At 35.7% G+C, this 288,358-nt stretch overlaps 3 protein-coding genes and 1 pseudogene across 4 annotated transcripts; 3 read left to right on the top strand and 1 right to left on the bottom strand.

Moving 5' to 3' along the window:
- The first annotated feature begins 95,696 nt into the window (after positions 1 to 95,696).
- Positions 95,697 to 136,872, top strand: Got2 (glutamate oxaloacetate transaminase 2). 2 transcript variants are annotated; one of them, XM_081759829.1, is made up of 10 exons: positions 95,697 to 95,886; positions 110,636 to 110,680; positions 117,669 to 117,825; positions 119,610 to 119,738; positions 122,842 to 123,063; positions 123,585 to 123,741; positions 128,122 to 128,220; positions 128,748 to 128,913; positions 133,105 to 133,255; positions 135,842 to 136,872. In XM_081759829.1, exons 1-10 carry the CDS (start codon positions 95,798 to 95,800, stop codon positions 135,962 to 135,964), a joined length of 1,338 nt encoding a protein of 445 aa, XP_081615955.1. In that variant the 5' UTR covers positions 95,697 to 95,797; the 3' UTR covers positions 135,965 to 136,872. The 2 variants fall into 2 exon arrangements, with proteins under 2 accessions (XP_081615955.1, XP_081615964.1); XM_081759838.1 differs by lacking the exon at positions 110,636 to 110,680 and having other exon boundaries at positions 95,698 to 95,886.
- Positions 136,873 to 151,522: 14,650 nt separating this feature from the next.
- Positions 151,523 to 192,164, bottom strand: mRpL3 (mitochondrial ribosomal protein L3). Its single transcript, XM_081759817.1, has 8 exons — positions 192,030 to 192,164; positions 186,294 to 186,396; positions 181,942 to 182,187; positions 180,430 to 180,561; positions 172,053 to 172,213; positions 168,609 to 168,798; positions 156,237 to 156,343; positions 151,523 to 151,708 (listed from the first exon to the last, which is right to left on the bottom strand). Exons 1-8 carry the CDS (start codon positions 192,110 to 192,112, stop codon positions 151,573 to 151,575), a joined length of 1,158 nt encoding a protein of 385 aa, XP_081615943.1. The 5' UTR covers positions 192,113 to 192,164; the 3' UTR covers positions 151,523 to 151,572.
- On the top strand, positions 192,114 to 283,498 carry LOC145686462 (uncharacterized). Its single transcript, XM_081759792.1, has 9 exons — positions 192,114 to 192,250; positions 219,920 to 220,480; positions 222,797 to 223,198; positions 249,560 to 249,743; positions 252,960 to 253,027; positions 257,674 to 257,814; positions 267,466 to 267,585; positions 278,240 to 278,371; positions 282,169 to 283,498. The coding sequence occupies exons 1-9, from the start codon at positions 192,211 to 192,213 to the stop codon at positions 283,230 to 283,232; spliced, it is 2,712 nt and encodes a 903-aa protein (XP_081615918.1). The 5' UTR covers positions 192,114 to 192,210; the 3' UTR covers positions 283,233 to 283,498.
- Positions 192,628 to 197,881, top strand: LOC145686465 (cell division cycle protein 20 homolog pseudogene; annotated as a pseudogene).
- Positions 283,499 to 288,358: the final 4,860 nt, after the last annotated feature.

The raw sequence follows: 288,358 nt of genomic DNA, 5'->3' as shown, positions 1-288,358 counted from the left end.
TTATATCTAAAAACTCTCTTGAAAAAATATCTGAGAATTACACCCTGTAGGGAATGCGCTTTACACCTATTGACAATTGATGAGATATGTGCTTTTGGATTGTGTATGTGTGGCTTCCTTTACGCTGATAAGAGCCACCATCTATAGTTCCTGGATTTCAAAATAGGACCTATTGAGGACCTATTTAGCTTTTTCGCGATTTTGGACAGCCCTAGCTCTGAAACTATATTACATATATATATATATATATATATATATATATATATATATATATATATATATAGTGTTTCAAAACAACACCGACAACGTTTGGGAGGTGATTCCTGAAATCAAGATAAGACAAAAAGTATAGACGAACCTGGGTGCGCAAATGGTTCCTTTCGGAGTTATAGGCTGCCGAAAACATGAAAATATGAACTTTAATGGTCCATAGCTCCAAAACTATGGGACCTACCGTAATAATAATAATAATAATAATAATAATAATAATAATAATAATAATAATAATAATAATAATAATAATAATAATAGCAAAATGTTTTAAAATAATGTTTTCATAAAATGAACAAGAAAAGAGAATCTGAACAATATGCAACCTGTAACACCACAAAGTAGTGCGGATGTCTAACTTGCAGAATTTTTTGATATACTTGTTTAACTTCCAGTCAAAAGTCGAAAAGGCGGCTTCGTACGCTAATAGATCTGAGGTCTATTTCTCAAAATTACTAGTCTTGTAATTTTTTTTTACAAGTGGCAAAATATTGTAAATAGACATACTTGAATAATAGTAGAAGTCATTTCTAAATACTAATGCTAGTACCTCTAATTTGTCATGTTTCTGTGGTATATACAATTGTAAAATATTTGATTTAGAGAAAGTTTTACACTAGTACTACAAGACTAATTGTTTTGAGAAATAGGTCACTAGCAAAGACCTAGGCCCTTACCTGTAAACAAAGTTTTGGGCTCTAGGCGACTATTTTCTAGGCGAAAATCTAATGACAGACACATGGAATACTAAAATATATATATATGCGTGTGTCTGTGTGTGTGTGTAATTAACATGTTGTTGTTGCAGAAATTATTCCTGTTTGGCAACATAATTCATGCTCACTCCGTACATCTATTATGATGTTAATTTTTTTAAAACACGACATTAATTATAAATGTAGTCAAAGATACAATGTTGACGGGGTAGGGGAACGCTGACAATTTCTGAAACTCAACCTACAACATGTTCTCATTAATTAATTAGTTAATTAGCATCTATTTAGATTATGTATACCGCATATATTTATGATATTGAATATTCAATTTCCTGGCAAACACTGAACAATAAACAAATAAGGTTTACACTAGGTATACTACGTAGCAGCATCTCCAGGGTACTTTGCGCAACAAAATAATAGCTGAGAGGTGAACAAGTATGATGGTTTTATTTCTTCTTTTTTCACAAAACTTCATATGAGCTATTTAACAAGTAAACATTCTCCCTCAAAGCTTATGTATGGATTCTACAATGGAAATACATGTACTAAAGTTTATCTTAGCCTCTTCTTACCTAGATAGAATGTGTGTAATATTCCATTGTTGATTTTTACTCCTAGCGTCTGTATAAAAGCAGGTATAATAGAGCCTGTCATATGTAGGTGAACGAACGATAGATGCTCCAAGTGAATGCAACCAGTTACGTAATTCTTAAGATGGGCTCCCTCCCAGAGGGCTCCACGTGCAAAAATGTTTGTTTTTTTTCTCTCCCTCTTCTTTGTCTTTACGTCACATTTCGTGTGTTCATTAGTCTTTTTTTTTTTTTTTTTTTTTAATCCTAACATCAACATAATTTAGGTATGAGCGATTGGATAGCATTGTATACATGAGTAAGTGTAGAATTCAATTTCGATTCGCAGCTGTCAGAAGTCGAGTCACTATTGCCAAGTCATGCACTGAACAAAGAACAAAAAACTACAAGGAAGCCAGAAAGGGCTCAACAACCTTTCTTTTGGTATGGAATCATCATGAGTTAATACAGAAATTCAGATTGCGTAATCCTTCTGTTTTTTCCCCTTCTTTTTTGCATGCTATTGTGCCATAAGATAGATGCAAACCACTCACTCAATCACACCTGTTGACCTTCACTCTGCTGAATACGTGAAGTACCACGCATGAAATCGCATTACAAGGGTGATTCCTCTTCATCATCGACTTTACCCAAGACATTGTCCTGTTCTGACCTGGATGACCACACAATATTAAGTACTGGAGAAGTTGATGTCAGTGCCCTCTACAGTGGCTTTAAGTAGAGTTCAATGACATGAAAGGTCAAAGACCTCTTTATATAAAGAAGACTCATTTTGATGAATTTAAGTTGGATAAGCATGTGTCAGAGTATATAGTAATCTACAAAATATTCTTATGGTCTTAATGAGGGTATGCCTTTTAAACGACAAAAGTTGCTTTCGTACCTTGTCCTTTGTCGTTACTCAACAGGTGTGTGTAAATGTAAATAAAGAAATATTATCTTAATTTGGATTTCTGTATGGTATTGAAATAACGCATGGAAAGTAAACTGTTAAAAGCACAAGGGGCCACCAACATTTTTCCTCTTCTTAACAACATATTCTTAGTTACAGTATATAATCCGGAAAACTTCAGAGCAAGGTGACCAGAACTTTTACTTTCAAAAACGGGACGCATACGAATCGGCAACCGGGGGAAAGGGGAGTTATATATCTGACTTCCACATTGCATTTTGGGACTCAGCAGAGTTTTCAAATTATAAAATATACAAGTAAGAATGATAACATACCGTTTCTAACTTAAGTAAACCCAACAATACTTTTAACTACTTTGAACACTCAGAATTCCAACTCAATTTCCACTTGAAGCACAGAACACTCAATTCCCATTTGAACATTCAGAAGTTCCAGACACAGCTGAACCTTTCCAATGAGTGCTGGTACGGAAGAGTGTAGAATTTGCATTGACCATTTATATTTTGAATAATAATTACTTGACACCTGGGTCATTTTTGCTTAAAACCGGACATTTAGGCGTCCCGTTTTGGAATCAGATAAAAACGGGATAACGGTGAAAAAAAGGAACTGTACCATCTAAAACGAGACGTGTGGTCACCTTGCTGCAGAGGTTATAGAAGCCAGTATATATTCTGCAGTATATAGACTGTGTACAAGTTTTTCAGTGTTGAACAATTTGCAAAGTAAAATTAAAATAAGCTTAGCATATATGTTTTACGTTCTACAAAAGAAAACCCAACTAAACCAACGCCAACTTTATCTTTTTTTTTTTTTTTTTTTTTTTTTTTTTTTGGTCTAAAGGCAAAGATGAAAACAGTGAAAATTACCAAAGTTTAATAACATATAACGATGTCTCTTCATCATAGTTCAATAGGAACATGCAACGAAATCACACCGATACACAAGTTTTAGAGAGGAGACATAACTTTATACTACACCTTAGAGGGTGAAATGAGAGAGAGAGAGAGTTGCCTACTTTATCACTTACACAGATAGCTATACTTTTGTGACTATATGTATGTGTGTGTGTGTGTGTGTGTGTGTGTGTGTGTGTGTGTGTGTGTGTGTGTTTTCTCATATTTATGTCCTGCCTGAACAGGTTCTAGCTCTTATGTAAACTACTGTATAAAAGGTATTGGGCACCATCAAATCAGCAGAGCAAGCGTATGATGACTTGTTCTAAGAGGGGGGGCGCGGTGGCTCAGTGGTAGAGCGTTCACCTCCGGTGTTTGGGGTCCCTGGTTTGATCCCAGCTCTCGCCGTGTGGACCTTCTGGTGGACAAACACCGTGCTCCTGGACTTTTTCGGGGTTCTACCGTTTCCTCCCACATTCTTCATTTCACTCATTACTCATCATCACCGTCTCCTTTTTAGCCTAACCGGCATAACCGTGGGACGTAAAACAAAGATTTCATTCCATTTTTTGTTCGAAGAGGGATGTAATATAGAAAGCTGGAAATATAAATTATGGCTTGATATTCATAACAAGAATTGAATAGTTGTGGCAACATTAAACAGATACTCAATTGCACACGTCAATTTATACTACTTCGATACAAAGGCACACTATTTTACTCCTTACATTCCAAATACCCATCCAATGGTTATGTAAAAAAAAAAATCATGCTATCTCTAAATCGGTGGCTAAAAAGAAGCCATTACCTTTTAAAGACCACTCATTTCTTGGAAATAAAATCCATTTTTTTTTTAAATACACACTGTCTTTGATCTCTATGGAGATTAGACAGTCCTGTTCATCTATTGACTTATACACGTAGACAGCCAAGGAGTAATCTTGTAAGGTCCACCCTCTTAACAAACAAACTAAACTTACTTTTTATACGAAATATGGAAAGCCAACTCGTTAATAGAAGGTCACTAACTTTCAAGTAATATTGGTTCATTAGTCATCAATACGTTAATCATATACGAGCGGTCCCGGATTCGATCCCCGGTGGGGATACTCAGTAGAAAAGGTGTTTCAGCCATCCTGAATGAGGCTTTCCTTATTTACACCAGTCAAATACCGGAATGGTACCTAAAATACAGATCCTAGACCTCTATCTTCCTTCCTCCCCCTTCCCGACGAGTGTACTCACTAAGAAACATCATCCCTCATACATAACAGATTTAAGGCCATAGACGCCAGTAATGCTCAGAAAGATATATAAATAAAATACGTTGATCATTTCGATGAATTTAGTTTTGGTATAGACTAAAAATTGCCGAGATATACTTGTAAATTAGATGCTTACATTCACATGTACAGTGTGTAAAATTAAGTTAAATTAAAGAAGAAATACGAATACGCAAGTCCTCTTTCAGCAAGCCTTCTTAATTTATTCAAAGATAGGAAATGAAATGAAATTAATTATTTCAGTTTAACTATTTCCATGATTATGCCTTTTCAGGCTAAGGGAGATGATGATTAAGGCAATGAATGATTATGGAAGAATTGGGTGGAATGAGAAAGTGGAAGGAAACGGAATTATCCCGAGAAAACCCATGGACACGGTGTTTTCCACCACAAACTTACTTGGCCAGGGGTCAAACCAGGGACCCTTTTGCATCAGAGGTAAGCGCTCTACCACTGAGCTACCTATTAAAAAAAGGGTTATAATAAAAAAGGGCCTCTATTAAAAAAAGGGTTATAATAGACACTAAGGTATTCCTTCACCCTCCAAAATGGTTATTTTTCAAAACTTACAAGCGTCCTACTTCGTAAGTTATAACCCTTAAATCCGTTTATATATATATAATAGTGTAGTAACAGTGTAGTATGTATAATCTATATTATGAAATTGAAAGTGACTATGTTTGTGAATCTTAATCTCTTGAACCGCCCGACCGATCTCGATCAAATTTTCAACCTAGATGAGGTTCGGGACTGGAATCATTTCACTTTGACGGAGCAACGTAGGGGAGGGGGGAAGGAAATATAGAAAAATCAATAAATATAAAAATAAAAGTGACTATGTTCGTGAATTAATTACTTTTGAACCGCCCAATCGATCTCAACAAAATTTCAACATATATGAAGTTCAAACCTGGAAAACGTTTTTATCATTTCATTTTGACAGTAGATCTTAGGGGAGGGGGAGGAGTGGATTAGAATTATATGAAAATGAATAAACTCTTGAACCACCTGATCGATCTCGATTAAATTTTCAACATAGATGAGGTTCGGGCCTGGGATGGAATTTATCTATTCACTTTGACGATAGAACTTATGGGAGGAGGTAGGAGGGGAGATATATAAAAATAAATAAAACTTAATAACTCTTGAACCACCAGACCAATCTCGATCAAATTTTCAACCTAGATGAAGTTCGAACATGAGATGATTTTTGTCATATCACTTTGACGGTGTAGCTTAAAGGAAGGGAAATACATTCATAAATGATCGAAAATGACCGATATTAATGTCGATTCTATAGTTTTTGATGGTCGCTGTAATGAACAGTAACACTTCTGATGCCATTTAAATCAAATTCAGTCCCGCAAAAATTGTGGGAAGGGAGCTGATATATATATATATATATATATATATATATATATATATATATATATATATATATATATATATATATATAATCAAAATGACCAATATCAGTGTCGAATTCAGTTTTCAGGGTCGCTGAGATGAACAATGACACTTTCGATGCCGTGCCCTACAATATGGGGCGAGGAGGAGGATATATAAAACTCATCGAATATGACCGATACCAGAGAGCGTTTTAGTAATAGTAAAAAGTGACTGACAACGGAACATGTTACTATTTTTTTCTTAATTTAACCCAACGAAGCGGGTAATTTAAACTAGTAATATAATAATATTTTTCTCTTCTAAAAACTAACCTGTTTAACTCAAATTTACAAGTGAGCTCCTCCTTAGCTAAGCGGTTAGCGTACGCGCCTTTGGCGTGGGAGTCCCGGGTTCGATTCCCGGCGGGAGCTCATGTGGTCCGGATTCCACGTTAATCAGTAGGTCCACGTCTCATATAGCCTCGCTGCTGAACGGGACGTTAAACCCAAAATCAACTCAACTCAACTCAAATTTACAAGTGAGCTTATATTTTTTACTTCTAATTATTTTCTCGGTCTTTCTCAGTCTACTGAACGAGGTTGAATAATCTTGATAATATGTTACATTCTACAATAGTATTGATATCCCTCGTTGCGATATAGCGTTAAGGAAATTTGGGTCCGATTTGCAGTGGGAGCTCATGTGATTTGGACGGATAATGTGCTCTACGTCTTGTACAGCCTAGGTGCTGGTGAACGGAAACTGAACTTCATGTAAGCCAAGCAATTAGCATATAATAATAATAATAATAATAATAATAATAATAATAATAATAATAATAATAATAATAATAATAATAATAATAATAATAATCCAAAAAGAGACATATTATGAATCCACACGTCTCATCAAGCTGAACTAAATTATATACTACCACCACCTAATGTAACAGCCCTTTGTTTGAGGGATTGAGCCACTCCAGCGCCATCTGTTAGCTGTCGACTGAACTACGTGCAGCCAAGCGACGAACACATGACGAGTGCGTTGCGCGTCCTGTCCTTAACAGGCGTATCAGGAACTTTCTAGACCTAGTGACCGTTACGTCTTTTATTCACGTGACTCTCCAGTTTGCCTCACGACACTGTGTGGACACCGAAAATCTGGATGCACTGATCGGTAATCGAACCCAGGACCATGTAGACATGAGTCCAATGCTCTAATCAGTACTAACTTATATACTTAGGAGTAAATTCTCTTGCGTAATTTTCGAGAAAATCGGCAAAAGCGAATTTTTATGGCGATAAAAAAATGTCATTCATGACAATAACAGGCTGAATAACACGCTACCAATTTCGGTGAAACTAATACTAGACTTAATACAACCCATCAGATCTTTTCTTATGACACTTGCAATAGAACAGTACATACTTTGTTAACGTACTTCTATTTGATAACCTAACCTAAAGTTGATATTAACTATTAAACTTTAAGCTTAAATTTCTTTTATATTAATATTTTCAGAGTTGCACTTTCTTTTTATAAATTTTTACTTAGAATATTGTCCTACGGAAGAATATTATGTGCTACTTCTTAAACCAATAAATAGTATTTGTATTAAGGATGGCCAATTCCAGATTTCAGAAAAAAAAAATCAGGAATTTAGAAAATTCAGGATTTCGGAAAAATTCCGAATTTAGAAAATTCCGGAATTCAGTAAAAATCCAGATTTCGGAAAAATCCGGAATATTCCGAATTCCGGATTTTCCCCGAAATCTGGAAGTATCTAAATTTCGGAACCTTTCCTAATTCCGGAATGTTTATGAAATCCGAAAAGTGAAATTCTTCGATTTCAGAAAATAAATTTTCGGGAATACGGATTCCGGAAAATTTTGGCCATCCCTAATTTGTATAGAGTTGAAATGCTCGTTTTTCGCTTGTAGAATAGGTTTATGGGGGACCCGGACAAATCCGCCAAATGACAAATCCGCCAATTACCAAATGCGCCAAACGCGAAAATGACCAAATGCGCCAATTGTGAAAATGGACAAATCAGCCAATGGACAAATCTGCCAATTACCAAATCTGCCAATGACCAAATCTGCCAATGACCAAATCTGCCAATTACCAAATCTGCCAATTACCAAATCTGCCAAACGCGAAAATGACTAAATGCGCCAATGACGAGAATGGACAAATCTGCCAATTGACAAATCCGCCAATTACCAAATCTGCCAATTACCAAATCTGCCAAACGCGAAAATGACCAAATGCGCCAATCGTGAAAATGGACAAATCTGCCAATTGACAAATCTGCCAATGACCAAATCTGCCAATGACCAAATCTGCCAATGACCAAATCCGCCAATTACCAAATCTGCCAATTACCAAATCTGCCAATTGACAAATCTGCCAAACGGAAAACACCGAACTATGTTTGTATTATCATCAAATAACTGGATAGTCTAGTAAAAAGCATACAGAAAAAAAGTATTTATGAATGTCAAGCAAGAAACTAAAAGTAATTAATAGAAAGCAATCAAATCAAATCTTTGAGGATTTGAACGAGGTAACCGTTTAAAATAACATTAACGTTTACTCAATATATGTAAAAAAAAAAAAAAAAAAAAAAAAAGAAGAAGAAGAAGAAGAAGAAGAAGTTGGTTATTTTATGAAGACCGGAGAGACATGATGTAAAAGTTCAATAAATCGTACATGCTCTAACGCAATGAGATAATTTGTTTGTTCTTATATTTTAATTTTGATGAATTTATAACTGTTAAAAATGAATGTTTTTGTTATTTGCTGGAGTGATTGCCCCCTTTCTGCACTGAGGTTATATTTTTGGGTGCCCGACCTCTTGGACATTACACTATACTTGTTACAGTTGGCAATACTTCTTAAAATGACGTAGTTGCGAGAAATTTTTAAAACGATAGTTGTTTGTTTTCGTACTTTTGACACTTGACCAACAGTTTTTGGGAGTCGCGATTACTACATATTCTCCTAATTTCACGACTTTTAGCAGTATTGCCAACATTAACATTCATTATCACATCTCCTAAACCATGTAAAATATCAAATTGCTATTACGTGTTGTTTGCCATGACTCCATTTTGGTGTTGTTTGCCACGGTATTGTTCTCTCTAGCTTATCTTATACCACAATCGTGAAGACTTATACAAAATCGACTTATAAGCTAAGGGTTGCCAGATGAGCATATTATAATGATCAAATCTATTATATTATAAACAGAATGCATACAATACGAATTGTCCCAAGCACGTTATTGGGTTACTACGCTATCGGCTGTTAACGCCACAGTTAAATTTATTCAAGGTGAGTTCAAGCACTCAATATAATAATTTGTTTGCTTAGAAACTCTCCAAGTGCATTTTCAAAATTGATATTGCCTATAATTTGTTTGTGTTCGACTGTGTAGCCAACGTTAAATCTAGGCATATCATCAGGACTAACAATAAGGCGGGTATAGGAATCCCGATAAATGGGGACCCAAACCTTCCAGAGGGGACGCGATACGCGATATATATATATATATATATATATATATATATATATATATATATATATATATATATATATATATATATATATATATATATATACGTATATATTTCATATCCTTTCTAGAGATCAAATTAAAATTAGATTTAAAAATCTGGATTTAGCGATCTTTTAAACACCTTTGGTGAAAGGAGAAAAATTTAGTCTATTGGTAATACAAAAATTTAGTGACTTATGTATAGTTACTGGGGTATTTTCAAGTCCACACAAAGAGCTCCCTAGTGGATGAGCGGTTAGCGTAGGGACCCAGGTTCTATTCTTGGCGGGAGCTTATTTGGTTCGGATTCCACGTTAAATTGTAAGTCCACGTCTCATATAGCCTCGATGCTGAACGGGACGATAAGACTGAAAATCAAATCTGTCCCACAGAGATTATTAAAATACAAGGGTCGGCAACCCTCCATAGCATTTCTGAAACAAGATGGAATGTACACGAATTGGAGTGGATTTGAGTTAAGCATCCCATTCAGCAGAAGACTATGAGCCTTGGGCCTACAACTTAACATAGTTTCCGATATACATGAGTTTCCGCCGGTAATCGAACCCGGGTCTCCCATACCAAAGGCGCGTACGCTATCCACATAGCCACAAGGGAGCCCTGTGTACGATTTAAGACTATAAAACCTATGGCAGAAGAAACGGGTAGGTTACATTTCTCTAAGTTACAACCATTAATTCTTCCGGACGTTTGAAGATAAAATCTAGATCATATCAATGTAAGAAATTGAATCCCGCATTTGATACTGAACCACTCCGAAAAGAAATCAGAGAAGAACAATTTAAAATATTGGCTTTTTGATGTAATCGTACACAAGATCGTATCTCAGGTGGATTCTCGGTGTACAGAAATGAGATATATTTACTTGACTTTTCAAGCAATTCTCAGAGTAAACACTTTGGATGACAGTGTCACAATCAAGAAATTAATTACAATCTACTCTGATGACTTCAGTTGTAATTTTGTCAGAGAGAAACAAGTATATAAGTCAGTCTCTGTGCAGCTACTTTCTCGGATCTTCCCAATAAAAATTATAAATTGATGTTATATTTGTGTTTCCTGAACTTCAGAATTTCCTCGCGCGAAGTGGATTTTGTGGTGGACAAACACAGTGTGTCTGAGGTTTCTCGGGGTTCTTCTTCCTCCCATTTTCTTCATTACACTATTTTTCATTCATTCTTATCATTACCATATCCTTTAGCTTACACGGCATAAGGGTAGGACGCATCGGCGAAATCTATCTTCAACATTGGGGGGGGGGGGACGAGTAAGACCGTTCTCATATATATATATATATATATATATATATATATATATATATATATATAAGCGATGTTCAAAATATTTATGAAGTTGAAAAACAATGCTGTGAAGGATCAGAGGAGCAGAATTGTCTTCAGTGGCGTATTTAGGAGGCTATCGGGCTCAAGTCCCCCCCCCCGAAATAAATTTGTTAGTTTTTCGCATTCCACGTACAACAATAATCCTTCTTACCATTTCTAAGAATGCAATTGACTTTCCATTTTCTTATGCTCTTTGTTCACAAATAATACTGTATTTGTCAAATTTCATTCCACGTAAGAACTGCGTCCTTTTTTTTTTCTTTCGTCCTTTCTACTTTTCTGTTTCTTTTTCTGGACGTTACTTTCTTTCATTTCGCCTATCATACTTTATCGACCAGTGTTCGTTGTGATTCAAGTGAGCCGTTGTCAGTAGCACCAAAATTAAGAGGAGTTGATAAGCGAAACTGGTGTTCCACACCAACATGCGCGGATATCAACATGACAGGACTTTAGTTATTATAATAAAGGAAAAAATATATCGTTTAGTTATTTTTAAAAGAAGGAAATATTTGAATTAAAGAAAATCAAAACGGAGGAATAATTAGTCAAGGAAGTTAGGAAGGCCAAGAGGATGCTTCCTTTTTCTTGTATGAATAGAATAAAGGGTTAGATTCACTCATAAGTTTTTGTATCATATCATATATAGGATTTATCGGTCTGCAATTCTTGCCACTATAACTTCAATTTATGCATAAATTAAAATATATTTAATTCTCAAACTCAGATGGGCAATTGCACTCCCACTACCTTCCTTGTATTGGGCATAGCCCCTCGAAACAAAATACTAAGTAGGCCTACGCCTTATTCTAGAGAAAGGAGATGAAACTCATATTACGGTAGATGAATCTGATCAACTGTTGTGGAGTATATTATATATTAGGCGATGTAGGTGAAGTAGTTGTACATATCAGTATTACAAATCACTGCCGTGAACACATTCTGAAATCTGAATACACGCATATTTATAATTGGTATATTTCTAATTAGGCATCCACAAAGATCAACGTTAAAATTGTTTTATAATAATATAATAATATAAATGACTTCCCCAAAACTATGAAGAAAGAATATCAATTATGTATGACGCAACAATACTGTTTGAGCAAAATGATGATACTCTCAATAACACTACATGAATCGTTATAGAAATCTAACGCATGTCATATACTCTTTAGTTAACAGATATAACCTTAAGATTATGGAGAAAAATATTCCAGCAATTGAATTCTTTTCTTTGCTTACGAAGCATCCTCTCTCAAAAGTAAAATTGGTACACGGAAATACGTAGGAACAAACCATGGTTCGATCTAGCAGAGAAGAGAAAACAGGCAAAATTATGTTGGCTAAAAAATCCGAATGAAATAACTACACAAAATTTCGTCGATATCAGGCGGGAAACTTCCAAACAAAGAAACGCGATTTTTTGAAAGTTAAAATTTAAGAACTTGAAAATAATAGTAAAAATAAAACCATTCGAGACATGTATAAAGTTATCAACGGATTTAAGGAAGGCTATCAACCTCGTGCTTATATATTAAAGAAAGCTGATGGAACAGTTTTCACTGATACAGATAGCATTTTAAATAGATGGAAAGATTTCTTTGACGATTTCTTTGACAACCAGTCAAAAACAAATGTGCGTGGAGAAAGGGAGATACTCACAGCAGAACCGTATATTCCAGAACCCAACCGAATAGAAGTAGAAATCGCTATAAAGAAATTAAAGAAACACAAATCTCCGGGTGTAAACGAAATTCCGGCTGAGTTAATTTTAGCTGGAGGCGAAAAATTGTGGAACAAGATACACCAACTCATTCTCCTTATCTACAACAAGGAAGAATTGCCACAAGAGTGGAAAGAATCAATCATTGTTTCAATCCACAAGAAAGGCGACAAAACTGACTGTAATAATTATCGAGGCATCTCTCTTCTGTCAACATCCTATAAAATCCTTTCGAACTTTCTATTAGCAAGATTGACCCCATACGCAGATGAAATTATTGGAGATTATCAGTGTGGATTTAGAAGAAATCGATCAACTATCGACCAAATATTTACCATTCGCCAAATACTCGAAAAGAAGTGGGAATACAGTAGCCCGGTACATCAACTATTTATTGATTTTAGAAAGGCTTACGACTCGGTTAGGAGAGAAACATTGTACAACGTTCTTACAGAATTTGGAATGCCGGAAAAGCTAATTAGATCAATTAAAGCATGTTTAAATAAATCTCAAAATAAAGTCCGGGTAGGAAAATTTTTGGCCACGAGCTTTCACGTCGAGAATGGCCTGAAACAAGGAGATGCGTTGTCGCCATTATTATTCAACTTTGTCCTGGAATACGCTACAAGGAAAATCAAAGATAGCAACCAGGGCCTAGAGCTGAACGGTGTTTACCAGGTTATGCGTACGCTTATGATGTAAATTTAATAGATGGTAGGAGAACAATAGAAAGAAATGCAGAGATCTTATTAAACGCTTGCAGGGACAAGGGTTTAGAAGTAAATGCAGAGAAAACTAAATACATGAAAGTGCGTCGGGACCGTAATACGGGAAATTATGAATGTGTTAAAATATTAAATAATACTTTTGATAGAGTGGATACTTTAAAATATCTAGGATCAATATTAACAGACGAAAATCCTATTCACGAAGAAATTAAATGTCGACTAAAAACAGGAAATTCGTGTTATTATTCAGTTCAAAATCTCTTGTCGTCGCGAATTCTGTTGAGGAATGGTCGCTTATTCTGAGGGAAGAACATAGACGTAAAGTATCTGAGAACAAAATGCTCAGACGAATATTCGGACCCAAGAGGAATGGGAATGGGAAATGGCGGAAACTTCATAACGAGGAACTACGTAAATTATACTGCTTATCAAACATAGTTAGGGTCATCAAGTCTAAGAGGCTTAGGTGGGCAGGACATATAGCCAGGATGGAAGAAAGTAGGAACGCTTTCAAAGTGTTAGCGGTAAGACAAATCGGAAAACGACTATTAGGAAGACCTAGGCGCAGATGGGCAGACAATATTAAGATGGATCTCGTAAAAATAGGAATACAAAGTAGAAACTGGATCCAGTTGGTTAAGGATAGAAGTCAGTGGAGAGCTTTTGTGAACGCGGCATTGAACCTCCGGGTTCCATAGGCTACAAAGGTAGTTAGCTTACGAAGCATGAGCAGATGCCTAGGCTGATACTACAAATAGATTAAATACGCATTTACTGAAAAGATGAGTTCTACTGACATTGGATAGTCTATACTCTTCCCGTGCTAGGGCCTAGGGGAGAGGAGGAGATAAGATTTCATATCAGGTTACGTCACACACAGTTGCACGCCTTCATTTTCATTAAAAATGGAAAAACCAAGAGAAACAAACTTCATTTCACTTTCCTTTGTGGCAGTCGGACACAAATCATCACACTTATCTGCAAAAAACACTTTTCAAATCGGATTATTGGGAGAGTCTCTAGTTCCTATGTTGGGGGGACATGTCTCCCCATTTCCCCGGAATTTGTGCCCGTGCCTACAACTGAGACAACTTTCCAGCATGAGGAGAGAGGCATATCCTCCTCTGGCATTTATTGCAATTTGTGCCCAAGTAGTGGAAGTGGAATTAATACATATTGATGAGACTATTAAACGCACTACAGCACGAAGTTCAGTTTGAAATACTACAGAATACGATTCTTTTTTAAAAAATGGAAAAGCCAAGAGAAATCAATTTCATCTTACATTCCTTTGTGGAAGTCAGACACAAATCATCACACTTTCCCAAAAAGCACTTTTTGTCAGATTACTGGGGGGACAGTCCCCCTCAGTTCCAAGATTGGAGGGGACATGTCCCCCTCATCCCCCCTGGGATTTGCGCCAGTGGTAGGGCGTAATTGAAATTGAAAATTGCAAATTATACAACAGGAGATAATATTAAAACTCCGTTAGAAGAGAAAATGCAATTATATCAATTTATTAAATTATTGTGATATTAATGATGTTCTGTGTTCATTTGTTTTGAGTTTAATGTCTCTTGTTTTGTTTAATGTCTCTTGTTTGATGTTTGTTTTGAGTTTCTTTCAACAGCGACTCTAATGAGACCTCTCTCGTCCCAAAGGCGAGAACATTTACCACTTGTTCCAGAGGATCAAAAACAGAGGTGCCTGGCAACCCTTCCTCTTACTCTAGATGTGTGTAAATTTTCACGATAATAAGATATGATAAGATCGGAATGCAAATACTTCGTGGCAAACAACTCGAAAATCGAGTCGTGACAAACAACACCGTTGCAAACAACACGCCACCCAAATTGCTGTAAACGGCATTATGATCATTATATCTTTTGAAAATAATCTACGTAATTAGATGTGATACTTATCTCAGCTCTTTTTCGAAACAAAGCCCTTGGCAAGAAGTCAAGTTTTAAATTCCTTGTGAATTAGTCCCAGAAGCGACAGTCCTATTAGCGACAGGAACTGTTATCTGTCCTATGAGCGACCGATTCATTTATATTGAGATCATGGAAGATGATATGATTCCCTCTTGTAAAATATGTTTGCTTCTGGCGTTATTAGCGACCGAACAACCTTGGTATGAAATACGTACGTGCCAGTGATACTGTTCGTCAAATATATTTTTCCTTTACTGTGAGTGCAAATAAACCTTATTTTAATTTTGAGTTAGATTTGACATAAAACATATCAAATAACTTAACGAGACAACAGGAATATTTTCATTAAAAGTATATTCCTATGTAATTATTGAAAATCCAGTTGTAATATCCCCTTTCTTCAAAAGCTCTGTTTGCTGTACTTAATTTGATTCAAATCTAATTACTCACTAAGCACAGTAATAAAGAAAAATGTAAACAAACTTGTATGTTATACGAAACTGAAAACAATTAAATATCAATTAATTTCGAAACTCTAGTAGTTAAAATACCACTAAAATAACACACTATTAAGTAGGAAGTTGCGTCAATTATTATATCAATTTTCCTGACAGTGATGGACATGCTACTTACAAACATAGTAAAACGATATAACTTGAGTTGATTTTGAGTTTAACGTCCCTTTCAACAGCGAGGCTATATGATATGAGACCTACTGATTATCGTGGAATCCGAACCACATGACTCCCACCGGGAAGCGAACCCGGATCTTCCACGCCAGACACGTACGCTACCGTTTAGTGACGTAGGAGCTCAGTAAAACGATTGAGTTGTTCAGGAAAGAAATTATTTAAGTGTCAGGTATTCATTGTTATTTAATATTTTGTGGTAATATACCTTAAGTTAACGTTTGTCTGGGAAAGATTGATAGTAACCATACCACAAAGGTTGAGAAATGCTTTAATGGAATACTACAAGTTAACATGAACTATTATGAGTGTATTCCTATTTCCTGCAAATGGGTGTCATTTAAATTTTGATGTTAGGTATGTTCTGTTTTAAACCTACATAAGTTTTCAAGTAAGTGGTGGTACAGTCCCCATCATGACGAGATATAATAAAATGTTGAAAAATATTCAACATAGCTGGTATCCTGGATTGAACTAGAACTTTTATCACTGGAAAGCAAGCACACTAAAACAAGCGGTACAATGATTCTTCTATTTATACTTAGTATGTGAGCATTAATAGAGAAATAGAATTATTAGGTCTATTAAACTTAAATATGTGTACATTCTGAGGTTTGAAATAATACACAAAGAAAGAAGCATTAGGCTATATATTGTGGTTTATCACATTTTCTTTTTCACGAGTAAAGTCACGAAAAAAAGAATAGTGACTTTCTGAACCCATTTTGCTACAAGTTCTTGTAAGATTGAGAAGGTACTTAAAATAACAAGCAGCAGGCGGTCGAAATAGCAAAAAACTTTTAAGCGAATTTCGATACTCAAACGCAAATTTTTGCTCAGTTTTATCAAGCAGATATCGAGATAGTATCTTGTTGAAGGTCAGGATTACTACTTTTTATCTTAAATATACCTAGTAGGTACCTCTAGCCTCTATACTGGTGATGATTTCTTCTAAAAGTATTGTATGGGTAGCGTGGGACAAAACAAACTATCAGAAAGCTGCACTTGGACATTGTTTGGTGAAGTGTTCTTCACAATAGTGAAATGTAATTTATCTTTGCTACTGGGGACATTTTTATTCATATTCGACTGAGAGAACCAAGTGCCCGAAAGTATATCTGTAAGTAACATTGCTGTTGGTTGCCCTAACCTTCCTTCTTTCCCTTCTCTTGCTTTCTCTCTCTTTTATAAATAGCGTGACATTTTCAGTTTGCCGAGAATTGGTCACACCCTATTAAAAGTCATGTTATACTTCTCTTTTTAATATCAGAACATGAGCAATTCTAAAGGTGTGACTTCATCTTTATAACCATCTCAACCTCTGTGTGTGTGGGGGGGGGGGACTAATATGCAAATACTAAATTTAATGTTAAATTCGTAGTCGAAAGACATCATCTTGGATTGGGTTTCAATTTAGCGACCTCTTAAACAGCGAGGCTATATGAGAAGTGGGATCCAAACTACATGAGCTCCTGCCGAGAATCGAACAGGATGTCCCGCGCCAGAAAAGCGTACGGTGACCATATAGCCACGGAGGAGCTCTCATCATTTGCGAATTCTAATTAGGAAGTATTGGATTTAAATAGCTTTTTCTCTATGTACTGAAAATTAATTATGAATTTTAATTAGGAAATAATATCTCGTTTTGTGCAATAGAAAATATTAATTTAGCTGAAATCATGTATTGTATAGAAAGACTGAAACTAGATTGGAATGATGATTTCTGGTGAGTCTGCCAGCAAACCTCAGCAACGATCCGAGAGGACAACACAAGAACAGGTTTTCTCTTCTGAAAACAATAAAACCAGAACGGGGAGAAGGCCTGGAAAGGGCAAGAGACCACCTGCTGCTTGAAAACTCTTTCATCTGAGCCGTTTTTACGCGCCGTATTTACACTCGAAGTTAAAAGCAGGCAGACTTTTCCAGCGTATAAAAATTCGTTACGTAAACTTACGCCAGGTCCTATACACTAACGTATTGACAGCTGCTAACAAGACTAGCGTATGAAATTTTATGGTTACGACCGAAAAATACATCAATGTATGGCCGAGTTAAATGTGCAATGCGCATTTCCTGAGCAGCTGTCAGTCTCTTAACTCGCCCCAACTGAGACAATATTCTCTGTAATTATCTTTTGATTCTAATTGTACTGAATGAGACATGACAGAGACACGGACACAGAAAGATCGAGGACAGTTAAAATCACAGAGAATCTCCACTGCGGATGAAACCTCGGACCCATACACCAAAAACCCACCCACCAGCCACTATAGCAGCTTAATTTCCTTTAATTAGTTGCAACAGCGACACCCGACTGTGTAGTCATCTTTTTTGGTTGCAATTCAACTTAAGCATACACGTTAGTGACAAACAGAAATGTAACGGACAGTCCAAATCACAAAGTATCTCTTACCAGGAATCAAGGCTGGGACCCCTTATACAAAATGATCACGTACTAGCGACTAGATTAACGCGAAGGTTCAAAGGGAGGGTTTATAGATATTGTAGATAAATGTGCAAAAAGGACTTTCAGAAGATTACAATATTAGTTTAGGACCATTTTAACTCTTATAAACTCCGAGGATTACAATATTTGCTTTAGACCATTTTAACTCTTATACCCTTTGATGTCTGCCCCCATTCAAGATAAATACATAGAATAAGAATTCATTCATCTATACGAAAGCTTGCTCAAAAGAAGAAGGGAAACTTGGTGTTCATGACTGCATCACTTGCTCGCATCAGACATACGTTATAAAGGCTGTAAAAAAACGCATAGTACTCATGTTAATATCACCTTCCAGTACAAATACAAACTGATATTTGAGCAGGTATATAGTCTTAAAGTAGCTAGGCGGTGATCGTAGGAAATGCTGTCATAATCATGTGTCTGTCAGAATCACATGCTAGGGCTATGTTTGATGAACCAAGGGTAGGTTATCAAACGAGAGTAGAAGGTGTATAAAGTGACTAGAATACACCTGATTAATGTTATGAAAGTGTGTTATCATCCTCGAAGATGAAATCGCAAAAAGTTGTTCAAATATTTATAGAGATGACAATTGAGGATGAAAGCACCCATAGCAGAACAATAGATGTGTGAGATATGTAGCTTAATGCCCTATAGTAAAATTTTGGTATTCATCCTATATGCGAAATTCATACACACTCAATAGTCGCCATTGTGTTAAAGGGTAAAACGACAATATTATCGAAATATCAGCGTCCTCCATGTGCCTAGTCAATGACGAAGATCCTGTAAGCGATGAACAGATGGAGAAAAATCGTAGGAAAAGAACATAAACGTGCGATTCAATAGTAGATTGGTTACTGTTCGTGCGTTCACGTGGGCCACACATGTTCCAATGAAGTTGGTAGTGATCGTCCTATCAATTATGGTTATCCACACGTGTCTTACTTACGACTTACAGCGAATAACTATATACATCATTACCCACGAGAATGGTCTATAAATAAATACGTAAAATAATGGTAAAATTCAGAGCAATATTTTAGTTTACCTTTAATAATTCAAGTAATAAATTACTTTCTGTAGAAAGGAAATAAATATATCTGGAAAAATTATCTGTTTTTGCTTCAGAGATGAAAAGAGTTGAAAATTAAGTATATGTAAACAGTTACTGTAAGCAATAATGAAAGTGATGTTTAATTTTGTATAGGTGAAAATTCTTTGCATCTCCTTAACATGCACAACGATATGTTCAAAGAATATTTCTAACGTTAAATAAACCACCTGTAGACCTTGTAAACAAATTTTATATTTAACTCAATTGTCATGACAAGGTACAGCACTTTTTAGTAAAAACATTGTATAAACTGTAAAGTTTCAATACTATAATAGTATCTTCACCAGACTTAACACACTTATCTAGAATGTTGTTTCTACTCTTTCTACATCTCGTGGTGTAGCTTAAGGTTGTGGTTGCAATGAGGTACCTAAAAGAACGCCAAAAGTGATTCAACTAATGTAATGTCGTATAATGCATTGCCCTTCTTCCTAAGATGCCACTATTGATACATAATGGGTTGTAATAACTTTATCAAAAACTTGGTATGTATAAGCTTTAATGTAAGTCATTTTAACGAACATTCCTAAGACATTATAATATTTATATGCCATTAAATTGTATCATTGTGACTCTATATTACGTTTGCAATTGTAAAAAAGACACAGTACATTTTTTCTAAAAGAAAGTGACTGAATGAGAAATGGAAGAAGATAACATGTTGATTTCTAAGTTATGACTACTTACTTTATAAATTTATAGTTTACAACTATTCTCAGGTTATCGAAATGAATAATGAAAAATATATAACTAGTTAGTAAATCAAAGAAATATGAGTCGAAATGTTAAGTTTTGTATAAATAAATTTATAAGTACAGAAAAGGGAACATGTCATACACATCGTTATTTTAGAGAACCTAACCTATTCATTGAAAAACCATAAAGTAAAAATTGTATGTAAGAGAATAACACTTACACAAATAATAAGAGAATATATATACTTTATATATGCTGTATTATAAGTAGGCAATTTGTGATACTTTTATTGAAGTTATAGCATTTGTTCCAAAGGATCAATCTATATATGCCCATGAATATATTATAATGAAAGAAATACAAGAGAATACGAAGATAAATATGTGAGTAATGTATTGGCTTATTGTATATTATTTTAATTTTAAAAAGACTGTAAATGTATGTAGAGGAAATATTATCTTGTAAAGGACAAACTGCGTTTCTTTTCTAATATGACCGCAAAGGGGGTAACCGTGGCTAATATTGTGGAAAAGCGGGTCTTTGGGGAGCCAGTTTATTTCTTTTCTTTGTTTATTTTGTTTATTCCGTTATGAGAGCTCCTCCATGGCTAAGCGGTTAGTGTACGCGCCTTTGGCGTGGGAGACCCGAGTTCGATTCCCGGCGGGAGCTCATGTGGTTCGGATTCCACGTTAATCAGTAGGTCCACGTCTCATATAGCCTCGCTGCTGAAAGGGACGCTAAACTAAAATCAACTCAACTCAATTTATTCCGTTATGAGTATTTCAAGTTTGAAGTTACCGACGAAGTGCCTGTGGTGCATCATCATGTAAGTAGCCCACTATGAGAGGGATACACTTTACACAAAAGCTCTTTCAATTTTCAAATTTAAAAGTAGTAGAAGAAATAATAAAGAAAAAGGACTTGAACCATATAAATATTGTTACTTGACTATTTCAACAAAAACGAAGTTGCAACTGTGCTGACGACCTTTACGGGGATGGAGATTTCACAAGTTTGGTTGGACCTCGCATAGAATTTGTGTGAAAGACCATGAAATATACGAGCAGCCCTGTCTATGGCTGACCTAATTCATTAAGCGGATGTCTGCTTCTTTTTTACATTTTCGAAATAAACCAATATATGTATTCCTTATTATAAGTAGAAAAATACAGTCGGTAAAAGTTAATAATAAAAAGTCTTGAACAAGAATCTATAATCTTTAACAGAAAATGGATAAGGAAAGTAAGAAGAAACGCAATTATTTTAGCAATAATAACATCGTTAATAAGTAGGCAGTAGTTAGTATAATCATGACTTGTTTGCAAACACGTATCTTGAGATCTTTTTTGAGTACTCTATTTAGAACGTTTAGAATATATAGTTTTTTTCTATATATAATTTATTAAGAGTCAGGTTTGCGGGGTTCTAGATTGTAGGAACTTTGCCCATATTACAAGTAACTTTTGTCCTCTTGACCTGATTTACAGTCGTGAAATTTAAAATCGAAAGTTATAACAGAAAAAATTCTTTTACGACTGTAAATTTTGGTATTTATTTTTTATACGATCTTGTACTTGGTGAGAAATTCTAGTTTGTAATTGTGAAAGTTGTGAATATTTGAAAGAATGTGAAGAAATATTTTCATAGCCTTGTAAAATATAAAGTAAATATTTTAAGTAAACACTTTTGTAATTTTCTTTAAAGAGATTCTAAAGTGACGGCTTATATTTTGATGTCCCTATTCAAATTACCCGTTCCGAAAACAGGTTCGTATTCATTTTAACCAATTTGAAAATACTTATTACCAAGACTTTTTAATTAACTTGATTGTTATTGCCTACGATTACAACTACCATGTTCGAAAAAGTGTATGTGTCACCTTACGAAAAGACAAGGAAACTCTGCTAGTTCACTACTGCCAGGACAATGAATGAAAGCTGTCACTGATTATTGGCAACAAAAGATACAGTTGTTAGTGCAGCATATTTTTTTTTTTTATAAACTAAACTTGTATTCGAGCATCTCATTTTATTTGGTTCGATGTGATTTATCGATTTATACATATATAATGTGTTTGACAATGTTATTTTTAAAGGAAGAAAATCAATCAACAGTGTGGACTATATCTCATTAACTGAGTAATGTAGTCTTAGAATTGGTGTAATAAAGATCTTAATGACAGCGACGACGACTTCTGTATAATTTTGGGGAGGTATTGAAATATGTGTATATCCTTGTCACAAATTCGAATAAAGATATCTACATCCAGAGAGGCCAATTCCAAGATCAGTGTGCATGGTTAATGACGATATAATTCAATTTCACTTTTATATCAGTAAGTAGCTGTAACAGAGCATCAATGTTCATATCTACGAATACGATATTTTACTACATGTTCTAGAAAAGTTTACATGGGTTTTTACACGCATGTATAACATTTTTTTACCTCAATATTATCAATGGAATGATATATGTCTCGTCATTGGAAGACTGTTAGAACTACGCGTTTCATTCTTGGAAATATGTGTGTCAGTGTTAAGAGAAATCAAGTAACAAAACGTACAATCCGATTGTTAACAGTTAATATTTTTCACTTTAGAAATCTGTAATCAGGATCACAAAATTATTACAAAATCACTAAGCATACAAGTTACAAAACACCAGTTACTAATGTGTATTTACTAATAGATGCGAAGTGAACTCAATTATACTAATTTTCCTTTTATATGAACTAATCTTGGATCATATTCAATCCACTTTAAACGTATTAACTACATAAAGAGAATCTTACTCTGAAAATTATTTGTTGGCTATCGAATAATTACAACAAACATTAGTCTTTTCGGGTTCGATTCCCAGTAAGAGGGCATTAAAATTCAATCGCGTTACGTCACGTCTCATATAACCTATGTACAGCAATGGGATACTAAACTCCAACAACCAACATCAGTAAACATTCATTTTGAAACATAATTGCGAATTAATTAAAGTAAAACACATCAAAATTAAAATACCCTTTTCCACTTTCTTTCATAAATAATTCTTCTTCTTTTTCGTAATATTGTAGGATGATGATTGAAGAATACATCTAAAATAAAATGATAGTTCGGTGACATATCCGTTGGCAGATTTGTCCATTGGCAGATTTGGTAATTGGCGGATTTGGTAATTGGCGGATTTGGTAATTGGCGAATTTGGTAATTGGCGGATTTGTCAATTGGCAGATTTGTCCATTGGCAGATTTGTCCATTGGCAGATCTGTCCATTCTCACGATTGGCGCATTTGGTCATTTTCGCGATTGGCGCATTTGGTAATTGGCAGATTTGTCAATTGGCAGATTTGTCATTTGGCTGATTTGTCCATTTTCACAATTGGCGCATTTGGTCATTTTCGCGTTTGGCGCATTTGGTAATTGGCAGATTTGGTAATTGGCAGATTTGTCCATTTTCACAATTGGCGCATTTGGTCATTTTTGCGTTTGGCACATTTGGTATTTGGCAGATTTGGTAATTGGCAGATTTGGTAATTGGCAGATTTGTCCATTGGCGGATTTGTCCATTGGCAGATTTGTCCATTTTCACGATTGGCGCATTTGGTAATTGGCAGATTTGTCCTAGGCCCGTTTATGGAAAGTATCTGAACCATGTTTCTCTGTAGAATACACACTTCAATGCAAGTGCATTGATAGTGATCCTATTTTCCTCTTGCCCAGTGTGTCAGTTTCAGTCACATAAAAAGTTATTTATATTTATTTTTGAATTGTTTTCACAGGCTAATCCTCATAGCAACAAACACAAAACGGCATTTGTCATTTTTATACAATACATTCCGCTTGAACTTGCCTGCAACAAACTTTCAATCATTTTATTTCCTTAGTCAATAATCTTGAGAAGTTGTGTATTTGAAGAAGAAGGGGCTGTGTAACTGCAGTAGGTTATAATATAATGAATAGCGTTAAAATCCTGTAAATGAAGTTTAAATATTTTCAGAAAGGAAAAGAAAAACTGGTTGCTACGCAATTTAAAGAAACAAAATTCCCTTTCTTCTTAAATGTCGCTCTATGCGTTAACATTGAAATGGTGTTGCTAGGCGGGTTTTCTCCCTCTAAGGAACTCATTCCGGAAAACTAATATGATAGAAACTTAAGTTCGGCCATGGTCCACTTATGTACCAAAACCTATCAAAATGAATGGAGCGATCCAGGAGAACTTCATCGTCAAACATTCAGTCACATTCATTTTTATTTACGAGCAGAGCTGGACTTAGATTTGGTGGGGCCCTAAGCTACTGAAGATAATGGGGGCCCTTTATGTGTCCAGATGAACGTTGGACCGTATATACAGAAATGAAGAAACCAGTGATATTTTCGGAAGCAGGCTAGAAGAAGGGGTCCCATTACTTACATCACAGGGGCTTACACAAACGAAGCACTGTAGCTATATGTAGATTTTACTTTATTTATTGTTTTTCTTATAATTTGGAAATGTGTATTCAATTTTTTCTTTAATTTTTGGGGCCCCCAAGAGCGTGGGGCCCTAAGCTGTAGCTTGTTTAGCTTATAAGTAAATCCGGCACTGTTTACGAGTATACAAAAAAATATAGCTTATTTTACAATACAAATGGTATATACCCTACATAGCCTAGTCATTAGATAATTATTATTATTTTTGAACAATGGCTCATTTTAAAGAAAACAGACTTGATACTTGACTTCTATGTAACTCTTGTACGATACAGAATACTTTGTCTTCGAGTCATTTTATATAATTTAAACATAAAACCTTCATGTATTATTATTATTATTATTATTATTATTATTATTATTATTATTATTATTATTATTATTATTATTATTATTATTATTATTATTATTATTATTATTATTATTATTATTATTATTATTAAGTATTCTGCATTTTGGCGTGTTCTATAACTAGTTTTTTTTTTTTTTTTTTAATATTTAGGTTTGTTCTTGGAAATATTTCTTCCACGTTTCTCGATCTTTAGCTTTCTCTTTTAATTCCCAATATTTTCTTCTATTTTTCATATCATCAATCCATTGTGTTCTTCTTCCTATTCTTCGCTTTCCTTCCGTCTTTCCTTCTATGGTGGTATTAACAAGAAAAAAAATCACTCTTAACTAGCAGGCTTAATATTGGACTAAGAAAAAAGTTGGTCAAGTGCTATGGAGCATTGGACTATTCAGAGACTGGTTCAGAGACTTGGACATTAAGCAAATTAGAGAAGAAATATTCGGAGAGTTTTGAAATGTATTGTTGGAGGAAGATGGAGAAGATAAAATGGACAGAGAGAGTAACAAATGAAGATGTTTTGAAAAGGATAGGAGAAAAATGGGCGCTTCTAGCCAGACTCAGGACATTGTCGATTGTTTACAGCAATATACGCCTTGTTTCGTGTTCGTCTAGGAATACTTTGTTTTGTAAGTGTAATTTCAGTATTTGTGATTCCATGGCTACTAAATCAATATCAAGCATGGTGCAGCGAAATACGCCAGGGCTTGTGCAGAACTGATTGCAGATGTTTTCATTTGTCCCATATGTTCCATCGGTGTAGTTTTTAAAAAGACACAGTACAGTGACACTGTTTGTTTATCTTCTTATGGACTGAAACTTTTCAGTTTGGAACTTTGGAGATTATCGTTTTGACATTTTATCTTTTTATCTTCATCTTAAACTTTGGTTATTCTATTTTTTGCTTCAGCTATGCTGTGTATTAATATTTGAGTTCGTATAATACTGACGATGTAAGCAGTTGCAAGATTTATTACCAGTTTCTAGTAGTATCCTAGACTTGGCGTAATTACCTGCATGTGTTGGTAAATACGCCATATTGTAACACTTTTTTTATTTTACCTTGGGTACAAAATAGAAGTGAGTCGCATCATTGCCACATCTCTTTTTTCTACATGCGGAAAAGGTTACTCTGCAACGCACATGTCTTGTTCTTTGTGTTTCAAAAAAATTAAGGCCATAAAAATTCCGACACCCTTAACATGGCGTACTTACCTGCACCTACATTATTATAGTTTCTACTATCTCCATTAATGTCTCCAAAACGAAACAAGAAATCTCACGAGTCTCACGGGCAACATTAGCTCATTGAAATCTTTAGATCTCAAACACCATTTTACTGCTATATGATCCATATAAAAATTATACATTGATAAAGTGATTGTACGAACATAATAAACAGTATTTATTAACGTTTAAGGTTACGCAAGTCATTAAACAATTTATACTCTAATAATAAATATAGTTTTAATGGTGTTATGCCTTTCTTGAACCTTTCGTAAAGCGGAAGGTTTCTTATAACTTCTAGAAAATATTTTTTTTAAAAAGATGGCATAAATTTTGTTCATAAATATACAAAATAAGACAGGATTAGTTTCGGGATAGCATGAGAAATAATTCGAGAAGAGACGAGAGAGAGAGAAGAGACGAGATTTTTAGAAAACTTATCAGACGACACATCCTTGTTTCTCGTCTCGTCTCACCTAATGAGTAAAAAATCTAACAATATACCGGTACACTTTCGACAGGTCCTGCGACTAATAAGTTTTTTTTAAATTTTATCTTTATTTTAAGATTTCTTCCATGTTTCTCGATCTGCAGCTTCCTCTTTTAACTCCCAATATTTTCTTCTATTTTTCAAATCATCAATCAGTTGTGTTCTTCTTCTTCCTATTCCTCTCTTTCCTTCCATCTTTCTTTCTAATACGGTATGAAGAAGACAATTTCTTTGCAAGTTTTGTCCAATCTAATTGGCCTTTCTACAGAGGATGCTGGCTAGAAGCGTCCACTTCTCTCCTATCTTTTTCAAAACATCTTCATCTGTTACTCTCTTTGTCCATTCTATCTCCTTCCATCTTCCTCCAACACCACATTTCGAAGCTCTCTAAATATTTCTTCTCTAACTTCCTTAATGTTCAAGACTCTGTACCATACAGTCCAATACTTCTTACATAGTACTTGACCAACTTCTACCTAAGTCCAATATTAAGCCTGCTAGTTAAGAGTACCCTTTTCTTGTTGAATGTTTTTTTTTTTAGATATGGTAATTCTTGACTTATTAGAACTTTTTAATGTTAAATCCATAGTAGGTCAAAGAACATTGTAAAACACACTTAGCAATATCTAAAGCTGGTTACCATGAAATGCGGTTATTATTTTTTTTCTAAATACTTCTCAGAAAAATGCAGCTTGGAAAACATGATTTGTGAATTTGTACATTTGTCACTATATATACGCCTTTGCCCATTTTTTTGTTATGTTGTACCGGTATTTATTGTTTTGTTAAATGTTTTGTTTTGTATTTCTATTTAAATTGGCACTAGATTGCTGCATCTGAAATTTATGTTAAATAAATAAATAAATAAATAAATTACAATGTAAACAACGTGAGTTATTTTATGAACCCAACAGCTATAATCTGGACGTAACTGCTATTCCACAAAGTAGTAAATACAGCTCAGGCGACTTAACTCATTAACACTATAAAAACAATCCATTTCAGGAAACAATTAAATTGTAATTTAAAATGACTTTAATTACGTGCAGAAAATCTATCTTTACATGCTATGAAGGATGAGCGATCATCCGGAAATAAATTATTTCAAATTGAACGTTAACCACACGTACATTTTGTAATCATACATCATCATGAAGTAACTGAAGAGTCTCCTTGGTAAAGAGATAGTGAACTCTGATTTAGATATTTTCACAATAATGTTGAACAACGGAGTTTGAAGAAAATTACGTTACTGGTACCGAAATGGGAAAGTAACCGCCATCATATTATAGGAAACTACAGTTCACTTCCATACTGTTCATCACCATAGGTATTCTGCCATTATTGGCAGGTCACTTGCAGCAGCTGAGAAGCTTCCATGTTTCACGTCTTACGCTAACCTCTTCGTCTTCGCGTACGATTTTTCTGTTTTGATATTGTCCATTCATTGTAGTCTCCTTCGCCCCCTCCCTCTCTTTCCTGCCACCATACCCTCTAGCACGTCCCTCATGATATAGTTCCTTCTTAGTCAATGTCCCAACCAGTTTCTCTCTTTTTTCTCAATAATATCTAAGATTGTTCTTTTCTCCCCCACCATTTCTAAGATCCTATTCGTTTCTGCTCGATCCAGCTAATTCTCTCCATTCTTCTTTACACCCACATTTTGAAAGCTTCCAGTCGTTTTTCATCATTTTTACGTATCCAAGTCCATGTTTCTGACCCATACAGTACAATACTACAAACGAAGCATTTTGTGAGTCTTTTTCTCGTTTCTTTATTCAAGGTCCCACAAGATAGTAGTTTCTTCCACCTAAAGGCTTATTTCGACATTCCTATCCTTGCTTTTATTTCACGTTCACACTTCATATCATCACTAACACTACTTAACCCAGATATCGAAAACTGGACACTTGTTCTACTTTCTCCCCTCCTACTTCTATATTTGACACCGACCCCTTCGTTCCAATCACCATGGCTGTTGTTTTTCTCACATTTATTTTCATACAAGATCAATAATGGTTTTAAATTCATTTATTTTACTCGCACACACAAATACTTTATAACGATAACTTAGAGAATTAATTAATTATTACTCAAATTATATAACGACCACTTAAATTACAATCGTTTACTTTTATAAAACAGTAATTATTGTTCTTGATCGAAGAAAAGACTAATAATAATTCGTTAAAATATCTTTTTTAATTTTGTAAATAGGAAGTTCGATTTATTAAAAGACCTTCCCGCTAGTCGAGTGTTTAGACCGTGTGCGTTTGGTGCACATGGATCAGCGTTCAATTCCCGATGGGAAAGTAAATAATAATAATAATAATAATAATAATAATAATAATAATAATAATAATAATAATAATAATAATAATAATAATAATAATAATAATAATAATAATTACACTATTATCCACTTCCATTATTCATCTATCTTTATTATCCAAAAGGGAATAAGCGTGGGGTGTTAAATTAAAAAAAAAAAAACACTTTTTCATATTTCACTTGATTCACTAAAAATCTTTTATATACTTATTCTGTCTGTCCGTGTATTCGTCACGGAGACACAAAATCTTCAAGAACTAATTAACCGATGATCATTCTTTTTGGCCAGGTTGCAGAGGCTCTTAAGTTGGGAACCGAGTTCGTTGATCGAGGTTATCTGTCTGGTTGATCTCAAGGTATGGACAATATATTCCATTCTATTATACAGGGTGTTTCAAAACAACACCAACAACGTTTGGGAGGTGATTCTTGACACCAAGATAAGACAAAAAGTATAGACCAACCTGGGTGCACAAATGCTTCCTTTCGGAGTTATAGGCTGCCGAAAACATGAAAAATTGAACTTTAAAGGTCTATAGCTCCAAAGCTATGGGTCCTACCGAAGTCGGATCAAGACTTCACTTACGAACTAATATGTGCCCTATCCAAAAATCCGTGTTCTAGAATCGTAAGGTACTCATGCAACAGTTTTAATAGAGGGAGTGTGGCTATGGGCATAAAATTTGAAGTACTCACCAACTATCTCATTAGAAATGGTTGTGGACGTACCGCAGGATTCTGAGACATGGACATTTGGGTAGAGCACATACTAGTTCCTAAGTGAAGTCTTGACCCGACTTCTTTAGGTCCCATAATTTTGGAGCTATGGACCTTTAAGGTTCAATTTTTCATGATTTGGACAGCCTATAACTCCGAAACGAAGCATTTGTGCACCCAAATTGGTCTATACTTTTTGTCTTATCTTGATGTCAGGAATCACCTCCCAAACGTCGGTGTTCTTTTGGAACACCCTGTATATATCTAGCGCGTGCGCCTTTGGCGCATGTTGTCCGGAGTTCGATTCCCAATGGGGAGTTTTGAAATCTGAACGAAATATGATGGCTTGGGTTGCATCTTAAACTGTAGGTCCGAGTCTAGTACAGCCTCGGCGCTTAGAAGAGACGCAAACTGCAACCGACTAGTAAAATTTGGATACTAATTTAATTTTTGAAGTAGCTAACAATAGTGGTTGGTATAAATATGTTTATGCTAATTGTTTACAAAATTATTGAAGTTAAATTTCCAAGGTAGTGTTTACTTTTTAAAAACTATTAGGTATGTATTTTAATTGACATTTTTCTTCACATCTATCAGCTTGTAGCAAATTTATCTGAGTAAGAAGTCTAGGGATCTTAATATTTCCTCACATTATTTAGGAGTGAAATTCATTGTCCGAAAAGTTTGTTTTATGCTTTTTTTTTTTTTTTTAATTTGCGAAGTGAACTACTACATATGTACACTTCGTTCTATATCTTTGAATACATCGTATTATTTGTGTCCGAAATACTCTCGGGCGCAAATTAAACGCATAAAACAAGCAAAGTATTGTGCATACATAGGCTTACAGTTGTATAATCTTTCGAAATTGAAGTTTAGATATGGCAGCAAAACATAATTTTATTATGAATACTCCCACCAGTGTTTCTTCCAGACATGTTTTTTGGGGGGCACTGCCCCTCCGGAGCTCTGAGAGTGGCCCCTCGGGCGAGACCAAAATAATAAGTCTATAATATAATAATAAATAAAATAGTACTAGCAGTGCCACCCCGGAACATTTTTTCTGAAAGAACGACTGACTCCCACTGTTATGTAAGACCTCATAAATATGCTTACAACTAGTAGAATGCCCATTCTTTACGTCAAAAATAAAGTTTATGGAAAATAACGAAAAGGTATAATCGAACTTTTTTTTCTGGGTTACAAGATACTTATTCATGCAAATTTGAATTCATTGAGGTTACATGAACTCTCTCACACAATCTTCCCTAAATAACTTCTCTCGACGTCAAGATAGACCCAAATTGTTTTCTTAAACTTGAAACTGGTGGATTAACGCAATTCATGCAAATGGTTTGGCAAAAATTTTAATCAGTTCTTATCAAGTAGAAATCTATTTTCTTAGAGTATCCCTTAAATTTGCTCCTGTCAAAGTTGAGATCAAGTTGACAACTATTTTTCACCTGAAATCCGAAATTTTTCACTGTCTTTGCTGAAATTGCTACTTAAAATTCTTAAACCCAAAACCAATTTTACAAAAGATTACTCCTAAATGCATTTTCTTAGCTTCTTCGAAATTTAGTTATCCCTCGTATGAGCCCTAATAGCTCTCGGCCAGTTAGCGCATGCTTGGCTCTTTTGTTTCTATGCTTGCAGTTTCAACGCGTGCTTAATACAATCTGCCTTTTGTTGTACTTGCAAGCGATGTTTTAGACCCTTCGCAGAGCATCGCTGGCCGTTCATTGGCTATTGACTTGATTTGTAAAACGCTTGCGTCAAGCTTGAATGGAGCACTGAATGCAAGGTTGACCCCATGTAACTTCGTTACTGGAATCCAGCTTGCGGCATGCTTGCACGTTTTCCAATCAAGCTGGACGCAAGCTTGGCAGACTTTCAATTCAAGCTCACAGCAAGCGATTTGCAAGTTGTATCTGCTACTTGCGAGATATTCATAAATTACGAATTCAGGCCTGTGATCGGATGAGTTTACAGTATTTTATTTATTTAATTCATAATTGTAAAATGTGTGAAGTTCGTATTTAATTTCGGTATTTGTTTCAACTTTTTCACAAGCGCTTTCATGGATAAGCGATTAACATATCTGCCTTTGGTATGGAGGACTCGGGTCGATTACCGGAGGTAGCTTATGTAGTACGGATCTCACGTTAAACTATAGGTTCATGTATATGTGGTGTACGCCACACATTGATTTTTGATATAGGAGAAAATTAAGTTCTTTGAAAACAAAAATATATTATAAATACGGTATTATGAAATATATTCTTAATTTTTCAAGACAATATAGTAATTTACAACACATGTTATTCACAAAGACATATAATAGTTGTCAGTGGCGTATTTACGATTTTGTTTCGGTGGGGGCTTTGCCTGGAAATGTGATATTTCATTTACTTTACTATAGTAAGTAATATTTCGGGGGGCTTAAGTCCGGAATAGGGATGCACGCGAGACGCGAGAAGTCTTGTCTCGTCTCGCGTCTCGCATTTGCGAGACGAGACACGGGACGATACTGAAAATTTTATGCGAGACGCAAGACGAGACTAAATGCGAGACGAGACGCTAGACGAGACTCGGTTAAGTCTCGCACGAGAAGTCTCGCGAGACTTCTCGCAGTCTCGCAACATTTATGAATTACATTTAATTGTATATTTAGTGATTTTACATTTATTGAGTTTTCTAAGTTGAGCGTTAATGCCTCCAGGAACAAAAAAGTGATTGGGGCTATAGACATTTTATGAGATTTATTATTATTCAAGGTTGATTTTCGGAATTAAAGCCTTCTTTAGTTTTTAAACATCATTAAAAATGAAAAAAATTGTAAATTGGAAATTTATTACAGCATCGATTTAGGACTTTATTTTGAGACACAAAGACATACACGCGGGCGCGCACGAATACATGCCCTTCTGTTTTTGGTCTGAAAAGTGAATAAGACTCCCTATTGCTTCGAAATGTGATATTTCTGTTGTTTCTGTCTTTTTCACATTACTACTAGCGATTAATGTTGGGGGATGGCGGGGAAATCCCCTCTCGTCAAAGTTTATCCCCGGCCCGGCTCGCAGAAATAACATGATATTTTTTACATGGAATAAGTATTTTCTTTCCATATATTTATCAAAAACATCCCCCTCTAGTTCGGAAGTTTGATTCAAACACTGGTTTGGTAGGATGGCCCTATAGGTTTGGTGGGAGATGGTAGGAATAGCCCTATATCTGTCAGTAAATTTATTTTCTAGATCTGGCAACACTATATAAGTTGAAAGCGAAAGGGTTGATAAAATGCGAATTCTGGCAATACTGCAGTTAGTTCAACTGTATGATCTGGAAATTGATCCAGAAAGCTTTTTTCGTATCAAGTATAGTTTGCTGGATATTTGGATTCTCGCAATTGTTAACATATTCCGTTATCCACAAGTCCGTTGACACAAGTAATGTTATTCCTTGGTGGTTGGTGTAAAGGGAGATAGGCGACAATAGATGGCAGCACTGTTCTCCTACACAAGTAACGTATTTTTATATTTTCTCTGCTGCTTCCACAAATTTAATGTTAGAGAGTTTAAACTTTCTGAAAAGAAAGTTCAAACCTATTCTAAGGGAACAATCCGTGTCAATTTTGGATATTGTGACGTTAGAGCATTCCTCGGACTAGAAGCACGCAAAGACAAGGTTGAAATCCGGTTAAATAAAGACGAAGCAATGGGCCCAAGCCCGAAACTTCAAACAAGCAAAACAAAGCCAAGACAAGTCTGAAGTCTGAAGAAGTTCATATAGTAAAAGGATCCGGGTTTGGTTCAATGAGTTCAGAAAAACATATACGGAAACGTTATATTCCTTATATCCTAATTACATTGGCGACTTTTTTTCGGGGCAAAAATGTGCCCGCATGGCATACTGGAAAATATTGCTGGAGACCTCTAAGCTGGAAAACAATGTTGGGTCCAGTAACAATTTATGCTGGTTTTGCTGTAAATTATGCTATTAATTTGACGAAAATTAATGGTCCAGCAACCAAATTCCAACACAAATTTTCTTTTAATTTGGAGCGGAGGGGACACAAGTTCGGATACCATCTAGAACTCTACGTTTCGTCTCCTTAGGATGTTATGAAAATTCATCACATGGAAAGCAATGCCAAACCACCATGGATTCACCTGGTCAAGGGACTTTTAGGTCAAATACCTGCCTTCGGACAGAATATCACATAATCATTCATTAACAGCCATAGAATAACACATTGCAAAATTTTGACCCAGAATATATACGAGACTGCGAGACGCGAGATGAGACTCAAAATTTTATGCGAGACGCGAGACGAGACCTCACATTTGCGAGACGAGACGAGACGCGATACGAGACCAACATTTGATACTGCGAGACGAGACGAGACTTTTTAATTTCTCGTCTCGTCTCGTCTCGCGTGCATCCTTAGCCCGGAAGCCTCCCCTAAATACGCCACTGATAGTTGTAGAGAGTGAAGATTTGGCGAATTTGTGTTATAAGACTACGTCTTCCTTATAGCATCATCCTCTATATTAGACCAATACAAGCTTTAAAAAAAAAGGATATTATATCAGAATAACTATGCACTATAAATAGATAGAATTGCTAGACATATCATACATTTTTTTGATAGTGTATGCATTTATAGTATAGATGAAACAAATTACATTGCTTGCTTTATTTATTCTGTTTTTCAGGTACATATGTATTTGTGAAAATTTTCAAGTATTATTTCTAACTTATTATTTTGGATTATTTTTTATCGACAAATATTTCATTAATGTTTAATAAAAGAAAGAAGAAAAAGGGTCCAGTAATTTTTCGCTCTGAACCATTATCAATTGAAGATTCAGCTGCATTCGGAGATATACATGACATATTCATTAAAGGCAAAACCACTTATGATGGCCCAATCTGCTACACAATGCATCTCAACCGCGAGTTTGTACCAGGTAACTACAGATTTTATATTGTGGAAGTGGAAACCAATCACTGTGTCGCCATAATTTGTGAAGACACTATCGATCCTATGAAAATTGACGATTTATTGACTCATTCTAACACAGGTCGAAACTTTCGTTGTGCAAACTATCTGAGTAGATACTCTTGGATGCATTACAGACATGATGATGAGATAATGCACGGCGCAGACAACAAACAGCTATTTGCTGTTTTGGGAGATATGTATGGTATTGACACAGAGCATGATGACGATGATGAGAATAGAAAATGTGCAGACATAGATGAAAAAGCAGATTACGAACTCAACCTGTGTTTTAATACATTCAAACGCTTCATTTTCTTTGTCAATGCTTCTGATTTAAAGATCATCAGATGTGGTGATATTTATGTTAGATCTATCAACCAATGGGTTTCCAGCATTGAAAAGAAGGAAGAAGATGAAACAAAGACGCTGATTGGATTTATTATTGACAACGATTCTCTGTTTATTAAGAACAAATGGTGTTCTGGTTGTGTGCTAGTAGATTCTGATGAAAACAAGGCCTTTGCTTTAGTAGTGGAAGATTTTTACACTTGCAAGGCGTCAGAATATGAGAAAAAAATTCCACCCATAGATGTAATAGCTACGGATTATACATTTCCCATGAAATGTTTTGTAGAATCAAAACCAAAACCCAAACCACAGAAAAAAGCAGTGCAAAATGAGTGATGTAAAGAAAAACCAAGATATATTTGTAACAAAGTACAGTTTACAGTGTATAACGAATTAAAGATCATATGAAAATTTCGAAAATTCAAACTACAAATTGATATTTTTATAGTTATTTCTTGTTTTTGTTATACCATGTATTTGTGATTGTTTTTGTAAGTTATAATTTAATGTACCTATATTTTCTGTGAAATAGTATGTGTTCTTTTCTCTTTTAACAAGCACAAAACATACTTTCTTAATTTCATCTGCAAAAATAATATTCCGTCATAGCGCGGATTCATACTTTAAATCCTTTACAGTAATTACTAGACTACACGCCTCTGATAAAGTTTGCATCACGCAGTACATAACGTATGAACAGTTGCTAAATTTTAAAATAATCTGTTAATTTTCTTCTGTTAAACAAAGGTCAAAATATGGCAGTAGAGATGGTACTCCCGAAAAATCTTTATTTCACCAGAATATAAACTACTGAATAACAAATAAACTTTTTATTAGTTGTTATTATTTTAATTAACACTATTTTTTTCCGCTACTTATACGTATATGCATACACACATACGTACAATATTCAATGTTTTTTTTTTTTAGCTTCAACTTATTTTTACTTTAGTTTGTATTCTTTCTATCCGGAAACTTATATTTTCTTTCATAAAAGTTAGTTATCGTTTTTTACTTACTTAAATGAAGAATATGGGGGCTATTTTTCCTTGTCTCATTGTTTGTACCCTTTGTGTAATCCATATATATATATATATATATATATATATATATATATATATATATATATATATATATATATATATATATATATATATACAGGGGCGGATCCAGGATATGATCAAGGGAGGGGCTAAACCATATTTTGCCGTTTTATCCAGTGTAAAGCAGGATTGAAGTCCATTTTATCCAGTGTATACCTGAGCGTCAAGGGGGGGGCTATAGCCCCTATAGCCCCCCCTTGGATCCGCCACTGTGTATATATATATAAAGCTCATGTGTCCATGAGATTAAGTGCATAAAGAGAAGGTTGCAAGACCATAACTTCGTCACATGAAAGAAGTCATTAACGAATCATTCAGTCAATAAAAAGTCCACAATTATCACTTATATATATATATATATATATATATATATATATATATATATATATATATATATATATATATATATATATATATATATAAAACAGCGTGTACATCAAAGAATATCGGAGTTTCAATTGGAAGAATTCAAGACGAAATGTCACTTTTTGGTCAAAATTGAGTTATGGATATCCATCTATACGTCTTGAGGAGAAGAATCTTCTATCCTAACATTACAGACAAACAGTGCTTGCGCTATTTACAGCCATTAAGTTTTGTGTTCCTGCTATATACTAAGTAGGCTGTGATTTCGAAATTTAAACTTCGTTTTTCTCAGAACGAAGTTGATCTTTTATCTTTCTTCCGTATGGTGTTCATGTGTTATAATGTCTCTTAGATAAGTTGTACAGAGTTCAATTTTGACCATTTAAAAAAATGGAGAGAGACATCAAAGATGAGATTTTTTGTTATGCGCATGAGTATAGATTGTTCTGTCCAAGTTTTTGTACCAATCATTGTGGTTTGCATTAACATGACTACTGGAAGAACTGCTGCCATTCCCTGGACACTCTTTGTCTAGATGCTCATTTTACACGATATGGGCAATCCTGTTGATATCAGTCTATTGCTGACATGGCTCTAAATTTCACTGCATTACAGTCCTCCCAGTGGCAGATCAGCAGGTAAAAACTGGGGGGGGGGGGAAGCCAGAACCCAGACTATGATAAGTATATCATGAGTATACTATAATCTTTCAAAAATAAATAGCTTCAACTATATTTGTTACTGAAAAACTGGGGTACCTAGGCCTTCCGGCTCCATGCTGGATCCACCACTGAATTCTCTCCACGATACATTATAAGTATTTTTCTATCCCATTAAAGATGGTGTCCTTGAGGAGGAAAAAAAAAGATGAAGAAATATATCAACATAATTGAAACTTATTTTTTTAAGCAAGCTTGCTTTCCATCATTCAGGTCAATCGGCATTTGTATCATTTGTATGTTTGTTCCACTATTATCCTCGTAAAACATATCTAGTTTTGAAGAACCTTTTGATGCGCCGTCAATAATGAGATTAATTGCAATTTTACTGAAAAATTAGATAGGATTGTTATCAATGTCCTGTCAGCAAATAATCAATTAATTAGAAAAAAGAATTGTAATAAGGACAGCAGCATAATCTAGCAAGTTATTTCTTTTAGCCAAATGATTGTCTTTGGTCACAGTGATTCCAGGCCCAGTTTCCGAGAACGCTGCAGAATTTGCGACATTCTGTTGGGGAGGAACTGGGATTTTGGATATTTATGTGGTAAGATAAAATCTTGATATGATAAATTGCAAATAACCATTACTTTTTCTTATTGACATAGGCAATAACTGCTACCACTCTTACATTGTTTTCAGAATATCTCCTGTTTTATTTCAAATTAATTTATAGTCATATCGTTATATTAATACTTTAGCCGTAAAACTGATATTGTATACTTCATCATATCTGTTATAACGTCTAGTCATTGCTAATGGTGAAGATACCCTAATATTATATTAGGGTGAAGATACCCTAATATAATCAGAGAGATATCATAAAGAACTTACAGGTATTTGGTTTATAATTATTACTCATGTTCTGTAGTTGTTTGCGAGTGTTTTCCTTTTATGTTCCAGTTACTTCTCTCTCTATGGTTGTATTTGTTTTTGCCGTCTGAAAGAGTTCAGGACTCAAACCCGTCTCTATCATCCCATCTAATAACTTTTAAGGCCCTCAGTAATAATCTTACAATATTAACCATGTATTAGCAAAAACTTTATTCCTGGAGCCAAAACGTAATTTTGAATTTTCTCATTTTATTTTGACCTATTCTGCATACTGCATGTGTATAATCTTCGAAAACATAAAAAAGTGCTTCACTTTGTGCACCTGTATATATTATATACTTTTTCGAACTTACACTATACGAGGGAGGATCAAATGAAAACCTTAAAAGTTTATTATAAATTTCAAATGTTGTGCTATTGCTTTGAAAGTTGTCAAATGGCAATATTGTTTCTAACAGCATTCTCTTTCTTCAGTAGGTGGCAGAAGAGTCTAGTCAAACAAGCGCCAGCACAGGAGCAGTTTCAAGATGACCGCCCACTGTCCACATGCACCGCATTAGAATAGCGTTCGGTGAACCGGTTTTTGAGTAGTGAAGGTTTGAAACCAATTGAAATTCATCGCAGAATGGCAGCAAAGTATGGTGATTCGTGTTTGTCCCTGCAGAAAGTATACGAGTGGTATAGGAAGTTTAAAAGTGACGTAACATCTGTGGAGGATGCTCCTCGACCGGGATTGGTTCACCGCGTAGTGACCGACAACAACAATGCGCTAGTGAAACAGCTTGTAAAGGACAACAGGCGTTGAAAGAAATCGCAACAATAATGAAGATTAGCTTTGGTTCGGCTCAACATATTGTGCATAATGTTCTGCATTTCAATAAGGTATCAGCAAGATGGGTCCCACGTCAGTTGACTGCTGAATTGAAAGATCTTCGCGTCGACGCCTGTGAAGATTTTTTGCGTCGTTTCAACGCCGAGTGTGATGCATTTCTGGACAGGATTGTTACAGGCGATGAGAACTGGGTTCACTATCATCAACCAGAAACCAAGAAAGTGAGCTCTTCGCCGAAACCAAAAAAATTCCGCACTCAACCATCAGCAGGAAACGTCATGCTCACTAATGGAATAATTTTGGAACAATACATGGAAAAAGGAGTGACAGTAACCAGTGTGTCGTTTTCAAACATGCTAAAAAATCAACTTCGCCCTGCAATCAGGCTTAAACGGTGAGGACTTTTGTCCTCAGGAGTACTCCTACAGCATGACAACGCCCGACTGCATACTGCCCGTTTGACCGTTGAGACTATCGATGACATCAAATTTGAGTGTCTCATTCATCCACCCTATTCACCAGACCTTGCCTCAGTGACTTTCATTTGTTTGGACCACTCATAGAAGCGATGGGCGGCAAACACTTCAATAGTGATAAAGAGGTGAAAAATGCGGTGCACGAGTGGCTACAATCTCGATCAAAAGATTTCTTCCACCGAGGTATCCATGCACTTCCGAAACGGTGGAATACTTGCATTGAACGTCAAGGGGACTACGTTGAAAAATAAGAGGTAAGATTTCCTTTTCATTGTTACATTCTAACATTTATTGCACTTTTAAGGTTTTCATTTGATCCTTCCTCGTGTATTCCACTTTGTAGGGGTAAATAAATATTGCAACGTCCATTGTTCAAAGTATATTGACGACTGGAGCTTCGACTTTCCTATATTTGTAAAACCAAAGAAAGAATAAGTTTTTATTATATTTCTTTTATAAAAGTGTCCTTCTGCAAGCTTGTACTATACAAAACAAATGTGTAAATTTTATGTATGATTATTTGATTATTTATAACAAATAACTAAAGTGCAATAAAATATAAATGTACTTGGAACATTTGAAATTCATATGTATTGCAAGAAGAATTATGTCATAATAATATCATAATAATATGCACTGTGAAACTAATACTCAATTGCGTAGCCACATAAATTAAGAAGTTGTGAACTCGATATATATATATATATATATATATATATATATATATATATATACAGTATATATTCTTGCCTGCGTTCCATCCAGCTGATTGTACTGCATGCTATCCACCTAGTAAGGGCAGGGCTCTATTTCAGGAGAGTTTACTTTAGTCGGTTTAGAGTTTAGTGTCCCTGTCAAGACAATACCGAAGTTATATGGGAACTGGACCTACAGCTTATCATGAGATTCAAAGCTTCCACATGAGCTTCCGCCAGGAATCGAACCTGGGTCTTCTGCGTCAAAGGTTTGTACTTTAACCATATTATTCACAAAAACGTCTCAGAAGGATTGATGAAATGTGATATGGAAACCAGGTCTGGTAGTACACTCAACGTCAGTTTTGCTTGAGATTGATTTGCTATCACCAATGTATGTATACGTTATAGACATACAATATAATATTGCTCTCATCCTTATTTTGTCTCATAGCTATTCAAAAATCTTGATAATGAGTCACACAGCTTGAAGCTAGGAAAAGTGATGATATGTAGTCACGTTGAGATCACACGCTAGTTTTTTTTTTTTTTTTTTTTTAATCACTCACATTTATTAATCTTTGAGATAAAAAGAAAGTGACCTTTTCTTGTATGACAAACTTTAGTAGGCTTCAAGCATTCTGATTTATATCATAGTTTAACTTCAGTATATGAATCTTGAGCGATAGATTTCAGCTGAAGCGAACGACTGTCATCTGATTCAATAAATTTTTTCTGTCTGTCTGAATGTTTAATGATAATTTGCTTAAAATGCATCCAATTTTAATTAAAATTGACATGTGCTTTATTCGAAGTCTGAATGATTGAGGTTGAGATCTGGGGATAAAATCAACCCTACCACCAAACTTCAGTAAATATCTACATAATGGCATAGGAAGTAATTTTCCACGATAAATTTTGTAAAGATTATCTATATATTAATAGCGGTGTCTGTGAAGAAAAATCTTCAGATCCAAATTGAAAGTGACTATGTTTGTGATTCTTAATCTCTTGAACCACCTGACCGATCTCGATCAAATTTTTGACGTAGATGCAGTTCTGGCCTGGGAGTGTTTTTCGCTATTCACTTTGATGGTAGAACTTAGAGGAGAGGGAGGGGGATTATAAAAATAAATAAAACTTAATAACTCGAACCAAACGAACAATCTCGATCAAATTTTCAACATAGATGATGTTGTACCTGGGATGGATTTTACCATTTCACTTTGATGGGACAACGTAGGGGATGGGGAGATATACGAAAATCAATAAATATAAAAATAAAAGTGACCATGTTCGTGAGTTAATAACTCTTGAATCACCGAATCGATCTTAATCAAATTTTAAACATAGATGAAGTTCGAAAGGGGTGGGAAGGGATTAGGGTAAATATATGAAAATGAATAAAAATAACTCTTGAACCACCTGACCGATCTCGATCAAATTTTCAACATACATGACATTCGGGCCTGGGGTAATTTTTACCATGCCGTGTCCCGCAACATGGAAAGGGGAGAATGTAATATAAAAATCACAGAAAATGACCAATTTCAAAGAACGCTTTCGTAACAGTAAAGACGGAACATATTACTATTTTTCCTTAATTTAACCCCGCGAAATCGGAGTGCGTCTTAGGACGTCTTAAATTCGAGTAATTATCGAGAAATACTTAATTAAAGATATTAACGTGTTATTAAAACTATTTTGCTAGCCATAAATATTTTTAATTTTGTATCATACTCAATCATTCAAACAACAATAGTGTCCTGCGCTTGCGCAGGACGTGCGGGTTTGCTAATTTCAGTTAAATGAAAAATGGCGTGATATTTCTTATGAGACTTCCCAATCGTCCCAATTGCTTGAGGTGAAAATCGGTTAAAAAGCAGGGATGAATTTACCCCCATCTTAAAGCAAATATATTGTATCCTCGTCGCCATAAGTGCCTTTACATCGCAGTGACGGGTATGTGACCGCGCAGTACTCCAAGGAAGGGATGGTTGTATAAGAATTTTTGATTAATTTTGAAGAGTTTTTATTTTGACTAGGGAATTAACATAGGTATAGGAAGTAAAGATACAGATCTGAAGCATCAGTGCACGAAAAGATTCGTATTCTCAGTTTTTCTATTTATTGTTTTATATGTTAAGTTAAACACCACAATATGTATCACTGATATCGCAGATCGTATTATTTTGTAAAATCGTGTCTATAACCTATTGTCAAAACATTCATCTCAAGACATGATGTAGAGAAAAGAGAAAGAGATAAGACATCTGTAATATATGTATAATTATTCAATAAGTAATTATAAGTAAATTAGACTCAATAAGTAATTGTAGAAATTACTTAAAGGACACGTAAGAGAGCGAAAAGGAGGTCTAGAAGTCTGAACTTTTTAGAAACGTCCTAGATAGGTGAAAATATAGTTAAAAATTGCAAAAGGTATCATGTAATTTATCTTTCTTTTCTTATATCCTAGTATACATTTTTCTTTCACATCCAAACATCTCTATTCAGAATTACGAGATGTTTGTGAAGAGAGGTGAAGAGAGAAACATTTCCATCTCAAGAATTATATCAGAAAAAAAATCTTTTGACTTAGGCTAGATTCGAACTCGTAACCCTTGAATCCATAAGTCTGCGTTCTACCGATTGAGCTAACAATTGCTGTTGCAAAAGCCTGATTTCTACAACTACCGGTTGCTGAATGGTGTGTATTAACGAAATTGGCAGAGATAATTGCTTCATATAGCTATTGCAATAATAATAATAATAATAATAATAATAATAATAATAATAATAATAATAATAATAATAATAATAATAATAATAATAATAATAATAATAATAAAGAAGATGATGAACAGAATTTAAAAAGTCGCATTGTTAAAAGTTTGGTGTGCGAAGTTAGTCTTAATATGAGATTTTATTAATTATACATAATAAATGTAAGCGTGGTTTATGCGCTACTCAAACTGCGCAACTCATAAGGGTTGTACGCGTATGGTGCAGTAGCCTTGCGTCCTCCAACCGTGAAGAAATTTCGGTTTTGAACCTATGCGTGTCCTAAGAGGAAGGAGGAGATTCAAAGAAAGAAAAGTGGTTTAGAAATTATGCAAAAACTAGCAGCGTTCACCCCGCTTCGCTGCGGTCACCCCGGAACGCAATAAACGTTGTTACTTAGATAATTTTTACTTTTTCGCTTTCAAGTGATATGATAAAAACCATAGAAGATTGCAGTAAATGTTAACATTATATCGCCTGTCATTTATGTTAACCCGCCCCGCTTCGCTGCGGTCACCCCGGAACGCAATAAACTTTGTTACTTAGATAATTTTTACTTTTTCGCTTTCAAATTGCAGTAAATGTTAACATTATAGCGCCTGTCATTTATGTTAACCCGCCGAGTGACACGGTCATGCGGGTTGCATATAAATACGTTTATTTTTATACCTATGATGAACTAACAAAGGATTTGTACGTTATGGACACTTGAATGGTCAATTATCTCAAGACACTGGTAATTAAAAATTAAAGTGATATGATAAAAACCATCTAGGGTCCAAATCCTAATAACCCCCCAAAAATGAAAGAAATTGGTTCAGCCGTATTAGCGTGATGAGCGGACAAAGGAATTTGTACGTTCTCTTTTATATAATAGATAGAATATCTCACGAGGTGAGGTGATATAGAGTTCAGCGTGTCTTTCAGCTGTGACTCTATACAAGATGTGCATCTACGACTTAACGTGGAACCCGAACCACACAACTCCTGCCGGGAATCGAAACCCGTATCATCTCTAGCTCTATCATGAGAGACACACAAGGGCGCCCATATTGTGGTTTTCAAAGGGGGCAAGTATAAGCGACATTTCAAATATAGTTCCAAATTTTGGGGTAAATATTCAAACAATTTTTGGGTTTTCAATCTTGCAAAGTATAATTTCCTCTAGAGGGGGCAATCGCCGCCTCTTACTCCCTTAATGGGCGCCCCTGGAGACACAGGGACATGCAAAAATAATCTAAAATAAACGATATTACTGTTAAATCCATAGCTTTTGAGTACATGAATTATGAAACCTTCTATATCGTTCACATCAAAGTTTAGCATTATCGGCATGGAGGTTTAATGGGAGGGGTGAAAATTTAATAATTCTTAATTGAAAGATATGAGTGTCTATTCAGTAGTTTTCGGGGTTGCTGAAATTAATAATTACACTCCAGATACCATTAAAGCCCAAAGCTTTACTCTTTCGTTAGCAGGAAGGTTATTCATTTACTTAACTCAGGAGACCTTAAAGTTAAGGATATGAAACTCGATGCATATATTTCTAATTCAAAATTATTAGATACGTATTGTAGCTTAGACTTCTAAGGAGGGGAAGTGCCAATTTATGCAATGATTTCCTTCACATTCGAATAAAATACTGTTCCATTATATTGCGAAAACTCATTTCGAGTAGTGTCATTGCTAATAGTTTTCCGTATTTGTTTAGACCCCTACTCATTTATAACTGAATCTCACTTTTCCTGTAACACCTAAGCAAGCACTTAGTAAAGTAAATTCCATTAAAATCTATATTCATAGGACAGTGGTGCAAATGCAGTTGAGCTCTTCGGCAATCTTTAGCATGGAAAGAGAAAAAAGCCACCACATTGAAATTGGAAAAGTAGCTAATGAATTCCTCCCCGAAAAAGGTCACCCGCACATTTATTTTACAGATGGTGGTTTATAGCTATACGTAAGTTTGTTGAAATTGCTCCATAGTTGTGGGGGCGAGACACTGAAGCCATCCGTAATAAGGGGGCAAGTGGCATGTAAAAGTACTCAATATGAACAATATTAATATCGAAATCGTTATGGTATTAGTTTTCGTGGTCGCAGATGAATAGTGACGTTGTCGATGTTGCTAAAGTTCAAGTTAAGCCTTGGTTGGCATGGAGGTCAGAGTGGGAGGGTGACAGGCAAATAAATAAATAAATAAATAAATAAATAAATAAAATAAAATCGAAAACATCCTTTATTTGTGTCGAATATATATTTTTCGGGATCTCTGACATAAACGGTAATATTCCAGATGTGTTATATGACCAAGGTTGGCCCCATTCGCATGCGGTTTCAGAGGAGAGAACCGGTGAAGATTTCAGAACAGTTCCTTTGACTTAAGTTTCAATACACTTAGAGTGAGGAGTGGTAATACACAAATACTGGTATCACATCCGGACCTATCAGAGGTATGATTTCTGGGGAACTGTCGTTGCCCCATGATCAGTCCCTAAAATTCTTACTGTTTTACAGGAGCGTAGGCAGGAATTTATTTCAGTGATCGAAAGCATTTTTAGGGTTAAATTGTTCAGATGGTAATGTATACGTATACTAAATTCGTTTGAAATCCCTCCAGGAGCCCATGTTGCATCGTACGTTCAACTGTACTTTTTTCTGAATCAAAACTTTCTCTCTCTCTCTCTCTCTCTCTCTCTCTATATATATATATATATATATATATATATATATATATATATATATATATATATATATATATATATATATAAAACAGTAACAGGATCGGTTGTAGACATTTTGTAAGTGTAAATAAACAATATTTAGTCGCCCCCGCCTAAATGATAATAAAAGAATAGAATGCTGTAATGGACAAAAATTCTTCAGATAATTGTTACAATTACAATTTTCTTCAATATATAATAATTCAGTCTTCCTGTGAGTATTAAAGAAAAATGGCGAAATTAAACCTAATTAACTGTGGATGAATCATGACCAAAGTTCCAGTTTTAATAATTTATATATTTTTTTATTAAATATGCACAGGAAACAACTAAAATGTATACCTAAGATGTATTTTGACAAATACAGTTGAAACATAAAAGTCGAAATAGAATAAAACTAATGAGTTTTAAGTTTAACATTATCACAGGTTTGATTTTGACAAAGAGATATGCTCTTACACTTCATTAAAAGCATATTTAAATAGTGTTTTCCAGTGATACAAATATGGTAGTTAGCCTAATTTCTCGTTTTCTTTGTTACTGTAAAGTTCATGTTATATAGACACTTTTCTGACTTTCAATTTCGCAAAATCTCTTATTATTGCATCAATATCAATTTCATTCAGAATGTAATTTTCAATGGCCATCAAATCTAGTCCAGTTAATCGTTCTTGAGATATACTTGATTTCAAATAATTCTTTATTAATTTTAGTTAAACTAGTTCAATACACAACAAATGACAAAAGTGTGTGTCTTAATTGATATTTAATTTGTCCTCGATCCAGTGGCAGCACTTTAAAATCAGGTTCCTTCGCAAAAATTCTACGACCCGCTCGGGAGAGTAATACTCCCGGAAGTATGTTTTTTCACGCGCTACTCTAGCCAGCTGTTTTACGTGCTATCCTAGTCAGTTGTTTTAAGTTGATCACAAAATATATATCATTTAGTACAAGGGGAACAAAACGAGCCCTGCGGTGCTTCTAACCCGTTCCTACTACTACTACTACTACTTATCTCCACAAAAGTAAGTAAATCACATTTTTGAGTATTATTTTCGTATTTTAATTAAAAAAGTGTTATAAAAATGTAAAAAAAAATCTTAAAAAAATTCCTCGGGCCGGGTTTGAACTCACGCCAAAAGAGATTTTCGTTACTAGCATATAGCGCTAGCCCACTCGGCTACGAGGACCGACAGCAATTATTGTCTGAATTCTGCTATTTGAATGCAACGTGGCAAGACATAGATAACGCCAACCAATCAGAACTGTGTTTTCCGTTCCTACTTCCGGGAGCATTACTCTCCTGAGCTAGTCCTAAAATTCTTTTCAGGGCCCTTTAGGCCTATAGAACAATTCAATTCTTTCATGTTTCTTTCCAACATAAACGTACGAAATTAGGCAGTAACACAATGTAAACACAAGCAAAGATGTACCCAAGATTTTTCTTTCGGGTTCGAAGATTTCTCGGAATAGCCTACAAATGCAAATAATTTTGTGTATCTGCCCCTGAAATTGTGCTAATTGAAGGATCCAGACTCTCAGACTACCTGTGCAGTGTTTCGTCCACACATATTTTTAGGGGACCACTTTCCCCCGGGAGGAGATCAAAATAATACGTCTGTAATATAATAATAAATAAAAGAGTAGCAGCAGTGGCCCTCTGAATACTAAGTGTACCCCCCGGAAGATTTTTTCTGAAAGGAACACTGCACCTATTAGGGATGCCCACGAGACAAGATGTGTAGCTGTCTCGTCTCGAAAATGTGTTGTAAAAGTGATGTCTCGACTCGAAAAATGTATATTTCTCTATTGGAAGAACCGTGTCTCGACTCGAATTTTGTCTGAAAAATCCTGTCTCGATTCGTCTCGTGCGCATCCCTAGCACCTATGTCGGTGCATCCGTGAACACAAGTAACTAATAATCAAAACTCTACTTTGCATTAGAATTATTACTAATTTAAAATATCGCTCCATCTAAATTTAATAACAGAGAATGGATTAATAAATTATTGTTATACTGTTATAATAAAACAAGCATCTGTATATGCTGCTGTGATTCAAAGTGAGAGTACTGAAAAAAAAAACTACTTGTCATCCAAATGACCTTTCATCGCTTTCGATTATATCCTTTCAAGTTATATACTTATATCCCGCGTGAAAACTAATTGTTTTCAAACATATTTTGAAATACATGAAATTTAATTCAAACCCGTAACAGAAATGACCGTATCGTCCCATTTTAATCCAACAATTAAATTACTGCAATCAGGTAAAATAACCTTACAGTTTCAAAAGAATGTCGACCTGCAAATGCTTCGTTAACAGTGACTGGTATTGACAACTCCCCACCTCAACATTTGTATGATTTTGTCCAGAACGCGAAAGAAACCTTTTAGAGCCTTCGGTTGCCTCTTATCTTCTTTCATGTTTTGTAGCTTTCTTTTCCGATAAAATGCTCACTTGGTTTTATATCGTTGCTCATTATTATTACATGAAAAACAAAGTACTATTAAAAAGTGAAAGCACGCATCATTATAAATTTAAAAAATAAAACAAAAACAAAATGACTTAGGACAGAAATGAAAATCTTGACGAACGACAAATGAACTAATAGATATTAAACAAAGTGAGCATTAAGCAGTGGACAGCAATTTGAGCCACTAGGAACTTAAGTTAAAATTTCCCTCAGAAATGATTTTTAAAAAATCCATTTGTACCGCCCGTGTTTTCTTAGTATTCGCTCCACTCCCTGGGCGAATGGACAAGAAAAGCCTACTTGCTTGCATGGGGGCCCGAAGAATTTTTTAGAGGGGTCATCTTCCTGGTTGGTATATTACGTTTGGTAATTTTATTTGTATTAAGAAAATCTTAAGAAATTATACATATATATTATACTTGTCGTAAGCCAGGTGGGGCCCGGCCCCCTCGTCCCCTTTTGGGCGCCCATGCTTGCTTCAACTTTGATAATGTGAATTTCATTTACGGTGATCTTTCTCAACCCTTAACTGAGGTCATTGAACCAAAGTACTATGCGAAGACACTGTTTAAGACAAGATGGAGGAGCACCCTTGGAGACATTTCTTTCTACTGTGATAATGCCACCCAATCCATAAACAATAATTGCAGTTGAATTCCTTTCGTTTGTTGATCCATTCGGATTTTAAAGACAATGATATTCTCTAGCAAGGTGTCGGAAGGATTGTTGAGGAAGGAATGAAGAGTCTGTTATATTTGTATTTTGTGCATATGGTGGGATTGTGAAAAGAATACCACTGTCTTTAGCTCTACGGTCATAGTGCTTAATACAACATCTATTGGAAAGCTAAATTTACCTTCATTTTATCTCATATTCGTAAAATATCCCTTTTCCCTCTTTAAAAAGGTCTATCCTGTGCCGTGGAAATTTTCCTCAAACTAGCATCACTTGTGCGTGTGGTATTGGCATCAATTGATGTACGAGTCCATTTCATTTGTAAAGGGTGTTTTACAGCCAACCACGCAAAGATTCGACTTTATTGTCCTTTTGATGTATTTTATCTGTATCTCAGTTTGTACAATATTTATTTGAAGCTATATGAGGAAAATTTTTCATCATAACATTTTTTTAAAATAAATATTTACATTTAAAACAAAATTCATTTTTCTAATTTGGCTCCCTGTTCACCTGGCGCCTCCTGCGAACGCGTAGTTCGCAGGCTTCAAGATCCGGCCCTGCAGTAACAATGAAATTCTGTATTACCGCCCGACTATCGTTGTTGTGAAAACATTCATCATGATATGACATAGGGAAATGAGTTACATTAGGGTTCTAAGATCTAATATCAAAGTTGAAACATCGCAAGTAAAACAAAAACATGTAATAGCAAATAGTTTTGAAAATAATTTCAGTTTAAACTAGCTGCGACTACATTTAATACAAAATTGAACTTCTGGAATGCAACATATGAGCGTAGCTAAAAGAAAAAATCAATAAGAACAGTCGGGATTTGAACCTAACCCATACAAGTAGGAGTTCCTTACACTAACCATTCATCTACTATTTTTTGTTTACTAAAAATATTTTCCATGCAGCAAAATGCCATTTCACACTGAAACATTAACAACATAAGAACAAAGATTTCAAGAAAATTTGCCAAAGCTTATGTATTAAAGGTATCCTGGTATTCGCCCAGTGGTACTGCAAAATCACTAGTCAGGATGCCTCCTATCAAAATTTGAACCGGGAGACTCTCAATTACAAAGCGCCAACACTAACCAGTAACCTTCGTTCGCTCAGTAAATGTCTTCAAATTACTTTTCTGTAATTATTTTTCAAAAATGTTTATTATTTTCATGAAGCAAAGAGTGCATCTTCTACTTGGGTTGAGAACTATATCTACTATACTTCTAACAGTCAACTAATAGTTGATGTTCATTATTTCTATCGATTTTCTACGTCTACTAAGTTATTTCAATTTTTTATAAGTTTTCCCTTCCGTTTATGACAATGATTAGAAATGAAGGCTCCTCTTCTTATACAAATCTTGATCATTGTAACATTTTTAGTCAAAATTCTGAATTATTGAAAATATTTAAATTAGTTAGAATGAAGAGGATAATACTAAGAAACATGGTTAGAGAAAAAGAAACATTGTTGTTTAACGAATTGATAAAATCAAGCTTTTTCAAAACATAAAAAAATACTGTATGGTATGGGATGATCATGGAAAAAGTAAAAATAGCCATCGAGGACACACTAACCAACTACTGTACGCGGATAAGTCAAGGTTCGTTAACTTGGTAGACGTATATGAAGAAACCACTAACAGAAAATAGCTGATAGCTTTACGCCTAATTATCTCAGCGACCTCGAAACTATGAACTCTACATTAACATCGGCTGTCGTTTTCGATCATTTTATATGTTACTCCATTCCATTGTTCCAAGGTATGTCTTACCCCTTATCCCAATGCATGAAAAGCAAATAATATTTTCGCAAACACCGCGAGGGGCAGGGAGGGAGTAACAGAACGCACACAGCTTGCTGTATGGCTTTAGGGCAAATACCTAAAGGCATAAGCAATAGGCCACTTGACCAAGAGCAATATTGCCAAACGTAAGAAGAGGTAAGCCCACGCGCAGCCTGTCTCTTCGCGTAACATTACCTTCGACACAAAATCACTGACCCTTCGAACAAGATAACATTGTTGCGCTCTCAGAGTCAGGTTTTAATTGCATTTGTGTTGAAGAAATGAAATGAAATCTTTAAGTTTTGCGTCCCACGATTGTGCCGGTTAGGCTAAAGGAGACGGTGATGATGAGTAATGAATGAAATGAAGAGAGTGGGAGGAAATAGGAGAACCCCGAGGAAACCGACGCACACGGTGTTCGTCCGCCACAAAGTTCAATTGGCGGGGGCTGGGATCGAACCCGAGGCCCCAAGCACTAGAGGTGAAAGCTCTGCCGCTGAGCCACCGCGGCCCTAAACGAAAAGGAAAGAAAAGCGCACCCAAGACAATACCTCTAGAGTTGTGGGGAAACTTGTCCAAATAGACTTTTCTTTTTATTTGCATTTAAAAAGAAATAAAATATATTTCCATGATGGAATAAAATTCCACTAATATAATAGACATCTAAATTAGAAATAGCAAAAACAGCTGAAAGTAAGGAGAAAGCAGTAATTTCACATCAGGTTCCAAAGAGAATAAACAGCACCGAGTAAGCAAACAACAGCGTTACTCCTGCTGTGGTCCTGTCCCGAGCATGTGTCAAAGGTGACGTCATTGCACGATATGACGGAAACGCGTTCAGTGATGAACTTACCAAGCCAATAACTACTGTATTTATACCACGGAGTCCGACACTCTATAAAGTGCCTTTTATCTATACAGGATTATGCGCGATCAACATTATAACTGTTAACATTTTTCATTCTCTGTTGCAAGAAAATAATTGACATAAGGATAGGACCTGTACTTAAACGCAAAATTACATAAACGGTCTGGTAGTTTTAGTTAGAACGATCCGTCAAGTGGAGGTGGGGTAAGTTCTCAAACGTTTAAATATACGACGTCTTATATACTGTAGGTGCACTACGCAACCAGTTACTAGAGAACAAACCCCGAAGTAGGACTGGTATCAAAACGAGACAATACGAGACTATTTACAGTATTAGTCTCCTTTCAACCAACAAATAGCGGTCTCAGTCTCGTCTCGATAGTTTCGAAATAAATTATTTGAAATTATTCCACACTAAATTCGACAGTAGATAAATAAAATACACCTCCAATAGTTCTCCCTATTGCTTCAGAATATATAATGGATGCACCATTTTCTACTAGATAAAGTATGAATTAGCAATTTATATAGAACATTCAAAAATACATATGTCTGTTTCCATTAAATATACTCATTGTTTCTTAAATTATTTATTTACTAATTGAAATACCCGGCGTTGCACGGGAAGAATAGGTTTATATTTCAAAGATATATTTGAGATTAGTTTTCCCAGTAGAATACATATTTGAATCGGAATGAAATAGTACGAATCCATTTCCAGCAGAAGCAAATAAATTAACTTGCCGCTAACGAAGAGTAAATACTTGGGCTTTTATGGTATCGGGAATATCATTATTCACTTCAGCGACCCCGAAAACTATTGAATAGACACTCATATCTTTCAATTAGGAATTTTTAGGACCTCGAAAGCTATGGATTTAACATTAATATAGTTTATTTTCGATTATTTTTACATGTCCCTGTGTCTCCCATGATAGAGCTAGAGGTGATACGGGTTTCGATTCCCGGCAGGAGTCGTGTGGTTCGGGTTCCACGTTACGTCGTAGATGCATATCTTGTATAGAGTCACAGCTGAAAGACACGCTGAACTCTATATCACCTCACCTCGTGAGATATTCTATTTTTGCATAATTTCTAAACCACTTCTCTTTCTTTGAATCTCCTCCTTCCTCTTAGGACACGCATAGGTCCAAACCAAATCTTTCTTCACGGTTGGAGGACGCAAGGCTACTGCACTACACGCGTACAATCCTTATGAGTTGCGCAGTTTGAGTAGCACGCACGAATAAACCACGCTTACATTTATTATATATAATTAATAAAATCTCATATTAGGACTAACTTCGAACACCAAACTTTTAACAATGCGACTTTTTAAATTCTGTTCATCATCTTCTTTATTATTATTATTATTATTATTATTATTATTATTATTATTATTATTATTATTATTATTATTATTATTATTATTATTATTATTATTGCAATAGCTATATGAAGCAATTATCTCGGCCAATTTCGTTAATACACACCATTCAGCAACCGGTAGTTGTAGAAATCAGGCTTTTGCAACAGCAATTGTTAGCTCAATCGGTAGAACGCAGACTTACGGATTCAAGGGTTACGAGTTCGAATCTAGCCTAAGTCAAAAGATTTTTTTCTGATATAATTCTTGAGATGGAAATGTTTCTCTCTTCACCTCTCTTCACAAACATCTCGTAATTCTGAATAGAGATGTTTGGATGTGAAAGAAAAATGTATACTAGGATATAAGAAAAGAAAGATAAATTACATGATACCTTTTGCAATTTTTAACTATATTTTCACCTATCTAGGACGTTTCTAAAAAGTTCAGACTTCTAGACCTCCTTTTCGCTCTTTTACGTGTCCTTTAAGTAATTTCTACAATTACTTATTGAGTCTAATTTACTTATAATTACTTATTGAATAATTATACATATATTACAGATGTCTTATCTCTTTCTCTTTTCTCTACATCATGTCTTGAGATGAATGTTTTGACAATAGGTTACAGACACGATTTTACAAAATAATACGATCTGCGATATCAGTGATACATATTGTGGTGTTTAACTTAACATATAAAACAATAAATAGAAAAACTGAGAATACGAATCTTTTCGTGCACTGATGCTTCAAATCTGTGTCTTTACTCCCTATACCTATGTTAATTCCCTAGTCAAAATAAAAACTCTTCAAAATTAATCAAAATTTCTTATACAACCATCCCTTCCTTGGAGTACTGCGCGGTCACATACCCGTCACTGCGATGTAAAGGCACTTATGGCGACGAGGATACAATAAGCTCCTAAAAAATCATAGAAAATAGTTTGTTTCCTTTCAAACTTAATTTTTACCTGCTTTTGCCTTGAAATTAATCAGGTTCAAGGCTGTGAATGTAGATCTAAAAAAAGAAAAAACAAAATTTTCTTGAAATACAATAGTAAATTGCTTTCTTTGAAGTGCCTCAAGAAGGTCTATTGCTTAGGGTTGAAATCAGCCAAGGACAAGAGGGTAAATTCATTCCATATTTAACAACAATAAAAATAATCATATTTAATAACTTCTCCACAACTTATTTTCACGAAACAAGATATGTGCTTTCTTAGTGTTTGTTGTTTGTTAAATTTTAGCGCCTCTTTTCAGCATCGAGGCTGTATGAGACGTGGATCAACAAGTTACATCTCAATTTACCTGAAACTTTAATTGTTTGTTGGTAAAGTTCATTTCTTCAATAGATGTGCAGTTTGTATATAAAGTATGCCGCTTTCTACGTGTGGTGGCTAGTGCCTTAAATAAGTCATCATCCGCGGGAACTTGTGGAAACTAAATGGTCAACCAGAACCCCCATTTTAAGCATTTGACAGCTGCTGTCAAGTCCACGTGGACTACTTAGTTGTCACAGTTCCAGACAATGTCTTTCTAGTCAGTTATTAGAAGAATGGTGTTCAAAGTAATACCACGTATAATGAGGCTGAAGCTAGTTTTTAAACAGTTTTTTTGTTTTGTATCTCCTGCAAAATTGGTGAAATGTTATTTACGCGGTATTGAATCTCAGACGACGAAGTTTTCTTATAATACTCGATTGTAGCAAAATGTGGAGGCGTGACATCTGTTTCACACTAAGCGATAGTATTGGGAAAGAGAGTGAGAGACAGAGATACAGTGGGTGGGCAACCCCGCAAATGCGGTCAAAGGTAGGAAGGGATACTGTTGTAAAATCCAGCAGGAGAAGTTCAAAGAATTTGCCGAACTGCACATCTACAGAAGAAATAAACGTTATATATAGTTGAGATCTCTTGTGAACTTGACCAGCAGATAGCTTCTCCTACCTGATTACAAATAGTTTCGCCAATTCATATTTACAAAAAAATACAACTGTAGTTAAGTGATTAGCCTATGAAACAGCATTTTATAAATACAATGAAATATGTTTATATTATCCACTTTCCGTTCTACAGAACATTGCCCAAGTTCTATGAATTGAAATCTTTCAGTTTAACTTCCCACTCTTGTGCCGTTTAGGCTAAGAGAGACAGATAATAAGGCAAGTGAATAATTGCTGGAATGAAAAAAAAATGAAGAAAAATGGAGTATCCCGAGGAAAATCCACGGACTCGATATTGTCCACCATAAACTTACTTCGCCGGGGATCGAATCAGGGACCCCACAAGTAATACTATAATACTAACGTATGCGTATATCATAATGCTCTCCAAAGATAATTTATCAAATTAATCTGGAGGCCAGATTGCTGAGGTAAACAACTTTGCAAGGTCTTATTTCACAATGATGCTTATCTAAGTTAGTCATCCTTTGATTTCTTCTTCTTCTTCTTCCTATTATTATTATTATTATTATTATTATTATTATTATTATTATTATTATTATTATTATTATTATTATTATTATTATTATTATTATTAATCATCATCATTTACGTCCTTATTCAACACCGAGTTGAAATATATGAAGAAGTGTACGCATTATTTACATTGATATCATTTCAGTTATAATTTCAGGGGGTTACCCGGAAAGGGGGAGAAATTTCCCCCCGGAGAAAGTCTCCAATCGTGCTCAGTAAGGGTTATTAGTATTTTTTGCAGTACTACTTTAACCCGCTGCGTATTGAAATCCTTAACCCCCGGCAGAAATTGTCTGAAGTCATCACTGCTCCAAAATACGACTGAACTTAATCTTGTGTAGCTGGAAGTGCACAAACCATTACGCAAGATAACGTTGAACAGAACATACCCATTAATCTTGCCTTCGAATGACCCGAATTACAGTACAACACTATAGATCTAGGGACGTGACAAACTATATTCCCTTCATTAAGACAAAATGAAGGGCCAGCGTCCGGTTCGTAAAATTTGCAAATTACTTTAGACAAAATGTATTTGAAATTAGTTGTTAAAACAACTCATAATTTGTTAGTCATACTAAACTGCAGCAAATGTAACAAAGTTTTTTTTTTTAAATTAAAAAAATGTATTAATCATTCCCTCGGTTATTAAAACACGAAGATTACTATTGTCCTCCTTCCTCCTCTTTCAGTTTTCGGATCCCACCATTATGCTATGTAGGCTAAAGGCGACGGTGATGATGAGAATGAACGAACTGGTGGAATGAAGAAAGTGGCAGGGAACGGGGGAATCCCGAGTAAACCTACGTACATAATTGTCGACCATAAGGCCCACTTCTCCACATACAGGTAACGAACTTATGAAGTGATCGTTTCACACAATTAGCTATAATTATGCGGTACTAGATATATGTATGGGTGTGTAGTTAATATATATATTTATGACTAAAATGCAAATTACCACTTGTTACACAGATTGTTACATGAATACAGGTATTTGTAAAATGAAAAAAATCTTGTGTCTGTCTGTGTTTACATATTAAATTTCTGAAAATTACAAACTGGACTATGAAAAAAATGGCCCGAGAAAATTGCCTGCCCTCCAAAACTTCCCGTCCCGGATCAGTGCCCTTGTTGACTCATGCATAAATACGGCACGTAGAAATAGGAATTAGATTTCTGGACTTTCGACATTTCTGGACTTGGCCATGGTAGCCCGTCACTTATGAGGGATGACGTGCGTGCCTCGGCAATCACACTATCCGAGGAAAAGGAAGAAAGGAAATGGCCTGGGACTTGTATGTTAGGAACCATCCCCACATTTGCCTGGTGCGTATGAGGAAAACCCAGCAAAACTTCACTCAAGATGGTTGGCCTGTAAAAGCTTTTATACTTTTTTCGACAGGGGTGTCTCCACAGGGAATCGAAACCCGGGTCGGTTGCACCAAAGAAGAGAGTGTTGGTGACTACGCTACGCAGGGCGACAACACACCGCTTTGTGGACAATATAACAAAGTAAACGGCTAGTGTAAATTAACGTTACCAATCTTGTTTTTCAATAGGGAAGTTCCAAGTTCAAATCTCACAGCTGGTCGATCATCTTAACTGATGCTTTCCGAACTCTTTCTCAGTTGCGTCAAACAAATGTCGGGATAGGCTCTGGCCGACTTCTAACATTATCCGCTTCCTTCTTGATTATTTTAGATATTATTGTTATGATTGTTTTGATTGTGTGGTAAAGCCTATAACTCCCTTCTCCCCAATTCGGGACAGATCATAAGAAGTCTACGAGTTGGATTGATGCAAGGCTCTGCAATTTCTAACTACAACACATACAAGAAATGTAATCAATATCACGCTCCGATTGCCTTGATTTCCCATATTTGCTTAAGTATTCATTTCACGGAGACTTGGTGATTTCCTGAGCCGCATTGAAACTAGGGTAGAACCAGAAAAAATTCCATACCCACCGAGGATTGAACTAGAGCCTCCAGTTGGTAAATAGACACTCTACCGACTAGACACTATACCACTCTTTGATTCAGTGACGGCGGTTGGACGTAAAAAGTGGGAGGGCAAGACATGATCTGAAGAATTGTATATCAATGTTAGATTTCCTGAGTGTTTCTAACACTGTTTGATGAAAGGTTGTATAACTAATAGGATACTATATTTTTTCTCTTAAAATACCGCATATCGTATTTCTATTTTATTAAGTAAATTCATAACAGCAATACAGGTAGGTATTAACAATTTATACTCTTAAACAACGAAAGTGTAAGAAGAGATTTGAGTTATTGCTCATGAACATCTTAAAATTCTGTCTGGAAAATTGTGTGATTAGATTAAAACAAATAAATAGAAGGGACAATATTAATCATAGTAATGAATGATGACGCTTGTTTTGCAGAAGCTATATTGAAACTAGGAATTAATGAACAACTTATACTTTTAATTCCACACATGCCATTAAATGAATGTTTTTACTCTTTGAAAATGAAATACAGTAAATACTGCAAGCATATGCTACGACATTTAAAGAAATATGCAATTGCAATATTAATTGCTTTGAATTGCAATTAAAACGCAATTTCCACGCGAAGACAAATAGCCAATACGTACTCACGCAACGGCAAATACATGGCACCATTTTTTCTATGAAACAGAAATACATACAAAACCTTTACCAGGGTCCACATTCTGGAAAATAAGTGAAAGTCAGGGAAAGATCAGGAAGTAAAAATGTATCAGGTGCAGTCAGGGAAATGACAGATTGGTCAGGAAAAGTCAGGGAAAGATCGATTTAGGTCCATTGTTCAATTACTGAATTTATGAAATAGGGTTGATTTCTTTACTGTTAATGGATGAAAAATGTGGTGTCCTCAATGATGCTATTTAGGGAGTCAGTGTTCTCTGATATAGTTGTTGAAACTAATTTTCTGCGAGAAACACATCTAACTGCATCCTGGCATATTTGCTCAAAAGGGTAGACGCTGTTCTAGAAGAATTGTAGGGTGCCAAGAGGATATCTGGACAAGTGGCTAAGAACGCGAATAAATAGTATCTCCAGCTCATAGTGAAAGCTCAGACTGAAAAATTTAAGGTACACTCGAATGAATTCATAGCCAATGACAGAGATTGTATTGGACTTGATCAGTTTTTTACTTAGTCTTAGGAAATGGGAAGAACTTCGTTGACTTGTGGTCAGTTATGAAATTGTGTTTTATCTTTTACGGAAACTCATTTTTTGAAAGTGGTTTCACAATAAATAAAATTCTCATTGTTGAGAACTTACAAGAAGAATCTCTGGTGGCTCAACGGATCATATATGATTCTGTGATGAGAATAGGTGGACCATCAGGATTAATAATTACAAAAGATATGATAAATTCAGTGAGAAGTTCAATGAGACAATATCAGGTGTATTTGGAAAAGAAAAGAGAAATAAATGCTGGAGACGAGAAGAGGAGAGAGAAACGGAAGATTCAGCAACAACTAAAGGAGCTGGAGGAAGAAGAAAAGAAAATTAAACTGCGGAGACAAGAAGGACATTCAGATTAATGAGAAGAAAACTATGCGAGAAAGGATGAAAACAAATTTCTAAATGGGTCGCATTTAACAACTGCACCAGCAAAAGTATGTGTTACATAATGTGTGTATATGTGTTTTCTTTTAATAATCAGTAAAATCATGTATGAACTGTTTATTACTATAGGCAATATTATAATATTGTAATTGGTATTATAATAAGTATTTTTTCCATATCTTAAGTACTCTGTATACTGCACACTTTAGTTTGTAACAATTTGTGTAATATGTAGGCCTAATCAATATCGGCCTAATGTACATGTTTGTAAATTTACATTCGTTTGGAAAGAAAATTTAAAAAAGAAAGAAACAGAAGCGGAAGAGAACAAGGCCAAATATTGGGAGTGTAGAGGCTAGGGTTTCTTTCTTTTTTCTATATTTTAAAGTCATTCAGGGGTCAGGGAAACCTGGAACTTTCGTCATGGAAAGTCAGGGAAAAGTCAGAGTTTTTTCTTTATCCAAATTATGTGAACACCCTGTTTACATTTCCAAATAAAACTATATGAATCAGAGCGTCACTTCAAAAAAGTGGGGGGGGGCAACTGCCCCCTCTTGCCCCCCCCCCAATCGCCGTCCATGCTTTGATTAGTAAATTGTTTTAGTCAGTATTTTTTTTTCAGGTATACTTCTGGCCAACTGACTCCACCCACTTTCTCCTGCAGCTAAAATTAATTACTTGCAATTACTGTACATGTTACTCATGTATACGACACATCCTTTATTAATGTTTAAGTGGGCCTACAGCTCCAAGAACATTTGATTTTGCCTATCTCCCCTCCGCCCTCGGATAAAATTTTCTGTAAGGAAAACCTGATTCCATTCCAATGTAAATTGAGCCTTGCAAAGATATATCCAGAAATGAATAAAAACCTCCACGAAAGGCTATGATCAGCCAGATTGTTTTCAGGTGAATAATGTGCGTAGTCAGAACATGAACTCCTATCACCGTTATTTCTGATTTTGTATTTGCTACCTAACTTCCCAATCACCGCAATATGTTAGAATAATACAAAAAAAAAAAAAACTTTACTCGTATCGGGAAAGGAACCTGTACACTGTAGATTGAACTATGCGTAAAAGTGATTGCAAAACCAGTAACCAGAATGAACAAACAATTGAGAGAAAAGGGCGGACGGAAGAAGAGAAACTTAATGGAATCTCCAGCTTCAAGCCATCTAAGAATACGTACTTAACAATTCTCGTAGTAATTACAAGTGTTGACTGGATAAAATGGTATTTAGGCCAATGTCGTATAAAGCCAAGCAGACAAAAGTTTAGGAAGCTTCATGTAGACCTACTTAAACACTTTTTTTTCATTCTTTCAAACCTTTCTTGTTTAGGTGACTCCCGACCCCTGCTAACAATACTAAGTGATGTTGCATTAAGCTAGTAATGTCAGGATGGTGGACAAGAATATGTAATACAAACAAATCCGTATATCATGCGTAGTTTTGGTTTCTCTATACATATAGTACAGTATAGACACTTTTTTCATTTCCTTTCTTCTCATTTGTTTATCTTTCCTTTTTGTGTACGTTTCTTTCTCCCCCTCCTCTTGTGATCAACCACTTCCTAGGCCTACTTCGTCAATGCCCTTGGTTAGTTCTAACACATTGTACGACCTTGGCCTCAAACCAAGAGCGGCACGTGTAGCCTAGAGTGGGAGAAACATACAGAAGCGGAACGAAAACCGAATAGACAGGAGATTCAACCGGCTTACGTCATCATCCAGTAGGCCGACCGAGAGGCGGACGGAGTGATAGAAAAAAAAGCGGGAAGGAATGAGAGACAAGCAGAGAGGGGAAGGGAGGGGAAGGTTCTAGAAGTCAACCACCAGCACTACCCCTACTTATAAACAGGCACGTGTGCAGTCTATATAGGTGCAAAATAATAGGATAATAGCGTAACACGCTATGCTTTTTTCAAAAAAGAAAAGTTAATTACTAGTGGTAGTAGTTCTTTTAGAACAAGCTTACATACTTTACATAATGTTTTTCTTTCTTTGTTCTTCGATTTGTTGATGAACTGTACTATATTCTGCATGTAGACACTCTATCTTCATTTATCTATGAGCATAGACAAATTTCATTCGTTGCAGCTTGCAACAGGTAATCAAAAATACCACGAAACTAGAAGAGATTACTGTACACGACGCTACTTGAATACCGTAAGATAAAAAAGCAATTTCTGCGGAATTGCGTACAATATAGGCACAATATTCAACGTGTCTATCAGATAATGGCATGAATAATCCATTATTTTACATCAACACTTGCACAGTATTCAGTATGTCTATCAGCTGATGACATAGTCAATACATTATTTTATATAAACACAAGCACAACATACAGCATATCTATTAAATGATGATATAATTTATCCATTATCCTACATTAATACAGACACATTATTCAACATGTCTTTCAGATGATGACATGAGTTAATGTATTATTTTAGCCCTCTCCACACATTTTTGGAAGCAATTTTGTAAAAAGAAAATACAATAACAAAGAATATATACGTACTCAAGAGACTTCTAAAATTTGAAGAAAAGAATGCATGTTTTTATAGATTGTATTATCAGTCAGCGTCTAAAAGATATGTTGAATATGTGAAAATCCTTATCAATTTAATGAAATGATCTGGAGTTGAAAACATGTTAGATGTCTGGGATGGCAACGGTCAGGTGGCAATATCAATTTCAATTTTGTTTCTGATGAACGTATGAAATCACCTGATGAATGTCCGGAGTAGGGATGGCCACAAAGTCCCGGTTCCGGCGGAACCGGTTCCGCGAGGAACCGGTTCTCGGAGATCCGGTTTTCAGAACCGGTTCCGGACCTGGATTCGAAAACCCGGTTCCAGAACCGGATCTTAGGAACCGGTTCCAGACCTGGATCCGAAAACCCGGTTCCAGAACCGGATCTTAAGAACCGGTTCCAGATCTGGATCTGAAAACCCGGTTCCAGAACCGGATCTTAGGAACCGGTTCCACATCTGGTTCTGAAAACCCGGTTCCAGAACCAGATATTAGGAACCGGTTCCAGACCTGGATCCGAAAACCCCCAAAGACCCGTAAAGGAGGCATAAAGTTCACCTTCAAAAATAATGCAAAGAGGATCATGCGCTTGTGCCTTCCCCGCCCAAACCCGTTTGTGCCCCCAGAAAAACAATTTTGGTCCACCAGTGGGTGTTTAGCCAAATGAGTTGGCCAGTTTGCCTGTTTAACCAATGAGTTTGCCAGTTACCCAGTTTATTTAGCCAAATGAGACAAGCTGCCGCCGCCTAGCCGCCTGCCTGTCGCTTCCATCATTTCATCTAGCATACTGTTCACAGCTTGCCAGCAGCTCGGGTTTAGCGTAGGGATGGTCACAAAGTTTCGGTTCCACCGGAACCGGTTCCGCGAGGAACCGGTTCTGTTTTTAGAACCGGTTCCAGACCTGGATCCGAAGAACCGATTCCAGACCTGGATCCGAAGAACCGGTTCTAGACCTGGATCCGAAGAACCGGTTCTAGACCTGGATCCGAAGAACCGGTTCCAGGTCTGGATCCGGAAAACCGGTTCCGGAACCGGATCTTCTAGAACCGTATCCGTTCAGACCCGAAAACCGGTTCCACCAGGAACCGGTTCTGGCCATCCCTAGTCCGGAGACTGCGAGTAGAACTATTCATAGTAGTGTTTGTGAAATGCTTCCGTCCCATTTGTCGTCCAGGGGGTACTGCTTAGGTTTCTGAAGCCCATATTCCCGGTGGAATTCTAAATAAAACGAAGCAAACAATTATTATGATATTCTAAACAACAATAATAATAATAATAATAATAATAATAATAATAATAATAATAATAATAATAATAATAATAATAAACATTAACTGATATCAACATCTCTAGAGCACAAAATATTATATGTTATTATTATTAAATACTCTGCCCTTAGAGATGCGCACGAGACAAGATTTGAGACTGTCTCGACTCGAAAATGTGCCGTAAAAGTGATGTCTCGACTCGAAAAATATATATTTTTCTATTGGAAAAGCTGTGTCTCGACTCGAATTTTGTCAGGAAAATTCTGTCTCGACTCGACTCGAACGTATCCCTATCTGGCCTCTTTTCTGGTCCTGGGACAGTTTTTTTTTTTTTTTTTTAATAATTTAATTTAATTTTAGATTTGGGCCTGGAAATGTTTCTTCCACGTTTCTCGATCGTTAACTTCCTCTTTTAAATCTTAATATTTTCTTCTATTTTTCAAATCATCGATCACTTGTGTTCTTATTATTAATATTTCTCGCGCTCCTTCATCTTTCCTTCTATGGCGGTATAAAGAAGACAATTTCTTTGCATGATGTGTCCAATATATATAAGTAATTTTATTATACGTCCTTAGAGAGCATCTACTACTTTCCAAATTTTAAGTTCCTGGGTAGTTCGAGTTTCAATTTTATTTTGAAACACAACATTTCACAATTTCATTCTGAAAACAAAACATGTCTTACGTACCTGTTAGTTTCATCTAAGTAATTTTCAAGTACGTAATCTGAGAAGTGAAGACATTCATTGGCCGGTGCCACTTATACCAAATCTGGAAACGCATCGGGTTCCTCTTGCTTCCAAAATTACAATTCCCTCGCTATCAGTAATAATGACTGCCCAACAAGGTTTTAACTTGTATCTGGAAAAGATATTACTCAGGAAGTCAGAAAGATTTGATATATCAGACAATATTGCTTTTTTTTTTTTGCTCGATCCCGTACATTATGACAACTTGTTATCTGCTTATCAGATAAAACTGATAAAATCGGAAAAGTGTGCGCAATTCCATTGCAATAGAAGAAAAATCATATACCTCTATTTGCAGGGTGAGCCAGGTTTTGCAGTTGTTGTTGCTCATGAGACGCAATTTGGGATAACCTCATCTGGAAATATATATATATATATATATATATATATATATATATATATATATATATATATATATATATATATATATATATAGTGGCGGATCCAGGATATAATCAAGGGAGAGGTTAAACCATAGTTTGCAGCTTTATCCAGTGTAAAACAGGATTGAAGACCATTTTATCCAGTGTATACCTGTGCGTCAAGGGCAACACTATTTGCAGAAGTTCTTTCAGAAATTGTGATTTATATAGGAAAAATCGCTGAAGTGGGAGCGGGGGATTTTTTAATGGCCCAAAATGCACAGTTACAAAGTATACAAAGAGATAAAAAAAAATCTCATGTTTAGACTTCCACAATGCTATGCGTAAAGTCTTACACTTCATGTATTGATTCTTGTATATTTTCTATTCAGCATTCTGAAGCTGTATGAATGTTTCTTTTTCTTCTTATAGTTTGTAGCTATAAAATTTATTTTTAAGGGGTTTCGTTTCTCTAAATTTCCTTTATATATATATATATATATATATATATATATATATATATATATATATATAATTACTTTATCTGTTCGTATGTGTACATGCAGGAGACACAAAATCTCCAAGAACTACTTAATGGAACACCGTCCATTTTAGCCAGGATGTTCAAGATCAAGAGTTAGGAGTCGAGCTCATTGTTAGAGGTGATCCATGGAAATTGATCCCAAGATATAGACAGTTAAAAATCTGTTTCCCATGTATTCCTATGGAAGTGATTATTTTGAATATCATCCTTGAGTGATAGACTGCCCCATAGTACTGTTGAGATTAGCGGGTTAGTATATTCCTCAGGATGGAAAATACTAATCCGTTCGTAGAACACACGGTGCTAAAATGAAACTAAACGACTTCTCGACAAATCTAAAGTCTTAAATACGAGAACGATTCAGAAAGTAATGCCTTCAAGTCCACTACTTGGCCAATAGTGCTGCAAACATTGTGAACTGTTTACTGTTAATGCACTGATGTTTAAGCTATAGAATGACACTTGTTTCACCTTCCTATCTCTTCTCGTTCCAGAGTAATGGAGCAATCCATGGCATTCAGTAGTGACGTCCGGTCGAAACAGTGGGCTGTCTTTGAAATTCTGGGTGCGGGAATTCAGATGTCCAACCCGATACCCTAAAGTGACTGCGGACCAGATTAAGGATGTAAACTTAAGGATCACCTTAAGGACATATTAAGGGTCAAAGCTACAGTTGTGACGCGGAAGTGGAAGCAACAGTTTGGCAATGTTGTTGCCATCAGCTACCACAATTCTTCGCCGACGGCATGAAAAACCTTGTTTCTCGTTGGTGCAATTGGGTTGCCCGTAATGAAGACTATGTTGAAAAATGATACTACCGTTTGTAGCTGACATTGCAAACTTTCCACTGATACCTGTATCCTTGCTATCTGTAAACACAAATATAATCACTTTGGAGTTATTACTTTCTGAACACCCTCGTATTTTCAAATACTCATTCCTCGTAAAATATATTTCATTTAATTTGAGGTAGAGTTACTGAAAACCAAACCAAACTCCTTTATGTGTCACTGCTTCTTATTTTAGCGACGACTTCCCCCAAGAACCTCCATTGCTTATACATTCAATGACTGTAGACATATATAGTAGCAAAGGCGGTTAAGAGAGAACGAGACGTTTTAAAATGTAGATTCAGCTTCCTGGGAATAGATTCCTTCTCCACCGTGGGCTAATGTGGTTCGGATCTTTTCGTTAAACTGCAGGTCCACGTTCTATGTAGCCTCGGTGCTGAAAGAGCACAAAACCCTATTCCAATCCAATCTGTTGAAAGTAGAAGTGGAACATTTAACTAGTTTCTGTTTCAATAGAAGAATCCCCATAGAACAAAAATGATGTGATAGCAAGTTTTTTTTAAAAAAAAAAAAAAAAAAAAAGAAAATGATCGAGTGTCCGAAGAATATGTTCCATCTTTGCTGTTCTATATTTCTATTCAAGAATATATTCTATATTTCTATTGAAACCGGAAATGATGCACCTGCCACTTCCGTTTTGAATATTGGATTTCCATAGTTAGGAAGATCATTCTAGTTTCATAACGTAAAACCAAACTCACTTGCTCAGAATAGACCGTTAGTGAGCGAGCACACATGACAAGTTTCGAGTAAATTGTAACTAGTTTTGAATCAATTCCAGGACTTAAAGATCGGATAATATTTAAAAGAAAAGGACTTTTATATTAGAGAAATTAATGGAAATATAGAATACTGTATGTTTCATTGAGTACTTAGTACCGGCATCTTTCCTTGATCTTTTAAAAATTGCCATTTCTCTATTCATTTTTCTATATTGCATATATTCTCGATAGCCAATATTCTGGAATAGAAGTCAAATAGTGTCAGATTTGGTCCGAGAAAACATGGCTGACCGTTCGTGATTATCAAATGGTGTTTGCATAGCGGTGTTCATCCAGCGTCGTGAGGAGAATTGTGGAGCTACTTGAAAGAAAAAGCAGTGAACTCCAGTCTAGAAAGCCAGCATTACCGGAGAGGGGAGCCGCTGTGCTGACTATACACATGACTCCAAAAGCATGAGTGCCACAAATTGACTTATATGTCCTCGCTTCTTTCCCTAAAGGCTGTTGTCCCAGAATTTTATACATTCTACATTCTGAAAATGAAATGAGAAATCAGGGTATGTCAGAGTATATGTTAAAATTAAGGATGGCCAATTCCGGAATTTTTACTTTCCGGAATCCGGAAAATAAAATCAGAAAATTCCGGAATTCGGAAAATTTTGAATTTGGAAAAAATTCCGGTATTCGGAAAATTCCGGATTTCGGAAATATTCCGGAATTCGGAAAAATCCCCCTCCAAAGGTTGGATCCCTCCCAACAAAAATTTCTGGGTGCGCGCTTGGTACTGGTACAGTACATCACCCCCTACCGCATAGAAAAGAAGTATTGGCTTTCATTATTATTCTAATCTTTGTGACACTCCCCGCTAGTCTAGTGGCTAACGCACACACTGTTTGAGCACCAAGTCCCGGGTTCGATACACAGCAGGAGAGAATCGAAATTTAAAATGCATTGCACTGGTCCACGTTTTACCAGTTTTACTGTAGATTTACGTCTCATAATTGTCTCGCTTTGGTGTTAAAAAGGAAGGGTTAACTTCTACAAATAACAAACTAACAATACAAAAATAATCCTTCGTAATACTTCAAGACTTAGAAGAAACACTTGTAGCACTTGTGAAATAATATGAACGGAGGAGTAATAAGAAAAAATGCTGAAAAAAGTAGAATATAAAAAGGGGAGATGTGTAATCGATTTTCTTCGATTTTGACGGTTTGCAGCTGCCGTTTACACCTTTGTATCCTTCTCCATACTCGTAGCAACGGGAAGATAATAAAAAAGCACACTCCACATGCGTAACCTACGTGCAGAGACCTTGTGTAACACCCAACTGCAATACTGTGTGTGTCCAAAGGTTACAAAACAGACTCCACGTGTATGTAATTTTCCCCCTTCCGATTCCGCTTTTATTATTGTTCTTCGTAGAAGATAAAAGTGAACTTGAGTGAAAGTGTATCGAAACAACTCTTCAAGGTCATATAAATAGCAGTTGTTGGTCATGATAAATTCGACCCATCATTGCCATTGTAACCTTGTCCTTTAATAAAATATACGTGTAAGTAGAGAAAAAAAATGTTGTTGATTCGTTCGGGACTGTAACAAAAAACTAGATGTTTAGGCAATGCTGACTCAATAATGTTTCAACTGGAATGATAAGAAAACTCCACGAGGCAGGTAGGCCAGAAATATTGACTCCAGAGTGCTGTACTCTATGTACTCTGTACGTGTAACCTAGCACAAACCATAATGTTTACTCTTGTGAAAGTACTTACCTTTATTACGACAGTAATCACGTTACCTGCAACTGGAGTCATGCTCAAGACGTCCTTGCTGCATTGGTTATAACAGGAATTATTGCGTTGTATCATACTTTAAGAATCTACCAAGATAGGATGTTACAACTTTAAAAAATGGCGTAATAACTATTGTACACTGGTAATTATCAAGTTGCCTCATTCCCTCATGCATAATAGTACCGGTAATTTATTTCATGTTTCATGATCCTATTAGGTATTTGATCTACCTAAAATTTCTTGAAGTGAGCGTAGGCTAAATGAATTCATAATACCACACAACACGACTTGCGTTATTATGTCTGTCTGCCTGTTTGACTATAATTTAAGTACAAGTACAATTGATTCGATTTTAACGAAACTTACCACATGACTTCCTATATAAATAAACTTATTTGCTTGGGACTGAAATCAGTCAAGAAAAACAGAATAAAAAGGAGGTAAATTTAACCCAGAATCTATAAGTTTGCGCATATATGTAACGTGATAATAAAACAATTTTCCACACACAAAAAAATCGAAACAAAAGATCGATTTTTGTTTAAATATGAGGTATATTTCCTTTGATGAATAAGGTGAAGTAATATGTGTATTCAACGATAACTTTACTAAAAATTGGCCGCTTTTCATTAAATATAGCGTGTAGTTTATTTTAAGTTTCCAATGAGGAGTTGAAATCAGAATTAGGGATGCGCACGAGACGAGTCGAGACAGAATTTTCCTGACAAAATTCGAGTCGAGACACGGCTCTACCAATAGAAAAATATACATTTTTCGAGTCGAGACATCACTTTTACAGCACATTTTCGAGGCGAGACAGCCGCAAATCTTGTCTCGTGCGCATCCCTAATCAGGATCGGGTAGATTTCCATTTAAATTATCTAGGAGATTAAATTTGCAGAATTCAAAATATCTGGCTATGAGGATTAGTTTCTGGAATCAATTGTTATTTCATGGAGTGATCCAGGATAATGGGCCTACCCGGTTTGCCGTAAGAACCAAACTGTGTCACGTCATCAGGTCAAAAGTCACGTTGCGTACTAAATCGGGTCTGGAGATTTCAAATCCAGATGTGAGATATTTCAAACACGTAACCTCCGCGTGGGTCGCCCTGGGTAAATCGAAGAAGATACATCTGTACTTTATCATTATTATTTATTTTACTCAAACAACTTGACTTTTGACAATGTACTATCCATATTTACCTTACGTGATGTGAATCGTTTTCAAGCTCGTCATTATGTCTTTGCAATAAGCATTCAATTAGTCATCTTCTTGTTATAGTTTTTAAGATAAGTGTAGGAATTATTATTATTATTATTATTATTATTATTATTATTATTATTATTATTATTATTATTATTATTATTATTATTATTATTATTATTATTATTATTATTAATGTTCCATTGACATTAATGTAACGTTTCGTGCATTTTGACTATATTCCATCCATTTTTAGGACAATTTGCTCTTCGAACATGGAATCTATGTAATCTCTTCTACATTTGAGTTGAATTTCAGCCATCTGCCCCAAAGTCTGTTCACATCATTGCAACCGGATAGACCGTTTCTTCCTCATAACACCATGTACTCAATATGCTCCATATCAGTAATTTTGCTGTACTATTTTCATACCTTCCGTGTACTGGAAGTTCCCCGTGGGAAATCGGAAATCATCACTGTATTATACGATCCTGCAGATAAATATTAGTACTCCAATTTAACTTTCGAATTCTATATGAAATGAAAATTTCAAATTTAGCGTTCCTCGATTATGCCCTTTAGAAGACGGATAATTAATGAAAGATGTGATTATAACTATGAATGAATTTACGGAACGAGAAAGTGGGAAAACTCCTCGGAAACCCACGGACATAATGTTGTCTACATGGCCTGGGGTCGAACCAGAACCATCACACCAGAGATGAGCACTTTACCGCTGAGCCAGCTTGCTCTCTTGATCGTTCAAGACACAGAAATATTAATAAAATCAGTGAAACTGTTATTCGAGATCAAATTTTCAGAATCATAAATCTAGCCATACAGATTGATCCCGCTACATTTCTGCTGAAATCTCTTCAAATTTTGAGCACTCTTATCAACAAATAAGAAAAATGTGATATCAAATTGAAATTGAATCAGATTTCTAAAATTCATAAATCTCGCTATGGCAATCGTTATTGCTGCAAACTGGTCGAAATTTTTTTTAGCTTCTGCTAGGTAAACAACACTCGTTATCATATTTTAAATGTCCCGGATAATTTGACCAAAACTTTCAAAATGTAATAATTTGACTGTGTGAATTATTTGTTTTGCAAACTGCTTGAATCTGAGTGATTCTTAGAGGCTATTTTAAGAAAGTGAAAATGTTGTCAACCCTTCTTGAAGGTAATGATTCCCAACGTCATAAATGTGTCTATACGAACCGTCCTTTCTTTTGTGGTGTATGGGGCCCCTGGTTCGATCCAAGCTCACATCAATTGGACTTTGCGGTACACAAATACCGTATGCATGGGTCTTCTCGAGCTTCTCTCGTTTACTCCTACTTTCTTCATTCCACCAGTGTCATCCATATCATCATCATCATCATTATCATCACAGTCTTCCTTAGTTTCCGAGCATAAACATGGGATGTTAAACTAGAAGAAAAAAGAAAAATTCGAGTATTTTTCGATTTTTCCAGATTATTCATACAGTATACACAGAGTGGGCGGAAATTAAATCCCTGTTGAAAATTGTTTACAACTTTTTTTAAAAAATATCCAATTTTCATGAAACAGAAACCATTTTGTTCCTTACAATAGTATAGAATTTATTATATGGTTTTCTCATCTAGGTATCACTGGCGGATCAGGGCACCCTCAACGTCTAACCTTGAGTGACTGGGTTTAGTTGGCATCCCGGTACGAAGTATGTAAGTCCATGGTACAAGTAAAGAGATGGTGGCGAAGTGAGAAAGTATCTCGTGCCTCGATAGGTGCAAATACACAGGTTCTGCAGCAGATATTATGAGACGCGGTTTCTCTGCAACATCTAGTACAGAGGCCAATGTTAAAGTAGTTCAGAAAGTGTTCACTGGAAATCCTCAGAAATCACAAAGACAGGTATCTCGCAAACGTTTAACACGACACAGAATCCAAACTATTCTGAAGGAAGAGTTGAATTTTCGTCCATGGATACCACATCACTGCCATTGACATCCCAATTTCAAGGGAGCTGGTTGGTAAGCCGTGAACCCCTTGAATGACCAGCAAGGAATCCTGATACTAAAGCCCTGCAACTTATTCCTTTGGAGGTGGGCGAAAGGCGAGTTTATCGCACAAAGCCAAAAACTCTTGATGAATTAGAGGTGCGAATTCACCAAATTCTTGCAAACATATCGGCAGAAGTCTATCGCAAACATTCGCAACCAATTACGAAGACTGGTGGACAGCAAGGAACAAAATGCTTTTCGTTACATGAAAATTAGTTAAGTATTTAAAAAGTTATACATAATTTTCAATAGGGAGTTAATTCCCACTCACGTAACGCACAAACTGTTGTAAATGCGTATTTCTTAATGAAACATCGGAACTCTCCTGAACTCCCAGACGTTGGAGCACAATCAATCGGAGAGATCATTAAAGCTGTAGAATACCTAGATTTTTCACACCATTGACTTATACAGGTGTGTGTGTGAAATGAGCAGGAGTATTAACAATTGATTCAACAGGTTTTACAATGCTTTTATTACTTTTTTTTGTTTGTTTGTTAGTCAAACCCTTCAACTCTTGAATTTCACACTTCCAAATACTAACTGGAGCTCTGGAATTTTACACAGACACGTAAAACCGACGACAATACAGTATTATTCACATAATATTTGCTCCAGTTTATCTGTTTACTATAAAATTACTTAACAGTATTTAGATTATCGAGCGCCTGCTGCTTATACAACCCAAATCCTCAAAAATGATTGGCTGGTTGCAGACAATAGGCGTTGTACTGACTTCTATATCGGTAAATTTGAGCATTTGCAGTTATAGTATATTGTTTTGCAAATAATCTTGAATAAACCTGGTAGACTGGTTATATGGCGGCTAATGTGTTAAGCGCAGGCAGGTGGCCGATTGAACAGGTGTCGGCCCGAAAAAGAAAGACAAAGATGGCTTTCCAAACAAACAAGTAGTGTTAGGCTTTTCTCTTTTTGAGCATATATTTCAATTTTTTTTTTTTTTTTTTTTTTTTTTTTTGGCTCAGGCCCGTCTTTCAGATCCGGCATCTGAAACTTTTGACCGGAACGGGTTATCATCATTGCCATTTATTTATTTTCTTATCTTTATTGGGTATCCATGTTTGAAAGAAAAAAGGTGAAAAGGAAAAGGGAAAAAGGAAAGAACAAAAAAAACACAGCACAAGAACAAAACAAACAAAACAAACAAAACAGCACAATATATTTCAATGTTCTGAAGATATTTCTTTCAGTTACTGTTTGATGAAGATAACGTTAAGTTGTCGAAATCGTAACACCTGTAGTTTAGTTTTAATAAATAAGTGTGTATATATATTCTGGTAAGAAAAGTTTTAGTTATTGTTATCGTACAACAGGTTACAATAACTATGTACAGATTTTCAAGATATGCCACTGCTTGGAGGGCGTTCACTCTATCCATGTTTATAATAATAATAATAATAATAATAATAATAATAATAATAATAATAATAATAATAATAATAATAATAATAATAATAATAATAATAATAATAATTATTATTATTATTATTATTATTATTATTATTATTATTATTATTATTATTATTATTATTATTATTCTACATTTGTATTTTTCCCTCTTAATGATAGTTTTTTTGTCCAACGCGTGCCCTCTATGCCCGGCCTAGTGATAAATCCGGCCCTGAATGTAGTGCAATAACATTTTTCTCCTGCGATGTAGAAAGCAGGAAGGAAGTGAATGAGGAAGTAGGAATAAAATACTATCTCAGAAAACGTGTACAACAAACATGCGCTGCTAAAGAACTACATTCAGAGACAGAGAGATATGAAGGAAGATAAGTAAATATCTTAGATCTGCAGCTTTAATTCTATTTCTTTTTCTAAAAAAAAGCAAAGTAGTTATCAAAACCTAATCATTTCTGTAATTCAACACCTTTTCTTATATCCATCCCACACGCAGAGGGATTAAAATGGGTAGTTTTCCGAACGTGCTGCAAACGTCATGAAAGGAATTCTTTTTATTTTCAATTTGGACAACGAGGTATGACTTTGTTACGAAGTCTCAGTTTCTCTACACGTCAATAAAGATTGCATTTCATGAATAGTAAATGTATAGCTAAGAGAGAAAAAGAACGAAGCAATGTGTGTAGGCTATATAACGTATATACAGGGTGAATTAAAATGAAAAATGATATCTTTCAGTTTTACGCCCCACGGTTATGCCGGTTAGGCTAAAGGAGACGGTGATGATGAGTAATGAATGAAATGGTGGAAGGAAGAAAGTGGGAGAACCCCGAGAAAACCTACGCACACGGTGTTTGTCCACCACAAAGTTCACTTGGCGGGGGCTGGGATAGAGCCCAGGACCCCAAGCACCAGGATGAACGCTCTACCACTGAGCCACCGCGGCCCTCTGAATTAAAACGGTGTTCCCGATCTTGTTAATTTATTATTCGAACAGTAATGAGCTTTTCTTGCCAATATATTTTTCTTTCTGGAATATAACCTCAAAAAGTTTCTTTTTTCTCTTTCTATTGCAGAGGCATAGTTATATATACGTCCACCAGGAGGCAGTTTAGTCGAAGTGAGCAATATGGTTTCTATAGGCCAGCAGAAAGCGTTCTGTGTACTTGAAATGGCCATCAAGATCCCCATATCTCATCCAATGTGATTTCTTACTCTGGGGTTTCATCAAAGATTGCGCATTTGTTCCGCCACTTGCTACAACTGTGGTTGATTTGCGTGAGTGTATCACTGCAGGTGTGGCCGATATCTATCCTGAAATACAAGGAAGAGTTTGACAGGAATTTGATTATAGACTAGATGTGTGTATTGTAACTCGTGTATCGCATATTAAACATTTGTAATAAGTTAGAGGGAAAACCCTTTTGAGTTGATCAATCAGTGTGTGTAATCTCTGTTTACGCAATTTTATTAAAAGAAAAAAGAAGAAAATAAAAGAAAAAAAAACATTGAAATCGGGAACATCATTTTGACTCACCCTGTAAATAAAATAATGCGGGATTGTTAATAGATGCAAAATTTTCATTAGAATTCAATTAAAAACAACAAAAATTTGTATAATAAAGATCTGTTCGATTTGAGTTTAGCACCCTTTCCAGCACCGAGGCTATATGAAGAAAGAACCTAAAGCTTAACATGGGATCTGAATCACATAAGCTTCCAACGGGGATTTAACATACTACTTTTTTTGGCGTTTTTATGTGTTTCATTTATTTTAATTAAAACTGAATTGTTTTCAATTAGAATTATTCTGCTTTACTATGTAAAACCATATACAGGGTGTTACAAAAGTGTGTCACAATATTTTGAGAACAGATTGTTCACATCAAAATAAGAAAAAAAAAGTTAATATGGATCTGTGCTCAAAAGTGGATAATTTCAGATTACAGGATGCCGAATACGTGAAACAAGTGAACCTTAAATGTTCATAGCTCTACTACTATGGGACTATCGTAGTCGGGTCAAGACATCATTGATGAGAAATTGGTATGTGATCTATCCAAGTATCCATGTTTAAGAATACTTCAGTACTTGCACACAAATTTTTAGAAAGGTAGGTGAAGAGTGATCAAGTACTCCCAAACAACCTCTCTAAAAATGATTGTGCAAGTACCGGAGGTTCTGAAAGATGGATAGGTCACATACTAGTTCCTGAATGATGTCTTGACCCGACTACGATCAGTCCTGGAACTACGTGTCTTTAAAACCCTTTTCCGGGCCGTGGGAAGATATCTTCCCAAAATCATAGTGTCAAAAGTGCATTATTTAGGTTGGTGGGAATAGCATTTCCCATTTGGTTATCGTGCAGTAGGGCAGGTCGACAATGACTATTTTGGAGATTAGCACGCACGTGGCTTCCCTGCTTCTGCTGAAATCCCTGCTTCTGCTGACGTGATTAGCACGCACGTGGCACGTTAGTGCGCACCATCTGGCGTGTAAATAGTAAGCACTTTTTATTGATTTCTGTTTCCATACAATTCGATCCATACCCATTAGCATCAGGAGGGGAGGGCAAAAGGGAGCATTTGCCCTCCCCTGGAAATTGAAATACCCCTAATGTTATGCAATTTGAGGCACTTTCGAGACAAAATTGCCAATTTTCAGTTTTGCCCCCCTGGAAAATGTTGTTGCCCTCCCCTGTAAAAAATCCTGCCGCCGCCCAGGTCCATACCATTCGCTTTCCATGTGCGTTCTTGTTTTCTGAAAAGAAATTTACCTAAAATACCGAAAGTAGTAATTTTGGTGATGTATCCAGGGACGGCGCCAAGGGATTCAGGGAGCAAGTGGCCCCAGATCTTCCCTTGTGTCCCCACAAAGTTTTATTATTTTAATTATTATTGCACATATTGTATTAATATTGCCCATTTTTTATATGTTTTGTTTGATTTACCCCGATTCCAAGCTTGTCTTTCCCCAGGGCTATCGCAACTCTGAGAACCTAGCGGCGAACTTGTTTGTTTCTGGCAATTCGTGGATGGCCAGCATGCTGTTTTCATGCAATGCAGCCAGTATGCAATATAAAAAAAATATTCATTCTTCTACTGTGGGAAAAATCCCGCTTTAAATTAGGCTCGTGGGAAGAATACTTCCCACCCCATAATCTATGGGAAAAACATAGAATAAATGGAATCCACCAACATAATTATTCATATTCGCCTGGTGGAGATCTTATTTTAATAGGCATAAGACAGCATCATATCTAAAAAAAAACGGCCCGGAAAAGGGTTAAGGTTCATTTTTTCACGTATTCAGCACCCTATAACCACGAAACTATGCACATCCTACCACAGGTCAACATGGACTTTTTTTTTCTTATTTTGATGTGAGGAATCTATTCCCAAAATGTCGTGATCAATTTTTGTAACACCCTGTATGTTTGCTATATATAACTTCTAAATGTTAACCTATCTTCCTTTTTTTCCTCCGCTAAAATCGTAAAAATTTCCTTTGAAAAAGCTGGCAACCCTAGTTCTTACTGTTCGCAGTGCACAGCAGCTTTCAATGTTTGGTTCTCGTGTTCAATAAACGTTGGTGAACCCTTGAAGATATGGAATTTCCTCTACGACTTATGTTAGGAAATCTAGCATGATAAACATACTTTACCTCTCCGCTATCTATGAGCATTCGCCGTAAGTAAAATGCATGTCTAAAAATTCTAAATTTCAACCACTCTATCAAACTGATACTCATACCACTCAGGCCATGTGCACACATAACGATGTGTGATACTGTTATGGAACCGGTGATTGCTCATTTTAACTAAGAGAATGCTATTCTTGTGTTAGGCAAACATTAGAATTGTTACGTAGAGCAGAGTCAACAGGTATTGCAGGGACTTTGATAGAATCTGAGTGGGAAAACGTATTATTACATGCTGGTAATTTCAAAGGCCAGTAGCACCGCAATGAGGCGCTATCCAATATTGGTTTATAAGCAAAACTATTTCCATCAGGCACCAAACTTCAAGTTTGCATAAGTTCACTCGAACATCCTGTATATACATATGGAAGTACGAAGTTGAAAATAAAATAAACCAGTTGGAAATAATCTAAGAGCATTGCCAGGACGAACTAAAAGAATTAATTTTTCTTATGAACTTCTAGTCTTTATACCAATGGTTCTATGTACTTTATTATTACAGTATACTAATTAAACAATTCTTGTAATATTGCTATCCATTTATAATTTCCTTGAGTACTAAATTTTTCCACATGTTTTGTTTAAGAGTTCTGTTAAAACGTTCTACGATATGTTTTACGAAGACACACTTCTTAAATCTCCCCAAATCGGAACTTTTTTTGGCCAATATCTGGGGAACGGTGGCCAGTTGAAGAGTGGCCATCGGTTACTATTTGGTACCAAAATGTTTATAATCCTTTCAGGTACTGACCAATATAATCTCTCCATGATTTACAGTTCCCGAGATATGGCTCCTTAAATCTCACAAAATCGGAACTTTTTTTTTGGCTAATATCTCGGGAACGGTAAGAGTGACGCGAAAAGTTTCATCACTTCTTTCAGATAATTTTTGAGCTCTATCGAATGGAGGGCTCTAAATTGATAAATTCGCAAATAACAGAAAAACACAGAGAATTCAGTAACGAACTTTTTAAGTTCGTTGAACATAAGCTTTAATTTAACATATTTTGGATTTTTTTAGACTAAAGGAAACAGATGATAGATACAAGTGTGTGATGATAGAAGGATTGTTAAAGTAATGGGGGAATCCCGAATAAATACAATGAACTTGAAGTTTTTTTTTTTTTATCAAGTTCTCATGGCTTTGAGTAGAATCAGCTGAAGTTCTCTCTTTACGGCTGATCCAATGTGTCCCTAAGCACTTGGCTGAGAACGCCTGGTCTATAGCCTGGTCAGGTTCTCAAAGTGGAAACTAGGGACTCTATATGATGTGGTACGAATTTTATTTTAAAATGTTATTTGTTATATTCCGTAAACATGCCTATAGTAATAGTTACACTTATTTGTTAGAAAATAAGCTACTTAAAAACATTGACAATTTAATATAAGTATACTAATAAATGACAATAAAAGATTTAATTTACCTTAGTTTTTTTTATAATAATGGTTTTTTTGTAAGAGCTTCCAGCTTTGCATCAGGTAATTATAAAATTCTGAGTAGGAGAGATAAAAGTAAGTTTAATGTTCCTACATTACTTCGATCTTTTCTTCAATCCAATATGTCATATATTAATAATACTGAAGGTGCGCTTCACACTAGGGTACCCATGGGGTAGGGGGTCCGTACCGCCAATAAACTTTGTATTTCTTTAAATAAATAATACACTTGTCTTTTGTCTGCACAAGGAATGCACTCACAGAGGTCCAGCTGGTCTAGATTTCCACTTTCTCTACTCCAAAAAATATTGATAACCCGCATATGGCTCCATGTAAGCATTTGTTCCGGGAATATATAAAACAACTCCACCATTTTGCTTTTGCAGATATTGTCAACAATGATGTGGAGGTCCTTGCAGGCGCATATCCAGAAATTTTTGTTGGGACGGGCCCAGTGTTGTGTGTGTGTGTGGGGGGGACACCAATACTACAAGTCACTACGTTCATTTGTTATTGAACGGGTATTATTCTGCACCCGAAAAGACGATAAGTAATTGTAAAATACTTGCGTCTATATTTTCAGAAAAAATGAAGAACTACATTTGTTCTTTATAAGAGAATGAGTACAGATGAAGAATAAAATCAAATTTTCATGCTACATCAATCATTTCCCTGTTAAACAAATGAAGTTTTATTGACAAAGTGTACAAATGTATGTTGAATTAGGAAGTTTTTTTGGAGGGGAGTCCGGACGCAGTGCTCCTTCCTCCCGTGGGTACGTTTCTGGGTCCTTGCACTATTGGAACATTTTGAAACAAGGAGTTTTCTTGCACTCCAGTTCTCAATGTTAGGACATTATTATTATTATTATTATTATTATTATTATTATTATTATTATTATTATTATTATTATTATTATTATTATTATTATTATTATTATTATTAATTTTTATCTGGAGAAATAAACCGAACAACATATTTTCATTTAAATCTGTCAGATATTCATGATTAGTAAAGAAAAATTAATAGATCCTTGCACATCACTCCACTCAGACACCTTTTAAACTAGTCCATGAGTCTTATGAATGATGCTTTCTGGATGATATCGTCATTTTTTAATAACGCACTCGATTTTTGTGTAATGGACGCAATTGCCCAAAAAGGAATTAGTGATTCTTTAGAAACTCAGCTTTAGTGATGACCTTAGAGAATCTTGCTCACAATAGAGGGATAACACAGAATGGTTTCTCCTACTGATCAGATTTCCACGTAGGTTTTCAATTTAACTGGGAACTTCCCTCAATGATGACTGTTCTGTTTGCAATTACGTTATAGTTTTGTTGTTCACGTCGAATTAGTCAGCCAGAGATCTCAATTGCAACAAAGGGGTTGTAGAAAAATCTTTCAAAGTAACTTGACACTTCTCTATTTAGAAAAAAAAAATACGATTTTATGCCATCAACCATATTTAGAACCCTCTGAACAGCAGAAAGCAGAGGCATCTATTTGGCTTTTGGTATGACTTACAAGGGACGTATGGGAACCATGACAGCTAGGTACTTATGAAAATTGGTAGCCTGACTAATTGTGGATCTCTAATCATCGTGGTGATATTCAATCGGCGTGGAAATGCCTTGTTTACCCGCTACGTATAATACATAAACTAATCAGTGACCGGGTGAGGCTGTGTCGAGTTATACTCTAAAAAACACCGTAAAAAGGCAGAAAATGAAAATGTGTGCAGGTAACCTGATACCTACGGGAAAGAGACACGTGGTCAAGAACATGGCAGTGCCATCACACAAGCGGTGTTTCCATCCCAACACAAACTTATAGTTTTCAAATAGAACGTATACTATTTTATACCATCAAAACAATTAGCATAAAACGTGAAAGAAAATAAGCAAAAGCTGCGTTATCAGTGTTGCCAAAAAAAAAGGGAGATATGAGGCTGTAAAGTTGAGAAATTATGGGATCCGTACAGAGAAACGAACAAATGTACAACAAGAAAAAGACTGCAGGAGAAACAAATGTACAGTAGGGAGTAAACCACAGCATGCACAACATCCAGTGACTAACGGGCTTGATACAGGATTCATCCAAAAAGAGCACATGTTAGAGTAACCGTAGAAAGAAGAAGTCCCATGTGACATAATGAAGAAATGTGAACAGCAAGTCTTTCTTTAGCCCAGCAATTCCAATGGCTTTTGTGCGAAGTTGATATCTCGAAACGTTCCCGAGAGATATAAAACAAACTGTCTTGGGGTTGTAACACTGCATAAAATCTTGTATGACTTCCAAAACCGCAGAAGCGACAGCGTAGCACCTGAAAAGAGTACAGAAAAGCTGTGGCACGAAAGGTAACAAATCTGTAACAAGAAAGTACGTCAGAGTAGATTAGCAAAGATTAATGCGATAGGTGTCAGTCGAGAGTATAGGAAACGTATAGTTAGCATGTGAGACAATGATCAAGATGAAACACACTGCATTCAGGTTGCCAATAATATACAAGAGCAAAATATTTTAGCATAATACACCAATACTTACAACAGAAAATTCATAGATAGTATGACAAAATACGTATATTTCACTCCTTAGCAACACATATGACACATCAAGCCCGTTAGTTACTTGATGCTGTGCATGCCTGCTACTGTTTACTTCCTGCTGTACACTTGTTCATTCTGTAATCTTGTTGTTGTACATTTTGTTCGTTTCATTGTACGGGCCCCATAATTTATCAACTTTAGAGCCTTATGCCTCCCTTATTTGGCAACACTGATAACCCATCATTTGCTTATTTTCTTTCACGTTTTATCCCAATTGTTTTAATGCTATAAAATGGCATACGTTCTATTTGAAAAAAACTATAAGTTTGTGTTGAGATGGGAACACTGCTTGTGTGACAATACTGATTGTGTGTGGTTACCTGTTCCCCTTCCATAGTTATTGGGTTGTCTGCACACATTTTTCGTTTTCTGCCTTTTTTCCGATATTTTTAGTGTATAATTCGGCACAACTTCACTCGGTCACTGCTTGGTATATGTATTATTCGTAGCGGCTAAATAAGGCATTTCTGCATCGAGTGACTATTGCCACGGTGATTAGTGATCCACAGTTAGTCAGACTACCAATTTCCATGAATATCTAGCTGTCACGGTTCGCATACATCCCTTGTTAGAACAGTTCTGCACTCACAAAATTCCTTTAACGATTCAGTTCTAACAGTGCAAATGTTGAAATGTTTATATAATAGATCTACAAATAAACATCCACTGCCATACAGTCTGCAGCTGTTTGTATGCTGTTATACAAAACCACACTATGCTAATATGTCTATATGAGCTTGTCTAGGAAATTGTCAAACTAATATTCTTTCCTTTCTTTCGAAAATATAATAAAAAACTAAAATTATGAAAAATAATACTTTTGTTTTAATTATTAAAAAATATGTTCTACATCTCTCAAAGAGCAAAACTATCTGTTTTAATTTCTTCTTAGGGACAATTCAAATAGCTTAGATCAGTGGTTCTTTCCCTAATTCCTATCACGACCCCAATTTTATCACATCCTCTTGCCAGTGAGTCCCTTATCATTTCTGATTTGTAATAAGTTTGTGTGGATTTTTAATATACCTATTGCGGTATATTATAGAAATAACATTTATTTCTATAATAACAGAATCCATATCTTGTATATAGTGGTTAAAGTAACTTCTCTAAAAGCGAATGGATTAAAACCAAATTTGGTCAGTTCATTTATCTTCCGCTTATCTTCGCGAGCCCTCTAGGCAGTGGTCGAAGTGAGACGGTATGCTGTGGTATGCCATACCGCCTCTGGTTTTCCATTGATGAAGGTATACCGCCTCTTTTTTTTCAGTGATCTAGACATACCGTCAAGTAAGAGTAGATGCTAAATACCTTTAATAAATCCATATTTATACACAGTAATTAACAAATAGCTTTGCATGTAAAAATATTTTATTTCTTGTCTAGAAATAATTTCTAAGTTGACAATGCCGACTTTTTTGTTATTTTTTCCTACTTTTTGTTTTAAAACGAGGTGTCCTCAAAGAAGTTCATCTAGTTTATATTTTGATGTCCCATATTGAATTGTTTCTTTCTTGTGTATCTTTCTTGCCTTAATGCACATTAATGTCATGTTTTGAAAATGGGCGGATTTAGAGGTTGTCTGCTATGGGAGACGGATCTTCCGGGAGTTTGAAATAACCCCTAGTCGAGTGGGAGTCCGGAAGTTTTCCGCAGGAAACTGTTAATATAAAAACTCCGTTCTTGAGCATTTTTGTGTATAATTCTCTATAATAAAACATAAGGAGATATTGCACATTCTTTTTATCAGGGAGTTGTTGCCAGGGGATGAAAGTCTCTCCATGACCCCTCCCCCCGTAACTACAGAGAATCTCTCCAATGGTTTTCAGTCATTATATAAATGAAATGCAATATTTTAGGCTACATACCGTCACTGTATTTCAACATTTCGATAGCCGGTATGTCGAGTCAAATGTCGTAATAAAACATACCGCCTCTGCTTTGATTCTATTTCGAACAGTGCCCCTAGGGGTCGTGACCCGGAGGGTGAGAAACTCTGGCCTAAAGGACAGGATCATGGGGCGTTAAACTGAAAGATTTCATTCAATTTCATTATATATTTTTTACATTCTTCGTTACTTTTAAGATGTTTACTAATATATATATATATATATATATATATATATATATATATATATATATATATATATATATATATATATATATATATAAACAATGTGAACTTAGCTGAGAGCCTTATGAGATGGGAAACTATCAAATACTGTTCTTTTCTTTCTAAAATATAATATGAAAAATTAAAAACTAAAATTATAAAACGTAATACATTTTTTTAATTATAAAAATCTCCTACATCTTTCAAAGAATAAACTATCTGATTTAATTTCTTTTTAGGAACAATTCAAACAGCCTAAACGGTCAAGTATAAAACGGAATTGGTAATGAGAGTGATATGATTTTATGAAATCAAATATTTTAATTTGTACTCGACTATTTAGGTCATTCATCATTATAATTACCTATATTAGAATGAATATCCGCATTTAATTACTTGAGTTTCTCAGTAAAAAAGAATCTCAACAAGCAACAGTGATGCCAATTCCCTCGGAGCCGTTTTCCCTTCACAAGCTTCAGAATTTCCTTTTTCCGGACAAAATTTCCCTTCATCCAAACCGTTCAAGTACTGTATTTAGTAAACGTATTTTCAATCGTTTTCGCTTCCATCTCCTCACCCCAATCTTATAACCACATACAAGCAGATACCTGACAGCCTTCCTTTGAGCTTACGCAGAATTTGAACTTGATTTGTTGTTTAGGTATCTAAGGCGTCGCGATAGAGGAGGGGAAAGAATATGGAAAGGTGTAGGCTAGGACCTATGTTAAAGGTGCAATCTCTGCATTTGCCTGGTGTGACTGAGGAAAAACCCTATAAATACCTCGGTCAGGACGGACAACCTAAATAAATCATAAAGAATATAAAATAAATATTATGTAAATTTAATTTTTATCCTAGATATTATGACAGATTGTAATATTAATGTAACCTAAGGTACAAGGAAAATATTAAGTATATATTTGGTATGTACTTACTTAAGAACAGCACTCCCATATTTACTGAAACGAATACGAACAGTTACAAATAAAACTCTAGCTGCTACTGTCTTTGGCTGTACACGAGGAATGTTCGTAAGCAGAATACAAACTAAATCAAAGTTTAGAGATGCGGAATTCTTAAGAATTTATAATTCTGTGCGCACAGTCACCAGAAAATTTGTAAACTTACACAAAGACACACACACTAATGACCCAGTATTTGCTCATATATACATATTTACATTCACGACACGGAGATTTTCTTCCCTTACATCGATTAATCCTCTTCACAATCAATTTTCTGGTTGGGAAAAACATCTTCTGATTGGGAAAACCAAACTGTTATAATAGTTGGAGTGATAATTTAACTGAGAAATATTTCATCTTATTGCATTGCATTTAATTCAACAATGGGAAGATTAATTTTGATAAAAGATTTTAAATAAGCATTGTTGTAATGTTTCGAATTTAACTGAATATGATGATCGATGTGTAAAGTTGATAAATATTAACGAATGCAACGCAAGATAACTTGTGAGATTTTATGTGAAATATGTGCAACGGATTATGTTTGGAACAAATAGGATGTTGAGTTTATACTGAATTTAAATGAGATTAATCACATACGTAAATACATTCAATCTGTAAATGATTGAAGAGAGGTTCAAATTTCCCTGCAATATTGAGAGATTACAAGCAATTTCCCTTTTTCCCTTTTCTCCAAAATTTACTCAAAATTTCCCTGCGCCAAGGGAAATTTCCCTTCAATTGGCATCACTGACAAGCAACAAGCGTGATTTTATTTATCGTTAATATTTTACATAAAGATTTACTTAGTTCCTGGTGTTGCCTTCAGATGGCAGGGAAACAGAACTGTTCTAGCTGGTGGCAGCTGTTACGATACAGCCAGCGACATCTCTTGTGAAGAAACTGAGTTACTTGATCCCTTACTGTGAACGAGTCTAATATATAGGCCATTCGTGGATGTTTCTTTTTGAACACATTTTATTATTGAAGTTACAAGCATTCAGCTATTTTTATTCCTTGAAGATCCTATTCTTGACTGTCTCGTGCGCCAACAGAAATTCCCCCTCAACCCCTCACACATTTCACACACATTGGGACATGAAACATCATTGTTGAATATACAAGAGGACAGATCACGGTTGATTATAAACCAAATTGCTTTTGTACAAATAATATTTTAGCAACAATTTATTGCATTTTACATTTAGAAGTACTTAATAGCGTATCAATGTTATTTTTAAAAAAGGATTCAACAAGCTTTTAAAAAATGTCTGGACACTGTCGTGAGATTTCATTTAATGGAATCACCTTGTTATTTGTTGAAGTCTACAGTCCCTTTCTAGCATCGAATCTGTATGGCTATGAGAAATGGACCTACATTTTAGTCATTATCATCATCATTTCGTGCTCCACGGTCTTTCGCTAACCTCTTCGTTTTCTCGTACGACTTTTCTGTTTTGATATCATCCATTAATTCTAGTCTCCTTCGCCCTCTCCCTTTCTTTCCTGCCACCATACCGTTTAACATGTCCCTCGATCCAGTTCCTTCTTGGCCAATGTCCCAACCAGTTTCTCTTCTTCTTCTCAATAATATCTAAAAGTGTTCTTTTCTCCCTCACTATTCCTAACACCCTCTCATTCATTTTTCTTTCGACTCAACTAATTCTCTCTATTCTTCTCCACACTCACATTTCAAAGCTTCCAGTCATTTTTGCATGCTGTCTATGTTTCTGCCCCATACAGTATAATACTCCACACGAAGCATTTTATGAGTCTTTTTCGCAACTCTTTATTCAACGTCTCACAAAATTGTACTTCCTCCTAAAGGCTTCTTTTATTATTCCTACTCTTGCTTTTATTTTACGTTCGCACTTCGTATCTTTATTAATAATATTACTCATCATCATCATTGTTATTATTATTATTATTATTATTATTATTATTATCTTTAATAATAATAATAATAATAATAATAATAATAATAATAATAATAATAATAATAATAATAATAATAATAATAAAGAAAATCAATTAAAGTGAATGTAACGTCCACCTAGACCATTGCGCCGATTTTTTTTATTTTTTTTTTTATTTTGGTATATAAGTGCACAATGCCCACCCAGATTAGGTCATTCTATCAGATTAATTTTCACGACAGGGTTCCCTAGACGAAGAAAACGTCGCCCTTAACAATGGCATTCCAATGCTGTATATAGTGATGCGCACGAGACAAGATTTGTGGCTGTCTCGTCTCGAAAATGTACTGTAAAAGTGATGTCTCGACTCGAAAAATGTATATTTCTCTATTCGAAGAGCAGTGTCTCGACTCGAATTTTGTCAGGAAAATTCTGTCTCGACTCGTCTCGTGCGCATCCCTATAGCTATATATGAGGTAAATCATTTTGTTTCTTTGAATTCCAAAGCAACCAGTTTTATTTTTCTTTTTAAACACATTTAAACTTTGTTTCCAGAATTTTAACACCATTGTTTATAAAGGGGATGTCCCATAAAGAAGGCACCTTTTGAGTGCATTAATAGCATACAAGTTGATGAAATTACGTAATTTACATATTGCATATTTACATATTTTTGCACTATAGTTCTACCTGAGATTATGTATGAAATACGACATCACCTAAATGCCTTCCACGACGCTGCAGGCACATGTGCACTTTCGTTCTTTCGATGTAATTTTCCATATCTCTTCGGGATACCTACACCTCTAGTTCTGAAATGATACGCTTAATCTCAACCTTGAGCTGTGGAAGTGATCGTTGCTTGTTAACATACACACAGGACCGGATTTAGGGGGGTGCACCCCCCTCGTTGTAAATATACACTATCTAAAATGAGAAGCTACCAGTGAAAATAGCAACACATTACGAAACTTTCTGTCATCATGTTTCCGTTTGGGGCTTACAAAAAAGCAGAGCTGTGCAAAACTAAAGGTTGAAGGAAAAGGATTCATCAAACAAGAGAATATAACATTTGTCAAGTAGGGAAGAAAACAGAAAGCAGGAGGAGAGAAGAACATTTTTGTCATGCATTCCACTTGAGACCCTCTTTAGATATAATACTTTCCTCCGTTCTATGCATCAGTTTTGTCAGGGGCAAAGAATATTGTCACGTGTCACTTTGAAGAGTTTCAGTATGATTGGTTATTTTGGTACTTATTGGTGCATAATTGTATAAAGAATATGTCTAGTTATCAGATAGTGTTATATTTCGTAAGGAAATGTAGAAAAGAAATAAGGAAGTAGAAGTCAGTTTATGTGGGTCAAAATGACACTGAACAAGAGGACAAGTGAATTAATATCATTGTACTTTAATTGAAATGTATATCCTTAAGGGGAAAAGAGAGTTCAAATTCTTTCCGGAAACTTATCCCCCGCTTGTAAAGAATGAGCATTTCAGATTAATAATAATAATAATAATAATAATAATAATAATAATAATAATAATAATAATAATAATAATAATAATAATAATAATAATAATAATAATAATAATAATAATAAACAACTTGCAACCCTACTATATTTCTCCACGTAAACACAGTCTTGAAAGGGACATACAACATTTTTTTTCCATCTTGCAAGGAGTTGAACGATGTGCAACTTTCTGGGACGTCTTGCTTGCTACCTGCTTATCACCCTCCCGCTGACATAAAGGAAAAGCCAGTTTCGCTGCTTCCGAACCAGCGGATTATTTTGGACAGGGAGGGGAAGTGCGCTAAAATACACGTTTTTATTTTTAATGAGGAGGTTCGCTGTTTGTCCACTAGAGTGCAGTCTTGTTCATTTATGTTACAAGACTAGCATCAAACGAAATATTTACCCTAACGTCCAACCTCCTCTGCTGCATGAGTGGAGGAGGTAGCTTTCTTGTTTTCAGGAAGTTGTAACGTCTAAACAGTAAATAGAAAGATCGGGTTGCAAGTTTTTTTAATTTTTTTTTTTTTTTAATGACAGCTACAAGATTCATGTAGCGTGTTAATTTGCCTTAAGACGCACTCCTCTCTCAAAGACGCCCGGTCATTGAGAGGCACCTATCCTATACGCAAGGTCATTGGGCTCCTCTAAACTTCACCAACAAACATCCAAAGATTGAAGGAAACTTGTACTATTTGTAATATATAGTATTCAAGAGGATAACTTTTATAATAAAAGATGATGGGAAAGTCCAAACTCCCGTGTATCATCTTTTGCTCTACCATATAGACAAGAAAAACATTACAATATAATTAAGTAATCTCATTATCATTCTTTATATTTTGACGAAATGACACTTTGAACAAAGAGAGAAAATGTTTATATGTAACGATTTTGAACTTTAAAAGAAATTTATTTCACAAATTTCTTTCTTTTTCTCTTCTTAAGATTTAATTATGACAATTCTAGCTGCATTGCCTTAACAGAACAAGATATAATCACGGATTTTTTATTATTATTATTTCTACGCCAGTAATGTACGGGTTCTTAAGGCTTCTGTGGAATTTGTACAGCAGGCGACTCCCTTAAATTGTCAGTGTTGGTTCTAGGGAAACATTTTGTAGTATTTGAGTTGTGTGAATGATTAGAACACGTGGCGTCTAATTTTGGATTCCATTCCCGATGCAGTGTTGATTCGACATCGAGAAGCAATTAAAGGATTACTTGAACTTGAATTAATGTACACTGGATTGCATTTTAGAAAAGCAGCAACGATACTGATAAGGCTGATATGCTGAGCCTCATCATCCAATCAGAGACCTTTGACTCTTGGCCAGGTAATTTACTAATCACATTTCTTTTACGTGCACGCGTAATTTACTAGTAACTTCCGTCACGTAGAACACAAGTTTTTTACGCAAATGTAGAAAAAAAACTAATTTTTCGTAAAAGAAAAAAATAAAACAATTCAAAAGCAGGACACAGTCAAGAATAGAAAGCAAAATACAATTTCTTCAAACTTGCTAGCATCAACTGAAGCAAAGTCTAAACTTTCAAAGTAAACTGGGTCGGAAACTTCCCGGGTCGAAATCTCGCCTTGCCAAATTCTCGCGGAACGAAATCTTGCCTGGCCAGAACATCGAGGGACAAAATCTGGCCTAGGACAAAATCTCGCAGGACAAAATTTCGCTATAGCGATTTCTTCAGTGAATTCAAAATATTGCTGTACGTATATGCATTTAAAATAACTTGCACAGTTAAACTTCTATTGATGGACACCTTTAGAATACGAACATATCTTATGTTCCGGAAAGAATATATATTATTACGAGACATTTTCCTCTATTCCACGGGCAATCTTAGCAATGGACACGAATAGCCTTCCGTTCCTCCGTGCGCAGAATGTTATTAACATTCTATTTTACCTCTTCATAACGGTCATGAACTATTCTCAATTAATATGAATTTAGCACACAAAACTTCGCCTTCGTGCGCTTTGAAAATAAATCCGAGTACAGCACAGTAGACAGAAAATTCATTTCAAATGATTCAACTGTTTTCATGTATTGATGGCATAGACAACGTCGATTTAAAAATGGAGACAAATGACCCATTTTCCACTTAAAATCGAAAATGTTGGAATATGTTTCCACTTATTTTTAAGGAGAAGTCGTAGAAAAATATATGAAGTTTCATCTTCTTAATATATCTAAGGGAACGTGATATAGTAGGTGTCCGGCATTCATTTTGAACCTCTGGTGGGTTTTTGCAGTTCACTCTCACCAAACAATTTAACTAAAATATTTTCTATGAATATCTCCTAATTTTGGTTTGTTTTACGATTATATATCCATTAATTTCGAACCATCAATTTTTTTTCGCTTCTAGTGTGTAAGTTACGCATTTTCAGGTTCTTCTTCTTCTTCTTTTTATTATTATTATTATTATTATTATTATTATTATTATTATTATTATTATTATTATTATTATTATTAATATTATTAATTTATTTATTTATTTTATGTGAATGGGATTCAAATCACACAACCCAGGCCTTTCGCGCCAAAGGCAAAGTGCTAACTGTTTACATAATAAAGAGCTCTAGAATGCTTTTTGCACTTCCTTTTGTAAATATTGTATATGCATTTTAATCTGTAACTTTAAGATCTGACGATTGTAATGCTTTAGATGTCCTCTGAAGTTTCTGCAATAAAGACGATATGAATATGAATATGAATATGAAAGTAATGGTAGATTGTGCTCCTATTAGCTGCACCTAAGTTGTAACTTTATCATTGTTTCAAAGATTTCGGATTAAAAGGATTCAACTTCAGGTTTACATACTATCAACCTAAAGTTGCCTCTGTTTTTACCATATATGTATATACAAAACATACAAATTTCAAATATAAATATTCATACAACTAGTACTAAAACTAATTACATTCTATCAGTGGCGTATTTAGGGGGGGCTTCCGGGCTTAAGCCCCCCCCGAAATCTTACTTACTATAGTAAAGTATATGAAATATCGTGCAGAATTTTCATATTTTCAGGCAAAGCCCCCCCGAAAGTTAGCAAAGCCCCTCCCGAAACAAAATCGTAAATACGCCACTGCATTCTATATAAGGATTTAAAATTCACTTACCGGCGTATATTAACAAGTCTGCTTGAAGCAAGTTCCAGAACAACAATGTTATTGAAGTTGCGACTCTAGAAAACTGTTGAAACATAAAAATTTAACATTTGAATGTATTGTTTTTTTTAAAAATTTTTATTTTATTGTTTTATTTTTGTTAATTCTTTTTATAGTGAGGTTGCATCTCCGGTCAGCAAGTAAAGAATTTGTATGTATGTAGAAGAACGTCCAAAAATAGCTGTTGGTGATAGCTATGATTGGATGCTACAACTTCATTTTACTTTCTATTCAATCACTTTTAGCCTGTTTTCAAGCGAAAATAATGGGATGCTTCACATGTTTAGTGTTCCGTTTTTATTTTACGGACTATAAGACGCACTTTTTTTCTGATCATATATTCGATGCCGCGGGATACTTATCTCTATCTGGCAACATTGGATTCAACCAGGGACGTACGCAGGAATTTATTTTGGAAGGGGTCTAAAGCGTTTCGGGGGGGGTACAAATACAATTTGAGGCTAAATTATATGAAAATTTCTAAAATTGCCCCTAAAAATAGACTACATTTACAAAAAAGTCGGGATATGGGGGGGTCCGGACCCCCAGGACCCACCCCCTACGTACGCCCCTGGATTCAACTTCCAGCAGCAGTGCACCGATGCGACGAACATGATTTGTGGGATTCACAAGCTTGCTAACACTGTTTCCCTACCGCCCCGCCATCTTGTAATAAAAATGGTAAAAATGTTACGGTATTTTTATTAAAAGATTCTTAAAAATTAAGGCGTGTCTTATAGTCCGTAAAATACGGCATAGGAATAAAATACAGCAAAAGAGCCAAACCCAGCTTTAAAAGAAGTAATGATATTCAGAAACAGTGCAAAAAGGTACTTGCACTAAAAAGCTTCAAAAGATGCAAGCAAAACACAGCTACGAGCGATTATTTACTGTTTTCTTTGCAAGACAAGGTGGTTTGGATATTTTAATAGAAAAAAGATACAATGCCTAATTTCCTAGCTTTATGTGTAATTGGGTTCTAATAATTTCATATTCAGTTGCTAATCCATCATACGATACGATTACGATATGATTTGAATATCAAGAAGGGATATTTAGATACCACGGGTAAACTCGTAGTCAAAATTTTATTGAAAAGGCAATACATGAGATGGTTCTCAGACTATTACACAATTGTTCAGGCTTGAGAAACCAATATGGTATTTGCTTGTACAAACATGAACAGTAGATGAAAATGTATTTTTGGAAAATATAATTAAGAAACCAGGGATCAATATCCTTATGAGTGTTTCTAAAACGTCGTGATATGGTGTATTTTTATTGATTGTTGTAGAATATAAAAGCAAAAATAATTTAATCTCTTTTAGCATTCATCTTCAGTGTTTCAACTTTATTTTCTAGTGGTGAATTGGTTTATGTGGAAATTTTCTAGTTTTTATTGTATGCAGCGGTATTTTTTTTTGTGTGTGTGGTAAATCTGCAAGATATGTATTGGTTAATTTTTATTCAAAAAATATTGAATTAAAATTAATGATTGGTGTATCTTAGAATTGTATCATGAGAATCAAAGCATGTAGACAGGAGTATCATTTAATAATTGAGGAGTTATATGTAATAAGGGCCCATAACGGGAAATCATATTTTGAAAAATTTGCGTAATTTTAAACATAGATATATTTTTTATTTAACGCTTCTACATGTGCACCTTACAAGAGAAACGTAGATTTATTATTTTTCTTCTACAAAATACAAAGAAACTAACAGTTCGTTTTAATATAACAAATGTTTTTAAAAGGCTTTTTATAGGCCCTTGTTAGGGAGAACGACTTTGTAGGATTCTTGTGTATATGTATCACAGCAGTCGTATGATACACTTTGTGAAAGTGAATAAAGAAACGTAATTACAAAAGGAACACGTATAAAATAAACAGAACAATATATGTGAAACAATAATGGTACATTGAAGTAGTTCATGTATTATGTAGAAACTGTACATGTAACAATCCTGGGCACTGGAAATAGTCTATGCATTATGTACAACTGCTAAAATCTACTCAGGAAGATCATCGTCAGCACCCCCAATGTCTGGTTTGACAGAACACGTTCTCTTACTAAACAACAGCATCTAGATCCAGAAAACGGACGAACTCGGTACGTCTCGTTCTTTAGCTGTGTTCGGCTGCAGTGGTTGACTTCTTAACAATGCATCTGCAAGATTTACGTCACACTCTGATCGAGTAAAGTACTTAATTAGCATTTACGCATCAGTTTATGCATCAGCAGCTAGAATACCAGCTGATGGTTTGAAACAAAGTCCTACACAGGACTGAATCTTGAAAGGATGTCGAGTTGCTGATGGTTTACTTTTCATTATAGTTGTGAATCCATCCTTCCACTGTTTGATAACAGGTCCCCCATGTTTTACCATAAAAGGATAGGGGTATTTTCGACTTGCTTTCAGCACTTCCACGTACCACTTTTTCATCCTTGGCCACTTTCAAGTAGCACAAACCAACATTCCTATCACACTGGTTGCAAGAATGACCTCTGACAAGAAATATATGTTACAGCAAATTTCATGGTAATCCAGGAGCAAAATGTTACCATGGAATTGGAATTATACTCGAATTCGTGCTAGCTCACTGCAACATGTTTAACGCTGTTCAAATAACTACCATACCAACATAACTGCAGCAGATACTCGCTTTCGTTTCACGACGATTTCTATTCCTTCACTGTAGTAACATCATGACTTACGATATCGGAATGAAATTTTGCAGATTTATAGAATTAATACCAAAGAATTTAGAAATAAAATATCCCTAAAAAAGACCTATGCCGATATGGGATCCTATTACATAGAACTCCTCAATTATTGTATCTCTAATTGGGACACAGACAAATTTGTTTCGAGGATAGCTCTATAGTTCACTTACACCTTGTGAAATTTATGGAAATTAGTTTGATGATTGCACTATTATTATCAGACCTAGAATCAGAACGGGTGTCACATTAGCTACCAGTTTACCATTGCGATCTATTATCGTGACCAACAAACAGTAATCAGGGCTTAAATTTGATGTTGACGTCTGCACAGAGCTTCATGTATGATTACCCCTAACAGCGATATTCTAACTTTTCGCATCGTAATCTTCATATTCAATATGTGTCGTTATTCATGGATTTCATTATATAGAAAAGCAATAGCTCAACTAGTGACGTGGGACATGCATGCAGTGGAGGGTGCTACCATGTACTACCGCCAGAGAGGAAACGATAGCGAACGTTATATCTTTTGATACAACAATGCATTATTAGGAGCCAGATGATATTTTTGTAGCCCTTCGATAGCTAATCGATAGACAGTATACTCTGATACAAGCCTTATCCCCGCAGTTTAAAGTTCTGACTTTAAATGAGTGCAAAATATATCGTTTCCAATTTGGTGTACCTAAAATTTATGTGAGTTGGTTCACCAACATGCAGACTATGCTTTCGCATTAGTGACTATGCTTTCGTCTGTGCGCGATGTTTTTATAACGTTAATGCGTTGTCCTGTATAAATACTGGCTTATGATTAGACACTCACAATGAGTGTCTGGGTAGCATCCTTTTTACTTAAACGTGATCTAATAACACACAAGCAACATGGCTTCTTAAAAGGAAAATCAATGGACACTGCAATATATAATTTCATAGAAATCATACATAGAAGTTTAGATAAGATGAAGGAATATAGATGTTTTCCTTGATCTTTCCAAACCATTTGACTTGGTATCATATAGAAATTTCCTTTCAAAGCTACAAGATTATGAAATAAAAGTTATTGCATCTAAATGGTTTAAACTGTAACTGGAAAATCTGCAGCAAGTAGTAGAAATAACATACAGTAACAGAGAAACAAACCAAACTATATTTCACATATCAGGGACACAATAAATATTATATGGAGTGCCACAAGGATCCGCATAATGCCATTATTTTTTAAATATACATTAACAATCTACCAAGAAATATTCCTCAAGCAGAACTATCCCTATATGCAGATGACACTAATATTATAGTAAAAGGGAAAACTAATGAGGATGTTGAAGATAGAGCAAATGAGATTCTTTCTAAACTTTCTTAATGGAGTGAAGAAAACAAGCTTAAATTAAACATTGAAAAGACACAAGCAATCAATTTTCATCACTTCCGCAACAAACATGCACATTCTGTATACATCTTAATTGAAAATAACAAAATAGTCTACGTGAACTCAACTAAGTTCTAAGGAATTCGGATAGATGAAAATCGTTCCTGGGATGTGCATATAACTAAGCTTAGTAAAAAAAAAATTAATTCAGATTTATTTTATAATTAGAGTACTTCAAAATATATTAAAATATTCTACTTTAAAAACAATTTATTTTAGATCATTTTAGACGAATTTAACATACATTTTCCCCAAATGTATTTTGGGGAAATACATACAAAGCCATAGTAAATTTTATAATACAGGAATGAATAATAAGAATGATGGCAACTGATCAACGCAAACCAAAAGATCATCGGAAACAAATATTAAAAAAAAAAAAAAAAACTTCGTATACTTCCAATATTCTTTTTGTATATCTTAAATTTACTAACATTTGTAAAGAGAAAACTAGAAGGTGTTCTTACGCGAGTAGAAGAGCAACATAATCATTATACAAAAAACAAACAACTCTTTTTATTGTAGAACATAAGAACTATATTATATGAAAAAGGGTGTAAGTACGTGGGTATTATGCTTTACAATATACTTCCCAAAGATATAAAGACTCAGGACTCTGTTGCTAAATTCAAAAAAGATTTCAGAAAATATTTATTACAACACTGCTTTTACTCGACAGAGGAATACATGAATTGCTAACTACATTAAAATTTCACATGATCCACAGTAAATCAGTGTCGTCATTAGTTGTTTTTAGCATTAGATATATATGCAAGGATTTCTACATACACTACAAGTAATAAATACTTACATTAACTTTATTTATAATAATGATATCGTGCAAAATGTAAGACATAATTGAATCGCTTTCTGTTAAAAGGGCGTATGTGCAATAAAAAAATGACGGGAAATGAAAACTGTTTTCTTACGAGGCGGGTTGGTTTATGAAAAAAATAAAAATGCCATATATTTATAACACGTTTCAAGAAACACACGTCCTTTTAACACAAATTATTACGTCTACCTTTAAAATATTAATTTCTTTAAAAAAGTTAAAATTGTTAAAAATGTTACATACGCCCTTTTAACAGAAAGCAATTAAATTATTAACTTAGTGTGTGCTTTTCACATTATTATTGCTTCTTTTACTTTCATGTTTATATATAAATGACGTATCCACTTCAGATGCATTTTAATGCAGTGCTAAATGTATGAAAAAGGAACGAAAATACAATGCAATATAGAGCTGCAGATTAGTAGTATCTGCAATATGTAATAATGCTCCAGAAGACAAAATTTGAGAAAAGAGAAAACTATTGATGGTACCAAAACTTAAAAACGATATTAAGCTATAATTGGGCTATTTTCAAACAACAATCCTTGACAATATATATATATATATAACTCGATTACTACTATAAAATTTTACCTCCAAATGAATGCCCCTAGGTTTGGTTCATAAAGGAAGGACTGTTTGGTTAAAGTTTCGTTTTATAATATCCTTGGCAAAACTCCACGAATATAGAGACATCTAGTGTTTAAGTTCTTGATGAAGTGAAGCCAAGGTCCGTGTGTAACAGAAGGAGCTGTGAGAAAAAGAAATTGTGAAATAGTTTTGAAGACTGAAAATGGCAACACCTTTAAAACTTGTATCTGCATCTGTTAGCTTGCTAAAGAATAATCAAAATGTTGCTTATCCTGCAATGTCTCGAGCAGCGTAAGTAATAATATAAAGTTGTCTGCACCAAAGTTCCCATGATTTCAGATGAGTACCGGTCTTTCCATAAGGATTATAGTTACGGGTTTTAAGATTACGTAAATGGCATGTATTGTATATATAATGACAAAATGTTATTTCATATGCATAACAGGAAAATCTGCTTTATTAGTGTTAGCCTTGTTAGTTTGTATAGAGTAGTGTCATTGGAAGGGGCGCTGAAGGTCATAGGTGTATGCCTATCCTTACCTGCCTAACATAATCTAGATAAGCCACTTAACCTGAAATCACGCGGATTTGGCATGAACACACAATGTTGAGCATATAAATGGCCGGTTACTAACACCTGATAAAATGTGAAGGGAAGTGACAAGAAGAAATTAATAGGCATACATTTCCACAATATTTAAAGTACGGGACAAGAATAAACAACCAAAAACGCCATTAGTTTTAATGGCATTTGTGGTCGTTTATTTTTGTCCCGTACTTTATTTGAAAATTTTAATATTAACAAGACAACATAAAAGGAAGGGTAGGTGAAATTCTGCAGATTAAGAATATGGGGGCTACTTGATAAATGCTTTTTACATTCCTTTTCTGTTTAAAAATTGTATAATTTAGTCATGCCATATTATCAAACAAGCCATATCACTAATGCCAGCGCTTTATAGTAGTAAGTAGCAATGTAACGGAGGGAATAATGGCAACATAAAGCTCGTTTTATACTAACAACTACTATGCCAAACATGGTATAATAAGCTACATAGGAAGAGTGATTCCGCATTTACATAAATTGGTAATTGTACGGCACCAAAAACAGGAAATATAATCGGCAGTGAACACAATTATTGACAAATGAACCTACCAGGACACAGCTTATGACTTGGTGTTGATATACAGCACCATTAAGATCATGATAATTTCATCTTCTACCTTATTTTGACAGACAAGCAGGGTTGACAAAAACCATGGTTTTTATTGAATAGACCAAAGAACCATGTTTTTGGTTTAAACCCGGTTTTTTGGGTTTAACCCTTTTAAATTCTTGCCTTTTTCGGCGTTTTTCTTGAGTCTCAGATAAGCAGCGTCAGTGTCATCCCTATTTACCCTAGGATCATGGTTCATACCTAGTTTTTCTCAGAATGGAACAGCCTTTCAAACGGTACCACTTACATGTCCCTATGATGTACCAGAAGGGAATTATTTGAGGCAAAATAGGGCATTTTTTGCACAAAAAAAAAAAACCTTCAAAGTTTGGGCCCCCCTCAGACTACCGGGTCTGCGCACAAACCTCCAAAAATTTGGAATAATACTACGTAGTGTACTAATTACTTGTGACAAATTCGAATTTCCTGTCTTGAGTAGTAAGGGCGGGAAAATTTTTTACCCATATTGAGAGAGCATCAAAAAGACGCCCAAAAATTCCCTAAAATGCAACCTACAAATTAAAAAAAAATTCTGACACGTTGCTAATGATCGTAAAGTTATGGTTCCTACGTCGTTTTGTTCAGAATGTAGTAGCCTTTCAGATGGTATCACCCTCATGTCCCTCGGACATCCCTAAGGAGGGAAAATTGAGGAAAATAGGGATTTTTGCATAAAAAGATCCCTTTTTCTCCGGTTTGGATCCCTCTGGCGCGGCCCTGGGTAAACATAGAGATCCAGAAATCACTTTCAAAAATACTACTTAGTGTACTAATTGCTTGTGCCAAATACCAATCTCCTATCTTCAACATTAAGGATGGGAAAAATATTTTCCTCTTCTGCGAATATTACCAGAATGGGAGTATGTTTAGTACAAGGGGTCCAGAAGCACGCAAAAAAGCACAAAATTTACAGTAAAAATGAATAATGCAAGTACTTAGACGTAACATAACGTAACCAAATTTAACCTAACCTAAGCTAACCTGACCTAACCTAAACTAACCTAATGGTAGAAATAAGCGAAATACTATCATTTTTTGGAAAATTATGCGGGACCCCTACACTAATATAACATAAACTAAACTAATCTAACCTAACCTACCCTACACTAAACTAACCGAATGTGAACAGAAATTACCAAAATTGTAACATTTTTTAGAGAAAATAGCTGGACCCCTTCTGCTAAACATAGGTCCCAGAATACCCTATATAAATTTCAAATATTTCTTGACACGTCCCTAATTATCGTAGGATCACGATTCATACACCAATCTCTTCAGAATAGAGCAGGCTTCCAGGTTGTATTACCCTCATGTCCCTCGAACGTCCCTAAGGAGGGAAAATTGAGTAAAATAGGGATTTTTGCTGAAAATCCATTTTTTCCCGTTTTGGGGCTCTCTGGTGCGGTCCTGGGTAAACATAGAGATCTGAAAATCACTTTCAAAAATACTACGCGTAGTGTTCTAATTTTTTGTGCCAAATACCAATTTTCTATCTTCAATACTAAGGACGGGAAAAATATTTTCCTCTTCTGATAATATTTCCAGAATTTCCCAAAGATACTATATAAATTTCAAAAATTTCCTGACACGTCCCTAATTATCGGAGGATGATGATTCGTACGTCGTTCTCTTCCGAATCGAGTAGGCTTTCAGAAAGTACCACTCAAATGTCCCTGTCATGTAGCCGAGCGGAGCAATAATCGCGAAAGTGGGATTTTTGGTCAAAAAATATACCTTTTGTCCCTCAGAACCCCCCTTCTATGTTGACGAAGAGATCCGAGAAAAATCTCATAAAAACTAATGGGTCCACTGATTGTTTAAGGAAAATATTAGGATTCTAGGATTAAAGAGAAGCTCATAAAAAATGTTGAAGTTAGACCTCAGTAAAAAGAAGGGAATTTGTAAATTGATGGCGTCAAACCCCCCTATGTTCTGATGCTCGGAAGCGTATAGACCCATCCAAAGCTTTCTTGAATGCCTCCTCTCTTGAAAAAAAAAAAAAAAAAAAAAAAAGGAACTAAATAGCATTCTTAGTTCTCTTTTAATCGAATCTTTAAGACACTACAATATCGATCGAAAACGACCGAAAAAACTTAAAAGGGTTAAATAATTTGCTCTATGTATTTATATCACGTATGGATAGAAATAAGTTCGTTTCGCCTTGGTGCTATAATGCAACAACCGGCTTATGCTGGAAGGGGTCACATAAGCTTAAAACGGAATCCAAACCACTTCTCGGCTTACATCCGAGAGAAATTGTCCTCCATTTGAACTCGAAACCGGGACTAATTGACCACAAATGCGATGAGTCTGCCGACTCACTCACAAAGGACTCTTGATAAAAATACGTTGTACTGATCTTTACAAAATTGTTAATATAATTTGTCAAGAGTTATTTCAGAAGGACAAAAGGATAAACAATTGCACAAGTGAAACCATTATACAGAATTACATATTAACAATTTCAAAGTATTGCAGAGTACAGAAGAACTAATTTAGGCCAAGTTAGTTCACTACGACTTTTATTAATCCGAGTTAAATACAACGATTTAATTTGCATATCAGTAGGAAAAGTATATAAAGATACGAATTATTTGAGTCCACTTCGGCTCTGACCGATTTATACTAAATAGAAACCAAAGATACTTCTGATTTCAATAAATGCCTCTTGTGGGGTTTATATATCCTCCCCCCCCCCAAAGTACGGCATTTCGATGTATTTTATCAGTAGTAAACATTATTAAAACGAAACAATATTTAGAATTTTTCTTTGGTTGCAATTGCATAACAATAATAATGAATTATAAAAAAAATTACAAAAGAAATATTCATAAACGTATAACAAAAAGTTCCTGTTGTAGTATAATCTCTCTGAGTAATGAATGGCGAATTTAGGTCTGAATATAATACAAATAATGTACGGGAGTGAGACGTGATAACCCACAAATGTGTGTTCATCAAGATTTTACGAACTTTTACACCGTAACGAACATTTTTTTTTTTTTTGTTTTGTTTTAAACCAGTTGGTTTAAAAAGAAACAAAACAGTTGGTTTAAACCAGCCAACCCTGTAGACAAGTGTACAATTTGAATACATTTGCTGACCAAGACAGAAAGAACTAATTTTCCCAACAAAAATAGTGGGTTAAGTTTAGAGATTTTTTATATATATATATATATATAAATAAAAATTAGGAAAATTTTCAGGAGAATTGAGGTAAGAAATGATGATTTGGAGTTCTTATTTGATGTTTGGTAAGGTGAACGCACCGGATTTCGAGAAGTTAAGGACTTTTTTTTTTAAAAAAAATCAATCGCTTACTGTGGCCGTAATATTGGTCGGTGTTAGCCCATTTTTTTTCTTGAACTGTACAATCTCTACTAATACTAAAAGTCACTTCAAGGCTCAAATGTTAATGTTAATTTTTTTTTTTTTTTTTAAACTGGAACTCGCAAATGGAACCCGAATTCGACACACTTCACCTGGTTTCGACAGTTGCGGTACCTGATTTCGACACTTTCAATTATATCCATGTAAAACATTAAGTAGCATTATTAGTAATAGTAATAACTTCTCAGCTTCAAATATTGTTTTGTTAGTATGCAGAAATTATAAGACGAGCAAAAGAACACAACTTAAATTTTCTGAACTGAGTCGTTACTTTGATGATCCTCAATTTGACATGCTGGAACCTGATTTCGACATCCCATGTCGAACTGAAGTTACAAGAATCGGAGAATTATGCAACAAATAGCTTTATGAAAGACTTTGAACATACTTGTACGTTTAGATATTCAGTTAAAATTATATTTGCACTACTGAGCATGAATCCGACAATCTTGTCGAAATCCGGTTCACGTTACAAATAAAGGCTCGTGTTTTCGACAACCCCCCGTTCATGTTACATCACAACCTTTGTCCTTACAGAAGAAAACGAAACACACTGATTGAAACTCCTTTACAACATTAAAGTACCACTATTTGCTTGAAACAAACCTAACTTTAATAAAAGTCGTACGAAAATAACTTGCCGTCTTATGATTTCTTTAAGATTATGTGCTTTTCCTCGAAGAATGCACCACACACACAACAATGTACTTTTCTCTATGCGTATGACTCATCTATTGTAAACCGCGCTTTGACACAAGAAAAGACGCTCCCATAATGTTGCCACTTTTATGCACGATTGAAGGGATGACCTCTTACGCTTATTTCCAACATTTAAGTACAGGTATGCCGAATTCAGGTGTGTTTACCGCAGTAAAGTTATATTGAATATGATAAAAGATATGAAGAAACGAATATTATTTGCAAGACGCGGAAGGTTTCGATGATTCAACAGCATGGTAGTCATGTAGGATGGCCAATCGGTTCGTTGATATTTCCGAACTGTTTTTTACAGAATTATACAGGGTGTTACAAAACAATACCGACAACGTTTGGGAGGTGATTCCTGCCACAATGATAAGACAAAACGTATAGACCAACCTGGGTACACAAATGCTTCCTTTCGGAGTTATAGGCTGCCGAAAACATGAAAAAGCTAACTTTAAAGGTCCATTGCTATAGGACCTACTGTAGTCGGGTTGAGACTTCACTAAGGAATTAATGTGTGTCCTATCCAAATATCCATGTTTCAGAATCCTGCAGCAATTTTATATATATATATATATATATATATATATATATATATAGATAGATAGATAGATAGAGGTAGTTGGTGAGTATTTTAAATTATATGCTCTTAGTCAAACTGCCTCTGTAAAAATTGTTGCGTGAATACCTTAGGATTCTGAAGCATGGATTTTTGGATAACACTAATATTAGTTCCTAAGTGAAGTCTTGACCGATCTCCGGTAGGTTTTAGTTTTGGAGCTATGAACCTTTAAAGTTTATTTTTTCATGTTTTGGGAAGCCTATAACTCTGAAAAAAAGCATTTATGCACCCAAGTTAGTCTATACTTTTCGTCTTATCTTGGTGTCAGGAATCACCTCCCAACGTTGTCGGTGTTGTTTTGAAACACCCTGTATAAGAATAAAGAGAATCTAGTAAATTTTTATGAGGACCACGGATTACTGAATTTAAGTGGTAATTGAAGCTTCTATGAGAACCGGTCCCAGTCACTGTTCTAGTCTAACTAAAGTCTTATCGGGTAACCTAATCTAACCTAAACTGACCTAACAATTGTGGGCTGATATTTAGTATCTGGCTCAATTTAAACGGGTTAGGAGCCCCGCAGGGGTTGGTTAGCTTCTGTTCTCGACATAAAATAGGCATATTCAAGAGTTGGGGGAGGTACTAAATGCCACCCCAGTTTTTAATATTTTAACTGCATTTTTGTAGGTTTGAAACTGGAAGGGCGTCTCCAGTCTTAAGCCAAAATAATATCCTATTAATGACGCCATCTGGGGGTAGTAATGCACTTTTCACAAGACAAAAGTAATTTTTTCAACCTAGCGTAGGCTTTAACTGCAATTGTGTGGTCATAAAATACAATTTACAGTAATGCTGTACCTATGTTGCCTTACATGTTTGCTGCCTACATAAAACGTTCCTTAGATACAGCTTTTGCTTTGTGATTTAACAGATTTTTTCCTACAAAATTTTCAACTCTGGCTCAATAATCTTAATCTGCACCACTGAAATATCAATGAACTTACACAGCTAGTTGAATAAGATAAGAATGAAGTAAAAGTATATTTCGGTGATTGATTTAGAATGTAACGGTCCTCTCAGCACCGAGGTGTATTGAAGGTGGATATACATCGTAATATGAAGTCCAAACTATATGAGCTCACACCAGGAATAGAATTCTATCCTTACATAGCTACTACGAATATATGAGAATATATTGTGTAGAATTATACACAGGATGCGGTTTTCTACGTTTTATGTGGTGTGTAATAAACTCATTGCATTTCTTGACTACTGATCTGTGGAAAACAGTTTCTCCGTTTTTTTTAGTACGCCTTAGTTTTTTTTTTTTTTTTTTTTTTAATTTTTAATTTTTCGTTTGCATTAAAAGTTACTTCCGTACTTTATTGTACATAAAATAGGGGACTTCATAATTGATATCCTTGAATGAAAATTAGAGGTTATCAGGATAATGATAGGCATATTGAAGCAGTCGGTTCTAGCAAATTTTGGCAGATTTATATTTTAAGGTTAGGTTAGAGATTGTGAAATACTGGTAACATTTCTTACCTTCGAAACGATTTTACTGCTTACCAAATTTTGACAATGTCTTGCATTTTCAGGCAGGGTGGATTGAATTAAATCAGTCTGATTTAAATTACGATATAAATCAAGATTTAAATCACTTGATTTTTTAAATAAAAATCGTTGATTTAAATCGAATTCCGAAATAAATTAATTTAAAGTGAAAATAAGTAAAATCCCGTTTCTGTTCTGTTATTTCGATTATGGAAGTTAATAATCATAATACAATGAGACTCAAATGTACAGTATAGTATGAAAACAAGTGTCATGCAGAGGATGATTAGGGAAAATCCCGTTTTGAACAGCTAACGGAGCAACCCTGCTTTCTTCTTTCAACTATTCCAACGGGGAAATCACCATCGACGAAAATTCTTTTTTGTGCATGTCTGTTTGTTTGCTCCCAGATAATAGGGCGTATTTAGAGGGGTACTATCCCCTCTCCATTTTTTTTTAAATTTTATAACTTCAGGCGAAATTTATGTATTTCATGCCGCAAGCTAGCTCTGAGTTTCAGTAACTTTTGTGAAAAAAAGTGTCATTTTGATAAACGTTGCTGTACTTTTTCCTTAATGCTTAACCTTAAATTATATGACCTATTTTTAGGTGATAGGGTAGAGTCTTCATTATTCGATTAAAAAAGTATCAATAAGGCTTTTTATTTCGTTTTCTTCAAGACTGGAGGCATTTTAGAACACGTTACATATGCTTTCACGCCTTTTTGCATTAAGGCATAGCGTGTGATGACAAATTTAAAAAGATATTTTTTGTTATGCGTATTATTATTATTTTTTGATGGGTTACATTTTGCATTCAGAAGACTGAAATTTTGCACACTCGTTCAGTGCACCCCTTAATAATTTTCAGATGTTTTCATATCTCTGTATGGAAACAGTGGGGTCCAGAGGGGCAAAAATATTTTTAAAAAAGGATATTTTTAATAAAAAATAGCTTTTTTTCGTGATTTTCCCGTCTCAGATGGAGACATATGAATGGTACCGTTTGAAAGGCTGTTCTATTCTGAAGAAAATGATGTACGTACTATGCCCCTAGGATAAATAGGGACGTCTCAGGAAACTGTTACTTGAGATCCTGTTTTGTACGGGAATCTGGGGTATTTGGGGAATATTTTTCGCGGGCTTACTTTTGCACCTACAAGATTGAAATTTTGCACATTTACTCAGTGCACCCCTCAGTATTTTTTCAGATTTGTTTCAGATTTCTGCCTTAAAACAGGGGGAGGGGTCCATAGAGGTAAAAATTAAAAAAAATATATATATTTTTAACAGAAAATTCCTTTTTTTCGTGATTTACCCACCCCAAATACATGATGGAGACATTTGAAGGGTACAGTTTGAAAATTTGTTGTATTCTGAAGAGAATAATGTACAAATCATGATCCTAGAATAAATACGGATGTCTGAGGAAAATTCTATATTACATCCGGGTCACCTGGGGCATTGTGGGGATCATCTTAACTCATTGTTAAATAGTTTCCTCACCCCTACTATTCAAGATAGAAGCTTGAAATTTTGTACACACATTTAGTACACCCCTTAGTATTTCCCAGTTGATTTTGAGATCTGTACGTTAACACAGGGGAATCCAGAGGGATCAAAATTTAAAAAAAGTAAAAAAAAAATGCCGATTACTCTCAAAATTTCCCGCTTCAGGGACATGATACGGAAATGTGAAAGTTACTGTTTTAAAAGCTGTTCTATTCTAAAGAGAGTGATGTATGAACCATGATCCTAGGATAAATAGGGATGATACTGTAGCTGCTTGACTGAAAGTCTATAATTTACCTTTAAAAAGAGCCATAATTAAAAAAGGGTTAAGAAACATTGTTTGGGATTGATATAGGTTAACGATTTGGGATCATTCAAAATTCAACCCCAATATTTTCACTTACATGGCATAGTTAGCATTTAATACTAATTTCTAATGCTTTTTCTTCAGTTCACGACTTGTATTATACGAGGAGAAAGATTTGATTTAAATCAAAAAAATCGATTTAAATAAAAAAAATCAACAAAAATGATTTTTTTTAAAAAAAAATCATGATTTTTTTTCCACCCTGTTTTCAGGTTAGGTTAGAGCTTTAATGTTAGTTCTACCATTCAAAATTAATTTCAGTATGCTGTGCATTGAGAAATTACTTACATTCACACACTCACTCCTTCGCGAAATATGTTTCATATCGTATTTTACCTATAAATTTTCTATTTGGTAGAACCGTCTGCTCAAGTGAACCCTAATGATATTTGAACTGTATTTCATATATAGAAAATAACCGAAAGTAGAAAAGACAACACGCGGAGAGGATTGTATCAGTAGCATATGGCGTATTCCTTTCTATTTCACTTTCAGCAATTTCCTTCCAGAAAAAAAATTAACACACCATTATCTTACTGTTGAAATACCGGCAACTCATTGCTACGTGCATATATATATATATATATAAAAAAAAATGAAACACAAACAAAATATTTTTTGATTGGTGGTACACTTTTCCAGAATATAATTACGCGCCTAAATTTTTCTAAGTCCCTTAAAATTGTATGTTTCGCAACTACACATTCTAAGTAATAGGAGGGGAAGTCATAAGAAAGAAAGAAAAAAAAAACTTCCAAACACAACTCACAGTTCACTGTGCGATTTAGCCTACTCAGCTTTCCTTTCGTTACTTAATGTAATGATACTTTTATAACAAAATAGTACTTTGACAAAAAAAAAAAAAAAAAAAAAAAAAAAAAAAAAAAAAAAAAAAAAAAACTGGTTGTAAGTAAAATACACGCTTTTCGGTCATAAAATTCGTTTATATATATAAACTAGGATTGTTAAGATGTTTGTTACATATAGCTATACAACCTGGAATAAAACTTGGTAGTTATTTCGATACATAGTTATGTATGTTGTATCTTTTTGTGGGAATTTAATACTTGTGAACCTGGTTTGAACCCTACTGGGTGATTTTATTTAATATTTATGTTTTGTAACTTTTCAGTTATTCTTGCCGTACAGTTTGATAGTATATGACAGAGTCCATTTCATATCGTCCAGACAAGACACAATTGGTCCCCATCATAGTCTCAGATTTCATTCACATTTTTTAGATGGGATCTACATGCAATATTGTTAGACCCGTATTTTTTCTTTTTGCTGAAAAACAAAAACTTCTCCTTAGATATAATGCCTTCCAAATTGGCGACCCTTCTCTCGGATTGATCGAAAATTGAAAAACATGTCAAATTAAAAGTTTTATTGTACAGAAACGAGTGTACTTAGTAACATAATCTCTATAGTAGAAAGAATATAAAGTAGTGTGTTTCGGTGGAAGGGAAAAAATCGTGTGTTGGTCCAATAGGAATCGCGCAATTCACTCGCAATGATGCAAACTTTGGTGAAAATTTTGCTAACTTCAAACATTTTTATTTCTGTTCTCGGGAGCCATATCAACCTCTGCTTCTAGCATCGAAATATACTCGATAAGGTCTCTTGAAAATGTAAGGACTTACGTTTCTGATTATTACATCCTACGTTATACTATGATGATGGAAAGCTGAAAAATTTCATTAAGACGCGATGTTTGGCCGCCATTTTCTCAAAAACCCCACCTTTTAAAAATCTGAATTTCTTACAATTGTTGGAGAAGTATTTAAGTATTTAATATCCGTTAACCGTTCATGCGGCTGCAGCCTCTAACGTTCGCAATTACTGAAATTTCGATTTTTGTACTTGGAATGTAAATATTTCCTATGGGCATTTAGGTCCTGTACACAAGGCGATTTGAAAGGGAGTACGAAAATTTTGAGAGTTGAATCCTGACATCAAATCAAGTAGAAAAGCTTCTATAAACATGGGTCGAATTCCGCTTTGTTTTCGAGTTACAGGGTTTCCAACTCGGGACCCAAAATCGGATTTTTATTTTTACGATTTTCAGACTTATGTAGGTGTCCAAGGATTTTTGACTCACCCTTTATTCTTCCTACTATTGAGATTATGTTACTAAGTACACTCGTTTGTGTACAATCGAACTTTTAATTTGACATGTTTTTCAATTTTTCGATCAATCCGAGAGGAGAGCCACCATTTTGGAAGGCTGTATATCGAAGGAGAAATTTTTTTCAGCAATAAGAAAAAATACGGGTCTAATAACTTTGTATATAGTTTCTCATTTTAAAAAATAAACTAAATCTGAGACAGTCGTGTGGACCAGCCTGGACGATTTGAAATGGAATCACTCGTATGTGTTACATGTTGTGAATAACAACATTGTAACCTGTCCAAAAGTAAGAAGTCACACAGGCGTAAAACCTTTTCTATATATTCCAGTGTGATTCCTTTTGAGTGCAAATCACCTCTTATATCGATTCATAAGATTTTCGTAAATCTGAAAATAAATCCGGAGTTCTAGTGTTCAAGAAATCATTATCAGCAGTCCTAATAACTCCTTTGTCACTACTAGGACGTAGTTCATTATTATTATTATTATTATTATTATTATTATTATTATTATTATTATTATTATTATTATTATTATTATTATTATTATTATTATTATTATTAAGCTAGGGAAAAGAAAAAATGTTTAGAGAGTACTAAATTTGGTGAGAGAACATTTTATTTCTTCGCAATTTGTTGTTACACCTATAAACTCTAATGTTGTGTTGGTGCATCACAACGATTTTAGACAGCTTTCCACGGCGAACCCACATTTTATTTTTTGCACTTAAACGCCGTACTGGTAATAGTTTTCAATAATATAGTCCAGTCACGTATCACTGTTTGCTAGAGAGTCATATGTCGGCTTTCGGGGGGCCAAAACTAGGTGAAAACAGAATGTTTACAGGAGGAATGAGTTCATGTTACGGAAGGGTAATTGATATGTGAGTAATCTGTGAAGTATATAGAATGGAAACTCAGTGTGTGCAATGGAGGAGTGGAAAATGTTGCAGGGATTATTTGCAGTTAGTGGAAGAGTATGTAAGAGTGTATGAATACACGGATGGAACTAACCAACGCTAAACTAAATTAACGTAACCTAACGAAAATTAGCCAATATTTAACAAAATAGTAATATTTTTTAAAAAAAATGCTGCCCTCCCAAAAGCCGACATATGCTCCAGAGAGTTTATCAAAAGAATGCCCTCCGAATTCTATAAAACACCGTCCATCACTTACCCCCAACAATCTCACATGAGTATTTTGGACGTGGAGATGAGGTGTTTTCAAACCTGTATTGTCTCAGGTTCCAAGTGTGGATGTAAGTCATCCTGAATTTTTCTTAGATTTCATTGTCGAAAGGATTGGCCACAAATATATAAACGCCCACAAACGTATAGTTTAAAAACTCCAAAGATGGCAGCACAATTCATTTGCATTGATTTTGGAGAAGGCTTATAAAATTACAAAGGCTTTGAACAATAATTTAAAGCACACATAGTTTAAAATCTTTGTTTCTGTGAAACGTGAAATCACAAATAACCGTGAATCGAAGGTTTGAAATCAAATTTTATAGGTTGGAGCTCAGGCGCTTTTGTTGTTATTGTAGCATTTTAATAGATAAATATTTATTCTCCAGGACTCTTGCATATACCTTTAAAAATTTGGATGGTCCACGTTGTTCCCTTTCATGGGTAAAAAAATTTAAAAAATACGAACGAATTGCAATGTGTTTTACTACGTGGCTGTTTTTAAATCAAATCCATCTTCTAAGATGACGTTTTATTGCAACATATATTCTCATATAGATGAGTACGAGTGTTTATTCTCTTTCATAAGATACGTATCTTGGTACACCCTTAATTTAGTTTCATTTTCATGCAGTCTTATTTTACCACAAAATCAAGCCTGATCCATTACTATAGTGATGATGGTGCTTCTCAGTATGAAAACAGGGTCAATTTTCTCAACCTCTGCTACCATGAATCAGACTTTGGGGTCAAAGTAGATTGTTTTTGCCACATCACATGCCAAAAGAGCATGTGATTGTGTGGGTGGGAGAGCCAGTATTCTAATGACTAGATCATGACTTCACGACAATTCTGTGACTGAACTAATGGACACAATGTGTCAACACATTTCCACAGTATCAGGGAGAAGAAGAGACTTTGGAACTTAGAGCAGTGAGAGCAAGAACTATACCAGTACTCCGAGACTTTACTCTTTTGTTCCACTGAACAAGAATAAGATGCAAGTGAGGGCGTTTTCATTTTCTAACAGCTCAAGAGTAGAAAGCACAACCTTTGAGGATGATCTTAAATTAACAGAAATGATTTGGTTCTTGATCTGCAGATATGATGGTCACTAGTGTTTAGATGTGTTCAGGAATCAGAGGAGGAAAACCAAACAGTGAAGATGAAGTTTTTACATCCACATAAACTTTCACCTTCTTTCCACTACTTAGTTTTTAAGGGTGTTCTTAGTGCACAGTTAGTGATGTAATTTCAAAAGTAGATCCTAGGGTAAATCCAACAGGAATAGGCTACTATCTCTGAAAGTAATTAAGTGGACAATGCTAACAAGAAGTTGTAGAAGGAAGTGTATAATACTTCTATAAATATTTTTGGAAGCAATACAACTTCCAGTTAAGTGATGAGTATGTGAAACTTCATTATTTTAGTTCACATGATCCCACTGCAACACTATTATGGAATGTACATTTCTCCAAAATATAATTGGGCGCCTGAATTTTTTGAAGTCCCTTAAAATTGTGAGTTTGGCAACAACGCACTCGAAGTAATAGGAGAGGACGTCATAAGAAAGAAAATAATTGTGAAGCCTTCCCAACGCACCTTGTTGCTTGCCGTTTCAATAGAAAGTTAAAGACGGAGGCGGAATCATTCTCAACACCCTAAATCTATATCAACACCAGTTCTTGTTATCTTGAACCATTTTCGTTCTATTGTGTGGGTTTCAAACTTTCAATAGAAGAACTTGAACGAGGATGGAACACAGTCTTGAAACACTAAAACCATGTAAAAACAAAGAAAAAAAGTTTTCGCTTTATGGGATCACTTTTGAGACTAGAAATGCTGATAATAAATTTGTACTCTTTCGGTTGTACTGCCCTCGCACAAGCTCCACATCAGCACACATGTTGGCTGCAGCAGAACTCCAGTCTCCAAACGTAGAAGACGTCCACAAACGAGGTAGGTGTACAGATATGTAATGTTTGCAATGGATAAGATTAAGTTGTCATTCTACCGTCATTGACAGTTGGAATGTCCCGGTGATAGGCGACGTAAGCCCAAGTCGCCAGCTAAAATAGTATTCTAGGAACACACACAATATAATTGTATTCAGATTGCAACATAATTGTAATTAAGATATGTAATAGATGCATGCAATAAGTGGCATATTAAGAATATTAGGAACAGTAAAAGGAGTGGAAAGAGTTCTATCCAAAGAACTGAATATCGTAGAATGCAGTAGTTCATTGGCTTATAATAATAGTGATAAATGAACAATATAAAATTCAACTTCAAAGCCTTATGTTACAGATCAAAAGCTAAAACAGAAATAGATTATTATATAATGCATGATTATTTTGACATTAGAACATCGTACACGAATAGCGAAAAAGACGTTTCTTTTCTTTCAGAAGCGGAATCCCAGTTCCATCCGATGCTCCAGTTCCAGTATTCCGGTAAGTAGAATTGTGTAGATATTCAGATTAGGTAAGTATTGTAGGATTGGCTTTCGCAGTAGTTTAGTTGATTAGCGATACAGATATCATAATTGGCTAGCAAGGCAGATAAGTGTGTAGCTAGATATCTTGGTATATAGGTTATCTAGTTGTTAATTAATAGTTAAATGAGCATGTAGCATGGATATTATTAAGCTATTTTTGATTTACGTAGTGTAGTTTACGCTTGTTGTATTGTAAGCTCGTGAAAAATACATGAATTTTGTTTACTTAGCCATAGGGTTTATTATACGTTCACTTGCTAATGTATGTATATTGTATTGACGTAAACATTGCACTTCGTTGTAGTTTTCATTGTTTATTATTTGTAATTGTAGTATCATTATTTATAAATCGTTGTATTATCTGCTTCGTAGATTCTGTAATAAAGTATATTACTTCCACATAACCTATCTTTTATTCTATTTATATTTCAATCCCTTCATATCGAACTATAGTCAATCAAACAAAACAGAAATATATCGGTCTAATTCCGAGCAACGACATTTGGTATAGTGTCATCCGTATTTAATAATAGCAAGCATAAACAACTTACAGTAAGGATGGCTAAACGTTTTGACTTAGTCATCTACATCAGACTATGAAAGTCTTTAGCGATCTACCTATGTGCCATTGCCACTGTACTTCCATTTTCCTTACTTCACTTTTATACGTTGGCGACAAACTTGGAAAACCATGAAAGTTAGGGAATTTTAGAAGAACGAGAATAGTCAGGGAATTCTGCTAAGAGTCAGGGAATTTCGATTTGGTAGAATAAGATTTTAAAAGCATTTGAAATGAAAATTTTAAGAGTACCAGGACAGTCAAAAAGTTCCCGGGATGTTGTAGTTTTAGCATTTATGATGCAATCATATTGAATATTGTACAGTCTTTAGGTTGCCTAATTATAAATTTGCCAAGTGTAAACAGGTGATAACAGCCAGGGTGCGAGAAGTGTAGCTGAACGGAGCAGTGTGTGGTGATCAGTTGGCAAAATGTCACAGTTAAAGCAGCATGCAAATATTAAATTCATGTGCAAATTGAGGAAATCTGTTTCAAAGACTTCGAGAGCCTTAAAACAGTGTACGATGATGCCGTAATGCTTTAAGAAAAAAACTGTCCTCAAAGGTACCTGTTTCGCCAGTGTAGAAGACTATCAAAACCAACGTGACTGCTGAACGTCTGAAGATACTATAAGAGGACTCCATTGTATGTGTCCAGCAATGGCAGGAGCATTGGAGTAATGTGTGTTCCGAAGGTGCCGACTTTGAAGGCAATTAAGTAAATTTGTACTTGTATTGAGGGAATAAAGAGTTCCAACAAAATTCCGGGAACTTTTTGACTGCCCTGGTATTTCATATGTGATAGTGTGCGTGTGTAACTAAAGACTGACTTTCAAGTACTTTCATCTTTGAGTGTACAAGACATTGTAGTTAACATTTATTTTCCATCATATACTATATATATATATATATATATATATATAGAGAGAGAGAGAGGTTGTCTCAAAAGTCCCTTGATATAAGGTAACTGTTATTACCAGAGTTACCCTCCTATGTCAGGGGACTTTTGAGACATCCTATATATATATATATATATATATTCGTTGAATAAATACTGAAACTCAAGGAAGTTAAAAATAATTTCTCGTTTTTATAAATTGCACGATCTTTCCTTTGCAATCATTTGCCAGACAGAGCCAATTAAAAGTGATAAGAAAACAATAACGCTTTCATATTCCGAAATGCATGCGTGAGAACCAATAGATATCCAGCCAAGGGTAGATATCCAAGGACTAAAATTTTATGTTGCGAGGACTGTGATTTTAATTAGGACAAATATCTTATATTAACATATAGAAACACTTAAGTCTTTTAGTGGTTTCATGAATTTTGTGGCAATCCTTACAACAATCCAGAATATTCTCTTTTGCACCAGTTAGACACAATCAATGCTCAGAACATTTTACAGTTTGCAGACATGTGATTTGTACTTTGAAATAACAACTTAACGTTACTCGCTCTTCTATATGTAAAGTCTTTTATATTACAATAACGCATAGCAGAGGGACGGTGCAGTTTGCATGAAGTATTCGTTTTATATTACGAAAAGCGGTATTAGAATGGATAAAAGTGTTTTAATATTTCTATATATTTATTTATTGCGACGTAGTTAGTAAAGTCACGTATGAAGCATTACGTACAGTGGTTATAATCGTTGCATGACGCAACTAACGTCGAGAACAGGAGCTGCTACCACAATTTAGTGTTCTCGTTCAGTTTGAAGCTATTTCTACAAGAAGATATCCATTTTCCTCAAGTTTTTAGTGTTGTGTTTTCGTGAAGTGTGAGAGATAGTTCAGTACCAAAAGGACATAATAAAATGTTCTATTTAATCACATACATACTATGGAATCATTTGTATGTTTATACATATTTATTTTCGAAATGGACAGTAACAAATAAATACTACGTATCAGTGATGTAATGCTAAAATTTTTGGTGGGTATACCTTGACAGTTTTAAAAAATAATAGTGCATACCCAGTCCCGTACGCTAGTACTTCCGTAAATTTAAGGTGAGTATACGCTGCACTTTAAAAATATTAGGTGGGTATACGGCGTATACTCCCGTATACGCCCCATTACATCCCTGCTACGTATGTAGGTAATGTTTTCGTTCCTGTTATATGAATGTTGATGTCCAAAATTATTGTCGCATGTCTATAAATATGTTGTTCTAGGAATATAATTTGATAACGAATTCGTCCGGTATTTCTTATAATGTTATGTGTATAGTCTGCAAAGACATGTATATGGCAAATTTCATGTCAAAAGAGTAGTAAATAAGAACAATAAAACGAAAATAACACTTTCTTGTCCATTTAGCAACAAATTTATTGTATTCATTATAATTTTCGTGTTTACAGTTCTTTTCCTATGAAATTTACCACATATGTATATTTCCCAATTATACACATAGTATTAAAAGTATCCTGAAAAATCTTTAACAAATTCTATTCTTATAAGAAGACAGTTATAGATATGCGACTATAATTTTGGACATGAGTGTACATGGATTACTCCATGGAGAGAATTTGTTTTGCCTCTCCATATTGCAATACTTATTAAAAGATTTATTTGTGTATCATAAACCTGAAGCATTTAGGTTCCGAACTACTCAGGTTATTTTGTTTATATGTTTTGTTAATTGCGAAGGCCCGGAACAGATGATACCCTGAACAAGGTCTTTAATCGTCTGTGTTGCTGGAAGGCTATTCAGTATTCGCTGCGGCCCCATTTTTTAAAATTACACGTATTCCTTACCCTTTTAGGAACAGGTGGAAACACAGGCAGGGATCTGGCTATGCCCTTCTCGGACGGTTACAAGTTCTTGTTTTTTAATTGGGAATATCAAACTTAGAAACTTAGCTGTGTGTTTTCACTAACTTATGTTCCATAGTTGAGCGCATGAGCGTTGCTTTCGCTTGTGCAGTGGAATATCATATTAGTGAATCACCCAAAAAACAGCAGTTGGATCAACGATCCAATGGGAAATTCATTTTCGACGCATGTATAATTCCAACCTTTTTTTCTTGTTCGTTCACGCTAGTTTCGATTTTATCAGTTTCCTATCGTGCATCAAGTTAGGATAGCTTATCACACAAATGAGGAGTTTTTGGAATGCTGTTACTTGTATTTTGAGCATCGTGTTTTCATTGTAATGTATTTCAATTCGCAAAGAGGTTTATTTCGGAAATGCTTACGAATTTTCGAAAACATCTGATAAAGTTACACATCAGCGTATGCAGTGGGCCAATACTCAGTGGATAGCAGACTAATTTCGTCAGATTTTGGAGTGAATAACATGAAGTCTTTTTTAGCTGAACTAGTTGAAAATAAATGTTTAAATGGCAATAGTGCAGAGTTGAGACAGTTCAAAATGTTTTGTTCGAATTGAAATTGTAAATCAATTATGAATCAGTATTCTAGAACTAGTCAGTATTTAGATGACTTTAGCTCAGGAATTTCGATGATTCAGAGTGAATAATTTAAAAATATTAAAATAGTCGTGATTTTCTCTGAAAAATCAAATTTAGAAAGAGGATTTTCAATCAATTCAGAATGTGTAGCAGATAGTTTTAAAGAAGTTTAGTATCACTCAGACTTGTGTGAGATTCAGTGCCTTCTTCACATGGCTTTGAGAAGATATCCATAAGGAAATCAAGGATTCGTTATGCACAAAATGCTCGTACTCGTTTCAAAGAAGCAACAAATTAACGTCGATGGAAAGAGGAAAGGAAACTATAAGAAACTGAAGACAGAAAAATAAGGATAATTGAAGCTAAGCTAAGAAGACTGAAATAATGGAAGATATGCATAATATTGATGAGGAAATGAAGCGTTTGGAAAAATGAAATGAATGATATAATACTATTGATTTTTTTTTTTCTAAAGATAGGTTTTTAATGTGCCACAACCAGTTTTATATGCGTATATCCATCTACCGTTTTTCGGTGAGTGTCTCAATGTAGCTTTTTGCTTTTATATTCAAGTTTCAGGGGGGATGTTTAATTTCTTGCTTTGTTCATGATTTGATTTTTTTAAATTTCATAATATAGAAGGTTGTTCGCTTTATATCCGACCATTTTTGACTGATATTCACTTTGAGATACCTCGCCGCCACTACCGATCATGTTCTGTTGGACCTCCAGCATTGTGGACTACCACATTGCAGCAAGCTCCAGCACAGGATAGGCGTGGGAATTCTGTTCCACTCCTCCCTGCACGCTTTCCATAGACCGACCATCCTTGATGCGTAGGCGGCGATGTTGAAGATGTGGTTTCAATAGTCCAAATGTGCAAAAATCCATTGGACTGGCATCTGGGTTTTTCACAGGAATGTCTTCAAACGGAATGACACGAATTCCTAATTCCTCTTCCATTTCCTGATAATAACGTAGTGATGTTCTGGCGATATGATTCGAAGCCGTGTCCATATGGATCATCACCTAGTTCGCGTCCATTCCATACAATTGTGGAATGTCTCTGATAGGTGTCGGAAAGGATGCTTGGAAGGATCGTGCATTTATCTTCACATTTTCTTCTATCTTGCGTATCAGCAGTTTACCCTCATATCCGAATCCGTCACAACCATAAAGCCATGAGGGGAATCTTCCTCTGCATTGACGAACAAAATTGCTGCGCCCCTTGCCGTCAATGTCACGGTATGTGATTGCCCAAATGTGACCACTAGCAGTGAGATGGACATATGATTCATCCATTGTGATATTTTTCTTCCATTTGGAAACCGCCAGATACTTTCCATACAGTTTCCTGTCGGCAATGTGATGCGGTAGCAGATGGGGTACACAGGCCTTCCGCACACACTTCAACTTGAGGCGCTTGCCGAATTGTTTTGTTCACAGTTGACGGTCCGAGATGGAATCTGGCCCATATCACGTTGCGTCGGGGAATTTTCTTGGCACCCCAATCGACGGATTCCCTTTAGCACTACGGGCGTCACTTTGCTTGCAGCCCTTCTCCAGGTGGTGTTCATTGGGTGAATGTTTCACAAGGTGAGCCTGTTGTGTGTAACGGACCATAATAGCTTTTGCAGCAGTCACCCTGAGTGTTAACCTATTCTCCCGACACTTTCACAATGCGTACGTACGAAAACTTAGTATGAAAGGGGACATTATCTAATCCTTCCAATACCGGTTGATTTTCAGCGCCATTTGATAACACGCACCTACAAGGTCAGATGCATCACTGCTTCCGCCAGCAAACCTATAGTTCCAGCATGATACGCTAGGTGGCAGCACATAATCGAGAATGGTCGAAATATAGCGAACAACCTTCTGTAAATACGTTGTATTTATTTTAGTAGCAAGCACAAAAACCGGTTATCGGTTTTCTTCAAAACCGGTTCGGTTTTTCACCTGATCCGGTTTCGGTTTTCTTCAAAACCGATTCGGGTTTTTTCCCAAAATTTGTTCTATTTCTGACCAGAAGTGTTTCGTTGTTCTCCGGAAACCGAATCCATTTCCACAGAAATAATTTTGTGTGTTTTCGAAAAGTTTTCACCGAAACCAGTTTCGGAGAAAACCGAAACCGGTTTCGTTGAAAACCGAACCGGTTTTGGTGAAAAACAACCGATTTTGGAGAAAACCGAAATGTCGGTTTTTCGGGTTTCGGTTTTATAGAAACCGGTTTTCGGTTTTTATAAAAACCGGTTTTGTCCATCCCTAATTTATTTTTATATTGTCCATTTTTCTAGTTAATTAGGAAAAAATATATTACTTACGTATGATTGTAGTAATGTTTACTTGGTCTTGTTTTTTCATGAACATGGGAAAGTTTGTGTGTCTAATTACATATTGAGGAAAATTTCAAAAAGATGTTCTGGAAAACCGGGAAAAGTAAGGGAATTCTTTTCCGTAATTTTTGCCGCCACCCTGCTTTTTGAAGGGAAGTCAAGAGATATATTTCTCCTTTTGCAAAGTGGATTAATTTCTTTTCCAGTAGCCTTTCTTTATCAGAGCAATATATTGCGTAATAAACACTAATTTATCCTTTGACAACAAAGGAGAAATATGTTTCCATTCTTCATGGAAATGGTGTTTTCGTTCTTTTATTTGAAATTATTTTTATCTCAGTTGAAACACACTAGAAAAAGTGTGTATGACTTCTCTTCATACGTACATATATTTTAAACGATATATATATTAGTCACCATCTTCAAAATGGTCAGCAAAATCTTTCGTAAATCTTTAGTAAAATTTACAATTTAAAATTCAGGAATGCAGAAAAGTTAGTAATAAAAAGTTTTTTTTGTGCTTGTTCGATAATTTAAAAATCCATATATTGATGCAATGAATGTTTGTCTATTTGTTATTTTGGTTTGACAGTGCAAAGATAAATCTTGTAATTTCTTTTTATTTCTCCTAGCGGGTGGTGGTCACAAGTGGAAATGGGCCCACCTGATCCAATTCTTGGTGTGACCGAAGCTTATAAACGAGATACGAACCCGAAGAAAATCAACCTAGGTGTAGGAGCGTATCGAGATGACAATGGAAAACCATTTCTTTTGCCAAGCGTTCTTACTGTAAGTATTGATATGCTATAATAGTATTGTTAATAGTGAGCATCTATCCTGACCAACAAATTTCTTTTATAGTATTAGTGTAATATACACAGGGTGTTAATGAACCGACAAACTGTAAGAACTGATTCCTCACATCAAAATAGGAACAGAAGTCATATGAATCTATGGAGAAAAGTGCATGGTTTCAGAGCTAGGACCGCTCAAATATCGTTTCGTGCACTTCGTCAATGTTCTCCTGAGTTAGTGTTTCCATGGGTCTTCCTGATCGAGTATCATCCTCTCTTAAATTCGACTGCCCATTTCTTCACTGTGTCATATGAAAAAGCCTATCACCTAAAGTAGTAGCCATGTTAGCGTGGATCTCTTGCGGCTTTTAAACATTGAATGTGGAGATATTCAATAACGGCTCTCGCCTTCAATTTCTCCATTTGGTTACACTTTGTTCACTCTTCTATCTTTCTGGACCTGTAACAACAGAGTAAAAGTCAATATTAATACCAAATTTGGTATTACATCATAGGAAGGTTCAATAAATACGGCATAAAAGTATTATATGTCTAGTTCTAATATTTATTGGTTAGGCTTAGAATTTATTTAACAACCGTCGTAATTTGTATACGCACTCTTTTATTTACTGCGTCTAATACTTAATGTATCATTAACTGTTCTATTTCAATATTCCGTGACATCTTCCTAAAGAGATCTGAAAACTTGAATTGTTGGAAGATGAATCTGAAAATAATGATAGATTTAGGTTCGTTAACACAGGCATATATGTAGCAATTTATTTCGGGAGGGATCTAAAGCTTTTGGAGGAGGGGTTTCAAATTCAATATGAAGATAATTTTGATTAAAATTTGTAAGGTCACCCCTAAAATTTGACTAAATTTACAAAAGTCGACATTTCGGGGAGGGGGATTTGGATCCCAGGAGTCACCTCTGCATACATCCCTGGGTGGATACAGAGTGCTTTTGAGAAACTAACTTTAATTATTATTTTGATCTGTAATAAGAATTCATACTATTATTAACTTAATAATAATACTAGCTTTAGTGTGCCTGTATATTTATCATGTGAAAATTCTCAGGAACCTTCTGTTCCTTTCGTCGTTTACAATTCACGGAGAAAAAAGTCACATAATAAATATACAGGCATAATAAAATCGGTTTTATTATTAAATTATTTTGATATGTATTGTCTTTTAGAGTTAAATAAGTCCACCTAAAGAATCCGAGTGAACAAATGATATCCACTTATAATTTGAATTCTGTAGCCATCATCGTTGTTGAAACTGTGTGTAAATATCATTCGTTCATTCGGATGAGGTTGGATTTTTTTTATTATTTATTTATTTATTTATTTATTTATTTTGCATCCTATTGTTTTGTTGAGCAGCTTCTGGAGTTTGTTTTATAGTGATTATAAAATTATAGCTGTGGAAGTTAGGGCGTAGTACCCGAAATGTTATAAATGAGAAAGTTTAGCAAATACACAAGTTGAATTCCAGTTAATGTGGTCGGCACACTGAAGATAATCTTAAATATTGTAGTTGTGCAGGGCACACTAGAAATTAACTGGTGAATAGCGCACAGATATTATGTTATGTATTACAATGTGAAGTACAGATGTAAGATGTGTAGTTCACAAAAGGAGAAAATATAAGTATATTGACCGAATAATGTTCTGGATTCATGTATTTTGGATTGCTTAGTTAGAAATTGTTCAGGGGAAACTATGCAAGATTTTTAAAGTCGAATGCATTTTCTCCTCTCTTATTGATTAGGCCGAAGAACGCATTAGAGAAAAGAAGATGGATAAAGAATATGCACCAATTGCCGGAAGTGCAGAATTTTGTAAGTTGGCCATTAGTTTAGCTCTTGGTGAGAAAAACGAACAACTAGCAGCTGGAATGGTGAGTATGACGATAAAAATATTATTCAATTTATATATACAATAAGTAAAATGATAGATACAGATATGGTTAAATAGAGAAATATGGTCTCAAAGCTGGCATCAGGTAATGAAACAGATAAAAGAAAATTATGTAGTAATCACTAACACTGTATGAGGTTGAGAGGTAGAAGTACAAGGAGAGGAATATTAAAGAATATGACGTTATTCAGCTTCTTCTCCTCTTTTCATTATTATTATTATTATTATTATTATTATTATTATTATTATTATTATTATTATTATTATTATTACATGGTGTCTATCGGTCACGAAAGTCACGAAATCAGAAAACGGTCATGAAAGTCAAGAAATTTAGCTTCTGGGTCACGATTTTTTCTTTTTTTTTTTTTTTTTTTTTTTTTTTTTTTAATCTTTACAAATGTAAGTACAGATTGGACACTTTTGTTCTATAAAACGTCAAAATTCAGTTCCAAAAATGCCTATAGTCGGATTTGGACGCTACCAAATCGCAAGCAAAGTACGCTTCTATCGCATGGATGAAAATTCGGCCTAAATCGCACCTAAATTCGCTCTTGAGATTGTCCTTCAGCTGGCATCATTGAGCAGTGGCGATGCAACCGAAATCAGCTACGCATCTAACCCGTTTATTCAACTGTGAGAAGACACCAAGTTTTTATCGCTTCAGGAAACAGCCTGGATAAGTGCTAAAGAATATAGGTACTGTTATTAGTTTTAAAATGTTTAAAAATTTTATGATTTGGTAAAGGAAGGTCACAAAAAGGTTACGAAATTTCATTTTGGGATTCTAGTAGACACCATGTATTATTATTGTCTAATTTTAACATCTCTCTAGTACAACTTGAGCTTCTGAAATAATAATAATAATGAGGTAAATTATTATCTGCAAGAAGAAATCTCCTTACTCTTCTTTGGTAACGATGATTTACAGAATTATTGTTGCGATTTCTTTTACATTACTGATACATTATAAATCCTTAAGTGTGTTCATCGTCTAGTCAAACTGGAGAAACATCAATGAACTTCAACCCGGGTTCGATTCCCGGCGGGAGCTCATGTGGTTCGGATTCCACGTTAATCAGTAGGTCCACGTCTCATATAGTCTCGCTGCTGAAAGGGACGCTAAACTAAAATCAACTCAACTCAACTCATCAATGAACTTCAAAGAAAATGAGCGCGTAGCGTGTAAAGAAAACTGAAAAGTAATCACTTATATATAATCAAAGCCTTAACCTTGTCCAACAATAGTTTCCACATAGAGTAATTAATATGATGCATCCCTTTGAATTTCCTTGTAGTAATTGATATAAACACAGTGCACTTTATTAATTTGGAAATATATATATTTTCCAAAGTATATATATATACATATATACAGGGGTTGGACAAACAAATCTAAAAGGTTTGCAAAAGTGTGAAAATCATACGTAGTATGGTGTAAGGCCTCCTTTTGCGTCCAAAACAGCTTGGATCCGACGTGGAATGGACGTATACAGCTCCTGAATCGTGGTGTGTGGCATTTTGTACCATTGTTCCTCCAAAACATGCTCCAATTCCTTAAGGGATCCTGGTGGAGGGTAATGAGACCGAACACGCCTTTCTAACTCAGACCACAATGGTTCAATGATGATCAGATCTGGTGATTGTGGGACTCGTGGGAGGTGTGATAGCTCCTGGTCATGCTCCTCAAACCATGATTTCACCGTTTTTGCAGCATGATAGGGTGCCAAATCATCTTGGTAGATGCCATCACCATCAGGGAACAATATTTGGACCATGGGTAGAACCTGGTCCCCCAAAATGGCCTTAAACGCCTTAGCATTCATTATTCCATGCAGGGCTATGATGGGACCTGCAGAAAACCACGATATCACTGCCCATACTGTAACAGAACCACCCCCATACTTTACAGTTGGGAGCAGACAGTCTGTATCATATGCCTGCGACGGTGTTCTCTATACGTAAACAAGACCGGTTGTTGGAAACAAGGTGAAGGTCGATTCATCGGACCACATTACGTGATTCCACTGCTCATGAGTCCACGCCTTGTAGTCCTTGAACCACTGGATACGCTTCTTCGCATTTACTGCTGAGACCAGGGGTTTGGCGATAGCGGCCGTGCCATGAATTTTCATTTTATGAAGTTCCCGTCGCACTGTTTTCAATGAAACCGGGTTCTGTAGGCCGGAATTGTTGAGTTCAGACGTAATTTTCATTGCAGTGGTCTTTTTAGCTGCTACAATCCGTTTTAATGCCCTCCGGTCCCTTTCTGACAGGATTATCTTTCGACCACTGTTGTGCTTTGCAGATGTCGTTTGCCCATGAATTGTGTATGCCCTCGTGACATTGGACACAATGCCTTTCGATACCCCCACAATGTTCGCCACTGTTGCCACTAAAGCTCCAACCAGACGGGCACCTTCGATCATGCCTCTTTGGAAGTCTGTCAGGTCACCCATTTTACCGCACCACTTTCACACCACGACACTCACAGTTGAGCTGGTTATTGCTGACGAAAGGTCCACATGACACATTGAAAACGAAAAACGATCGGCAACCGCAACACGTGTTGTACAGTGGAGGACCAAACTTACGTGTCCTGTATGAAGTGTTTTTAGATTTTTTTTCTATCCCCTGTATATATATATATATATATATAGTCTTGGAAAAGTTGGGTTCGGGGAATGTATTCAAACCACGCACATCAAATTCAAGTAATTGTTGCTATGTGGTTTTCAGTATTTGGCATGGTACAAGCTAGTTTCTCTATATTTAAGATTTTCCATGTAACTGACCGAAGAATGGACATTTAAACTAGTTTTAAATTTCCATTAGATTTTGTGTCATTCAGGACTATTTTATTGACTGTTGATGTGATGTGAGGATACCTTAAGGTGAAGTGTACACTGGGATTCATCCCAATACACCAATAAATAGTCGATGGGGTGTTTTAAAATGTTCCAGTGGTTATATAATGGCGTGATAAGTAATAACCGACGTTTGAATGCTTGCTCATACGTCAGTTATTGTTGTCCATTTTCGAATATTTATGTTGTAATGAAATGGATTTTTTTAAATTTCAGAATGCAACCGTTCAGGGAATATCAGGCACTGGTTCTCTAAGAATAGGAGGGGCCTTTCTGGCGAAGTTCTTTCCAGGCAATAAAGTAATATATCTTCCAACACCTTCATGGGGTAATCATACACCAATCTTCAAACACGCCGGCCTTGATGTAAAACAGTACAGATATTATGATCCAAAGACCTGCGGATTTGACTTCCAAGGAGCCTTGCAGGATATAGCGGTATGTGTACAGTATTTAAAAGTATTTTACAAATTAAGATCTTGATAAGATGTTCATATTTGAAAAAGAAAATTACACTAGAATTTCAAATAACTAAGGCAATAATACAAATAAATAATTGTAATAAAAAGATAAACCATCATACCAAAAAATTCGACCAAGATACTAATAACTGGAGGATTATTATCATGATGCATGAACTGACAATACCATGATACCTTTAAATTGCTTCACTGCTAACTAAATTACGTATATTAACGACTTGATTATTTGAACAACTTTTGCCTTTGTACAGCATACAAATTCATATTCTGAAGGAATTCTGAGCCACGGCGGTTCAATACTAGAGCTCTCCTTTCATAGTACAGGTTCGAAAATTCTCGCTGTAATAGCGCATTATAAACTTCGGCGGCCAAACACCGCTGTTTTTTCCCCCCAGAATATTCAGTATAATTAGTTGCAGTTTCTACTGATAATTGCATACATGTACTGATGTATTTATTTTCCTTTTAAAATTTCAGAAAATACCTGAAAGATCAATAATATTGTTGCATGCGTGTGCCCACAATCCGACAGGCGTTGATCCAAGGCCTGAACAGTGGGCAGAAATGTCGAAAGTAATTAAGGATAAACAACTCTTCCCATTTTTCGACATGGCATATCAAGGTTTTGCATCAGGTATGTTATAATTTCAATTTTTCTTGTGTGTGTGTGTGTGTCTTGGGTAGGGTGGGGACTATAAATTCACATTTTGTGTGGAAATTAAAAAAAAAAAAAAAAAGTGCCTCATGCTCTCCTTTGGTAAGCGGATTTCGGTATTCAATTTCCTGTGGGGTGTAAGACTTGACTGTACAGTGTCGTAAGAAAAAGGAAGAAGTAGTGAACTATGATCACTGAAGAAGGAGAATATATAAAAGGATAACGTCTAGCATTGTTAAAAAGAAGTTACGCTTAACACAATTTATATTTCTGAATTAAATCTCGAACGCTCTTCATCGGGATGTTTCAAGCTAAATTCTAATGATGTTGGCTATTCACATTTTATATACAGGGTGTAACAAAAAGGTACGGCAAAATTTCAGGGATGGATTCCTTATGGGTAGACAACCAAAAAAAGGTCATATGACCATATGTCGGGAAATGCATCGGTAGAGTTACGGCCATTGAGCCGCCTGACAGTATGAAATGCCGTATTTGTGCGAATATGGGCCGCACTTTTTTCCTAAATTTTGGCTTGAAAAATCATGGTGCGGCCTATAATCGAGATTTTTTCCCCTCAGATCATAAATCGTCAATTTCAAAATGACACGTAAACGTATCTTGTGGGTTGAAATTAATACCATTACAAGGTACTGCAGTTACTTTTGTAAACCATCAAAGACTTAAGAAAAAAAATAGCAGGAAAGTATATTGCCATCTTCATTGGGTACCGGTAATACCTTACACTGGCACGAAAAGCACTTGTACACTTAATACTTTTATTAACAGGAATACGTATCTTTGTTATACAGTATATATAATATATACGGAATATTTATATACAGCAGCTGTTATTGAAAAAAGAAAAGCAACTTTGTTTCGCAAAACTGTGTCAGCTTGTTTGTACCCACCCAAATCATGCACAAACACTTCCCACCATTTCAGCATCACCAGCGTCTGATTCTTCACCCTTGCTAGACGATCCAGAATGCTTCTCAGAGTCACTATCACAAAGAAGGTCATCTTCATGAGTCAGTTTTAGTTACGCGAGAGTTAAAGAAGGGGAGGAAGAGAGATACATCTCAAAGTACTGTCTAATTGAAATTTCTCGTAAATTTAGTACTGCGGTCTATATTTGGGATTTACTTTTTTCTATAATCTCGTGTCAAAAATTTAGGTGCGGCCTATATTCGCGCAAGTACGGTAGTCACATTCTGGTCGCCCTTCAATGTGACATAATTTATATCTCAATAACTCAGCCTCTAATTAAGCGAGGAATATAATTTTAGTACCAATGTGTTCCTGAAGGAGGAAGCTCTCCGCCGATATGCATTGTATGTATGTGAGGAGTACCACGGCGGACGGGGGAGGGTAAAGTACGTACTTTTTTTTTTTTTTTGCATCAGAATTTTGGGGATGGCATTCCTTCCGCCTTGGAGGTACATTCGTAAAAATTGGTATGTGAAGCAATGGTAATACCCTGTATGTGTACTTGTTGCATAGAAGTCTTATATGGAACCACCCTGAAAATAAATGTAATTTACGTCAAAAACTGAAACAAAAAATTGGCGAACTTTGCCCTCCTCCCCCCATATAAGCAACAAGTACATATACAGGGTATTACGATATAGTGGACTACTTCATTGCTTCATATACCAATTTTTATGAGTACTCCCAAGGGGATAGGAATGCCATTATCAAAATCCTGATGCATAAAACAAAAAAGCACATCTTTATCCTCCCTCGTCCGCCGTGGTACCCCTCACATACATACAATGCATATCGGCAGAAAGCTTCGTCCTTCAGGAACACATTGATGCTAAAATTGTCTTCCTAGCTTAATTAGAGGCTGAGTTATTGAGGTTTAAATTGAGTCACATTTACGGGAGACCAAAATGTGACTATTTCACACCGTCAGGCGACTCAATGGCCATAGCTCTGTAACGATGCATGTTCCGACATATGGTCATATGACCTTTTTTGCTTGTCTACCCATAAGGAATGCTCCCCTGCACTTTTGCCGTACCTTTTTTGTTACATCCTGTATAGTATTTCGGTGACGTTTTAGCTTGAATGTAAAGTCAATGAAAGCCACCGAAGTGCTGTATATAACAATGTTGTGAATAACCAACATTGTTTGAATTTAGCTTAAAACATCCTGATGAAGGGCGTTCGAGATTGCGCCAGAAGTTTGATGAGAAGTTTAAGAGTAAATATTACTCATCACTGCTAGAACGCACAAGGTATCTGTTGTGTTAAATTTATAGTGTTGTATATGTTCAATTAAAAGTTACTGAAATGGTTATGTACCTAGAGTGCGTTAACTTCGGATTATTTTAACAATTTCTCTGCCGTAAACAGACCAGTGTTTTTCATTTTAAAATTGTGTGATGAAAACGACAGAGGAAGCTGTTTACGCATTGTAGGCATAAAGCTGCTGTTTTCACGAAAGAAGTTGCATGTCATACACATTATGCAAATCCACTGAACAAGTATGAGAGAGTATGCAAATCCACTGAACAAGTATGAGAGAGGCACAATGACTTAGTAGTAGAGCCCTCATTTTGATGCGAGGGTTCCTTGCCATATGAGTGTGATGGACAACATCCTGTTTATGGGTTTTCTCGCTGCGCTTCCATTTCCTTCCACATTTTCATTCCACTGATTTTTTCATAATCGTTCACTTTATTGATCATCCACCTCCTTAGTCGAAAGAGGAAAATCATGGGACATAATTTTTTTTTTTTTTTTTTTTTTTAAAGTGTCATTTCACTTCATTTGCATAAGTATTATTTGCTAATAGAATGTATGGAATACACGTACAACATACAGGTAGTACTAACATTTTTGTGTTCCAAGTAGGCTGTATTAACAATTTATATTATACACTCAGTGTCTTTATTATTCCGAATATTTATTGCACAAAATTTTGGCCACTTACGAAAAACTACAAAAGTGTTAATAGGTATAATAGTATGATTTGGCGATACTGAACTTAGCATTAGTTTCTGATCAGTGTAGGAGACCATGTCAAGAGAAGCTTCAAAGAAGAATATTGTGAAATACTTGTAAGAAAGAAAAAAAAATACAAATGTAGAACTGAGTAATAATGTGTTAAATGCATTTACCACACTTACATAATTTTGTAGGGGAACATATAGTAGTGTGATGCCCCCAATATAGTTATTAGCTTTTCAAAAATAAGTTATTACCTCATACTAACGAATACACCAATTTATATTAACTCTAAAATTCTCATTGATATTGAAATATAACATGTGGAAATTTTACTTAATAATATAATTTAAACCGCTGTGGTCCTTGAAAATAAATACTCGCTAAAGTATCCGAAATATTGGAAATTACTATAGCCTATCAAGAATACAAAAAGGTTAGTACAATTTGTTTTCCGCAGGCACTTTTCGTCAGGATTTAGGTGTAACACGTTATTCTATGCAGGTCTTCACATATTTTTCTAACATCTTTCTTTCTTCAATATAGTATAATTTGGTTAGTGTACTAAAACGTAAATCAAACCTGTCTTATGTTCTTTTAGGAATCTTATCCTGTGTGTTTATTAATAACTACTTTCATTATTCAGTAATTAAATAATTTGATGAATCGTTAATTTTTCACCACTAGTCTACCATTAATTAATGCTAATTGATAATACAAATGTATACAGATATTGCCTGTTGAAAAGTTAAATATCAGACAAAAGAAACTTGGCTTGATGTTTTCGTAAATGGTCAAAGAATTCTTTGCAATTGATAAATGTTTTTGTGCCTGGCTGCATTTCACTTCCAAATTTATAGTATCGATGTTGCCCTCTGTTTAAATTACCTTTTCGTATCAGAAAAGGAAAGATTTGATTCTTCTTCCAGATGTAATAATCTTGCTCTGTTGTAAGTAACTGGTTCCTGGAGTTATTCACCCATTAACTTAATTGAAAAAAAAAATAAATAAATAAAAATAAAAAAAAAAAAAAAATATTATGATAGTTTTAAATTCATCTTGTTGAAGAACAGAAAATGCCAATAGCATATAACTTTCAATATAAATACAAGTTCTTGGAAATTCATGTACGGAAAATTTTGAGAAATGACCTGTTCCTTTTCGAGGAAATTCCACTTTCCTTCTATGTAATTAAGGGGTGGAAAAGTACCTCAGATAAAGAAATAAAAAAGGCACTTCTTGTGAACTTCACGTTTTGCTTTTATCTTGCTAAATGGTAATGTATTACTACACAAGGTTAATTATAGATGTGAAGCATAATTATTACTTTAATTAATATTATTGTGATGGAAGGACATAAAATATATTCAGATCGTACTTATATTCCTTTCAATTGTTTCACAGGCGACGTAGATAGAGATGCAGCTGCAGTTAGACTATTTCTCAAGGACTGTCATCAAATAGCATTGGCTCAATCGTTCGCTAAGAATATGGGTTTGTACGGTAGGTATTACATACAATTATTTTCCCTTTAAAGGAATGGTAGTCATGCTGTGTAAATAAGAGCCTCCTAATTCATGGTGATTTTGCAAAGTCTGTTTTCGATTTAGTAAGACTGTTGTTTTGAGAACAACATTTTAGATACTTAAAGTTATTACAGGTAAAATACTTGGTTGATGGTTTATCCATTAGTCCAGTGCATCTTTCATTCACATACGTAATGTAGGGGCAGAGGATTGAATTGTGCCCAGTATCTTCCTGATGTATGTATAGAGGCACGGAAGATTTATGAACTATTACTTGATTCCTCTGCGAATAGCAAATTAACGAGTAACAGGAAACAGATCAAAGCAATTGGTCAGCTGGCATCTGCTGAAATAAACATTAAGATGGAAATTTAGTTGTGTAATTCATTGTGCCCACAAAGAGCGTAGTTTTTAAATATAAGTTAACTCTCGCTTTTAGTCTTAAAAACATCTTGTAGAATTGGAATTATATTATTTATTTTATTCTTGTATTTTTTACGGTAGGTGAGAGAGCTGGAGCCTTTACATTAATTGCATGTAATCAAGATGAAGCTGCCAGATCCCTTTCACAGTTAAAAATCCTTATTCGGCCTATGTACTCTAATCCTCCTATTAACGGAGCCCGAATTGTCACGGAAATACTTTCAGATAATGCTCTACGAAGTCAATGGTACGTATCGCTGTATGGTTTTGCGCAAGTTTTCTGTTTATTGTTGTTTTATTGTTGTAATTCAAGAATAATTGTTGTGTTCTTATTTCATCAGGTGAAACTGTAGATTATGGGTATGGGCAACAGTTATTGTTTTTGTAATTTTGTCTACTATGTAAAAATGATTCAAACTAAGCAAAATCGCTCTGCGTGCGTGCGTAAATAATTAATGTACCATGTACTGTAAACTATTTAACAGCTTATATCATAACAGTATCTATTGGTAATGATTAGATCTGTGAGGCAACAGAAAGAAAAGAATGGACAAAACTGAAGCATTAACTCCTTCTAAAGCAGAAATTTGAGAATCTGGCTGCTTATAATAATTGTTCAATGGTTCTTTTATTTCGTGTATATTATCATCTTAACCATGATATTCAGTTCGTTCGTAAAATTGTTAATCGATAGAAGTTTTCTGTTTCTTTCAATAGCATTATTGCTAGTTTGGTGTTTGTGGTATTAGATCTGATATCTTCATTGACAGGAAAATTTAGAAGACTACCATATATGTAGTAGAAAACTACGTACTATACTTGAAAACTAAATGCATTAGATTATTGATGCATAAAATAGCATCTTTTTCTTTTTATTATGACAAACCGTTTTATTTGATACTAGTTTAAGATTAACAGGAGAAAAAATTAGTAATATAATCTTCATTGTCTTTGCTTGTTAACGCTGGTACAAGTATTTGATCCTAGTGTGATGAAATCAGCTTATGTAAAGTTAAAGAAGTCGTGAAACCAAATCTGAAGAGCATTTTCATTATCAAAGGATTCTCCTAATTATAGTTGATTAGAGAGAGGGAAAAGTATGAAATCCAAGGGCACAAAATTTGGAAAGGAACTAGGATATGAAATACCTTTCCAGCTAAGTTTTTTAATCGGTAGCGGCTACTCGCGTTCCAGACTTTCAGGTCGTTTTTGTTGAATTGGGACAGCAAGGCGTCTGAGTTGCAAATAATTGTGTGCAGTGGTGGGAACATTTCTGGGAAGAAGTTTGTAGTACCAAACATCTTTTTTTCCAAGAGACATATAGTATTATCTTCTATGGATGAATATTAGCTTTTGTAAACTCCTCGTGCCTGTATGGTCAGCGTATGCGTGATTAGCGATGGTTAGATTCCCGGCGGGGACTTAATGTTCGGATTCCACATTAAGCTGTCTGCTGAACGGGACACTAAACTTAAATCCAGTCCAGTAGCTTGTGTATGGAAAATTTATTAAGTCTGTTTTCTTTCTCATCATCGGCAACAATCCTGGACAGAAATGATTGATTGTTCGATGTTGTACACGAGCTCACTGATGAGCAAACTAAGAAGCACGGATGGTCACACCAATTTTTGTTTTCATTTAAAGGATAAGGTTTATTCACACTCCCAATTTTTTAACCTTGTCTATGGGATGTAAGTGTCGCACTATCTCATCGCTAATTCATGGGCTGATGGATGTGGATCATTGTGCATCAAAGCGTTTAAACGGTCTTCATGTTGAGTCACTAAAGAAGATTAAAATTGTCCTCTTTGAAACGACAGAACAAATTTCTTGCTGTACCTTCCCCGACAGCATTTTCTGCATACACGGCACAAATGTTTTGAACCGTCTGAATGCCGTTGCTCCTCTGTTAAACATTATATATATATATATATATAGAGAGAGAGAGAGAGAGAGAGAAATAATTATTATTTTTGTCATTTAACATTTCATGTTCTTTCTCCACAAACAAACTCAAAACTATACTTTTTCACCTATTACTTAAAACTTCCTTCAAATATACAAAATTTAAGAGATATTCGAATAGCAGAACAGTGTCAATCCAAATGGTGAACGCTAAACGATATTTCTATCACTGCAGTATTACCATGCCGAAAGAAACCTACGAACTATTTCTACCTAATATTAGTTCTAGAAGTGTGAGTTTTGTTTTGACCCGGTGGAGGTTTTTTTTTTCTTTCTTTCTTTTGCCAGTCTCCTCTTCTCTGCAGATGGATCGATCACATTGAGTCGAGCAAAGCTTACACGGATTAAGAAGTAGCGAACTTCGGAACTTTGACATTAGAAAGTCGAGTACTACGAGGGCTGCTATATATATTTCTGGCCTAATAATGAAAATACGAATATTTATCAACGAAAATGGTTTTATTGTTTTTCAAAATATTCTCCATCAAGATTTATACACTTTTGCATGCGCTCAAACCAATTTTCGAAGCACTTTTTCCACTCCGATTGAGACACCTCCAAAACATGGTTTTTGAATGCTTCAACAGCATTTTCTGGCGACGAAAATCGTTGACCACGCATTTTTTTCTTGATGTGTGGGAATAAAAAGAAGTCATTGGGTGCCAAGTCAGGGCTGTACGGCGGATGACCCATCACTTCGACGTTTTGGCCGGTCAAAAATGCGCTGGTTTGAGCCGATGTGTGAGAGCTCGCATTGTCATGGTGCACAATGATTCGTCTTCTCTTGTTCATTTTTCGAATTTCTCCGAAGACTTCAGGCAAACAAATGGTGGTGTACCACTCAGAATTGACCGTCCTACGTTGCTCAAGCGGAACAGTCGCCACATGACCAGTTATGCCGAAGAAACAGGCGACCATTTGCTTCGAAGTGCTTCTTCCACGAACAACTTTCGTTGGATTTGGCTCGTCTTGGAAGACCCACACGGTCGATTGCTGTTTTGTTTCGGGCTCATACGCATAGATCCATGATTCGTCACCTGTGACGATCTTATAAACGTCTTTTGAAGCACCGCGATCGTATTTTTTCAGCATTTCTTTACACCAATCCACACGAGCTTTCTTTTGAGCGATTGTCAAATTGTGCGGGATCCAACGAGAACAAACCTTTTTTACGGCCAGGTGTTCATGCAATATCGAATGTATGCTGGTGGAAGAAATGCCTAGGCATGCCTCTATCTCACGGTAAGTCACATGACGGTCTTGCATTATCAGTTCACGTACGGCATCGATGTTTTCTGGCACAACGGCTGTTTTTGGACGACCTTCACGGAATTCGTCTTTGAGCGAGCGTCGGCCACGATTGAATTCGTTGTACCAGTTTTTCACAGTGCTATAGGATGGTGCTTCGTCGCCATACAAAGATTTAAGTTCATCGATGCACTCTTGTCGTGATAATCCACGTCGAAAGTTGTGAAAAATGATCGCACGAAAATGTTCACGAGTTAATTCCATTTTTTTGCCAAGTTGATTTCTTCAAGTACCTGTAAAAGAAAAAAAAATTGTCGTAAGTCAAAAAGTTCTGAGTACATTTATGCTACAAAATGTCAAACTTTCCAATGGAAATGTCAGATTGCACCTGGCAACACTTAGTGTTGCCTAGGCCAGAAATATATATAGCAACCCTCGTAGAGATTTTATTACTGCCAAGCCTGATCTTTAGCCTTACTAGACATATGGTGGGAAAGTCAGGGGCGGATCCAGGACTGACTTATGGGGGGGAAGGGGGTTGTCATACTACTACTTTTAAGGGCTCCAAACTTTGGGATGGGTTTTATTTATATATATAAAATAAGAAAGTTTCCTCTTCGGGGGGGGGGGGGCGATCGCCCCCCCCCTGGATCCGCCCCTGGGGAAAGTCAGTGGCTTAATCTTAGCCTAAAAAAATAAATTAAATAAATGAAGTACCCAATATGCGCTTCCTTATGTATAGAATTGTTCATTTTAAAGCTGTCCGACATTTTATATTCTATCTAATTTAGTTTATTCCTTTCACAAAAGTTGGCAAATATGTTTCCTGCGGAGCTAGTTTTTCTGTGATTGTCAACGTTAAATTATTTCAGATATCCATAAAATATAGTACAAAGGAACATTTTAGAAGTATGAATTGCAATAGAAGTTTCGCAGATAAAGAAAGGATTCCTATCATAATAATCAGAGCAGTGCTTCGTATTTTTAATAATAACACTATCTTAATTTCAAGCAACACATTAGGTGATGTCTTTCCATAAAAGGTTTCAGTTGGTTTGTACGTACTGGGTAACACGTATAGGTACTTGGGTTCATAGTGCTAGTGCTGATTTAGAATATTGATCGTGTAATGTATGAAGACTTTTAATAAGAGAAAAATGAATGTGATTTACTGTTCCGTGCACATCAACACCAAAATTAATGTTGTATATCTTCATATTTTTAGGTTGAAGGATGTAAAAGTCATGGCTGATCGTATTATCTCTATGCGAACACAACTCCGTGACAACTTGAAGAAAGAGGGTTCAACGAAGGACTGGACGCATATTACGGACCAAATAGGAATGTTCTGCTTCACTGGAATGAATCAACAGCAGGTAAAATAGTTCTTGCATTACTTGTATGTTGTTGTAAAGAATATTAATACGTATTTAAGAAAGAAGCAATTAAATAAAAATAATAATAAAACAAGTGTCTGATTCGAATTCGTCTTAGTAATTCCAAAGTTTAAATATATGACGACGGAATAGTCTTTTTCGTTTAATGTCGCAAGCGTGTTTTAGAAATGTTATGTAGTGCCCATTTGAAATGGGGAGAGAGAAACATACTATTGTAAGTGCACTAAAACGAGTTAAGTGTACCGTTTCTCTTAGTTGTCTGCTTAAATTTTCCGTTTATCTGTGTAGTGATGTTACCAAAACCTTTTAGAGGACATTCTTAAGCCCCAGCAAACAGATGATATAACTTTCTCTCCTTTCTCTGTAACTACAGGTAGTATTTTATGAAAACATTTTCTTGCTTATCTACTTTTTCTCCTTTGAGTTAAGCTAAAAACTTTTTCAGTCTCCCTTCATAGCGCAGTGCTCCAGCAAAGACTTTTTTAACCCACTCCTCGTTAAAATGTTTTTGGAAGGTTAGTCCACTTGGTATTCATTTTTCACCCTTGTGTTGAGACACTTCCCAAGTTTCGGGCCGTGTTCGTGTGTATTTTTGCCTCGCACGCAATTTCTGATTTAATTATCTTGTAATTTTACTTTTTTGTCTGTGAAAAAACGTGTCTTTCATCATCTTCAGCTACTTGCGGTGTATTATCAAGGAATGTTCCCGAAACCTTGCACAATATGAATGTGAAAGCTGAGCACCAAATCAACAGGCGAAGCACAGGCTGCGTGAGAATTCTCTAGAGAAAAATGCTTCAAGAAAGGCGGTAAACTAAAAAGTTACACTACTTGGAGCTTAGTGAAAGATACTTCTAACCAACTATATGAATAATAAGACAAACATATTTAGAATGTGTGGAATACATGCCTTGCGTACACGTGAGGTCTATAGATTTCTAGCTGTAAACCTTTGGGTAAAACGCGAAGAAAATGGGAACGTAATATGAAACTGACTATAAGTAATGTTAACAGGTCATACAATAGGAAGCAGGTTCAGTAACCAAGACTCAGTTTCTTTCTTCCACTTGCACCCAAACTTTTTATTCCGGCAAGAAAATACTTCTCAGTGCAATATTTATGGCAGCGTAAGTATGGCAGTATTTTCTAAGACATTGAAGATGAAAGCTTTGAAACGATATGGAAGTATTCCATACACAGTGTCTTTCTTTGAATATTAATAGTCGTTATCTAAGTGTGTCAGTCCAGTGACGAGCTTTTGTGATTGCAATGGTTTACCTTGACAGGGTGTCTTACATGGAAAACGTTTTTTAAAAAAGCCTGAAAAACCTGGATTTTTTCATTTACCAAAAGTAATTTACTTCTAATATGTAACTACTTTTGATAAATTTTAAAGAAATTGCTCGAAGAAAATTAATCTTAAAAATCAATAGGAAATAGAGAAAATGTTATACTTTAAAAAACTCCAGTCTTAGCATAGTATTTTTATTGCTCACAGAGTTGTGCAAGCACGAAGTACAGAAATAACCTGTTCAACTACGGTTGCTTCTTTATGTTCAAGGACTTCTGAATACTATCTTTGAGTCAGGCCTAATCTGATTGTACTAAAAATGTTAATTGTGAATCCTGAATAGTTTTATTCTGTAATTCGTTATTTCTCTATTTCTACTTTACTAGTCATTTCTTCTTTGTAGCATTTTCGTGTTTTTTCTTTTCCTTTTATTTATTTTTTTTTAAACTTTGTACATGTATTCTCCTACTTCCAGTGAATTAATAATAATTCATTGTATGATTAAATTTTGCAAAAATAAAGTAACTGTCCATTCTTCATCGAAGAAGAATATACAGTAGCATAACATGTAATCATTTAAATTAACATATGCTTAGAATTTAAATTAATTTTTAGAACTTCTCATATAGCAGAAACAAAATGTAAAAAGTTACTACTAGAACATTTATTTCAACTGTGCCCTTGCTGGCGCTGCTGTCGATATACGATTTCCCATACCTCCCTCGAAAGAGGAGGGACAAGTTGCTGCGACCGAGATCTTTCAATTGTTGGATGCGGTAGCGTTGCCACAATTAATTATTTCACGGACTTCGCTGTGCTGTGTCTTGTTAGCTATTCTAACTAGCCTACGATCTTCACTCGTTAATACCAAACGACTGAATGACAAATTGGCAACACAGCTGAGGTCATCCACTTCTTTTCTCTAAGCAAAAGGAAGGTTTCATCCGCCAGAGTTGGCGGGGGTGGGGCTGAAGTATAGTTCGCATATTTTCCGAGGGCACAGGTGGAATAGATAAGACTTAGTAAGAGCTATGAATCACACAGCTCTGCTTGCTTATTTAGTTACTGTACATTTTTTATCAACTGGCCTTCTGATAAGAGTATATTAACAATAACAACTTTGTTTAATATATATAGACCTGGAAAAAACGTGGAATTTAAAAACAAAACATCTAGTACACACTCTGAGTTGATCATAAATTTTATTGTAACATTACACTTCCCTTTATGTACTCATAGTTAGAATGCTCACTTTATTTTCCTTTCTTTTTAAGGTTGAAAGGCTAATTAAGGAATTCAGTATTTACTTGACAAAAGATGGAAGAATTTCAGTCGCTGGAGTCACGTCCAAAAATGTGGAGTACTTAGCACATGCAATGCATCAAGTTACCAAGTAAGACGTTTTAGTGAAACAAAGCGCAGACATAATTAATATCATTTGGAGTTCTGTGCAGTGTTTAGACTGGACTAGATATCATTGTAGTCACGTGCTACAGATAAGGAGGAATTAGTGATGCTTTGTGTTGTAGCAAAGGATTAATTGTCTCGAAAGAAAGTAGAAAACAAATTATCGCCATTTCAATTGGAATGATACAAATGAATTGCACTTGAAAATAGTCTTGTTATATATACGTATATATATCTTGTATAAATAACTTTATTTTGGAGAACTGTTTAGTGTCAAGAATTTGTACAAGTTGATACTAGTATTTTTTACTGCCATATTGGCATAAAGAATGTAATTATGGAAATATTGAATAACCTACATAATTGTCTAAAACATCCCAGTTCCAGTTTTGTGTAAAGATGAATTTTAAAGTGCGGTGTTTTGAAGGTTCACTCCATTAAATTGTGTACAAGAAAATTCAAAATCTAGCATGTAAAAGACACTGGCAAACGTAATACGATAAGGTATGCAATAAAAGCTTTAAGAAATTAAAATAACCTTTTTGGAGCGTACAATGTATATTTTCTTCATTCTGGTAGATCCAGAAATTTATCTTATTTGAATTTGATTGTAAAGCTACCTATGTGTTTGATATCGGCCGGGATTTGAATGGTGATTTTCTTTTGTGTAAGCTTTGGATTGCTGTAGTATATTTTTCCCTTCTATTTTTACTAGTAAATATAGTTATATGTGCGCCGATCATATTTTAGATTATTCTTTGTTTTTGCTAACGAAACTGATACCATGTTCATTCTTGCTTCCAATTTTCTACTGATCAGAATTTGTAATGTATAATCAATGGGCTAAATTAAATGATAATTGTTACATATATCACAATAAAAAAGCTTAACTTCCAAAGATTTTTTATCGTGTGTATTTGATTAATGAAATAAAGATTAACAAGATGACCTTAGTGATTCCGATACGTTTCTAAGCAGCTTCTCATCAACAAAGACATGATTTATTATCACCATAGTAAGAGCAAGGGCAGAAATTTTCAAGCAGCACTATGAGATGTGATTATTTATACACTGATCAGCTACCTAATATCGGATATGTCTACATTTGGTTCGCAGGACAGCAGTAATGCGGTTTGGCATGGAAATAGTGAGGCCTTATATGTGGCTGGAGGCATAGAGCACTACATCTGCATACATAAATCACTTAATTCGTGTAAATTCCACGATGTGTTGAGCTCTAACGTTCAATGACATCCAAAAGGTATTCAACTGGGTTAAAATCGGGTGAATTCGCTGCCATTGCAATTGAAATTTACCACTGCTGCACACCGTTGACCTTGCGACAAGGACGTTATCCTGCAGAAAGATGATATTACCAACTGGAGACAGGCCCTCCTGAATAGATGTACATGACAGCAATGACCTGCCGATAGCTAAAGTCGTGGCCAATCTAAGCTTGCAGTGACGTAAGCACTGGCCCACTCTTGTCAGAAGGAAAGTATTGTATTCATGCGCGCACAGCCAGCGTGTAAAGCGATGCGTAGGAATAGAGACAGAGTTTCCGATTGACGATCACATAGCAGTCAGTGACGTTCGAGGATCAGCTAACCAACAGTACAAAAGAAACATCCGAAATTTCTTTATCCGTGGAATCCTTGTTCCTTCCATTGCACCAAAATGTAAACACTCTCTGACCCCAATCAGAAATAAGCACTCTACAACTGAGCCACCGTGCTGTCATAAAGAATGGAAGAGAATGAAAGTGCTTACAAATGTCAGATCTTAAAAAAAAAATAATCCTTTGTTGTCTCTCTGGGCCTTATTCATTAGTTTTCGTCAACGCAATGCAACAATTACATCTTAATTTGCATATCAGCTATAATTGCTCATTGCTTTTTACGTTGCGTTGCGATCAGCAAATTGTACGATAAAAGCCTCTGTCTTTAATACATTATGGGAAACCTCGTGGTAAATAGGGAAACTTTAACGATGGGAATTATAATAGAAAATTGGATCTCAAAGTAAATTGTGCTATTTCTTATGATTGTTTATTTAGAAATGCGTAGTTGTTTGTATATCTCAGTTCTTCTCAAAAATGAGGGTAAATGTTGGTGTGGACCTACAGCTTATCATAGGTTCACAGAGGGAATCGAAGCTGGGTCTCTCGCACTGAAAGCGCGTACTCTAACCATATAACCAAGGAAGGTCAAGAACTTACGTAGGTTTTATATTATTTCTGTCGTTTACATTGAAGTTTGTAGAAAATGGCGATACAAATTGTATTCTAAAACTTAAAAACTTTTTTGTAAATCAGAATCACTATTAATTTCAGCTGAAATTTCCTTCACCGTGGGAGCCTTGTTGCTTCCGTTGCATCAAAATTTATGCACTTTCTGACGGATGACACGGTTTGTAAAAATCTTCCATTTTTTCCAATCGTGTACCTTATTTTTCACCCTGTCTCTTGTCTTTACGGGTGTTGACACCCCCAGGGGTGTAGCCAGCAGGTTTGTGTAGGGGGGGCCCGTCATTTTTGAGGGGGAGCCAGCTACAATGTACAAAGCCAAAAAATGTGTTGCTGCTAGTGTTTTTGAGGCCTGAAAGAAAGGAGAATTTTGGCTTCTTCTTCTTACTATTATTATTATTATCCATAAATTATATTCAAGATAGTTTTTATTATGCTTAATCAAGAACTACTGCCCGGGACCAAACGCTATACTTTTGTTCATAACTATAAAGGTAACCAAGAAAGTTCTGTCCTTTTTCGTGGAGGTCTGTGTTCAATTGGATCTCACACTGTGAGTTGAATGCGAGTGGAGATAAGGCGAACGTCAGTTGTTGGTGTGGGTATATCCAACATACTACCTGGTTGTGGCAATTCAGACACACCGTGAACTTGCGTCAAGACAGAGGGAACATGGGACATCCACAGAGCGTCATAAGAGCATGTATGCTGAACGAGTTCAAATGGAGGTCAAACGCCGCTGTAGCGGGACAGAAGATATGGCAGGCCTTTGGTGAGGGTGTCGTGACGACGCGGACATTGCGGCGATGGTTTAACAAGTTTAAGAACGATGACGAAACACCCGAAAACACCACGTGCCAGAAGACCAACACATGTACAAAGAGGAACTGGGACTACAGTTCAGTATGTGGTGAAACCATTCGGCAGCACATCCATCAACTTGTGAAGCACTACAAGTTGGGTCGATAGGTCTCTCATATTTTGACTCCGGGCCAGAAGGCAACGCGGCAGTCGCATGTGTTTATTTACTGTTTCCGAGCCATTTCTGGACAGGTCGTTGACATGTGATAAAAAATGTGCTCTATACGAACCTCCACGGCGCCGTCATCATTGGTTAGCATCCCATGAACCGATTTCAAAACAGCAGAAACCAGCACTGTACCAGAAGAAGGTCCTTCTGGTGTTTGGTGCATCGTGTATCGGGAACTACTACCAGCTGGTCAGAGTATCAATGCAACTGTGTACTGTCAGCAGTTGAGCTGTGCTCAACAAAAACTCAAAACTCTGGAGCCATCACTTCTGAATTTCAAATGGGTCCTCGTTTACGGAACAACGCTAAGTCCCACGTGGCTAGGATGACTCAGGACACAATTTTCCGCCTTGGATGGGAAACAATATTGCAACCACTATATTCCCCGGGTATTGAATCGTCCGATTATCACCTGTTCCATTCTTTGGACAAACACCTTAGAAGACGCCAGTTCAAATCCCTAGTAAAAGTCCAAAATGCACCTGATTTTCTTCGTTTCACGGCCCACGAAGTTCTACCGCGATGGATTGCATGGCCTTCCAGAACGTTTTCAGAACTATTTTTGATGGGAACTATTTTTGACTATTTTCTTCCAGGTTAGGTGACATATCGATGTTCGAAGGTGGTGGGTGAAAAAGCAACAAAACTTTTCTTGGTTCCCTTTATATTTAAATTTAAGACCTTGTATACAGAACCTATCTACACAAGATTGATTTTCTTTGAAATTTCACTTAATTTCTTTATGATTTCCTGACAAAAATATTTATTATTCGTGACAAAATAATAATAATAATAATAATAATAATATTTTATTACACTGAGTAGAAATAAAAGAGAGCGAATGAAATCCAAATTGAATAAAAGCATTGTTTCTCAACCAAATTTTCCATCCTCTATGTCTTTTAAAACACTTGTTAAAGCATATAAAATATACTGTACTTACAAATCAGTTTAGTACCTTTGTTTTATGGCTGTATTTGTAGTACTATGTTAAAACGTTTGTCTTCAAACTGTCAAATATAAATCGTAGTAAATTGTGTAATCTGCTGTCACAAAAAAGTATCCTATTTTTCGATCGGTATAAGGAAGAGATACTATACTATTTTTCGATCGGTTTGGAAAAAAATATTTCTCCATACTATTTTACCATAAATTATTAATTGTCAATAAACTTTGTTAATTTTAAATGAATGAAGCGAGATAATTTTACTATGATGTTTTAAAAGCTGGTCATTTGGGGGGGGGTAGGAAACCGTTTGGGGGGCCTGGCCCCGCTGGGTCCCCCTTGGCTACACCCCTGCACTTCTTCTTTCAAGAATTCCTTTTTGAACGAAAAAAATACCTGCCATATCAACGACACCCAGTGGCGTATTTACGATTTTGTTTCGGGGGGGGGCTTTGTTTGCTAACTTTTTTCGTGGAAATGTGAAAAATCTGCAAGATATTTCATTTACTTTTAAAATAGTAAATAAAATTTCGGGGGGGGGATTAAGCCCAGAAGCCACTCCTCTAAATACGCCACTGGCGGTACCTAACATCATCACTCACACTCTTACAGGGATCAACACGTTGTAAATATAAATACACGTTTAAAACAACGTGCCTTGCTTGGCTATTCAATGGGCTGCCACCTCTTTGTAATCGAAAATAACACGCAGGTGAACAGATACACTGAATTTCCCTTGCCATGTTGCACCTGTACAGCAGAAAACAAGCTATTTCATACATATGTATGAGTTATTATACTTCACGTATATTGTAGGTCTTTTATCAAATCATAACTGCACAATTTGTTCTACATAAAGAGTAATCTTCTTTAAAGTATGGGATTATTTGTTTGCTCGCATCGACAAACCGCATTGCTTGTTACAGAAAATGTTGCAGCACTGTGTTCATTTCTATAACTTTAGATCATTGCGTATTTGCGAGCATGCATTATGTATGTATTAACTATTTGTTGCTTCAAAGTACTAATAATTTTAACTATGTGCAGGTAAATGGAAAAAATTATGTTCTATAGTAGGAAACTCTTTCATAATGGTGCAGTTCCAACATTACTTGGAATTAATTACGGTTTGTGATTTGGAGCTGCTGAAATTACGTCACTGAAAACTCAGGTTGGCCACGAGTATAGTTCTCATGGCGCCTTCCACACACACACTACTGGGTCTATGGATTGCCATGTGAAGGTTCCCCAAATCATAATTGAGTTACCATCAACATGTCGTCATCCTACTGTGCACGTCTCGAGCAGCTGTTCCTTTGGAATACAACGGATTATGACCCGGCCATCGATGTAATGAAGGTAGTATCGTGATTCATCGGATTAGGCAACGTTGTGCCATAGCTCTGCGGTCCAATGACGATGCCCATTCCAGTTGTGATCAACGATGTCGTACGTTTAACACACACATGGGACATCGGCTGCAGAGCCCTATATCTAACAATGTACGGTGTATTGTGTTCAGACACTCATGCTCTATCAACTATCATTAAAGGCTACTGTTAATTGTACCAGTTCCCGCCCTATCTTATTGTACCAACCTCGATAATCTACGACGCCCAACATCTTCCACGCCTTGTGGTTTGGTGTTAGTTTCACCACCTTTTCCCACCTTTAGAAGACATTAACAACGGCAGTTCGTGATCAGCTGACAACTCGTGCTGTTTCCGAGATAATCGTTCCCAGTCCTCTGATCATCACAGTCTGGCCCCTTTCAAAGTCTGATATATCGCCTTTCCCATTCTACTCATTAGCATCACGCTAACTGATCAAGTGAGATCCGTGTCATTGTCTGGCGAGCGGTTCTATTGTGCCCCGTGTCTCTTACGTCAGAGCAATGACTTCGTTGAAAAAGTAGCGAATGACCAAAATGTTTTGACTGGTCAGCGTATGTAAAGCTTCCGACAAAAGGAGTTTTCATTGAAAAATTCGGCATTAATTAATATTTAAATGAATTAATGGATTCAAGTTAATAGTTACAATCATGCGTCAGTTTAGTGTCATTAGTAACGAAACAGTGTTGAGCCTGCTTGTACTGGCTGTACGGTATTTCGATCGAGCAAATTTAATAGTTTATTATATGATCAATTAGAAGTGTAGAAACACATCTATTTGATATACATCTCAGATTAGTATAGGTCCAGGGAAAAAAATGAACATATTGGTCTTTCTCTATTCTGAATGTTTCATGGAAAATGTATAATAGCGTATAATGATGCTTCTTGTAGTTATTGTTACTTCATTGTTAGTTATCAAAGTTTTACACAGTAGTGAACAAGTTTCTTTAATTTCTTCATTAAAATGCATTATGTAAAAGCAAAAATATGCTAGGAAAATCATGTTCAGGAATTGGTTTACTTAGTGGGGTTGTACTATTTTTCAGTGGTACCATCTTACCAGCTTATGGCATGATATATCTGCCAAAGTTACAGAATAGTCTGACAGAAGAAATTGCGATTTTCTTCTGTTACCATAATTGCAAGTAAAATAATATACCAACTCGCATCCTTTTTCTAGTAAATTTAGATTTAATGGGCTAATTTGAGTATAGCTTTCGGTAATGTCCAGAATATTGTGTTTTAAGTCAAGGAAAACTGCTACAATTTTGGTTTCTATTTTATTTATTTTTGAGTTTTATACCCAAGATTTTGGGAAACACTTTGCGCACTGGCGGAAGAACGTGCTTCGGCCCTCGGCATCAACAGGTCTGTATGAAATGGCACGAACTTTACTATAGGGTGTGAGGTGAATCCACACCTCATCAAGTGTAACATCAAACTTCTACCAATCATCCGCGGTATGACGTTCATACAGACTCCTGCTCTTGCGAAATCCATATGGATTGGGGGTTGATTGTCGCCTATGATGTGCGGCATTTGCTGGTCATAGCACGCTGTATGTGGGGATTTTTAGAGGTCGCTTTCGCCGAACCTCATGCAATAGGATATCCTGACTTCAAGGGAGTCCGGTTTTCAGCTGCTCGCGTCGGACACAGGACTGTGTGCATATTTCCGTATGATACGATTGACCAATTCCATTTCAAATCGTCCAGGCTAACCACAATTGGTCCCCATCATAGTCTCAGATTTCATTTATTTTTTTATATGGGATCAACATGCAATATTATTAGACCCATATTTTTTCTTTTTGCTGAAAAATTTTTTCCTTCGAGATACAGCCTTCCAAAATGGCCGCCCTCCTCTCGGATTGCTCGAAAAACTGAAAAACATGTCAAATTAAAAGTTTTGTTGTAGAGAAACGAGTGTACTTAGTAACATAATCGCAATAGCAGGAAGAGTATAAAGTTGTATGTTTCGGTGGAGGGCCAAAATTCGTCTATTGGTCCAATAGAAACCGCCAATTCATTCGCAATGTTGCCAACTTTGATGAAATTTTTGCTAACTTCAAACATTTTTTTTCTGGCCTCACGAGCAATATCAACTATCTGCTTCTAGCATCGAAATCTACTACATAAGGTCTCTTGAAAATGTAAACGACTTACGTTTCTGATTATTACATCCCACGTTATAGCACGATGAAAAGCTGAAAATTTCATTAAGACGCCATTTTCTCAAAAACCCCACCTTTTAAAAATCGGAATTTTTTACATGTATTGAAGAAGTACCTAAGTATTTACTATCCGTTAACCATTCATGCGGCTGCAACCCCTAACATTCGCAATTAATTATTGAAATTTCGATGTTTGTACTTGAAATGTAAATATTTCCTATGGGCACTTAGGTCCTATACACAAGGCAATTTGAAAGGAAGTATGAAAATTTTGAGAGATGAATCCTGACATCAAATCCAGTAGATAAGTTCCTATAAACATTAGTAGAATTCCGCTTCGTCTTCGAGTTACAGGGTTTCCAACGCGGGAACAAAATCTGCTCGCGACAATGGAAAATAAAATATAAATTTCGTGTTAAATCAGAAACTATATGTTAAAGTTATGATGAAGTTCAGGAAGTTGATTTGTATCAATATGAAAATTTTTACGTGCGTTGCAATTCGGTTGGCAGTGTTGCCAACTTGCTAGAATTTTTATTTCTTTCCAAATGATACTACGTGGTTTTTATTTGATATTTGGTATTCATTAATGATTGCAAACATCACATGAAGCACAATTTTCCCCTCATCACCACAGTTTTCGAAAACTTACATGTATTTCATTAAAAGGTTTATCTCGTGCGTTATTGATAGTTTGCAACATTACGTGTGAATTTCGCTTGATGTTTGCCATCATTAGTAAAACCAAAATGTCGAATAAAAACTACGTCTGTGTAAGCTGTAATAATAATAATAATAATAATAATAATAGAAGAAAAAATATTTTTTATTATTGCAAAACCTCTCGTAACTCCACGCATCAAGTTCGAACTTAATCAAGAAGTTCTGCTGCAACCACGAAACAGTTTATTACGAGATTCGGTGTCGTGAACATCGTCCTAGTGTTTTCTGGAACTATGAAAATTGTTTTCACTGGTAACATGACATTGTAGTGCACTAGTTACAGTGTTTGTGTGAATAACAATGGGGAAGTCCTACACAGAGAAGAATCCGTTCTCCGTACAGCGGTATATTGTACAAATATACGGTATCCTCTTGCTTACTATAGAAATCAGTACGGAGCATACGTTATCCGTATGCTACATAGGCACTGCCCTTCGATGTTACATCATGCCGTTGCAGGATGTCTGACATCTAACAGTTTTCCGTATATCACATGCATATACTTATGTTACCTTCGTCAGCTATATGTTATATACGTCCATTTGTATGTGAGATCCTGACCGCCTACATTGTTTCATACAGAAAGTACGTATAGATGGAACACTTATACAGACAGTATTATAAAACATGCATTTTCAGTTATATGTCTGCTGTGCGTTGTCCAAAAATTACAGGAATTACGCATGTAACCTATCTTTTTAAGTGCGTCACCTACAATTTTTTTCTCAGTGTATTACAGTAGGGACCGTATTAAATGTATTGATGATTCTAAAAGGCAGAAGATAATTGTGTACAGAAAGAATTCTTGACAAACATTTTATCTTGCGGTAAAATATATGTATTGCGTACAGCTCGTTTTGCCAAAACGTAGTATTAGGAAAGCATGATTATTCGTGTAAAGGGTGCTTTGAATATTTACCGTGAACAACGTGAATGTGTGTGATATATTGATGATCACGAAAGATGATGTAAATATGAAATTATTCACCAGCAAGATAAAGAATTTGTTCCTCTGAATGTAGATTTAGAAACCATTAACCAGACAGTTAACATCCTAAACATTAATGTGCCCCTATTAAAACGGCCGTTATCTGTGAAACCTAGACTACGGTGAAGGATTCATATCTCAACATTTTTCATAATGCCTTTCAAATCGCCTTGTGTACAGGACACAAATAATTATCCTCCCCTAATAGTACGTTTGGGCTGACACGCTGTACGCAATCCATATATTTTACCGCAAGATAATATTTTGTCTAGAATTCTCTCTGTGCACAATCATCTTACGGCTTTTAGCATAATCAACATATTTAATACGGTCCTTACTGTAATAGGACTTCCCCATTGTTATTCACACAAACACTTAACTAGTGCACTACAGTATCATGCTACCAGTATAAACAATTTTCATGGTTCCAGAAAACACTAGAGCGATGTTCACGACACCGAATCACACAAACTATCAATAACGCACGAGATAAAACCTTTTAATGAAATAATGTAAGTTTTAGAAAACTGTGGGGATGTGAGGGAAAATTGTACTTCGTGTGATGTTTGCAATCATTAGTGAATACCAAATATAAAATAAAAACCATGTAGTATCATTTGGAAAGAAATAAAAATTCTATCAAGTTGGCAACACTGCCAACCGAATTGCAACGCACGTAAAAATCATGATATTGATACAAATCAACTTCCTGAACTTCATCATAACTTTAACATATAGTTTCTGATTTAGCACGAAATTTATATTCTATTTTCCATTGTCGCGAGCCGATTTTGTTCCCGCGTTGGAAACCCTGTAACTCGAAGACGAAGCGGAATTCTACTAATGTTTATAGGAACTTTTCTACTGGATTTGATGTCAGGATTCATCTCTCAAAATTTTCATACTTCCTTTCAAATTGCCTTGTGTATAGGACCTAAGTCCCCATAGGAAATATTTACATTTCAAGTACAAACATCGAAATTTCAATAATTAATTGCGAATGTTAGGGGCTGCAGCCGCATGAATGGTTAACGGATAGTAAATACTTAGGTACTTCTTCAATACATGTAAAAAATTCCGATTTTTAAAAGGTGGGGTTTTTGAGAAAATGGCGTCCAAACATGGCGTCTTAATGAAATTTTCAGCTTTTCATCATGCTATAACGTGGGATGTAATAATCAGAAACGTAAGTCGTTTACATTTTCAAGAGACCTTATGTAGTAGATTTCGATGCTAGAAGCAGATAGTTGATATTGCTCGTGAGGCCAGAAAAAAAAGTTTGGTTAGCAAAAATTTCACCAAAGTTGGCAACATTGCGAGTAAATTGCGCGATTCCTATTGGGCCAATGGACGAATTTTGGCCCTCCACCGAAATATACAACTTTATTCTCTTTCTGCTATTGCTATTATGTTACTAAGTATATTCGTTTCTCTACAATAAAAGTTTTAATTTGACATGTTTTTCAGTTTTTCGAGCAATCCGAGAGGAGGGCGGCCATTTTGGAAGGCTGTATATCGAAGAAAAAAATTTTTTCAGCAAAAAGAAAAAATATGGGTCTAATAATTTTGTATGTAGTTTCTTATTTTAAAAAATAAGCTAAATCTGAGACAGTCGCGTGGACCACCCTGGACGATTTGAAATGGTGTCACTCGATTCACAGTGGCACGACCTACACGAAAATTACGCACTTGATACATTTCTAAGTACAACGTCGTGAACAGCGTCGGAAAAAGCCACAACCAACCAATCTAGAATCTCTTGTTTGAATGGCATCAGACTACGCTTGACCACACTGCTCTACTGCGTGCTAACCGTAAATTTATTAGTTGCACAGATGAAGAGAGAGAGAGGGAGCGAAGACGATGTAAAAGGTAAATAAAAGAATATTGATAATCACAGGAATGCATCCTTTTTTCTCTCTCTTGTTCATTCTTTCTCCTTTTCTAGGGAAAGATGTGGAAGAGAGAAAAGGGGAAAAGACAAGAAAACAAAAATCGACAGTCAACTTCTTTCATGGTGCTTCCCTCTCTTGGTAAATAATAATAATAATTACTTCTGCTCCTCCTTTTTAGCTGGATTCTCTTTTCTTCTAGTTTCCTCCTCTTCTCAGAATGATCGCATAAAGAGAAAGCAAAAATACAGACTCTTACTTCTTCGTCTTCCACTTTTCTCTTTTTCTTTGTACGTGATCTCGTGCAAAATGCCGAGCTCCTTCGTGGCTAAGTGGTTAGCATACGCGCTTTGGCGCGGGAGACCCGGGTTCGATTCCCGGCGGGAGCTCAAGTGGTTCGGAGTCCACGTTAATTAGTAGGTCCACGTCTCATGTAGCCTCGCTGCTGAACGGGACGTTAAACTCAAAATCAACTCAACTCGTGCAAAATACCCAGAAGGAAGTAAAGACGACGAGAGAGTTTTAAATTATTTTCTTTTCCAGAGAAGAAAAACAAACTTTTTTTTTTTTTTTTTAAGCTCTATAGATTAATGAAATATTCCTGTCTCCCCATCTCTCAATGCTAGAAATACAATATTGTAAAACTCTTGTCCCATATAGGTTGTAGGTAGAGCAACGTAAGAAAATGAGTGTCCGTAAGAGGCTCTTACTACCGGCTTTCATTATAAAAGTCTCTATATAACAGTATCTACAGAAATACTACAAAGTTGTTCTTCTCTAAATTTGTTAGATTAGAAATAGGTAGTAGGGCCCCGTAGCAGGCTAAGCAGAGTGGCGAAAGAAATCCCCAAAGCTCCGTGGCAAGCAGTGAGGAGGTTAATAGTCCAGAGCCCCGTAGCAGACTAAGCCAGGATGAGAGGAATAGCCAAGAGTCCCGTGGCAGACTAGAGGCTTGAGGTTATGTTACGCCTAATGTTCCGTAGCTAGCAGTAGGAGGGACACCAGGGAACTGGTCATGGTCCGCTGGTTGCTGCCGAATTTATAGAGCTCCAGGCGGCGTTGGCGCTGCTACTCCGATGTCATCGTCTGCTTCGTAGGAGGAGTCAGAAGTCCGGCGTCTGCTAGTTATAGTGAATCCACGTGGTGCGTAGCATCCTTACGTAAAACCATGTAGTGGTATTTGTAAACACAAGCGAAAGGTATTGTTTGTACTCAATACCACATGTCATATTACAATATATTATGTTTTCAAAAAAGAAAACAAATAAAATTTTTGAATATTTTTTTTTCTTTCTCGTACAGCAATATTAGGTATTGCAGATAGAAAATTGTTTATTCAAAAATATAAAAAAAGAGGGAAAATGTACTATATCTTTCTTTCTTTCTCTCTCTCATAGTTTGGCAAGAAGAAAAAAACTTGATAGGTCCTTGTTTCAATCTCAGCTCGCAGAGCCAAATTAAATTCAATTTTATTCCCAAAATTAACCTCTTTTTCTCCGTTCTTTACATTTCATTTTTATACTGAAATTAAAATAAAAGTGGAGAGAGAGAGAGAATATGAGAAACATAAAAAGGAGAGTAACCTCCCCCTTTCATACACTTCTCTCATATTTCCTCTTCCTGCTTCATCGGAGAAGTTTGGCTGAAAATGGTGGAATCACGAAAGTGGGAGAGAAAGGGAGCCAATAATTTCAATGTTAACTTCAGGGCCGGATTAAGGAGGAGTTTTAGGGGGGCTATAGCCCCGAGCCTCCAGGTGGACAAGGGCCTTCACTCTGATCTAAATCGTAACTGGCTATCTAAAAAGAATCACAAAGATACAATCATCATAGAATAAAATATGAAACATATTCCCTTAACTTCTTCTACTGTATTTTCACAGAAAAGTATTACGCGAAGTCAGCAGGGGCCACATAGTTTTTCTAGCCCCGGGCCTCCAGATGGGTTAATCCAGCCCTGGTTAACTCTTCCCTTTTATAAACAACTCAGGACTCGCTCTCCCGCATCCTCTCTTGCCTTAGCATTGAAAGGGACTTATTGCTCTTTTCATATAAAAATTGGGGGGAAAAAGTCAGGATGTAGAACTTACGGGTCTTCTCAATAATATCCTTTCTTCGTTCTCCTTTCTCCGGATACCACGTCTCGTATAGCCTCGCTGCTGAAAGGGACGCTAAACTGAAAATAAAATTTTAAAAAATTCCGGATATACGGAAATCGTTTTTCTTTGATTCTGAGTTTCCCTTTAATACTTCTCCTTAGAGATAGAGGCAGGGAGAACGTATTTTCAATATTTCCTCCCCTTTTAATAAATATACCTTCCTCGTCCCTTCAATCTAAAAAAATAGTTCCCCCTCTCTCTGAGAAAAAAAAATTAAATTCATTTTAGTTATTTTAAAAAGTTTTTTCCTTCTTTCCTTTTTTAGTGTGAATAAGGAGAAAAGAAAAATAGAAGAGGGGTGCATGCACGGTTTTTGTTTTTGTTTCCCTCTTTCCTTCTTTTCCTTGTAACTCTTTCCAGGATTCTTTTCCTCTCCGAGTTTTTTGAGAGAGAGAGAGAGAGATAAGGAAGAGGCGGAACAATACAAAAAAAAAAAAAAAAAAAAACTTCATTAGTGAGATGAGAGGGAGGGCTCTTTTGCACCTCTTTTCTGATTTCCTCCCTTCCAAAATTAAAGAAAATATTAAATTTTATTTGAATCTCCCTTTTTCTTTCTTTCTTAAATTTCCGCTATATCTTTCTTTCTCCCTTCCTCCCCTTCACTCTTTCCAATGCAGAGAGAGAGAGAAAGATAAAATAATACAGAAATTCTGAGAAGAGTGAATGAAGTTGAAAAAATGTAACAAAATTAAAATCTTAAGAGATAGAAAACAATAAAAATATAGTGACTTTTTAAAACGAGTTCAGCCGAACTTCTTCGATATATATATATATATATATATATATATATATATAGTGAAAACCCCCTTCTCTTACTTGTCTTTGAGTCTCCCACTTTCTCATTCCACTAGTTCGATTTTCGGTACGGATGCTTGCCTAAAATCGTCCACTGAAAAATACTTTTTTTCTTTTTTAAAGTTAGCTAATTTCCTCTTCCCAGTAACTTTGGAATTGATATTAGAAAACATAAAAGTTTTAAAAAAAGAAAAATAAAACAAAATGCCATTAAAAAGAAATAAGAAAAGCGGAGAGAGAGAGAGAGAGAGAGAGCAGGGAAGTGTGATTTTTTTTTTGTGTTCATCCGAACTTCTTCGAACTCTATGAAACTTTGACAACCCCTTTTTTTCTTTCCTTTTCTCTTCATGTTTTCATCTTTCTTTTTTTACTTGTTCTTTTTCTTTCCGTGAAAAACCTAATAAACAAGAATGACCGAATTATTGTTGCTTGCTTCATGGTAATCTCACGGTGATTGGTTGCACATGAGAGGTAAAGTTGCAGGCGACTTCGGTTCAATATAAAAGAATCAACCCCTGTATATGAAAGGAAGAACTGTAATTTTTCTCCAAGTTTCCGAAACAAGCACCATTAAAGAATAAACAGATCAGAAATAAGGAAGATAAACATATTGGATGAAAGTAAACACAAACCTTGTATCAGCGAACGATTTCTTTGACAGCTTTTAACTTTCGGAGTCTTGCATTTTCGTTGGCACAGGAAGTGAAGAAATTACTTGAATCATACGGAAGCATTTTGGATATCTTTTCAGTTTATCTTTTAATATACCATTAGATGACAAAAACAAAAGAAAATATGTTCATTGATGCTTGCACAATAAGTTTCCAATTTGTTCACCAGTCCATCGTTATTACCGCGTTACCATGACAAATGTCTTGCGTCTGGAAATCGTGGAATAAATGCGCCAATTTCTCTTAACCGCGAAGCATTTCCGAAGGCGCTCTCATTTCTACAGTGTTCTTTTGGTCAATATCTGAGTGCGGGTAGTACCTTGTGCCAAAAGTAATAAAGATTTATCATCACCCTTCTACTTCAATAAATAAAACTAGCATAAAAAAAAAATTTTGCAAATGCAAAAGCCACGTCAACACGCGCTTTAACAGAAACATTAAAAACTAATATGTAACAATAAGGATAGAAGATAGCGTGTACAAACAATACAGGGGAAACTGCTGCTTAGTGAAATTAGTATACAGAAAAAAAATATAGAGTAATGGTTTATTTACATTGTACTACAAAACAACTGATAATTTATCACTGCTTAACCTCCTGAAATGTTATAGTTGGTTCACCAAACACATGCACCTCCTCATCAAAAATATCTTCTTCTAAAGGCTCCTTTTGGTCCTCTGGATAAAATGTTGGGAAACAAGGTGGACTCTTGAATTTTCTGTAATTTTAAACAATAAATTGAATTATTATCTGTATATAATGGGTAACCCAAAAATTGTGCATACTAAAATAATGCATTAATACAGATGACATTAAGTAATACTACTTGATATAGTATTATACATTTTCACAACAAACGCTCAAAATAGCTGCCCCGTTCAGTAATGTAAGTACGAACTCTTTTTTACCATGTTTATGGAGGATGTGTACTTTGATGTTGTTAATGTCATTCGTTATGTTCATCTTTAGTTTCTCCATTGCGTGTGTGGCCTGTTCTTATACACTTTACCTTTAAGGTAACTTCTCAGGAAGAAATCAGGAAATGTCAAATTGGGTGAACGTGGGGTGGGTTGGGGGGGGGGGGAAGTCTTTTAGAAATGATACGCTCGCCAAAAAACTTGCACAAGAAATGCATGGTGTTGTTAGATGTATGACATGTGGCACTGTCCTGCTGCGACCAGCAATCACGTTCATGCTTGTCAAGAAACGCAATCAACTATGTAATGGTATCTTGGTACACAGCACTGTTCACTGTAGTTTCAAAGAAAATGGACCCTACTATATGGCGACGTGATATAGCACACCAAACTGCAATTTTTTGAGAATGTTCAGAGGGTTTTGTGTAACACATGTGGATTTTCAATTGACCAAATTCGAGTGTTTTGACTATTTATGTAGTTTCTAAGGTGAAGCCACGCCTCACCTGTCTCAGAAGAAAACAGAGTCAAGTCTGCAACTCCATGGTTGTCAAATTAGCGAAACCCAGTACACTACGATCTTACATTTAGCCGGCCCTTTCAATTCCTGAACACTATGAACATGGTATGCTCGAAAGTGTAATGTCTGAGCATTTCCATATGAAATCTGAAAGTGCGCTGATAATCTTCCACGAGGTTTATGAGGCCGAACGCTGCATTACATATTTAATCTCAGCCAGTTTAGCATAAGTCAAAATGGGAGGGGGGGGGGGGGGTTCTCCCGGTTCTCTTCTTGTCTGCAACAGATCCGCAATCTCTAAAACAGGCGATTAATCTCGTAATGACTGAATCGTTAGGCACTGCAACATTAGGATATTTCCTACGAATTTCATCTGCAACACGTGCACAAAAATATCCACTGGCAAAATAATGTTCAACAGTGAAAACTCTTTGCTTCTGGGAAAATAACATGTTCGCCCAAGGAATATACAAAGCACTAATGCAAGCATCGTGTGCTGAACACGCATCTCAATGGTGTCCAGGTGTGTTGTTAATACCTATGGTACCATCTTGTGGTAACCGATGGAACTTTTTAAAAAGGCAATTTAATTTTGGTGTGCCCGACTTTTGGATTGCATGATACATAGGAAATTATAGAAAATATTTACTGCAGGGAAATTTCGAGCTATTACTAAAACGAATAGAAGGAATGCTTTAATAAGGAAGTTGTTTTAAGTAACAGAGACTGACTACGGGGGTGTTACATGTTTACAGTTTAGTCTGTCAGTTCTGAAGTTTATTTATTTAAGGAGGATCACCTGGATGAATGTGACACCATTTTAATTATTTAGGTTTTGTGGCTTTACTAATTTTAAAAAAAAAAAAAAAAAAAAAAAACAACTGGTTGCTTGACGGATTTAGTTTGGTGATCTGTGCAATCACATTGACCCCTACCGCAATTATTTCTTGCATTTTAAAATTGAGAAACCGGAGTTTTCCAGATTCTCCATAAATGTCGAAATCTTGCATAAGGTACTTAACAACCTGGGTAACATACAAATACTAACAAAGAATACTAATTATTTTATTTTATTTGAACTTTAGCGTGCAAAGATACACGTGTCAGACGTAACGGGAAGATAAGAAATGAATGGTGAAACACTAATACATAACTTGATATGCAAGAATGCACGACCACCAGGGTTTCAAGTTTACTCTGCCAGTGCGTTAAGTACTACGCTGCCCAGTTCACTCTCTGAAAATCCATACATTCTATCACTCTTGAGTTAGTGCTCAGCAACTCAGATCACAGACTCTACCACACCTCTTATTGTGTTTATATAACTCAGTGTCTTTGAATCCCGGTCCAGTCGAGCATTTTATGACTATCTGTATATCACTAAATTCATATCTATAGAGGAAGTAATATAAGAAAAAATTTATTATTTCTTCATGAACATTCCTATCATGGCCTTAACTTTATACCATGTCAGCAGGTTAAAGAATACTGATTTTCGAGCATTCCACTAAAATAAACTATACCCTCGCCACCCAAAACATTATAACCATCCGCTACTTTTTGAACGAAGTAGTTGGGCTGACGTAAGAGAAGGGTACAACAGAACTGCTTGCCAGACGGTGACAGGGACCTCACTAGATTAGTCAGTGTGATGCTTGTGCGTAGATTGGGGAAAACTAGGAATATATTCGTGTTTGATTGGGGCCAGATTGTGATGATCAGATGGCTGCGAGCAAACATCTCGGAAACAACGCGACTTTGTCTGGTGTTCGCGAGCTGCCGTGGTTAGTGTCTTCCAAAGGTGGGGAAAAGGACAGAGATATGGGGCGGTCACACTTCACTGAAGATGTCGGACATCGTAGATAGTCAAGGTGATACAAGATAGAGCGTAAACTGGCACAACTAAGAGCAGACTTTAACAGTAGACAAAGCGAGTGTCTGAGCACGCAATTCACCCAACACTTAGATATGGGCCTCCGCCGCCGACGTGCAATACGTGTACCAGCGTTAACTGCACGGTACCATCCATTATGACTAAAACAGACAAGTTCGCAGTCATCGAACCGCTGAGGAATGGCACCACTTGTATAGTCTGATGAATCTGATACTGTTTTCAACTCATTGACGGCCAGGTCAAAATCCGTCATCTTTCAGGGAAACAGCTGCTTAAGGCGTGCACAGTAGAATAACGACAGTCTGGTTGTGCCTCCATTTTGATTTGGGCAACTTTTACATGGTCATCCATGGCCCCGATAGTGCGTGTGGAGAGCACCAATACGGCTCCTAGCTGTCAGTAAGTCATTTCTGATGATGTACACCTATTCATATGGGCTAGAATGCTCTTTGCCACAAAGTTGACGTTGTCCTGCAATAGTTTTGGAGCACAGTGGTGAATTTTAATTGCTTCCATAGCCCCCAAACTCACCCAATCTTAACCTTTGGGATACCATTGAACGTCAGATCTACGCTCATCACTCTCCTTTGCGGAATTTACAGAAATTAAGTGACTTGTGTGTGTAGATGTGGTGCACCATGCCTTTATCCACTTACCAAGGCCCCACTGCTTCCATCCAATCCACATTGCTGGTGTCCTGGTGTCCTAGGTGAACATACTAGGCATTAGGTAGGTGATTGTAGTATTATGGCTTGTCAGTGTATAATGACAAGTCTTCATCAGTCTTCCCTTTTCTTTTTCAACAGTTTTCTACGTTGTAAAGATGAAGGTATAATAGTTTCAGAAGTTTAAGGTCTTGCTTATGTAACTATACGAATATGCGAATAAAAACACAATCAAAATTAGACTTAGTGTATGTCGTTTATTTGTAGACTTTCAGAGGCAGTACAGGACTAAATGGTATTTATCCATTAAGAAGAAGTCATTGTCTCATGCCTTGAGCATCTTCTGTTTCATCATCAATCTAGCATTGTAGTTACCTTATTTTATCTCTTTCTATTATTGTCCGAAGTAAAATAGAGAAATTCGAAAACGTTCATTTTGTTACGTCACCTGTCTTTATTAACGAAATTATTAATTCTTGTCTGCTGTCTTCGTTGCTAATGACAGCTGTATGATGTTTTAAACAACTTTTATCTTCGAGCAGAACTCACATTAATAATGGCCTTAAAATACACCATATGCAGTCGGTAATGGATTCTGTTTCAAAATGACAATTACGCAACTTTATTTCAGATTTGAAAAAAAAAAAAAAATTAAATAATATATTTCAGTTTAACACTGCCGTTAGGGTAAGGGAGACGAATGATTAAGGCAAGTAAATAATGATGATGAATAATGATTAAGGCAAGCGAATAATGAATAACTGGTAGAATGTGAACTGGAAGTAAACGGGAGTACCCCGACACAACCCATGGACATGATATTATCCACCACAAACATACCTGGTTGGGGGTCGAACTAGGGACCTCACGTACCAGAGGTAAGAGCTCTACCACTGAACCACCGTGCTCCCAATTTCAGATTTGAAACTTTGCAGGAAAAAAGTAAGGTATTTACATAAAGAAATGGCATTATTTTATTCTATATAGGTCTGTTTACAGCATTATTCGCAGTCGTCCTGTTTTCTTCCTACAATATTTAAAGACTATATGACTGAACCTTTAGATTCACGCTGTTCGATCTTTATGTAGGTTCACCCGCCTATGATGCCACGCTGGCATGGGACTTAAAGCCGCACTACTACTGGTTTCGTACGTCAGACATGTCAAATGCAATGTACAGTTTGATAGTTGGATGTTGTGCATAGTTCCTTAAATTTTGTCAGATATACTACGTTAGCAATAACTCTTACCTGAAAGGCAACAAAGTGTCATATATGTAACAAAACTGATTCGTAGGTCCAGGAACAGCAGGCCCTGATACATACAGCACGTTGTATTTGGTATTTATTCTCCAAATCTGAAAAAAAAGTAAATCAATAAATAAAAATGAAAAAAATTCTAACATTACGCAATTTTCTTGAGTGACATTACCATTATTCTTGACTGTTCCTCCCTAGAAAGTGCATATATGACATCTTTAACACAAATCAAACTACATATTCTTTTCTTGTCAAAATAAAATTTTATATTCACTTTTTAAAAAATATGAATATTGAGGATTTTTCAGACAATACAATATACACAGCAATTAGGATGTGGATATTTTTGTTTAATGAATACGTCGAGCTTCATACATGTACTAACAGACCTGTCAATTTAACATTGTTTTCCTCGTTGCAAAATTAACTTATTGGGAATGCTCTTTACAAGTACAGCAAAAACATAACCTATACCTTACCTTGTAATACGTCATGATATATTTATGGGAACGTTTTCGACAGACTCCCCTGTTATCCTCACGTATTACAATGCAAATTATAATCAGGGTGGAAAAAATCATGATTTTTTTTTAAAATCATTTTTGTTGATCTTTTTGATTTAAATCAAATCTTTCTCCTCGTATAATACAAGTCGCGAACTGAAGAAAAAACATTAAAACTTAGTATTAAATGTTAATTATGCCATTTAAGTGAAAGTATTTGGGTTTAATTTTGAATTCATCCCCAATCGTTAACCTATTTCAATCCCAATGTTTCTTACGCATTATGGAGAAAGTACAGCAACGTTTATCAACATGACTTTTTTTTTATTTATTTATTTATTTTTACAAAGGTTACTAATATTTGACAGGGGCATATTTTTATAATAAATCAGAACTAGCTAGCGGCATGAAATACATATAAAGTACCTAAATTTCGATTAAAATTAACTAACTCCATAGCCTATAGAACCCGGAGGTTCAATGCCGCGCTCACAAAAGCTCTCCACTGACTTCTATCCCTAGCTAACTGGATTCAGTTTCTATTTTGTATTCCTATTTCTACGAGATGCATTTTAATATTGTTCTCCCATTTGCACCTAGGTCTTCCTAATGGTCGTTTTCTGATTAGCCTTTCAGTTAAGACTTTGAAAGCGTTCCTAATTTCTTCCATCCTGGCTACATGACCTGCCCACCTGAGTCTCCTAGACTTGATGACCCTAACAATGTTTGGTAAACCGTTTCTCGTTATGAAGTTTCCGCCATTTCCCATTCTCATTCCTCTTGGGTCCGAATATTCGTCTTAGGATCTTGTTCTCAAATACTTTCAGTCTATGCTTTTCCCTCATAGTAAGCGACCATGTTTCGCAACCATACAGAACAACAGGCAAGATTATCGTTTTATATATTTTAATCTTCAAATTTCTCGACATAATTCGCGACGAGAAGAGATTTTGAACTGAATAATAAGAGGAATTCCCTGCCTTTAGTGGACATTTAATTTCTTCGTGAATATCGTTTTCGTCTGTTAATATTGATCCTAGATATTTGAAAGTATTATTCGACATTTTAACGCATCCAAAATTTCCTGTATTACAATTACGAGGAACTTCTATGTAGAGGAGAGTTCCCGATATCGCACCGGGCTCTAAATCGCACCACCCCTAGTTTAAAAAGAACCGTAGTACTAACAAGCGATCTAATAGTTAAATTAAGTACCTAAACATATTTCCATAATTACAGAGTAAAGTGACGACGTTCAGTAAGTTATGTGTGTGTGCAGTTGCAGTACAATATAATTGGAGTATCCCTTACTAGTTTTCGGTGCATTTCACAGTAGAATAGGTATTAAGGTAAGAGAATTAGCTTATATTTCAATAAGTAGTTATAAACAAAATACCATTAATATTATAGTGACAAACTCAAGTTATTATTTTTTTAATTTGTGAGGTATGTAAAGAATATTTATTTTTATTTTTTTTTTAATGATGTAGTTTCCCAAATCGCATTACTACCGTGTGTCCGAAATCGCACCAGTGCGATTTTGGCTCCCATGATGAATTGTTTTCCGTTACAATTCACATAAGGTGGGCACATGGCAATATGGAAAATGGTCTCCGGAGTCTATGAATCGTGCTTTGAAAAAATATATAGAAAATAAAGTGACGCTGCCCAGCCCAATAATAGGAGGAAATAGAACTACCAACATGCAACCACAAAGAACGGAAGTACTCTCATCAAGTCCTTACAAAAAAACATTTTGAAGAATAATGGCAAAGGCAATTAAGAGTATCCAAACATATGGAGAGATCTAATCTTTCTGAACCGTCAGCTAGGTCTGTATGTGCTTCAGGAAACCTTAACACCAAAAAGTGTATTCGAAAAGTATATACACATCCAAATCACGATGCTCCGAGCTACACATTCGCAGTGTTTCAAATGCGGCTTTGGAAATCAATGAACAAGATTGGTTTTGCGTCCTTTGTCAATAAAATTTAGTCGAAGATATGGTACAGAGTGTTCTGTGTAAAGTCTGGATACATGAGCCTTGTGCGGGTGTTTCAGGAGATGAACGTGCATTCCAATGTGATTTTTGTGCACATAAGGTATAGCTGTCTGTTTTCCATAAATATACATACTTTACGTTCCATATGATTATGAACAATATTGCTCATTGGATCAACAATATGGATATTTTTTCTTTACTGATATGTTCTTCCTCGTATTAATAACACTGAGATAAAAGAATGTGATATATCATAGATATATAAATTTGTTTTACTTCTAGGTTGCATTTCTACTTAGCTTATTTCTAAGGTGTTATTTCTGTGTTCGGTTATTTACATTGCAGTATTTTTCTCTTTAAAGATGTATTATACCTCATCTTAATATAACATAAACAAAATAATGCAATATTCCATGGAAATGATGATTTGTTTTACCCATATGCATTACTGTAAAATTTGCGTGTATTCAAATGGCATGGATTTTGGCTTCACATGGTGCCATTTGGGAAATCTGTTGGGTAAATCGCACCAATCGCAGGCTTCATCATTTTTATCATAACAAGATATCGTTATGAAATCACTGTAAAAGAATTGTAAACTATAAAGTTCATTACGATCAAAAAATCATTTTAAATTTCTTCAAAAGTTTCAAATTAAAGCAATTTATGTAAAAAGTGGTGCGATTTTGGCCACTCTCCCCCATTTAGTACATAAATTTCGCCTAAAAGTTTTAATTTTTTTTCGGAGAGGGGATCGAACCCCTCTAAATACGCCCCTATTATCTGGAAACACAAATAGACGTGGACACAAAAGAATTTTCGTCTTAAATGTCCATGGTGATTTCCCCGTTGGAATAGTTAACGGTTTAAAAACCTTGTTACTAAGAGAAGAAAGCAGGATTCACTGTTACTCGTTCAAAACGGGATTTTCCCTAATCATTCTCTGCATGATACTCGTTTTCATACTGTACTTACATACATTTGAGTTTCAATGCATTATGATTATTATTTTCCATAATCGAAATAACAGAACAGAAACGAGATTTTATTTCTTTTCTGTTTAAATTAATTTATTTCGGAATTTGATTTAAATCAACGATTTAAAAAAAAGTCAAGTGATTTAAATCTTGATTAAAATCGTGATTTAAATCAGACTGATTTAAACCAATCCACCCTGATTATAATTAATATATAATCGTAAGTTAATTCATTTCTATTGCAAAAATATGTTGTCTATTGTACTGAATAAATGTGAAAGCAGAGTTTTAAGAAAGTACTGACTTACAACAAATTGTATTTTCTTTTATTTTAGTTAGTATTCATGTTCTGGGTAATACGGTAATTTTGTTTGAATAACATTAGCCAATACGGATGACTCCTTAACAGAGCGGTCGAATACATTTAGGATGAAACAGTTTATTGCTGAACTCGTAGGGAATGTAATTTATCAGCTTGTATGTTTTGGTGAATCACACATTAAGAGTCATATCCCTAAAAATCAGGTAAGGTGTATGTTGCGTGATACGACAAAGCTAACGTTTTTACTTTCTGGCACTTAGACTAATGTCCTTTCAGAAGATAATCTGCTCACGTTGATTGAGCAAGTCCTATTTAAATGAATAACATGGCTTTGCACATACTTGAGTACTCACACTGAAAACATACTTGGGGGCGCAGTGCCTTAGTACAGAATGCTTACTTCTCGTACGAAAGGCCCTTGGCTCTATCCCAGACCATGTGGGTTTGTGGTGGACAACATCCTATCCTGGGTTTCCTCGGAATTCTCTCGTTTCCTTCCACATTCTCATTCATTATTTTATAGTTCATTAATCACCCGTCTTCTTTAGCCTAAAGGGCACGAAGGTAAAACTAAACTTAGAAAATTCATTTCATTTGGAGACATATCTCAGTCTTTATTCACTTCAGATCCGACCATTATTGTCTGTCTTCTAAGAGAAAAGTGACCATTCTAGCCTTTAATTATTATCATTGTCATGACGGCCATGATATTCAAATGAAATTTTGACTGGAATAACTACAAATTTCTTTTATATTAATGAAAGAAGAAAACAATCGATTTAATCCAATTTTTACACACAAATTCTCTGTCGGTGCGAATTCAATAACATACAAAGAGCGAAAAAGTGATTGAAGGTCGGAGCGGAGAGCACCGACTACAGGAGTGAGAGGGTGTTTTGGATTTTCTGGGAGGCAGACTGGGTGGGTAGCGGTTAACGCATCGGTACGGTATGCCAGAGATCCCCGGTTCGAGTCCCGATCCAGTAAATCACTTTTTCACTCTTTGTGTTGCTGAATTCGCACCTACAGAGGATTTGGTGTGTAAAAATTAGGTTTAAATCGGTTTTTCCCCCTTTTTCATTAATACATAAAATCACAATCGTCAAAAGGTGTTCTCAATATATGGACACTGGATGGTTCAAGAACAGTAGCTGTGGTGCATGTGGTCTGAGTGGAGAGCACCGACTACAGGAGTGAGAAGGTATTTGGTTGTTCTGGGAGGTGGACTGGGTGGCGTAATGGTTAACCCATCGGCACGGTATGCCGGAGACCCCGGGTTCGAGTCCCGGTTCAATCAGTTACTTTTTCACTCTTTGTATATTACGAATTTCTTTGTTCAATAAAAATGCCATAGTTTATTCTATTTCAACAGTTTCATCACTTAGTAGAATTTTTACCTGTTTAGGAGTCACGAGAACTAGAGAAACGATATACATTTGTTTTGGCTGGATTGATATTTTGAGTTAAAGTGTCTCATTCAGCACCGAGGCTATATGAGGCATGGAGTTACAGCTTAATGTGGGATCCGAACCACAAGAGCTTCCACCGGGAATCAAACCCAGGTCTCCCGCACAGAAATGAAAATGAAATCTTTGTTTAACGTCCCACAATTATATCTGTTAGGCTAAGGGAGACAATGACTTAGGCAAGTAAACGCTAATGGAAGGATTGATGGAATGGAGAAAACGAGAGTACCCCGAGAAAACACACGGACACGATGTTGTCCACCACAAGCTTACTTGGCCGGGGATCGAACCAGGGACCCCATACATCAGAAGTAACCGCTCTACCACTGAGCCACCGTGCTCCCGCGCAGAAGGTGCGTATGCTAATCATATAGCCACGAAGGAGTTCAACAAGGTTTTTCTTCTGCAAAAAGTGGCCCCGATTAATCAAACTTGTCCGATGTAACCCACTCACATTAGAGAACTCATTATCAGCTCTTTACATTAAATCCTTGGACAATGCTCTTCTCTTTAATCTATACGTATCATGTGTAATCAACAATTGGGTATCCTTTTTGTCAGTAACAAGCTGACCAATTTTAATTCCATTTTCTTTAACGTATATGGTAACAAACTCTGTATTCCAATTGGTCAATCCATTCGGAAGCTATTGAAAAGAACTTACGATGTTTGTACCTAGATATACTCATTGCTACTGGTAATTGTGCACTTAATAATTCTGTTTTACATAATGTTATGATGCAGTTAATGAATTATGTATATATACACAATCTTTCGCTGATCATACTTCCCTCACTGTCATGAGATGAAACATTCTTAAAAGTTAAATTAGAACTGAGAAAAACAAAGTTATAACTTAATAATATGTTAGAGCTAAATGCTGATAAAACTAGATATTTGACATTTTTATCAACTTCTATTAGGCAGCCAAGAAATAAATCACTGAAACTGAGTAACTGTGAAAATATTACAAGGTGTCATCGTGAAGATCTTAATAACGAATAAATACTGTATAAAATACCTAAAAATGAATAGAGACATTTAAAATATAATTACCATATTCAAGACCTTACTAAGTGTTTAAAAAAATATCGTATAAATTTGTCCAATTCATAAAAATTTCCTCCATGTTGATTCTGGAGTTATTATTTAAATAATTAATATTTTTCTGACCAGAGTATGCACTTCTTTATTAAAATTTATATGGATATTAAAGCAATGTTTACCAGTATTAAGAGAGATTATGTGATAAAAGTAATAGAAGAAGAAGTAAATGAGAGGAAAATTAAAGAATGGAAGAAAGAAACAATAGTGAAAGCCTTAAGAATGCTGTGGGATCATAGTATTTGCACAATAGGTAATAAACTAGCAAAAATAAAAGATGGCTTAAGTATAGGTTCGAAATTAAGTCCAGTTCTATCTGAAATAGTAATGAATAGGTGGGAAAAGAACATGATAAAAGGAGGAGGAGAAAACCTAATATTGTATTGCAGATATGTAAATGACTGTTGGAAAGGAACAAGAAGGCAACTGGGAAAGTTTGTAAAAAGCGTTGAAGATGGAGACAAAGGGATAAGTCTGGAGGCAGAAGTAGGAAAAAACAGAATAAACTACTTGGACATGACAATAGAAAGAAGAGAAGGAAAACTGCATACAAGATGGTATAACAAAGAATGTGAGGCAGGGATTTACTGTATAACGTAAACGTTGGTCCCTAGTACAAATAAGTGAGTTGCACACGTATTAAATTAGCACAAAAACTGCAAATGTTGCTTATTCGAATGTATTTATTGAATAGTTATATCTAGGCTGCTTACAGCCATCTTACCACACTGTATTATCTAGTTGCTATCGATACGCAATCAACATTCTAAAATACAAAACATTTATATCTTTATATTTTTTTAAAGTATATATAACTTCTTCTTCTAACCTATATAAAATAATTAAATAGTTGACTAGTTTATAACACCTTTGATTAAAATATCTAAATGGTGCAGGTAAAGAATAATTCATGCATGCCGAATAATACATGCAGTCGAATGCTGTCGTTCTGTCATAAAAGAAGTGACGTAGATAAAAGTACAAAAAAGAACGTCATAAGAAATATGGAGAATAGAAGATATACATAGTGAAGAAGAGAAGAGGAAAGAAGGCCTAGAAAAGTTTAACAAGCTTCTAGAGAAAAATGGTTATAACCTAAAGAATATACAGAAAAGTAGAATCAAAGAGGACAGAAGGAAAGGACAGAAAATACACAAAGGAAGACAAGAAGAGAAAATGGCATGGGATAGAGAGCATTGGAGAAACGACAGAGACACTAAAGAACTTATTAAGAAAAGGAGGTGTGAGTACATACAGAAAAGGAGGAAGAAGAATCCTAGAAGTGACTAAGAAAATGAGGGATGAGAAGGATATAAAAGAAGAAGATGAAGTAGTAATATATAAAGTAAAATGTAAGAAATGTAATATGATACAAAACAGCACAAGAATGACGTAAGACTTAGAAAAGAAAATAACGCGATATATAAACAAGTAAAAGAAACAACAGGACATGATATAGACCGGGAAGGGGTACAAGGTTAAGAAAAAGAGAATAGAACATTAATAAGCAAATGGAAAGAAGCGAGAAGGATTAAGAGAGAGAAAAAAAGAGAAATATTAATGAATTGGACAAATGGACTTCAAATTCATGAATTATGGGATATAGTGTGTTACAAAGGATTGAGGGATAAAAATTCACGGATATTAGGAAATCTAATTGATATTTGGGAATAAGAAGAAGCAAAGAAAAATAAAAATGATAATAGTGATAAATTAATGAAAAGTTTTAATATAACATTTTAAAATGAAACGGTAAATTATAACAATATCGTATTGTTACATAATATAAATTTAAAATTATATAATATGCAACAATAATAATTGTATATCAATAATTTAATATCATGATGTCTCTACTACCTACATTAATGTGAACATACGTATTAACTTCTGAGGAAGATAAAGTTACGTTATGGAAACGGTTACGAAATACTTTATTTTTAATAAAGAAGTGCCTACTCTGGTCAGAAAAAATATTAATTATTCATAAAAATTATTGTTAATTTGGAAATATGACATACCGTGTACCACGCTCTTGTGTAAGAGTACAAAAATTACGATATACAGGGTGACCGCGTGACTATGTTACAAAATTTAAGGGATGATTCCTGACACGGAAACAAGAAAAAAAGTTCAAATAAACTTTTGTCCAACGTACATAATTTCGGAGCTACAAGGTGCCGAAAGCGTGGGAAAATGACATTCAAAGCTCTATAGCTCGACTATGGTGAATGATAGAGCTAATGCGGCATGGTCACGTCAAAGACACCGAAGCTGCTGTATTCAAAAATGCTTAGGTCGAGATCGTGCAATTCGTGCACAAGGGATTCCCCAAAGGAGCGTAGGGATTCCCGGATAATCTGTCAAGAAAGATGGGTCGAAAAGGATACGGATGAATAGCTGTCCCAAATGCTACCAATAATGCGTCTGTACTAAGTCGATATCTCGCACAAGCACAAAATGGCGAACAGTTTTATACGTGCCATGTGTGGTTGCATAACGCGCACTAAATAAGAGTGGGAAACATGAAAGGAAAATGTGAAAAATTTGGTACAAATGTTAAATATATGATATTACGCTGTCCTATCACTGAACAGACGCTTTTAATAAAAAGTAATAGTCATGAAACGTACTAAAATGTTGTAAAAGGATCACACTATTAAAGTCTTTCTTCCATGTATTGTTGTCATTGAAAACAAATAAACAAAACTGAGCGAAACAACCATAATGCAAAAGAGGTTGTTTCCTAAGAACAAAAGTCACAAGAATGGGAATAATGTCTTCAATCAACATTTTACAGCAGGATTGAATGCAGCCAAGAACATCATCAATTACCTGTAAACGAGACAAATCTCCCAATTATCCAGAATAGGCGATGGACATGGCGTCCCTCTACTTCAACACAGGCGTTACAGCGTCGCAGTAAGTTCTGACGCATCCGCTGTAACAACCCAGGATCTGTTCTTATAGTATCACAGGCAGCGAGTATTCGTGCTAATAGTTCTTCTGCGTTGTCTATAGGCGTTTCATAGACAAGCGTTTTGACATGACCCCACAAGAAAAAATCAAGTGGAGACAAATCTGGGTAACGTGCAGGCCAATTACAAGGACCGCCTCTTCCAATCCATCTCTCACGAAACGTTTGATTCAAATACTCTCGAGCGCTAGCTGAAGAGTGGGCTGGGGCGCCATCATGTTGAAACCACATCCGTTGACGAACACCGAGAGGGACATCCTCTAATAACTCTGGAAGTATGTCTCGCAGGAATCTCATATACACTGGTGCAGTTAATCGTGGTGGTAGTAAATATGGACCTATTATCTGATCACTGATAATACCCGCCCACATATTTATGGCGAATCGGTCTTGATGGACTCTTTCCACAATTGCATAAGGATTTTCGTCTGCACATACATGACTATTGTGACTATTAAATATCCCGTCTTTCGTAAAACAAGCTTCGTCGGTGAAAAGCACGTAGGAAGCAAACTGCGGATCAATTACAGAGCGTTGGAGAAACCACTCACAAAACCGAACGCGAGGTTGAAAGTCAGTTGGACGTAAGACCTGAACCCTCTGCGGATGATAGGGGTGTAACTGTTGCTCGTGTACTACTTTCCAAACAGTATCTTGTGCTACTCCCGTTTCACGTGCTACTTTTCGGATACTTACTGTTGGGTCTTGGGCGAAACGATCAAGCACTTGTTCTTCAAAGTCCGGAGTCCTTGTGGTTCTTCGTCTTCCTTGGTCGTAGTATTGAGGTTGTAAATTTCCCGTGTCTCGTAAGCGTTGAAAAAGTCTGGCAAACATAGTATGGGCTGGATATCTTCTTTGTGGATACTTCAGTCGATACAACCTATCAGCTTCTCGACTGTTGCCTCGAACAAGCAAAGCACAAACTGCACTAAGGAACTCGTACGCAAGAACAAACCACATGAAGAATGACCTTCCACAACGCCTTCTAGTAGGGTTGTCTTATACTTTCCTTACCTTTGATTGTTTTCTACGACAGAAGGAAGAACAAATGCTTGTGATCGAACCTGCAAACTGTGGCGTACTTCAGGTGATAACACCATCTGTGATAACAAAATATCTTCTAAACGATAACAATATGACGACATGTTAAGCATTCTAGACAAAATCTCGGAACCAGTCTTGCAAAACATCGGAAGCAGCGACTAAAACAAACGTCCTGATAAATTGTTTTTCCTTGTTCTTTTTCAATGTTCGGGTAACGCACATTACGGCTAATGACAAGAAACGGATATTTTACTGTTGTTCTCTGGCAGTGGTCACATTAACATGGGATGGCGAAAAAATACCTCTCTCGTAAAAAGTATCCTCGGCTCGTATCATCAAATAAAATAAGATTTCAGCCTGGAAGAAAGCACCCATACCCCCGGTTTTTCCACTTAGTTTTACTTGCTTTCAATGACAAAACTACATGGAAGAAAACAATGTTAGTGTGATGTTTGTACAACATTTTAGTACGTTTCATGATTATTCCCTTTATTAAACGCGTCTATACGTGCAATTAACAGGACAATGTACTATAATGTATTTACCATTTGTACCAATTTATTCACATTTTCCATTCATATTTTCCCACTATTATTTAGTGCGCGTTATGCAACTACACATGGCACGTATAAAACTGTTCGCCATTTTGTGCTTGTGCGAGATATCGACTTAGTACAGACGCATTACTGCTAGCATTTGGGACAGCTATTCATCCGTATCCTTTTCGACCCATCTTTCTTGACAGATTATCCGGGAATCCCTACGCTCCTTTGGGGAATCTCTTGTGCACGAATTGCACGATCTCGACCTAAGCATTTTTGAATACAGCAGCTTCGGTGTCTTTGACGTGACCATGCCGCATTAGCTCTATCATTCACCATAGTCGAGCTATAGAGCTTTGAATGTCATTTTCCCACGCTTTCGGCACCTTGTAGCTCCGAAATTATGTACGTTGGACAAAAGTTTATTTGAACTTTTTTTCTTGTTTCCGTGTCAGGAATCATCCCTTAAATTTTGTAACATAGTCACGCGGTCACCCTGTATATGATTTGTTAATTACTAACAAGTATATTGCAATAATTTATGATACTATATATAGTTGGGACGCTGCTTACTTAACGCACTTACAACTAATAATTGTACTGCAAAACAATATTTTATAGTTTAATCTTAGAAAACTATTGGATTAAAGAGCAAATTTAGAAACTAAAAAAAATTCAGTTTACTGTTACTTAAAATATGCACATTAAATATGTCTCAGATGAAGGGAATTATATGTATGGAACTGGTTGAGTTGATTTTAGTTTAGCGTCCCTTTCAGCAGCGAGGCTATATGAGACGTGGACCTACTGATTAACGTGGAATCCGAACCACATGAGCTCCCGCCGGGAATCGAACCCGGGTCTCCCACGCCAATGTATGGAACTGGAAACGTGACAGAAAATGATCTAATCACATACCACAAGCACAATACTAGGGTCATAATACGCAATAAAAATTTACAAATAAGCTACCGATTCCTATAAATGAGAAGCTAGAAGGTAGGGTTTCCATGTTATAAACCTCATTTTAGTAAACATTATGAAAAGTAAACACTTAACAAAATTATTAAGATAAGTATACAAAAACCCTAAAATATATGAGTTTGGAAGCTTGAGTTCCCCCTCCGTAGTAAATATCTGTGTACACTATTGACTGAAACAATATTACGGAAGTAATGTCCACTTTAGATACATTAATCAGCTAATTTAAGGAAATTAGCTCACATATTAGCATCTGCTTATGCTAACCGCTATCTCAAATTCTATATAGATGTACTTTGCTTGATATAAACGTAAGAATAATGTCTTTTTTTATATACAAAATATAGGCAAATCTCTATAACTGGGATAAATAATTTAAAAGAAACACTGCATCTTGACATACTAAACTTCCCTCTTTCTGCTCTCTGTATATTATTCCCATTACCTTGAGGCCACGGAGGGTTCGCGGTCGACCTCCCATGTCGCCTGGCATCTTAGTTCCAGGCCAAACTCTCCCTTTCTCTCCTCCGCCTCCAATATTTCCTGGGCGGCGATGCGATTTTGTAGTGCCATGAGACGCAGGTCCACCTTTGAATCCCCATCGTTTAACTACACCTTGGAAACCATGATAAATTCTGAAATAGAGTAGCAAAACCCTGTTATATGACCCTTTTTATACTTTAAAATTATAAATATTACATTTATAAATTAGTTGAAATACTATCACAAACACAGACACAATTAAAAGAAAACTACCTTGTGAGCACTTCTGAAAGAAAGAGTGTTGTCTAAAATGTATTTACTCTTTGCAGGTCAAAATGGGGAATACATTTATTGCCAGTTGAAAATAGGGTTATGAAACCACACATTCACCATTTTGTTCGATGACCTGTCATTTTTCCGGCAACACCATACTCTGTCGCTATAAAACTTACGTTATTTCTAGTAAAAAAGTGACACATGGTTTTCACAGAGCTCTTTTGAAACTAACGATAACACTAGTCAGGAAGTTCTGTAGGGACCGAAATAAATGATAGTCTGACGATGCTTCAGGCCATATGGTGGATACATTAAAACCACCCAGCAAAAGTTCTCTCAATTTGTAACAGATTGTTAAAAATTTATGCGGTCTGGAGTGGTATACGACAACCTTTGTGTTGACTTGTTCCGGCCGTTTTTCTTTTAAATTGCAAGTATGCTCGCATTAGTTGTTAACAGTACAGGTTCGAGTTTACTATTCTGCTCGGCGACAGCAGCTCGTGATACACAATGCTCTTTCAGTCTCACCAAACGCACAGGATAAGCTTCCTGGACGTCAGTGTGGGCTTTGTCACAAGACTGAAGCTTCTTCCTTCGACCACGATCTTTTTTTGCGCGTTGTTGTAAGTTATCCAATTATCATTACTCGTGATCAACTGCTTCAGGAATGGCTCAAGTTCGTTACGTTTCAGTAGGGATTCGCAGATGGAAATTTGATCGAGGAAATGATTTTGAGTTAGATCATGTGACACCCAAACACATCGAGCTTTTTTTTTCGTAGCCAGCTTCCTCCAAACGGTTTAACATTGTTTGATGATGGATGTTAAGATCATTATGATGCTGGTCTTGCTTGGCTTTTGTCAGGTATCGTCCACTTTTGCTAAGATTGGTCCCCAATACAAGGAGCATATTGGACATCAAAATTTCCAGAAGAAAAGCGACTGAACCATATTTTGGCTGATACTTTCAATTGTCAAATGACATTAGGCCTGACTCACTGCGACTCACATACCCTGAGATTTGGGACACAAACGCCATCTCGTGCGCAAAAGACTTAGTCTAACCTTCGAATGGCCTTCATCTTGAACACATAGTCTTCTCTTGTTAGTAAGATAATAGGAGTACCTAACAGTGAGAAAAAAAGAAAGAAAAAAAAAAGACTTGAGCCTGTGTTTATCCCTGAGGAGGAGTGCCCGATTGTACACTAGAAATATTAAAGAAAAAAAAAAAAAAAAAAAAAGAAAGTGACGAACTTTAGTAGATGTAAAATTCGTTTAATTATAATGTGCTCCCTACATCGACAAGCACTAAAAGTTACTTAGTTTAAAACCAACTATTTAGCCAGCTTATTTAGTTTAAGCATAACACAGTCTTAAACTTAGATTTGAAATTGTGTTTTTATTTTTGTACTTTATACGGGATCTTGGGAAAATTTCTGGGAGTCCTGTTACATTTTTTCCTATGTCGATGGCCAATTTCTAGGATTACTTCACAAACACGATATTTTGTGGCAATTATTTTATTGGGTTTGCCATAATATAATCTCCAAATGGTCTTTAACTTGTGTATAGGTACACTCATGTCCAAAATGACTGTCGCATATCTATAACTGTCTTCTTGTAAGAATATAATTTGATAATGATTTTGCAAGGTACTTTTAATACTAATATTATGTGTATAATCGGGAAATGTATATTTGTGGTAAATTTCATAGGAAAAGAATTATAAATACGAAAATTACAGTGAGTACAACAAAATGTTGCTAAATGGACAAAAAAGTTTTATTTTCGTTTTATTGTTCTTATTTTCCGCTGTTTTTACATGAAATTTACCACATACATGTCTTTGCCGATTACACACATACTAACATTATAAGAAATACTGAGCGAATTCGTTATCAAAGTATATTCCTACAACATCATCTTTATAGACATGCGACAATAATTTTGGACATGAGTGTACATATCATCTGTTGTTAGTACTCATTCTTTTAATCAATCACTCGGACTAAAATATAGTAAGGAGTGCTTACTAGTCAGTGAATCGTTGTTCACTTTTTCAGTTATAAACTCATCTCTCGATTTTAGGGACTTTGGAAGCAACAGACAAAATCTGAAGTAGCGGATTCAGTCTGGAAGTTCTGATTTTAAACTAAAAATGTTTAATATACTGTATTATAATGTATATTTACGGTCTACCAAGTATTTTACACTATCAAATTGGATTATAAATGCTTGATTATAATTACTGCTTGATTATAAATGCAGTACTCTATTTTTGTCTTTCTTTCGTAATGCAATCGTGGATGTTAGCCAATAGAAACACAGTGTTGGAAATCACACGCTATCAGCAACTGCCCTCTTTTAGTCCGCTAAAACGAGGGATTAATTAATTTTAGAATTTTTTTTTTATTAGTTTCTGACAAGTTATGAGAGTGCTTTTTGGACTGTGATTATACTCTGTTTTCGTATGATGAAGTTATAAAATATGCTCATTTAATTTTTAGTTATTAGGAATATGACTTTTGTTTTAGATTTAGTTTTCTTCTCTGTACATCATGACGGACGAAGGGAACAAAAGGGTTTTTGAACATTTTCACAGGATAAATGTGCAGGCATAATGAAGCCAGTTTTATTACTAAACTAGAACTAAAACTTACTGTCAGAAAGCAGGCAGATGTCTTATAATCAAAATTCCATTGGAGCGCTCAGGATGAATGAAATGTCGATTACTGTATTACATTTGATTTCAAAGAGCACCGGGCATGTATTCTCATTTGTTGACTTTTTTTTTTTGTTTTTTTTTTTGTGCGGTTGAACTTCTATGTAACATAAGGCTATCGTGACTACTGTATCTTTGGAATAACTCTAGTAAAAAGTGAAGTTTGTTTCTATCTCTTCGCGATTTGCAAATTAGCAAAACATATGCCACGTATGGTATACTAAACGACAAATTAGTCAAATTTTTTGACAGAATGTTTTCCGATATTTGCCTTCTTTATTAAAAGATATCGAGAGAATTATCCCGAAACCTTATGTGCTCTTATCTATCCTATAAATGCCCACACCAGACATAAGAACTTTACCACTGAATCACGAGATATTTCAGAGTTCATCCCATTTTCACTTACGTTTTTGCAGTTACATCTACTGTATCACCAACGCGGAAATGCGTTGCATACAACGGTGTTCCTGGTTGAATTTTCGCATCTGGCGTCACGAGAAATCGAGTCAAAATTCTCTTTGGCATTAATCCTGATTCAGTAAACAAACCACAATATTCCTTTGTGAACTGAAACAAAAAAAGTAATTTACAAATTAGTTTCAAGTCACGAAATATGTTTATTTAACCTAAAATGAAAGTTTACACTACATTTCCAACAGGGTTGTTTTGTTTAAAACAAATTTTGTACACGTTTTAAACATTTTGTTTTAACCCTTTTAAGTTATTTCAATCGTTTTCGACCGATATTGTAGTGTCTTAAAGATTTGATTAAAAAAGAACTAAGAATGCAATTTAGTTCCTTTTTTTTTTTTTTTTTTTTTTTTTTTTAATTTTCTAAGAGAGAAGGCTTTCAAGAAAGCCTTGGAAGGATCTATACGCTTCCGAGCGTCAGAACATAGGGGGTATGACGTCATCAATTTACAAATTCCCTTTTTTTTACTGAGGTCTAACTTCAACATTTTTGGTGAGCTTCTCTTTAATCCTAGAATCCTAATATTTTCCTTAAACAATCAGTGGACCAATTAGTTTTTATGAGAATTTTTTTCGGATCTCTTCGCTCACATAGAAGGGGGGTTCAGAGGGACAAAAGGGTAAAAAAGGGATATTTTTTGACCAAAAATCCCACTTTCGCGATTCTTGCTCCGCTCGGCTACATGATAGGGACATTTGAGTGGTACTTTCTGAAAGCCTACTCGATTCTGAAGAGAACGACGTATGAATCATCATCCTACGATAATTAGGGACGTGTCAGGAAATTTTTGAAATTTATATAGGGTATTCTGGGACATTTTGGGAATATTCGCAGAAGAGGAAAATATTTTTCCCGTCCTTATTGTTGAAGATAGGAGATTGGTATTTGGCACAAGTAATTAGTACATAAGTAATATTTTTTAAAGTGATTTCTAGATCTCTATGTGAACCCTGGGCCGCGCCAGAGGGCCCCAAAAATCCCTATTTTCCTCACTTGTAACCTCCTTAGGAACGTCCTAGGGACATGCGGGTGATACCATCTATAAGCCTACTCTATTCTAAAGAGAACGACGTATGTATCATCATCCTACGATAATTAGGGACGTGTCAAGAAATTTTTGAAATTTATATAGGGTATTCTGGGACATTTTGGGAATATTCGCAGAAGAGGAAAATATTTTTCCCGTCCTTAGTGTTGAAGACAGGAGATTGGTATTTGGCACAAGCAATTAGTACACTTACGTAGTATTTTTGGAAGTGATTTCTGGATCTCTATGTTTACCCAGGGCCGCGCCAGAGGTCTCCAAACCGGAAAAAAAGGAATTTTTCAGCAAAAATCCTTATTTTCCTCAATTTTTCCCTCCTTAGGGATGTCCGAGGGACATGCGGGTGATACCATCTGAAAGGCTACTCCATTCTGAACAAAACGACGTATGAACCGTAATTTTACGATCATTAGGAGCGTGTCAGAAATTTTTAAAAATTTGTAGGGTGCATGTTAGGGAAATTTTGGGCGTGTTTTTGATGCTCTCTAAACATGGGTAAAAAATTTTCCCGACCTTACTATTCAAGACAGGAAATTCGAATTTGTCGCAAGTAATTAGTACACTACGTAGTAATTTCCCAAATTCTTGGAGGTTTGTGCGCAGACCCGGTAGAGCCTCAGGGGGCCCCAAACTTTGAAGTAGTTTTTTTTTTTTTTTTGGTAAAATATCCCGATTTTCCCACAAATAATCCCCTTCTCGCACATTATAGGGACATGTAAGTGGTACCGTTTGAAAGGCTGTTCCATTCTGAGAAAAACGAGGTATAAACCATGATCCTAGGATAAATAGGGATGACACTGTCGCTGCTTATCTGAGACTCAAGAACAACGCCGAAAAAAGCAAGAATTTAAAAGGGTTAAACACGTGTATTTTTTAAGACTTGTTTTAAACATATGTGTATTTTTATTTTATTTTATTTTTGTAAAAAAAAAAAAAAAAATGCCAGAGAAAGAAAATTGTCAGAAAGTGCTTTCCATTCAGAAGACTATTTTCTTCCCATGTGAATGTTTTGATTTCTTGTGTCTACAGCAGGTCAATGTGGTGATCTACAATTTGCCTCCCCCCTCCCCCTTGTTATTAACGTTTATTGTATTGTTTAAATGCTTCTCAGTTAACTTGCGAGAAAGTGTCGTAGTCGAAGGTTGGACTACTTATAGAACTGATATTAAAAAATAAATAAAATAATTATCATGGAAACAAATTTTCGTGTTATATGTAGAGAGCAAACAAAAGGTTATTTGCTAAATTGCGGTTCTGAAATCAAAATATCGCAGGCACATGTTGGTTCTCAACCTCCGTACAACTTGGAAACGTTTAACATTAGTTTTACGGGAATAGAAAAGTACATCATTTGTAAAGTAACTCAACTCCATCAGATGAGCAAACGACCATACGAGCTCGTTGCAAAACGTGTAAGAAAGAAATGGTTGGTTTAGTTCAAAGAATGAAGAATCATTATGAAAAATGCAATGCTGTGAAAATACTGGAAACTCAAACAAATGTTAAAAGTGTTAATCTGAAAATTGCTTCTGATGATTCTAACGTCAGTGATGTGGTTGAGATGCAACTGAAAACTTCAGGTAAGAATTAATTTTGTATCATCAATTTTTTTTTTTTTTCATTATATTATGAAAATTTTATTTCGTCCTTCTCTCCCACTTCCATTCTAAATTTTCTTAAACTTTACACCTTGGCATAGCTTGTATGAAGGGACCAGGCGGGAAAGCTCAAGGTATGGCAGTCGCCCGCGTAACTAACCATTAAAGTGTGATATTTATTGTAATATCAGTGCCGAACGTGTGTCTGGGACAATTTGTTCGTCTGTATCTATGTATGTACTACGCTACAGGGTGCAATTTTCGGTCTTCTCACTGAATTTTGAGGGTAGAGGCACGAGACGTCGGAATTCGCTGTATAGATTTTGACTGCGATCTGACGTAGAATTTAAAATTCCTGGTATCGGATCCCACTTTAAACAAAAAGCCCTGTCTCATATAGCCTTGCTACTAATGCAAGACTGTAATCAATCAAACTAAACAAACTAATTTTATGCGTTTCGAACAAACATGGGTTGCAGGATAACTTTGGCTCCAACTTAGTTTTTACAAAATATTTTTTAGATATGGAACGTTCAGAGCACAAGGGATCAAAGTCCATTTTTGCTCAGCAAACGTAGCATTTTCGTAGCCAAGGGTACGAAATAAATGAAACAAAAACCACGTGGAAGTGTATGGACTGGAGTTTCATAGGACAACCACTAGACAAGGGCGTTGATGGAATCAGGGAGGAGGGGTAATTTCCCCCTCCTTGCTCATAAATTTAAGATATTAACATTATATTGTGTACGCTGCAGCGTGGGAATGATTAACAAGTCAAGCTCCGAATGTCGTAGTCAATGATGCATAATTACGTTAAATAAATACCAAAAGAACACACCGACGAAAAACGTCATATTTTCACAGCCACGAATCCGAGATGAAAGAAGGAAAAACTACATGACAACATGCAATCTAGAATTTTATATGATTGTCGCAAGAGAGGGTCGTTTGTTCAGAGGTCATCCGCCCCTACCCTGAATTTCAGATTTTGGGGGTAGTAATGCAGATTCAGAAACCTTTTGTTGAGCAAAGTCCAACATAAAAAAAAATTGAAGTCCTTACACCGAATAAATACGGATTTTGATCAGTTATAATCCATTTCCATTGGCCGTAAGGAGCTATAGATCTTTATTGCCCCTTTGTGTATTTTTTGGTCCAAGGATTCCAAAGGTGGCTCTACTTTCGAGTTTCGGTTCTGCTTAACATTCTGGAAATTGGGACTAAGCAACTTTCCAGTTTTAATCATCTGTATGTTCTCCGCATTTATTCGGTGTAAGGACTTCAAACTTGTTCTGTTGGACTTCGCTTATCAAAAGATTTCTAAAACTGCCTTACTGTCCCCAAAATCTGAAAATCAGGGTGGAGATGGGGGCGGTTACCCTCCAGTCCCACTGACGCCCCTGTCTAGCGGCTGTCGTATGAAACTATCCCACGCTCTTTTGCATGGTTTTAATTACATTTGTTTTGGACTCTTGACAACGAAGATATTACGTTTTGAAATAGAATCCATTTGCTGAGCAAAACTGAACTTTATTGAAAATGGATCTGGATCCATTGTGCTCTGAACGCTCCAAATATTACCTTTCTTCAATACATTATTGACTCAAAAAACAACCAATTAAATAGGCTTGCAGAAAATATTCTAAGGTTAGCATAACATGTAGTGTGCTTCAAACATTACTTTTCGAAAATTTATCATTTTAAAATAATTTTGTTAGCATCAGTGTTCTGAAATAGTAATAAAATTTTGCAACAAAAAATCTCATCCGCCTCCACGAAACGTGGGTTTAGCTCCTAAAGGCATAACTAGTAAACTTTCAGATGCGGCAACTCCGAAATGACTTGCTTTAGGGCTAAAATAACCGCACAACCGTATTTCTGGTAAAATTCTAGTCTTCAAACATGTAACATGACTCCCTTTGCATTTGAAATTTCGAATACCAATCAAAGGTGTCCGCCATGATTCTTGATAGCACCATCTGATGTGTCATAGCACTTCCAAGTTCCATCATTCTCCCTCAATCCGTTCTCAACACACAAGGATGCTGAGAACTTTTGTTTCACCATGCTTATTGATAGATTATGTGAAATCTCCATAGCGGGTAAATTTTAAAATCTACCTAAAAAGCTTATTACAACCAAGAAAGTACTTACGAGAGTCAATGGCAAGAGGGTGTAATAAAAGGTCGTCGTGATATGAAATAAGTTGGGAATTACTAATCTATACTGAAATATTCTGTACCCAACACAGTGTCTTCTTAACGAGAGTAAAATAAATGAAAAGATCGGTTACAAGAACAAAAAAGTCTTAATAAATACGTTATTACACGATTTCGAAATATGTTTAAAATCATGTTTTAAACTGTTCAAAATGTTTAAAACATGTATTTTTTTCCGTGTGTGTTTTAAAACATGTTTAAAACATTATGAACACCTTTTTCATGTTTTGTACTTTTTCAAAAAAACTGATTTACAACTAGCTAATAAATTTTGTCTATATTAATAAGAAGATATTCTCGAAAACATTTCTTCGAACCATTTTTCTATATCTCCTATAGCTGTTTAAGTCACGTTCCTGCTCATGATTTAACTTCCATGAAAGCACGCAAGTTTCTGTCATGAACTACGCGATTTTGTCATTGATTAGTTTTGAATCTCACCGCTTCCACCAATAAACTGTAGTCCCTACAGATCCCATCTAGTATGCATCGTAGACTTACCAATTTCCTAAGCCATTTTGCTGTGTCACGATTACTATTTCAAACAATATAGTTCATTTCATGCTCTGGAACTACGATAGACTTCCCAACTACGTGATTTCAATATTGAAACTAGAAGTACTAAATCTATAATTTCCAGTTGCAATAGAGGGCTAAGGTCAGAAATGGAAATAACCGTTCTCCGGACGCTTAATCCGTATGAGAATCAGTTTCTCGACATTTCTTACTATTATTATTATATAGGAATCAAAACTAGAAGTTATATTAATTTTTACTTCCAGTTTCAGTGGATGAATAAGAGAGGTGAAATGAAATCTATTCTTGATACTGAATCCACATCAGAAAAAAAGTTTGTCGCTTTTTTATTACCACTTTTGCTCCATGAAAATCAATACTGAAACCAGAAGTGGTAGTCATTTCTAATATTTACCGTTGTACTGAAGCAGTGTTCCGCAACCGCTGTGTCGTAGCAAAGCGAAAGATGTGACGAGAAGAACTTTTTATTATTTTACCCGATTGACTGTGTTTTATATGCTTGTACAGTTCGCAGCAAAAATCCTGCAACATGAGCATGTGTGTTTATTGTGAAACTACGCCTAACAGCTCAGGGAATCAACATAACGTCTAAGTGGCACGAATCACGCCAGGAGAAACCTCGGCGTCCTCCCCTGCACACTTATTTTGAAGCAAAAGACTTCGTAGTTTCACAATAAACTTACATGCTTATGTTGCAGTTTTTTTTTTTTTTTTTTTTTTGGCTGCGGACTGTACAATATTTTATTATCTGTCGTATTTTATTCTATGTACAGTATTTTTATCGGTTTCGTCGAAAAAAAAAAAAAAAAATGAACGTTCATGACTCCTGCAATAAGTGTTTTGAAAACTGTACGGAAAGTTAGTTGTTATGCGGTAGCTGAGCTTACCGTAAAGGCAAAGAAACCACACAGACACACAACAGCTTGCAAAGAGACAGTGAAAATATTTTTGGGTTCAAAAGCTGTTAGTGTAATTTCAAAATTCCCTTTTCTGCTGACAGAATCAATCGCCAAGTTCATTTTCAACTACATATTTGTGTGAACTGGTCTTCTCGACGTTGACTGAAATTAAAAGAAGAAAAATTCAAATCCATCGATAATGAAATGAGCCTGACGTTGTCAACGATTCCTCCACGGATCAGCTGCCTAAGTACAATTAAGCAGGCACGGAGCTTAAATCCAATGGATTTATTTACCACAATAAAATAATACCTTCATAATAATAGGTTAATTATAATATGCATTTATATTAACAGTATTGTGTAATACGTTTTAAAGAGGAATAACTTTTTGGACTGCCGTGTTTAATCTTGGATAATTTATGCTGTGCTGCGAGTAGAAAAACGTTGCGGAACATTGCAATAGAGCAATGAAATAAGAGATGAAACCGATTATCGGGGTAGTGAATCCATATTAAAAACTGCTTCTCGCCATATATTACCGTTTTTACGGTATGCCCGTCAGTGCTGAAACCAAATATCGAGAGCTTCATCACTTTGGGTTTGAATAGAAGGATAAAGTCGAGATAAAACATTCTTCGAACGCTGCATCGTTTCCAAGAAACCGCTTCTTTCTATCTAACCGTTTTTGATCTATAAAACCTGTTGACTGATAGACGGACATAATCATTTTATAAGACTTCCCATATATTATTGATAAATGCAGGAAACAACCGATCTTTAATAGACCAATTCCTCTATATGTGCGAATTCAACGATACGCAAAGAGTGAAAAAATGTACGACTGGACCTGAATCTTCGGTATACGATGCCGATGCGTTAACCATGACGCTACCTGCACGTAATGAACACCGACTTGAAGAGTGAGGAAGAATATGGTTGTTTTAAGTCGGTTGTTCATACGTGCAGGTAGCGTCATGGTTAACGCATCGGCATCGTATACCGAAGATTCAGGTCCAGTCGTTATCACTTTTTCACTCTTTGCGATCGATGAATAGAATAGTCTGGAAGAAGAAGAAGAAGATGAATAATAATAATAATAATAATAATAATAATAATAATAATAATAATAATAATAATAATAATAGGGAGATTCTGGGACCATTTTGAAGCTACCTCGTGTAATCTGAGATAATACGAGCACGTAAGGAAAAATAACTGTCACACAATCATGGAAAAAAAAATCTCTTATGTGGAGATAGGTTTAAGTACCTTTCTGTTGACTATAGTATGAACATGAAAAACAAGTACTATCCCAGCGAAGTAAACCAAAACGAAGTATTAGTGGTTAAACTATGTAGTACGTTCTTATAGCGTTTGTTTTCTTTCTTGCAACAGTTCCGGCTCTTTTCACCGTAGAAATAATAATTAATCGTAGAAATGAGTGAATCAGATTCTTAAAAATACAACGGGTTTGTTCGTTTAAGTTTAGTGTCTCTTTTCACCACTGAGGCTATATGAGATACGGACCTGCAGTTGTTTTTATGGTGGAATTCGAACCGTCAATGCTATCCTCCTAAGAATGGTACCCAGGACCTCATGCATCGAAGATTTTTTAAAATTCTATAAGTCCCATTACCTCTTAAAAAAACAGTCATAAAAGGAACTTTTTATGAAAAAAAAGTTAAGATCTCATTATTTGCATAGTTTCAGAAGTTGAGTCGAATAAAAGATTTGCGTTACTTTCCTCTCCTTTAGTATTTTTTTCTTAATTTTGATTTTTTTCTTTTTGTACTTTTTATCACCTCTTTTTGGTTCGTTTTGATTTTAATGTCTTTTTCACTACCTCCGTTATGAGATTTATCAAATGGTATCACGTGTTACTGTGGGTAAATTTTTCATTTTTTCTTCTGTGTCTTTCAATACAGAATTTGTCTGAACTCAAACTGTCGCATGAGATTCGAAATTTATAAAGATAATTTGAGGTTAAACGAAATTAAATGACAGTACGTACCACCTGAGGATCTGCACTTTCAGCACCAACGACGAGACAACCAAATTTCTGTGTTAATTTTCCGGTTTTCCGATGCCTCTTTGGCACATATTCTTCTGGTGGAATATATTTAATAACATGATTATCAACGACCTAAAAATAAATAAATAAATAAAAATAAAAAAATAAAAATACAGACAGACATTTAGACAAGAACATTTTATCTTATGCATAACTTTGGTTCAATTTAAATGCATACAAATCTCTTTGGCCCAAGAGGAACGGGAATGGGGAATGTCGGAAACTTCATAACGAGGAACTTCATATTAATTTACACGCTTTACCGAACATTGTTAGGGGTCTCAAATCTAGGAGGGTCGGGTAGGCATGCCATATAAACAGAATAGAAGAAAATTGGAACGCTTTCGAAGTTTTAACTGGAAGTCCAATCGGAAAATGACCATTAGGAAGACCTAGGAGCAGATAGGAGGATAATATTAAGGTGAATCTCGCAGAAATAGGAATAGAAAGCAGAAATTGGATCCAATTGACTAAGACATAAAAATGATACATATCTCATGTTGCGATAGGCTATTTCTGGCGTATACCCATTCTATAATTAAGTTAACATCTAGCTTCTACGCATTAAAATTCTTGGCTTAATAGACGACTTCACTCATTAGCAAGACATCTGGAAACAACTAATTATCAAATAATTTGTTCTAGAAGCTATTTGTATTACTTTGACGAAGCTCTTCCGTTCCTCATTGAGATATCTCCTTCAGCCAGTCCCCATACATACTGCTTCTAAGCCGGAGACAATGAATTACAAAGGTTCACAAGTGGATCTCGTCAATTCACTTGCCATCTCGGCTTTAATTTGCACAAAGCACGATCACAGAGATATTCAACAACAAGGAAGTTCAGCGAGGTTGAGAACAGGAAGATGTTACTAATTAAACATCATAGGGTTCTCAATCCTTATTTGAACGTGTAGGGTTAATCAGGTAAATACGCCAGTATTTGCAAAGCAGGGTAATAGTGGTTCGATAACACATTAAAAACATTTCGAGGTGGATAAACTAAAAGTCCAGTACTAAGGACGCCTGATATTCCGTTTAAGTAACATACACAAAGGGCAAGTGCCGTCTGTACAAAGCACTAGTCGAAATAAATTTTCGCAAGTGTAAGGGTCTGAGCGCTAAAGATCAATCAAACAAATTAAAACGTTTTTCTAGATTTTGCAGTTGTATATTCAATTTCCGTTGTTCTTCTGCGGGAGAAATTTCTTTGGTATTGACACTACTTTTCATGCGTAAAAGATGGTGACACAATCCTTCAGTTTTGTAAACGTGAGCATTTCTTTTAATAATGCGACAACTATGTTGTTGTTCTACTACTAGTTCCTACGGGTGTCACGGAAAATCAGTTTCAAATAAACTTTTCCTACAGTGCACATAAAAAATAATTTTGTCTCTTGTTGACCTCAAATGAAGTTGTAAAAGTACAGAATGATTAGTAACACTAACTAACCTGCAATAGCGTGGTGAGAATTTTTGTTCCGTCTTTCATCCACATAGGATATATGCCTATCTTCCTGGCAATTACTCCCGTTCTTCTACTTTTTGGATTCCACTCTCCTCGGGGCCATGGTTCTATTTTCAAAGGGCTCTGTTGGTATGTGCTGACTCCTCCGATTATTGCAGGAGGTCCAAATTTATCATGAACTACTTCTTTTACAAACTTGATGTTGCTGGTCGTCAGATCTTCATTAGGCAACTAGAAAAGACAATGAATCTACCTGTTAAGAAATGTTCACTTCTTAGTGAAATTGCTCATGTTAGATCTTACAAGCTAACAAAGATAGCTAAATAAAACAATAATTCCAAGGTGAAAAATGATCATGGAAAAAGTTGATGTGTTGTTCATCATGAAGTCAATGATCTACGACTGAATCAAGGATTCTTCGCAATTGAAGTGAGCATTGTACTCCTAAATCACTGTCACATTTTGTTCATTTGAAAAATTCTTCAAACTTCACCAGAAGTGAGGAACACGAATGAAAGAAAATAAATAAATAAATAAATTAAAAAATAAAATAAAATAATAATCCCGAATTCAAAGATGGAACAAAACTTATTATACCTAAATACTGAAGTTTGAGAATACACTCTTTCACTTGTATCATATAATAAGTGAATTATCACATGAATAAAATAAATTAACATGGACAAAATGGACAGTCAAGACCAGATTTTTGAGTGCGAATATTTGCGTACGCGGAAGGTGACGTGAGCTGGAAAATAAACAAAACAACATAAAAACATCTGGTGGCATCGTAATTTGGACAAATACCACACGGATTTTCCAAAACTGGATAGAAAAACAGAAATAATCAATATTTTATATTTTTTAAATGTAACAACAATATTTATCAAAACTATTATTTGGACTTCCTGAACTCAAAAATATAGTGTCGAAAACTTTCCGGGAAACAAAAGTAATTGTGCATATAAAAAGACAGACTTTTTAAACCAAATCATCATTCTAGATTCAGGAATCATTCTTCTTTCAGCGTTCATTCTGGACACTGGATTCATCGACACGAACGCTTATACTAATCTTAATTTTATTGTACAGAGGTTGTTCAGTCTACATTTGGTCAATTTCGACTTACCTAAAAATTTAGAAGAATCCACGGCCCAGGTCCGTAAGTGCTCGATTTGTTTCCCTTGGTTCCTAACAATAGCTCGACAGCTTAATTTCCACTGTAATAGGCTTCTCTGAAGGGAATGGGAATCTTGTCCCATTCCCTTTGCACAGCTTTCCAAAGTTATTCCACAGTTGTCACACGCCGTTTTCCCAAAGCCCGCTTCAGCAATCCAAATCCACAATAGTTCATAGGACTTGGATCTGGAGATTTAACAGGTACCTCATTGAAAGGTATCAGCTGTATACCACTTGCCTCCTCCATCTCCCTGTAGAATGTGAGGGACGATCGTGAGGTATGTGATGAGGCCTTGCCCATGTGAATGCGCACCAAATTGGCGTCATTTCCGTACATTGTTGGAATCTCATGCTCGTAGATCGGCCGCATGATTTGCTCCTGAAAATACTGCGAATTTATTTTGCAGTTCTTCGCCACCCTACGAATCTTCAGTTTACCTTGGTAACAGTAGCCATGAACCCTTTCGGGGAGGATTCTTTACAGACACGGACCCACATTCTGAAGTTCTTGGCGCCTTTCTCTCGGTACATGATGGCTCTCGGTTTGCCGCAGTCGGAAAGGCAAATCCATGCTTCATCGAGCAATACGACGTACATTCACCTTTGTTTTGCCAGATACCGTTCGTACAGCTTCCGGGCGTTACTCTTTCGTTCTATTTGATGGGTATCCGTGAGAAGATGGCCGCGAGCTTTCATGACTTTTTCCAGCTTGATTTGATGGTGTAACGTCCGGCTCACAGTCCTCAAAGACACGTCATAACGATTAGCCATACACCTTTGTATTGGCGGATTTTCTTGCATTGGAATTTTGCGAAGTTTCGTCTGCATGGTGGAGGTGGCCTTGGTGCATTCCCGCTTCCTAGGCAACTTCGTTGGTGATCCAAATGTTGGAGCTTCGTTGCCCTTGTACTGTTTTAATAACATTTTTTATTCCACTTAAACTGATGTTGCAACCATTCATCTTGCACTGTTTTTCAATGACAGAAACACTAAAGTGGGTGTCATAAAGAGCCGCAACATAGCCTTCCCAAAACCGGCTTAGTTTGGGCGGCATTTTGGTCACAGAGCGGAAACCCACACACTTGGAAACAAATTTAACACAACACTTACAACAATGGTTCTGTTTTGTGCGTTATTGTCGTCCGGCCGGAAAAACAACTCCGTTCCCAGGAAGCCACTGTACAACACTGCAGGACGCCACGAGCCAGGTCGGGTGAGTTCATTCTGCCCGGGAAGGGGAAGGAACGAAATCGGCCAAACGTAGGCTTAACAACCTCTGTATTGTATGGTAATTGCACGACAATCCAAATATCTATTCGTTTTCACAAGTTGTTATTGGTATGCGTATGGAATATTAATATTCACATTATGTATATGTGGTTTTCAATTACAGATCTGATGATTTATGATTTCTTTCACTTTTACTTTTTTTTAATGGTCTTTCCAGCATCTGTCAAATCTGAATGAGGAGTGTCAATCATTTAGGTATTGGTCTTCAAGCGATAGGCAATGCTTTATAAAGCACGCTATACTACCGATACTAACCAATTCGCTACTAAGCGGCACTAATACATTTATGAGTTCACTGTAGTGTAATACTACTTAATTATTTAATGTGTGTGTTACTTGCCTCCCAATAAATCCCTGTCTAAATGTAACTTTAGATTGCTAATTCAAAACAAAGAAATGTTTATAAACAACCCTCTGGGCTTAATTTCATAACTAATAATAATTTTGTTTGTTTGTTGAAGTATGTTCCTTTTCAGCACCGAAATTATATGAGATATCTACAGTTTAAGGTGAAGCACGAACTATCGTAATGCATTTAAATTTCAATGCCCTTTTATCAGAAAATCGAATTGTCTAGCAAATAATAATATTTTGGTTTCCTGTGTTATGATTTGTTTGCTAAGGGTGCTTTGATGGTCTGGTTATGAATATTTTGCTTCAGCGTCTCTTAATGTGTAAAATCTAGTTTTAAATTTTTTCTTCTGACTTCTAATATAAGAGAATGTAATTCTCAATGGATGAAGCATATATTTCTTATAAATGACATGATGCTAGGTGTCAGCAGGTCACTTTCGCTCTTTTTAATTTATCTTCTCCCTTGAAAGATTTCTCTATCTGGAAGCAAAATATTGATTGCTGCTAGTGCAACAGTGAATGCCATACTGCTATTCCTTGCAATTCATTGTGGTTTTGCATTCCACATCACTTTCAAACTAACAAGTTGAATATTACGACACAACTACTCCAGTACAATAACAAAAACAATTGCAAATACACGTACTATTATTTGTAGTTTCTCATTTGCAGTTTATGATGCCATACAATAGTAAAGATAATTTTTCATTAAACACAAACAATTTGCTGCGCAAAACAATATATTCAGATTAAAAAGCTATATACATGTGACAGTTTCGACAACTAACACCTTGGTTTCATCCAACACTATCACTATATATTGTTTTGCTCAGCAAATTATTTGTATTTAATTATATACCAAGCAAAGCATCTACTTATGGAAAATAATTTTTCGTACATTCTTCACGATTATACCTTAAGACTTTTATCCGTTGCGAAACAGACTCTTTTTTCATTTTTGTCCAAGACTTTTCCGTGCATTAGACATTAACATACAGAACAAGGAATGCGTACAGAAATAAATCCATCATCGTACAGGTACTATTCGACCAAATACTTTTTGTTTATATACTACCAAATACTTTCATTATATTTAATAATAATAATAATAATAATAATAATAATAATAATAATAATAGAAAAAAACGTAAGATGCAATTTTCAAGTGGAAAGTTTCATGTACATATTAAGATAAGCGTACCATGTTCTCACGAAACAGGCTCCTAGTGGTAAAAGGTTGGCTTCGCATTCGGGAGATTGTGCGTTCGATTCCCATTGCCGACCATCCTGAATGGGGTTTTCTAGTTTTCCTCAGTCCTACCAGGCAAATGCCGGGATGGTATCTACTACACAGGCCCTGGCCAATATCTTCCTAAATTCTTTCCATTGTTGTTGTTGTTGTTAGATATCCACTATAAAATGGTCTGTCGAGTTGTATCTGGTGATGGTTAAATAAATAAAATCTCTCGCCTAATTCTTTGTTGAAAGGTTCGGGAATAGTGTGTCATACCTACCGCTCGCTTCTTCTTGGCATGAAAGACAGGCACTCGAAGCCTTCGTCGGAAGTTTATGGCATTTCTTCTTATTTCACGTGCTTGTATCAAGGTTGGAGAAAAGCTAAAAGATAAAGAAAATCGGAGAGATACAGATAACAAAATACACACTATTATGGAGTAAAAAGATGCTTTACTACAAGATTAGTTACAAAATTTAACTTATAACCAACATAAAATAACATTATCACTTTGCAATCGATTTTACCTTAAGTACCTTTACCATAACAAGCATTTTGTATAGATTCGCGAACTGAGAATGATGATTCCGTTCATCGAAATCGGTTTGGGAAACACGCAAACACCCTTTTTCTTAGTTTAATAGTATACATCAATTGTGAATTCGGAATCATCAAATGGACTCCTTTCCAAAATTTTCGTATTGTAGAAGTTTTCGAGTTAATTACAAAAAGAACAAAAAAAGTTATACAGAACACGCTGATGACCTTTATGGATAAAACAGGATTAGATAATACGTGTATAAGAGTTACTCTTGTAAAAGATAAAGAAAATTTTCTTGTAATTGTAGCGTAGGTTTTATAAAATTACTAATCTCCATGACAAATTACAAATAATATCAATTATACGATATACAAATAGCGAGAAAAAAGCACGACTGAACTGAGAATCGTGCTTGGATCTCCCACTTAGAGTACCTAAGGGATAACCCTACACTACACAATTCAGTGATATAAAAATCGGTTATTTTCTCTACTTATAATGTACGTATAATTCAAACATCAAAGCTTATACTATATAATTCAACTATCATAGTGTTACACCATGTGGACCAGTGGATCAACCTGGGAGGCGTGAAGATCCAGCAAAGGAGGCACAAGCTACTGACAAAATTAAACCACATTCGTACTCCAATTTATAAAAACAAAACGCATCTTGTTTGTGATCGAGTTATGAAAAACAACTGGACCGATTGAAATGAACTATATCATCAGTTCAATTCAATTCAGCGAAGAAGGAAGTGTACGGTTGGTGCTCCTCGTGTGGTGTTGATAAATAGGCGATATTATTGGATACAGAGCTGGCATCAGCAGCTATAAAAAGGCAATTCACATAACATGAACGCTTCCAAAAATGGGGACAAATGTGCCGTTATCACTGCCACGCTAATAGTGATACTATTATTGCAAGCAATAGAGCCAAACTCTGGACCAAAGAATGATGACATTAGAAACGTACTGCAAGACCTAAAACATGGAAAAAATGATATGCACCAAGAATTAAAGCATATGAGAATGGATCTTAAAAACGTGCGCAAAATTAAAAGTACATGAAGAACAATTGAAAAAGAAACAGGAAAAAATGATATTTAACAAGAAAAATGAAATAAAACGCAAACTAGATTACATAGAAGAATAGCCGAAACAAAGTAACGTGATTATGTAGGATGTGAGTGAAGATAAAACTAAACATGGACGGTGGGACGACAGGGAACGAAGAGTTATAGATATCATCAAGAAGTGTACAACTATGTACACTCATGTCTAAAATGATTGTCGTATATCTATAACCGTCTTCTTGTAAGAATATAATTTGATAATGATTTTGCAGGGTACTTTTAATACTGATACTATGTGTATAATCGGGAAACGTATATTTGTGGTAAATTTCATAGGAAAAGAATACGAAAGAATAAATACGAAAATTATAGTGAGTAAAACAAAATGTTTTTAAATGGACAAGAAAGTTTTATTTTCGTTTTATTGTTCTTATTTACGGCTCTTTTGACATGAAATTCGCCACATACATGTCTTTGCCGATTATACACATACTAACATTATAAGAAATACCAGGCGAATTCATGATCAAATTATATTCCTACAACAACATATTTTTTGGTGCGGGAGACCCGGGGTCGATTCCCGGTGGGAGCTCATGTGGTTCGGATTCCACGTTAATCAGTAGGTTATATAGCCTCGCTGCTGAAAAGGGACGTTAAACTCAAAATCAACTCAACTCAACAACTTATTTATAGACATGCACCAATAATTTTGGACATGAGTGTACATAACAAGCGACATGATCGAAAGATATCAGAGAATGGGGAGAATCAGTTGGTGACACGAACCATCGTCATCAAGTTCCTGTTTTACAAAAAAGAAGGAATTCTACGGAACAGTGCTAACTTCTGAAGTGAGGGAATAGGTGTTTCAAAACACTTCTTTGACTGCGTCAGAGAGGTGAGAGAATAATTAAAGTTAGAAGAAACAACAGATACATCGCACACCTCTGATATGATAAATTTCTGAAAAATGGACTGAAGTCGAATATGGGTCGAATACTTTGCAACAAGGTGTCGAATATGAAAATGCACATGCTACAAAAGCTAACCTCCTACCATCAATGAGTTCAGGGGAAGTAGACCAAAAACAACTTCGTAGCTGGAAACTAAGCAACAAAATCCGAGGGAGTGCTTTCGTGGGACCACAGACCAAGCAGACCATAGAGAAAAGTGAAAGTGCATGTGACAGTGCTAGTGAAAGGGATATATGAAGCGAAAAGGGGGGAGTGCAGATATTTTTGGACATCAAGAAAAATAACTGCAAATCATGTGACCACTGCAAATGCAATAGGGGTTTTGGACTCTCGGCTAGAAATTCGTGACGACATCTCACAGGTAAAATTACAAAATAAAAATACTGTCAGTGTCTTGACAGTATACTTCAAAACTAACCCAACTGGAAAATACTACTAAATACAAATAAGACTGTATCCCGAAATTTCTGTCTTACAGAGCACTAGTGTACTCGAGATAATCTAGATATCATAAATTTTAGTAATTATAATGTAATAAGTAGTTTTAGTTGAAGTAAAAGGAAACGAGGAGGCTCTCTAATAGAGGTAATTTTTGCTAAATTAGGCATCGCGAAACGGAATTATGTGATATTTCCAGGTATTTTGAGAAAACTCAATTTAATTGTTCTACCAATTTATAGAAGCCAACAAGACACAATTACTACACAACTTTTTGACACAGCTAAGTATCTTATTAGATACAACATGCACAATTTAAAAAAAAAAAAAACCTTAATTTGCGGAGACTTCAACACTGATTATTTTAATCCGTTCTTTCCAGCACCGAGGCTATATGAAACACGGACCTACTGATTAACTTGGAATGCGAACCACATGAGCTCCCGCTGGGAATTGAACCTGGATCTCCTACAGCAAAGGTGCGTACGCTAATCGCTTAGCCACGAATAAGCTCGGTAACAACATTGAATAGAAGAGCAAATTCAGAACATTCAGGAGGTATGATATGAATTTTACCTATAGAATTTTAATACTTCAGACGAATGATGTCAAAGAAATAAATTTTTACGAGCATCTTACATGTAAATAAACACAGATATTAACACGAAATGCTTCAAGTATCGGTAATTAGAATATAAGTGGTGAATAATTAAACTGCGTAAATACTCTGTGATTTTACCAAAAGTAGTAAATGATAGTGACTGCAAAAAATATTATGTTTTAGACTGCCTCCCATTTCGCCTGGGGTTGAGAAACTAATTTCTCTTATGCAAGCATTACATATTATAATTTATTAGATTGTTACATCCGTTTCCAGACTTACCGAGACTTATACCTATAGCTTAATGTGAAGCCAAATCACATACGCTCCAATCGGAAATTAAACCGGGGATTTCCACGTTGGAAGTGCGTATCCAAGCCATATAACCATCAGCGAGCTTATGTATTGCAAGTGTAAAGTCGAGCATAGAAATCAAAATTAATGCAATACGAAACTTCTATTGAGAATAATATTTGCAGATATTATATATAGTTATACAAATGAATCCCATTTTATGGGGGCCAAACTGGAATTGTCCATAGGATTGTATAAGTAATCAATACTTATCGGATTCTTATCTTTTACATGTATAATAAGGTGAAATACAGAATACAAAGTGTGCTCTTTACCACGAAGTACTCCAAGAAAAACATGATAAAGTGAAGAGCTACGCACAAAGTGATCATAGAAGTGTCAAACAACTGTAACTGTGCCAGGTGCAAACATGTGTTTTTATATCACATGAAGTTTTCTCCCACTACTCTCGCTTATGCACGTACCTACCCACCGTGTGTTGACTTTCGTTAAGCTGCGTCACAATTACTCATACCATAGTAAATTGAATACAACCTGACCTAATGTGTTATATAAGCCGGCGGGGGTTAACGGAAGTCGCTGACGCGCCTGCTTTCTACGGATGCACCTCTGCGGGGGCTTCCTGCTCTCAGTCGGTTAGATAAGAGTTATGCTTCTACGGGCCACCCAGCACGTCTTGGTTTCTGTTTTATGTCATATGCCCACACACTGTATTATTAGTCAGCTCTTCTCGAATCAATCTATACCAATTAATGCAAATATCCCTTAAGAAATACTTTTTAAGACAATAATAGGGTCTTACTCGAGCAGACAGTCCTACTAAATAGAAAATTTATAGGTAAAATACGATGTTAAAACATTTTCCGTGAAGAAATGAGAGTGTGAACACACGTAAGTAATTACTGTCAGTGCATAGCATATTGAAATGAATTTTCAGTGATAGTGAAAGTCTTGTATAAGTATGCTCTTCCACTAGCCTTGTTTACGTGTATACCTCCCGTCGCTGACGCGCCTGCTCCCTTCGGGCGTATCCTCTCGCTCACGCTCGGCCCCTCTCTTGTGCTCCTGCGCAGACTGGGTTAGATAGCATTCGTGCTTTTAGTGGTCACCTAGCACAAGTTGGTTTGTTTTATGCACTATCTTTTTATGCCATACATCCTCACTGTATTTATACTGAGCCCTCCTAGTCAATCTTCAAGTAAGGCCTAGTAATGGAGTACCTCATTTAGTGCATGCTCTACTAAAAGATATACAAAGCTCTAACCGGGTTAAGTTCCAAAGTTGGACGTCCGTCTTCAGAAAAATTTTGAAAATTTACACGGAAGATATGGATAATTTGATCGTTTGTGTGCTTGATAAATACAAGAGTCTCAAAAATTGTTTATTTGTTATAAACATGGGACTATACGGCGAGCCGAGGGAGCTACTTGGCGCAAGGTAACCGAACAGTTGCATTGTGGGAAAGTAACGAGCATTTATGTTATCAAGATGGCGGATGTACAAGGGCTGTGAATTAACAGTTTTAACATTTGTAAAGCAATACGTTGATAACGTGCAAAATCTTTTAAAAAGTTTGTGAAGAGCACGGATTAATGAACCTAATATATTGCAGAAAATATGGTAAGGAGACGACAGCGAAAAAATGTGGCGAAAGCGGACGTCCAACTTCGGAATAAATGCCATTTATTATGAAAATTCGATGTATGCCCCATAAAATCAGATACCGGTAGAACGATATATACATGCTGACCTATTATCAATGTATACAATAAAAGATCGTTGGAAAACGCTCGCGATCCGTGCTATTTTTGTCCATAATATGACGGCCTGGACCCAAACAAGCATATTTGAACCACTTAATAATTACTTATCATCATAAAGTTCGAAATTTTCAAGAAATAATACTATTTCTAATTACACAGGATAACATTTCGCAATGTGACATTCAACTGTCATGTTCTCGTTACATTCTTCTTTACGTAAATTTACCAGATGTTCACCATGTTCACCAGAAATACACCATATTATTATACCTTTACTTATTGTTTATAATAGTAAAATTACCTTACCTTTCATTCACAAATAAAGTACATGTCTCTGCAGAGATACATCGTGTAAGAAGTAACACCCCCGTCTTCAGTACAGTAGCCATGATTGTTACAACGCCATCTACAATTCTGATAGGTCGAAATAAGCGTATGAAAATTATATATTATTTATTTTCTACAGTTTACGGAAAGGAAAACAACAATGAGTATTCCAATTACTTCAGTTGGATCACAGGTTTATGGTAAGTACTTCTTGTATTTTGTCTTTCCTGACTTTTTGATGAGAGAAGAAATAATTATTAAATGGCTCTTGTGTGCTTGTTTGAGGGCCCATTTGTAGCAGTATTATCACATGCGAACGGAGGTCGGCGTCAAGTCCGAAAACAGATTTTGACTTAACTTTGCAAAGTATTTTGTACTGTCAGTGCTTGTGAATCAAGTTCGTGTCTGAATTTATTTCAGTATAATAATTATGAGACTACGTGAGCTATTTGTTGTTGAATTCTTAAGAATAGTGACAGTACAACATTTCATTGGTTATTATTGTTTACATGGACAACGAACGAACGGTCAACGATCTGTTTCTTGTTAGAAATTTGAGAACATTAGTGAAGCAAAAATGAGTTTAGAAGATGAAGTGTGGGACCTTTTCAAGAAAAGTGAACCAGCTTTTAGCAGTTTACCAGTGCAAGGGAAGCATGACCCAAATCGTTCTCGAAATATATTAAAAAATAAATCAGTGAACTTAAGTACTTCAAGCACACCAGGAAGGCATGACCAAAACGACTCTTCTAATCTAACAAAGGAATATTTTACTCGGAGTAATGGAACAACTCAATTCCCGAAAACCCCTAATCATACTCCTCGGTCGAAAAGTATACCTAATACTCCCAAAGGTTCTTCATCTGCCAAAAAATGCTTGCAAATGACACCGTATGCTGATCGTTTTATTCCTTCGAGAGCTGCGAGTCAGTTTGACGTTGGACATCACAAAATACAGCAATCATCTGCTAATCAGATGAAAGAAAATGAACGTATTTTAGCAGAAAATTTATTTGGAGGTGATTTAAGTAAGATCAGAATTTTAGGATATAGTGAGAAATTAGGTACACAGGCTGACTGTGCAAAGGTAGTTTATACTCAAACCCGAAATCCAGTTCGGCATGTACCACAAGTTCCAGAAAGGGTATTAGATGCACCTGACTTAGTCAATGATTTTTATTTAAATCTTGTAGATTGGAGTTCAGCAAATATTGTAGCAGTGGCACTAGGATGTAGTGTGTATTTGTGGAATGCTACGACCGGAGAAACTCACCAATTATTCGAATTGGAAAATGAACTTGCGACTTCAGTTTCATGGATCGAAAATGGATCAACCGTTGCAATTGGAAGAGCTTCAGGAAGTATTGAACTTTGGGATTGTGAACGGAAGAAACGATTACGTGTCATGAATGGGCATGAGACGCGAGTGGGGTCCTTGTCATGGAACTCGTATGTTTTGAGTAGTGGATCTCGTTGTGGTAGTATCAATCACAGTGATGTTAGAATAGCAAACCATTTAATATGTTCCATTAATGGTCATACTCACGAGGTATGTGGTTTGCGCTGGTCAGACAGTGGTAGCTTTCTTGCAAGTGGAGGAAATGATAACATAGTTAAGATTTGGAGTGTTACATCAAGAAATAGCGCATTGACTCCCAGCTCTGTACCATTTCATGTGTTTAGTGATCATTGTTCTGCAGTTAAAGCCTTAGCATGGTGTCCATGGGAGTCAAATATTTTAGCAAGTGGTGGCGGTTCCCTAGATAGATCCATAAAATTTTGGGACATTAATAGTGGGGCATGTGTAAACAGCATTGATGTAAAATCTGAAGTAGGTGGTATATTGTGGTCCACATCGGTGAAAGAATTTATTTCTGGCCATGGCTTACCAAACAACGAGCTCATTATTTGGAAATATCCAAAACTAACAAAGATTGCTGAGCTAACTGCGCATACAGCTCGGATCTTAAACTTAACCATGTCTCCAGACAAGTCTATGGTTGTGTCTCTTGGCGCAGATGAAACAATTCGCTTGTGGAAATGTTTCCCAGTGACAAAATCAACCAGTTCAAATAATAGTTTAGATATTTCTGGTGGTAGTACGAAAGAACTGCAGCGAACTATTCGATAACTTATTTTATTTATGAAACTCTCGAAATATGAAAGCATTTTGATATGTAGGTGTGGAAAATTAGAAGAAGGAAAAAAAAACTCGTTATGAGTAAAATGTTTACTTAGTACTGGTTTGTATTAATAAAAGGTTTGCATGATGATCGTGTTATTTTAAGAAATTACTTCAATCATTACAAAATATTTTGTCATAATCAAGGTAAATCGTACCATTGTGAAATAGAAGTTACTCTTTACAGTTAAGTAGCCTACAAGTATTTTATGCATCGTGCTATATTGAAGTGATTTTTTTTTTTTTTTTTTTTTAGTTTTTTTGCAATAAATTGTGTTTCTTTGAATTGTTACTAAAATCGAGTGGAAAGTAATATACAAATTAGCCATATAGCTCTTCCGAAAAGGAAAAGAGAATTATGCTGCCAAACGAGATGCATGATGAAGAGAATTGGTAGCACTGTTTGAAAAATAGATGCATTTCGTTATTAATGTCTTCTTTTCCTTTGTTTTCACTGTTCATGACAAGTTCAATTAGCTTTTTTTTTTCGTTACTCTAGAATTGTTTATCCTGCGCATTGAACTCTGAGAATGGTTTGAACATGTAAACACTCGTACTTCAACCAAGCGAGCTTTGTTATAAAGCTTGGATAGCTTTAATAAGATTTTATTTTCCAAATATTAGCACTGTATAAAGAATATTGGGTATTTGCATAGTTCCTTTATTACCGTATCTGTATACTTGAAATACAAAGACAATAATCGAAATAACCCAAAAATTTAAGTCAATTTCAGCGCCTGATTTAGATAAATGGAATTGGGTTATACCAGAGTTATTTTGTTTCGAAAATTTTTCAATGATTCGTACGTAATTTTATGGAAAGAATCAGCTGGTGCAGATCCCGATTTCTGAAGGTACCCGTACTAATGCCAAAGATCAAAACGAGCCTTTGATCATTTCCTTCGTATCTCGATTCCAAGTTAAAAGTTGTAAGGGCATCTAAAATAGCTGAATACTTGTCTGCTTCATCTTTTCTGTACCTCTTTTTCGCTATAAAATTGGTTTTCCATGGTAGCAGTGCTGTCTGGAGAACTTTTATGCATTTTTTAATACATTTTCTAACCTAATTCACAGTGAAGCAGCTTAACTAAGTTGATTAAAGTTTCCAGTTTTACGTGCCTTGATTATCCCTTCTGGCGATAAGAAAACTGATGGTAAATGCAAGTGGCTGAATGTGAATTGATTAGAGGAATGAAAATGTGGCTGAAAACAGGAGAACGTCGCGAAAATCCATGGACACCAAAAACTTGTGCGTGTCCAGGGATCGAATATCACACCAGAAGTAATTAAGCCACTTGTGAGTTATTTGTAAAACACTGAAATTGACTTATTTTTAATCAAGTTAGTGAAAAGATAAGTGAAAACATGAACTTCATTGATTACGTCTGTAAGGTTTCGTGAACAGTTTCGGCAACCTATGCCATGTCCTTGTTCACCATGTAGCATTGCTTTTTGTTACTTGATGAACAAGGATACAGTGTAAGTGGCTGAAACTGTTCAAGAAAACTTAGACTCAATCAACGGAGTGAGTGTTTTATTTATTTATCTTTTTCATAATTGTGAGTAAGTAAGTTGTTTTTCCGACCTTCGTCACGGAAACTGCTTGACACAAGCATGAAAGCGCAGGCTTAGCGGGAAGCCTATACACGAGCTCAAAATGTAAATATTCGGCCTTCGATTTCACCTTGGTGCATTGACTTTTACAGATCATGAGCTAGATGTTCTTTGTAGCGTTTTTGAATTTTTTAAAAAAATATATTAAGAAAATGCGAGTACGGGTTAACTGTGTGATTGTATTGGAAGGGAAAACACTAGTCAAGTACTTTTTAAAATATTCTTTTGTTATTGCGCGTTGGTACTGAACAAAATTTAAATAACACCTTACGGAAGGCTTTCCTAATAACTTTAGAAGTGGAATTTGTGTTAGTTTCTAAATTATAAAATAGTAGGTACAGGTAAGATGAAAGATGGACTGGAACTTAGTGAGATGTTTTATAACTATATTTGATAAAATTTCTACTAATACTTTTGCCCGTGTAGTAATTATGTTTTTATATAGTGTGTTTATAAGCAAAGTTTAATAATATTACAAATTTTGGCTTAAGTTAAGAGTTGCTCCTCCAGTTTCAAACCTACAAAAAAGCAGTTAAAACATTAAAAGTTGTTAGGTTAGGCTAGGCTGGGTTAGTTTAGGTTAGGTTTGGTTACCCAGTAACAGTGACTAGACCCGGTTTTCATAGAAGCTTCAATTATCACTTAAATTTGGTAATCCGTAGTTCTCATAAAGATTTAATAGACTCAATGCGGAAATATCATATTCAACGCACCGATTCGCCTTCCTATACGGCTATCATGCTGCTAAATCATCGAAATATTCCGTGTATTGCAAATAGTACCCACTTCTACATATCTTTTCTCATAGTAAACATAACTTTTAGTGTCAAACTTACACACCTAAACATCACATAAGAACTCCAAATCATCGTTTCTTACCTCATTTCTCCTGTAAATTTCCCAATTTTTTTAAATATAAAAAACGGAGGGGCATCTCTAAACTTAACCCTGAATTTTATTAAATTAGGAAGATAAATTCCTGAAAGAAATAAAAATAAAATTTACAAATTGTTAGCATCTGTTGGACAACCAAAAATCGTGTAGCTTTGTGCAAAGAGTATTGCTATATGTTTACGCTATATAGTTATTGATATCAAGTATCTTGCAAAATGGACGAATAATGGGATGAGTGACTGAAGAGCAAAGACTGTAGAAGTAACTTACCGACTCAACGCTTCTGATTCAAGTCTATATATATTTTCATGCGCCTTTGTATTACTAATCTAAAACATCCCAATAACTTTCGTCCATTTGTAGGTAAACAGCTGGGACCGAGATTGCTACTTATTTGATTTGTATCTTGTTATTTCATTAGTAAGTAATTAGACCGTTCACATAATTATAGTAGGGTACATAGGTCTAAACACAAAATTTTACCTTGTACCTTGTGCCTACTTCGATGTACAAGGTAAGATTGTGTGTTTGGACCATTGACAGTGCAGCAGATTTTGCAAGATAGATGGCAAAATCGGGATACTTGATACAGGTAATTACATAGAAATCTTGAATGTTTGTAAGTTTGGTGAAATCTATGGGTGCTGGCAACCGATAGTGTAGAGAGAACTTACAAAGTAACAGGCTGTGTTCGTATAGATTTGCTTTCATAGAAGCACCGCAAGTTGTGAACGTGGGTTATTTCAGTGTCTGTATTGTAGACATTTATCTAGTCTTAATTTGTGATCATGTTAAAATAATCTGTTAACATTAATCTGTCAATATATTACCAAAGGTTCCTGCGATTTCTGAACAGTAATGGTAAAATTTTGCTATCGGTATAGTCTGCTACATTATATACAGTTATGTCTGTATCATTTTTTCTATCGAGTTTTCGCAGAAGGCCTGAACTAATTTGCTTTCGAATTGTATATCTGCGTTTCGAATCTGGTGATAGATTTATTATAATTATTACTTGGAGATTTCTTATAATTATTACTTGGAGGTTTATTATAATTATTATGTGTAGATTTATTATAATTATTACTTGGTTATGTAAGAATCTTATCAATAAAGGAATCGATGGGAAGTAATAAAGATGTTATCAAAGAATTCGCATCCTTTTCTAGCCAATATTATCCTTAATCAGTTTTGAGTCGAAACTTATTAAAAAAGAATCCTGTTTTGAGGTTTGCTAGGTATTAGAGGTTCATGGTTATTAACGTTGTCTTTATTTATAAAAAAAACGAGACTATAGTGACCGCGACGACTCGTGAAGCCTGGGTACGATTCGTGGAAAAGAACTATAACACTTATTCGAATTTAATTGGGCTGATATTTAGTATCTCCCCCAATCTAAGTAGTTGTAGTAGGAACGGGTTAGAAGTCCCGCAGGGGTTGGTTGGGTTCTGTTCTCGACATCAAATAGGCAAATTAAAGAGCTGGGGGAGATACTAAATGCCATCCTTTAATCGGAACAACAATAATAGCAAAATATAAAACAACAATAACGACAAAACGAAACTTTTCGGCAATGCGACAACACTGTATTCTCAGATGTTCTCCGTACAGTTCGAGAGACGACACTGGCAAAATATCACCGGGACATACATTCGCATTCTATTGAGTGCTGAAATTGGTAAACCTAGGTCAAGCTTCACGAGTCCTCGCTATCACTATAATCTTCTTCTTTTAAAAAAAGCCTTTAATCTCATCTATATATATAAAAGAGAACGCACAAATCCTTTGTGAACTCATCACGCTAATACGGCTGAACCAATTTCTTTCATTTTTGGGGGGTTATTAGGATTTGGACCCTAGATGGTTTTTATCATATCACTTTAATTTTTAATTACCAGTGTCTTGAGATAATTGACCATTCAAGTGTCCATACGTACAAATCCTTTGTTATTAGTTCATCATAGGTAAAAATAAACGTATTTATATGCAACCCGCATGACCATGTGACTCGGCGGGTTAACATAAATGACAGGCGCTATAATTTTAACATTTACTGCAATTTGAAAGCGAAAAAGTAAAAATTATCTAAGTAACAAAGTTTATTGCGTTCCGGGGTGACCGCAGCGAAGCGGGGTGAACGCTGCTAGTCCATTATAAAATTAATATTACAGTTGAGAGGGAAGAAATTGTCCGGTTTTATTTTTAAATTCACAAGTAACGTGTGCATCACTGTCAGGAATGTTGTTTCACACACACAAAAGAATGAAATCTTCCAGTTGAACGTCCCACGATTATGCTGTTAAGGAGATGGATGGTATAGGCAAGTGAATGATGATGGAAGAAATGGTGGTATGAGAATGTGGGAGGAAACGGGATACCACGAGAAAACCTGCGGATATTGTCCGACAAAATTACTTGTCCGGAGATCGAACCAGGGACCCCACACGCCAAAGGTAAGCGCTCTATCACCGAGTTACCATGCCCCCATCACTATAATATATGTGTTACTCTTAGGAATGGTGTGCCACCATCAGAAGACAACGCGGTGGCTCAGTACTAGAGAGTTCACCTCTGGTGCATGGGGTCCCGGGTTCGATCCCATCTCCCGCCAAGTTAACTTCGTGGTGGACGAACACCATGTGCGTGGGTATTCTCGGGGTTCTCCCGTTTCCTTCCACTTTATTCGTTCCACCACTTCATTCATTTCTCGTCATCACCGCCTTCTTTAGCCTAGCCGGCATATTCATGGGACGTAAAACTCAAAGATTTCATTTTTTTTTTATCAGAAGACAAATAATAGATAATTTACGGATTAACACTGTATTATGTGTGCAGCAAATAAACAATTGTGTTTCAGAAGTATACTAAAAATAATAATAATTGTTATTGGCAACGAATGGCATCCTTTTCTTTAGCTCCATTAAAATTAGTTTCTGTCGATTTTGTCGAAGCCTACGCGCGAGTATTTACTCAAACATGCTATTATATTTATGTGATCTATCGATTGATGAACAATATCACTGTTAAACACAAATTTGAAGTTTTAAGTGTTAAGTCATAATTTTGGGCTATATCTGATTAAATCATCTTTTGTTAGTGTCATAATGAAGAGCTTAATCGGGGTATCAAGTTTCGCCTCAATGGTTCTTTTCCGTGTTTATCAGTTTTCCCGAAAACTACGGGTGAATTTTGTTCATGCTTATCCTTTTGTTCAGTAAGATCTATTTGGTATACGTCTCATCTTTTGGCATTCTCCCATGCACTAACCCGTTAAACGTTAATACGAAGGTAGATTGGAAACTTCGTGGCCTGCCTACAAAATTAGAAAATATTTCAATAAGTTGTTTTATTTTAACACGTGATCTCCTTCAGCCGACTTACATTTACGCCACCTCTCCGGTAACTCTTCTATACCACTTTAAGAATAATAATAATAAAAAAAAAAAATCCTCGAACCTGCAAAATATCCCAGTATAGCACTTTTCACCTCTGCATCCGAAAAAAATTGCTGACCTCCACAACCTTTTTGCGGTTCCCAAACAAGTTAAGTCCGGAGGGTATAGCAACAGTTCGAACCCACAGGAATAAATTTTTGCCATGAATGCAAGGAACGTGTGAATGCGCATTGTCCTGGTGAAACACCCTTTTCTCACAGCATTCCTGGCCTTTTAATTCTGATATCCTCACGCAAACGTCGCAGAAGAGTGCAGTAGTCAGAATTGACAGTCTATTCCCTTTTAAGAAATCAACCAGGATAATGCTCCTAGCATTAAAAAAAAAAAAAAAAAAAAAAATGTTTGGTTTTCTTAGGGGCAGGGTATCCATATCGTTTCCATTGCTTCTATTCTTGTTTTGATTCCGTTGTATGATGGTGTACCCACGTCTTGGCCATAGTTACAAATCTGGCAATAAACTTATCGATCATTTTTAAACAGTTCCAAAAAAATCACAGGAAAGAGCGAGCCGATTACGTTTGTGTTCAATTGCAAGCAACTTGGATACCCATCTCGCGGACACCTTAGAAAATCTAATTCGTTTACGATAATATTTTGTGCTCGCTCATATGAAATATCCACAGTCTCAGCTATCTCTCAGATTTTGATTCTGCTGTCATTCAAAATCAGGTCACAAATTTTATTGACTTTTTCAGCAATGGTTGACGTTGAAGGCCTGCCACTGCAGGGGGTCATTTTCAATGCTGTTTATGCCAAGCTAAATTCAGCTACCCACTTTTTCACCATGGAACACGAGGGCGCAGAGTCTAGTGTTTCTACCATGCTCATAAATTTCCTGTGGTGTACCTTTTTATGCAGGTACTTATTGACAGCTCGATACTCGATTTTCTCCATGTCACAATTTTCTGTCACTTCCGCCGACTTAACGCCTTATAAACTCCTCACCTGAAACAATAGAGAAATGAAATTTTACACAGTGACTACCAACGGATATAGCTACGTAGCTAATATATAGAAACATAAAATAATTGCTTCTTTCCTAGTCAGGCCACGAACTTTCCAATCGTTCCTCGTAATATTGTAGAATTATGGAGAGCATATAACAGATTCCACAACAAAGATCAAAGGATTCGGCTGTAAAACAAGACAAAAACTTAGAAAGAAACACTTAATTATCAGAGCAGAAGGATCTATTATGTTTCGTATGAGGAAACACATTGGCACCAAGGGCAAAATTAAGGAACATATTCGGAGTGCAAAGAATATCATTCACCTTCCGAGTTAACGCAACGTTTAAATTATAATTCACGTGATATTAACGAAATAGCAAGAATTTATCGTGTAAATAGCGTGTATCGTAATAATAATATATAGAATTAGTTATACTTTTTTATTTATTTATTTATTTATTTATTTATTATGACTAGGAGTAATATTTGTTCAAGTGTAGAACCCAGAGTTTGATTTGGAGAAGGGGGACCCGTGTCAGGGCTGGAATGTAAACTAAGTGTGTTTGCGAAATGTAAGTGGTGTGCTACTAACTGAATATGGCAAATCTGAAGCTAAGTAACATGATAATACGACATAGGGGAGAAATCTTAGCGGGAATTTACTCCAGTAACATTTATATACACAGTACTCACCTTTGTGTGTTTTTGTCATGCAATCAATTTACTCTCAAGTTTTCATCAATATTTCCGATACAGTGGACGAATAGTTTTCATCAAGATGTTTTCTAAGCTAAACTGTGAAGATGTGGGGTTATTCTCATTCTAGGATCTAACACTTCAATAACTACAACCAGTTACATGTCAGTAGTTCATCAAATGAAATATCATTTTATAAAATTATTTTATGTCTACTTCCTACTTTATATATATGACCAAAAGAGCATTTTTAGCCAATGAAAACTAATAATTTCTTTATCAAGTTATCTTTACCTGTGTTCGGCAAATTATCTTAAAGTTTGTTGAGACCATGTGTTCTCTTCTGCTACAGCAAGTAGTATTTAAATGTGATAAATCTTGGTGTTTCAGTATTGACATGACAAATTTCTAACCGATATGATTTTTTTTTTTTTTTTTTTAATTCTTCAATTATTATATACCGTAGATGCGGGCTACTTGGACCCAATTTTGCAACAAATTCGTTCTTTCGGCCTATTTTCATCCACGAAAACTCAAAAGTTATTGTCATAACCCATATTAAGTGGAACTACAGGCTTTATTGCACATATCGAGGACAGTTTTAGTTACATATATTGAAAACAAATCACAGGTGATTATTGTAAAAAAAGGATCCAAGTACGACTCGCGTTCGGGCTACTTGAACCCACCTCCATATTTTCCTACAGAAAACCATTGAAATCTGCTCTGAGACTAAGTAGGACGTAGGTGTTCCAAGAACAACACTTTTTATTTACTGCAAACCACAAAGAGAACATGTTAAGAGATACTATCAAATATAATGATTGTAATAGCTGATTACGTTTTCTTCTGCAGCTGCACGAGGCCTATCTATATTAGCAGCGAATCTTGTCGTTGACTGGAGGTGCATTTTCTAAAATAACTTCACTCAATCTCGACTGGGAAGATTGTCTTAGAAAGCAATGACAGTTCTCCCATGCATAGCAAAATAGGACTTCACAATAATCTGAAATCTAGTTAATTAACGAGGAATCCGAAATCACAAACTTTATCAAGATGACTAGCGAAGGCTAATTCTTCTTCTTCAGTGAACACTTTCAGATGGCCCGGATTCTGCCTTGACCTATTCTTTAATCTTCTTTCTATGGTGGAACGACTTATTTTGAAGTGAGCTTCTGTTTCTTAATCGCGACATTTTCCCCAACTGAATTGCTGGTAAACATTCTTCAAGCTGTTATGAAAAATCAGCATATTTTCGATCTGCAGGCAATCTTTTATATTGATGTACCATTTTGTGCCGGTATCCTTAAGGAAACAATGAAAAGTCCTTACTTGTGTGACACGTGACAACAAACCTTTATTTTTCATTGATAAAGATAACAAAGGATGGGGTGGGATAAAGATAACAAAAGATGTGGGACAAAATATCCATGTTTTCCAGGTCATATGTACACACTTCATATAATGTATAATGCAATTACGCACACATCTTATTGTATATGAGAAAGTTTACCATGTCAGTTTCATTAACCTATATGTAACTACTTATGTGTTTACTTAGCATTGGTTTCACTTCCTTGCAAATAGTGTCCACACATAAAAGTTTGGCGCTCAATAAATACACTCTTTTCGTCAACGACCTTTTCACCAATGCTGCTCAATCGTAGCCTACCACAGAACTAGTTTCAATGTGTGTACGCCTGCATTATGATCCCATCTAACGGATCTAACTCTGAACTCACTCATTATTGCATTGCATATGGGACTTCAAACGAGTTTTTGGTATGGGTCCAAGTAGCCCCTTAAGGGTCCAAGTAGCCCGCAATTACGGTACACAATAATTGTTGATATTTTGCACATAATAAATGGAGAAAATATATATTTTACGAAAAAATTACCAAAAGTTACGAGTGTGTCATGACAACAATGACTTATCAAGATTTATCGCATTTAAATGCTAGAATTTTCTATTACTTGAGTGTGGAAGAAAAGGATAACATGAAAAAGAAATTATTCGTTTACCTTGGCTAATGAGTGCACTTTTGGTCCATATATATATGCACGAAAAAAAGGGACTAGACATGAAATACTTTTCTAGTGTTTTTCGTCACTTAGACTTATACTGACTTATAAATTTGGTTATTGCTACTCTGGTGTTAGACCTTACAATGTGAATAATCCCGCACATTCATAACTATATTATATACTTCTATTCAGCTTAATATTTGAAGCTTTTTCAAGAAGTGAGCAAGAAACAGAGAAGACGGGTCTCTAGTCAATTTCCGGTCTTGTACTCTTTTAGCATCATTACACCTGATTTGGAAAAAGCTGATGGTTAACAGTAAAATGTAATGTAGGCTCTCAATATCGATACAAAATCTTTCTGGCACATGATTAGCAATTTGTTGGACTACATTGATCTGATAATTACTTATAGATTCCATTTATATGACATATAATGAGTAACTTAAATATGAAACACTTTACCGTGCATTCGGTGAATTAAACATGCAATCGGACTATTTCAGTGTGCATTGACATATTTGTATCAGTGACTTCTGTTCGCTACTAAACTGGTGTCATATGGGTAGGTTTCCTGCTTTCCTGTGGAACTGTTCTGAGAAAAAAAAAGCATGTAATGAAGTCTTGTGAAAATCCTGTGGAAAACTTTGACTTCTTGGGGGGAAGGGGAGGGGAAAACATTACAAAGCTAATACAGGGTGTCTATCGGTCACGAAGGTCATGAAAAAGTCACGGAATCAGAAAACGGTCATGAAAGTCAAGAAAAAGTCACGATATTTAGCTTTTTTTTATCTGTACAAATATAAGTATAGACTGGAAAATTTTGTTCTATAAAACGTCAAAATTCACCACCAAAAATGTCTATTGGCGGCTTTAGACGCTACCAAATCGTAAGCAAAGCACGCTTCTATCGCATGAATGAAAATTTGGCCCAATTCACACCCAAATTTGCTCTTAAGAATGTTACTAAATTTTATGTCACGAAATTTCATTTTGGAATTTTAGTAGGCACCCTGTAATAGGATTATTATTGTGTGAGCCACACCTCTCGTTTGAATAAAGGATTAAGACGGAAGATGCTACCTATTTTTAGAACAATAAATCGATTTAAAAAATGCTTCTTGCTATCTCATCTTTTTTGCTCTATGTAGATCAATATTGAAACCGGAAATTGTAGTGGATTTCTGTCACTTCCGGTTTTAGTAAGGAGAAAACGGAGATGAAACATATTCTTTGGACGCTTAATTGGAACCACTTCTCGCCATCTATTGCCATTTTTGCTCTATGGTGATAAAAGTTAAAAAAAAAAAAAAAGGAATGATTGATTTCTTCCATTTCCGGTGGGTAGGTGACCTCCATCAACAAGCTTAGTTCCTGACTTTTGACTCTCCACATCCCGGCCAAAAGAGATCGTGATCCATCAAGAACTTCTTCAAATTTTTTGTCTTTCGGCGAAACTCCTTAAAAAAATAAATGAAATTCTCCCTCCTCAAACTGTTGCAAACTGGTTTCTTGCAAGTACACGTTAAATGTTAAAAGCACACTATTAAAGTTGTGTTCTGCCTGGTAGTGAAAAAGCTAAAACAGATTTCTTGATAACTTTATTACGCTTATTTACCTGTTGGAGAGGAAAATGTCGAATGAAAACTCTGAAGAGAGCAAAGCTGACATAGATTTTCCTATTTTAGGTACCATCAATGTTTAGTGTACTGGATGCAAGGAAGAATCTTCCATATTTGAGTTTCATTCTCTAAATAACAGTACTTTTTAAACTTGAAGTAAATTTTGAAACAAAAATTTAATCGTACAAGAAAGCTCAGTTAACATAGAAAAATAGAAACATTAATAACTGAAGGTAGTCGAATATATCGAATCTATGAATTATGGTAGTTATACAACGAAGTCAAGAAGGTAAAACTATTTTTTTTATTAACATATTAATGTTTCAACAATATATATATATAGAGGAACTTCGGGTATTATGAAATAGTCGTATAATATGGAATACTTGTTCATCTCACTTGTGTGTGATGCTGTCAAGCAAAGAGGAAAGAAACTATCTTCTTCTGTGAATTGAAATTAGATTTTGTATTCTTACAGTTTTTTTACAGGTAGATATTATAAAATCTTTATTATCATATTAAAATGTAATATTTTTTTAATGCATGTGATAATTAGCAATAATTCTGATAGTCACCATTATTCTGTGTGCCTTTGAGTGGGTTTAACAACTCTTTCGTTTCCAAGATGGTGTGTCGGGTAGTATGGAATAGTGCCATTCCATAATACCTGTCAGATGAAGCATGACATCTCAAACTAAACGCAAGAAGAATATGGCTGAGGCTGCGAATTCTCAGCAAAGGAGTTCTCAAGCTTCAGAATTGCAACCAGTGGCTTATACTTCTAAACTCTCAGATAAGTCTTTCCACAATATTTATCACCTTTACCACTTAATAGGAAAATTGTAAATAAATGTCAAAAATGAGAAACCGCGTTGTTTATAACCGAATCTCAATACAAAACACAACTACAAATGAAACTTATGAAAAAAAGGAAGAAGAGAGAAGAAAATTTTTGAATGTGTGAAAAAGTGGATTTATTAAAGTAGTGCTCATGTGCCAATTAACATAAACCTGGATAGAAGTGTTGGTAAAGTTTCGAGAAAAGTCTTCGGTGTATCTCACATATTTCCGAATGAGAACGGCGCTAAGTGTATTTTCCGTTACAGCAAATTTTCCGATGACGAAAGAGGAGATCGTTGAATACAATGTTCATCTTGTTCAATGTGGGCCTACGATGGCTGCACCGGTGCTGAAATCTGTAAAAGTGTATTTGTGACTTTTGCAAATAATAATGTTCAACAATATATGGTATTCACACTATTTTTATTTATTTATTTATTTATTTATTTTTTTAGTGCAAAACATTTCTCTTCCCAGTAACCTTTGTACTTCATATCCTATTATTTCGTATTACTCTCGAAATGTTATTAATTTTTAACATGCTGTAATGATGTTTCTTATTGAATGTATGAATACATGGAGCTAAACAAGGTGTATACTTCTTTCGATTTTAGTTTGAATGTACATCTATTAGCTAAGTTACGATAGGAAACAAAAATGATATTCCATAATACCCGAAGTTCCTCTAACATTTCATCAACAGAGAAATAGAACATCTATGTGGAAGATATTGAAAAATCTCAAGAAAATAACTAACGATATCCATATTTGAGATCTCACGCTGGAATGCCTCATTAGGATTTACTAGAAAAGAAAATTCGTACTTACAGTTCGTAGTTTTGATGCAAAGGGAACTCTCCTTCTGGTACTATAACAAAACAAAGTCAGAATTATAGTTGGATATTATTTCAAAGAGGCAATAACTAGAAGTCAATTGAACGCATTTTACTGGTACATATATTAGTACTACTCAATTTTAAGAATTGCTTTCTATGTGAGGACCAAGGTAAGGTAGTTTACTTCAAGTTTTATTTGCTCAATTTCGTTCCGTACAGCACTAGAAGAAGAATACCGTAAAGTCTTGAAACGATGTGCAGTTTGGACCAAAACTAGGAATGATGATTTTTTCTTATAGTAGGAAATTCCTTTAAATATATATATGATGGGCAAGCTTTCGACATTGCCCATCATCAGTTCCTTTGAAAATACACCAACTTAGACAGAAGGCAACTTACAGAAATTAATTGTACTTTGAACCAAAATCTAGTATGAAATGTAGTATACGCATTTCTGATCCTAATCAATTGTTAACTTCGTTTAATTTATATTGTTTTAAAGAATACGTAGTAAATATTATTTTTGCAACACAAAAACTAGCACTCTATGATTTAAATGTAATTTTAGTATGGAAATTACTTACAAAACGCCACAGCACATTCTTTATTCTTTTCTGCTTATGATGATATATTTAGATAAATCAGATAAAATTCAGTTAAAAGAAGTACTTGAAACATGCGTGCTGTCTCATCCTTCCGAGTAAGGAAACATTAAAAGCTACCTTAAGTTACGGATTTACCGACAGCTTCATGCACACTGTTAATGGGTGTTGAGCAGTAGTTGTAATGTTATTTATTTATTTTGTTCCTTTACTTCGCAATATGCATCCAATCGTCATTTGTTATAGATGTCCTGTAAGTTTCCCAGAAAGAAAAGGTTTCGAACACGTGAAGGAAACAAAAGGCATCCTCCATCTGGACTGGAATAGGAAATTTTTACAATGTACACTATGTTGCCATTTGTCACCGGACATCCATATCAATGAGTAATCAAATCTCTCATCACCATATCAGCATCTTATAGGGCCACCTTTTGCTGCAATGACGTCTACAACTCTTCGAGGAAGATTTTCCACCAATTTGTGATATGTGTTGACCGAAATTTTGGTCCATTTATCCTGCAAAACGGCAAACAGCTCATTAGCTCATACGACGGGTCGTATTGTGGGTTGTGACATGTGGCTTGTGGATTGCTGCTCGACCATGCAAACCAAATATGGAGATCGTTCGGCGGATTGATTGTACTCACTTGTAGCACTATTAGAAGCCGATCGAAACTTCTATGCCGGGATCTCTATGGACTCTTTCCGGTTTGATTTTACTACATGTTTCAAGCATCTACGGTCACGATCTGTTAATATTTTCGATTTAATGGGCTTGGGCCGGCATGTCATAACCCCCTCTCGCTTCCACTTCACGATAACATCGCTCACTGTCGATCAGGTATCTGAAATTTGTTGGAATATCATGGGTGGAATCCAAATTTGTGGGCTCCAATGATTATCCCTTTTTCTGCCTCAGAAAGTTTGCGTCGTCTGTCCATATTGTCTATTGTAGCTGATACGAGTGTATTCTCAACCAGCAACACCTTTTATAGGTTGCGTGACGTGTACAGAACATCCCAAGCATTTTTGAGCGGTGTCTGGTGACGAATAGCAACACACAGTAGTATAGGATGTGAATAGAAAAGACTTAGTGGCAGCTATTTGTGCATGTATTCATTTAAGGTAGACGAAATAAAAGCAATAAACAGTACTTTTACCTCCCGTATTTTTGGAGATACATGTATATATATATATATATATATATATATATATATATATATATATTTATTTCTTCCTTGGATTCATTGACCTTGCAAAACAACGACTATAAAAGATGATCTGGATAGATTTCTTAAAATTTAGATCACATATAGTGCCAAATAAGTACAGAGTAATAAGTAAAAATGGGAAAATATAAATTCACCAAAATTGAGGTTAAGATATGCACGTGGCCAATGTACCTAGGTATCTGATTTTACTGTAATTTATTTTTTATTTTATTATTTTTTTGAGTAATTCTTCGTTAGAACTTCATCATATAGCTGAGAATTGAGAACAGTGGAGAGGTTAGAAAACAAGCTGTAAGAAAGGTGCTTTGTTCTTCTATCAGGTTTGTGTAGTTGCATCAAATCTTCAGCAATACGAACACCAAAAAGACAGTATAGACCAATATATTTAAAATTCCTCAAGCTTTCATTCGTCTCAGTTTCGTGCAATACATGTTCGATAGATAAGTAATCTGAGTGCCAGTGTTAACGTGTTTGAGACTATTTGAATGAATATCTGAATCTGGTTATACAAGGGTCGCTTATTAATTAAGCTATTTAAATAGAAACTGATTATTTTCAGTTCAGTTTTACGCGACATCAACTTCACGTAATTCCCCTTCAACTTCATTTGGACCCTTCAACTTCAGTAATTGAATGTTTTGATCCCATAAATAGTCGATTTATTTGTCTCAAATCATTATCGGTAGAAATTCGCCGCCCACATGACAGTCTGGGCCAGTATAGGTGGGATAAGTATAATTTGGGAATACGAGATTTCCTTTCAACTACAAGTGCGTAGTTGCATCCAACAGAAGCTCGGATAGCAATTGTCCCACGACGATGAAGAGACCGGTATGAGTGCAATTCTTTCTTAAAGCGGCTTATATCTGCATCCGATACATTCTCTGGCTGCAGTTCTTCATTCAACACCAGCTCACGAATCGACGTTACGAAATCATCGACCGCTTTTGCCAGGTCCACCTCTGGTGATCTCCAATTTTTGCTGTCGCGGTAAGATACAACATGACTGACAATCCTAGTAGGAAGCTTGAATCGGATAACCTATCATTACGATCCCTTAAAGCTCAGGCGATTGAGTGGATCAATGATTACTTTCATTTGCAAGGCACACAAACGCATGTGTACAAGAGTTACAAATCAATTTTCTCAAATTTATATAGTACAACATCGTTTATCACTTTGATTGTTGGCTTTGGCTCATTACGGGCCATCTCGTGCTCATACAAAATTTTCATAAATTTGATCAATGTGAACTCGCTCATAACAATCTTTCCTAGTTCCCTCTTTTTGAGGGTCCTGCTGCTTGAATCGGTAGTCCAGTAAAGGAAAACTAACTTTTTATACTCGTTCTCCAGAACAGCTCTTCCTCTCGTTGGGAATGGAGTCCAGTCAGATCTGGATAAAGAAGCTTGTAGCGTTTGTGCAGCCTGGGAAGCTGAAATCATTTCCACATAGCGTCATCTCCGAAATCCATTTCATCATTACTGCCCTTCACATTCATCAATATATTCCATTGTTTTGACCTCTTCAACTACATCCATGTCCTCTGACAAGCAACATAATTTGATTGAACATTGTCATCTCCCTTCTGTTCGTTACAAATTCAGTTGAACCTTACTCGTTCACCAGAGTGAACGAACCACCACGATATTTCGACACATTTGTTTACTTGTAAACAATATGAAACAGATGAATGAGAAATATATATTCTATAAGACAATTATAGAAACAAGTGGTTCACAACAAACAAATACCCAGTTTTAACCTATCCTAACTTGACCTAATACAAAAACCCTATCATTCAAATAAGTGGACAAACTGATCAGTGTTTATCTGTCTAATAGATGGGTTATGAGTGAATCAGACCAAACCATAGACTGGCTTCCAAGCAGCAAGCCATGAACAGAGCCGTATTATTCTGCCACTTTGACAAACAAACATAAGAGACCACAAGAATACATGAGAGGCATGTCACAAGACGAAATAAAGGCTATTTCTTTTATGTCTTTCAATTTCTATTAGTATTGTGGGAATTAGGTTTAGTCATAAGCCGCCTTACGGATTGCTTCCGCGTCGGTACGTGTTGTAACTATGTTAGCAATAAGCTTCTTCGTACCTACAAACCACCTAATATGCATTTACGGACAGAAAACACACCCACTTTCGTCTGTCCACTCCTATTTCATGGGGAAAGTATACGTGGGAGCTGCCTATAAGCGAACAAATGAGAGAGAAAACAGGGATCATTTAACCCTAGAATACTACAGGTATTTTTTTTAAGGCTTATCACTAGACTTCGGATCGATATGCACTAAAAAACGGCAAAATATGCATGCAAATATGCACTAAAAATTGTAAATATGCACCAATCAAAACCTAAAGTTAAATTAGGATTTTATTATGTTTTTAAAAAAAAAAGTTGTATTACTTGAACTACATATACTTTGTGTATTACTATGATGCATTCATGCTATAATACACAGCTATGTAATTTTCAGTGTTTTCTGACGAAAAACCTGCATTTATCAGTCAAAACTTTACTGTACATGGAAAATGTTCCTTCTGTGTCACGGATCTTTTAAGGGACAGTATTTCAAAGAAGCGATGTTACTTGCCGACAAATCTGAAATTCGTGCGTCGTTGTTCCCAGGAACACTTTATTTACATTAGCCAAGGATTTTATGCCAGGTTTCTCGCGTCTATTGACTGTGCGTTTCGAAGAAATTATTGTCCGATTGATCTTGGTGGCGTCTGTTTCGTTATTGAATCAAACAGCTCAAATGTACTACAAAATCCTAATCATCGCTCTTCTAATCTCGTTATTATTTTTGAAGAACTGAACTGATTATTGATAAACACAAGGTCGTTTTTAATGTTTTCAGCTATATATATATATATATATATATATAAAGAATGCGCCAAGTATCTGTAAATAAAGAATAAATATACTCAGAGAAGTAAATAAACATTTCTGGCATAAGCATATAATAAAACCTGCCTAGCGCAATTGAACAGAACACACAAAAATTTCCGTTAAGGATTTTAAGTTAACCCAGATAGATCTATGCTAAAAAAAAAATAAATAATGTACAGTCCGCAGCAAAAAAACGTGCAACATGAGCATGTAAGTTTATTGTGAAACGACGAAGTCTTTTGCTCCAAAATAAGTGTGCAGGGGAGGACGCCGAGGTTTCTCCTGGCGTGATTCGTGCCACTTAGACGCTATGTTGATTCCTTGTTCTGTTAGGTGTAGTTTCACAATAAACTTACATACTCATGTTGCAGGTTTTTTTCTTTTTTTTTTTTTTTTTTTTTTTGCTGCGGACTGTATATATTTATAAATATCTATATCTATCCATCTATGTATCTATCTCTATCTATCTATCTATATATCTATATATATATATAATGGACATAGCCTAGTGAGGTAAAATAAAATGTACATAGGCCTACCGTATTCAATTACAGTATTTATTTATGCTACGAATTAATACACATAAAACTTACAGTAAACAAAAAAAAAAAAAAAAGCCTACATACGGTTTTAAAGGCCAAGACAAAAAGTAGATGCTATGCCAATTTCAGCGCTTCTCCCTCTACTTTTGAATCCCTTTTGATCTATTGTGTCTATTATGCTCGTTGTTCCATGTCTCTATACCAGCTAGAGAACGAGTTATTGGTATTTGGAAATAACTATGTAATTTGCACTTCGTTCAAAACTCTCACGGTATCTAGACCCTTACATGGAGATGGACTGAAGGTTAAATGTGTAAGGTAACAAGCAAACGAAGACCTTTACAGACAACATAGTTCATAAACTTAACTTCTCACAGAATGTCTAAAATTTTTCTAAACGCTGGATTCCGGAATTTGAAAATTTCCATTGAAAAGTATATTTTAACATTCGTTGTTCTCAAACAGGTTCTACCTAACCAAGAGAATTTAACACACTTTTTTACCTTTAAATTCATGGGGCCGTGAATTATTTCCGTTTAAAATAAATTTCCTTTAATAAGGAGCCTGTTGAATTTACTTTTTACTTTATTGAAAGCCTGTATTCAAAAACCTTTGTATTCTTGTTTAAAAGAAAGTATATCCACTTGAGATTACTTTTTGTATTCAATTATGTGTAAATCCTAGAATATTTTCTGCTAGTGTAACATTGCCCGTTTCAAATAGCAGTAATTTACAATGTATAATATTGCTACTTTAAATGGAATAAAGTGATTTGAGCGAGACATGGAGCATGAATGAGAAGAAGGTAAAGTTATCGAAAACATAACAGAAGACTTAATAAGAAAGTTATGTTTCGAGAGACTGAGATGCGTATCAAAGCAACACAAGTTTATATATATTTTTTAACTCCTTAAACGAAAACTCGGGAACTTATCTTCTTATCTTAGAAAGTAACTGCTGGGACAAGTTTTAGATGTTGTAAAGCAAAAATTTTAATTAATTGTAGAGCTCATTTTCAAAAGGGTTGTTTATTTCTTTCCGAAATACATTTTTCAATGGCTTCTTTTGGATGAACTCAGTCAATCAGTCGAGTATGAAAAAAAAAAAAAAAAAATCTGGGTTGTATCATAGTTGTATAAACTCCTTACCAGACTTGAAACTGATATGAAAATATAAGAAGGCCAAAAAATAGAGCGCTGCTGAAGTTCGAACTTTTGCTGTCGAACAAAGTATAAATATCCTCTTCTGAAAACAAAGTTACTTTGAAAATAATACTAGTTTAGTATACATTTTGCAATATATATATATATATATATATATATATATATATATATATATATATATATGAATTGTTAACCTCTCTCAACTTCAATCCATTGTTTCAGAAGATAATTTCTAGAGTTTTCGGGTCCATTTAGTTGTAGTGCTACATCTTTGTCCAATTTTAGTCCATTTTTGTCCACCCAAGAAAAAAAAATGTACCATTCAAATTTACAAAGGAAAAGGAGAGCCATTTCAAAATTTCGGCCACTTCGATCACCTGTAGTGCGACATCATCAAATTTGAATTTTAACTAGCTCAGAATGTTGTCCAATTTTTGTCCATTTTTGTCCACCCAAGAAAAAAATTGTACCATTCAAATAAACGAAGGTGGGCCATTTCAAAATTTCGACCACTTCGATCACATAGTGCGACATGTTCAAATTCGAATTTTAACTAGCTCAGAATTTTGTCCATTTTTGTCCTTCGACGAGAGAAATGTACCATTCAAATAAACGAGGGAGAACCATTTAAAATTTCGGCCACTTCTATCACCTGTAGTGAGACATCTTCAAATTCGAATTTTAACAAGCTTAAAATTTTGTTTAAATGTATGCATTTATGTACCGCAAACAAAACACCTTGTATCATTAAAATAAACGAGGGAGGGTCATTTCAAAAATTGGCCACTTCGATTGCCTGTAGTGCATCTTCAAATTCGAATTGTAATTAGCTGAGTTGTGTCCAATTTCCGTACATTTTTGTACCATTCAAATTAACAGAGGAGGGCCATTTCAAAATTTTGGCCACTTTGATCACCAGTAGTGTGACATCAGTAAATTCGAATTCTAACTAGCTTAAAATTTCCCCCACTTTTTGTAGACTTCTGTACCACCAAAATAGTTTAAATTCGAATTTGAAAATGTCTCACCACAGGTGATCCAAGTTGCAAAATTTTTAAATGATCGTCCTGGTTTATTTCAGATACACAATTTATTATTGGTGGAACAAAAATGTTCAAAACTTCGACACAATTCTGAGCTAATTAAAATTCGAATTTGACGATGTCACCCTACAGGTGATGAAAGTGGCCGAAATTTTAAATGGCTCTCCCTCGTTTATTTGAATGGTACAATTTTTTTCTTGGGTGGATAAAATGAACAAAATTCTGAGCTGGTTAAAATTTGAACTTGAAGATGTCACTACAGGTGTTCGGGTCTCCCTCTTTTATTTGAATGATACAAGTTCTTTTCTTGGGTGGCAAAAATTCTGAGCTAGTTAAAATTCAAATTTGAAGATGTTGCTCTAAAGGTGATTGAAATGGCCGAAATTTTGAAATGGCAATGCGTCGTTAATTTGAATGGTACAAAATTTGTTCTTGGGTGAACAAAAATTGGACAAAATTCTGAGCTAGTTAAAATTGAAACTTGAAGATGTCGCACTACAACTAAATGGACCCAGATTTTTCTTTTGGTATTATTATACCGCAACGGGATCACACAATTTCAAATCTTCACACGCAATAGTAGGAACTTTAACTTCCGAGATAGGTGACGTGGAAATTGTGTTGTAGATGACTTGACATCGTTCTTTATATCTTCTTCCAAACAGGAGACAGTCATGCATTATTGCCGGGAAGATCAATCACTCCCCCTTTTCTTATTATTCTTTCACATGACCTTGGAAGATATTCTAAACCGACAACAATGAACCATTTAAAGATCTTGAGTCTATGTATATTAGTAACTTCAAATTCGATTTATGAGGAAAGTTGTTGGACGTTAAAAATTATCATTTTGGTCGTTTCTTTAAATATGCATTTATATGCATTAACGACCTAAACATGCACCAACCTCCGAAATATGCAAAAATATGCACTATAAAACTCTGCTAATTTACCCCAAAACACCTGAAACGAATTTCTGTTTCAAGAGCATATCAATATCACATCAGGAAAAAAACATGCAAATATGCAAAAATCCGAAGTCTACTTATCACTACACGTACGTTGTATCAACTACCATACCCGCGAACCGTTGCAATTTATTCAGACAAGCTTACATTTTACTCTAACATGTTTATTCTTTAATGACGTAGCAAACAGAAAATAAGATTACATATAGTGGGAATTAGGTTTAGTCATAAGCCGCCTTACGGATTGCTTACGGATTGGATTCACTGTAGTTTACAAGAAATTGACAGCGGATAGTCGTGGTGCATGAATATTTACTGCTACTCTTTCTTTGGAACCGACACAAGTTGTTTTCGTCCAATTTATCTGGCAGTGTTTGAAGCCGTACCACAATATTCATCCGGTGACATCTTAAGGTTGGTGTAAACTGACAAGTTTTGCCGATAGATGTCACTACAGTCTTCGTATCTCATGTATTTTTTTACCTTTCACGAAAAAATTTACAATTTCTCTTACAAATTTCAACCTACAGACTTCAAATTTTTAGAGAAAAAACTTCATAGCCCATCAAAGATAACAATCCGTGCCAATTTTTTATTTAGAATTTTTTCATTGTTGAAACAGTTCCATTGTTAAAGATTTGGATATCCATTTCAACCATCAAATCATTTCAACAATGAAGAAAATTCGAAATAAAAAATCGATTGTTGCGCATGTCAGTAAGTTGGAAGAGTGGAAGTAGTAGTCGAAATGACGTAAGAGTAATGTTCTAGGGTTCAAACGGGAGTGAAAGAGAGATAAGAACTAACATTTATACATAAGGGAGTACCTTTTCAATTAAGTGAAGGAGAGAGAAGCGAAATGATATGGCTGAGAGCATGAGACAGGTTGTCAAAAAGATGATCAGAGAAGGAGAGGAGCGGATGTGCAGATCAACACATGCAGTGTCCAGGAGCGTCATTTCAGATTTTGCTTGGGGGGGGGCAAGACCCCTTGATATAAGTAAAATTCTGCATTTTTCTCTGATTTACTACTATTCTATTGATAAAATCTATATACATCTCAAACTCAGGGGGGGGGGCAAATGCCCCTCCCTGCCCCCCCTAAATGACGCCCCTGGCAGTGTCGTACGTGTATGGATTGTGCGTATCCTTTCCTTTCCTGCCCTAACCCTATGGGATCTGTTCCCTTTCCTTTTCTGCCTCTCTGACCTGTTTTCTGGTTACAGGTTTAGAGGCCTCCTGCTCCGCAACCCTTTGCTGTCTGCTACCAGGCAGTCTCTGCCTGTACTCCTTCCTGACCCCGTCTATATAAATGTATTCATAGTTCTCGGATTATTGGGAATGAACATTTACTTGTGAGAAGCCGAATTGAACACGTATAAGGGAAACTTTGATAAAGAATGGAATGTTGGTGATAACAACTTAATGAATAAAATACAATTAACTCATATATTAAATAAATTTTATTACTCACCTTTGTACCAAAATAAAAATGTAGTTTTATATTGGTTCACTCAGGAACCTTCTTTTAGTAGCACTGCTGTAAACTGCACTTTTTTCTTATATAATCATCTTCGATAAGGATATTCTGTACAATTTGAGTGGTAATATCATTTGTTGCTCCAGGTACTCAATCATTTAAAAAATTTGAAATTTCAAAATCTCAGTATGAGTGTTACGGTTTGTTTAGAAGATTCTTTTTTACATGATATATAAATGATGATTGTTTCTCTGTTACATACCCTAAGAACTTACAATTAGTAATGATACCGACAATACAATCTGTCTCTAAGGAAGCTAACCATTCTCTCTGTCTCACAACTCATTGAAGAAAGAAGAGCTGTATTCCTACCATCTCAATTGTATCAAAAATTTCTGCAATAAGGTTTACTTGGGTTAAGCTGGGGGGAAAAAGTCCACATATGCATTCACACTAAATGTGCGTTGTATAAAGCATGTCCAAATGAAACTTGTCCGCGCAACAATGCACACTGTACTGAGCTTTGGGGAAAAAGTGTGTGTTAGGCAATGAGGAAATAGTGTGTGTTGGGCAAATGACACAATAGTTAGTAATAAACGTGTATGCATACCAGACCATCTGTTAATTCATAGTTTTTGACTGTGGTGGCACGTAAACATGTGGCGGTGATTTCAAACCTGTCCCGCGTTGATCGACACGTTGTGACTCAATTGTTAGCAAACGGATGTCAGCCTAGTGAAATTCATAGGACAATGAGTGTCATTCATGGGGAGAAGTGTATATCGAAAACAACTGTAAAGAATTAGGCATGAATGTTCCAGGAAGGTCGGGAATATACGATAGACTCCACGTACCTGGCTAATTCTTTACAGTTGTTTTTGATGTCTACTTCTCCTCATAAATTACACTCATTGTTCTGTGAATTTCACCGGACTAACATCTCTGCTGACAACAATCAAATCACAGAGCGTTAATCAACGCGGGACGGGTTTCCAATCGCCGCCATACGTTTTCCCTGCCATCACAATCCAATACCACGCATTAATAGCTGGTGTGGAATACAGTCACTTCTATTACTAACTGTTGTGCCAATCGCCCAACACAACAGTTACACTTTCCTCGATACTCAGTAGAGTGAGTGCGCAGTGTCACCCTAGCAGGTTTCATTTAGACACGATTTGTACTTCTTAGGTTACACAAAGTATAACAACGATTTAAATATATTTGAGTTCTTTATTGTTATTATAAACTTTAGAAATAAAATACTTTAGGAGAAACAATACGTGGATAAATGGAGGTATCAATCGCCCTGGTATTATTCTGAATATGTTTGCAATACCGTAACTTGAATGAACTTTCACATTTTTGAATTATTCTAACACAATCTTTGTGTTCTTGAGGATTTTATTGAATCAAATACGAATAGTTTACCACTCCGAGTATTAATTCTTTTAATTGAGTTGAGTTGATTTTGAGTTTAAAGTCCCTTTCACAGCAAGGCTATATGAGACGTGAACCTACTGATTAATGTGGAATTCGAACCACATGAGCTCCTGCCGGGAATCGAACCCGTCTCCCACACCAAAGGCGCGTACGCTAACCGCTTAGCCACAAAGGAGCTCTAATTGAGTTAATTACGTGTAAAAAACTACGGCACATTCGTACAATTAATTCAGTCACACCTTCGTTCAGTGTACAAATAGTAACTAGGTATTAAAAAGAAAATTAAAGATCAGCTACTTCTAACATTCATCAAGTATGAATTTGCTTGTCTCCGCAGTTGACCTAACGAATAGCTTTGCCTTAGGTTCCCTGGTGTCTATTATTATCTGTCATCCAGTATTTCCTTCGATCAACTATGATAGCAAAGCGATACTGCGAATCAGATCTTATATTCACAAATAGTTGTGTGTACTATTTTCTTTCTCTGATAGGGATTCAGTTTATTACTCTACTAAACTTGCTCGAAACGTAGGTCTGTGCTGTCTATCAATGATCACCAAGTCATGAGTAGAGTTGAACAACAGAGCAAAGTTGCATTACCTTGAAATGTTTTGTACGCTTTTGATAAAACCACCATTTTTGATCTTTAAAATTAAAGCCAGAACAAAGCATTAGTGAGATATCCTTCTCTATAGTGGATGCCAGTAATAAACCAAAGTAAAATGTTTTGTTTTAATCCTCTATATAGAATTGTTTCTAAATTCAAGAAAGCAAAAGGTATTGTGCTTCTTATTGTTACCCCGAAACAATCAAAGTAGTAGTCTAATTTCAGTAAAATCTTCTTTGATGTCACGTTTTTCTTTTCACTTTTTTCCTTTTTGTTCAATTGCTTCTTATCAAGGACCTATCAGATTATTTCCGTAAATTATGGTGTCTTGGAGCAAATAGTTGACTTAGCATAATGGATACTAATTCAACATTCTTGCCATTCAGAAGACTTAACAATTGTGTAACTTGGTTCCTAGTTGTCCAATTTTATTCTAAACTTTGTAGGTATGTATAGACAACTTATATGCTTTTGCTAAGCTTAATCAATATACCAATAACTGATTTTTTTTTTAAATATGAGTACTACTTCCTCGTATTGAAACTAGGTTCATTTATATCACCGTAACAAATAAAATATACTTAGGTAAGTACCTAATTGAACACCTCTTATACTTCAAAGCCGAACACATTGCCCGACTGAATCTGAAACATACAAGGAAATATAGAAATATATGTGTACTTTTATGAGTTAAATGAGTAGAATTTTACATTGTTGTACATGTACATTATGTATATATACACATATATATTCTTTTCTTGTAGTTTCAGTTCAAATTCCATCGTCCGCAACACAGATCCCAGGCCAGGCTACTGGGATGGAGGACGTGCATATATGTGGGGCATGCAAGTTACAGTTCTCGGATATTGAATCCTTTTTAAATCACAAGCGAGGATCATGCCCTGGCCCCAAAGTAATCACAACATCCACTGCTGGCCTTGGTTCGTCCATTCCGTCGACAGGTCTAGTAACGTCTGGAGGAGTAACGATAAGTCAGCCATTTTATCTTGTCACAGAAAGACAGCAACAACAACAAGGATCACTGCAATCTATACAACAAGATGATCATGGAAACCAAAGTTCACAGATTCTTCGCTCACGTCTTCTCGGAGTAAACCAACATCAACAGGAGAATATGTCTCCTCAAGTACTTGTAACAACACAGCAGCATCAGACTCAATCTTTTGTTGCTGCAGGTCAAAACCAATCGATAATGCATAGACGAGAGTTTGAGAATGACGAAGAAGATGTTGCTACGTTACTGGCGAATCAGTTAGCCAGTAATGCAGTTACATCTGTCAGTAACCAAACTATTTCGAGAAATGGTAAGTACATACCCATTTATATAGATTTATTACTTCATAAAATATCGTTTTTAGAAGGTCTGTATTGCATAGAGTATTAGCCTATAGTATTTTGATACATAAAAGTACGTATTTTGTAGTAATAACTTAAAGAGCATCATACACTTACGAGATGTGGCCCCGGTTGTTGGTATTGGTTGCTTACTTTTGTTTGTGTCACGTATATTCCATATATGCATACGTATGTACGGTAATATATATGTACAGGATATATATTTAGTATTTAATTTATGTGGTCTGGGATTCCTATTTTGAATTAAAAGTTTTTACAAGTGAGTAACCGCTAGTCCTCTTCGAAAAATTTCATATTTGAATCCACAGGAAAGACGGATATCCCATTCATGTTTTCGATAAGTGATTGAGCGAGGATAAGATGTTCCTACAAAGACGAGGATATAAACTAAAACAAAGTAAATGTGCCAAAATTTTATAGCGCAAATGATAATTTTACTTTCCTTTATTTTATTTATTTATTCATCTGTTTAAAAAAGATTTGAAGTAAAATATGGCTATTGAAATTAAGTAAAGGTATTTATCATACTTTTTTATATTTTTGTAGTGACTCTTTTATTGGAAATAGTAAAAGAAGCATCCACTAGAATCAAGAAACTACCGTCACTAGAATAAATTCCGTACTTCTGAGTTTTGAAAGCGTTTAAAAATTAATAGTTTTCATGGTATTAAAGAAATATAAATTTTACACAAATTTACTATCAATACTAAAATGAAAGTAATACAGAAGTTTTATATTTAATCAGAAAACCAATCTCCAATTAAATTTCAAATTGAGTGAGTTGTACAAGAATTGGATCATAGTTTTGAATTTATTCGAAGAAACCAGAACCTAGCAAAACAAATCGTGGTACAAAATGAATAGGATTAGTAATATGGACGCGGCTTTTAAGTGGGAATATATAAATATAAATATAAATATATATATATATATATATATATATATATATATATATATATATATATATATATATATATATATATATATATATATATATATATATATATATATATATATCAACAACTAACCTAATAGTGTTCCGTTTTATGTATTTTTAGCTGACATTTCCAGTACTCTTCTTCTGGATTAAAACGATATTCTAGTCTTCACATATTTGTGTTGTAAAAAATATATACATAAACTCATGTATTATAATAGTTAGTGCACTAACTCTAAATTCTACCATATTCTATATTATTTTAGCATCTAATCCTGTAATCTTCTGTGTTGCGTATGCCTTCCAACATTGTACAAACACGGATTTAAACCTACATAGTGTTGGAAGATATATGCAAAGGGAGATTATAAATCTAAATACTAACATATATATATATATATATATATATATATATATATATATATATATATATATATATATATACAGAGAGAGAGAGAGAGAGAGAGAATAGGTGGAATTTAGCGTTAGTACGCTATCTATAATAATATACAAATAGTTTTTATGTATATTGTTTTTATGTATTTTTATGTATATTATACCACTGTTTCTCACAACATAAATATGTGAAGACCAGCATAGATGGTAGTCTTAAGCGTTAACCTCTAAGAAGAGTACCCGCAGGAAGTATTGGGAATATTGACTAAAAATACATAAAAAGGAACATTATTTAGGATAGTTGTTGTTATATTATTATAATGTGTTCCATACGCTTAATAGCCAGTTACATTACATTCTATTAAAAGAAAAAAGTAGGAGAGTAAAGTTTTCAACTTTAACCCTCTTTTACGACTTAAACTAATTAGCTTTAATTTTATTTTATTTTTTATTACTGTACGTTGAAATGTTTGTAGTATTGGGGTAACGTGAATGCTGAAATCTAAACTGTTTCGTTATACCCTTCCCCCCCCCCAAAAAAAAAATAGTTGCTGGACTGTTGATGAAGTCAACTTCTGCTTTCTTCTTGCCAGGAATATAGTCTTACACATTGAGTCATTGGTTAGATTTTATACATTGAATCGTTGGTTAGATTTCTGTCCACCAGCAATACTTCAGAGGACACTTATAATAATTGAAAAGTGCTCGTTTGAACTGAACTCTTAATTAGTCAAGGTTCTGAAACTGATTGACATTTTCCAGCAACCACTAGACATAATTTATCTCCAGTTCAGCAGTTGGATTTATTTTGCAGTTTTAAGCTTATTCTATATTTTAAGTATACGAGTAATGAATAAAAAGAATAACATAATTCAGCTTCAGCTGTTTAAAAATAACTTCTGTACGCTCTTCTCATATACTTTTATTTCAGATCATGCTGTATCTGGACCTTTAATAAGTGTGGTAAATTTAGGAAGTGATATTCCAGTATCCGAAGCGGATGGAACATTAGAACTCGGAACTAATATGGGGGGAGGAAGTTTAATAAATCCTTCCCAACATTCAATTCTTGGACTATCTGATAACAGAGAAGAGGGAACTGGTGCTAGTGAAGGTGATGGTGGGGGATCAAATAAGTGGCGGAAGAACAAAATAAGACAGTATATTCGTGTAACGAATAACGTGGAAACCTGTAATCCACCTGCTGAAGAATCGAAGGTAGACATTGAGAAATTGTCAAGACCAAGGAAGAAACATGACTGCACGTTTCCTGGTTGCACATTTACTACTTTGTACGCGAAGGATCTTGTTAGACACACGAGGAGACATACAGGTAAAGTGTTCCTATTTTGTAAAGCTTCTGTTATTGCTTGTAACGGTATAGTTATCTTAGAAAGATGAAATATTTTCAACACGTTACTTTCCTTCAATACGTTATCTTATGTTCTCCACTCCATTTGATTCTCTTTTAAAAATCAGTGAAAGTGAGTCACTAAAAGCGCTGTTGCCAGACATTAACCATTAACCATTAAACCATTAAATATTAACCATTAACATTAACCATTTTATAACCGAGAACAGATCATATCTGACCAAAGCATCACTTGTATATTAGCAGTAACGTGTGTTATAGTTTCGGTAGTTAGTATAGTTTCGAATTTACAACAACCGAGTATTTTCGGTAGCACTGCTTAATGTGGTTGATGTGAGAGGTGGTGGTGAAGATGTTGTTTCCTATAGGTTTAGGAATAATATTCCTATAGTTTATTTTGTAAACTCTCTTGTAAGACTTAACACTGCTAGAATAAAATAAAATGGAAGTTGTTGCGCATTTCAGCCCAGAAAATATGCGAGCTTTAAATTCAACAGAAACAAATGACAATCGAGGTAGGCCTATTAAAGAAAGTGATAAATGTGAGTGTACTTCATCTGAAATTTTGAGTATATTGTATGAAGAGTTGTGTGCCTTAAAAAGTGAAGTGGATTATTTGAAAACCGAAAATGCTGAACTACGATTTAATGTAAAACAAGTAAGTGAACAGGTTAAGTTTGCAGTGCAAGGTGTTACTCAAGAAGTGAAGTCGCAGGCAGCATGTAGTAGCAGTAATGTAAATAAAACTAAAAGATTGAAAAATAGTGAGGCCAAAACAAAGGATGTGTTGAAAACCAAATACTCAATTCCAGTGAAAAACCGGTATGAGCTACTGGACATCGAAGTGACAACAAATCAAAATCGAAAAGTAAAAAGTGTGCAAGGCAAACAAGAAACGGTACACATACCTATGAAAACAATGCATGAGGAAAAACGTCACCCTAGACAGAAGAATAGCAAACAAAGTGGAAATAAGAAAATATTAATTCTAGGGGACAGTCATGCCAAAAACACAGCGGTTCTGTTAAAAGACGTATTAAGCAACAGTTATGAAGTGTCATGTATCACGAAGCCGGGTGCCACCATGAGTGAAACAATGAGAGACTGTGGTTCACTATGCAAGGATATGAGTATGAAAGACACACTAATAATCATTGGCGGGGGGAACGATGTTGCACGTGGTGAGGGTAACAAAGCTGTGGTAAATCTGTACAAGTGTCTAAATATGTTAAATAACACTAACGTAATTGTAGCAGGTATTCCACATAGACATGACTTAGACGGTAACTCCTGTGTTAATGTACATTTAAAACAAACAAACAGCAAAATTTCCAAAATATGCAAAGGTTATTGTAATGTAAGGTACGTTGATTTGGGCTCTATGGAAAGGGATAATTTTACTACGCACGGACTACATTTGAACAACACTGGAAAACGTTCAATGTGTAATAAATTTGCTGAACTTGTAGAATCATCATCTGTAGTCTCGACAAGCGTCATCCCTTTACCATGGCAAGCATCGTTAGACAATAATGAAAGTCTAGCACCTGTAGTAAGAGACGGTAGCAATAACGTATGCAAGACACTTGATACATACTCCAATATTAACGTAGAGTGTGGTAGTGTAGGAGTAGATCATATTGATAGGATTAGCTTAATACAAAGGGCAAGTAGTTCAATCTATAAAGCAGAAGATTGTAATAACATAACTGAAAATGCTCAAAAGATAGAACGACGGAAGAGAATGCGTAAGATGTTATCCGATGATTTTTTATGGTAGGAAATACTGACTTTTTACACCTTCTTTTTCATAATGTGCAAGGTTTAGGGAACAAAATTGATCTTCTGGAGGTATTGTTGGAAAGCGACTTCTCAAATGTACAGCTTCTTTGTATATGTGAGCACTGGTTAGATGCAAATATCGTTAATATGGTTAGTTTAAACGGTTTTAATATTATTACTCACTACTGTAACAAAAATTAATTTTGTGGGGGTACACCCCAATCATTTATTTTTACTTCCTCGTGAGGCCTCAAAGAGACTAGAGGAAATCCCAATAGGTTCAAAATGGTTATTCAGCTGCAATATGTGTTGGATATAGGTTAGATTAAGTTTCAATATCAAAAAGGACGTTTCTGCTATAACATTTATTTTAACAAAAACTATATATGAATTCAACAACAACAGAATTATTAAACGTAGAGAACAATAACCATGAAAAATTCTCATAACAAATTCGTCGTCAGAAACGTCGATCTTTCGATGCAGAATTATCATTACATTTTAATGAACATCGGAGTTGGACAGTTATGTTTCAATTTTAATTTTATAAGAATTAAATGTCCAAAAGAAGTATTTAATATCACTATCCCAGTTTCACTTAATACGCAATACATTAGCCCATATTGCCATAAATAATAAGGCATCCCCAATCAAACCAAGCAGTCAAGTTAACTCTGTGAAAAAGAAAGAAAAAAAATGAAAAAAAAATACAAGAAAAATAACACAAGAAGAATGATTAAAGATTACTCATTATCCTATGCTAATATGGACTATAACAATAATAACTTACGATACCACGAACTCCTGTTCTAGAAATCCACACCGAAAGATATGTAATGGAACGCCATTCAATAACATTTTATAAGTTCAATATTACTGTTCCATTCTCTCCGTCTTCCTATCTGCGAATGCACCTGACACAAGGTTGAGTATTCTTACATCAGTTCAACTAGTTCCAACTTTTGCCACTAGATGTCACTATGTCTTTGATACGTATAGAAATCATCTATCACTGCCTACCTCTAGCGACTAAACTGGTAACTACTTAATCCACTTTCTCATATCAATCTAAATGCTCACAATCTTAAAGTCTTTTTTTTTTCAATTCCGTTACAAAATTCCCCCACAAGGGTGTATAAATAATTTAACAGACAATAAGGAAATTGAGAAAAAAAATGATCTGTCTCTGTTGAAATCAGGCATGCCAAAATCGGAAGGATCAACTCACCATGTCCACTCACTTTCCAAACAAAGATCTTACTTGAATATGGGCCCACTTAATTCCGGAATATTCAGAGTTCCATGGAGTTCTAATCCTTTTCATAATGAGGATGAAAATGTGACAGCCATCTCGAGGATCCAGAGTATTTACCAAATGCAACTGATGACGAAGAAAAAGTCTCTACCATTTCTGACGATGTATTCCCAGAGACATGAACAGGCATGGACAAGTACACACATCCTGCAGGATTGAACAAAACAAACACAGTATACAAACATAATAAAAATGTCTAACATTTAACATGTCTATCTACATATTTACAATATTTAAGGTTATCACATGTGTTTTCAACAAGATTTACTTTTATGAATATGATTCAATTACTTATGAATAGAAATTTCAAATGCAATTTTACAATTTACATTTAAATTCTTTCAATTTTACAAATTATGAAGCTCTAGGAGGATAGTACTTTTTTATATGCATTACATTCCTTTTAATGACAATGCCAGGATTCTCTATTGACTTTAACAAAACAGTATTTTTGGTCGGATAGCAAAGTATCTGGAATGGGCCATCATAATTCTGACTTAGTTTCGGCATAATTTTCTGCTCGATCGAAGCCTTTAACATACGCTTCACTAAGACAGAATCACCCACAGCGAATGTCACCGGAACATGGCGTTTCTTATAAGCGGATTCTTTCCGACGCCAAGCCTTTTCTATATTTTGAGCTATCCTCTGACTCATCTCTTCCTTATCTTGTGTATTATCCAATACACCAAGATCTATGATCCATCTAACATCAAGAGGATTCCACATTATTCTCCCAAGATATAATTCGCCAGGAGTTTTACGAGTTTCTGAATTCTCTGACGAGTTCAAAGTATATTGCACCTTGTAAATGTGATCAGCCCATTTAGTTTGGTTTTGATTTATGTACGCCTTCAATATCAACTTTATATTTTTATTTTGTCTTTCCGTGAAATTACAAGAAGGCGAATAGGGAGCTGTACAAATATCTTGTATACCCAAACTAAACAAATATTGGCGGAACTGATCAGATCTAAAGTAGCTCGCATTATCGTGCAATAATCGAGCTGGATATCCGTACATATAAAATATCTTATCCAACTTGACACATATAATCTTAGAAGTAATCTTTCTAAGTGGTTCAATAATAACGAACCTCGAAAAGGCATCCGTGACAACTAACAGATATTTATATCCATGACTAGGTAACCAAGGACCCATTACGTCAATATGTAAGCAAGCATTGGGTTTAGTTTCCTTTTTCGAAAAATACGTACCATAAAGAGGAATATTTCGATCTTTTATCCGCTGGCAGATATCACAGCGTTGAATAAATTGAGCAATATCTTGATATAAATTGTCCCAAGTAAAGCGGCTTGCAATTTTAGCGATGGTCTTGGCCCGACCACCATGACCACCCCCGACGATTTGTTCGTGGAAGAATTTAATGATACTCTCTTTCATACTGTCAGGAATTACAGCCCGAAGTCCCCCATATACCTTGCCATTCGTCCTTTTTAACAAAATATTATTTTGGATAAGATATGGTTCTACTGTATGTTTATATTCTATAGATTGGATTATACCTTTCAGCTTTGGATCCATCCTTTGCAGTTCTCCTAAAGGCTTATTAAAAAGAGGTAATTTCCAAAAGTTTATAAAAGATAAATGAACATTTTGATCGTTAACAGTATTAATCTCAACAATCTCATCGCCCGGAGGCTCGAAATCAACAAAACTATACATACGACTGATATAATCAGCCAAAAAGTTCTTTTTACTCCTAAGATGTATTATATTGAAATTATATTTACTTATCTTTTCTATCATAGAGCCGTATTTTCTTTGTCTTTTATGATTTTTCAAAATCCATGTTAAGCTGGCATTATCACAAAATACTGTAAATTTATTATGATGCAAATACATATCAAACTTATCTAAACAGTAAATTAAAGATTTCATCTCAAGTTCAAAAATATTCTTCGACCAATCAGTTGTTGGAATTAACTTACTAGCAAACATCACTGGTCTTAATAACCCTTGATCATCATACTGACTAAGGATTCCGCTATAACATCGGCAAGATGAATCGACATGTACTACAAATGGACTTGAAAAATCCGGGACTTTCAAAATGACATGATTTATTATGGCTTCCTTAATTTGATCTAAGATTTCATCTTCCTCTTTACCCCACTTAAACGGATTTTTGGGACTCTTAAGTTCGTATAAAGGCCCTAACAATTCTCCATAATCTTTCAAGAATCTCAAATAATATGAAAGAAAACCCAACAGTTTCGCTAATGCTCTACGATTTTTAGGCCTAGGAAGTTGTTTAATCACCTTCACTCTTTCTTGATCGATATACATATTTCCTTCAGAAAATTCATAACCAAGAAATTTTATTTTACGTTTACACAAACGAGTTTTATGAGGGGAAATGGTTACACCATTCTCTCGAAGTCTTTGCAAAACTTTTTCCAGAATCTCGTTATGTTTTTCAATACTATCAGCATGAACTATTATGTCATCGACAAATATGTCTAAATATTCACCTTCCAGGTCCCTAAACATTCTATGCATTAAGCTAGACAATACAAAGCCTGATGTAACAAGACCCATTGGTACCTTGCGAAACTGAAGTAATCTAGTTGGGGTAGCAAAGGCTGTTATTGCTCGAGAGCTAGGATGAAGTTCAATTTGATAATAGCTAAACTTTACGTCAAAACAGCTAAAATAACGATGTCTCCCAATGTTAGCTATAATAGATTCTGCGTGGGGACTCGGAAATCCTGTCATTAACACACGCTTGTTGATTTCTGAGAAGTTGACTACTAATCTCGGCGATTTATCCTTATTTGAAATCATGAAGCAGGGAGAAATAAATGGCGAACTTTTAATCTCTTCAACAACCCCTTTTTCTATTAAAGAATCGATAAATTTATCCATATCTTTCAATTTATGTTTGGGAACAGGATAAGGCTGTGTAATACACGGTGTATTATCAGTTAATATTATCTCATGTTGATAATCCTTTATCATACCTAAATCATCAGTTATGACGTCTTTAAATTCATTAAACAATTTTTCAACATAAGGTATTAAATTTGGAGAAATAATATCAACAGAGAAATCAACATTACCTTTTCCATTTTCTTCCAACTCATTGGGAGAATTCTGGAATTCTGATCTGGTGGGATTGTCAACACTGACCCCAGCTGGAACTTCTTCCACAAACTGGACCTCTCTGGAAAAATCTCTCGAATCCATCTGCCTAGATGAAGAATGTCGTGGTATATGAACGTTTGTCTCAACATTGGTTCGGTTGGAACTTCCCCTTCTCCACCTAGATCTGGCCCGCTGACGCTGACCGGAAATCATCTCTCTGCTCACACCCGATACTGTTTGGCCTAGGGAAGATCGATTAGGACCACCACCATTGCTCTCCACACCTGAAGTTGAACGATCTATCTGCAAAATTGACTGTGAATAGTTACTAGTTAATGGGGGTTTTAATGATTGATCAGGTAAATCAATGTCACTACGCATCACTGAAAATCGACGATCAGTCATTGGAACTGATTCCTCAGGATGTTCTGACCTCTGAGTGATAGGCGACTGAGTATGAACACCACCACTGAACTCCGCCACTGCTGAATGATAACCATCATGTAACGCTAATCGTTCATCCGAAGTCGTTGACGGTTGACACCTCAAACCATGACTGCTCACCTCCACTGAAGACTTATCACCACTGCGCACCGTTGACGGACGCTGACCTCGACGAATAGTTGACTGTCGTCTGAAATTCCTGGATGGTACTACATTTGTCTGGTGAGAGACATCTAGATCACGCTCCGCCTCTGAAACTCCAAGGTCTCTCGACATCATGGATTGATGGTGACTACTCTGATGAACAGACGGGCATCTATTTCCCACATCACACGATGTTGTTGATGGACGGGATAAATTGATAGCAAAAGTCCCTTGACGAAAACGCCCCGCTGATTCACGACGATTACCAATATTTCCAGCTGACCTCTGAAAACCTCTTCCTCTACACGCTGCCGCTGAGGAATTACGCTGCATAGATATAGAACGCGATCCAGGTCTAATACCATTACTCTCATCTCCACTATACTCCAATCGTCGATCGTTTTCAACTTGACAACCTTGTCCAGTAGAAGATGAACAACCTACCTGGTCCGTGTATTGCATATCTGCACCAGGAAAGCGATATATAGAGTTCTGAAGTGAAGCGGTCGTATTACATACTCTAGGACGACATCCGGTATTACTATTCTGTCTATTAACCCCACTATTACTTACACTAGAATGTTTTAATTGCGTAGGATAATCAACAAATATATCCGAATGATGAGAATCATGTTGATTAAATTCAGTCAATTTAACTTCTTTGTTGAGTTTCTCAAAAAATAAAGTTTTATTTCGAATGTCAATATGAGCAAAATTTTCGTTTAAAAACGAAATTCCCAATAATAATTTCAAACTAGGGTGATCAATAATTCCAAACCAAGCACTAAAACAAAAATTGTTCACGAAAAATCTTAATTCAACCATTTCTTCGATATTTACAGACTCATTGTCCAAAACAGTTACTAAATACTTTACAGGTTTAACTTTAGGTCGACATTTTCTACATATTTCCTCAAAAACTGTTCGTTCACATAAATTCAGAGTTGAGCCTGTATCAATGACGGCCGAATAAGGCGTTCGACAGACGGAAACCATCATTTGTAAAAGATGATATTGTTTCTCCATTTCATTGTTTACATACATAGAGTCTCCCCTAATATTGCTACCTTTATACGGACATCGATTCCAAGCATGATTACTACTACCACATACATTGCAAACCAATCCTGACCCAAAATTCCTAACGCGATTTTGTTTCGTAAGGTTACGTACAACTGTATTCGAAATATATTGATTTTTTACTGTTTTCTGATAATCCAAGGCATATCGCCTATTCATCTCATAACTTTCGGCAAATTCTAAGAATTCATGAACAGTATTAGGCAAACTAGTTAACAATAATAAATCCCGAATCTCAGGTTTGATTAAGTTTGAGACCGTGTGACAAAATTCTACATCTGACATTTCCATATTCAATAGTTGCAACACTGATATTTTTTCACGAAGAAAATTTAAAAGGGATTCATGCTCTTTCATAACTCTAAACATCTTACTATTGTAAAATTCCGTACGAACTAAAGGTGAGATAAATTTTTCCAAAATACATTCAGAAATATACTTCCAATCAGTCGTTATATTAAGTAAACGCTGCATCTCTTCAAACATTTGATTCTTACATTTACTTAAACTAGCAACTAAAACTGCTTCAGATGGTGCAACCTTCATTTCGATCATTTCGTTTACCTTCAGCAAGAACTGACATAAAAGAATACCACTATTTTCATTCACAAGAGGTAGTTCGCTAATTTGCATCTCAATAGATTTATAAATGCTTTCTGAGAATATTTTTGTGAAATTACATGTGATAGGTGGTTTATTCAACCCACGATGAGGACGAACTTGTGGCACCGCACAGCCAGCGAAGTCCAACAAATCAGAAACATCCCGATTCTGGGGGGCCCCCCTGGCTCCTGCGGTGGGCACATCGTCAATTTGCACCAGAGAACCAACGGGAACCTCGTTACCCCCTGGTGGATTACACACAGGGGACCAACCTGTGAACTCTCTTCCATAACGAGCAGCAAAATTCATGATTCTGATTTTTGAAAAATATAATTTCTAATTGACTGGCCGAAAATGGTCATAAGCTACCCTGTACAACACACTAAATTTATTATTTCTATAACACAGTAGAACCATTTACATATACTACGTATATCGGAACAAATATTCCTTACAACAGATTTTCTCAAAGCCAAATATTCGTATTTCCTATACTGAAACGATTTTTTTTTTTCTTCAACAAGTAGGGGAATGAAACGCACACGTACTCTTTACATTCAACCGACCACATACAAATAAATATAATGGGACATCGAACCAAGTACCACAAATCAGGACTCGAACCGTGATGCACTAACCACTCCTACCTTCCGGGATCGAACCTGCGCTATCTTGATCCGAACCAATATTCAAATATTACACCGGAAAACAAACCAACACATGTAATAATACCGAGATACGATCCAACACAGCAATAACCGGCATTCGCAGATAGGAAGCTTGTAACAAAAATTAATTTTGTGGGGGTACACCCCAATCATTTATTTTTACTTCCTCGTGAGGCCTCAAAGAGACTAGAGGAAATCCCAATAGGTTCAAAATGGTTATTCAGCTGCAATATGTGTTGGATATAGGTTAGATTAAGTTTCAATATCAAAAAGGACGTTTCTGCTATAACATTTATTTTAACAAAAACTATATATGAATTCAACAACAACAGAATTATTAAACGTAGAGAACAATAACCATGAAAAATTCTCATAACAAATTCGTCGTCAGAAACGTCGATCTTTCGATGCAGAATTATCATTACATTTTAATGAACATCGGAGTTGGACAGTTATGTTTCAATTTTAATTTTATAAGAATTAAATGTCCAAAAGAAGTATTTAATATCACTATCCCAGTTTCACTTAATACGCAATACATTAGCCCATATTGCCATAAATAATAAGGCATCCCCAATCAAACCAAGCAGTCAAGTTAACTCTGTGAAAAAGAAAGAAAAAAAATGAAAAAAAAATACAAGAAAAATAACACAAGAAGAATGATTAAAGATTACTCATTATCCTATGCTAATATGGACTATAACAATAATAACTTACGATACCACGAACTCCTGTTCTAGAAATCCACACCGAAAGATATGTAATGGAACGCCATTCAATAACATTTTATAAGTTCAATATTACTGTTCCATTCTCTCCGTCTTCCTATCTGCGAATGCACCTGACACAAGGTTGAGTATTCTTACATCAGTTCAACTAGTTCCAACTTTTGCCACTAGATGTCACTATGTCTTTGATACGTATAGAAATCATCTATCACTGCCTACCTCTAGCGACTAAACTGGTAACTACTTAATCCACTTTCTCATATCAATCTAAATGCTCACAATCTTAAAGTCTTTTTTTTTTTCAATTCCGTTACACTACTCTCGTACAATAAAAAGTCGAGGTGGTGTCGCAATTTTTGCTCGCTCTTATATACATGCAACTGAGATTGACGTTCGGAATTTTTGCGTCGAAATGCATTGTGAGGTAGTCGCATCAAAACTTCAAGAGTTAAATATTTGTATTGTGTGTATCTATAGGACCCCTTCTGGTGATTTAGGAATTTTCTTTAAAAATTTTGAGAAACTTCTACCGAACTTACGTAGAAAATTTAGTAGTGTAGTTATCTGTGGGGATATAAACATAGATTGGTTAAAGAATTCAACTGATAAATCTAAGTTTCAAGATATGTTAAATTTATATGAACTACAAACTATTATTAACGTACCTACTCGTCAAGGAAAGACAGCTATCGACCAAATTATTATTCCAAAAAATATTCTTAAATGTTTGTTTGAAGTTACTGAACTTGGATTTTCTGATCATGAAGCCATTTATTGTAGAATACCTACCGAGAGAATAGTGAAAGGAAGTCCGAAACCGATAACGAGAACAACCAGATCATTTTCAACGGAAAATATAAATTATTTTTGTTTTCTATTATCTCGTGAATCTTGGAATCCCTTGTACGACTTACCTAGTGCTAATGACAAATTCAGTTATTTTGTTGATGTTTTCTTACATAATTTTAACATAGCATTTCCATTACAGTTACGGAAAGATTTTAATAACATGAAAAAGTGGGTCACGCAAGGAATAAAAGTTTCAAAGCAAAAGCTTATATATTATCATAAACTTAAGAAAACCTGTGTTAATTTACCAGCTAAAGTTATTTCCCATATAAAAACATACAAAAGAATATATCAAAATGTTATTCGAACAGCCAAAAGAATCCACAATGACACTATAATACACGGATATAAAAACAAAATGAAAGGTGCGTGGAACGTAATAAACAATTCATCAAAGACTGTTCCAATGCGCGAAATATCACAAGTTAATTATAGAAATAATTCTTTTGCTGATCCTGCTGCCATTACTGAAGTCTTTAATCAGTATTTTCTTAATACGAATTTACCACCTGGAAAGTTGGATCTCGCTGTAGAGTCAAATATTCCATGCAACAAACATAGTATGTATGTAACTCCGGTAACTGAAGAAGAATTGTTGGACTGTATCAAAAGGCTTTCTAGTACCCGTTCTGCAGGTATAGATGAAGTCCCATCCCTAATTATAAAAAAGAGTGCGCATTTAATAGTGAAACAACTATGCTTTCTTGTAAATGTATCATTTGAATCAGGCGTCTTCCCCGACAGATTGAAGACTGCAAAAGTTATACCTTTGCACAAAAAAGGAAATACTTATGATGTTCAAAACTATAGGCCTGTTTCTATTTTGTCTGTTTTCTCGAAGATTTTTGAATCACTAATGTTATCGCGCTTGAGAAATTTTATATCCTGCCATAACCTAATCTCGTCTTCTCAACATGGTTTCCAAAAAAAACAAATCAATTGATACAGCGTTGTTTAACTTTATTAAAGAGGTTTCTACAGTACTTCATAAGGGAAAATATGCAGTAGGTTTATTTGTTGATTTCTCCAAGGCATTCGACAGTGTTCAACATTCTCTTCTACTGGCAAAACTCCAGAAATATGGTATTAGGGGTGTAGTACATGAATGGTTTCGCTCGTACCTGACAAACAGAAAACAAGTAGTAAAAATACAAAAAATAATTAACAATAAACAAGTCACATTTTCATCCACAACTGCTACTATCTCTGCTGGTGTTCCTCAAGGCTCAATTCTTGGGCCAATTCTTTTTTTATTTTACATAAATGATCTTGTTCAATATATGTATCCCCAACATATTGTACTATATGCTGACGATGTAAATGTCATAGTAACAGCGGACAATACACTTGAACTAGAAAGTAAATTAAAACAAACTGTGGAGCGTTTGATAAAATGGACATCTCAGAATCAACTGCTGATAAATGCAAAGAAAACAAAAGCACTAAATTTTCATTACTCATGTACACCTCGAACAGTACCACCCATTGTGATAAATTCAACTGATGTAGACTATTCAAAATCCACTAAATTTTTAGGTGTAACAATAAGCAATAGGCTTACATGGGATGCACATATTACTGAGCTAAACAGCAAATTAAGTCGTATCTGTTTTGTCATTTATAGACTACGTGGTTCAGTGTCAAAAGAAACTTTGCTGTTATTGTACTATGGTAAGTTTCAATCATTGTTAAATTACGGAATAATTTTCTGGGGAGCCTCCTATTCCAGTGTTACTACTTTTCGTCTACAGAAAAAGGCAATAAGATCTATTTTTAATCTATCACCAAGGTCCTCATGCAAAAGGGTCTTTCAGTCAAATAAAATTTTAACTGTGCCTTGTCTGTACATATACAAAAGTATCATATATGTAAAGAGAAATGAAAGTAGTTTTCTTCATGTTGACGATGTACATTCATACAACACACGACAAAAGAATAACATATTCACAGCATACCAAAACTATGCGTGCACCAAAAGAAGTGTTCTTCCTATGTCCGCTAAGTTGTTTAATAAGCTCCCAAGTTATTTGAAGAATATCAAAAACATACGAAATTTCAAAAATGAACTATTTAATTTTTTGTGTAACAAAATGTATTATCATATTAATGAATACTTGGGTGATAGTTTGTAAAATAATGTAAATCAATTATATTGAAATGTCTTATTATTATTTGACAAGTCCTATGTACTGGTCTCTGACCAATAATGTACGACATGGATGAATAAACAATGAATGAATGAATGAATATTACCTTTATGAGACACATTATCATTGTTAGATGGGGCATGGGTAATGGTCAGTGGTAGAGCGCTTACCATTGGTGCGTGAGGTCCCTAGTTCGATCCTCAGACAAGTACGTTTGTGATGGACAACATTGTGTCCGTGGGTTTTCTTGGGGTACTCCCGTTTCCTCCCACTTTCTCATTCCACCAATTCTTCCATCATCATTCACTAGCCTTGCATAATCGTGAGATGTTAAACTGAAAAATTTCATTTCATTTTCCTTGTTAGAGGTTTGCATGAATACCGAATGTAGCATCTGTACCGTATTCGTAGATAATGTGTTGAGAGATTTATAGAACTTATTAAGAGTCTTCATCCCGGCGAAATTAAAATACCGCTAATTTTACAGTAATTATGTGATATCTTCAAATAGATAAAAGATAATCGAAATGTGGAACAAGAGCGCCCTAGACAATATTATTTTACATGAGAAACCGTTATCACGACTCACTTATCTGTTTTCGATTTCGAGCCATTTTGAAAATCGGCATTTATTTTCGCGTTTCTAAACAGCTAAAAACGGAAAGCCACTAGGTGACTTGTGATAACGGTATCTCACGCAAAATAATATTGTCTAGGGCGTTCTTGTTTCATATTTCAATTATCTTTTATCTATTTGAAGATATCACATAATTACTGTAAAATTAGCGGTATTTTAATTTCGCCGGGATGAAGACTCTTAATTCTGCGAACTAGAAATCTGACTTCAGTTCACAGTGCAGTCTTTTTTTTTTTTTTTTTTTTTTTTTTAACCCTTTGTGTATCATTGAATTCACATCTAAAGAGGCATTGGTGTGATATAAAATCTGTCCTTCCTTCAATTATCACGTATAATATATGCGAATATATAGCCTCTCGTGCTCAAATACCAACTTCACCTGCACGCTGGTATATTCTGCTACTACCAATGAGGACTAACTGACAACGAAACGACTCCTTGGATAAGGAGTCATATCTCTACAAAGTGCCAACGGCCTTCTTGAGGGTGGAGAAACGGGTAAAGGGACAAGGACATTATCTTGTCCTTGGGGTAAGAAATCATCCCAAAAGACGGATGAACTACTTTCACGATCAACGGCGTAGGATGTGAAAGGTAAGGGGGGAAACTACCACATTCAAGATGATCTGGATATCCCTAGAATCAACAGCTAAATGAAATGAGAAATGCCACAATTGGATAAAATAATAGTACAATTGGTTCTCTGGGTCGGGACTGCAGGAGATGCCATTGTACAAAAGAATAGTTTCAATGATAAAAGCAAAACCATAGGAAGAAGAATAAGAACAAGGAATGTCAACACCTATAGGGCGGAAAATTAGAAAACCTTAAACTGGAGATGAAAAGAATTGATGTAGATCTTCTGGGAGTGAGTGAAATGAGATGGTCAGAAAATGGAGACTTCTGGAATGGCGACTACATAGTAATTCAAACAGGCACCATTGAAGGATGACCAGGAACAGGAGGAGTGGGAGTGGTTCTAAGTAAGGAGGTAGGGCAGAGAGTCGAAGAATAGTACTAGTGAAGTTTGATACCAAACAGTGATAATTCAAGTATTATATACCGACGATCTCCTATTATGACCTATGATGATGGAAGAGGTTGAAAAAACCTATGACGAAATAAACGAAATCTTAAGAGGAAATTAAAGGCAAAGACAACCTGATCATCATGGGGGACTAAATGCTGTGATAGAAGAAGGAAGGATGGAAATGTTGTGGGCTCGCACGGATTGAGAGACAGGAATGACACAGACTAATAGTGTGCAACACATGATCCCAACACCATCCATATACTAAGTACACTTGGAGATCCCCAGGCGATAACAGATGATACCAAATCGATTATATTCTAGTCAAAGGTAGATATAGAAGACAGATCAAGAATTGCAGAAAGTACGCAGGCCAGACATAGACAGTGACCACCACAACATGGTGCTAAGTGAATGTGAGTTTAAATTCAAAATGTTAAAGAAACGATCCAAATAATGATGCAATAAGGTGGACGTATGCAGAGAAAATAAAACACAGTTGTGACAAAAAAAAAAAAAAAAAAAAAAAAACTATTCTGAAGACATTGAAGAGCATTGGAATAAGCAGAAAAGTAAGTCAGTAGGGGAGGTAATTGGAAGACAAAAAGAAGGAATGGATAACTGATAGCATTGTAAGGAAGATTGAGGAAAGACGTTTGCTTAAACAAGACCATAAGTCAATTAACGCTAAGGAACAGTATATGAAAGATAGATGTAGAGAAGGGGACAAGTTGACCAGAGAAGGTAAACCGGAAATAGCATATAATCTATAAAAAGGTTTAATTTTATTTTATTGTCTTATGAAAAGGGTAAAGAGCGACGGAATACGAAAAGAAGATAGAGCATCAGTGGATGAGCATAAGGACGGTGTAGAAAGGTTGAGACAGTACCTCGAAAAACTATATGGTGCAGAACAGAATACCGAAGTGTTTCTTGAAGAAGATGAAGTTGACCCGGGGGAAGAAGTTATAATGTTACAAGACACGAATTTGACTTAAGCTTGACAGAACTTCAAGGCAAATAAACTCCAGGAATCGATGATTTGCCGGCTGAATTAATAAAAGCTCTAGGTACGAAAGTACACGATGAATTATTCCACCTTGTATGTAAGATCTATGATATTGAGCAGCTTTCTTCAGATTAAATATATATATTCCTTTCTCAAAGAAAGCACCAAAAGTGAACGGCACAGAACCCTGGGTAGTCCACACATCAAAAATTATAATACCATTATACTGCGGAGGGTCGAGAGGAGAATAGACCCAATACTTTCGGAGGATGAATTTGGGCTCAAGAAAGGCACGGACACAGCAATATTAGGGTTGACATGTATCCTCGAAGAACAACTAAAGAAAGGACAGGATACATTAATTTCCTTCGTTGAACTCGAAAAGGCTTTTGACCGAGTCAGTTGGAACACCCGTTTTCAAGTGCTGAAGGTGACACGAGTAAAATAGGACAGGAGAATAAAGAAGAGGTGACAGTTGTAAGGTGTGGAGACTATGAAGGGGAGGCAGACTATCAGACAAGGAGTGAGACAAGGCTCTGTTCTCTCTCTCGTGAACTTTTCAACGGCTACATACAAAGGCCGCTGGACGAGATGAGAGAAACTTGGAGCAATGGGTGAAGTGAAGGTACATGGACGGTGGATAGACATGCTTCGTTTTGCTGTCGATATAGTTGGCAGAGAAAAGGGACCACCGTGAAATGGAGGGTATTATCAGCCCTGATTATAACATGAACCTGAATAGAGTGAAAGTAACGATATTGACGGTGAGCAGACGTGATACAATGACCAGATGGAGGTTGGGGGAGGATTGACTTGAGATTGTGATTTTTATATATATATATATATATATATTTTGGAAGAAAAATAACTCAGATGGGATACCCAAAGCGGAAATTGTAAGCCATGTACTCCAGGCAAAGACTCCCTTTAACAAGAAACGCGCCATATTCACGTCCAATAACATTGACATGTGCCACAAGAAGAATCTTATTAAGACTTTTGCCTGAAGTGTATTAATGTATGGGAGTGAAACAGACATTCAGGAAAAGAAGAGAAGAAAAAGATAGTGACATTCGAGAGGAAAAGCCGTATTTGTGGGAAATACGAAGGAAATAAGAACCATTTGGATAGGTCACCTTCTGATAGACTTCTTAAGGCCATCGTCGGATCCAGTCGAGGGTAGGAATGCCAAGGGCCGACCACGGCTAGAAGTAATGGAGGACACCGGCTACCCCTACTATTTGACCATGAAGAGGCTAGCAGAAGATCGTGATGGATGGAGAGCTGCTGCAAAACAATCTTTGAAAACTTAAGAAGAAAAAAAAGAATATGTAATTCCACCGTCAGGATGTTTCATAATGTAGACACTGGGATATTCAAATGTTTGCATGGGGCCTGACTGGCTGAGCACTGACCTCAAGAATGATAAAATGTAGAGTTCTTCCGGGAGCAGGTTGGGTAGCGCAGTAGTTAACGATCAGAACGGATGCTGGAGACTCGGGTTTGATTTCCTTTCCAGTGTACTTTTTTCACTGTTTGTGTACCTACTTTGTAGTTTTATGAATCGTATATATGATAAAATATGAATCGAATTCAGGCTGAAGATCAAATCGAATCCCCTCCGATTGTAAGTTGACTTCACTAAATAAAATCCAGTAAAATCTTTGCAAACTCAAACTTTGGAAATTGATGAAAAAGTTTGTACTTATTTAAGATTCTCTCAAATGCAGATTTCTAGCAAGTCGAAATATGTTAAGCAGTTAAAGCCACATCGCTATTTCTTTCCTTTTATGTCATTACCCATAAGATATGAGTATCTTCATTCCAACGCAAAGGTAAAATGGAGAAAGATTCTTGGGAACGAGAAAAAAGTAGCTTCAAACGAACTCTCATTAAAACACATTTGCACTTTATATTTTTTGTAGGAATTTTTTTTTAAAGAAATGAAAATTAGAAGTAACACAGTTTAATATAAAGGTATCCAAGAAAGTCCTGTCGCTTTTTCACGAACCACCTTCGAACCACCTAAGACTTATCTGGAAGATCAAAAATAGTCTCCATCAGCATCGACGAGCTTCTGCCAACGTTCTGGAAGACCATGGATTCCATCGTGGTAGAACTTAGTGGGCCGTGAAGCGAAGAAGGTATCAAGTACATTTTGCACCTCTACTGGGGATTTGAACTGGCATCCTCTAAGGTGATTCTCCAAGGAATGGAACAGGAGATAATCGGACTGTGCAATGTCTGGGAAATATGGCAGATACAATAATGGTTTGGAATGTTGTCCCGGGTCATCCTAGCCACGTGGGGCTTAGCGTTGTCCTGTAACAGGAGGACTCCTTTATAATTCAGAAGCGCTGGCTCCAGAGTTTTGAGTTTTTGAGTTTTTCTTCAACACGGCTCAACTGCTGACAGTACACAGTTGCATTGATGATCTGACCAAGTGGTAGCAGTTCCCGATGCACGATGCCGTGAGCAGTCCACCAAACACACAGGAGGACCTTCTTCTGGTACAGTGCTGGTTTCGGCTATTTTGGAACCGTTTCATGGGATGCTAACCAATAATGACGGCGCCGTGGAGCTTCGTACGGGACCCACTTCTCATTACATGTCAACACTGTCCAGAAATTGCTCCTTCCTCAGACGAGACAGCAAAGAAACACGGGTGTTTGCTCGCGTTGCCTTCTGGCCCGGAGTTAAATCATGTGGGACCCATCGACCCAACTTGTAGTTCTTCCCAAGTTGATGAAGGTGCTGCTAAACGGTTTCTCCACTCACACTTAATTGTAGTCCCAGTCCCTCACATGTCTGACCACTGTTCGCCTCAATTGCTGCCTGAAGATCTTCATTTTGTACATACATTGGTCTTCCGTCACGTGGTGCGTCTTCGAGTGTTTCGTCACCGTCCATAAAGTTGTTAAACTACCACTGCATTGTCCGCGTAGTCATGACACCCTCACCAAAGGCTTGGCATATCTTCTGTCCCTACAGCGGCGTTTGACCTCGGTTTGAACTCGTACAGCATACACGCCCTTTGACGCTCTGTGGAGATCCCATGTCCACTCTTTCTTTACACAAGTTCATGGTGTAACTGAACTGCAAGAACTAGGTAGTATGTTGGATATACCCACACCAACAACTGACCTTCGCCTTATTTCCAATCGCATTTAACTCACGGTGTGAGAACCAATTGAACACAGACCTCCACAAAAAGGTATAGATATTTCTTGGTTAACTTTATAATTAATAGTTCTTCCAAGAATGATCACGAAAATTCTTTTTTCTTATTTACATCCACAGTTTTACTCGTCATCTGCAAATAAAAGAGAAATTTACCCGCAAAAAGCTGTATATTGATGCGGATAACGGCGGATAGATCAGCGGATATCCGCATCCGCATAGAATTCGAATCATTATCATTGCGTTCATTAGATATACAGTTAATACTTTCGTCCTATATTGTTTGTTCTCAATTATAGATAAATCCAAACCTAGTATTAGCAGTATAAACAAGATTTATCCGTAAAGTAATATGACTGGGTCCGGTAAAAATAATTTATTGATCCGATCGGTACATATTATTAAAATTCTTCAAAATAGTTTCCTTGGGCGTCGACACACTGCTACCAACGCGATTTCCACGCGGCAAAGGTTCCCTGGAAGTCAGCTGTCGTAACCTCTTTCAGACACTGTGATAGCTCGTTGAATGACGGGAACATCGTCGAAACGGTGACCTTTCGGGCTTCTCTTGAGCTTTGGTAACAGAAAAAAAGTCTAGTGGACTCAGATTGGGGCTGTACGGTGGCTGCTTCAAGGTTGCAGCGCCTATTCAGGCCAGGTAGGCGGACACAGCGAAGGCGGTATAGGCTGGAGCGCTCTCGTGGTGGAGCTTCCGTTTGACTGCTCTGTGTAGATCCATGTGACGCGACTGCAGCCCGATGCGTTACTTAGCTTAGACTCCCAACCACAAATCTCCCCCGTCGGGAATACGCTGCTGGCTACTGGAGCGCCGCTCGGCGGCCAGTTTCATTACTTTACGAACAAACTTTGTAAGTAATTATTTTGTCTTTTTTCCCCTTCCACTGAACTACTGGTGTCCATTTATTTCAAATATTTTTCTTTACGATTTTCAGATAGAATGTGTAATTGTTGTCGTATAAAATTACTAGAGACTGTTTTTCAATATGATAATATGCGGTCTTGTTTTAAAAATCTGGCCACCAAATCTCTTTGTCAAGCCATATATTCTTATCGATAGATGGAATTTCCTTAGGTCTGTCGAGGTCTTTCTTGTTAGCCATAGTATTAAAACTTCCTAAGTTCGGCTGCGAGAATATAGCCTTTTAAAAACATTTGGATCGCAAGGTTTTTTTTTTTTTTTAAACAAGTTTTTACTTAAATATTTAACATAAAAAAATATGTAAATGAATATTGAGTATTGCTGAAACATATCTAATGTTAGACTTTTTAATTTCAAGATATTTAGATTTATAGGCTTATTTCCGTTTTCAGTTTACCAAATAAAACGTGTATATTTCAAAAATAGAAAACAAGAGAACATATGAAGAATGAACACGAATAAAAGCGAAATATATAATATAAGTAATGTAGAAGATATATTCTTTGTTAAATTAGGAATGATAGAAAAATAACAATTTTCATAAAAAATACTTTAATCTAGTAAGATCCAACTTTTTTGAAGACAAAATCCAATTAATCTCTCTCTCTCTCTCTCTCTCTCGATATATATATATATATATATATATATATATATATATATATATATTAGGGTGGTCCTTATTTATATGGGGAAAAATATATTTAGAAATTTCCTTGGACTCACCTCCTAAAATAGTTCCATATTGGACCAAATTAAGCCAGGAGAAAAATTACAACCATTGAATAATTTTAAATGGTGCCCCAAACGACCTAAAGTTTTGAATGCGTTTACAATACATAGTATATGGGGAAAAGCTAGAATAAACTCTTGTAATTTAGAAACGGCTTAAGGGAATGGAAAGATATCTTGAATAATGGAACTAGAGGAAGAGATGAATCTAATCTTGTATAGCATTGTCATGGTGGCCATCTTGAAGTCCGCCTTCTTGAATTCAGGTCAAAATTTTTAAATAAGAAGAGGGTCATGTGCCATATCTTTTTGAAATAGCATTTCACCAGAAGCACAAATCTGGTATTATTTTCAAGTTACCTATATTCATGTAACAGTTATTACGTGTGAAAAACAAAATGCTTCGATGTAATGTTATTTTATTGTAGTTATGTAACACAGATTTTGTAAGAATTGTGGAAGTTTTTTATATAAACTGAAACGAACTACTTGTTTCGCTATGAACTACAAATAAGTTTTTCCATCAAGATGACTCATAGACCATTATGAGGTAAAAGAAGAATTATAAGTTGGAAGAAATTGAAATATCCCTTATTTATGTAGTAGCTTTTTGGTAAGTTTTGAATCTTATTTGCTACATAGTTCACTTTTGTCGCATCTAGGAAACAATTGTCTGTGGGCCTTCACTATCTGCAAAAGAAACTGTTTCTACTCTTCATTTTTCGTTGTTTCTGCTCTTCATTTTTCGTAAGAACGTTGTTGTAATCTTCTATTAGTTACACTCCTTTTTCTGCTGCACCGTTTGTTACGTGGATGAATTTAACCATTGTCTTTCCTTGAAGATAGTCATTGTTATTTGGCCATGATATTGGATCGCACTTAAGAAACCCTTTGGGTACTTAAAATCTCTCGAGGAAAATTTGTGTGTGTGTTGTAACAAAATCCTGTTTTCTCTTTTCACAAAAAATGTTATGGTATCGTCTCTTGCGTCAGGTCTCTTTGCTGCTTCACGGTTTCCCCTTATAGTTTTAATTCTTTCAACCATTTTTTTTTTTTTTTTCATTTGGTAACTCCATCATCAAAAAATCCCAATGCTACGTGTTCCTCCGTCAAGTACCAGAGTTGGCGTGAAAATTTAAAAAGAGTCATTTGAGATAATTCAGCATCTGTTTGTCTATAACTGAATAAACCTTTCAAAAATTGCAGGTCTTGTAATGGTGAATGGGATGCTTGATTACATTAAAGCTGAGCTTGAACCTATAGTCGTATCAGAAAATGCATACTCTCCGAAGACCCGTTTCTATTTGCTTCGTTAAACGAAATTGTTGGCGAAAGGGAAATATTTTTAAATAGTAGATTGCTTTTCCCATCCATCTTACATGGTGAATTTGCTCCAGGCAAACGAAAGAAAACTCAAGGAGGTATGCCATCCAAGAATATGATGGTCAGTTCTAAAAATTCCCAGTAATCTTCTCTGTGGTGTCGTACTTCTACAAGTTTGATAGCAAAATTCAACACTTCATTTCTTACATCGGAAATATTGTTCCTTACATCATCATAAATTCCTGGAATAAAGTTAATACAGTCTATTTTAGACCACTCGTTCTGAAAACACTTCAATGGGAGAACATCCAGTCCAGATGCAAACGAAATACAACACTTAAAGTGTTGGATGGCAAAATGGCGCAACTCAGTTTTGAGACATTGTGAGAGGTTGAGACTTTTATTAGAATCAATATAGTAAAAGCGGATAAAATCGGTTCTTTGTGCTGCCATCTTTTGGCCTATGGCCTGGTCTTTTAACTCTGAGATACACAACATTGCCATCCAATAGATTATGGTTTGAAGTTCAGGAAAATGACTACATCTCAATTTTCTTAAAAAATGACTAACGCCACTTTGCCATCCAACGCCTCACTTATCAAATACACATTTTAAAATTAATCCATAAATGTGATGTCTACAAGGAAGGTATAGAAGGTTATTTTGGAGCTACTGCTCTAGCAGAATGCAAGCACCGTTGTCATTACCCATATTACAGGGAGTAGTGTCACAATAAACTGACTGCACGAACTTTACCAAGTTCCATTCTTCAAGCGAATGTACTATAGTAAAAGTAGTATGTTCTTCTCTTTATGATGACAAAATGGGAACACCAATTAGCCTCTCATGACCATCTCCTATAATAATTATTGATAACCTGTCGGCAGTCTCTCTGCCAGTCAAATAAGGCAGTAGTTTTCCATTCCAATGCACTTCTAACGCATTTGATGCACTCTGAAATTGATTTTTTTTGTGGTTCTGTACAACTCCGCTACGGATTTTCTCTCAGCATCGGTGAATGTAAGATCCATTTATTACTATTTCCTCTACATTATGGCCTAATCCTTCTGCCGTCGCTGTCAGAATATGTATTGCTGCTCTATCAGTGACCTTTTATCGATCAAGAGCAATACCAGTCGTTGAGTAATAAAATTAGTTTTCCTCTTTTACATCTCTTGGAGAGTCCGGGCACACACGCATCCATATTTACATTTTGTGTAACATTCTCAACTTGTTTTCCTCTTCATTACTTGAATTGCTCCATGCCTTTTGGTGTATAAAGTTCTTTCGCATTCCTCTTTCTCTTGAAGCCGTGCATATTCCTTTCGTTCTTTTTGCACCACACTCATGTCTTTACTTTTAGTTGTGAGAAATCTTTTCACAGGTAATAATTCTTACACGACTAAAGCTATCTTTAAAATAGTGCCAGATGTGCTTCTGGTAAAACGCTACCTCAAAATGATATGCCATATGATCCTCTTCCTATTTGAAAATTTTGACCTGAATCCAAGATGGCGGATTTCAAGATGGCCACTATGACAGTACTATACAAAATTAGGTATGTTTCTTCCTCTGTTTCTATTACGCAGAGCATCTTCGCATCCTCTTTAGCTATTTCTAAATTACATGGATTTATTCCAGATTTTTTCCCATATACTATGTACTGTAATCGGATTCAAAATTTTAGGTCGCTTGGGGCACCATTTAACATTATTCAATGAAGTTAATTTTTCTCCTGGATTCATTTAGTCCCATATGGAACCATTTTAGGAGGTGAGTCCAAAGAAATTCGGTAATCAAAAATTAAGGACCACCCTAATATATATATATATATATTGAAGTCAAGTTTGAATAAAAAATATTTTACTTACATTTGGAAAAAAGAAAATATTGTAACGATCGTTTAACTTAGTAACAAACAATTCCTTTATTTGGCGTCTGCGGTGGCTCAGTAGTAGAGCGTTCACCTCTGATGCATTAGGCCCTTTGTGTGATCTCAGCTCGTGCCAAGTGACTTTGTGGTGGACAAACACTGTGTGCGTGGGTTTTCTCGGAGTTCTTCCGTTTCCTCCCACTTTCTTCATTCCACCATTTCCTTCATCACCGTCTCATTTATCCTAACCGCCATAAGCGTGGGACGTAAAACTTAAAGATTTCATTTAATTTTCAATTCCTTTATTTGTATTTACAATTTATAATCAGGTACTTTTCCATGTTTTTAGTAGTTCTCCCAGTTCAGATAGTCATTCGTGGTATTAAATTTCTCATGAAGGCAGAAAATTACCTTTGTACGTCACAGGTCATTACGAACTCAAACTACAAAACAATGATGTTTCCCAAGTGAAAGATATTCCTGCCGGTTAATCATCCTCTGCGCAACTTAAGATTTTGCAGACGTGCGTAAAGGTTAAAAACCCTAGGACTGCTGCCCAATACTTCCAGGATTCTCCATAATTTGTTAAAGCATTGCAATGAGTTATGCATGTGTTGTTTAATGATTTTCATTGCACCTTGTAGAAGTACAATTATTGATGCTTTTACCGAACAATCTATTGATGCTTTTTGGGATCCAACCAAAGTTGATCCTAATATATGTCAATGCTCACGCTATTCTGGACTCACTGAATACAGAAGGTGTTCTATTTATGTTGGACAGAATTGAAGATGTCCATGCTGTCTAAGGAATGACGGTAGAACGGTGTATCTACTGTCGTGAGTTGTAGGTGGCTAAGTACCTTGCGTAGTGTCTTCAAATACTATCTAAATTAAGTAGTTACTGGGAATAGATTTAACAGTTATATTTCTAGGTTTTCGGCATCTATGGCGATTTTAACCTGTATGAGGGATGACGTTCCTCGGCAATCATACTACCCGGGGGAGTGGGGAAGGAAGGAAGCGGCCTGGGACCTCTATGTTAGGTACAATCCTGGCATTTGCTTGGTGTAAATTAAGAAAATCCGGAAAAGAACTCAATTAGTATGGCTATCCTGAAAAGGCTTTTACACCATTTCGACCGAGTGCCCACCAGGAATCGAACCCAGAACCATTCACACCAAAGACAAGAGCGTTAGCGTCTACGCTACGTGGGGCCACGTTACTGGAAAGAAAAAGACTAATTGGAAAGCTATTGTGCCAACTACACAAACTTGGAGCCCGTGGCGCAATAGTCGCGAACGAAAAGCTCCAGGAAAAGTGACACCCGCAGTGTTGCAGGGATCCGCCGATTGGCGTGCCAGGAAAACCCACAGACCCAATTTGTGATGGACCAGCGATTCAGTTTAGTACCTTGAACTTTGAGCACAGTCATTCTTAAACAGCTCCAGCTCAGGTATGTCCTGAGAACCATGTACATTGTTTTCTTCCGCACAAAATGAAAAACGAAAAACATGCTGCAGGAAACTTGAGAAACACCTGGCGGTGTTCAAATGGCAAGCAATCATCACAATGGATAAAGCATACGTCCATTTCGCTCCTGGTGGTCATATTCGAGAACTAATATATTGTCATAGTGATGCTAAGGGCCATTGTAACGCTGTTCGCTACTACTGGGAAAATTTCCTCGTTACGAGATTCAATTACCCGGTAAAATTGCTGATATACAAGGTTGATAAAATCTTGAAATTGAATGCAAGATACTTCCAGGAATCCATTATGGGATATCTCGGATCGACATCCGACAATTATACGGTGTGAACACTAATGAGGTGAGTATCCATATCATACCGCTAGAATATTTCTGCATTTTTATCAGGAAATGAGAAATGTAACGGTAGAATAAGACAATGGTTTTTGTTATAGAATATTACTAGTTTTATTAGAGTTGGTGTGGTAGTATAGTGATAAAGGTAATCATTACAACGGGAATAAGAAATTCGTGTCTTTCTCCGTTTGAAGACATTACTGTGAAAACCTCTGGTGCCAGTCCAGTGTCTTTCTGCAGCTTTGACCTGTCGAAAAGAGGTCTCCAACATCTACGTCCGTGTACCTTCCTTAATAGAATGCAATCAGTGTTAGCAGTGAGTTTTCTGGTAAGTACCATTCAAAACCGGTCCGATTTAAACCAATCTTCTGAATGGTTTGTAACTCACAAACATCTATAGTAGGTTTCCCTTAAAACGTTGAAACAACAGACTTAAGAGAATTGCTTAGAAATTTTTAGCTTGCACCCATGTATGTGATATGATGTTGTTCATAACAAGTAGTAGCAGTACATATCTGATTCCTCTTAACACAGTGGTGACCAACTTATACGCTGTGGGTCAGGACAAAATAAGAATCACTTGGGGGAGGGAGATTAAAAATAAATAGATAACTAAACATAAAACAATAGCAATTGAAGAGCATATATTAATATTCTATTCTGTGAATATTTGCTGTATTCTACGTATCCTGCTTGATGTTTCATGTGTGTATGCTAGACCTGTTAGGACTTGCGCTACGAACATTTGAAAGTAACTCTATGAAATCTCCATACAATTTGTTGGTCGCCATTAACTTGTTTGCTAAAGTCAAATACTATTTTCTTAACAGAATACTCTGCGACTGAAAGTGGACTTTTGGGTTTATGAGTATATGTACTATATTATTTATTCCGCTTTGTCTTTAGGTGAACGTCCATATCATTGTGAAACATGTAATCGCTGGTTTAGCCGAGCAGATAAGCTTCAAACGCACATGAGAATCCACGCTGGAGAGAAGCCTCACAAGTGCAACCTTTGTGAATACGCTGCTGTTGATAGTGGTAGTCTTCGAAAGCACATGAGGATTCATACAGATGAAAGACCATTCAAGTAAGCACTTCTTCTTCCTCATTTTCTTGCGTACTTATTCTGTTGTTTCCTTTATTATTTCTTGCATTGCTTGTTTTGCTTTTTTTAATCTACTGTCCCCTTGTATGAAGTAATGTGTGAACCGTATAAATACAAACAAATTTATATAGTATATTTTAATGCATCCAATGATCTTAGTACAAAATACAGAATTTATTGTATTATTCGTAATAGTTTCGTGTTAGTTTTACGTTCCACAAACTTATCTTCTACATTTTCTTAGAAGCATTGCAAATAGTGATAATACTAAAATTGTAGGAAACAGTGACTCAGTGGTAGAGTGCCCATCTTTTCTGTTAGGGGTCCTTGGTTCGATCTCTAGCCACACGAGTTTGTAGTGGACAACATTGTATCAGTGTTTTTTTTTTTTTTTTTGAGGGGGGGGGGTTTCCCGTTTTCTCCTATATTTTCATTCAATCAGTTACTTCATAATGATCCACTTTCTTTAGTTATCTGTGTTCTTTAACCTAAAGGGCATATATATAAAACTAGAAATTTCGTTCCTTTTAAAATTGTGAATGGACCGGATTGTTTGTCATGAAGCATAGTTTTTGTAACACATACCTAAGTAGATACTAATATAAAACTAAATTCTTGGCGCAATAGCCTTCAGGCAGTCAGGACCTACCAGCCATCCTTTGGGGCAGTGTTGGGTAAATTACTTGTAAAAATGTAATGCTTTGCAAGTTACTTTACTTTCCCTTAAAATGCATTTCGTTACTAATGCGTTACTTGCACTCAAAAAGTAACTGTTACCCTACTTCGAAAGTAACGCGTTACTTTTAGATCCGAATCTTTGAATATGTAAATAAAAATCTTACTCAATTTTCTGTACTACTACTATTACTACTACCATTATTATTATTATTATTATTATTATTATTATTATTATTATTATTATTATTATTATTATTATTATTATTATTATTATTAATAATAATAATAATAATAGGCAACATTATGCTAAGGAGAATCCCCCACAAGGGGGGCTAAAGGGGGTTACTGGGGGTAACTCAAAAATTTTAAATAGCAACCCCCATCGTGTGGTACCTCGTTTGAAAGGTATCACGTGTATTGACCTGTTCTGGAAAGTGCATGTTGATTGCATGTCCGTAGCCAACATGGCTGCCATCCGTAAACTATGATCGAAGAAACATTGCAAACCTGTAAGAAGAGAGTAACATAATATGATTTGGAACATACCTCATTAATGCAGGAGATGCTCGAAGTGTGCACCGCCCACTTCCTGGCAGTAATGTAAACGTTGGACGAACTCCTCTCGAACACGGGTAAAAGTCATTACCGGTATAGAATGACAGGCATCAACTATGCGTTGGCGCAACTCCGCAATGCTGTTCGGCTGCGTGCGGAACACTATAGTCTTCAAATAGCCCCAGAGAAAAAAGTCTGGTGGAGCAAGGTCTGGCGAACGGGCTGGTCATTCAATGTTGCCGCGTCGACCAATCCATCGTCGGGGAAACTCACTATCTAAATATTCACGTACAAAGCGGTGAAAATGGGCAGGACAGCCGTCATGCTGAAAAACGGGCGGAATCTCTCCAAATTCTTGCGGATTCTCTTCCATTGCCTCTACAATCAACGGTGCAATAAAGTCTTGCAGCAACGCCAGGTACTTCTCACCCGTTAATATTCCATCGATGAAGAGGGGCCCGATTATGTGATTACCTAAGATACCCGCCCAGACATTCAGCGACTCTGGGTGTTGAGTGTTGCCTTCACGAAATACATGAGGGTTTGTGTCACACCAATATCGGCAGTTATGCCTGTTGACCTTACCATTCAAGTAGAACGTACTCTCATCGCTGAAACACACGTTTGTCAGCACAATGGTCCCACGTGCCCATGCCTCACACATCTGCTCACAAAACTCGATACGCATATCGGGATCATGTTCACTTAACTCCTGGACCATATGTAGTTTGTATGGATGGAAGGTATGTTTTTTTAAGATTCTGTATGTCGTTGTGCGTGACACACCACACGTTTGAGCCACAGTTGTTATGAACTGTTGAGGATGCACATTCAGCTCCGCCAACACTTGTATCTGTGTTTCTTCCGTAGCAACACTAGGGTTTCGAGGCTTTGGGGCATTGGTCACACTGCCTGTCGTAAAGAATTTGATTAATAAATGGCGTACAGAAGAAACACTAATTGGGTTGCGCACATTTTGTTCATTGAACAACCGTGCTGTTGCACTGTACGAACGATTCGTAGCACCAAAGAGTAACACAATTTCAATTCTCTTTTCAAGAGACCACATTATGTATGCAATGTAGGATGGTCAAACGCACCAGCACAAACACACGTCTACGTCCTTCAGACCTACTGTTCCGGGTTGTAATGTAGCGCACTGTTGGTCGGAAAAGCACATCTGATAGTGGTGCACGAGTAAACAGAGTAGCTTTGCTAAAGTACGTGTGTCCAACACCAAAGCGCCACCACGGGCAACTCGTCGTCATGAACTACATCTCTTCGTCCGTAAGAGTAGCAGTTCGACAGTAGCGCAATGGTAAAGTGTTGGTTCAGTACACGTGCGGTCCGGGGTTCGAGCCTCGGAGGGTTCAGATTTTTCAATAATATTATGGTACTCTCTTTTCTATCGGTTTCAGTTCAATTTGCATGTTTTGTATTTGCAATACTGTTATAGTGTTAGTTGTGTGGTATGTGTATTGTGCATTCGTTCCGAACTAGACCTACGTTAGACTTTAGAGTTTGTTGTGGACACGGTCTGGTCTCTATACGCGATTACTTTTCCAGCGAGGTACCACACGATGGAGGTTGCTATTCAAAAGTTTTGAGTTACCCCCAGGTAACCCCCTTTAGCCCCCCCTTGTGGGGGATTCTCCTTCTCAGCATAATGTTGCCTTTTATGTCCCTTGAAGGTTCCAAAAGGTTTCATGTTTCTATCTGCCTTGGTTTCTTCAGGGGGTGGACCTTAGTGTTATTCGTGGAACGCACTGTATATATATATATATATATATATATATATATATATATATATATATATATATATATATATATATAATATCAATGCTGAGAGTTGTTGAGTTTTGAAACTTTTAGTGTTACTTGCCAGTTATCACTTGTTACTTGTTCCTTTTGTTATGGCTTTTAACATTTTTTTTAAACATAAAGTTTGTGTTATTTGTATTTCAGGTGTCAGATATGTCCTTACAGCGCAAGAGACACATCTCAGCTGACAGTTCATTTGCGGACACATACAGGTAAAAATAACGGTCGAGGTTTCTCGCACATAAATATGTTGTGGAGAGAGAAATCCCAGACAGAAAATGCAGGTGGTTTACAGGCGCCTGTGAAACATGCATAAACAGGCATATTTTTACAGGCGTCTGAAAGTGGAACACTTTTAAACGCATGAGGCAGATATCGATTTATTTGAAGATCATTGCATGGTTCATTTCACGGAAACGTAGTTTTCATGTTGATAGCGTTGCAACCTTGCAACGTGAAAAATGCGTGTAAACAACATGTAGAGAGTGGAAGGACATGTACGTAACCGGCATATTCCATGTAGTTGACATATTCGTTACCTCATGAGGATCTGTTGACAGCTGCTTTTCATGTGTTAAAAATGTAATTGACTTGCTAAATACATGTGAAATACAGGTGTTAGCGAATTAGTGGGCGTGTGATCGGAATATACATGTAAAGTACATCGCATTAAGTGTACATAAAATTTGCGTGTCACAGGTGTTGAACACGCATAAGATATGTACGTTCCATGTACATATACTGCAGAAGAGACATGTAGGTAACATGTACATGGGAGCCACGTGTAACATGCGGTTTGACTGTTTATGAATTGGGTATGTATTGTATAGATCACATGCATGTTAAACGTTGGTCACATGTACATGTAATATACATGAGACCTGCGTGTTACAGGTGAATTACTTCTGCCTGTAACATATGTGGGAAATGTATGTTACAGGTGGATTACTAGAATGTAGACTGCATATTTTAAGGAGTAATACTACTATTTGATCCATCTAATCCAAGGGTCTGCGCACGTCTCTGTGAATGTGTCAGCACCTTGCATATGTGCATGTCAAAAGGGAGACTTGATGTCTGGATATTGCATGTTCCCTACGCCTGTAACGTGAATGTTTCACTCAAATCAACCTTGTCCATCGCATTTACCTGTTTAAGCTATTTACTCACTACACGTATCTGTTTAATCCATTTATTGGCAGTCATGATCATTGCATGTTCCCATTCATCTGTACATTGCCTGTACACTGCATGTAGGTGAGTTCACACTTTGCATGTTACAAGCAATGTGTCCAATTCTATTCCAATGTACTATACATGTGTCAGGACCTTGCATATGTGCATGAGAAATTGGAGACTTGGTGCCTGAATATTACATGTTTCCTACACCTGTGACATTAATGATTCACTCCAATCAACCTTATTTATTGCATGCACCTGTTTAACCCATTTATTGGCAATCATAATCATTGCATTTTCCGTTTACCTGCACTTTGCTTGTACATTGCATATAGGTGGGTTCACACTTCGCATGTACACCGGAGATAATATAGGCAGTGTATTCAGTTGTAATTACATGTATTATACATGTGTCAGGACCTTGCATAGCTAATGTCGAATTAGAGACTTGTGCCTGAATATTGCATGTCTCCTATGCCTATAACGTGAATGTTTAGCTCCAATCCATCTTGTTCACCACACGTATCTGTTTAATCCATTTATTGGCAATCATGATCATTGCATGTTATCGTTGACGTGTACATTGCCTGTACACTGCACGTACGGGAGTTACACACTTCGCATGTACACGAAAATGATAAATGTAAAATAACATATTCTACATCATGTGTTTTCCATGCTATACGCTAATATATGGTATTTACATGTAATGCGAATGTCACACATGTATATTACATGTTGATAAACAGGCACCTTCCTTGTACTTTTCATTCTTACCGTATTGCGAATGTTATCCATTCAATCCATTCAAGGTACCTTACATGTATATATTCCCTCCATTTACTTGCATGTGAGTGACTACGTGTACATTGCATGTTCTCATTTTAATGTACAGGCTCTGTACAACGCGTGTTTCCGTACAAAATTTCCAACAGAAGTTTAATACTTTTTCGACATGCATATCACCTTGAGACAATGTGCCTGTAATATTTTCTTTACATGTGTTTTCGCCGAAACAGGCGCCTGTATAATGCCTGTCAAAATCTGACAGGCTTTTACAGGCAGTTCGATGCATAAAACATTGCATGCTTCCTCAAAACTTTTCATAATAGAACTCAGATGAGGACGAAAGATTGTTCCATTATACTACTTGCAAACTACCCGAGAGAAAAAGCTCAGTATTGTGAAAGGTCTTGCAATGATTGCTAGTTGAAAAAAAATGTTATTACTGCTTTTCTTTTCACAACTTGTCAAATGGTCTACAGTAAGTTATATTGAATTTGAGGTTTTGTGTTCTTAAAAAAATGAGGACACCATACTCTAGTGGTTAGAGCGTTAGACTCACGTCCACATGGTCCCGGGTTCGATTACCGACCGGTGCTTTCCAATTTTCGTCGTCCACCCAGCGTCATGAGGCAAACTGGGGAGTAGCGTGAATGAAAGACGTGACGGCCACTAGGTCTAGGAAGTTCCCGATACGCCGGTTAGTTTGACCATTGCTCGTCGCTAGGCTGGACGTAGTTCAGCCGGTCGCTGACAGATGGCGTTGGAGTGGCTTAGGCTCTCAAATGGGCTGTTACGACAAATGATGGTGGTTGTGGTGTTCTTATAAAACACCGAGGTTATGAAAGACCTGACATACTATTAACACGAACTCCGAACCACGAAGTTGAATCCGGTGAGATTCGCATGTGCACAGACCATTATGCAAGATCAGTCTTCACATTAGGTTGTTCCCCACCACACTATCTCGCTTCCAAGGGCGCCGACCCCTACAGTAAATTATATACTATATATAATTTACATATAATTTAATACTTTGAACAAGTTTTTGTTTTCTTTTAAATTTTATAATTCATGATCTACTCTTAACAAATATCAGCCTCAAACCAAACATTTCATTAATTCGAAAGTCATTCCCAAAGTAATGTCACACATATTTTCTCTATATCCAATTTTTATTCTACATGCTTGTTATTTCTGCAGCACATAGAACCATTCTTTACGCTTCTATATTCATTTCGTTCAACCTTCTCCCACGCGAGGTGCTCTCATATCAGTCCATCAAAATGGCTTCTGCTGCGCTTTATGTTCGTCAGAAGCAACATGCTGTGATTGAATTCGTGATTTATAAAAAATGAAACAGGGGGAAACGTTCGCAAGAGACTGAAAAAGATGTTTGGAGATGACACTGTCGATGACAGTAGCGTTGGCCGACGAGCACGCAGGACCGTTTGTTGGAAATGAGCTTGCCAACAACATTCACAATTTGCTACGCAGCAACAGACCACAAACTGCACAGACTCTCTTGTGACGATTGCTAACTAGTAGCTGAAACTTTTACGGTACAGATATACAGGCCCTAGTTCCAAGAAGACATAAAGCTAGAGAAAGGATTGAAGATTATCCTGAAAAATGTGTATATGGCATTCAAGCATATATGAATACACTGTAAAAATAGCATACGTGTAGATTAAAAAATGAATATAGAAATAAATTGAAGGGTATTTGGAGTGACTCTTATAATCCGGGGATTTGGAAAAAAAATTGTTACATTTTACGTAAACATATTTGACATTCTTCGCTTTTCGTGACCATTGGATGATGCACGTGCCTTCTGTGCGCATGGTTTGAGTTCGACTTCTGATGAGGTTAAAGACTCGCATAAAAATCTGACAAGGAACTGATATGAACGTGTATTGGTATATAAACTTTTCCCTCATATCTATTCCGTTTAATCAATATAAAACTTGGTACACACATTTCTTATCCCCTATGATATTTTTCGAGATACATTTGGATTGTATGCTTTTACCCGGGGCCACTCCAGAGAGGTCTAAAGTTAATGAGAGGGATTTCTGTAGGGAATTTTCCCGACATTCTCCCAATTTTCCCTGTTTAAGTACGTTATGGGCCCCAATACATAGCACCTCTGGAAAGCTTGTTCCATGCTGAAGACAATGAACTGTAATCCATGACTTTCCAATGAACAGTGTTGATGCAATAGCTATTTCACTGCAGGTCTACAATTTTCTTCATACTAACAGGGTTAATGGTCCCCAGGGACTTACTCCGTTGTCCATGGCACCTTATTTTTTTGTACATGAACATATCTTGTTATGTTTATCGAATTGACGAGGTTTGATTCGGATGTCTGGATGACACATTCATGTCCGTTCCTTGTGAGTAGTATTCGAATCCCACTTTAAGCGTTAGGTTCTGTCTCATATAGTTTCTTCAGTGGTGAGAAAAAACATCTAACGTCAATTAATAAAACAACCGAAGTTTGATACTTCTACTTGCATTAATTAAATTTACATGGAAAAAATACTTGGAAACTCTTGAAACTTTTTATAACTCATATACATCAATGTTTTAGAAAGCGACTATATTTCATTTGAATGTTCATTGGTTTAACATTTATATTATGTACCTGTAACATTTTTCTTACATATAATTAGGTCTTTTGAATCATCCTATAAGTCTAGTTTCAACAAATATAAATCTGCATACTTTTCAGTTATTAAAATTAATGTATGAAAAAAAGGAAAAAATGTAATATTATAACTTCTAAGTAATATTATAAGTTACATTACTTCATAACTTTTTTTAAAAATATTGAAAGATAACATGAAAAGTTATGCGATTATTTACGAATGTCTTTATTTTGTTGTTGCAGGAGACAATCCATTTGTGTGTTCTTACTCCTGTTGTCCAGCAGCCTTCAAAACTAGTTCAGACTTGAAAAGGCACATTCGAATGCATACGGGTGAAAAACCATACGCATGTGAATTATGCGATTATAAATGTGCAATTAAATGTAAGTCTATTTTTATTTATTTCTTCTCTAATTGCATCTTATTAATATTAAATCACAACTATATTTAAGCTTCTAATGCAAGTGGAACGGTTGTGTTTGGTACAGAGTTATTACAAGTCATCTTCTCGGTTAGAAATACTATAACATAGGTTTAATGACTTGGATACTTAGAACTTGTATTAATGGGAAGATAAACTTAGAATGGTTTCAGTGCCTGGTAAACCTGTCGCGTAGTTATATAGTTCGCCATCAGGAGTGATATGGGAGAAAGTGTCAGTCAACGAACACATAAGAATGTTTTGTATATCCTCAATTATCACACCAGCCGGTGTGTTAGTGTGCAATGTAATTTTCGAAGAAAGTTGGAAAAAATCTCGCAGTAAGTGTTCAATTCGTACTCCGATTTTAAAGAAAGAGATTCTACACCCTCCATTCCAAAAGAAACCGAACTTTTGAAAACAAATAGTACCACTAGTGCCATCTGTTGTAATATTCTACCGGTAGATGGCGTAGTCTCTCATTGACAACTGGTATAAATGTCATGACATTTGGATGCACGGCAACAAAGTTATTGCGTTTCAGCTGTCAGTGTTGTGTACATCGGTCGGAAAATGAGTTTCAAACAACGAGCTGCAATTGAGTTTTGTGTTAAACTGGGTAAAACTTTTAGTGAAACGCACCAAATGCTACAAAATGCATATGGTGATGAGTGTCTATTAGTCTGGAGGAAAAACCCTACTTTTGGACCAAACCAAAAATTTCAGTATGTCTAATGTTTTTCAGCGGTTTTTAGTTCATTTGAGGGTGCTGAAGCTGAATCTGCGGGGTGTACAAATGTACACCTTGAGCATTTTGAGTAATTCAAGATGGCGGCCAATATGGCGGCTGTAAAAGTGACAGGAATAATTTTGTATATTTTGTCAAGATGGGTATCAAATTATATGTTTTTTGGGTTGCAGATTCCAATAATAAAGTCAAAAATGTTATGAAATTGATACAAATCGAGATATTCAATATGGCGCCCAATATGGCGGCTGCAAGTTTATATTATCATTTCTGAAACCTATTTTTGAAAAAGTATTTACTGACATGAGTAATAATAAATCATAAAACCTTAATTTTGTGCTCACAGATGGCAGCATTTTCACAGAATTTAGGAAAAATATCTCAGAAACAAAATAAGAGATACTTCCAAGTGAAATACTAGAACGATTTATGAACGGCGAACATGTTCTGCGTCACAAACCAGGTATCTGAAATGCTATATGGTCAGACATGTTCATTGAGAATACATTTATGCGTTATGGCCATGGACCAGGAGGAATAATCTGACTTACACTAAATCCATCAGCATTGAAGCGATGGGCTTTCAGCCTTCACACCTGCAGTCGTTCAGTAAATGACATTTATGTCATGAGAGATGCTGGACGAAATATGGAAATAACTAAGCATAAGGAAGGAATGCCGTCTCGAGTAAAAGGAGATGCTGCAGACCGAATTAAGTTAAAGGAAAAGCTGTCTCATTGTATAGATCCTCTGAAGACCGATGATCAGCCAAAAACTATTGTGAATATTGTGACTGGGAAAATTTGTTCCCAAAAAGTGAATGTTGATAATGCTGTTGAGATAGGTGAGAAGGCGTTGTGTTCTTACGAAGAAAAACTACCAACTGGTTTTCACGATCCAATCTAAACAACGCTTCGTAATGTTTCCTGCCATGACGTCAAAAGAACAGCTAGTATTGGTGTCATTGACACAGAACTCTTGTGCACGCGTGCAATGTGTCTCACATCTACAAAAGATATTGATGCTAAAGAAGTGATTTCATATGAGCTTGCCGCTGTTCTCACATCTTTGTTTGATGAATATGGGACTCCCAGGTTCTGCAAAAGTAAGTAAAAACTGAAACAAATATTACAGGTAGAGAAGTCTATGAGATCGTACAAGCACGAAGATGCTATCATACTTGATGGTTGTGCTGTTTTGTGGGTGATCAACTGGCCATCTAACGGAACTCTTCTTGACTTCATAAAATTGTATCGGTCATATGTGCTTGAAAAATTGAACAAATGCAACGTGTGCCTGATATTTGACTAATATAAGGAGTATAGCACCAAAGGAGGAATAAGAAGCGTCAGAACAGGATCAGCATGTATCAGGTATCATAAATTGTCTTTCAACACGTCCTTACCCTCCCAACAAGTTGTGCTGAATGTTACGAAGAATAAGGTACAACTAGTACAGCTGATCTGCAAGTATCTAATGACAGAAGGGTTGCCATCATATTCCACCAAAAGCCTATTCATCACTGGACCAGAAGATGTTACAACAGAAATAACTGCTGATCAAGGAACGTCCAGATACGAAAAACACTCACAAAGAGGCTGATGTCATAATTATCACACAAGTAGTGATGGTAGCCAATCAGCTGGACAGAAATTGTACAATAAATGTAATTAGTGATGACAAGAATGTTCTTCTCCTCCTGATGCACCAATATCACACACAAAAACTTACTTGTAACATTTTTATGGAGGCAACTCAAAATCATAGAGGAGCTATTGACATTGGATTGTCTGTGTCCAAACACTGTGATATTGTTTCAAAATTACTAGCACGTCATTCTCTTTCTGGCTGCGATACAGTTCCTACTCTTTATGGCATTGGAAAGCAGAAGGCAATGAAAGTACTACAAAGTGGGAAGGAGCTTCAAAAGCTTGGAAATAAGACATCACTACTTGAAGATGTGATTCAGGAGGCAACTGAGTTTATAGCTTCTTGCTATGGTAGTAGGATAACTGGCCCTACAATGTCTGATGTCAGAAGAGATGTCTGGCTGAAAAAATTGTCAAAGAAGTCTGCCTTACATATCCCGAAATTGAAGAGCTTGCCACCAACTACGGAGGCATTCTCTGAAAATTTAAAAATAACTCATTTCCAGGCTTGTATTTGGAAACAAGCAAATAAACCAGACCCACCAGACATGGATCCGACACATTTGGGGTGGTATCGTGATGAGTTGAACAAAACATTGGAACCAGTTACTGTACCACCGGGAACTGTGATTGCACCGAAAGACATCTTGAAGATGGTGAGTTGCGGCTGTTCTTCTGAAAACCTGTGTAAAGGACGTTGTGGCTGTGTGGCAAATCATAATAGCTGCACTGACTTCTGCAATTGTGGAGCCTCTAAACGATGCCAGAATATTTTCACACGTCAAAATACTAGGAATCTAGAAGACGAAAACATGGATACTTCTTCTGACGAAGACTGACAAGTGACTGATCTGTGATATTTATTATTTTGTTGCGGAATAACATAGAAACATCGGCATTTTGTATTGTAAATTTACATATTTTGCATTAATGTGGCCAGCAACATAATTCTTGATTAAGAAAACGTCCAGGAAAAAATATAAGAGAATCTTCAAACCTAAGTTTGTGTTGTTTGTTTTCTTTAGCACACAGAAAGGAATGGTTTTGTAAATAAATATAGAGAAGCCCAAAATGTGAAAAAAAAAAAAAATGTTCTGGAGCGCAAACAAGGCAACGGAGAAAGCATCAACACCCAATCCAAAATTTCAGTGTATCAGATATTTTTCCAAGTATGTACCTAGCTCGAGGGTCGCGAATCTGAATATACCATATTGAATATAATGATTTCTATCAATTTCATAATGCTTTTGAAGTAACTATTGAAATCTGCAACCCAAAAAACATATAATTCGATACCCATGTCGATACAATACTCCAAAAATATTCTTGTCAATTTTACGGCCGCCATATTGGGTGCCATATTGAATACCTCGATTTGTATCAATTTCATAACATTTTTGACATTATTACTGAAATCTGCAACCCAAAAAACATATAATTTGATACCCATCTTGATATAATATACAAAAATATTCCTATCAATTTTACAGCCGCCATATTGGCCGCCATCTTGAATTACTCGAAACGCTCAAGGTGTACATTTGTACACCCGGCAGATTCAGATTCAGCACCCTCAAATTAGTGTAAAAGCCACCGAGAAACATTAGACATACTGAAATTTTTAGTTTCGATGAATTTCCTCCAGACTATATCCCGTACGCAAGTTTACGAGTGGTTCAGGCGATTCAAATCGGGTAGAGAGACGCTGGATGATGACGAAAGATCAGGCCGTCACAGAACCGGATTATCGGAAGAAAACATCGAAAAAGTGCGTGAATTCATCAAACATAACAAAAAATCGTCGGTGAAAGTTATTGAAATGGAATTAGGCATTCCTCAAACAACCGCATACCGCATTTTGACCGAAGTTTTGGGCCTTAAGAAGGTTAATTCGCGGTTTGTACCACACAAACTCACCGAAGACCAAAAAGTTGATCGAATTGTGCATTGCAAAGACATCGTTAAAAGTGCTCGGCAGGATCGAAACTTCTTGAAATCGATTGTAACTGGTGACGAGACGTGGTGTTTTGAATATGAGCCCGAAACAAAGCGGCAAAGTGCTGAATGGAGAGCGCCGGATGAAGGAACACCCAAAAAAAGTCGCTTGGTGAAGTCAAAAGTTAAGGTGATGCTGATTTGTTTTTACGATTCAAAAGGAATTATCCACAAAGAATTTGTTCAGCCCGGCCAGACAGTCACTGGAGAGTTTTACTTGGGCGTCATGAAGCGTTTGCTGGCAAGAATTCGTCGTATTCGGCCCGAATATCGCGAAATCGGCAGTTGGACTCTTTTGGACGATAATGCACCATCACATCGTTCGCGACTTGTAACTGAATTTTTGGTCAAAAATCACATTATTCGGTTGCATCATCCGCCCTATTCACCAGATCTCGCTCCGTGCGATTTCTATCTGTTCCCGAAACTGCATTTGGCGATGAAAGGAAAGTGGCACGCATCGATTGATGCCATTGAGAAGGCGACGACCGCCGTCCTAAAGACCATTCCAATAAAGGACATGGAGAAGTTGTTTGACAACTTGTTGGAGCGTGCAAATATGTGTATCGATGCAGAAGGGGAATACATTGATTAATAAAAATGATTTGTTCCAAAATGTACATTGCTTTTTTGTTTTTTTTTTAAAACGTTCGGTTTCTTTTGGAATGGAGGGTGTATGTGGTAACGAAAGTCATCGGGTTGTTCGTTAAAATAGTGAAACGTGTTCGTGGAACTTTCATACTAAGTTCACAAAAATCCAGCTAAAAAATTGGATATCTCACAGCCGACTGTGTTGAAGATTTTTCGCAAACGTTTGTGATACCTCTACCGATTGCGGTTGTTGCAAGCTTCGACACCAATCGACAGAGTTAATCGGCTTCTGCGATATTATGCAAAGTAATAACCCTGTGTTAATAGTGTTCAATGATAAAAGCCACCTTTTGAGTAGAGAGAACTAACGTGATGCTAGAATCTGGGGAACAGAAATCCCACATACCTGCGAGGAGCATATGCGCAACTGGCCTTAGGCGTGTATTTTGCGCTATAAACCATGAGAAAAATCTTATAACTTCCTTTTTTGATAAGGAAATTGTTACAAGAATTTACGCAGCTGGAACAGAATATTTCAAGTTTTATCTTCCAACAGGACGAGACTCTCCTCCATTTTCAGAAATAAAAATCAGAAGTGAGCACAGTAGGCGACTACCAAATAAATTGATTGGACATACTGGTCGTGCTATTAGTAAATTTCATTAATCTCCACTGACATGATTATTAGGGTACAAGAAATTGCAATCGTTCTTCTACTTACTACGAGGTGTGTTAGAAAAATAATGAGACTGATTTTGTACTAACTAAAGTTTTTATGTTTTTCAAACAACAATGTTATCCCCTTCAAAGTAGTTCGCTTAGGCAGCTATACACCGGCGGAGTCGATGTTCCCACTCTTGGTAGCATTGCTGGAAGTCTTCAACTGGTATGGCTTATAGCTGGTCGGTCACAGTCTTTTGAATGTTCTCCAGAGTTCCAAAATGACGTCCTTTTAGGACATGTTTCAATTTCGGAAAAAGGAGAAAGTCACAAGGACTCAAATCAGGTAAAGAGGGGGGTTGAGGAACAACAGTAATGCGTTTTGAGGTCAAAAATACACTGATGGAAATGGTCGTGTGACACGGGGCATTGTCATGATAAAGCATTCACTTGTCTGCAATGTCTGGTCTCACACGAATCACTCTTTTCTTGAGCCTTTCTAGGACACTTTTATAAAACACTTGGTTGACAGTTTCTCCTGGTGGAACAAATTCTTTGTGTACGATACCCTTACTATATATATATATATATATATATATATATAAACCTTGATCTTTGATTTACTCATTCGACATTTTTTCGGCCGAGGAGATGACAGAGTGTGCCACTCTTCGCTTTGCCGCTTTGTTTCAGGATCATACTCAAATATCCAGGATTCATCACCTGTGATCACACAATTGAAGAATTCTTGGTCATTGGCAATCCTCTCAAAAAGATCAACGCGCACGTTTTTTCGATTGTCCTGTTCAGTTGTGAGGTTTTTCGGCACCGTTTTGGCACAAATCTTTCGCATGTTCAAATCGTCTGTCAAAATTTGATCTACGGTGAAAGTGTTCAAAATTAACTGTTCACTCATCATCCTTATTGTTTAACGACGGTCTGATCTTACAAGAGCCCACACACCGTTTTCGATACCCTTCCAACGTTTTCGTCAGTTTTTGAAGTTGAAGGTCTCCCTGAGCGAGGTTCATCTTCAACGTGTTCTCGGCCTTCCAGAAATGATTTGTGCGAGCGGAAAACTTGTGCTCTTGATAAGCAATGTTCCCCATAGGCCTGTTTCAACTTTTCAAAAGTCACACTCGCGGATTCACCAAGTTTAACACAAAACTTTATTGCACAACGTTGCTCTAAATTCCGATGCTCCATTTCTGTAACACACAACAAAATCACAACTTCACTGATAACGCTGTCAAAAATAATGTGTTAGCTGTACAAAGTTGTAACTCGTACTGAGGAAGTGGAAGGGATAAACAAATTGGTCTAACACAGGCTGGTAGACACAGCGTTGCCAGATCGCCCGCAGTGTTGCCAGTCTCATTACTTTTCTCACACACCTTGTATATACAGCAAAAATAAAACCGTCAATAATATTAAACATACATATAACAGACTTTGCGCTCCTGCTCAAGAAAAATTTTTTTTTTCCCTGAGAGTCTGAGAAACTTATATAAAACTACCTTTGAAACACCCTCTTTCAAATAAAAATAAATAAAATTACAAATCAGTCCAAGCTTAATGAAAATATATGTACGTGCACCCCTGTTCACGAAAATAAGCCCTCACAAAATTTATGTAGTGTCATCTTTAAAGTATTCTCTTTCAAGAAAATAAAAGCCAACTGGTTAGTGAAAATATGTCCGAGCATACCTAAATATATGACCATTTTATTTGGTAGAAGTTTATTTACCAAAAGATTGTGTGATAAATGGTGTTCTCTTCGATTTTGAAATACATTGAAATGTGTGAAAAAAGTGGAGGTAGACGTAAAGAGGATTCATCAGATCTAAACTTACTAGGTACATCTACGACGCACTGCATTTTAGGCTATTGCAGACCTATACGTACTTAAATGTACTAGTTAATATGTTAAAAAAAATATATAGTGAGCAATATTGGTTCTTCAAGTTTCAAAGCTGTTTAATATATAATGTATTAAAATTTACTTCTTCTTTCAGTATTATAAATATCGTCCTCGAATTTAATTAGCTTATAACGTTGGTTACGTTATCTGTATACAGTGTATCAATGCTCATAGTAAAATTTTTACTCCGTTGAAGATCACAGCAAATTCTTGTGTGAGGTACGACTGGGCACTTGTAAAAAGTCCACTCACAACTCAGATAACGTCATAGGCAAAAGTAACAAGAATTTAGCTCGGCATTGCAATAACCAGGGCCCGGATCTTGTTGACAAGTCAACTTTTTTCTGTTATGCATAGGACAAGGCAAGTTCAAATAAAAACGTTATCCATCAACTCTAGGTTCTAAAAATATAGTTTTTTAGGGTCAACTTTTGGTCACTTTTTGCTGTTTTGAAATTTTAGGTCATTTTTTAATATTTTAAGGTAACTTTTAGGTCACTTATTGTCTTTTTATTCTTTTTTTCTACATAAGGAAATCTTTAAATGAACACGGTTTACAGATGTGGGAAAGACGAAGTTGAATAATCTCTTTTCTTACTTCCTGACTATTGGAGTGGAAAAACTGCATTCTTAACAAGCTAATGAAAACTAAACTGTAGCTGGTTAACGAAAAGTGGGGGTTGGTAGGTGGAAAAACAGATAGTTTTGGGTTATTGACCACAAATGATGTGATCACATGAATAACTAAAAATGAATTAGAAGGCGTACAAGGGTTATAAATAGGTTTTTATCTATTATTTTCATGTAGTTTAAACTTGCTAAGTTTTATTGTTTAAGTGTGCTTCCTAAAACTCGGGAGTGAATTGACCCTTTCAATACTTACAATGCCGTACAATGAACTGATCAATAGAAATAAATGATCAATGGACTGCAACTAACTGAAACAAAACTTTTTGAAAAAGAGTGACAAATGTTAATTAAAAATCCAATAGATATTAAAAAATGTCAATGTTTAATGAAATAAAAGTTTGAGAAAACGTAAGTTTTAAGGTCAATTTTTGTGATTTTTAGGGTCATTTTACAGGAATTTTAGTGTCATCTTATAGGTCACTTTTAAAATTTTTTTAGGTCAACAAGATCCGGGCCCTGGCAATAACCTTGTTCTCTTTGCACCATGACCGGGCAGAGAATGGACCGCTCATCTGAAATTTCTGTTAGCATTGCGATAGGAATTTCCGTAAGATCTTGGCCATGTGCCACCAAATGACATATGGATGACTCACATTAAACCGAAGTTTTGTTTGTCCCATTAATTTTGTCGGGAAAAACAAGTAAGGGAAACCTATTTTTGGAGCTCCCGTCGTATATTGCTGTAAAGTTACTGGTTTAAATGTTTATAATCTAGTAAATGCCGTATTCAAGATTGGCGCATACTGGGCACTCTATATTCCACTTAATTCACCTTCATTTTCATTACCTGAAACGCAGTACTTTGTACGTAATGATCGAGCAAATGTTAATTCGATCTTAGTCTTGTGTCTTATAGATTTGAATGTTTAACGAAAGAACTACTTCAATAATAAGATTAAATAAATTTAAAGAAAAGTTTAGTGAATTAATATTGTCATGAATGTCTTTTAAGTCATGATAGTTCAATTTATACACATTATTCTTTTTTCTTTCAAAATTTGCTGTTTTGGTATGTGCCTCCAATGCTTGCCAATACTTAAATAGACCTATGATTCTACTTTTTTATTAAACCCTATAGCTGCTAGCGAATGCCTTTGTTGCACGGGATCTCGGGTTCATCTCCCGGTGGGGGAGCCTTGAAGATTTTGAACGCATTACAATGGTTCAGATTCCACCGTGAACTGTAGGTCAACATCTCACGTGGTGTTGCTGTCGAAAGAGACGCTAAGCGCCAATCCAACCAACGAATTAAGTAGAATCATAAGTCTTCTAAAATCAACTCAATTTTTGTGTCAGTCTTTTCAGTATGTGTTTTCTTTGAATCAAGATAATTAAAGGTTTTGTTCGTTTCTTTTTCAGCTAACTTGAAAGTACATGTAAGACTGAATCATAGTACCTTAAAAACGTTTGGCTGCCTACATTGCAAATTCGCTGCCAACTCTCGAAAAGTACTTAAAGAACACGAAAAGACGCATGCAGGTACAGTGCTTACTTTTGCAACATGTTTTGTTAGAACGATTTTTGTTTCAGCTCTGTAACATTATCAAAGGCTGAGATATTTTATATCGTAGGAACATTCGATAAATGTCAAAAATGCTTAGTTCCAGAATAGAAACATGGCTGCCATTTTAGATAATGATAAACAGAAAACAAGTAACTGTAGTCTTAAAGTTCTGTTCTACACAATAATCGTAGGAAAAATAAAAGTTACGTACTTCTGAAATGGTCGAAGATTCCAATTTCTCTTTGAAATGGAATGATCAATGGGGAGTTTATTATATTTTCGATAACAGTTTAATTACAACGTGTTATTCTACATTGATTTAGTTTCAGTATAATTCACAATTAATGAGACAATCTAAATAAATTGCCGATTGTATTAATTTTCAGAAATTCGATGTAAAAATAATGTACGTATACAATATTATTCAATTATAATTACTTTTATTATATCAATATATATTTTAACTTTTGAAAGATATTTTGTAATTTATGTTTAGTTAATAGGAGATATGTTGTTTGGTTTTATATTTCGTCTTTGGGATAGGTGAGGATGTTATAATTTGTGAATAAGGGTCTTATTTTTCTTTTATTTGTAGGTGAAATTATTATTTAAGTTGAAAGGGTTTGTCTTTGAAACTATGAAATTATTAGTTAGACTAGGATTAGATACCCTGTTGTATGTAATGTAAAATAGTACATGGGTAATAGTAGTTATGTTTTTGAAACTCAAAGGATTTGACGGTAATGAATTGACGGAAGTGTTTTAATATGTTTGCATATGCATAATTTTATATATCGTTTACCAATTTGTGATTGTAATAGTTGATTAGTTACGTGGATAAACAGATTTTGCTGTTTGGAATGTTCATGGATAATGTTTGTAATTGAAGGTACCTAGGTGAGCGTAGAGGCCGGAACTGAAGTGCTTTCCTTCTGAAGTCGAACTATGGATCTTCTATGTGTCAAAATGGTCGAGCTAATTTAGGCACGCAACTATGCTATATTATTGAATATCAGAATAAATATGAATTTGGCTATGGAAGAGTATTTGCTTTACTGAACAGTAACTGTAGTTTAGTTGAGCCAGTATAATCTTATGTCTAGTATATATGTGAAGTTCTCTGCTTCTCTTTTAAATTTCAACTCTGACACTTTTCTTCTCACTTCCTTCTTCAGAATATTGTCGCTACGCCTCCATAAAACCTAGAGATGCAAAAATGCCAGCTTTTTTGAATCGATGGTTTTTTGCACATAAAAAGCCGGCTTTCTGGGGGGAAAAAACGAGAATTTTGGAAATTTTGGCTTTTTTCATTTTCATGATTTTTCTGTTTAAATAGCTTTCTTATAGTATACTCTAAAGTTAAATAAGATTCCATGACCTAAATGCCATAGTTCGCTCTGGAATTCATCATCATGATGGATGGAGCACATGGTTTATGAATTAAAGTAAACATAAACTACGTAGTATTTGAGGGCAATTTTAGAAGCTATTTAACTTTATTTTAACTTCTGAATTATCGACATTTTTTCTACTCTAGATCATTTCTTTTTAGTCATCCGTGATTCACTTCTTAGAGCTTAGTACTCTAGCTTCTAGCACATAATTAAACTTGTGTTTTTTAATATATCCATCAGAGCGTACGTTTTTCAATATATCTGTCAGAGCGTACTTCCACATTTCCGTTATACTGTAGCTGTGCAATGATTTAACAATAATCTTCCGGACACAACCTTGAATACCATTTGATAGAAATAATCAGTATCGGATTTAGAAAAATATTTGGGAAGGGTTTTTCTGAATAATGTTTGGTTTTTCTAAAAATTCCTAACTTTTATTTAAGAGGAGCTTAAGTTTATGAGTACAGGCATAACAAATATTTCGTTTCGTTTGTATATTCAGCTATAATCTTCCAGATACAACTTTGAAGACCATTTTATACTGATAATTAGTGGCGGATTTAGAAAAGTATTTTGGGAGGGGCTTTTTTTTATTAATGCTTAGTTTTTCTAAAAAAATCCCTTTTTTTAATTTTTTTTTTATTTGAAGACAGCTTGAAGTTTGAGTAAGGGCAAAACTAATATTTAGTTTGTTTTAGAAATTCCGTAATTTCGGGGTAGAGGTTTCAATCCGAAAGACATTCCCACCCGAATCGTCTTCGCAAATCCATCACTGCTGGTAATTAGTAATAACAAAGATTTAAAAACGATTAGAAAGGAAGTCGGCCAGGACTCACAGTATACGCACTACCTCTACATTCACACATGGAATTAAGAAAACTTTAGTCAAAATGGTCGAATGCGGGGTTGAATCCCGGACTTCACTATAGAAGCGCGAAAGCTAACCACTCACTCATGTTTGTTGTGCTTAACTTAAATGTATTCTCTCTCTCTCTCTTTCTCTGTGGCCAATAAGAGCTCTCCATTGACTTCTATCCTTATCCAATTCAATCCAGTTTCTACTCTGTATTCCTATTTCTGCTACATCCATCTTAATATTGTCCTCCCATCTGGGCCTAGATTTTCCTAATGGACGTTTCCCGATTGGATTTCCAGTTAAAACTTTGAACGCGTTCCTACTTTCTTCCATTTTGGCTACATGACCTGCTCACCTGAGCCTCCTAGACTTGATGACTCTAACGATGTTTGGTAAACCATATAAATTATGTAGTTCCTCCTTATGAAGTTTCCGCCATTCCCCATTCTCGTTCCTCTTGGGTCCAAATATTCGTCTCAGAATTTTATTCTCAAATAATTTCAGTCTGCGTTCTTCCCTCAGCGTAAGCGACCATATTTCACAACCATAAAGCGTAACAGGCATGATTATCATTTTATATATTTTAAGCTTTAAATTCCTTGACAGAATTTGCGACAACAAAATATTTTGAACTGAATAATAACAAGAATTTCCTTATTTCAGTCGACATTTAATTTCTTTGTGGGTATGATTTTGATCTGGTAATAGTGATCCAAGATATTTGAAAGTATCCACTGTGTCGAAAGTATTAATTGATATTTTAACGCATTCATAATTTGCCTATTACGATCCTTATGAACTTCCTTGTATTTAGATTTCTCTGCATTACTCATTTCCCTGCAAGCGTTTAATAAGGCCTCTGCATTTCTTTCGATTGTTTTCCTATCAGATTTACATCATCAGCATACACCATAACCTGATGAATACCATTCAACTCTAGGCCCTGGTTCCTATCTTTGATTTTTCTTATAGCATACTCCGGAACAAAGCTGAATAATAACGGCGAACACGTATATCCTTGTTTCAGGCCAATCTCGACGTGGAAGCTCGCATTTTTCTACTCGGAGTTTACTCTGGATTCATTTAAACACTTAATAAATCTAGCTTTTTCGGTATTCGAAATTCTGTAAGAATGTTGTACAATGTTTCCCTCCTAACCGAGTTGTAAGCCTTTCTAAAATCAATAAACAGTTAATGTACTGGGTAATATATTCCCATCTCTTTTCGAGTATTTGTCGAATGGTAAATATCTGGTCGATTTTGACTAAATCCACACTGATAATCTCCAATAATTTCATCTGCGTATGGGGTCAATCTTATTAATAGAATGTTAAGAGAAATTCCTCGATAATTATTACAATAAATTTTGTCGTCTTTCTTGTGAATGGGAACAGTGATTGATTCTTCCACTCTTTTTAAATGTATTCCATAGTTTTTCTTTTGTATAAAAAAAAAAAAATCGTAATGATATGTTGAATTTTCTTGTTAAAAATTCAGAAACCTTCAGGACTGGGTAAACCTTGATGGTGGTTATATATTCTACAGCGTAGGAAATCATGCGCTCAGATGAACCGTCTATTACGTATATGATCCATGAACAGAAAATTCGATACTTACCCGACTCTGAACAAGCTTAGAGAACAGTCAGTGCATTACAGAATTTGGAGCTTTATCAATTTTGCAGACCCGAAGCACCTGATAGGTGGTAACAGATTATTACGTATGTGATCAATCAGTGAAAAAATTGTTCGAAATATTTATACAATGTATATGAAAGTTAAAACTTAACTGAAAATTTTCAAGAATGTACAGAATCACCCGAAACGAAGCTCTTGATGTGCAGATTTCTCTCATGTTTTTCTTTACTTTGCTTCCAAAAGAGGGTGTGTGATATTTTGAAGTAAAAATACTACATACAATTTTGCTAGTTATTTGTGTATCATTTTTTAAAGTACTTATTGTATATAAGAAGTTAAAATATTATTACGTATATTGGTTAATCCTTTGGAGTTGAGTTGATTTTAGTTTAGCGTCCCTTTCAGCAGCGAGGCTATATGAGACGTGGATCTACTGATTAACGTGGAATGCGAGCCACATGAGCTCCCGCCGGGAAGTTAATCCTTTGGAATTCATAATGTAAATATGTTAAGAATTTTAAAAAATCTTTGTGAAATTCATGGTTTATTTTCGAGATTTCATATTATTATCTGCATCTACTACTAATTTAATGCGTTTTTTTTTTTTTGTGTGTGTGTGTGTGTGTGTGTGTGTGTGTGTGTGTGTGTGTGTGTGTGTGTGTAGAGAAGCGAAACAAAGTCTGCTTTATCCGTTTAAAGCAAATTTTTTTTAAAAAGCCCACAAGTTCCCAAGCAAAAAAACGAAGCAGAAAAAAAAAAGTTTTTTCCAAAAAAGCCGTTTTTTTTTCCGAGCCCTTGCATCTCTAATAAAACCACTATGTGACATTTTCATAGAAAATGACTTACATGCTACAATATGAGCATAAAGTCTGTTGAATCTTCCCTTATATTCCTGTATGTAAACCCATAATTTAAAATACTTACTAGGGCCAAAATGATCAAAATGAAATTAGAAAGCGTTTTTGCGTCAACTTTTAAGTAGAAATAAGGTTGTGTACAACATTGCTGAAATTTAAATAGGTTGTCCTTCCCCTGTCTTAAAGAATATTTTTTTTAGTCTTGGCACAGAAGTGAATTAGTGAGTTCGTCATCCGGGAATTATTTAACCAAAGGCATAAAAAAAAAAGGAGGAAGCGATTATGTAGCCCGGATTGTCATAAATTTTCAAGTGATTTATTGGAATAAAAATATCAGTGTTTAGCTGTTAACCAAGTTTAGTAGTGGTTTACTCTAAGGTCTGAACATGTAGCATTATGTGAGTTCACGAATTAACGTAAATATTCTTTAATAATACGTACTTGATGAGTTGACAAACAGTCATCCAAATGTCTGCGAGTAAATTAATAATATTGGTGCTGAAGTGGAGTTCAAAGTCCGTATTTCTTTACATTAAAGTCAAAGCATTTGAAGGATATTCCATTTTTATTGTTTTCTTTCTCCTTGTGAAAATCTATGTGTAAGAGAGACTTTTCATATTTCTTTAATTTCTCACATTATAATCAGTATTTATAAGTTAGCTTCACGTTGATACCACATGAGTGCCACCAATGACCCTTATGACATGTTAGTTACATTCCAAGTGTAATGGATTCTCAATTTGTTTTTGTGAGATTTAACGTTAAACTATTTTCAAGTAGAATACCTGATACAGCACTTTATTATTGTTGTTGGTTGTTTATTTCAAAGAATGAACATTCTATTCTCGAAGAACATTGTATTAAGAAGAGTCAGTATTTTAGCATAGCTGAAATACATTTATAAAAGAAAACCCCCGTCATTCATTTCCTGAAGAATATCTGTATATTTTCGTCCGTAGTCAAACATGTTCAAGAAATATATATACAATAAAATACCACTGTAACAAACGCCAATATAACTAAATTTTCAGAATTGCGGAATTATTTTTTTAGGATCCTTCTTGTTTTCCTATTTAATGTACTTAAAACGTTTCATGTGAACGAATTTCAAACTTGTGAACATTTTTTTTTTTTTTTTTTTTTCAAAATATATTTGAAATTCATCTTGTTATACAAATATTTTTCTTCTTACATTATTTTCTTATTCGGATGATATGGTAACCATTTTCTGTACACGTACGCGATCGGTCGAGCAAGGTAACGATTTAAAAGTAACTAACGAGTGTTATTCCATTAAATAAACTTTCCTCATCTTCCAATGCAAGAGTCATACTGTTGGCTAAGTAAGAGTGCAGAGTTTAAAATTAACCAATGATGGTTACTATTTCATACCTGTATCTGCCTTACTATTTCGTTTATTCACGTCGTATTCCCATATTTTGCTGAAAAGTATCAGATATATATATATATATATATATATATATATATATATATATAATATAAATTTTCCTCAACAACAGATAACACATTAGTTCTTGAGAATTGACTTATTTCACGAGTAGAGGATGCAATATCAGGACTCGGGTTGCGCAATAAGAGTTATATATCGTTAAAGAGGAAGTAGTTAGTTAATTACCAAGTTATTAGCTGCAGTCCGCCAATAGGGGAAAAGTGATGCGACTTCAAAGGTAACATGGAAGTCTATGGCAAACACAAGAAAGAAAGCGTTTCTCCCGTCTCCTATGTATTTGGGAATGTGAGATAGCGCTTAAAATGACATGTTCAGGCCACACAGTTGATGTGGAGAGTAGAAAGAATCGAACGATCCAAACAAAAGCAGTTTGTACAATGTGTATATCTTACAATGGCCGAAGTGGACGGCAAATTCACCAACAATAAGCCCTCTGATACGCCAAACATCAGATCCTTTGCCGTCAGGACAGCGAGTATGTCGAAAGCGCAGATTGCAGAGTTTTATGATAAAGTGTTCTGGGACAGCATTCCAAACAAGGAGAACATCTATCTCTTGCTGGACTCGTGGACCGCGAACAAAGACAACGAGCTTTTCAACAAATTTGTTGTTGTGAATGTCACTTTCACGAAGAAACTGATTCCGGCTGGATGGACAGGACTAAAGCCTGTGACAAACATCTTGGCATTTCAGCTAAACGAATAAAACGCAAGCTCTGACGCGACGTCGCCAAGCGGTAAACGGGTGTGGGCTATGGCTTGGCTAAGCAGACGAACTACAGCGCGATCAGGTGGCAGAGGATAGACGTCGCATTCTCAAGGAAGACAAATGCTTGCTAAGAAATTATGCTCTCTCTCTGTGTCCTTTTTCAAATATTTAGGTGACTCATCTCTGTTTGTCCCCCCCCCCTTCTTCAAAAAATGTCAAAAAGCATCTCCTTGTTTCATGTTCATGAAGACACTTAAAATTTATTCAACATAGAAAATATTCTTTGAATTTGAAAGTTCCATCTAGACAATCACTGCTTGCTCAAATTATACAAATTTGCCTATTTATTATTATTATTACTTGAATGTAGGGCATTTTCATCGCAATATAGGTTTTATTTGAACTTGTAACATGCTCACCACTTTTGAAAAATGCTTAATATATATATATATATATATATATATATATATATATATATTACAATTTCTGAGTTGTTTGTTCCTCTTCTCGAATTAAGTTGCGCTTGACGAGCGAATTATATTTAAATCATTTTACTGAATTGTTACACACAACAATGAAATAGAAACGAGTATATTCACACTAATGAACAGTGGCGCTGATAAACAACCTCCTCTGTCAAGGTAGGTAAAGGCCTAGTAAATTTTTTGCTCTTTCTTACCAAAGTAAGAAACTAAAATTTGGTATACTTCCAGCTGAAAATTACTGGATATTGACAAATCCTTTTTGTTTATTATTCCAGTCTTCACGGTAAATTAAACAGCTTTTTAAGCACTAACCTGAAAATATTAAAATACTACAGAACAATAATGAGCAAATTTGAAATAATATAAAACCTGAAAAGTATATTTTAACATCCTAACATTATAAAGTTAATCTTCGAAACTTAAATGGGTCCCCTTTTCGCATACGCCTCCCCGCATTGCGGACCCGTTAGTTACGCCAATCTTCCGGGAGAGCTTTTCCCTACAGGCCACCCTTGAAATTATCATTGCTGCTCGGTACCAAACCTATTTGCACCCATTCATTGAACTAGGGCTAAATTAATCGGACGAACATCCATATCCGAGGCGGGATTCGAACTGTAGGCCTACCGTGCTGCTCAGTGATAGTCGAGTTATATTTCACAGCATTGATTATTATTTTTAATTACGGCAAACAAGAATCAGTAAAAAAAAATTAACTATCCTATCTTTCGTCCGAAGAAGCACGTGATTCAGTATTTTACGGCTAAGCAACTCCTAACACGTACGGTATCATTCAACAGTCTTTTAAAGTATATACAGTATAAGCTAAGAAAACCATGTTTCTTGCCTGGCTATGTAACACTCGTCGCATTTTCTTACTGGCGTTACCACACACAAAATGCGCGCGTACACACACACACACGTTCGACTAAAACGAGAAGTTGAACCAAATGAAAGGCTCCACATTCACTATCACAAAGTGAACTATTTGGATGCATTTCGACACGGACACCACGAATGGACAGAAAGGGGCCTCATAAAGAACCTGCAGGAAGGAGAGAAAAATAATTTAGAGCAATATGAGCATTTGTTTTGGCTAGACCAGGGCGTCTTAAAAAAAATTGTTTAAGACGCCCTGGCTAGACGAATCTGATCTCCCAGAGCAATTGTTAACAGAGCAACCTCAGACTGCGATTTATAGGATAAACGAGAGAAAGAAGAAAGGTTAGAAATGCCAAGCGTGTTGAAAAGAATAAGGACTACACATAAAAAGTACTGACTATAAAGAATAACATTCCTATTGGGATATAAAGTTCGTAAACTGGCTTAAGCCAAAGATGAGAAATGTCCAGCAATTGCTTCCGGCATGGTCTGGTCATTTAATTTAATAAGAAACAGTCATTGAAGTACTTCAGCCACGGTATCTTTTCCGGGTTTTGAACCTGGTCTTCTGAATGACATTCTGACATTGCCAACTCAGCAAAATCATTGACAGTCTTTCATTTATTTTTTTAAGTATTCATATTCAAATAATACTGAAATGTGAAACACGCTGTGAAAGGTAAGTCGCTCCGATGCGTAAACTGAAGTGAATGTGTACAAAATAAACGCGGCAATACCGCAGCCCTCTCATTTGCTAGCAGCATTTAAAGGGAACTCGGAGCGCCGCCTTCAAATATCAAGAAGTTTGTCACGCCGTTTAGTACAGCCTCTGAACGTGTACTTTTTCCTTACAAGAACTTTGTCAAGTTCATCACTGACACAATCGTACTTTCCCAGGAAACGGAACATCTGGCACCATGACAAGTTCTTGAATCTCCCAATCGTTTACACTGTATCAGTTCTGTGCTCCCCTGTTCCACAACATGGTTCGATATGCTTTCTACAAAGCGGGATCCCTGGAAATCGAACCGAAAACATTAGATACCCATTCATTATTGCCACGACTCCCTTACCGCTGAATTGTGTTATCATTGCGAGTCGGTGGCTTTGTAAGATGTGTACATTGTAGAAACTGCTTTTGTTTGGATCATTTGATCCTTTCTACTCTCCACATCAATTGTGTGGCTTGAATATGTAATTTGAAGTGTTATCTCATCTTCCCAAATACGTAGGAGAGACGGGAGAAACGTTTTCTTTCTTGTGTTTGCCGTAGACTCCCATATTATCTTTGAAGTCACATTACTCATTTCCTATTTGGCGGACTGCAGCTAATAACTTGGTAATTAACTTAACTACTTAATGCTCTTTAAGGATATATAACTCTTATTGCGCAACTCGAATCCTGATATCGTACCCTTTGCTTGTCAGTATAACAAAATTTTACTATAACAAATTAATTTTGGAGGCCTCCAAAATTTCATTATAGGTATTTTACTGTATTATTATTACAAGTATAAGCTCTATTTTAGACCTTATTGATGTCACATTTATGGTTGTAAATGAAAGGCATAAAAATGAACAGAATTCTTGAACATGACTGTATGTTATCAATTGTCTAATCCATTAGAGATGTCTTGGTTTGAGTAACTTGAAAACATCTCATATTTTAAGCGTTAGATAATTATTCTTCTCATTTGTACTGTAATTAAAAAGGATTTTTTTTTTTTTTTTTTTTTTTTTTGTTCTTGCACTTTTGAACTCTTTTAGGACCATAAAAATTGTAGGCAAGGAGAAAGATATTTTTAAGTCTATTTAGGCTGAAGCTGATGTATAGATTCCAAAAGTCGTTATCGCAAGCTGATCTCTTCAACAGTTATGGTCTTTGGTCTGGGACAAATATGTTCTTATGGTCAATAAGGGATTATTTTTAAAAACAAATAAGCATCATCAGTTTTACCTATAATAAACATTTTTAAAAAGTTTTATTCCTCTACATAATGTTAGTAATTATAATGTTTGTGTATGTTAATAGTATGTTTCCTATACTTAATAAATTTAATAAATCCATAAGTAGCTTGTAAAAGTTATACAAAACCAGCGAAACTATTATAGAACATTAAAAAAAAAAAAAAAATCATTTATATTCAAGCTCATCTGGGTAATTTCTGTATCTTTAACTCTTAACATACGAGAATTAAAGTATTTTAAATGATTCAGTATAATCTTAGGCCAGTTTAATTAAATGGAACAAATATGTCTCTTAGTTGTGAAGGGGTTAAATATTTTTGATGCTATACTGTTGCTGATTTTATAGTTTTTGTACTTTTCTGTTTTAGGGGATTTATTGAAATGTAACATGTGTGATTACACATGTATTTATAGGACAGCTTTAAGAAGTCATATGCAGGTGCATTCGACGGAGAAGCCTTTCGGTTGCAAACAATGCAATTATTCATGTAAACAGCTCGGTACGTTGATTATTCTTTAAAAATAGTAAGAGGTTTATATATATACAGGATGCGGCAGCTATTTGAGGACAAAATAACATCCGCGTAAAATGGAGCAAAGACGGAAGATAGAGCATTTAATGATCATTGAACATTATGTACACGTGAAGACAGACTCAATACAGGATATCATTCTATGAAACCGCCATCTGCCGTAATAATAGCCTCTAAACGCTGTGGAAACCGTTGGCAGGCATGTTTGAGGAGGGTCCTGGGAATGTTTGTCATGGCATCCACGATGGCTGTCCTGAGATCCGCAACTGTGTTGTGTGGATTCTTATTAGAAGCCTTCTCAACCACGCCCCACACGTAAAAAGTCCAAAGGGTTGACATCATGGGAGCTGGGGGGAAGGGGCATGTTTGGAGTGACGTGGTCGTGAAAATTCGTGGCCAACCATTCTTGGGTTGAACTTTGAAGACGAATGACCGGGCGATGTTCAGGAAGGTAGCAGTCTTGAAATCGGCGTGTCCTGCAGCCAAGAAAACGATGACTGCATGCCTCTTCATTTCCTAGGTTAGCGTAGGGTTTGCCATGTTTACCTGCAACAAAAAGGGATGTGTTACATTGACATAGAGGATACTGTGTCGCGTATACTATGGGTTCTCAAATAGCTGCCGCACCTTGTACATATTTCGGTTTTGAACTTGCTCCGAGTAGTGTTCTACAAGAAAAAAAATATTTTTGTAAAGAACTCTAGAAATTGATATTTGCTTTAAAAATAGGAAGAAATAAAGGTACAATCAACTTCCTGTTAAAAGGTCATCGTTTACGTGAAATTCTTTTGATCATTATAGATTAACAGGGTGATATTATTTGAAAACTGTGTTATTAAAAATCTAAATTTGCTTGGACAAATCTTTTCGTACTGTAATTTAAATTTTATTTTTAAAAAATGCCTACACACAGATGTTACGTAATAATATTATTAACTGTATCCTGCCAGTGTGGTTAACTGTTACGATATACAGTCTTCTCCAAAACTTATCCCACATGTGTTCTTTAGACATCTTAGATTGTGTGGACCGTGCCTCAAGTGATCTGACGTTACCATTAGATCTAAGTGCTGTTGACTTTAAGTACTCAATGTATATAAATATTTCAGCTGTTTAGATATTACACAGCGTGCTAATGAATTATACCGTCAAACGGTAAGAGTGATTCTTTACATCAAAATAAGAGAAAAAGTTCATATGGATCTGTGGGGAAAAGTGTGTAGTTTCGGAATTAGGGTTGTCCAAAATCGTCGAAAAGCTAACGCGCTATTTCGAATTTGAGCAATCGTGGAGTGGCTGTCCATATTAACGTAAAGGAAGTCATACATACGCAGTCCAAAAATGTACATTCCATCAATGTGCAAGGGATTTTCTCCAGAGTATAATTCCCAGACATTCTCTCGACAGAATTCCTAAATATGTTCTTATTTCAAGGTGAGCTCAACGTAGGAAAAAGGTAAGCCTTGACAACAGTGACACAGAATGCTTCGGCGAACACAAAATGCTGCGATGTATTTTGTCACGATATATTTCACTTATAACCGTGGAGCGAAACATCGCAGCACACATCGGCGTTATTCCGAACATGAAGGACCGTGATGCTGCCCTTCCGCTGAAGCATTTCATGTCACTGTTGTCAAGGCTTGCCTTTTTTCCTGCGTTGGACCCACCTTGAAATCAAAGCATATCTGAGAATTCTATTGAAAGCACATCAGGGAATCATACCTTGTAGGAAATCTCTTGTATACCCAGTCCACATTGATGAAATATGCATTTTAGAATTGCGTATGTATGATTTTTTTACGCTGATATGAACCGCCACTCCACAATTTCTCGAATTCGAAATAGCACTTGTTGAAATTTAACTTTTTGACGCTTTTGGACAACTAGCTCTGAAACTATGCTTTTTTTCTCTTATTTATATAAAGATTCAGCTCTTACAATTTGCCGGTATAGTAGTTCTTTTCTTTGTGTTTGTATCCTCACTTTTGACATTATCTCATTCGCCGTCAGATTCTATATCAGTCAGTAGAAGTCAGGTTAGTAAATGAATTTTATTTAAAATAACTTGTGAGTTTATTATTCAGTTAGCTGCATTATATTTAATTTACACTATGTTGATCCATCTCAGTATTGGCGTTAACGTCGTAAAGCATACTAAGGGTAGCCAATACTTTAATATTTTCTCATTCTACCTTTATATTTTTAACACTATTTTAACTATATTCTTACATTACATGAGTCTGGATTCGATGTACATGGTTACCACACTACGCTAATATCTGTTAACATAAAATATAATGCGTAAGACGGTCAAATGCTTGGATCGCGCAACAACATAGCACCAAACTCATAATTGAGGAATGAATTAACAGCTCAGAGGTACAGTCCGCAGCAAAAAACCTGCAACATAAACATGTAAGTTTATTGTGAAACGGTTTGCAAATAAAATTACATAATTTCTATGGAATATAGTAGGAGCAGTATTACAGGTAAATTTGTGGATTATAGAATAAGTAGTAGAAGATAGCCCTTAATATGTGTGGCTGATGCCTTGTAGCATTATGTACCTTGTAGCAGTTAGCTGTAGAACTTCCCATCACTCGGCCGACGTGAACTGTCTCTACTCCATCTGTAACTTCCCCCTCACTTCGTGGTCTCCTGGAATATTTATCAAGTCAACGATTTGCAGTCAACTTGCGCGTGCTCTTTCCGTTTCATGCCTCAAAAAAGGTCCAAGTCAAATGAGGATGGCCTCAGTCATCGCTGCGTCAGGTCTTTCATCACGCATATGAAAAAAAAAAAAAAAAAAGGAAAGAGTAGGTAATTGGTGTGTGTTGACTACTACTTTATTACAAAAAATAACAGCTTATATATGAGGAGGCAAAATAATACATACATAATGTCTACCTGCCCAAAGCAGGAAGAATTAAAAGGAAAAAAGCGGTAATGTCCTCTGGTTATCGAACTCCAGATGCACATCCAATCCTGGGTTTGAAACAAGTCGGTGGTCCACATTGATGTGGGCTCAGAACCGTTCAACAATATGTTGTTTTCTGAAATCAGAATTTATCGTTCTTCGAATCTTTAAAGAAAGAATTAAATGAAATATTTGAGTTTTATGTCCCACGGTTATGCCGGCTAGGCTAAAGGAGACGGTGATGATGAGAAATGGATGAAATGGAATGAAAAAAGCAGGAGGAAACGTGAGAACCCCGAGAAAACCCACGCATATAGTGCTTGTCCACCACGAAGTTCATTTGGAGCGATCTGGGATTGTACCAGGGACCCCGTGCACGAGAGGTGAACGCTCTACCACTGAACCACCGCGGCTGCGAATCTTTAAAGAAGTTATTACCATTAAAATGTGAAATTTAGGAAATTTGTTTTGGTCGTGAGGGATCAATACGTTTGGAAGTTCTTCGGACTACTAGATTATAAAGTGGGAATTCAACTATATATAATTTTACAATCTTTTATACTTTTTCAAATAAAATGCAGCCGTTTCAGAAATTGTAGTGGTAGTCCTACGGGACGAAATACAAATTTGTATATATTTACCGTTCTCACATTCTGTATAAAATTACAGACGGACTGATAAACTTTATGAATGTTTTAACTTCTTTATGACGTTAATGCAATAATAATAGTTATTACTATTATAGAAATATTTTCTTTGGAATGACTTTCTCAAGTTGTTTTGGAATTATATTTTTGTGACTGATATGAAATTATTTTTACATTTTACCTTTCTTTCCTAACAGGTAACTTGAGGAATCATCTTAAAAAGAAACATTCGGATAAAGCACTTAAAAAGCCCAAAGGAAGGGAAGTTAAACGGAATCCGCGTAATAATTTAGGTATTTCGAAACCATTTTGCGTTAAATCCCATAAATGTACGATTTGTGACGCAGCATTTGTTCGAGAAGATTCGTGGCGAAGTCATATGCGTCTTCACCAAAACCAAGCTTCTAATCCTTTACCAACGGTGGTGTTAAATAATGCATCGTGTGAAAATTCTGCTGGAAGTGAACAAAATACGAATACGGAGAATGTTGTTACTAGTAATACTCATCAAGACTGTGGTGCGTGTGCGCCATCTGGTGACGACATGATGTCCAATTCTTTTGTTATTACAATCAATGGTATGCCAGCTACTGTCGTGAAGGGTAATACGGAGCCAAAAGATAACAACTCGTCCGAACCGAAACAACAAGACTATGTGGAGGAGGATCCATTGGGGGAGGATTCGTTTTTAGTTCCTCGAAAGCGAAATGACAGAACAGATAACAATAATATTCAAGCGAATTCCCATCAACAACAGCAACAAGAACAGCATTCTCAACCCCTGTTTCTGTATGTACAAAGTGCAATTCCCAACGAAAGTGTAAATGCAACGGACGATAACTTACGTAATGCGGAAATACTTGCATCGCTAAATCAGGCCACACCATCCCCCGGTATACCTACTTCAGCCCATCTAGATGCATCAAGTGGCCATACAATTCTTGTTACTACTCCGGCTGGTCAAGGTTCTGTAATGGCATTTCAAACCGATCAAAGTACCGTTGTGGAACAAATTACAGGTTCACTTCAACCAAATTTACAATATGTCTTGTCAGGGCCTGTTGAAGGAATGATAACGTTACCTGTGCCACCTACGGCTTCCGATAATAGTGTTGTGTCTTCTGGAGCAGCTACGAACAGTGTTGAAACTTCATCTTCCAATCCACCATCAGCCATGGACAACATCGAATGTGGTTTGCCTCTTCAGAACTTGGTTGCTGTTCATATGGAAAAGCATGAAGAGAAATCAGACACATGTTGAAGTTCTGATTAGAAGTTTTGTGTTTTAATATATTTTTGTATATATTGTTGATTATACTAAGTATTTTGACCTGGTACGAGGAGGGGAAATATTTTATTGTAATCCTATAATATATTGACTTACTTTTAAGTGTGTATAATTGTAACGTAGACTCAACGTAAAAAATTAAATTAAAATAGGTTCTCATAAAACTATGTTAGCACAGAAATATTTCGTATAATGAGAAATTTCTCATCGGCATGAGTATATAGAATGGAAGCAAAATATATATATATATATATATATATATATATATATATATATATATATATATAATATGCACTACCTGACAGCTATGTGTAAAACAGGGTGATCGGAAACAATGCCAGTAAACTGTGGGAAATGATTTCACATACGTAAACATAAAAAAAGTTGTGGACTCTGCGTTATTTCGGAGTTATGTTCTCTCGGGAGTGGAAAGCATGATACAAAATCCAGCGTCGAATCAAGAAGGATAAAAGAACATAATGATTATTTTGGTCCTAGATTCCATTAGCGTACCAGTGGATATAAAACAGAGCAACAGTAGGATTAGCCTCGAAGCATTGGAAAAAATGTCATGATGTCTTCAACAAACGAAATATGGTATATCAGGAATTAAAAAGTGGTACACTTACCAGTGTATCCACTGGTTACATTAATGTAATCTAGGCTGAAAATAATCGTGATGGTTTTCACCCGGTCCGATATTTTCTTCTCGAGTTATGACCCTTTATTTGATCGTTTCTCCCCAATTTTCGCGAGCTATAACTCAGCAATGACGTGTTCGTACATCTGCGTAATCCATAATTTTCTTCCTGTTTTCGTGTGAGGAATCATTTATCAAAGTTTGTTAATGGTGTTTTCAAACACCCTGTATATATGGTGTTTCGGTAGGATACCGACAAACTGCACATAAGGTCGTCACATCAAAATAAGATTTAAAAAAGAAGTTTCGATTATAATAAAAACCTCTTGAAGAGCACTCGTATTAGTAAACTCAGAAAGATATTTAACACCTTGCCCTTTTAAAATATTATAGATTGTTCAAAGAATTATGTTACAGATCTATTGCCCTGCAAAGGTTGTCTCGGCCAGTTTCTGGGACAATCATTAGCTTTCTAACACAACTTTTCGCGCACTCATAGCTTCGTAGCCATGCATCTCTCACTGAACAAAATTCATTATAAACATTGTTCGTATTTGATGTAAGGAACATGTATAAAAAGTTTGTTTCTTTATTTTTTGAATATCCTGTGTACATTTTATATTAATTTATAGTGAAATAGAGCTTCATCATATCTATATGGTTGAGTGTACGCGCCTTCAGCGCAGCAGACCCGGGTTTGGTTCCCAGTGGGAGCTCATGTGGTTTGGATTCCACGTTAAGCTGTAGGTCCACGTTTTATATAACCTCGGTGCTGAAAGGGACGCTAAACTCAACATGGACCAAACAACCAATCTATGAAGAAATAAACAGGAAATTGGTTTATTTTTTAAATCAAAAAATGCATTACGTTATAATTATAACGTCCTATATACTGTTTTATGCAAAAGGAAAATACATTGACTTTGCTGGCTGCAAGTATTTTATCAAACTCAATGACTAATATTAAGTTATTAATAATTTATAGATTATTCGTTGAGATATCAAACTTGCATCTTTATTCAATGTATTATGTATACACAATATACAGAGTGTTTCAAACAACACCAACAACGTTTGGGAGATGATTCCTGACACCAAGATAAGACATAAAGTATAGACTAACCTGGGTGCACAATGCTTCATTTCGGACTTATAGGCTGCCGAAAATATGAAAAAATAAACTTTAAAGGTCCATAGCTCCAATACTATGGGACCTACCGTAATCGTGTCAAGACTTCACTTAGGAACTAATATGTACGCTGTTCAAAAAATACATGTTTCTGAATCCTACTGTACTCACGCAACAATTTTTAGAGAGGGAGTTTGGCTACAGGCATATAATTTGAAATACTCTCAAACTACCTATATACAAGTTGTTTCGGAAGTACCACGGGATTCTGAAACTTGAATATTTGGATAGGGCACATACTATTTCCTAACTGAAGTTTGACCCGACTACGGTAGGTTCCATAGTTTTGGAGCTATGGACCTTTAAAGTTCATATTTTCATCTTTTTGGCAGTCTATAACTCCGAAACGAAGCATTTATGCACTCAGGTTGGTCTATACTCTTTGTTTTATCTTGGTGTCAGGAATCACCTCCCAAACTTTGTCGGTGTTGTTTTGAGACACCCTGCATAGTGCTATAGTGGGCTTCTGGCTGAAAAAAAAAATCAAAAAATATGTTTTTGTTTGTGATTGACATGATGAATTCCTGTTTGACGTTATTATTGAGTAAATTGATAAGAGTGGTCACCTGCTACAGTCATAAGAGAATAAGAAATGCGAGTTAAAGTGATGGAATAATGTTACAGTGGGAAGGAAGTACACAGAGAAAGGTCACGTATGCAGCGTTTGTTCATTACAAATTCTGCTGGGCTTTGATTGACCCTACGACTCTGCATGCCAGAAATATGCTATCTATACCTGATTCTTGGTGTAATATTATATAATATCATATCTTTACTCAGGGCCATATTTAGATCGCGTACAGCCATTAACATTAAAAAATCCTTTCCGTCCCTTTTTCCAATCGCCTGACGCACAGATTCTTGTAAAATTCTTGAAGTTCGTATCTAAGAGGTAGTGAAAAATGCCCTTTCTTAGTCTTTTGTATCAAATCATAGTGCCAAAATATAATAGAAAAACGAATTGAATTAATACTTAAATTTTGCTAAGACTAAATACTGTATAATCGTGAATAGATTGTAAATTATTATAGAACATTTACGTATAGTTTCCCTCTTTCAAAATTTCCAAGACTTAGTAAATGCCCTCTTAAGAAAATGTGGTTCTACCAGTACTAAATATCTATGTAGAATTTGAAGGACAAATTACTGTGTACGGAAATAAGTAGTAAATTAGGTGTAATGATTTTTAATGTAAATAACAATTTTTAAACAAAATTAACTTTTAACCTTTCAACAAAATTAATTAAAATTAACTTTTTTAATCAAAAATCTATAATTGAGAGTAATTTAATATTTAATACATTGAAGCATCGAACTTTCTTTATATTCATTATTTTAAATGTAGAGTTACCGAAAAATCTACCATTAATATTTTACGACCAATGATATAACTCGAAACTAGAAACTATTTTAAAATAATTTTACATATCTAGATAATGTGAAAGTTTGTGTATATGTATCTAATTCTATATATTTGAAAATTGGATTTTTTACTATGAGACACGAGAGTAAACATTGTAAAATGAAATACCTCTCCATAACAATGTTCCTTTTACTGCATTGCGTGTTTTTGTAATATTGATGTATGTATGTATGTATTGTTAAATATGTGAATATGACTATATATATATATATCTGTACGATGTAAAAGGTTGTGGTGTTACCAGTAATATACATAGGCAAATGTATGGTATTTTTCTGTTAATGTGGGGGAAAAGTTTTAGTAATGTAATAAGAATGTAAATAAGATTTTATGAAATTACGTATGTAAATATATTTTGACGTAAAAGTAAATAATGTAATGTATTAGCTAAATTCTGGATAGTTATCAGATCATAAATTCTTATTGATTTTTTGTTTTTCTTGTTTCTTGTGTAAATATGCTTTTTCTCCTTCTTTCTTCTTATTTTTAATGACTGGTTTTGGATGACTTTTGAAGGTGGAGGGATGCTGAAGATTTAACATATCATAAAAATCATGGCTTAAGAACGTATTCTATTTCTTTGTTAGAATGACATATACTTTAAAAAAAATGTTGAGAAAAAGATAGTAATTGTTTTATAGGTAATATAGATTATTGTAAGCAAAAAGAAAAAGTTCCTATAAACTCTATCAATAATATTGGTGCGTAAAAATAGCTTATGTTACCGGGTAAAAGTTGCAAATCAGTGATAAATAGAATAAAATGTAATTATATACTAGTTCTATTGTGCACGGTAGAGGCGACCAAAGATGTTCTTTTTAAGTTGTGAGGAATTCATATCCTTACCCTTGACTTCAATTCCAAGTAATTCTTAACGCTTAAAGCAGCTGTAATATTTTCCATTGTATAAGCTTGGTTTTAGTAGACTTGAATCCGATTAAAACTACTCGCTGAGCAAAACAATGGGTTTGTTGTAAAAACTAATAATGTGTAACAGTTTCGCTAACTATCCACTTGGCTTCATCAGACACTATAAACACACAGGTGATAACAGATTATATATATATATATATATATATATATATATATATATATAAGAGACAGAGAAACAATTCCAGGGTGCTGATTGGCTACCACAAGCTACTTCAGTCAATCCCCTTCAATTACAAAACCAGAATGTAAAACAGAAACAAAATTTGCTAATTCCCTTCCCCTCCTGTTGACACCATATACCTATATATCTAATGTACAAAATAACCATACAAATAACACTTAAATATGAATAGTAAATAAATAGTATAAAATAAATTATATAGAATAAATGAATAAATAATACTAAAGTTTACAAAAATAACTTGTACAATTAAAGTATTACATCTTTAAAGCTCCTTAACCATTTATTCCACTGTTCATCAATTTTAAGTCCTGAATTCCAGTTCATGATCCTATCAACTTCTAATTCAATGAATCTCGCTTCCTTCCATTTTCTCAGTAACTTTATCTCCTCTTGGCCCAACACTTTCACTTCACTCCAATTAACGGAATGTCCCGTGTCTCTTATGTGCTTATAGACTGCATTTCTGTCTCTCCAACCTAACGTCATTCTTATGTTGTTTTATTCGTTCCTTTAACCGCTTTCCCATTTCCCCAATATAGCACATATCACACTTACCGCGCTGGATCTTATATATTACTCCTTCCTTCTCCATCATTCTTTTTCCTCCTCTTCTCCCCTCTTTCTTCGCTTCTCTCTTATTACTTCCTTTTCTGTACGTGGAAATACCTCGAATCTTCTTCAACATTCTTTTGATGACCTCTGTCTTTTTCCCCATATTCTTTATCCCCAC

Source organism: Thermobia domestica, chromosome 1 (assembly GCF_964235325.1).
Source record: "Thermobia domestica chromosome 1, izTheDome1.hap1.1, whole genome shotgun sequence".
Taxonomy (NCBI): domain Eukaryota; kingdom Metazoa; phylum Arthropoda; class Insecta; order Zygentoma; family Lepismatidae; genus Thermobia; species Thermobia domestica.
The sequence above is the reverse complement of the archived record's forward strand: the minus strand, read 5'-3'. Positions and strand labels throughout refer to the sequence as shown.

Coding starts and splice junctions, on each gene's coding strand:
- Got2 (XM_081759829.1), top strand. CDS start 95,798: ATGGCAACACCTTTAAAACTTGTATCTGCATCTGTTAGCTTGCTAAAG. Junction 119,739..122,841: donor AACAACTAGCAGCTGGAATG/GTGAGTATGACG, acceptor TTTAAATTTCAG/AATGCAACCGTTCAGGGAAT. Junction 123,064..123,584: donor GAGCCTTGCAGGATATAGCG/GTATGTGTACAG, acceptor TTAAAATTTCAG/AAAATACCTGAAAGATCAAT.
- mRpL3 (XM_081759817.1), bottom strand. CDS start 192,112: ATGGCTACTGTACTGAAGACGGGGGTGTTACTTCTTACACGATGTATC. Junction 186,397..192,029: donor ACTTTATTTGTGAATGAAAG/GTAAGGTAATTT, acceptor TTTATCTTTTAG/CTTTTCTCCAACCTTGATAC. Junction 180,562..181,941: donor TTCTCACCACGCTATTGCAG/GTTAGTTAGTGT, acceptor ATTTATTTTTAG/GTCGTTGATAATCATGTTAT.
- LOC145686462 (XM_081759792.1), top strand. CDS start 192,211: ATGAGTATTCCAATTACTTCAGTTGGATCACAGGTTTATG. Junction 253,028..257,673: donor TCATTTGCGGACACATACAG/GTAAAAATAACG, acceptor TTGTTGTTGCAG/GAGACAATCCATTTGTGTGT. Junction 257,815..267,465: donor TTATAAATGTGCAATTAAAT/GTAAGTCTATTT, acceptor TTTCTTTTTCAG/CTAACTTGAAAGTACATGTA.